Here is a 286,943-nt window from a genome sequence, read left to right on the forward strand (position 1 = left end):
ATATAGATGCCCCAAAATGGTTTAATTAAGGAAGGGTGTCTGGGTAAACAAAAATTTATTTATTTATTCCAGAAAGATCTAAAATTGTCCTTACTGTGGTCTTATCAGAATCAAGATTAGTAATTATTGCCACAGAGGAACAACCTGGAAAAAGTTAAGTATCTTGTAAACATAGGATTTGCAAAGTATAAAGTACAGTTCTTTCCCTTTAGTATGGAGGGAGTCACAATTGATTAGTAGCAACAAGAAACATAACTCGGAGTCAGCAATGAAGGGAGTCCCCAGTGCTCTCACTGAGAGAGCAAGATGGGTAAAGATGGACTTAACACTTTAGAGAGGCTGAGGATTCAGGACTTGCCTTGATCTAAAAGTCTGGGGGAACTGCAGGAGGATGGGGTGAGCTTTTTCCCCCCAAAAGTCAGGTCTGGTCCAGGAGCCCACTGTGGAAGGGAATGAGTGCTGTGGAGCTGGGTGGGCTTGGTGAGTTTGGGGGAATGGGAAGCAGAAAGAAATGTGGAGATTTGGCAAAGATGCTTTCAGAGGCGAGGTGGATGGTGGATACCGGGATACTCGCCACCACATATACCAGAGTGGAGAATAAGTCAGAGCACACAGAGAACCTGAGACTCCTTATCTGATTAGAGCAGGGAATTTGGGTTAGGCATGGTGAGGTTTTTCCAGTGAGGACAGTCATGGCTGGTTCCTAGACTGACAGCCCTGGAGGTGGGTACAGACCTGGCACCACACAGAAAGGGAAGATGACTGAACAGTAAGTAACCTTGCCATGCTCTGCTGGGGGAAAAAAAAAACATAGAATTTTGCCAAAGAAAGAGAACCTGGGTGTTCCCTGGAGAAGCCGGGACTGATCAGGGCAGGAAAGCAGGTAGGGAAGCAAGTTTTGCCTTTTCTGGAAGCACAGATCTTCTGTAGCAGGCTTTGGAAAGCAACATACAGCTGACAGAGAAAGCAGTTGTGAGGTGAGAGAAGGAACGCGAACAGGGCAAATTAGGAGGACCAGGTCTGGGAGACTGGTGGAGAAAGAGGGCCTGAGAGGCTGAGCACCTGAGCAGAAGGATGGCAGCAGGCTCAGGAAAGTTTGGACCATATTCCATCATGTTAATGCAAGGTCTTTTGAACTCTGGAAGTCAGACAAGTTGCCTTCTGGCCAGTGGTCGCCATGATGGGTACTGTTGCCAGGCCAACTGCAATGGAAAGATCTTGAGGGGAAATGCCAAAAAGTCTCTAAGCCGTTAGAGGATTGCTGGCCCATGGCTGTTAGGAGGGGTGACAAAGGAAATTCTTCCAGGCAGAAAACAGGCCTGAAGGAAGAGGTATCCCATAACTAATGGATACCTTCTGGAGAATAGCGGTGTCTCTATGGACCCGTCGAGGAAGACTACAGTTCCATCTAGGAAAAGCTCTCACCCAGTACTGGGAGCTTGAGAAGTCTCCCTGGCAGAGTTCCCACGTAGTAAAGGAAATCTCAGAACGCACACAAGTTCAGGACAACTGGTGGGGGAATGCATGGATTGCAATAGAGAGAGGAATCAGAGGGGGAAATGTGGGGTGAGGGAAAGGGCAGCAGAGGACCCCTGTTGGAGAGCCTACACACCCACTTCCTGTGCAGACCACCAGATGGAAGGAGGCTGGAAAGCTTCTCTTTTGGCTGGAGCTCGGCCTTTGCTCCAAGTGAACAAAGAATGGTGATTAGTGAGTGAAGGACTGTCAGGTGATGGGTGAGCATCTCCTATGGCCTGCCATCAGTAAGAGTCTGTAGGGACTGTATGGCAGGAATCTAGACTTGAGTTCTGGAATGCTAATTGCCGTGCTTTTGAGGACTAGTCAGTATTTAATGCAAGCAGAAGAAGCAGCCAGCCTTCACAGACGGGGCTAGGTTTCAATCCCATCTCTGTTGCTTTCTTGCTTTAAGCCTTTGGGCAACTTGCTGGTCTCTCTCAGAGCTTGGTTCCTCATCTTACAAGAGGTAAGGGCCCTAAGGATCCCTAAGCAGGCCAGAGAGTTGTCTGCTAGAAATCCCTTTACACACAGTAGGTACTAAGGAAACAAGAGTGTCACAATGCACAGTGAGCTGACTTAAGCCCTGGTTCTTCTGCCTTCTTCAGTGCAGAAAGCCCAGGCTTTGCTGTCCCCTGAGCTGTCAGTCCTCCTAGGGACAAAAGAAGCTTGTTTTGTTTCCTGGATGCAAAACACCAGTCGATTGCTTTCTCCAAGCCTGATTTTCCCCAGGTAAGCTCACTCCTAGTAACACTGGTGCTGTCTAGGAGACTAAAAATTTGGGAGAGGGCTTTTCTGAGCATCTCAAATTGAGGGAAAAACACAGGTGCTGTGAATTCAGCCAACACTGGAAGTGGGGATGCTGTGAATTCAGCCATCATTGGAAGTGGGGATACTGTGAACTCAGCTATCATTGGGAGTGGCCATGGCAACTATATGCAGTTTGTTTCTGATGGTGAGGCCATCATGTGTCACTACCAGTTTTTTGTTCTATTTGAGTTTGGAGATGAATGAGATAATAAGTAGATCTGGTGATTTTGGTCTTAATTGAGTAGATTTCCTGTGAATAACCTTTGATCCTCTTCTTGGGCATGCATTTAAAAATACCTTTTATCACAGTTTATGTGTGTTGAGGGCACATAGCACAGCGGCAGAGTGGCTGTCAGAGGACGATCCGCAGAAGTCAGCTCTGTCTTCCCACCATGGGAGTCCAAGGGTCAAACTCAGGCTGTCAGGCTTGACAGTGGGTGCCTTTACCTTCTGAGCCACACCATGGGCTCCAGGGTGTATCCTTTTTTTTTTTTTTTTAAAAATCATGTCTTCAAAAGAGATGTGAAGTAGAGTCTTTGTATAATTATTTCATGGTTTACTTTTGTTTGCCAATAGAGCAGCTAAGGAACAGAACACCCACTCCTCAGAACCTGGGAACTGTATAGTGACTAAGGGGGATAGCAGCAACTCGGTACCTTCTTTATCTTCTCCCCTGGGAACAAAGGATGTGTCCATGCTGTGATCCATCTCTCACCACTGGGAACACTTGGGACACGCCTGTGGTACAGGCTCCATGGCGTAGGCCTTGAGAATGGTCTCTGTGATTTCATGAGTACATTGCATTCTGTGTGGGAGAAGCCCTGTGGAAGAGAAAGGCCCTAGTAAGGGAGAGGCCCTGTGGTGAAGTCCTGTGGAGAGGTGCCTAGTGAGGAAAGAGGCTCTGTCGGGGAGAAAGGCTTTATTGAGGGGGGAGAAACCTTTGGAGAGAGATACTCTAGGGATGGGAGGGACCCTGAACAAGACACAAGCCCTGTGAAGGGAGATGCCTTGTGGAAGGAATAAGAGAGAGGCACTCCTGAGGAGAAAGGTACTATGTAGGGAGAGGTCCTGTAGAAAGGGAAAAAATTCTCTGAATGAGAGAAATCCTGTGGAAAATAAACCCCTGTGGAGGGGAGAGGCCCTGTGGAAGGGAAAGATGTATGTAGAGGGAGAGAGAGGCTTTGTGGAGGGGAGAAGCTCTGTGGAGGCCCTGTGGGAGGGAGAGGGCCTGTGAAGGGGAGAGGGCCTGTGTAGGAGAGAGGCCCTGTGTGGGCAGAGGCCCTGTTTGGGGACAGGCCCTGTGTGTGGAGAGGCCCCGCAGAGGAGGGAGGTGCTAAAAATGAAGAAGCTCTCTGGACGGGAGGATTCCTGCTGAGAGAAGCTCCGCAGAGGTAAGAACTCTAAGGAAAAGCGCTGAGGAGAAGCCCAGTCATGCAGACTAAACAATGTTGAACAGCTGGACTTTGAGCCCTTTGCCCTGGTCTACCCCTGCCCTGTTGTACAACCAAGGTCACTCTTTCTACTAAAAGCAAGGACCACGGTGGCACTCTAGGTACTCCTTGTAGTGTACCGCAGCTGGCCTGGCGCAGGCTGACTGTTCAACACATGCCCATGGTGTTGTGTCTTGAGGCCCCTGTGCCTGGTGAAGCAGACAGCAGGCAGAGTAATTCTTTAAGTGCAGGAGACGTAAAAGCTGCTCTGCGGATAAAGAACGAGGCTAAGGGGAGAAGAATCACTACATCTCTAGTCCCAAATAGCCCAAAGTGGAAACCTACCAAGAACCCACAGACAGCCGAGTGGATATAAATGAAATGCAAACTACAGGTTAATGCCGTCGGGATATTAAGTCAGCTTGGAGAAAGGAGGGAGAATCTGGAACACACACACAGATGTACTGCAAGGATAGCAGGCTATACAAAGTAAGCCCTTCCGAAGAGACGATCCCTGCCCATCCTCTGCCGGCTGCTGGGACTGTCATCTCCTGGACCCACAGGCCAAGAGTAGAAAAAAGTTGCAAACAAAAATGAATTCAGCAAATGTTTGCTGCGGGTCTACCATATACTCAGTCCCTGCCTTGGGGCAACATCCTATGGGAGGGGAGGATAAGAGGCAGGCAGCTGAATGGGCAGGGACAGATTGGATGAAGGAAGAGCCAGGCGATGTGGTGAAAGCAGGTAGGAACAAACAAGGGTGGAACAAGCTCCTGGCAGGTGAGAAGGCACTGGACCGGAATCCCGGAGCTGCATCCCCAGGATGCATCCCCCCATCCTGAGCACAGGTGCAGGAGGCAAACACTCCCAACCTGGGAGTGAGGGGGGATGGCCACTGAGCAAATATAGAATGGGTGTCTTGTGAGAGCCAGAGAGAACTCCGAGCTCCCAGAATCCCTTCCTGTAGCAGCACTGCAATGACCTATCCACCTCCCTGCAGACCCCACCTCCTCAGAGTTCCGTCAGTTCCACACCTCCACACTGGAACCCGGGATTTCAGCGTGGAAAACACCAGAGTTGCCATTTTCAAACCCTATCAGTGGTCTGGTATATACAGGGTTCCTGTTTAAAGCTAGGGACCCTGCAGGGACCATGAGGCTGTGGAAGCTTTCGCGAGTTTGTGGAAAAGGTGCATCTGGCCAGTCAGGGGAGGCAAGGTGATGGGTGTCCTCATCATTGAGATCTTTCAGTGTTTGCTGAGGGACTGTGAAGGCTCAGTCACCCTGTCTAACCAACCCCCCCGCCCCGAGAAGTGTAATCAACCGCTTTTGACTAAGGGCTGACGCTGGGCTGGCTTGTGCCACATGGGCTACCTGGGGAGGGGAAGGGAGACTCTTGTCTTCTTACCTCAAGTCACTTCTTCCAGAAAGAGACTACTTCCTGAACTGTCCTCGATCTGAAATAATTATGGTGTGTAAACATAAATATTATGTCCATTTTAATAAACATCAATTACACGTACTTCCCCTATAAAGACCAGAGCATCATTAGCTGTTAGTGTCAATTCTTTACAGCCCAAGCAGGGCTGTAAACCCATGGCACTCCCTAACTAACCACTACCCTCTTTGCCTCCCCCAGGACCTGGCACCATGAATGTGTCCAAGTCATCCTTCAAGCCCTATAGGGAAAAGATAGCACAGTGGTAGGAATCTTCAGATACCGTATATGGTGCCACAGTGTCTATCACAGACGATAAGGAAGTGTTACCCAGGTCTCCCCTATAATATCATTCAAAGTCTCTCACCACTCTTGAGAGTACTCTTGGTGTTCTCTGGACATGTATGGAGATTTGAATTGGAAAGCTCACTGGAAGGGAGAGCACGACCGGGACTCAGGACTTTGCAGATGCTAGGCGTGCAGGCTACTGTCACAACTCTGATGCTAGGCGTGCAGGCTACTGTCACAACTCTGGCTTTTGTTTTTGAGATAGTCTTTTTTTGTTTTTTTCTTTCATTGATTTTTATTGAGCTCTACATATTTTTCTGCTCCCCTCCTCTGCAACCCTCTCTCAAGGCCCCCATGCTCCCAATTTACTCAGGAGATCTTGTCTTTTTTCTACTTCCCATGTAGATTAGATCTATGTATGTCTCTCTTAGGGTCCTCATTGATGTCTAGGTTCTCTGGGATTGTGATTTGTGGGCTGATTTTCTTTGCTTTATATTTAAAAACCACTTATGTTTGAGTACATGTGATAATTGTCTTTTCGGGTTTGGGTTACCGCACTCAAAATGATGTTTTCCAGCTCCATCTATTTACCTGCAAAATTCAAGATGTTGTTAGTTTTTTCTGCTGTGTAGTACTTCATTGTGTAAATATACCACATTTTCCTTATCCATTCTTCAGTCGAAGGGTATTTGGGTTATTTCCAGGTTCTGGTTAAGACAAAAAAAGCTGCTATGAACATAGTTGAGCACATGCCCTTGTGGCACAATTGAGCATCTTTTGGATATATACCTCAAAGTGGTATTACTGGGTCTTGAAGAAGGTTGTTTTTTAACTTTCTGAGAAATTACCACACTGACTGTACCAGCTTGCATTTCCACCAGAAAAGCAAAAATGTTTTCTTTACCCCACAACCTCTCCAGCATAAGTTGTCATCAGTGTTTTTGATTTTGGCCATTCTTACAGGTATAAGATAGAATCTCAGAGTTGTTTTGATTTGCATTTCTCTGATGACTAAGGATGTTGAACATTTTCTTAAGGGTCTTTCAGCCATTTTAGATTCCTCTGTTGAGAGTTCTCTGTTTAGGTCTGTACTCCATTTTTTTTTAAATTGAATTGTTTGTTCTTTTGATGACCAATTTCTGGAGTTCTTTGTATATTTTGGAGATCAGACCTCTGTCTGATGTGGGGTAGTGAAGATCTTTTCCCATTCTGTAGGCTGTCGTTTTGTCTTGTTGACTGTGTTCTTTACTTTACAGAAGCTTTTCAATTTCAGGAGGTCCCATTTATTAACTGTTTCTCTCAGTGTCTATGCTACTGGGGTTATATTTAGGAAGTGGTCTCCTGTGCCAATGTGTTCAAGTGTACTTCCCACTTTCTCTTCTATAAATTTTCGTGTGGTTGGTTCTATGTTGAGGTCTTTGATCCATTTGGACTTGAGTTTTGTGTATGGTGATAGATATGGATCTATTTTCATTCTTCTACATGTTGATATCCAGTTATGTCAGCACCATTTGTTAAATATGCTTTGAGACAGAGTCTTAAATATTTCAACTGGCCTTAAGGATGTAAGCCAAGGATGCCCTTAAACTTCTTATCCTCCTGCTTCTACCTTCTGCATGCCACCATGACCTATTTGTTTGGTGCTAGGGAACAGACCAAGGGTTTTGGTCATGCCACACAAGCTCTCTACCCACCTACTGGCAATCTTGTTTTCTTTTCTTTGGAAAAGGGTCTCACTCTATAGCCAAGGCTAGCCTGGAACACACTGTATAGCCTAGGTTGGCTTCAAACTTACATCAGCCCTCCTGCCTCAGTCTCCCAGGTGCCGAGAGTACAGGTATGAGCCACTCACTATACCTGGCTTCCCAACTCTTTAAAGTTGTGGTTTAGTTCCTGTGGCTAGTCCCTTTTCCTGTGGCCCAGCTCTTTAGACAGCTGGGGCCTCATTCCTGAGTCTTGGTCTTGTCTACAGGACATCTTCACACCGAGTTGTGGCCTAGGCTCAAGGACATCCTCAGTGTGATTGGAACTCAGCATCAGTGCCATCGAAACTGGTGACTAGAAAGAGGAATGACCCCAGTGAACTTACACACAGCAGCACCCTTGCCTCAGCATTTCTAGCAAACTCCAAACTCTGTGCCCAGGTGCCGAAGGACTGGCTTATCTGTACGCTGTACATGAATAGATATTACACCTCATCAAAGTCACCTGGACTTCTTCAGCTGGGCCCCGTGGCTTTCAGTTTCTCAGTGTACTATGTCCTGTCCTAACTCAGGACTTTGTCCTTGTTTTTCCTGGAGTCTGATATATGTTCCCCACAGCCTGTCTTTCCTGATTGGAAGGAGTTGGCTCTCTTCCTCCTTCCCTTCCTTCCTTTTTTCTTTTTGTGTATCTGTATGTGCACATATATGTGTGGGTAAAGCTAAGGTGACTGAAGGATGTAGCTCCTCAGGAGTCATGGGGTTCAGAGCAGGGGATCCCTGCATAACAAGCACCCTTCTGTCTGTCTCCTCAGCCCCAGGAAAAAGTGATCTTTCTCCTTCTATCCTGAATCAAAGGGCCTGATCTGAGGAAGGTTTTTGCTGACTCTGCAGTTAAATAGATTCCCCATTTGTTTCTTTTTCTATAGCATTTCCCACAGTTGGTAACATTGTAACTTAACTTTGAACAGTTCTCTTCTGTAGCTTAGAGTAAGAATCCCATGGACACAGTGTTGCTATGTTTATCAGTTACCTCCTAAAAGTCTCACCTGAGTTCCCACACTGTTGAATAAAGGAATGTTATGATTGGTACTTTGTTTCCTAGAAACTGAGTTGTGACTTGGTGGGGAAACTGTCAACTCTCTAAGCCTCTGTTTCTTACCCTGAAAAACAAAGATGGTGGTAGTCCCTCCTTTCCTGGGAGAATTGAATGAGATGGAATTGAGCAATGTGAAGTGCCAGGATCATCATGGGTGTCATGGGTAGAACTGTCTCTTCAGATGGATACATAGAAGCCTCACCCCTGGGACCTCTGTGTGAACCCCCATTTGGAAAGTTGGTCGTTGCAGTTTCCATCAGTGAGGGTGAGAACAGTTCTCAAAGGGTTTGCCTCCAGGCCACTGGGTGCTGGGTCTGTAGTGGGGCTGGAAGAGGAGTTGAGGTAAGGGAGTCACATATTGGTATCTTGTGGTTGGAAGAAAGAAACAAGTTGCAACGGTGACATCTACATGTATATAACACTACCCCACCCAGTAGCCTGAAAAGAAGGAGCCACTAACTTGTCTGGCTCCAGGTTTTGAGGTCATTAAGATGGGTCCAGGTCCAGCCAAGCTCTGGTGCTAGGACCTGCTTCTCTACATAGTCTTCTCCCTGCCTTGGTGAGCTTGGGAACAGTAGAAGTGGTTCTGCCAAGAGGCAATGGCTACTCTGCCTTTTCCAATGAGGCCACTCAGTGGCCCTGCAGGAGCAGCTTCCTCTATAGAGGCCTGGCTTCTGTGGCAGGCTGCAGGTTCTGAAGCTATTTGCATCAGCCCTGGGGTCATGCAGGGCTGGAGAGAAACAGTGGAGTAGGAAAGGACAGGGGAAAGAGGAAACATCAAAGGGAACGGTAGGATCAGAGCTCTAGGAGCCTGGGGGCTGATGCTGGAGTTTGATTCACTGTGAGCAGGGTACTGTTTTGGACCCTGTATGGGGGATCCTTTCCTTTGACAGTAAACCTTGATGTCTGATACTATCATTGGGAACATCTTAAAGATGAGGATGGTAGGAGCCTCTTTGTGGCAGTGAGCCTGACTTCTCAGGTGGGGCCTGGCTTCTACCCAGTAGAAGTAACCCAGTTCCATGCTTCACCTCTGTGCTAGCCTACCTCTGCAATGGACAGTTGTTGACCTCACTGTTTATCTGTCTGTTGAGTGAGTTGGAGGGATAAGAACTAGATAAGCCTTGGAAAAAGTTTGTGAGGACAATGAGGGGACTTGGTACTTTTTGACAAATTAGTGTCTTCAGAGCATGGCACACCTCTGGCTTGCTTTGGCTCCAGGGCAGGTGCAGGATAGGACTATGACTCCTCTGTCCCTTCATGTATGTCTTTGTTAGGGTTTCTATTGCTTGAAGAGACACCATGACCATGACAACTCTTATAAAGGAAGACATTTAATTGAGGGTGGCTTACAATTTCAGAGATTTACTTCACTATCATCATGGCAGGACATGGCAGTGTGCAGGCAGACATGGGGCTGAGGGTCCTACACCTTGATCTGTAGGAAGCAGGAGGAAAAACCATGTATCACACTGGGTGTAGCTTGAGCATATATGAGACCTCAAAGCCCACCTCCACAGTGACACACATAGTCCAGTACACTTCCTAATAGTGCCACTCCTTACAGGCCAAGCATTCAAACACATAAGTCTACGGGGGTCATACCTGTCCAAGCCATCACAATGTTCTAGGTAATCAAAGGCTCAGAACTAAGTAGTTATAATCAAGAGGCCACATCAAAGGCTAGGCCTTGACTGAAGCCCTGGAATGGGGTTTGCACCATTTGGAGGAATTCTGGACCACTGAGAAGGGAGATGTCAGGAAGGGAGTAGACTTGGAGAGGTTGAAAGAGAAGTCTCCAACCAGTTATGGTGATATAGTCATGTAATTCCGGCTACTTAGAAGGCAACTGTAGGTGAATTCCAAGTTCAAGGTCTGCCTAGGCTTCAGACTGAGTACAAGGATCAGTCTGGGCAATTTTGTATGACTTTGTCTCAAAATAAAAGGCAGAAAGACAGATCAAGATGTATGTCAGTTGGAAAGCATTTGCCTAGCATACATGAGGGATTAAGGTCAGTGCCCAGTACCTGTCAACAAATAAATAGGGAGCGAAAGGGGAAGAGATTTGAGTACCATTGGACACTTGGACTTGAGTTGTCTGAGCTGAGCTGAATGGCTAGGGGTGCCCTACGTGAGGGTGCTTAGCCTGAGGCAGACCATGGAAACACAAGTGGGCATCATTGCTTAGGGCAGGTTTTCGTGAAATGGCAGGAGCTGTGCAAAGAGGACAGGGCTGGGTTGTTACCCAGCGGCGGCTTACTCACTGTGTGACTCAACAGAAGCTACAAACCTCTCTGGAGCCTCAACCTGTAGCTGCAAAGGATGGAGAACCCCTCTGGCGGCAGAGGTAGAGTACAAGATGGTATGTATAACAACGTGGGCGTCGTTAGTATTGGTTATAGGGAATGTTGAATACAATCCCCTTAATCAGTGTTGCTTCACTTAAAAACTAATTTCTAAGGTTTTACAGGCAAAGAAAAGAAAGGGCAGGGTGGGCTTTCAAAATCATCCTCCCTAAGTGCCTTACGGTATAGACGGTGAAGCTGAGGCATGAGAAGTGAGATGACGTATGGAAGATCCTAGACTTTAGGAGGCTTGGCCCTGCCTTCAACCCACCAGAGTGCTACTGAATGTTACAAATCACCCTGCAACTCCAGCCTGTTGTTCTCCGGGCATATATGTATCAAACTCTGCCTCAGCAGGGGTTCTCTAGGATCCCCACTAGGGCTGAGAATATCAGAGTCAAACGATGGGGAGGGGCTGTCATCTTCACCTATCACTGATGTGTCCTTGTGCAGGGGTCAGACACAGTGGTAGGTGCTCTTGAACCTGGAGAAGTGAAATGATATTTTTCTCTCTTTCACACACATGCACACACACACACACACACACACACAGAGAGAGAGAGAGAGAGCAACTTTGATATGATAGTTTTTTTGTTATTGTTTTTTTTTTTTTTGAAAAACACAGTGAAGGAGGAGGCTCTGCCACTGCCTCTTCCTCTGTCACTTTGTTTCAGCTAGAGGCCTCTGGCCTCTTTTGTGTTCCCAGGGGACCACAGCCATGGCACCAGAGCTGCAGTTATCCTGAGTTTACCTCTGCTGATCTGTACCCAGAAACTTTAAGGAAGACAGTGTGCAGAGTGGCAAGTAAAAGGACATAGAAGTCCAGATTGCAGAAATGAACCCCATGGAAATGAACCCTGCTTTCCCAGAAAAAGGGTCTTGATAGGAAAACCAACGCACAAATGAGATACTCTCAAGTATTGATAAGAACTGGGAGCTAAGAAACAATACAAGACTGGAAAGGTAGACTGCTATAAATTGTGCATTCATCAGAGAAAGTATATTTGGATAGCCGACACACCTGACTCTGGAACAAGAAGGAGCCAGCGCGGCAAAGATCTGGAGAGGCTGTGCAAAGCATCAGCAAGTGCACAGGTCCTGAGGCTGGAGTTTGCAAGCCTTCCTGAACTTTTGACCAATGCAATCTGAATCACAGGGAGGATTTCCTTAAGGAAACCACTTCCAGGGTTGTGTGAAATTCCTTACTGCCACCAAATCCTCCTCATCTTAAGTCCTACTCACTATGAATTTTTCTTTGAACTTCTTCCTAAAACTTTAGAAAGTTCTAGTAGTCCATGGTTTATGAAAAACCAGCCTGTGATTCAGTAACAAAAATAAAGTTGGGGGTTTGGGGAGACAGTACAATTAGTGAGAACATCTGCAAGTAAGTATGAGAAGCTAAGTTTGGGTCCCCAGCACTCACACTTAAAAAATAAGTGGGAACAGGGAGCATACCTTTTTCTTTTTCTTTTTGTTTTGAGATAGGATCTCACTATGTAGCTCTAGGTGTTCTGGAACCCTCTATGTAGTACTGGCCTTGAACTCAGAATCTGTCTGCCTCTGCCTTCTGAGTGCTAGGATAGAAGACATGTGCCGCCACAACTGGCCTAAGAAGTGCACACCTTTAAACACAAAGCACTGGGGAATGAACAAAGGAGGACCCCTGGGGCTGATTGGCCAGCCTGTCCAGCTGAATTAATGAGCTCTAGGTTCAACAAGAGGCTATGTCTCGAAGTACAAATAAAAAAGTAAAAGAGACAGTGGACCCATAAGAGCTGGCTCAGTGGGTAAAAGAGCTTTCTGCCAAGCCCAAGGACCTAAGTTTGACCCTTGGAATTCACATGGTTGAAGGACAGAAACTGACTCCCGTGGGTTGTCCTCTGACCCCACACTCCAGCTGAGAACATGCACACACACCAATAAATAAATCTAAAAATATAAGGTGGAGGGTGATTAAAAATAACTGATGTTACCCTCTGGCCTCCACGTGTGCTTGCCCACAAACACCCCAGGAACACACACTCACAGAAAGCAGTCAAGAAATGGTGTAGCTACAAAGTGGCTATGCTTTCTTTCCTTTCAGATACTTGAGACACATTGTTACGATTTTGAAACTTCTGTACTACTAACATGCCTTTACCTAAGGTCAGATTAGAGACAGAAATGTTATGAATGTACCAAAAATGTGTGCAAAATTCTTCATACTTTGGAAAATGTTTCACTGGACCGTAGCACCCTGGCTCCTGGGGTCGCACCCCCCCCCCCTTGCTTCTAGATGGCTCTGGATTTCCCACTTTCTCCCCATGTCATGGGAGTCCCACTGGCTTCCTAGCCACGAGTCAGGTCTAGAACAGGTAACCAAAAGATGTGTACTAAATAAATAGACTGTGGTTTGTGGCTTACCTGAGATGAACCTCTGAGGCAACAAGAATGGGAGCAAGCTGATAAAGGGGAAGAATTGGGCAAAGGAAAAGATTGCCCCTCTCCCCCATATCAGAGCCAAGGGCCTAAGCTCAAATCCTGTCTCCATCCAGAGACCCCATCCACTCACTGACAGCCTGTTCTGTGTCTCACTTCTAACCAGTGAAATGGGCCAGTAAGGCTTTACCCTGGGGTCCTTGGGAAGAGTTAAAAGGTGTTTGCAGACACAGCGTGGACTCAATGAAAGAACAGCTCTTTTAGGTTCCTGACCCTGGCTAGAGTCCAGCCTACCTTAGCAGAAAAGAACTTCCAGTTCTCTGCTCCTCCCACAAGCTGTGAGTGGAGTTTGGGAACTTCGGGTCTCAGGCGCTGAAACTAAGAGCAGGGCCTGGTGCCTAAGGGTGTTCAGTGAATCCAATGAACACGATTGCACAGGTCACTTCTGGACCTGTTCTTGCCTTTGTACAGTAGACACATCCCAGGCTTTCCTTCCTGGTACCTCTGACATCTATATCTGCTTTTCTAGAAGAGCCTAGGAGTCACATTTAGGGAAGGTGAGTAGGAGGAAAGAGACTTTGACTAAAAGGTTAGTGCGCATTTTTGGCTCCCACTTCCGAATCTTCCAGAATGTCTTTTATTTTTTGCCTACTTAATAATCACATAAAAAAGCCATGTCGCTTTTTTTTTTTTTTAAATTGAAGGCTTTATGTTAAGCCGCCCACTCCAGCCATCCCAGGACGCGGTGAGAAGGGGGCGCGGACAGGTGAAGCCTGTGAGGAAAAGCGTGGGTGTACGGGGGGTGCGTGTATGTGGGGTTCTCTGCATTGGTGGGAGTCATCGACCCAGGCGCCGACTCTCAGGACCTGGTAAAGCTTCACAGTCTCAGATCCCCAGGTCGGCCTCCTGCCCTTTGCGCCTCCTGCTTCCCCACCCACGGCACGAGGGCGGCGCCCCGGCGCGCTGATGTAATCCCGGCGCCTGGGCGGAAGGATATGGAACGCGGCGCTGGCTGGCGGGGCGCTGAGGCCGTTGCCAGGTAACGCAGCGGAGCCGCTGCCGCGCACCGCCTCCCGCCCTCCGCCGCCAGGCGCTGGGGCCACTGCCGCCGCTGCAGCCGCCGCTTTACGTAAGGCGCAGGCCAGGGCCGCCCGGAGCTCGGCAGCCGCCTGCAACCCTCGGAGCACAAGGAGAGGCTCCCGCCCGGCAATCTTGGCAGGTAGGCGGGGGCTGGGAGCGGGACCATAGCGGGTGACTAGCTCGAGAAACGCCGGGCCCGAGGACCCCGAGGGCGGCGTGAGATGAGTGCGCACAATGGGCCGCGACGGGCTGAGGCGGCCCGGCCTGAGGGACAGCGGCCTCGCCTCGCCCCGCGCCCTCAGCTTTGTCCTTCGGCGGCCGGGGGCGGGCGCGGCGCGGTGAGTGGCGGGCGCGCGGGCCTATGGCGCGGGGTCGGCGAAGGTGACGGCCGAGGGCAGAAATGACAGTCCCCTGGAGCCGCCGGCCTGAGCGCGCCGCCGCCCGTACCCTCGCGGCCCGGCTTCCGGCCGGCGTACCGGGACCTCCCGGCGTCTCCCGCCGGCCCAGAATCAGGCTGGCTGAGCTCTAGGAAGCAGACCCCCCGAACCTGGCAGCCCCTCCCTTCAGTGTTTGTCCTTCTGTAGACAAACCTTAAAGGTTTAACCAGGAGAAAGTGGAAAGGAGATAAGCTGGGGAGGGGGACATGCGACTCTGGAGTCTTTTACTAGATGGGGTTCTTGATTCTCATCACCTGCATCGCAGACTTTGCCTCGTTGCCCAAGTAACTGACAATGCATTTTCCACTTCTGAGTCTTGGCTTGCTAAAGAAACGGTGGGAGAGGATTGCTGAGGAGCTGGGGACGAGCAGTTTGGATAACAGGTGATGCCATGAAAAAGACTAAGCAACGAAAACCCCACGCAGGATTTCTGCTAACAGTATAGGAGCCGTTGCACAACACTTTGTCGGTTTTTGAGACTTCAGATTTAAAGGGAGGAAAAACATGCCTGTCACTCTGCATGCTGAAGGTCAAATATTCGCCCGCAGATATTTCGGGCTGAACCATTCGTAACTAGGTCTCAGGATCTTTATGACAAAAACCATTCTGGAACTGTGCCTTTGAAATGCCCATGGAGGCTCCTTGCAATGAATACTTATTATCTTAGATTCGGTTGCTGTTCTTGCCAAATAATGTACTTTAAAATTTTATTATTTCACAAATACATGCATATTTATATATAATGTACTTTTATCACGTATCCCTATTATCTTCTCTTATCCAAATAATTGTGATTATGTATGTATTCCTGTGTATATGGTCATATATGTGTGTGTGTGTGTGTGTGTGTGTGTGAGTGTATGTGTGAAGGCCAGTGATCAACATCAGGTGTCTTCAGTTGCTCTACAGCTTATATTTTGAGACAGGGTCTCACTAGGTAGACCAGGCTGGCCAAGAACTCTAGAGATCTGCCTGCCTCTGTCTCAAAAATGCTGGGATTAAAGTCATGTGCCACCAACCTTCAGCTCCACAGACAGGCTCTCTCACTGAACCCTGAGTTCACCATTTGGGCTGGATCAGGTGGCTAGTATGCTTCAAGGATCCTCCCATCTGGGCCTCCCCAGTGCTGGGATTACAAAGCATGCACTGTAGCACCTGGGAATCTGAACTTGTGCCTTGAGATTGTGTGGCCAACATTTTCCTGACTGAGCCAGTCACAAATGTTTAATCTCTTAAAAAGTAGTTAGAGCTGGGGATGTCGCCCAGGTGAAGCTCAGGATTAGATTCTCAGAACCTAAAATAAAATAGGGCTTTAATTTGAGTGTAACAGGTTTTCCATGAGCCTATTTTTACTTAAGAAAGTGCCACCTTAGCCAGTGAAATATCAAGAGGAGAGTTTTGCTCTTATTAAGTGTTATGGAGATCATGTATTGTTCTTTGAACATAAGGGTGCAGATTTTTAACATGGCAACATAAGGCAAAGCTTTTTAAAGCATGACCAGTTTATTTGATATACAAATTACGAACATTTAAGAAACTTAAAAGGTGTTTTAGCTTGTCCCCAGTGGGCATGTATCTTTCTTCTGTGCCTGATTGTATCCTAGGGCTCTTTAAAAGCGGTGAACTTGTATATTCCTCATTTGTGTGGAAATGTACTGAGCCTGAGCTTTGCCCCTGTTTTTGTATCATTTGACTTGGAGCAGTTAGTGGCCTCTGAGCCAGTTCTGTCATTCTGTGAAATGGGAAGAATGGTGATCCCTGTCTTGCAGGGTGGATAAGCAGTAATGATATGAAGTAATTCCATCCACACTCAAGCTCCTAAAATGCTGGATTAGTGCTGCTATTTCTAAGTCCTCAGATTCCCCTACTGGCTGAAAGCAGTCACTTGTCTTTAGGCCACTATTGCTTTCCCTCTACTTTGCCTGACTTCCAGGATTCTCTTCCCAAACGCATGCCAGCCTCTGGCCCTGTAAGCTTCTAAGTACCTGTGATTTGGGGTTTAGAATGTAGTTATATGTACCAACAGAGTGTTGGAAACCCCTGGCAGTTCAGCTTCTGTCATCCTGTACTGGCCAGCCCCCTGCCCCTTTCTACACACGTTACTGCTCTGAACATGCCAAACAGTTTCAGACTTTCTTGATGCATATACTCTTTCTTCTGACCTGAGTGCCCCTTAACTTACACTTTCTCTAGTTTTTAAAAGTACTTATAAGATACCGTATCCTCTCTGGAGCCTTTGGAAGGCCTTCAGAATTAATTCCTCCTTCCTGTAGACCTTGTCTTCTGGTTTTCCTTCCCATTATTATACTTGTGTGTATATACTTCCCTTGGAGGCCAGAAGACATTAAACTCTGACTATGGTGCTCTTGTTAATTGTTTTACTCCTAACATCTTGCTGGGGGCTTTAAACATATGGATATGTGCCAATGTTTGCTAAATAAAAGTCTGCCAGTTTTGAACATATTACATGTAATTTTAATAAAGCATTAACACCAATTAAAGTGTTGGGAATGCAGTTTTACCACATCAAAGGTAGTTACTATTTAAAAGGTTTCTGTGCAGTTGTTTTTGGCTGCTCACATAATATGTCCTGAGCAAAGCTGTCACTCTGCCATCTGTTTCTGAACTGTCACTCTGCAAAGTGATTGTATTCTGCCCCATGTTGTGGGTAGGAGAACCAGAGTCCAAGCTGAAAACACTCCCTTGTATGAAGGGTAATCCTTTCTTGATAGATGACATGCTTTTTCTTAATTTTTTGGGGGGGAGAAATTTAATATAAAATGTCCCGCGCTACCGTCTCGCCCGCAAGAACGACGCGGGACACTTAGGATTCTTCTGCAGTAAAGCTTTATGCGTCTTGAGAGGGAGAGCATAAGCTTACATGGCGGAGACCCAGAATGAGGGGAACCCAGCCCTTATAAAGGAAACAGTCCTCGCTTCTGACGTGTCACTCTTGGATTGGTCCGCTGCCCATTATCCCAGATGATGCCTCGGGAGTAGGCAGGGACGCAGCGGTAGAGAGTTAACAAGCACATGCACTGGGATTAAAGGCGTGTGCTACATCACCTTGAACTCACAGAGATCTGCCTGTCTCTGCTTCCCAGGCACTGGGACCAAAGGTGTGTACTACCATGCCTTGAGGTCACAGAGGTCAATCTGCCTCTGCTGCCCAGGCATCAGGACTAAAGGAGTGTACCGCCACACCTTGGGGTCACAGAGGTCAATCTCTACCTTTGTTCCTAGAAGCAATGGAGAATGTGGTCCGGCCCTCCACAATAAAACATTACTACTTTTGAGAAAATTTACTCATTAATCCATTAGTACTGGATTGGAGAGACTCGAGTTTCAGTCTTTATGCAAATCGAGAAGTCTCACCTTGTCTTTTGCTTTGTTGTGATCTTAGTTCTCGGAACTGAACTCAGGTTTCTAGGTTTGCTTGACAAATCCCTGAGCCATCTTTCTGGCCCTGGGGGCTTCTTTTTTGATGATCAGCTTTTTAAAGGAAAGATTTATTTTTATTTATGTGTGTGTGTGTGTGTGTGTCTGTGTGTGTGTGTGCATATATGCATATGCTTCCCTTGGAGGTCAGAAGACAGTGTTGGATTTCTTTGGAGCATAGTTACAGGCAGTTGTGATCTACCTGACTTGGAAGCTGGAAACTGAGCTCTAGTCCTCTTAAAGAGCAGTAGAGATTCTTTACTGCTGAGCCGTATCTTCAGCCCCGGGTACCAGATTTTTACCAGCTCTGCATTTATACTTCTGTTGTTCCTGTTCACCTCCTTTTTTCATTTTAGACAAACATTCTGCTAACTAAGTTACATTCTCTGCCCTCTATGCAGTATTTAGTTTGGCTTGGTTTTAGTTTGGTTTTTCTGAGACAGAGTTTCTCTGTGTAACAGCCCTACCTGTCCTGGAACTTGATTTATAGACCAGAGATCCACCTGCCTCTGCCTCCAGACATACACCACCACCACCCATTTTGTGTCTGTGTGTGTGTGGGGGGGGGTTTATGTATTTTTTTTCTTTATCAGTCTTCCTTGATCTCTTTCCTCCCTGGTTCCCTGCCCCGCTGTCTGAAACTATCACCAGTCCTTAGGGAAGGAAGAATGCACACTCTTTTCCCTTGGCTAAGAGACAGTGTTGAAAGGTTAATAATGCACTCTAAAAGCATTGCCACCTGTGCTTATTCTTTTAATTACATCTGAAATTGTATGCTTTCTTGTTACCTCATAGCTTAGGCAGCTCCCAGAACACCTGGTATAAAAACCTATGGGAGGGAAGCTCTATTTTGGCTCAGTGTTTCTGAGCTTTCATGTTCCTATCATGAAAGGCATGGTGGCTGAAAGATCTCAACCTAATGGAAGCCAAGGAGCAGTGAAAGACAGACAGATAGGGGCCAAAGACCGATACCCCAAGGACCCTCTTCCAGTGACCTACTTCTTTCTTCTAAGTTTCACCTTCTAATGTTTTCAGCACCTTCAAAAATAGTGCCCTCAGCTGGAGACTGAATGTTCAAATGAGACTGATCCATTCCACCCCAGTCCCCAAAGGTTCCTGGGCACCTCATAATGCAAAATGTATTTACTCTATTTCATGAGTCCTAATGTGTTGTATTTTAATATTGCTCAAAAGTCCCAAGTCTAAAGTCTCTTCTGAGACTTGAGGCAGTCGCTTAGTTACAAGTCCCAGTAAAATAAAAAAATAAAATTGCTTACAAAGGGGCACAGAGTAAACATTAATTACCATTCTAAAAAGCATAGCAGAATAACCAGTGAGGATTGAACAAAGCAAGATCATAACCCAACAGGGCAAACTTTAAGGCTTGTTGCTCCAAGTCTGTTATCTGAAGTGTGTTGTGACTTTCAACGGGTTTGGACAGCTCTGCCCATTTGACTTTACTGTTTGCATGCAACCCATATGGCCTCTCTTGGGTTGGTCCCACTCAATGCCATCTTCGGCTGTCATAGTTCAGGGACCCTAATTTTATCACACATTTCCTGACCTCTCAGGCATTTCTTTGAAATCTGGGTGGAAGCCTTAAGTGTATTTTTCTTGCCTACTAACCCAAAATCACTCAGTAATGCCTGCTATAGGAGTAACCAGGCTCCCATAACTACAGCATCCTCATAGTAAAACAAATCCTGGGGAAACAGCTTCCTAGGTAGCCTTGGCCTTATCTGGTCGTGGTGTTCTTAAAGCTCTCTTCTCAAGGGGGAAGTATTCTAAGTTAGTTTATGTTTTACTACCCTTGAACCTGTGATGTGTGGAGTCTGGCCAGTTTCTGAGATGCCCAGAAGACACCTTTTTTTCTTGATACTAATTCTTGACTTTTTTATATTGACTCTAATTTCAGTAGTCACATTTTCTTTGGCTTCAACTTTACCTTTGCTACTTTTCTGACCACGTTGCAAACTTTTCAGCATTTTTTGCTTTTTTAAATCTTGTAAATTTTAGGAGCTATTAGCTAAACTCATTCGTGGCCGAATGCTCAGCTACCTTGGCATTTCTAATGGGTCACTTCTAAACTCAACCTGTCACAGAGTTTGGAGTTTTGGGAAATGGATAAAATTTAGACTTGATTTTGTTATAATGTAACATGTTCAGTCTCTGGTCCAGATTCCAGCAGTCTTTGCTTCCATCTGAAACCTGTCTTTATTGTTCACATTCCTAGTGGCTTCTGGTCTTCAAGCAGCCACCAAAATTGTCCATTAAGCTTTGCTGCTAGCATTCTTGACTTTGGTTTGTTTTTCTGAAGTCTTTCATATTCCAGCTGTAAGGCCAGGTCAAAGGCTTCTGACCCACATCAACAGCCGTCAGCAATGACCTCACCTTTCTGGGACCAATTTTCTGTGTTAGACTTTAATCATCATGACAAAATATCTGACAAGCACAACTAAGTGGGAGAAAGGTTTGTGTTGGTTTGTAGTTTCAGTACCCTCATGGTGGAAGGACATATGGTGGAGCAAAGTTTCTTACCTCCTGACAGCCAGGAAGAGAGAGAGAGAGAAGGGGAGAGGACATGGGCGATGAGAGATGGACAAATAAGATATCCCTAAGATCTATCAAAGTGCCCTACTTCCTCCAGCTAAAGCTTGCCCCTTAAGATTTCCAGCATTTCCCAGTACAGTGCCACTCATTTGCAGAAGGCCAAGTATTCAGCATGTGTGCCTGTGGGGGACATTTCAGATTCAAGCCACAGCACCTTATATCCTACATGAAATTGCTGGCTATCTCATGATTGTCCCATTCCTGTTTTTGTCCTTTCCACCCTTCATGCCACTGAAATCTTGAAGACTTGGCTGACATATTCTTTCTTTGTACTTCTGTAACCTGATTTTCAGAAAGAATGAACTTTTTGCCCTCCCACATAGTGTCTACCTGATGTCTCAAGCTTTTTTTTTCCAATTTAATTATTATTATAATTTATTTTATGAGCATGTTTGGATTTGCATGAATCACATGTGTGCAGGTGCCTATGGAGGCCAAATCTCCTGGAACTGGAGGTGTAACATGAGGGGCTGGCTTGTTGGGGTTTCTGTCCCTGCCCGGTACCCCACAACCGGCAAGTCCCAGAGAAAATCAATCACAAGACTCCATAAGATTATGAACTGATTGGCCCATTAGGTCAGGCTTCTTATTAGTCCTTGTAACTTATATTAATCCATTATCATTATCTATGTTAGCCATAATGGCTCAGTACCTTTTCCAGCTGGGCAGCTTACATGTTTCCTCTCCGGTGGTCTGGGCAGAACTGTGGAGGAGCTTCCTGCTTCCCAGAATACTCCCAGTCTCTTTGCTCCACCCCTGCTTCCTGTCTGGCTTTCCCACCTATACTGCCTGCCTGGCCAATCAGCGTTTTATTAAAATATGATTGACAGAATACAGACAATTCTCCCACACCATGGAGGTATAGGCAGTTGCAAGCTGCTCAGTGTTTATGCTGGGAACCAAACCTGGGCCTTCTATAAGAGCAATAAGCGCTCTTAACTGCGGAACCTTAAGCAATTAAGTCTAGTCTAGTCCCTCAAGTTGTTTTGTTGTTGATGCTTGCTTATGACATTTTAGGGTTTTCTGTGTTTCTTTGTTTTTGTTTTGCATGGAGGGAACAAAAGAGACTTATTTGATGATTCTTTCTAATGTGCAGTATAATCTTTTTGCACAGTACTCATTCATTAGATGTTTGACTGAATTAACTCAGACTCACTTTGCAGTGTGATTTCAGAAGGAAAGGACTTGGGTCAAAGTAGCATTTTGGGAGAATTTTTTGACTTAGTGCAGGGTCCAATATATAGCAGGAATCAGTAAGTGACAGTTTTTAGCTCATTTGAACAGATGTAGAAAACACTAGAGCTTGGTACTTTAGCTACTTTGGTATTGGTGTTACCATAGTACCTTATGAAAACAATTTCAGTAATTTTGGGCTCATGGTTTCATAGGATTTTAGTTCATCTGGGGACAGCATGTGGAAACACTTCACTTCATGGTGGCAGAAGCATATGGTGGAGGCTGTTCATATTACAGCAAACCAGCAAGCAGAAATTGAGACAAGAAATGGGCAGGGATAGCATAAACCTTTCCAGATGACCTCCTTCTTTCAGCTAGTTTCACCTTCTGAAGCATCTAGTCCTCAAGTAACACTGTTAATGAGGGACCAGACATTCAGAACATGAGCCAGTGGGGGATATTGCATATTCAGATTCTTAATTTTGGTCTTTCATGTCCCAGGGCACATGGTCATCTCATATACACAATGTTTTTAATTCAAATTCAACTTCTTAACATTTTGACATTGTTCAAAAGTCTAGTGCCGAGTGGCCAACCCTGAGACCATAGATACACAGGTAACTTTATATGGATTGTATTTATATATTGAGGGAAAAATATACATGTATTTGTTTGTATATCTAAACAATTAAATAAAATAAAAGGCTATGAATTTGAGAGACAACAAGAGAGTGCCTGGGAGTGTTTGGAGGGAGGGAAGGGAAGAGGAGAAATGGTATAATTATACTGTAATTTCAAAAAAATAAGAAACTTACAAAAAATAGTCCAATGTCTCTATAAGATTCAAAGTAGCATCTTAGCTGTTGGCCCGTCTATTTGTGATGTTAATTTTCATTGTCAACTCAACTAAATTTAGAATTAGGAAAGAAATGAGTGTTTTCACAGAAGTTTAACTGAGGAGGAAAGATCCATTCTGAACATGGGTGGTACCATCCCACAGATTGAGGTCTAGGATAAAATGGAAGCCAGCGGAGCACCATCATTCATCTCTCAGTTTCCCGTCTGCAGACAATATGTGACTAGTCACTGTGTACTGCAGCCATGCTTTCCCTGCCATGATGGACTGCAAATTCTCCTTTAAGGTGCTTTGGTCAGATACTGTGTCACAACAGTGAGAAAAGTACTTAACACTTTGTAAAGTCAAAACTGAATCACATGCGTTTGTGTACAATGACATAGTAAACATTACCACCTAAAAGGGAGGAGATAGAATGGAGGGATAGCAAGAAAGGGTGGGCAAAAGCAAAGTTGAAACCCAGGTTAACAAACAATAAGTTCTGTAGCTCCCTGGGCAGGTGGTGATGTGATTCGAGCTTCAGTGACCTGGGTAGCTCTTGCCATCCTACTGCAGGTGATCTCTCCACTGCACTGGTTCCATTTGGTATCTTTCTTCAGCAGATGTTCTATGCTCCTGGCATCTCCAGTATCTTGGTGTCTGTTATGACTTAGGCTTTTTCCCTCCACCCTCACAGCTTTTATGCATGGTCTCTCAAGGAATCTGACCTTGTTACACATTGCCTGACCTTCCTAACAAATCTGGGTAGAAGCCTCTATATTTCTGTAACAGTAGCATTCTACATACCTGCAAAGCCTGTATCCATCATGTGGCTTAACTCCAATTCAGTCAGTAACCAGGCTTCTTTGGAGCACAACTGTAGCAGGTTTTTGAGTGCTTGGATGGCTGGACCTGGGAAAACATTCCCCTAGGCAGCAGCTACCATCAAAGGAAGGCCTTTCACAGGAATTTTTAATTGTATTCCCCTGCAACCTGCATAGGTGAGTTTGGCCAATTTCTTATTGTCCAGTGACAGACCTCTTGGCTTCCAGTCTCTAATAATCACATACTTTTTGTCTGCAGCTTCCAGCTCAATTCTATTCTGTGCAGATTTTATATTTGTCAAATTCTCTGTTCTGTTTGCTGTCAGTTCTCACTGTAAACCTGGCTAGAAGCCTTCAGTAACAACAGTGCCTTAGCCCAGATGCTCTTATGTCACAGTAATTAGCCCATTAGCTTTTTGATTTTGTGATCTTTATTTTTATATTTTTATGTTATGTGTATAGTTGTTTTGCTTGCATGTGTGTTTATCAGGTGTGAGCAGTACCCATGGAAGCCCGAAGCGAGTGCTTGATCATCTGAGACTGGGATTCCAGGCAGTTGTGAGCTACCCTTTGGGTTCTGGGAATTGAACTAGGGTCCTCTGGGAGATCAACCAGTGCTCTTAACCACTGATCTGTTTCTTAACTTCTAGTCAATTAGCTTTAAACTCAGCCTTCCACAAAAGTTTTCTGGCCCCACCATCATTTTTCTTATCCATTTTTTATTGGTTGTGACCAAATGCCCAACAGAAACAAATTACAGAGAAAAAGGTGATTTGGGCTCATGGGTTCAGTTTTTCAGGTCAGGAAGACATGGCTGGGAAGTTAAATGGAAGCATGTGGCAGAGGCTGTTCATATCATGGTGGATGATGAAGCACATAGTGAGATAGGATGGTCATAGATAATATACTCCCGAGGAACTAGGTCCTCTTTCCCATGACCTAGTCTTCCAGCTAGGTTCCACTTGCCAAAATTTCTAAAGCCTCCCAAAATTTTGCCCATCTGGGAACCAAGCAATTTAAACAAGAGCCTGCGGGGATATTCTGGAGTCGGATCATAGTATTGACTTGGTTTATTATTTACACTACTTTTTTTTTTTTTTTTGAAACAGGGTCTCTCTATGTACTTCTGGTCCTCAACATGTAGACCAGGCTGACCTTGAACTCAACAAAGATCTGCCTGCTTCTGCCTTCTGAATTAAAGGTTTGCGCCACCAGCACCTGGGTTTGTTTGCACTTCTTTATTATGACAGTGCCCACAGATTTAATTCTAACACATGTATATAAAGTAAACGTCACCTCTTCAGCTATATCTACATTTCCTTTTTGGCTTAGGAATGAACTGGAGAGGGCTTTTGCATAGATTCAATATGGAATCTTAAACTATCTTGAGGAAGCTTGTCTGTAGATAAATAGGATTTTGTATGTGACTTAGGTAGGTTAGTGGAGAATCAGAGTTGTTAGATATTATCTGCTGTTTTTCACTTTAATCTTTCAAAATGTATTTGGGGTAACTGTTGAAACCTCCCAGTTTTTCCCCTGTTGCTAAGCTTTGTCCATACCATTCTGTCTCTTGTATTGTCTTATCAGCATCCCACCCCTCTTGTATTGGGAGCAGATAGGTGACAAATTATGTTTGAATGTTGATGCTTTAAATGATGATGATGCTATTTAAGTGTGTGTGCTTTACTAATTAAGTCTTCAAAAGTGGCGCCATTTGGTTCCAATATTACATGGAGCTCCTTCCCTGAAGTAGCATATTAGTGGTAGTTCATTGTATTGGGCTATTTTACATTTATTTCTTTTCTTAATCATTGGAACTCGTGTATTGCCAATCTCTTAAAATCTGCTACAGAGATTTAGAAATGATAGTATTGTCTCAACAGATGAACTTGCTGTATTGCTAGTGTCTGTGTTACAAATACAGGCATTGGGGCAGCAAATACAGAATATTTAAGAGTCTTTGTGTGTGCGTGTTTCTAGCCTGAGTAGTGAATGAATGAGTTATAAGAATGTAGGGTGTGGGGAGGTTTATGAGGATGTGGCCAAGTAAATACTTAACATGAGTCAGTTGGTTCTGTGGAATGTAAAACACATGAGGGTAAATGAGTAAAAATAAAACTATGCCACAGCATACTTTCAGGTACAGTGTGTGTGCGCGCGCATGGACGTGCATGCATGTTAGTACTATGTAATTGGGACAGAGGCATTTAAATGAGTAGGAGGGGATTTGTTTTTCTTTCGCCCTGGAGTCTGTTTCTAACTCAACTGTATTTTCCAAAGGATATTTGAAGTAATAACCAATGCATCACTATTTCAAAATTGAGTCTGACTACAGCTTTTCTGTGGGCGGGAGAGGTAATAAGGATGTTTTTTATTTATAACCCCAGATTTGGACTTTTCCTGCTTCATCCTCCCAAGGTGCTGCAGTTACAGTTATGCCACTACACCTGTCTTTGTTTTTGTTGCAGACTTTTGCTAGAACTCTGAAGGAATGTTATAAGAAGCCTAAAGTTAAAGTTGGATAGTGTGTGCGTATTAGCAAGTTTTTTTTCATTGCTTTAATGAAGTATCTGAGGTGGCTTGTTTGCAAAGAAAAAAGATTTGGCTCACGGTTTTTGGAGGTTCAGGGTTAAGATAGGTAATCCCATTGATGAGAATGATGCGTACGTTTCCTTATGATGGAGAGGGCTGGTGGCAGCATCTTTCTGAGGTTTCCGCTGCAGTGTAGTTTGCATAATGCAGTTTTGGGTATTAGTAGCTGTTAGAAAGCTTACTCTTTTTAAAAAAAAATAAAAGATTTTCTATTTTATTTGAATGTGTGTATATGTGTGTCTGTCACATTTGTGCAAGTGCCCAATGTATGAGCTGGAATTACAGGTGTCTGTGAGCTGCCTGATGTTGCCTGGGAACTGGACTGGAGTCCCCTGGAAGACCAGCAAGCTCTCGTAACTGCTAAGTCATTTCTCCAGTCCATAAAACTTATTCTTCATTTTATTTATGTGAGTGAGTGTTTTGACTGCATGTATGTAGGTTTAATATGTTTTACAGTTCGCAGCTGTAGTTTTTATACCTAAGCACTTTGACAAGCTACAGTTTTACATTAAAAATTATATGCATGCTGTGAGCTAATATTTTACATGATAAAATGTTTTTCAACTTTGACAGAGTAAGTTTTGTGGAGAAATATCTATGTCTCAGAAAACAGAAAGATGATAGGTCCCTGTGGAGCAATTTCTACAGTACAAGACTGGCTCAGAAAGTGTCCTGGAAGGAAAATTGTGGCACTTCAAACAACCGAATGAATTAATTTGATTGATAACTTTCAGTTAGCTGCAGCCCCGGTTTATAACATTGACCAATTTTTTGATTTCATTTGCCTTCATTTGCCTGGCAAGAACTGCTTGGCTGATCACCCCAGTTGCAAGTGACCCTCACCTCCAGGCAGCTGACTGGTGGTAAGTCTGTCTTGTAGGCAGGCGTTCTGTTCCTGCTCTGGCACCTGCACTGTCAGTGTACCGGACAGTTGTCCCTTTCTGCTCAGGTCTGAAGGGTGAATTCTTTCACCTACATGCCAGTTCTCTCCACAGGATTCATCATGTTTTGCAATAACAGATTTTCTGAAAACCTTCTTTTGTTTGTTTTCTAGGTAAACTTGCTAAGGAAAAAAAAATTGTTTTTGAGACAATGTCTCACTATGTAGCTCTGACTGATTTGAAACTCACTGTGAAGACCAGGCTGGCCTTGAACTCACAAAGATCCACCTGTCTCTGTCTCATGAGTGCTAGGATTAAGTAGCTGTGCTTCTATTCCCAGATTAGAAATTTTAAATGTATATTTTAGAGTGAAGTTTTAATTTTATAAATTTAGTTGTTTATTTTTCAACAATTTCATGATTTTTAAAATTAAAGAATTTTATTATCATTTTTTTGTGTGCAATGATATATGTGTGGGTGCATTGCCTTGCCTTGGTGTGTGTGTGTGTGTGTGTGTGTGTGTGTGTGTATGTATGTGTGTATGAGGGTCAGAGGACAGTTTTGTGGAGTTGATTCTCTCCTTCTACCTTTATATGGTTTCCAGTATTGAACTTAGGTAGCCAGGCGTCAGCAAACACCTTTATTTGCTAAGCTATCTCATCTGCCCTAATTTCATTTTCTTTAATTATTTTTCCAAGAAATCCTTTAGGATTCCATTCCATTTGTTTTTGCCTTGAACTTTTGTTTTCTGGCTGTGTATTTTTGCATAGGTGCAGTTTGTCTATTTCATTTGTGTATGTATATATTTCCCATTCCCTTTGGTTCACATCTCTTAAGTTTTCAATTTTGTAAACTGTGGAATATGAAGTTCATCCCTGGTAGGGAAAAGGAGCTTTTTTTTTTTTTTTTAAAGGCAAATAAACTACTTTTGTAGCCCCACTGAAGTACTCGATCTAACACATCTAAGTGAACATCTGCCCTGGTTATTGTAAAGTGAGAAGATGTATAAGGTTTTCTTCTGTACGTAACTTTTCAAACCAGAGACATTAGTAGACACCCATCAAAGCTTTCACATCTGGGCATGTTTGACAGTTGCAGGGGTGATAGAGAATTGGTCCAGATTGGATGGGAAACTCTTCCCTTTATTGACTTATCACACATATAACCTAGCTCTCGATTGTTCTGCTTTGATGGAAATCTAATCAGCACTTCATAGAATTTACTGCTTTCACCTATAGTAGACTCATTAAAACTTGGTTCTTCTTTTGTCTTTATCTTTGTTCTTTCTTTCTTTTCTTTCTCTCTCTCTCTCTCTTTTTTTGTTGATGGTGGTCTAACCCAGGCTCATGCCTACCAGCACATGCTCTGCTGCTAAACTACTGTCTTTTTTCCTCTTCTTTTTAATGTACAGCTTTCTGCTGGGTATGGTTATACTTGCCTTTAATCCCAGTCTTGTAGAGTCAGGCAGATCTCTGTGAGTTTGAGGTCAGCCTGGTCTATGTGGTGAGTTCCAGGCCAGCTATGTCTCATAGTGAAACCCTATCTCAAAACAAAACCAAAACAATCCTTTTATTTGTTCTTTGACAATTTCATACATATGTACAATGCGTTTTGATTATATCCACTTCAATTCCCTTTCTCCTCTTCCCAGACACCTCCTAAGACAGTCCATCCCCTCCCTTCTTCTCTAATGCAGCCCCACCACCAGTCATTTACAGTGACCCTACTGTCTTTACAAGTGGGGCTCCCATCAGCATTATCACCTGCTGTGTACTCCCATAGCCTCTGGCACTTCTCCTTTTATTTATTTTTGTATCCCCACTGAATCCAATTAGTGCTACTTGTTGGAATGTTCACTGATTGTGATGGCTTGTTCTTATGCAGGAAACTACAGCTACAGTAGTTCCTGGGTGCAGTGTCTGTGTCCTACCATAGCGCATCTCATCCAGCTCTTACGTTCTGACCGTGTCAGTCTCAGAGCCTGAGGGAGGAGAAAATTGATAATAGTTTTCCATCTAGGGCTGAGCATTTCTATTTTATAAAAATATTTACTAAGTTAGTATCAGGTAGTAATCTAAGAATAGTCCTGTGGTATGAAAAGAATTTTAATTGCTAGTGGGGAGGCTATGCTTCCTAGTATAGATTATCATTTTGTTTCTGCTACTGACTAGTAAGAATGGAGTTGCTTAATCTTTATTCAGCTTTTCCTGTTGTCATAAAAAAGAATGTGGTCCCACACTAGTTTTTTGTTGTTGTTGTATTTCTTAAAAATAAGCTTTTTTTCATTTCCTAAGACTTAACACATAGAATAGAGCAGAAAACTAGGTATAGAGAACTGTCCATTTGTATTTCGTTTTTTTTTTTTTTAGATACATACAGGAAGCAAGTTGATTGAATCAGCTTTTAGCCCTTCTTTGCTGATTTCATTGCTAGTTTTAGTTTGGGTTGTATATTCTTCATGGTTCTTCTTTCGGTTATACATAGGCTTTGGAGGCTGGGCCCTTCCTAAAGAGAATGAGAAGTGTCTACTTCAAATCGTGTGCCAAGGTCAGGAATAGCAAGCAAGGCTTATTTAAAAGTAATTTAAAAGTATGTAACTGCTTCATATATGGGCACACTTCATGTTTGTTGGGCAGAGTGTGCTGGAGTTGGGGATAGCTAGTAAGGCTTGTTTACAAGTGTGTAACTATTTCATGTTGTGCAATTCATGCTTGCTGGGCAGGCACTGCATAGAATTTCCAGATTTCCCCCCCCCCAAAAAAAGTAGTTTATGAAAGCCAGAATCTTAGGATTTCAGATATCCTTGCCTTTGTTCTCTTCTGTTTCTTCTTCTTTTCTTCTCCTTCTCATTTTCCATTTATTTATATTTCAAACATTTATTTATATGTGTGTTTATGTTTGTGTAGGCATGTATTTGGAGGTGGGAGGACAGCTTGAGAAAGTCAATTCTTTCCTTCCACTATGTAAGTCCTGGGAATTGAACTCAAGTCATCATAAGGCTTGGTGGCAAGTGCTGTTACCTGCTGAGCCATCTCTCCATTCATCCATTAATCTATCCATCTAGTCTTTGTGAAAAAGTCCTATAGATACCCAAGTTAAATAATTATGGGAATAAACCTGCAAGTAATAAAGACCTTTTAGCACCAGGTATGTTAACAAAAAGCATGCTCTTTATAATGAGGAAGGACTAGTTAAAACAGTTAGACTGGGGCAGAAACATCCTATGAGATAGAAGAGAGTGGCTGCAGGATTCACGGGGAAGTGGAAGGTGGCATACTGAGGAGTGAAGCTAAAGCCTACTAGAAGAGTTTGGAAAATACTGAGGGATAAAACCTTTGGGTTGTTGTCTTTGTGTTGGCAGTACCGTGCACAGGGCCTGGTGGTAGGTAGCCTGTATTACATGTCAGGTGGAAAAAGGTGAGTTAGAATCCTGGGTGAAAGCCTTATACCCACACCAGTAAACTCACGGTTGTTTTCCTCACAGTGCTCCTACACTGTTATTTCCCAAGCCTCTCTCTCGGAGTTTATTCTCCTGTGTTTGGACTTAGGAAATCATTAGTGCAGTACAGTTTTGATTACCTGCTAAGGCCTAAGCATTCTGCTAAGTAGGACATGGAGTGTGTCACAGTTTTTACTGGAAGCCTTGCAGCCTTGTTTGTGACGAAACCTACCCTAGAAGCCGGAAGTAGTCTAAAAGGATGTCATGGCTCAGTGTGCTAAAGATGGTGACTGCCTGTGCTGGCGGAGATGATGACCTGGAGGAGTAATGGAGACAGGAGGCTAGACTCCCACTGCTGATGGCACTAGCATTTCAACAGTACTCATACTGTTTGAAACCTTTCTAACAATAATTACTTTTTCTCTCTTATGAATCACTTTTGTAGTTTTAATTCATTTGTGCTACTAAAACTTTCCCTATCTAACTAGAGTGATGATTTTTAAAATAATTTTTTTTTCATTTTTATGAGCATTGACTGGTGTTTGCCTGTGTGAGGGTGTAGGATCTCCTGAAACTGGAGTTACAGACAGTTGGAAGCTGCCATGTGGGTGCTGGGAATTGAGTCCTGGTTCCTCTAGAAGAACAACCAGTGCTCTTAACCTCTGAACCATCTCTGTAACCCCTAGGGTGATAATTTTTAACAATGTTAAATATTTTCTACTAATATCCTCTTATTTTGTCCCTTGAAGTCATTGTGACTGGTGTCACCTGTTCCTGTTAAAATGAGGCCAGGGGGTTTGCTTTAACTGACTAACTGTGAGCAGTTCTCATCCAAGAAGCAGCTTTCAGAGCATCAAAGCATACTTTGGGACATACTTGATTTCTTTAGTCCCTATATTAGTTGGGTTCCAAATGGTAACTATTTTGTTACCTGTGTCCCAGGTGAATCACACTGGGTGGTGCTGGCCCTGAGCGTCCCTGCCATCCTAGATGAAACATGTGGCATGAGGGAGTCGCAGCCCTTTTGAGTTAAGACGTTAAAATTTAGGGGGTTGTCCCTCTACAGCATTGTGTACCTATTTTCAACTGAACCCTTTTTCTAGGTTACCCTGGACATCTGACTTTTTCTAGATTGTAAATAAGCTTCATTTGTTCTTGCTGTCCCATAGAGTTTGACCTTGTCATTGAACCATCCACAAGTACATTGAGCTGTAATTTAATTTGACTGTTGGAATTAAGTCCGATAAAGCATGATTTCTACCCTGTCTTCATGGGAGAGGGATTTGTAACTGTTACAAAGGTTAACAAGTCTTTAGCTTAGCGATGGTCATTTGCAGGAGTGAGTCAAAGACGGTGTCCCGTAGAACTTGTGGTCAACGTGAATGTTCCATATTCTCACAGTAATCATCAGATGTATGAAGTATTTGAGCACTTGAAGTGTGGCTAGTGTGACAGAAAGACTGCCTTTTTGTTGTTTTTGACTGTTTCAGCCCAGTCTGGCCTTAAACTCTAGATTCTCCTGCCCAGCTTCTAGGATATTACAATTCTAACATATTCTGCCCTACTCAGCTCAAGAAACTGATTTTAACCTGGATTGTGCAGTGGTGCTCTAGAATGGTGTGGCTTGACAGTGCTGCTGGGAAGGAGGCGAAACATTTGCATGCTGTGTTTAGCACATGATGTGAAGAGATGCTAAGCTTTCAGGTGTTCAAATTGTGTGTTCCTATTTAAAAAGTTCTTTTGTAAAACTTACAGAAAGCATATAGGGTAAAGGAGCTGAAAGAAATGTTCTAATGCTAGTAGCACTCTCCCAAAGCAAGTGTACTGACTGCCACAGTAGCCAGGTTCTTAGAGCTGTCCCTCCTTGCCACTCTGTGAATGGCTGCACTGGAATGCAGAAGAGTCTAGGAACAGTTCAGATGTTATCTGTATTATCATGCCATAAAGATGCTGTGGACTAGGAAGGTGACTTAGTTAATAAAGTGTTTACCATGCAATGCAAGCAGGAGGACTTTTTCAAGACAGGGTTTCTCTATGTAACAGCCCTAGCTGTCCTGGAACTTTCTTTGTAGACCAGGCAGATCCACCTGCCTCTGCCTCCCAAGTGCTGGGATTAAAAGTGTGTGCCACCATGCTCAGCAAGATATTTAATTTTCTAAAGATTTATTTTTTCATGTAATATATATATATAAATAAAATGTATGAATATTCTGTCTTCATGCACACCAGAAGAAGGAATCTGACCTCATTACAGGTGGTTGTGAGCCACCATGTGGTTGCTAGAAATTGAACTCAGGACCTCTGGAAGAGCAGTCAAATGATCTTAACCACTGAGCCATTTCTACAACCCCCAAGATATTTAATTTTTTAAGAAAAATCCAAAAAACTTTTAATGCAAGTTTATTTGTGTGTGCATGAGTGTATGCATATGCATGTGTGCCACAGCATGCATGTGGAAATCAGAGACAACTTGCAGGAGTCAATTTTCTTCATTTACCATGTGAGTTTCAGGGATGGAATTTAGGTCTTGCTGGCTTGGGTGCAAGTGCCTTTACCTGCTTAATCATCTCGCTAGTCCCTAAAGGTATTTAATGAAACAGCTGTAACTGGCATTGTGTGTTTTGTTTTTTTAAATGGATCCACATTTTGTTCTGGAATAAATTTCCTTCAGCCTAAAGAACTTTGCATATTTCCTGTAGGGCATATTTGTCAGGAATAAGTTCCTTCAGTTTTCACATGTTTGAAAAAGTCTATTTCACCTTGGTTTTGAAAGGTAGCTTTGTAACTGTGGAGTGCTAGGGTGATGGGTGCTTTGGTGTTCTAAGTCTTGCCCCATTATCTGCTCACTTACACGGTTTCCAACCAAAACAGGACGCTGTCCTTACATTTGAACCCAGTGTTTCTGCTTTACTCTGACCACTTTAGGATTTTTCTATTGGTTACAGGTTGGAATTATTGTGCTGAGCCATTTTCTTCATGTTTCATGCACTTGGAGTTGTTTGGATGTCTTGCTCATTTAATTTCTATCAATTTTGAAATTTAATTATTTCAAAACATAGGGTGTGTATGTGTACGTGCATGTAAGTTTTAGTCTATTTAAGTGAACCTATTTTTCTTCTCATTTTTGTCTCCTGTTTTGAATAGTTGTCAGACATTGTAAATTTTCCTTAGGCCTGGTGTTTTTGAATTCCTATAAATATTCTTGGGCTTTGTTCTGACACCACAGTAAATTTAACTGGAAACAGTTTGGTTCTTTGGGGTCTTGTAAGATTTGGTTGGGGATAGTCATGGTTGCTGGTGCCAGGTTAGGAGATGGAGGCTGGAACATCAGCTCAAGACCAGGCTATCCTGATCTACACGAGATCCTGTTTCAAGACATCGCTATCACCACCATCACCACCCCCAAAAAAGAATCAACAGAAGATTTGTTAGGCAGGACCAGACCAGTATTTAGACAATGGGTAATTCTTCCCAAGAGTTGTGAGTTTCCTGACCTGGCTGGAGGTACTGCTTGCTGCTGTTGGAAGATCAGGTACTGATTCATCCTTCACAGGGTTTCATCCTGTGCTGTGGGGGTGATGCGGGAGAATTGTCTGTATTCTGTAAATCATATTTTAATAAAACGCTGATTGGCCAGGCAGGCAGTATAGGCGGGAAAACCAGACAGGAAGTAGAGGTGATGCAATGAGAACAGAATTCTGGGAAGCAGAGAAGTTCCTCTGCCATTCCTGTGCAGACCACTGAAGAGGCAGCATGTAACTTGCCCAGCTGAGAAAGGTATGGAGCCATGTGCTAACATAGATAAGGATAATGGGGTAACAAAAGTTATAAGAGCTAATAAGTAGCCTGACCTAATGAGCCAATCAGTTTATAATCTTATGGAGTCTTGTGTGTGATTTTCTTTGTTGCTTGCCGGCTGTTGGGGTACCAGGAGGGACAGAAACGCCAACAAGCCAGCCCTCATGTTACATGGGGGCCTCTGTTACCACCAGAGCTGACAGAGTAACTATCTGTGTGAGGCAAGAAGGAAATACCATTCAGCATGACTTGGTAGCTTGGTTCAAACATCTAGAGTCTGACCCCGACAGTTTATTGTAGGTATAGTTAAGTACAGCACAATTTGGTAAAATGTTTCCTGGTGTAACACAATCCCATGTGCATAAGGAGACATAATTACATCAAAATTCTTCTCCAAGTACTGTTGCTTATTCCATGAAGATAGTTCTAGAGATATAGGCTACATGTGTTGTCTTAAGGGCCTAGGGGAGGATCTGGTGTGGTTTCAGTCATACAGATAGCATAGAGATCATTTAGCTCATTAGCCATCTTTGGTCCTGGTTCTGGGAGCTTGGGGGAATCAGGTATGTCCTGGCCCTACAGATAGCACAAGGGTTACCGAGACCAGGAGAGGTGGGTGGTATCAAAGGACCCTTTCACAGGGGTCACATATTAGATATTACGATTCATAATGGTAGCAAAATTACAGTTATGATGTAGCAATGAAATAATTGTGGTGGGGGGTCGCAGCCTTAGGAAAGTTGAGAACCACTGACCTGGACTATTAGCCACCTTCCTTCCCATCTATCTTCTGGGCAGCAAACAAGTTGTACATTTTTCCTTTTGAAAAGACAACCTGTGTGTGTTTCCCTAATGCTTATCTGCGAGCACAAGGACCTTTGTGCTCCCCGCGCTGGCCTTGGATAGTTCCTTACTAATGCACACCCAGCTCTGATGTTTCTTTGTTGTGCAGACCTTTCTCTAATGCCCTCTGAGTTAGGCTGTCTGGATTCCTTCAGCTGTTTCAAGTCCCTTTAAGTCTTGGCTGTTTTTTCACTAAATAACTTGTCAGTTTGTTTTAAGTGTGCTAGGACTGAATGTTTTTATTGGTATCTGTCAGAAATCTTGCCTGGGAACCAAACTGTGGAAAATGTTGTAATTTTGAGAGACAGCTGGAAAATATCAGGTGATTGAAAAATGCAGAAAAATCTTTGTTTTAACTTAATTATCTTTCATAGTTTAATAAAGGACTTTTGAAGTTTTTTTTTTGGTGAGGATTTTGAAAGTAGCAAAGCAATTATTAACACATATTAGTTGAATGACTTAATTGTACAGTGGATTTAGAATTGTTTTCTGTATATTGAATTGTGTAAATTTTATTGAGACCTGGGAAACTGAGGAGTAGGTCTTTGTAAGGAATGTCTATCTACCTTTCACTGAAGATGCTGCTCTGAGTCATGCTTGGGGGCTGAAATTCACAAGCTGATCAGTGTTGCTTCCCTCGTTTTTATTTTCTAGCGGGCTACATAGTTAGACTCTGCATTAAAAAAAAACCCAACCCTAAAAGATGAACAAATAAACCCATCACTAGACATATTGAAAGTGTGTTTGGGGGATAGTATTAAAGGAAGAAGTCCAGTTAGGAGTGGCCATATTAAATACATAACAATGACTTGTGAACTTAAATTTAAAGATTTTTTTCTATAAACATTTTACCAGTCCAGTCTCTTGAGATAGAAAATGATCATTATTGTCATTGCACACAAGCAGAGATCAATCACCTTTATTCTCATTCCAGATGATATCAAATTTTTAAATTTACAGTGTCACTTAGTTTAAAATGCTACACATAGTTTAAAATTAGTTTAAACTACACTTAGTTTGAAATTACTCCACAGGAAAAATGTTACAAGTTACCAGTTACATTTTTAAAAGGAGGAACACCTTCTTTTAAAAATCATCCTCACTGAGCAGTGGTGGTGCCCACCTTTAATCTCAGCACTCAGGAGGCAGAGGCAGGTGAGTCTCTGAGTTGGAGGCCAGCCTGGTCTACAGAGTGAGTTTCACAACAGCCTGGGCTACACAGAAAAACCCTGTCAAGAAAAAACTAAATAAATAAATAATAAATATAGCAAGATAAAAGTCATCTCACAACTTTGTGTCTACATGTGACTCACAATTTTTTTTGTTTGTTTGTTTGTTTCTGTAGGTTCTGCCAGAGACTGACATTTGGCCTCAATGTGAAATGAAAGTTGAAAATTGCATCTCCATTTGTGTCGTTATCATGGTATTGACTCACTGGTCATGCCTGAAGAGGGAAATTGTATTGTAGAGAGCTGACTGCTGCGCGGTCACTGCCTGTCCTCCATGTCCAACTCCTCTCCTTTCTGCTGGAGTGAAATTCTCTCCGGATACCAACAGAACATCCGCTGTAGAAAATGCTTTTTGTTTTAAGGATGTCAGCAACCTAAGTTCATGCGCCCTGTCTGTACAGTTGTTGTGGATGGTTTGCCATCTGAAAGCACCTCACGTTCTTATCCAGGCCCCGTGTCTGTTTCTGACATGTCTCTGCTTCATGCATTGGGCCCAGTGCAAACCTGGCTGGGACAAGAGCTCGAGAAATGTGGCATTGATGCCATGATTTATTCGCGGTATATCCTCAGTCTTCTGCTGCATGACAGCTATGACTACGACCTTCAGGAACAGGTATTGATGTGTGTTAAGTGCTTTATGTCATTTGATGGCTGTGTCTAGTTATATTCTATTTTTGTGATTAAATACCCCAACAGAAGTTTAACTTAAGGGAGAAAGTTTATTTGGTTCAGAAATTCAGATTATGGTTCATAATAGCAAGGCAGTCACAGTTGCAGGAGCAAGAGAGAACTGGTCTCATTATATCCTGTTAGGAACAGAGTAACAGTGAATGCATGCATGCTAGTGCTCAGCTTGCCCTCTCCATTCTGTATGGTCCAGGGTACTCTGCTCAGGGAATGTGCCAATCATAATGAAGACGGTCTTCCCACATCCACCTGAGAATCCCTCTCACATTCTCAGAGATGCCTTAATCCAGACAATCCCTCACAGGTGTGCCTTTAGGCCTGCCTCTTGGGAATCAGGACTAACTTGGTATTTGTATATTCTTTATTTATTTTTGAAGTAGAAGGGCACATTGTCAAAGCATTTGTTTGGAGATCAGATGATTTCTTATAGGAGTTGATTCTCTTTCTACCTTGTAGGTTCCAGGCATTGAATTCAGGTTATCAGGTTTAACAGCAGGCACCTTTACCTGCTGAATCATCTTACCAACCCTGTATTTGTACGTTCTTAAGGATTTAAAAAAAAATTGTTTTATGTGTGTGAGTGTTTTGCTTGTTTGGATATATGTGCACCATGTGCATGCCTGGTGCCTATGGAGGTCAAAAACTTTGATCCTCAGTTGTAAGCCACCATGTGGATACTGGGAACCAAACCTGGCTTCTTCGCAAGAGTCAAGAGAGTGCTCTTTACTACTGAGCCATCTCTCTAGCCCCAGAGGTGTACATTCTTAAGACTTCCAGTACTCCAAGTCAGAAGTAATCATTGTGTAGTATGAGGAATTTTCAATTTCAAAATTCCTGTCAATAACAAGATTGTAGTAGAATATCACTGTCTGGTCCAGTTGTTAACCTCATAGACTTTCTCCTTGCTGCTTACTTTCTGACATGGACTTGTGACACATCTGCACTGGGAATACATTGATGACCTGCCACCTTTGCACACCACTGTCCTAAATGTTAGTTTCTATTGTTAGGAAAGTTAGTCACATGTCTATTCTATTTCCTTCTGTTCCAAGGTAAATACTGTATTTATCTGAAAGAGGATCTGCATAGGAAGGTGAAAAAGACAAATCTCCTGAGTAAATTGGGAGCATGGGGGTCATGGGAGAGGGTAGGAGGGAAGGAGGGAAGTGGAGAAAGATGTGTAGCGCAATAAAAACAATAAAATTTTTTAAGGAAACATTAAAAATGATATTAATCACAGTGCACAAAACAAATCAGTACCCTTAAAAATCCTGTTAAGCCATAACTTTACCAACCATCACTGTGTGTCACTTTTAAGTCTGTCATCGAACATTTTAATTGATGGATGTGTTGAGTTTAAAGTCAGAAACCAGTCAAATGTTGATTCTAAAAAATAAATAACTTACTCTCCAAGAACTGCTGCCAGTCTCCTCTAGAGAGATGGTTTTCCCAAGCACAAAAGTGGGCTCTAGCTAACCCTGTGTGCAAACTTTACATATACTCTTGTAGTTTTTAAAAATTATTAGTCCAAAGAAAGTGGTATTTTGTGAGTAATTTTGTTTTAAATCATTGTTTCTAAGATTGATAGCAGAAATAAATTTTTATTGATAAGAAACTGGCTTTGCCCTTCCAACTCCCTCCACCCCCACCAAAAAAAGCCCTAGAGCCCAGTAAATAATACAGAGACTTTCTCTGAGGTTCCTAATATTTTCATGCGTCACTTGCCCAGAGCCTGTTTTCTCGTAGCTGCTGTTGGCATCCTTGGGCTGGGATACATCTGTACTTTTCTGGCTTTTAGGTTACTTGCTGCCCTGGCTAGGAACTAGGTCAAATAAAGTTTTGTCTTGTGTTTTTTGTTTGTTTATCTTTTGTTTTACTTTGCTATCCCAGACTATCCTTGAATCTGAACTGATATTCTTGCCTCAGTCTTCTAGGTATTGGGAATACATATGCCAGCATATCCAGCTCTCGTTAAGGTTTTGAAGAGATTGGAAACCTTATCACTGGGTGGTGGTGGTGGTGGCGGCGGTGACATACACCTTCAGTCCCAGCACTGGGGAGGCAAAGACAGACAGATTTTTGTGAGTTCGAGGCCAGCCTGGTCTACAAAGCAAGTTACAGAACAGCCTGAACTGTTACACAGATAAATCCTGTCTCAAAAAACAAACAAACTAACTAACTAACAACAATAGCAAAAAAGAAAAGCTTATAATTATCTGATGTGTTATTTTAGGATCCGCCTTTTAATTTATCACCGTCTTTCTAGAAAATGTAACATAGATTCTTGAGAGGCAAGTAAGATGTTCTCTCTTCAAACATGGAATGATCATTCCAGAAATGAGGAAGTTTCTCATAGCTACTTCAGTTCATAGGGAATGGGTTGTTTTTGGTAAGACTTTAACTTCTCATTTCTTAGTTGTTAGAATTCTCAGTCTAGAAGATTTTATCAGAAGCAATACATTTCCTAAGGCAAGGTATTTATGTAACAAGTGCTGTGGGATGTACAGGGTAACATGTAGATGGAGTCAAAGGAGAGTGTACATACACATGATTCTGAACCCTTCTTTGGGTTCTTATTCATTGCAACAAGTTGGAGTCAGAGATCAGAGAAACTGAGTCACCACCCAAATTTGATCCTCTTCCCAGGTTCTGGTTTATTGCTTACACAACAAATAAAAGCTGGGGAAAGCACACTATATCTAGAGTTATGAGGAGGATCTATATGCAAATAGGCAGTCCTAAAATACTATTTTTTGGGGGGGGGCATTGTGTATGTGTGCATATTCAATTGTGTGTGAGTACAGACAGAGGTGTGTGATATCAGATTCCCTTCCTCAACTACTCCCCCACTTCATTTATTGTGACAGGATTATTGGACCTGGGTTATGCCAATTCCAGTTCATCTCGTGAGCTTACCTCTGGGATTCTCTGTCTCTGCCTCCCAAGTGCTAAGATTATAGCTGGCTGCCATGCTTGGCCAACTTTTTACATAGGTGTGGTAATATAAGTTCTGGTCCTTACAGTTGTACAGCAACTGCTTTATCCATTAAGCATCTTCCTGGTCACCAAAAATACTTCTCTACTTAGGTAGAGGATAAGAATAAGGTAAGGCAGAGGATACCTTGACTTGTGGGGAGGAAGGTCAAATAAAAAATGATTATTTTTTGTTAGATCTATTTTCATTATGTTTTATTTATGTGTATATATTTATGGGCATGTTTGGGCAGGTGCCCTTTGAGAAAGAAATACAGCAGTTTGTGAGCCACTCAATGTAGATGATGGGATCCAAACTGGGATCTTCTTCAAGAGCATTAAGTGCTCTTAACCCCTATCCTTCAGTTGTCAACCCCCTGTGAAGGTGGCAGAAACAAATGTTTGTTTAAAATTAAAACCACCTCTGGAACTGGAGAGATAGCTCAGCAGTTAAGAGCACTTGCTGCTCTTCCAGAGGACCTGGGTTCAATTCCTAGCACCCACATGGCAGCTGACAACTGTCTGTAACTATAGTTCCAGGAGATCTGATACCTTCACATCAGTGCACATAAATAAATTTAAATAAATTATTTTAAAAAATCAAAACTATCCATTAGGTGTAGAATTACTTTGCAGGAGCATGTAGTGTTAATGGAAAATGTTTACAACCGGAGACATGTATGTGAGGAATGTGCAAGTCAGAGAAGCTTCAGTACTAATGCTGATAGCATGAACTTGGGTCCATATTCTGCCCAGGACACCAGAAGGACTTATTTTTTTCTTTTTAAGACACATACTTATGTAACCTAGGCTGACCTTGAGCTCACTTTGTAACCAAGAATGACCTTGAACTTCTGGTTCTCCTGTTTCTACCTTACAAGTGCTAGGTACCACCATGCCTAGTTTGTGTTATGCTAGTAATTGAACTCAGGATTTCCTACATGCTAGGCAAGCACTCAACCAACTAAACCACTTTTGTAGCTCCTTTGTTTACATTTTTTTTAAAAAATTGTTTTCAATTAATTGTTTGTATATGTGTGTGTTTGCATCGTGAGTATGGATGCCTGGAGAGGTTAGAGACAGCCTTTGGAATTGGAATTATATGTGGTTGTGAGTCACTTGATGTGGGTGCTAGGAATAGAACTCATGTCCCCTGGAAGAGCAGTAATGACTTTTAATCTCACTGAATATTTCTCCAACCTGTTTACATTTTTTTGCATGTGTTTAAAAATATTTTTGTGGAACAAAGAAGTCTTGATGATAAATATTGCATTTTGAAGATTCAGTTTCTACTTTTTACTTAAATGTTATAGCATAATACATGCCTAACACAGTATTGGGCACAGAAACAACCAAGGATGAGTCCCTAAAAGGCATCTAACAGTTTGCAGAACAACAAAACACTATTTGGGCAGAGTTTTGGGACAGGGACACCAGGGACCCATGGGTGAGCTGGGGAATGTTGTGAGTAAAGGATGGAGCTGGGAACTGAGAGCAAGCAGAAGATGCGGAAGAACCTGCTGTGCTGTGGATTTGCAGTGTAATCATAGAGACAAGAAACCTACATGGTAGTGGGGATGCAAACTTTGGGCTACTGAAGTTAAGGGGCCACAGAGGAGACAACCACTGCTGGGGAAAGACGTAGGCGCTAGAAGTGGGTCTAGTTAGTTGAAAATTCATGTTTGTTTGGAGTTTCCTGTTTCTTCTAGCAGCAGGTATTAGTTCTTCTAAACAATGGGATGAGAGTTAGTGGATTATTAGACATCACATCTTAGCTTCTGCCATAGTTTCCATTCATAAATGCCTAGAAGTTTAACCTGAACTAGCTTGAGGGGAAGTCACCCAGCTGCACGTCCAGAAGTAGGGCTGACCCTTGCTTAGTTTGATTCCAAGCTTTGATGGCACTGGGGTTTCTCCTCTGCTTCTCTGGCTGCCTCCTCCTTTCAACTCGGTTTTGACCTAGGTCCTCATAGGGGTAGGTTGATGACACTGGGCATCATGTTCTCACACACCATGCAGAACCGTGAAGTGCTCATTTCTGGCTGTTCTCATGCCTCTCTTGAGCAGATCCTTGAAGGTGAGCCCTGCAACTTTGCTTTCAGCCACCTAGGGCCTGAAGTGGGGCAAAGGTATGAAGAAGCAGAACCTATTTCAAGAATGGGGGTCAATGGGATGTACTTTTCAAGGGTATATCTTGTCCGTGCTGCTTCCCCATTGCCTTTACTCTTCTTTCTACCCTGCTTCTCAGATGCTAGTATGTAAGATGCTTCCCATTGCTATACTCTTTTATTGTATTCTCTACCTTGCCACGTAGTGTGAAAACAATGATACCTGCTACGTGGTGGTGGTGCATGCCTTTAATCCCGGCACTCAGGTAGATCTGAGTTTGAGGCCAGCCTGGTTTACAGAGCAAGTTCTAGGACAGCCAGGGCCACACAGAGGAAACCCTGTCTTTAAAAACAACAACCAAAAACCAATGAAACCAGCCCACTATGAACTGAAATGTCTCAAACTATGAGCCAAAATAATCTTTCCTTCTTTCAGGATTTTTCTCAGGGGTGTGTGTGTGTGTGTGTGTGTGTGTGTGTGTGTGTGTGTGTGTGTTTACTTGTCACTGCAACAGAAAGCTCATGGTTGCATACTTACTATCTTTTTGTCAACCGTGCGCCATTAAAAGTCAACTGGTTAACACTGAATAAGATCAGGTATGTTTTTTTCAAAGCCCTAATCTGGAAGGCAGAACATAATTATCAAGTTCCAAAAGCAGATGAGACAGAACTCCCCAGGTAACCATCTTATTTTTTTAGCAGCTGCTTTTCTAGATAGACTGGTGAGGTGACATAAGGTTAGGGCTTTGATTGACTTCCTCCTGCTGTCTTCTATCAAAATGAGATTGGGACCTGAAGGAAGAAAAAGAACATGGTATTCTAAAATACAGCTGGTGTCACTGCTGTCTGCTGCTAAGCATCCATCCCTGCCTCCCACATCTTGTTAACAACCTCCTAAAGAACAGAAGCCCAGTGAGTCTGAATGAGACCGTGTTCCCCTTCTCCCCCAGCACACACACTACTACCCACTTCAGGCCCTAGGTGGCTGAAAGCAAAGTTGCAGGGCTCACCTTCAAGGATCTGCTCAAGAGAGGCATGAGAACAGCCAGAAATGAGCACTTCACGGTTCTGCATGGTGTGTGAGAACATGATGCCCAGTGTCATCAACCTACCCCTATGAGGACCTAGGTCAAAACCGAGTTGAAAGGAGGAGGCAGCCAGAGAAGCAGAGGAGAAACCCCAGTGCCATCAAAGCTTGGAATCAAACTAAGCAAGGGTCAGCCCTACTTCTGGACGTGCAGCTGGGTGACTTCCCCTCAGGCCAGCTCAGCATTAACTCAACAGTGGGGGACATTTATATTCAGTATAAAGTAAGAGTATTTTAGGTCTTTTTATGTTATACTGTTTTAAAAGTCTGATGATTAGTTCAGTGATTTTAATAAAATATTAGCTGGGCGGTGGTGGCGCCCATAAAGGGTAGTATGTGCAGGGCCTGGGTTCTATTCCTAGCACCAAAATTAAACACAAGTTTTACAATGTGAATTATATCAGTGTTAACACCTGATCTTAAAAGGTGATGTGTGTGAGTATGTACTTAGATCTTTATGTGTGTAGGTGGGTATGTACTTAGTTCATTTATTTATTTATTTATTTGTGTGTGTGTGTGTGTTTGGAGCCAAGCCTGCCACAATACATGTGTGGAAACCAGAGAACAATTTACAGAAGTTGGTTCTCGTTCCACATGTGGTCCCAGGTATTTAACTCAGGCTGTCAGGTTTAGCAGCAAGTTTTTTTTACCTGATGAACCATCTCACTGGTGCTACTTTTGTTTCTGAGACAGTCTCACTATAGTCCAAGCTGACCTGAAGTTCATGAACCTTCTGCCTCAGCTTCCTAAGTACTGAGATTAGTTACGTGCCATGATACTTGGCATCTAAGATGGCATATCTTACGTGTTTCTTGCCAGATTTGGGTTTTTCTGTAAAGGAAAAAAAAGCCTCACTTTAACAACTGAATATTTGTGATTTTTTTTTGTAGTGGTCTTATTATTTTACTTAGTACTCCTGGGTTCAAGTCATCCTCCTGCCTCAGTCTTTGAGTATCTGGGACCATAACCCTTCATGACTGTGCCTGGCTTGACTTAATTGGTTTTCATGAGTAAGAAATGCTAACTTTGAACTCTAATCAGTCAAATATTACCCTGCTCCCAAAGAATTGGTCATATTTGGTGGAGAGATGGAATCTAGGACTTCTGTGCTAGAGCCCTGCAGCTGTGGCCCAGCCTACAAAGCCCATTCTCACTAGTACAGATATCTTGCACAGACTTGTTACTTAATTAGATTTAAATTTTTACCAGTAAAAATCGTGGAAAATTTTTTCTGTACTATTTCCTTAAATTATATATTCTTTTGACCTTCAACTATTTTCAGTCAGACTCTCTACAGAACATATTTTCTATGCCTTGTGAAGCCCACTGTTTCTTCTGAATAATTTGCCCCCTCAACTGGCCAGATTTCTAGTCAGTGTGTAAGTGCATTAGTGACCATTTCTTCTTGGAAGCCTTTGTTTATCTCCCAGACCAAGAAGAGAACATTCATCTTCAGTATTTCCTTAGTGATTGCCATTCCAGAATGGTTGGCTCACTTCTTCCTGCTAGACTGCACATCTCCCAACAATTGGAGTTTATGTTGTGTTCTGTGTTACAGCCTAATGCCAAAGGGAAAACCTGCTGGTAAGAGGGTGACTCTTTGTCTAGGTACACACAAAGACCTGCCAAACAGGAAACCTGAGGCTGTTGCCAGGTACCAGGTTCAGGTGGAGATCCATAGGCTTCCTCTTAATTCTGTCAACTTTCAAGCTTTGAGTGTAATGCTTCTTTTGATCTTTGAGTATGACTCTTAAAGACAGTATAAATGATAAAAATCTTACTTTGTTTCTTGGGATTGTATTCATCGCATTTCTTCTCAGGTGTGTGTGTGTGTGTGGGGGGGGAGAGAGAGAGAGAGAGAGAGAGAGAGAGAGAGAGAGAGAGAGAGAGAGACTAAAATAAGATCATACTGTAGTTAACTACTATATTACCATAGCATTCCATGCCAGTTCACTTCAGATTCCTTTAGTAGCTGTCCTGTCCTATGTCTGTATGACCATGACTTATTTATCCATGTTCTCCTATGTGGCATTTAGTTTGTCTCTCCTTGTAAATGGAGACTGTACCTTTGTTTTCCAACCACCCTGATGCAAATAATCACATATGACACTGCTTAGCCAATGGCTTAGGTGTATTGCTAACTAACTCTTACATCTTAAATTAATCCATTTCTATTTTTTTATATTTTACCATTAGGATCTTGGTTTGTTACCTCTTTCTCTTTCAGCAGCTACTTGGCATCTCTCTAACTCTGCCTTCTTTCCTCCTCTGTCTGTGCTTGAATTTCCTGCCTTGCTATATTCTGCCCTGCCATAGGCCAAAGCAGCTTCTTTATTAACCAATGATAATAAAACATATTCACAGCATACAGAGGGGAATCCCACATCATCTCCTTGTTTGCCATTATTGACAACAATATAGTCAACGTAGATTTGCTAAATCTTTACATTAGTGATCATTTCCTCAGGAATTCCCTGTAGACTTATGAGATCAAAAGAACATGCTTACGATGTTTAACATTTGCTGTCAAATTGTACTTCATAAAGACCACATGTTCTTGTGAGTTTGCAGTTTGTACAGACTGCTGAGTACATGTCACCTCGGCTGAGCTGTAATAGATTTCAGGGTCTGGATGCTCATTAAGACCTCACCTCAGCCCGGGTAGAACTAAGCTTCATCGTTTTCAGTAATTTACAAGTGACCCTCCTGCATGCTCTTTTTGTCCTAACTTTTTATTTTATGTGAATGGATGTTTTCCTTCATGTTATGTCTGTGTACCAGTACATGCCTGGTGTTCGCAGAGGCCAGAGGAAAGTAGTGGATCCCTTGGAACTGGGAGTTACAGAGTTGCGAGCTGCCATGTGGGTTCTGGGAATTTAACCAAGGTCCTCCAAAGAACAACCAGTGCTGTTAACCACTGAGTCATCTTTCCAGCCTCACTTTTTTTTTTTAAATATACTGTGAACCATAGAAGCTTAGAGAATTTTCTCTTTCTTAAAGAAGCTTTGAGTCAACTTGTTAAGGCTTTGACCTTTGTTCTTGTTACAGAACACAATTTGTCTGTAGAAGATGTCATAGATAAGAAGTGTTGGGTCTCAGATGTAATCTAGTTAAACACAGTCAATAAATGGAAACACTGATCATTCTCATTTGACCAACAGCATTATTTCCTTGGAAAATGGAAATAACATCATTCACCCCCCTCCAAAAAAATGAGTTCTAAAAATCTGTCCAGCAGATGGCTATTGCAGATTCTGAGTATGAGAGGCACAAAGGGGTCATCTGCTTCCACTCATACTTTTGTGTTTTGGATCAAAGTAAAAATTGGGCTGATGGTTGATGGTTTGCATTTTGCTCTTTAAAAAAAAATGGTTGAAATTTATAGTTGTGGTTTTCTTCCTTCAATATCCCATGTCCTTCATTTGCTTTTCTCTATTTCCCAAGACTAGTGCCCATCTAAATAGTAACTTCCTTTGTTCAGTCATTATCTGCCCTCTTAAGTCTTTTCACATCTTGTCTTTCTACTGTTTTAATCACTTTATCAAATGAAAGGCTTTGCAAGCAAAACAAACTAGCAAAGTGATAGAAAATAATTCTATAAGTTTCTGCTTTAGGGAAAGAATTAAGTAAACTTATATTGGGTTATGATATAGCCAAAGAATTTGTAAAGTGGGTAATGGTCAGATATAAAGTTATACAGATCCTACTGTGACTTCATAAGTGCTCTTTAAAAGCACATGGGAAGACTAACTGAAGCACACTCATTTTTTTTTTCTTGTTTTTACTGAGTGACAATACAACTTCTTCCCACCTTCTTGCTTTTGAAATTGTGTTTAGATTTTTATACTGGTGTACATAAGCCAGGGAAGATAAGCTGGCAATCCCTGTAAGCTGCTTTGTATCTGTTGGGTGTTCTTTAGACAGTAAGGTAGAAAAATGAAGATTTAAGCATTTAACTGATAAGCCATAAAACCTTACCATAGCCTGAATACTCACTGAAACTATAGCAGAAACTATGGGAAACATTTAGTGTATAGTATAGAGTTTATATTGGATTTCAGTTAAATTTCTGTTTACACTCAAGCATGAGTTGATTTGTTTGCCTGTTGGCATATCTTACCACTACAGGTAGGTTCTTGAGAAGATGAATAATCTAAGCAGACTCCAGTGAGTGCTGGGTTCTAATGCTCATTTTGAGTATTGGTAGGAAATGTATGTGTAACCAATTGTGTGCAGGGCTCCTTAAGTCATCTAACCTGGTGCTATCTCATTGCAGGAGAATGACATCTTGGGCTGGGAGAAAGGAGCTTATAAAAAATGGGGAAGGAGTAAGAAGAAGTGCTCAGATCTAACGCTAGAGGAGATGAAAAAGCAGGCTGCTGTCCAGTGTCTACGCTCTGCTTCTGATGAAGTAAGTTTATGTTTTCTAATTCTTAGGGGGAGTGGGTTACTCTTAGAAGTTTATACAACAGCAATAACAAAAACAACCTAGAAATAAACTACTTATCTCATTATTGAGAGGTAGACATTTTTACTTTATAAACTTTTCCATGTCTTGAGATTTTATTTTGTTCATTTTGTTTCTGTTTTTTGTTTGTTTGCTTTGAGATAGGGTCCTACTGTGTAGCCCTGGTTGGTCTAGAACTCAGTATGTAGTCTAGGCTGACCTTAAACTCACAGAGATCTGCCTTTTTCTGCTTTATGAATCCTGGGATTAAAGGCATAACCACCATGTATGGCCTTACATTTTGTTTTATAAAATATATTTTGCATGTAGCTCTCTAATTAATGAATACACACATTGTTTTAAACTCAGGTCCTTGAGTGTGCTCAGTGAGAGCTCTACTACTGAACTATATCCCAACCCTGTGCCTTTAAAAAAGAAAAAAAAATCCTGTTGTTATTTTTAAATGTATTTCATCAAATGATATTCCAACAGCATAGTGGTCACTGGTAGGTAGTTCACTTTTGATTTTCTGCTGTGCTGATTGGAATACTGTGCATATGGTGCCTTATGTTGTATGCGTGCATATATTCCTAGAAGTAGGCTAATATTTCTTATGCCTTGAGTATAATATTTAAGATTCAAATCTTTTTTGTTTTTTGTTTTTTTCTAGAAAATTAGCTTATTTTTAAGCTTTTTATGTCACATACAGTCTACACTAAATTTGCTTTAAAGTGATCATCTTTCCTTTTTTTTTAAAGTTTATTAAATTATGAAAGTTTTCATTTCCGCCCCTCCTCCCAACACCCTCCCACTCCCCCCTCCCCCTAAGTGATCATCTTTCTAAAGTGATCATCTGTTTAAATAAATACTATCAGTTCTTACTTTGTCACCACTCTTATGATGAAAGCTCTGAATTATAACTACTTGAAATGGTTGTGCGGTGAGATGGTACAGTTTTTAAACACTATTATAATGGAAGGTTGACTTGAGAGGGTTCCAACCTTCAGACTTCCTTCCTGAGCCAAAGGGTCCTATGCCCTAATACTGTGCTAGAGTTTGCTTCATCTGTTACCTGTGGAGTTCACTCATCTAACTGCATCTGTTGCAGGGGCCTTTAATACTTACTTAGTCCACATTGTCTTCTCACCCCACCCCAACCCCAACTGTGATCTTAACCAACTCCCAATTGTCTGTGAAACCTGCTTTCCTGGCTGGGTATCCTCCATACTTGGGCATCACCTTATGTTACAACCTCTAACCCTAGATTTCGATTGTTAATTTGACTGTGCTCTTTGGATCCAAGGATGATCTACCTGCCTGCCTGCATTTCTGCCTGCCTGCTTGCCTGCCTCCTTCCCTCCCTCCCTCCCTCCTTCCTTCCTTCCTTTCATTTTTCTTTTTTTTTTTTTTTTTAACCTTGGAGTGCCTATCAGGCTGAGTTCTGAATATAGATGCTATTGAATTTCTCTAGAACTAAATAGAGTATTCATTCTTAAAAACCTCTCCTGTCTTGGAAATCCTCTTCCTAACTCTTTTTCTCTCCTCCTCACTTTTGACTTTTTAATTCCAAATTGCCCAAAGTTGCTGCTCATACACCACATCCACTGGGCACAGGAATTTAAAAACTGCAGCTTCTATGGGTAGTCTAGTGTCTTCCCTCCTGTAATCAGGTACTAGCAGAAGCAGCTTTAGGAAGGAAGTATTTGTTTTGGTTTAGGGTTTTAGAGATTACAGTTCATCATGACGGCAAAGGCATGGTGTGGAGGAGATTGTGTGGGGCCAGGAGAACTTGAGGCTTGGTTTGTTAGCTTTTGGAGGATCAGGATGCAGAGATCTAGAGCAGAGGTTTGGCCAGGCTAGAAGCCTTCAAAGGCCTGCTCCTAAGTACCATGTTCCAAAAGCTCCATAACTTTGTAAAATAGTGTTGCTAACCTGGGAAATTTATTCACACATTTGAGCCCCTGAGGCACTTTCCAGAGGCAGTCTGTAATATATGGTTCTCTATCATAGGTACCATTGCTTTACTCACAGCAAGAACATCATTCATCTAGTTTAAGAAAAATAGAGTATATATTCTATTTAAGTTTAAGAAATATATATTCTATTCTAGTTTAAGAAAAATAGAGTATATATTCTATATATTACTCAAAGCAAGAACATCATTCATCTAGTTTAAGAAAAATAGAGATGAGATATAGGAATGTCTCACTGAAACCGTGGGCTGAAAGTGTAAAGGTCCAAAGAGGGTCCTGAACTAGGAACTGTGAACATCATATAAAGCTATTGTCCCTAATGACCTAAAGTCTCCCATTGCCATTCTCCCCAATTGGGGATCTTTCCTTTCTTTGTGAATTTATGCTTTAGCTTAAATGTGTTAAAGAATGGCCATTCCAGCTCCAGCTCAGCATGATTGCTGCAGTATCCAATGCTGGTCACTTAGAAAAAGAATCTTATAGGCTGCGAACGTGTCTGCTTGTACTGTGATGAAGTATGGTGATGGACAGAGAACAGAGAAAGATGGTGTGATTAGACGGTCACAGAAGTGGATTGATAAAGTGATTGGAGCTTGTAAAGGAATTGGTGAGCATTTCAAAAGTGTAAAGTGCCTGTCTGTATGCTTAAGAACACCCAGAGCTGCTGTGCTCTGGAGTGTGGCCTTCTCTTCCTAGGTGCCCGGGTGATATATGAATGGGCTTTCTGAGAGTCTTAGGCTTTCTTCTGAGAAACTCTGAAGGATTGGAGGGTTTGGAGAAGAGGATGATAACAGTATGACTTAAATGATGATTATAGCTTATGACTGTTGCCTAGAGACTGGACGATGGTGATGCTGGCTAGCTGGGGTAGAGTGCAAACTAGTGAAATAAGTGAAGAACCTGTGTGAAGGCTGGGGAGCATGGGTTGGAGAGTATTCTGTACTACAGTGAGACTGTCTGAGAAAGCAAAATGAAGCAACAGCTGGCACAGTGACCCTATGGCAGATTATAAGAGCTAGTTGGACTCTGTATTGAAGGTAGAGCTGCATGTAGGGTAGAGAAAAGGCAAACAGTCCAGGAGTATGACAAAGGTCTGTGGTCTGAGCACCTTCGAGAGTATTTTCCTATTTCCAGGGAAAGGAATCCCAGGAAGGCATCCATCTGAGTGGCTGGGGATGAAGAATTCCTGGAGTGTGGGACACCTCCCTGAGAGTGTGAGGTGCAGGTGATTACATGACCTTTGGTTGGCTGAGTTGCTTGTGGGCCTCCGAAGCCTTAAATAGTAGAATGCTTTCATGCTGCTTATGTAGCTGGGAGCTTTTCTTTCCAGAAAAGGTGGAAATTTGAGGCTTCTGTAGAAATTTCTGATCTTTCAAATGTTGAGAAGTGAGGACCTGAGAAAGGAAACAAGTGGAAGAGGCTGTTCTAAAAACCTACAAGTTCAGTGATCAGAGAACATAAAAATAAGCCTGTGTGGGGTTACAGTATGGGGAGCAGGATGAGGGGCAGTCATTCTGCACGCCCAGAGCTCGAAACTTTTACCCTCCTCTCCCTTCCCCATGCTTGCGTTTATTGCTGCTTAGGATTAATTCACATGTTCTTCAATTTCATGTAAATAGCACCATTCTGTATTTATTTTACAACTTTCTTTTAAATGTTTAAAATTTTGTGCTTATAACCATTCTCTTCTTTCATTCTTAGTTATTAGTAATTGTTAACTTTGGCATATTTTCTTAATAATACATCTTCCAACCTTTTCATTGTGTTCTCCACCTCTTGTATGTTCTGTCTTTCTCTCTGTTTGTGTGTTATTTTTTTTGAGATAATATCTCACTACACACCTAGTAGCTCTGACTGTCCTTGAACTCTCAGAGATCCACCTCTTCTGCCTCCCAAGTGCTGGGATTAAAGGTGTGTTCCAAAGGCTCTTATCTATTCTTTGTGGTACCTTTTCCAGCCTGCCCGATGAGGCTTTGGGTCACTAGATTGAAGTCTTAGACTCTGGTATTTGACAAAAGCTATGGACCTGGCCAGGAGCAAATGTAAGAATTTTCTGTACAGTATTTTTCATGCAGGTTAATGACCTTCCCCAGTCACACTTCATAGATGAAAATGTCTGCTTCAGCCAGGCATGGTGGACCATGTCTATAATCAGAGCATTTGGGAAGCTGAGGCAGGAAGCTGGTGAGTCTAAGGTCAGCTGGGCTATAGAGTAAGACTAGCCTCAAAATAATAATAAGTAATATTAAATAAATAAGCAAGCAAAATATCATTTTGCAAAGTATCTACTCCAAGCCCTGCGTTGAAACCTTGACCTTTCTTATTAAAGGGACAGTGTGATATTAATGAAAAGTATTCAAGAAGTTCAACCCAGAACCTTCCAAGCTTCTGACCTGAATCATCAGAGTTTAGTTTTTACTGAAGACCCACAAATATCTGAAGAGAAAAAGAAATGGTCCAGTAATAAATGGGATATTTTCCTATGTGTTGAAAACAAAATCTTCTTATGTTTAGAAGATGACATAAGGCAAAAGGAACATTAGAGAACTTAATTCAGGTTAAAATCTTTTCTTCTGTCTGATGGCAGAGAGAAGAATTAATAGCTCATCTGTTGTCATACCTTGAAACATGTTTAGTGAATTCTTGTGCCTTTAGGCAAGTTCAGCTTGCAGTCCAACACAATCATAGATTAGTTTGATTTTGTGTAGTTGTTACTCAAAGCTCTCAGTTCTCAAGGGTGAACTTTGTAGATGGTTGTCTTGTGGCAAGGGTAAATGGGTCACATCATTTCCCTAATGAAGACTGAAGCAAAACAGAGTTGCCTTTTTGTAAACTTTGATTGTGGTTTTTGTTGTTTGTTTTGCTTTTTTTGTTGGTGTTTATGTTTTATTATTATTTTTTTTAAGAAAGAATTTCATTGTGTAGAACAGGCTCCCCTCAAACTGGACATCTTCCTGTACCATCCTCTTGTGGCTAGTGTTACTGTGCTTGGCTACTGGTATTATCTTATCATCACATATAGCAGATGTTTTGAGGGGTGGGGAAGGTAGTGCTGGATTGGAACCTAGGGCCCACATGTACTAGGCAGGCACCGAACCACTAAGCTGTGTGCTGCCCAAATTGAACCTTTCCTCCTCACTGTCTTCTCTGCACCACCACAGCAGTATGCAGTCTGTGCCCTAGACCTCTGTCCTCCCTGCATATGACATGTGTTCATCCAGTGGGTGCTTCGCTCCTGATCTGTGCCATTTCTAAAGAGCAGATACTGTAAGAACTGGAGGTACTCTGAAAGTCCTCTGTGTTCAAAGATAGGAACTGTCAACCTCACTGGGGCTTTAGAGCGAACAGCATTTTGGTTTGGAGATTTTAAAATCTTGTTCTACTTCTTGACCCTGAAGGCAAGAGTTTGTGAGCACCTACTCTGTGTGCTCAGAGTTTTCAGTAGGTGGTCGTCTGCTTTCTAGCTTACCACTGATAGTTCTCAGGGTTTTTGTTTTTGTTTTTGTTTTGTTATTTGTTTTTGTTTGTTTTGGTGTTGGTTTGTTTTTTGAGACAGGGTTTCTTGTGTAACAGCCCTGGCTGTCCTGGAATGAACTCTGTAGAACAGTCTGGCCTCAAACTGACAGAGATCATCTGCCTGCCTCTGCCTCCCACGTGCTGGCATTAAAACCATGCATCATTACCGCCCGACTGACAGTTCTAAATTTTATAAAGGTTTTTTAAAACCTTCAGACATTAAAGTGTGAAGCTGATCCTTGATTCTTTAATATACTGTTATCAGTAGCCATTCTTTTTGATACCTTACCTGAGTTTCTTTCCATTTCTTTTCCAGCTTTGCTGTAGAAATCACAGATTCTAATCTGTAAAACTATAAGAGAACTCTGTACAGTATGGGACTGGAACTCCTATACTTGATTTCAACTTCGTAGGTTAGCAGAATTTGCTGGAAAATTCTGCTGGTCTTGTGTGTGGTTCCATGCAGCTGTAATGGGGTAGCAGTGATTTCTGTCTTCACAGGACTGGTGCTTTAGAAGGCATGGTCTGTGGAGCCTAGAGCTGTCATTCTATAAGTGTGTATCACATTACTAATGTGTTTTTATTTTGGGAGGGCATACTAACGAGCAAGTGCTGAACAACTTGCTTCACTCGTGGGTATCAGAGTAAGGGGCTGCCCTCTTGCACTGATGTTCTGGAGATACTGAAGACAGTTTGGGCTGTGAGGTATTGGGCTCCATTCAGAAGTCATGCAGAAGGACGATCCAACAGCAGAAAAACAGCAAATAAGAGACAAGGCACTTTCTTACATTTTAACCATGGCAATAAATATGAGACAATATTTTTTTTTATTTTTTTATTTTTTTTGTAAATTTTATTAAATTATAAAAGTTTCCATTTCCGCCCCCCTCCCAACACCCTCCCGCTCCCCCCACTCCCCCCCTCCTTCCCCTCCGTCCCCAGGGCAGTCAGGGTTTCCTGCCCTGTGGGAAGCTCCAGCAATATGAGACAATATTAATGGAAGGCTTAGAGTATGCAGCTGTGGCACTGGGAAGAACAGAGGAATGAAGAAGTTGAGGGACCCACCAGTATAGGAAATCCAATAATCAGCTACTGCAGGTGGTCTTCCAGTGTGGAAACTGAGACTGGGGTAGGTCAGTGACTTATGTGGAGTCACATGGTTTATCGTAGCTTTAGACCCAGATCTCTTTGAGTTAGTTTACTGTGCCATGTTCAAATGGAAGTTAAGGATATGCTTTCATATTGGGTGTGCACGAGTTGGGCTTGGGGTTAGCCATCTCATACTTGGGGACTATCCAGTCCATTGAGTTCTCCATGAAAGAGAAGCTTAGGATGTTTAACACAGCTATGAAGTCTTTTGGTATAGAGAAGGCAGACAATGAGGAGACCAGGCCAGTCACCTCTTTCTGACTGATATGGCTTCAAATTAAGAAGCACAGGAAACATGGAAAAGAATGGGAGATGTCTGAGAATGCTGTGGGTCTGAGAAGCAAGGCACAAAGGAAACCTCCCAGAAGCAGCAGTACAGTAACTGTACTCTATGATAAGCCTTAGTTTACATCAGAGTAATAGACCTGACCTTGTCATGCAGCTACCAGCGAGGAGGCCAGAGGCACAGACCAAACCAAAGAGACTGTGGGCAACAGCCTACAGGGTACTTTGTTAGTCTGCTAGAGGCAGCCTTGCTGTCAACTGGACTGACACTGCCCATGCCCCAACTCAGCCTCTTAGGCCTGCCTCCCAATCCACATCATCAGACACTGAGGCAGTTTTGAAGAACAGCATACAAAATTTTAAAATGACATTGATACTTAAGTAGCCTGGGTGATACGGGCTCTGACAGGCACATCACCTATGTGAGTGTTGAGAGGACTGGAGGTATTCTTGGGTTTAGAGAGCTAGAGCAATAAGCACATCCCTTGTTTCCAGTGTGTGAGGCAGGGCAGGAATTCAGAGCCAGATGTGGAGACCCAAGCCCAAATCTATCCCACTTAACGATGTTCCCAGAAAGGTAAGAGATACTACCATGTGACTTCTAGGAGGCCAGGTTCCTATTCTCCATGTGACCTGCCTGGCGTGTGGACCACCTGAACCACTTGCTTACTGGGTGAGAGTTCATGATTGTCCTGTGAGTGTCCAGGGGCTGCCTTCTAAGTAGCTCTGGAAACATGACCATCCTGCACATGGCTCTCCACTGTGCTTTCTAGAGTGCACTTGCTCTGCAGAGCACTTTCCACACGTTTGGACATTTGGTGGATGAGTATGGTCGCAGTCAGGAGAGGCCAGGCAGAACGCCACAGCAGAGCCACAGCATCTTCTCTCCATAGGTGTTCCTGTGGGAGTTCTAGAACACAGGTACACCCTAACTTTTGTGCCTTCTTAAGATGCTTTAAGCTAAGTCTTTCCAAAACATCTATGGATATGATAGACTACTAAAATATAATTATTCAAAAATTTTAATAGTATATATTATAGGTAGAAATGGAGATGAAATTTCTCAGTAACAGTTCTAAATGAACTTTTTAGAATACTTGCCAGCATACAATGGCTTGATTGTAGATTTGGATGACTTTGTTTCCCATTTTACCATTAGGATACCATGATGGCCTAATGGTTTTTAAAAAATAATAACTAGAGTGAGTTTAATCTCTAGTATTATAAAAATATGTATGAATATGTGGTGGTGGTGGTGTGTGTGTTTCTCTGTGTGTATCCATGTACACATGTAGGATAGCACAGTAGCTAAAGAAAGAAAACAGAAACCTGGTTAGTAAAGCTTGATGTACACATCGAGTAAGAAGTGAGGCACTGTTTCTTATGTTGCCAGTAGTATTTGAAAACATAGATATTTTACATATGAGTATATACATATATACAAGACTGTATACATACATACACTGTGATTTGATGATAGTTACATGTGTATTGCTTTCATGTGTAACTAGTTGTGTGTCTGTAGTTTATGCTAACTACAAGATAGCATGTATACCTTGTTCACAGTTTGCCATAGGCATTCTGCAGGGGTAGGAAATGCTAGCCTATTTTAGAGGTTGAAAGGAATTTGGTAAGCAGTCCCCAGAGGCTCCATGTTCTGCACTGGCAATAGCTCCAGGTTTGCAAGCAGTGACATAGGCTTGTTTTACAAGACAGTATGCGGCATGTCAGCTGACACCCGTGTTAGTTTCAAGATCCTGGAGAATGGATTATAATTGCCGGCCTCATCACACCTTGACTATTATGGTAAGCAGACCTCAAAGGTGAGGTTGTGCAGCCTTTCACTGTTGACCGTATTGTCTGCATGCTTTTCAAAGCCGTAAGTAAGAGGCAGCTGTCCTCTGGCCTGTTTTCCCCTTTTCCTCTTAAAGTCTGGGACATTCTGTAGATAGAAAGTAAATATGAATATTTATAGTTTACCTTCTTAATTGTAATCTGTTTCTTGTCGCCAAAACTGTGTGAGGGGGCTTTTTTCTTTACAACATCTGCTACACTTTGCTGAGTCATTTTGAGTTCAGAGAATGGGTGAAGTTTATTTTTAGCCCCTGGAGGCGCAGAGCAGAGGCACAGAGTCTCTGGCGGTTCTTCTGTGTGCATCTGTCCAGCTGTGTCCTTTCAAAGACACAAGATTCCAACCCAGACATAACTTGTCCCTGAGTAAATACAAAGGTTTTAAGAAACACTCTCACTTTTCTGTCCATTGTGCAGATTTTTCTTTTTTCTTGAAACAAAAAGATAGAATTTGAAATGAGTGAAAGATCAAGTGTCCTGCCTGTTTCCAGTGCACATTTCTCTAAAGCTTGACTCATTTTATCCTCAGTTCCAGATCCTCTTGTGCCCTCTATATACGCATATCTTTGGAACTTGTGGAAGGTCTGTTCTCTCCTTGCACTGTGTCAGTCCTGGCTATTGAACTCAGGTTGTCAGTCTTGGTGGCAAGTGCCTTTACCATCAGCTGAACCATCTCACTGGCTCTTGCATGTCTTTGTAGAAGTATAGTTGTGCCTGTCTCTTGAATAACCTAGAGCTTCCAGGTGTGCTTTCTGCTGAAATCGTGCAAGTTCACACTCTATAAAAGAAAAGAGGAGAAGACAGGAAAGGAAGGACAGAGGAGCTCCTACTGTGTTTTCTTGTAGGCTATAATCTCCTAGAGGACTAAGGAGGTTTTATAATCTTTGTGTTGGGTTTGTACAAAACCATGATTACAAAGAACCAAGAGTCTTGGTGCTGTTCTGTGGGCAACTGACTTTTGTCAGATGATGGACACTTAGATCTGCCTTACTGAGCAAGAGAGATACCATTCTGGGAGCTACTCTTATATTGCCACATTTTATTAGTAAGTCCCACTTACTGTCCTTCATTAATAAGATGCTTATACTAGGTTGCTTTTACAAGTGGGCTGTTTTTGAACTCTGGGGTACATTTAAGAATTGATAATGTATTCCTTTTGGAACACGGAAGACTTGTGGTCCTTAGTATTAATGTAAAATGCCTGTTTTCTCTGCACCTGTTGATCAGCTGACTGTCTTCTGTCTCATACAGAGCTCTGGAATTGAAACTTTAGTGGAGGAACTCTGCTGCAGACTGAAAGACCTACAGAGTGAGCAAGGTGAGTGTGCTGGGGCAGCCACTGCAGCCCTGCAGGGTACTTCTCAGTGTAGTGTGTGTCTCTAGGCTGGCATTTCTCATCACCCTCAGCTCTGCAGGAGGCTTCAGTGAGGTCATTAGTGGCCACATGGGAAATCCCTGCTCCCAAAGGTGGGTGGTAGTCCACGGGTACCCTCTCAAACATGAAGGAACCTCTGTCTTCATTGAGTGGTTTAGGTAGGCCAACTTGCCAGGCTCATTCAATCACTATCACTTGGATTCCTAAGTGATCTGCAGGACCTCAGGAAGAGGCTACATTTAGCTTAAGGAACCTTGTTCCTGTCCTTGTCAAAGTCACTGTACAGCGTACACTCTTGAAGCCTTCTGCTATTCTGCTAAGGAAAGCTTATTTTCAACTTACGGCAATAACTTGGACCAAGCTAAGTGAATAGCCTTTGTTTCTGTTGGCACTGAAGCACAGCCCATGCTTACTTACATGTTAAGTCACAGATCTAACTGTAGTGAGGTGTTTTCTTTTCATATTAGCATTGACCAAAATGAGTCAATACAAAGGCCATGACTCAGAATTTTGTGAGAAAATATTTTTGGAATATGAACAGATGTTCACTCCTTCTGATCTAATTAATAAGTACACAGGGAATGCCAGGCTCTCAGTTAAGAGCCTCCAGTGTGATTTTGGTGATGAGATAAAGGACTCTCACTCAGCCTGCAGCCTGGTGCTTATGAGGCCTAGCCAGAGTATGCCTTCTGTTCACTCAGTAGATTGGTGTTATACACTGGTGTGGGCTTTTCTCTCTAAGCCACAAAGGCTTGTATCATATCTAATTAAATTTTCTTGAGAAATGTTTTAAAGCATAGTGTTTATTAACTGGATATATGATAATTTTTATGAATTTTTGTTTTATAACAGAAGAGAAGATTCACAAAAAGTTAGAGGGGTCTCCCTCTCCAGAGGCAGAATTATCCCCTACAGCCAAGGATCAAGTGGAAATGTATGTAAGACTGTACTCAATATGAACTTCGCATTGTTAAAACTGGTTTAATTCATTACTGCTACATGGCTTCTATGCCTGACATTTGTATGATTTCTTCATTTAGAAAACACATTGAGCACTTAGATGCTTGGTACTCTGAGTGAAAAGCGAGATGGTCTAGTTTTATACTGTGCATCCAGTCAGTATTTATGGAGTGGAAGAAACAGGGACTGCTACTGTTTACTGAAGCCATTTGTAGCAGCGCCTTTGAAACTGACATGTGGTCTTTGAGACAGCTATAAGAAGTCATGATTATTTCTGTACAGAGACAAGAAAACTGGGTTTCCACTATCTCCTGCAGAGGATCTCACCAGAATTGTTTCCTGTCTCTTTCTTTCTTCTGTATAAAATAGTCTGTATTATAAACAGACTTTCTTGTTATGCATTTTATTTTAATCTCCTAAATCTCTAATAAAAATTGCATTTGTTTGATTGTATTATAACATTCTCAATAGAGATCAGAAACAGTATAAAAACGTATAAAACAGTACATTAATCAGTTCCATATCAATGAATTTATTAGATTCATTATCAATTGTTACTAGAATTAATTTATTAATAAGTTATTAGAATTAATTCACAAGTTTCTGTATAGACTTCTAATGTGACTGCTAGAATGTTGAAAATTATGTATGGGCTTAGAGAGATGATTCAGCAGTTAAGATTACTTGCTGCTCTTCCACTGACCTGAGTTCAGTTCCTAGCACCCATATCAAGAGGCTCACAACCACTTGTCACTTCAGCTCCAGGGGGATACAGTATATTCTTGTCATCTCCTTGGGCAATCCCACATACTTATGACATACAATCACATACACAAATGCATATAAATAAAAATTAATTTAAAAAGTAAAATTATGTATAAAGCTTTTAATAATTTGTACTATACAGCTTTAATACAGTCACATTCAGCATCTTTGTGAACAATGGCCTTTGTCACTTAATGTTGTCTTTGGAACAGCAGTACACTCCGGAGCCAGCATAGCTTTAGACTTCCTTTGGGGATCCATTCTGCTCTCAAGTCTTCAGTCTTCAACAACTGCCAGTTTTTATTCCCTCCTTTTCCATGAGTTTCTAAGCACATCCAGTCAGCTCCATGCTGTTGCACGAGTAATATAGGAGTTGAGAACATGGAATAGGTGGTGTTCTCACTCATTCCTTGTGCTAATCCTTCCTGCTCATGAGGTGGATGAACACTGTTCTTATTCCTGTTTTGAGCCACTGAGAGATTGTGTAATAAGCCAAAAGGTGCATAGAAAGTAAGTAGTAGAGCTAGGTTCAGTCTCGGGGAGATGCTACAGAGCTTGCATTCTTAAGTCATTTGCTAAGCCGCTTTCAACACTATTTGTTTCCACTATTGTGAGGTTAGTTATGTGTTCACTATTTTAGAGGGAGGAAATAGACTAAAATATCAAATAGTGAGTGAGTTTAATGTCATAAGCATTGTAAGTGACCAGGATGAGGTTCAAGTTTAGACATGTCCTATCAGCACAGTACATTCTTCCTATTACATTGCTTTTGTCATTTCTTCTTAGTTGAAATTGAAGCTTTGACAAGTCTGCTGTCTTACATATTTTATAATATTTGCATAGTGCCTCTCACAGTCTGAGCAGTGCTAAAGTGATTGATTTGTGGGACTGACTTTAATGTATAGCACAGTTTACTGTTTGGTAATTCTTTTTAAATTAATGGTTTGTTGATGGTTTAATGCTAACACTAGTGAACTGAAGTGCTGCCTCTCAGGTTGCCATTGCTGTCTTTGTGTAGATGATAACTGTAAAAAGTGGCTTGCTTTTGAGCTTTTCTTTGTTTTGCAGGTACTATGAAGCATTTCCACCACTTTCTGAGAAACCAGTTTGCCTGCAAGAAATCATGACTGTGTGGAACAAGTCCAAACCCTGTTCTTATTCTAGCTCCTCTTCATCATCCACAGCCCCACCAGCAAGCACAGATACATCTTCTCCAAAGGACTGTAATAGCGAGAGTGAAGCCATCAGAGAAAGAAGCACTGCTGCCTCCATCTCCATGCATGAGAAAACCCAGAGCAGGAGCAGACATGAGAAGGAGAACAAGTTAAGCAATGGCACCATCGAAGAAAAGCCTGCCTTGTACAAAAAGCAGATCCGACACAAGCCTGAAGGGAAGATTCGCCCTCGCTCGTGGTCATCTGGCTCTAGTGAAGCAGGTTCAAGTTCAAGTGGTAATCAGGGAGAATTAAAAGGATCCATGAAGTATGTTAAAGTTAGACACAAGGCACGCGAAATTCGAAACAAAAAAGGACGGAATGGGCAAAGCAGGCTGTCGCTAAAACATTGTGAGAAGGCAGAGAGAAGTGTCCACGCAGGTGGTAGCAGCAGCAGCAGCAGCAGTGGATCCATCAGACAGCTGTGCAAGCGGGGTAAAAGACCAGCAAAGGAGACAGGGAGGAGTGACCCCGGGAACACTGCAGTGAAAGATCTATATGTGGAGAGCAGAAACAACAAAGAGTATAAGGAAGAGCCGTTGTGGTACACCGAACCCATTGCTGAGTATTTTGTTCCTTTGAGTAGAAAAAGCAAACTAGAAACCACATACCGAAACAGGGAAGATACAAGTGCTCTGACAGCAGAGGCAGTGGAAGACTTGTCTGAATCCGTGCATGGTCTGTGTATCAGCAACAGTAATATCCATAGAACATACCTCGCAGCAGGTACTTTCATTGATGGTCATTTTGTAGAAATGCCTGCAGTTATAAATGAGGATATTGACCTCGCTGGGACCTCATTATGTTCTCTACCAGAGGACAATAAATACCTGGATGATATTCATCTATCAGAACTAACACACTTCTATGAAGTGGATATTGATCAATCCATGTTGGATCCTGGTGCCTCAGAAACAATGCAAGGAGAAAGTCGGATTTTGAATATGATTCGACAAAAAAGCAAGGAAAATACAGATTTTGAGGCAGAATGTTGCATAGTGTTAGATGGTATGGATTTGCAAGGGGAACGTGCAATATGGACAGATTCTACCAGCTCAGTGGGTGCTGAGGGCTTCTTCCTGCAAGACCTTGGCAATCTGGCTCAGTTTTGGGAGTGTTGTTCATCTAGTTCTGGTGATGCTGATGGAGAGAGTTTTGGGGGAGACTCTCCAGTTAGACTCTCTCCTATCTTGGATAGCACGATACTCAGTTCACACGTGCTTGCTGGCAATCAAGAGCCCTTTTCCAATATTAATGAAGGATCTGGTATAAACTCTTGTTTTTCAGTATTTGAAGTGCAATGCAGTAATTCTGTTTTACCATTTTCTTTTGAAACACTCAACTTGGGAAGTGAACCTACAGATTCTAGTGCTAATATGCTGGGGAAAACACAGTCTAGATTGCTAATATGGACCAAAAATAGTGCCTTTGAAGAAAATGAACACTGTTCTAATCTTTCAACAAGAACTTGTAGTCCATGGTCTCATTCAGAAGAAGCACGCTCAGACAACGAGACACTAAACATTCAGTTTGAAGAGTCAACACAGTTTACTGCGGAAGATATTAATTATGTAGTTCCCAGAGTCTCGTCAGATTATGTAGATGAAGAACTTCTAGATTTTTTGCAGGATGAAACTTGTCAGCAAAACAGTAGAACTTTAGGAGAAAATCCTACATTAGTTTTCAAAAAAAGATCTAAGCTAGAATCTGTGTGTGGTATTCAGCTAGAACAAAAGGCAGAAAATAAGAACTTTGAAACTACACAGGCATGTAGTGAAAGCAGTCCACATGGAGATGGCTACAGCTCAGGGGTTATTAAGGACATTTGGACAAAGATGGCAGATCGGAATTCTGTGGCTGCAGTTGAGACAGAGAGAACTGGGGAGGAATTGTTTTCCACAGATGTAAATAACTACTGCTGCTGTCTGGACACTGATGCTAAGATGGAAGCCTTTCAGGAGCCTAGTAGGGCTGTGCAGAGATCAGAGTATCATCTCTGGGAGGGGCAGAAGGAGAACCTGGAGAAAAGAGCATTTGTCTCTAGTGAGCTGTCCAAGGTGGATGGCGGTGATTACACCACACCCTCTAAACCTTGGGATGTGGCCCAGGACAAAGAGAACACTTTCATTCTTGGAGGAGTTTATGGAGAACTCAAAACGTTCAACAGCGATGGGGAGTGGGCAGTTGTACCACCTGGTCACACAAAAGGGAGTTTGTTACAATGTGCAGCTTCTGATGTAGTGACAATAGCTGGTACAGATGTCTTTATGACCCCTGGGAACAGCTTTGCTCCTGGTCACAGGCAGCTCTGGAAGCCCTTTGTGTCATTTGAACAGAATGATATGCCGAAGAGTGGGGAAAATGGATTAAACAAGGGATTTTCTTTTATCTTCCATGAAGACTTGCTAGGAGCCTGCAGTAACTTTCAAGTTGAAGATCCTGGACTTGAATATTCATTCTCTTCCTTTGACCTAAGCAATCCATTCTCACAAGTTCTTCATGTAGAGTGTTCATTTGAACCAGAAGGGATTGCATCTTTTAGCCCCAGTTTTAAGCCGAAATCAATTCTTTGCTCTGATTCAGACAGTGAAGTTTTTCACCCCAGAATTTGTGGCGTTGACAGGACACAGTACAGGGCTATACGAATCTCTCCTCGAACTCACTTTCGCCCAATTTCTGCATCTGAACTATCCCCTGGAGGAGGAAGTGAGTCAGAATTTGAATCTGAGAGAGATGAAACAAATATTCCCATTCCTTCTCAAGTTGACGTATTTGAAGACCCACAAGCAGATCTCAAACCTCTAGAAGAAGATGCAGAGAAGGAAGGCCACTACTACGGGAAATCAGAGCTCGAGTCTGGGAAGTTCTTGCCCAGGTTAAAAAAGTCTGGAATGGAAAAGAGTGCTCAGACATCACTGGATTCCCAGGAGGAGGCAACAGGGATTCTTCCAATAGGAAAACAGAATCAGTGTTTGGAATGTAACTTTAATGAATCTCTGGAAATAAATTTAGAAAGCTCAGCAGTAAACTGTAAAATAATGGCACAATGTGAAGAGGAAATCAATGATTTTTGCAGTTGCAAAGCAGGTTGTCAATTCCCTGCTTGTGAAGATAATCCAGTGTCTTCAGGACAACTGGAAGAGGTATGTGTCAGTATTGAGTAGGGATTTGATCAGATAAAGAGTAACTTTATCAGCCAAGAAAAGTGAGACTGAATTACTGGAAAATTAAATATTTTAGAATTTACATTCTTAATTTATGCTTAAGGACTTAAATGGATTTGCTATTTACAGATCTGAAGTGCATAATTGACTCTTACATGGAAATGGCATAATAATTCACAGGATGCAAAGTTCTTATGTAATATGCGTGCATTATGGGTAAAGCATAAGACCTGTGTGTAAGTGTTGTAGCTTTCAGAGTTGGGGAGCCAGGATGCAGCTCTGAGTAAAGAGTGTTGGTTGGATTTACTATAGCTGTGTATTCCATGTAAAATGCCTTACATCTGGACACTGTTCTCTAAAGTGTGTTGTGGTTCATGTATGAGTGAACCCATGGTCCAAATGAAGTGACATGTCTTCTCCAGTGCTCTGGAGCAGGGGCTCTGGAGCAGGGAGTTTCATGTGGAACTGTTGAATGAGGTTAGTGTCAGCAATTTTGTTAATGGAGTCATCATACCCATTGAGTATATTTCTAGGAAGTACTTTGAAGTTAAATTGACTGCACCAGACTGACACAGCAATGAGCTGTTCCGCGGAAAAGCAGAGCTGCCTGCCTGCTTTATTTGACGATTAGTTGGTATAGCAGTGCCTGGCTTTTTTCCAGAATCAGATGGTTAAGCGGAGTTGGAGACAGTCACAAGTCATACCCTCCTGATCCAGATGGATATGTGTTGTCCTTTCATTTGTCCTGCTCACTGACCCCCACCCATCCTGTGAGGCCTTCACATCTACCTTCTCCACTGATATCTCTCTGAATTCTCTTCAGTCCTCAATCCCACCTCATATCAGAATTAATTTCTCCCTTTTCTTAATTTACTTGCACCTTCTGTCTCTCTTTTTTTTATTGTGTTTTCTATGTCTTGTGAGTTCCTCACCATTTTCTTTTTTTTTTTTTTCTTTTTCCAGTACTTGATTATTGGCTTCTATGGCTGAGCACTGCATTAACTCATTAGAGTCAGAGCGCCTAGGTGTGCAGCTGCTTGCCTTTGGGTGGTTACAAAAGCCTCAGGGGGAACTTGAGAGTTGCTGCTCTAGTCAGCATGCTTCTTGGTCCATAGAAGACCAAGTTTAATCCCCTTGAATCCTTGAAATCTGAATTGCTAAGGAAAAACCAGCAATGTTGTTAGCCTTTATGTGCTATTGTGTTGCCCCCATTTTTCCTCCTTAAATGTTCCTTTATGTACTTTGTATTTCACCTGGTTCCAGATTGGGAAGAAAATGAGAAAGAAAATGAGGAAAGAAGCAAGATCCCACCTACTACTACCATATTCCTTCGCTTTCTAGTATGTTGATGTATTTCCGTGTTCTCAGAATTCTGGGTTTTTTTGAGAGGTCGTATCTTGCAGCAGATGTATGGGGACATCTTGTGAGTGTGTGGATGCTGTCATGCTGTCAGCATCACTGCAGATTGGAGCTCACTTCATAGACTGACTTGAGGAACAGAGTAGAGAGTACTTGAAGGGACATTTTGGTACCAGGCTGAGACTAGGTCTGTCTACCCCATCATAATCACCAGGTCATTTTTGAGGAGTTCCTAAGAGATGCCTTTGCCTAAGTGGAGCCAGTCTCTGGAGGCATAGACACCAATTTAAGGTTGCTAAGATTTCTTCCGTTTCAGTACAAGAGGATGAAAATATAGTTTCCATAAGCGTTAGCATTAAGGACCATAGAAAGAATAGGGTTTAATTGAAAGTTAAGTCAAACTGGGCAGACATGATTTGGATGTCTGTGTGTGCCTGTCACTAAGGGAAGAGACCCAGTGAATGAGGTACCATCCTTGTCTGAACAAAATTCAGTCTAGGCAAGAAACCCAGTTTATAAATCACATATCTTAACTGAAATGGGCAGTTCATATAAAGTTAAAGGAGGACATATACCCAGTGAAAAGGGCTCCTCCCACCAGCCCTCATTAGTGCTAGTTGTGATGAACCCCACCAGAGTATTTTCCACGTGGTATGTTTCCCTTTTAACTGAAATGACCTTTATTGTAACCACCCTTCTTTCTTATGTCCTATATACTGTTCTACTGTGTGGCTTTGCCACAGTTTATTTGACCAGTTCTTTATCTTTTGGGACATCAGGGCCAGTGCAGTTGTGGGTGATGTGATAGGTAGAATAGTGTAAATAAGGCCTGGAGTCTGTGGGGACTTCATCAGAATCCTCTCAGGGTATGGACACTGCAGGTGTTTTTTTTTTTTTTTTTAACACACCTGGATATGTAGTTCCTAAGGGTGGGAGGCAGGCTGGCCATGTGAGCAGAAGGTCAGATAAAGAAACTGGACTGCTGAGATGTGTTGATTGAGTACTGAACACAGCTCTGAACACAGCTCATCCAGTTGTAGCGGAAGACAAAAATTAGCATATAGGGAAAGTGTGTAAGAGACCCCATGTGTCTCTTACACAGAAATATGGCATGGACGTCCTTTTTTCCTGGGCTCTGGTGCCAACTTAATGCTAAGAACTTTGAACATAGGAAAGAAGCCAGATTGTTAGTTCCTTTCTTCAAGGACTTCCCAGTCCTTCAAGAGATGAAGTCATTTGGTCCCAGCAGTATTACATTGTGAAGGTCAGTGAGTCTGGAGGTTGGAGAGGCAGCAGGAGTCATCTTGGCTTGTGGCACACGTCCTCCTGTACCAGCTTTGTTAGTATTATCCTACTAGACATCCACAGAGACTTATTCCCCTACCTGGTAGCTAGAGTTCAAAAAGAGACCCACCTATCCCACAGTGGGATCAGACAGCACTCTCCTGACTCTTTGTCTCCAGAAGTAGAGAGTAAAGACAGGCCTTTGCAGCCTCCAGTGGATGTTCTCTTGTTTACATTGTTTCTTTAAAAGAGTGATCCACAGAAAGCTTTCTTTGCCATTTGTGACCCAGCAATGAAAAATGACCAGTGGGAAAGGGGTACTGGATCCCGAAGAAAGGAAACCCCAGCACCTTTCTCTTCACCAGAAATAGACTATTTAATAGGAGTGTGAACCATGGGGTCTTTATCCCTTCTCTTGATTGTCAGCTTCTGAAGAACTTCTGAGAGTTGCTAAGAACGTCTGTGATCAGTCTTTCTGAATGAAGGTTGTGCCTTCCCTTACTTTTCAGTGTCCCATTCATTCATGGAGCATGTATGGAGTGCCCTCTGCCCAGCATTGTTGCAGGTGCTGGAATCATTAGCCAAGCCTGTGTGGAGCTTTCCTGCAGGCTTGGGTCCTAATATCAAGCATACTAGGTTAATGCTGTGTGAGGATATAAGCACCATTTGAAGGAAGATGGAGCACTGAATGGATTGGTAGTGCTAGAAGTAGCTTGCTGTGTTAAGAAGCCAGGCAGGCTTTCTCCCAGAGCTGCCTTTTGGGTATGTACCTGGAGGTGGGCAGGTGCAGCTCCTATGGTTAGTACTGCTCTGTTCTGCCCTTTTCCACTTTCTTCTGTTCTTTAGTTGCTTCCCAGCCAAGGCTGGTCTTGAACTCTTTCTGTGTAATTAAGAGATGACCTTGAGTTTGTGATCCTCCTGCCTCTCCCTCTCTGTATTCTATGCATTCATTGAATTAAAACATTAAATAGGCCTCATATGAACAAATTGTGGTAGTGTTTTCTGTGCTCCCCAAAAGCTGGGAGTAACTGAGTGGCAAGGTGTCATGAAATGATACATGCTTGTTGAATGTGAATGGCTGCTGCAACATAAAAGAGAAGACAGTGAATCTTGGCCATAGGAATTGGCACCCAAATAGAGGATTCAGAAAAGATTGCTCAAATAATGACAGACACTGGCAAGAGCCACAGCAGGGTGTGAAGAAAGGACTTGATGTGCTCTGAAATCAGATTAAGCACGGGAGCCGGTTTTTGTAGACTGTAGACAGAGTACTCTGCCTAGAGGTGCAGAAATGACCAAGAAAACAGTCTTGTCTTTAGGCTTCTGATGCTCTTGTGTCTGACCACATCTTGATGTGAACCCCAGTTCCTGGGTGGTGTCTTGACCTGTGAAACCTGTTTGCCTCACCATGCCTGTCCTTGACTAACCCTGTGTCTCTTCCATTTTACAAGAGGATTAGAAGATAATTAACCTCGCAGAGAGGAACTCAGATAGCAACCTGTTGCCTCTTCTCCCTTCAGTAGTGCCATGGGATGATGGAGATAATTCTGGCTACTCTCTTTTGCTGCCCTAAACAGCATCAAGTAATCTCCCAGAATATAGAGTGCCTTCATATGCTGCAAATTGGTATCAGGTGCTGGTATCACTTTTTACTGCAGCTCTTGTACACTACTGGCTTTATTTGCATTTAGCTCAGGCTTGTCATGCCTTTCAGCAGTACTCAATTGTTAGACTAGACTACCAGGAGAATAAGGAAGGTTAATTGACTACTCTGGGCAGATGGTACAGTTTTCCTCAGTTCCTAATTTAGAACTATTTCTGAAAAGTTATATTAAATGAAAATAAGATGTTAAAATGTTATTTCCCATTTCATTATGTAATTTTAAGAAACTTACTGGATAAAGCAATTTTAGACCCATAAAATAATTTACAGTTTGTAGCACAATGAATCACCTGAACTTGAACACATGCTATCAGGAAATTGTACACAGTTCACAGGCATTCTAATGAGAGCACAGCATAGGTACTTGGGAAGGTACAAAGATGGAGAGCCCAGCTTTTCTCTGGGGAGCTGATGGCAGGCCTCTCAGGCCCAGTGAAGAAGGGACCATTCCAGAATATATGTATATACAAAAGTGGCCTCTGAAGTTTATGACCACTCCAAGGACTTGTTGATCACCAGTGACCACTGCTGGTAGCCAGTTCTCACTTTCCAGGAGGGAAGGCAGGGTCTGAGCAGCCTCAAACATTCCACTTGGGAAGGGTAGAACCCTTCTCTCCATAGCACCTCAGGCTCAGGCCACTGTCACCTGCTGAACTTCGGTAGTCTTGTAAGAGTTTTTTGTCAAGATTTTTGTTCTGCTTGGATTTGAAGTACTTTTTAAAAGAAGGTTTCTTTTATTTATATTGAGCAATATATTGGGCTTTTCCCTTTGTCTTGAACAAAAAGAAACTTAAAAAAGAAAATTTTTTTAACTCACCAACCTAAAATGTCCTACAGTAATGCTTAAAGTTTTTTTCTGTCTGTCCTGGAGATTTGTAAACATGCTCTGTGTTTGGCTTCATCTAAACAGTTTCCTGTACTGAACACTGATGTGCAAGAAGTAACGAGAAATCAAGAAAAGCAGAGCTGGTGGGAAAAAGCCTTGTACTCTCCCCTTTTTCCCTCGTCAGAGTGTGAAGGTAAGGAGACTGTGTGTCATTAGTATGTTCAAATTTCTAATTTACCAAGAGCAGCAGATTTTTCTAGGAAACACCAAAAAAGTTCCTGTGGCTAGCACTTTGTTACACCCTAAGGACACAGAGATGAATGCAAACTGGACCCTGCTTTTATACGTAGCCACAGTCTTGTGAAAGGGTTTGGAAGTTCATTAGAAGCATAAATGGTTTGGACCTTTGATGAGCTTCATGTGGCCACCATGACCATCATGACCATAAAGAAGGAAGTTCTCAGGCAATCTTTGTGCAAAGAAGTCCTCAGAGTGTGAGTCAGGTTGAAAGAACAGGGTCCCATTGGGCTCAGCTAGTTTGGAACTGAGCCAGGGTCTGATAGGAAGGAGCCTACAGGTATGGGAGCCTGGCTGCTGCCTCAGACTTGCTGTGCGTTGAGGGGTGGTCATGGAAAGAACTTCAGTTTGCAGGGTATTGAGGTCAGATGTGTGCTGGAAGACTTGTAGCAACAACACAGATAAAATCGTAGCTGGGGAGTTAGGTAATGGGAATAGGATGGAGAGATTTTGTAGTGGTTGCACCTGCCCTACTACATGCATGAGACTGATGCATGAACAGCAAGAAGGAGTTAGGGGAGACTCTAGAGCAGTGATTCTCAACCTGTCGGGTGTTGACCCCATTGGGGTTGAATAGGTTATTTACAGTACAATTCATAACAGTAGCAAAATTACAGTTACAAAGTAGCAACAAAATAATTTTATGGTTGAGGTCACCACAATATGAGGAACTCTACTTAAGGTCACATCATTAGAAAGGTTGAGAACCAGTGCTCTAGAGAGAACTGGTGAGGACAGTTCTAGTTTACTAAGGAACATGTGAGGGTCCCAGGAGTATAGATCCAGTCTCCTGAGTGACCAGTCTGTGAGCTAGGACTTTAAGATGCAGGTGCTGCTCACAGTATAGGTCAGAAATCCCCAGAACTGTGCTTCAGAAGCCCCTCCCAGCAAGGAGCTAGGAGAGGAAGAGAAATATCACGATGTAGCAAAGAAGCTACTTCCTTTAGGCATGATTTTAAACACACTGAATTCATACTTCCTCACTTGGTTCATTCTGTTCATTAGTAGGACCCCAGTTCCAACTCACCTCTGAATCAGTCTGTTGACTGGTGCCAGTGAATGGCTGTAGGTAATGCTTTTGTATGTGCATATAAAATGGTACATAAAGAAGCTCTGTGGAGAAAGAATGGTGGCCAATCTTCTGAATGACAGCTGTGAGTTTTGATTCCTGTGATGCTCCCTTGCAGTGACAGTATGAAGCATTCTTTCTGTTCAAATGCCAAGGGTCTGTAGCCCAACGTGGAGGTTATGCAAGAAGACAACTGGCTACACACCCCTTCAAAGGACCAGGCATTCCTGAAGGTTCTAGACCAGAAACTTGATAGTAATCAACATGTTCCATTCTGGACACTGGCTAACTAGAACTCTGAGCATCCCTAGGGAGAAAGACTACCCCCTTGTTGAGTCTGATGAGGAGACAGAGTATGTTCTGCTGAGATCCCGTGTGCTAGGCACTTCTGCTGTGTATCTGTGTCTCCCTGAGCAGAGTGCTGCTCTGGGATGTGCAGAAACACTGCCTGTCCTGGGCAAGTGTCTTCTGAGTGGGGCTGGAGGCAGGGTATATACCATAGCAGGTGGGGCTGTAGGAGCAATAGCACTGTCTGCTGACCTGGCAGAAGATGGGATGATACAGGAATGTAGTTCATACAAGGCCACTCAGGCGCAGAGACTTCAGAGACGGGTTGGTAGCATTCTCCAGTACTCACACTGCAGCTAATCTGTGCTTTGGAGACTCAGTTGGTATTGGCTTGTATTATCCAGGTTGTGTGGAATGAGCCCTTTGGGGAACATCACATACTGTGATGAGGGCTCATGCTGGGGAAGCAAGGCTGAGATGAAACCTAATGCCTCTGTACAAGTTGCTGGCCCTTTTTGTGCTCTGTTGTTGTATTTGTAAAAGAAAGCCATCCCTATTGGGATGGTTGTGAGGAATAAAGATGCCTCTTTAGCAGGCAAAGGGCCTATAACTGTAAGCCACACACAATGATTACACAGCAAACAGTAGCTATAAGCAGTCACTATGCAACAGTCACTATAAGCATCACAAGAAACATGGAATGAGTTCAGTATGGTTCTTTGCCAACCTTCTACCTGAAGGTATGGAGATGGACATCCTTATATCCAGTAGCATTCCTGATCTGGAAAAGAACCATCTTCCCTGCCACAGTCTTTCTTCTGGTCCTGGAGTGTGTATATATGTAGAATGAATGGGATGAAATGAGGACCCCCTCCATCAGAATGCAGCGGCTTCTCGGCCTCCCAGAAACCGGGTTCTGAGTTAGGGCTATCAGAGATGCTGGTGTACCTGTCCACTTCTCCCATAGTACCTCCTTTAAGAGGATGGTGTTTCTTCTGTTTTATAGAGGTGGGGTATGGGACTTTGAGAGTCATGTCACAAATAGAGTAGAACCTGGCATCCACCTATGACTTTTGTCACTCAAAGCCAGGGTTATTCAAGTAATGCCCAGAACTAGTAGGTTATGGAGAATACCCACATGACAAGCAAAGTCTACACTTGGTGCCCAGGGGTATAACCCTCATTAAGGCTGAGCTTGTCCTCTGTAGCACTGGGCACACAGTAGCCATAACATCCCATTGATACCTGTGGTGTAACCCCAGCAAGCAGGGATGCTAAGGGATCAGCATTCCCTAGCTCTTGTCAGAGCCAGGTTCAAACCAGCCTGGTTGGAGTCTTCATCCTTCGCTGTAACTCCATCACAGTTACTTTTTGATGGGGTTGGTGGGCAAGAGGCTAGGCTAGACTAGAACTAGGTTCAGTGCAGGGACGTGCTCAGGAATCACCTGGAGCTTCTCAGAAGGACCTAGGTTTCTCCAAGTTCCCCAGGTAGCTGTATACAGCATGGGTGAAGCACAGCTGAATCTGCTGGTGGATTGGATTCCTCTAACTTATTCTGCATTGCCTTCACATCCGTGGGCCTTGGCCAACTGGACCATGAGGCTCCTTTCCCCAGTGCACAAGTGTTACAGACTGTGTGGTGTTGAGTTAAAACAGGCCAGCTGTTTACCTGCTTTGCTTTCTCATTGGGCTGCCCCTGTCTGGAACCTCTGCTCCTGTTCCATCACACTTCTGTGGTACATTGTCATCTCCCTCCTCTTGACACTCATTCTTGAGAGTGCAGGCCTCACTAGTCTTTTCCTATGTTCCCAGGACCATCACATCATAGGTCTGTGTATATATTTGTTGAATTGTTGGGAGAACGTTTTACAGTAGAATATTCTTATGCTGTATGGTTTTTATTATTATTCATTACATACGTGTGGCTAGAAGTTTTCGGTTGGCATCGTGTTTTCTTGTGTACTCCTGGCTGACTGTGCTTTCAGTGACAGCCTAATCCTCCAGAGGGCGGGAGGCTGAGCTTTTCTGTGAGGTGAGACAGGGGCGTGTGTTTCAAAACTGTCTTAATTGAATTTCCCCCTTTCCCTCTTTTCCCTTCTCCATTCACAATGATTAAGAATGTTATACAAATGCCAAGGGAGAGAATGGTATAGAAGAGTATCCAGATGCTAAAGAGACACCCAGTCATGAAGAGCGTCTGTTAGATTTTAATAGGGTAAGTGGACTGTCCTCTTCCCTACCACTCTAGTCACAAACTTGGGAGCCCTGTGACCCACTGTGGCCCACATTCCCCAGATCCATGGGTGTTGCCTTTGTCCTCTTGGCCCTTCCTTTGGGTCTGCTTAATGCCACTCCCCACCCCTGATGAAGAGCCCCTGATGTCCCTCCAGCTCTCCGTATGCCACTGGTACAGAGGGGCTTTAATGCTGTGTTAAGCCTGTTGCTCCTTGTTCAATCTGGGGCAGCATCTTCCTCCTTCCAGTGTGCTTTTCCAACCTGTGTAGGACAGACCCTGCCCTTCCTGTGCTCTTGTGCACTGTCTGGGTGGAGCCCCACCGTCCCTGACCCTTCTGTCTCCTCACAAGCCTGTGAGCACCATGAAGGCACATTCAAGATCTTGACCTACTTTTAGCTCAGTCTCAGGCCTTCCACTGTTAAGACAGGTTGATCAATGAGTCGAAGGAAACTTATTTTCTCCTCAGAGTTGTGTTAGCTGAAGCTCTGTAAGAATTTTCCAAAGTACAATGTGGTGTTAATCCTGCTGACCTATCAGGTTGTATTTAATGTTTTCCAGTGCACGTGCAAGGCCTCTCCAATAGCCTTCCACCCTCGAAATGGTTACCCCACCACCTGTCTCTTCCTCTCACCTCTACACGCAGTGTCTACCAGCCTGTTAATGCACCTTACCTCCACTTTCCACCCACCTCCCTCCTCCCCATCATCCTTTCTACGTGGTCCAGACCGTTGCCACTCCTCAAGGCAGCCACAGCCTTTCTTGTCCTTGCTTCTGCTTGTCCTTGATAATCATCTCCGTTCAGCAAGACAGTGACCTCACACCTCCCCTGTGCACTAAGTATTATTGGCATACCCATTTGCAGAGTAGAAAATGGAGGCATCTGGAGATGGAACACAGAGATGGGCTACCTGCCTCAACAGTCTGGCTGTAGGACCCATGCTTCTAACCTATGCAGTTGGAAGAAATCCAGACTCCTCCATGCCTGGAAGCCTTGTGTGCTTTGCTCTCACGTGGCTTTTCTGTGCTTCTGCCTCTGGCTCAAATGCAGGGACTGGGATGGGGTGGTGCTGATGGTGAATGTTGTGATGGGCTGGGAAGTGTTGCTAGTTGCTGTAACTGGTAAAAGGGCTACCATTGCCATCTAGTATCCTAGGGTCCCCAGATGCCAGCCTTGCTGTGAACACAACCAAGAGATCCTCTACATCATGCTAGGTAGTGCTAAAACTGCAGTGCAGAGCACCAGCCTCTGCTCAGGAGTGCCACCTTCTGGAGCACTCTGTTCCTGTCCAGAGTGCCCCTTACCACTTTGTGTTTACAATCTGAAGTTGTGTCCTTTGGTTTGCTTGTCTACTGCAACTGTGAGCCCCATGGGCATGACTATATCAATCAGCCTATGTGAAACTTCATGGGCTGTACTGAACCAGGTACTCAAAGACTTGTTAAGGAGTCCTTATGCCCTACACTAATGTAACTAGACATGCAGAATTAGAGTTGGACCCTTCAAGGACAAGGGAAAAGAGGTTTCCTCTAAAACAGTGTGACTTCACATCTTTTTGCTCTCCATAGGACACATCAGTGATTGCTAATTTATCTGTCTGTGAATAGAATCAGCCCTTGAGATAGAAGGGGTCTGTGTGTGTGTGTGTCTAATTTTTGGTGTATTGAAAATTGTTTTTGAATTGTAGGTGTCTTCTGTTTATGAAGCAAGATGCACAGGAGAGAGAGGTTCTGAGGCAAAACCAAATGGCCTCCACAGGAAGATGTGTTCCAGCGCCAGCTCTGACACGGGTGACACAGGCTCCGAAGCCGGTGGAGAATGGGTGGGCCCCAGCACAGAGGAGCTCTTCTCCCGAACACATCTCTGACCCTGCAGAGTAGTACCAGTCATTGAAAACGCTGTGATGGGAAATTGCCTTCTGTGAGGCCTGTTAGTCTAAAGCAGCAACTTAGGTTTCTTCTTCGATCAACTGATCTGCATCAGTGATTACCTTTCTCTTCTTGCTTATTTTAGTGTTGGGGACGGCTGTCCTGTTGAAGATTTGTTTCCAAGCTGTTAAGTTCTTGCTCTCTGAAGTAGACTAGACTGTGCTGTCCAGTGAGGAATGGGTGTGCATGTGCTTGTCCTAGCGCGTCCCGCTTCTGCATCGCAGCTGCAGGCCTCCCTCTGGCGGCAGTGTCGCTATCACCTTGTCAGCACTGTGGCAACAACTGCCACCGTCCAGAGACTCCAGCTCTGTTCTCTGAGCCAGGAGATCAGTCCTCCCCTGCAGTGGGTCAGGGCCTTGCTGAAGGAGGAGGGAAGCATGGTGACTCATCTGCAGGCTCATTCAGAAGATCTCATGGACATTGCTGTAGGAAAACAAGGGTGTGCTTTAGAGACTTACAGAATACTGTGCTCTCTCTTAGGATTCCCCTAAAGTACCATGGAAGATACTGTGGCTTGTGACTTTCTTGCTAGCTGAAGAAGCCAAGGATTTGAGGCATGGGGTGGATGGGGTAAGTTCTGCTACTGTTGTGCATCCATAGTGGATGCAGCGGGGTTGTCTGAGCTGCCTCTCCAGCACTTAGTTAGGAAATTATGTTCTGGTGACAACATTGAACTGAAGTCTCAAAATGAACTTAAAAACATTTGACAGACAGTGAAGCCACCTCATCACCCCTAAGAAATCTTTGGCTGCTACAGCTAGCTGCTCTTGTGGCTGTGATGTAGTATAGCTTGTATCTCATTTTGTGTTTGAGAGAATGTTCTGGGCAGGTTCTGCTTGCGGTGGGCTGGGGTGGGTAGAGGAATTTCCCACATACCTGTGTGATTGCTGTTCTGATCATTGCCTCATGTGACGCGGTGAAGCAGGTAGGAGGCATGCCTCACACAGATGCATCTAAGTGTGCTCATCACCTCTTCGAGCTCTCTCTTGCAGCACTGCCACAGGCACCAGGAGGGCTGATTGTGCAAAGCCTGAACATCCAAAATTATTTTCTCTTTTAACCGACTTGTTTTTAAAAACACCATGTCTGTGACATGAAGTAGCCAAGAGGTCTGAAGTAGCCAAGCTAGCCTCACCAGTAAGTGGGCGGCACTGGGCACATGGGTGGCTGCCTCTGAGGCCTTTTTGGAAGTACTTGAGTTTGTTGCCTGTTTCTCAGGAACACAGAAAATATCATGGAGGCTGTGCAGTCACTGCAGTTCTGTGCGTCCTTACCATGGGGAGCCTGGCTTGCTGGCGGGGGCATCTTGCCACTTTAGGATTTGTTTTCATACAGCACATCTTCTGACACTTTACAGTGGCTTGTGTGTGCGCGTGTGTGCATGTGGAAGGTTTCATGTTGCTCTTATTTATTTACAGACATCAGATAAGTTTTATGTATTTTTTTTCTTCTGGAGCTTCCTAAAATTTGATTAACATCTGCACTGAAATATAACCTATCATCAAAAGCAAAAAGGATTGAAAGTTGTAAATTCCTAAAATCAATGCAGTCACAATTACCCTAGAAATTGTTGCTATGACCAAATGGATTTCATACTCAACCGTGAGCTTGAATGACCTGGACAGCTAGTGTTCATCTGGAAAGGGCTCCAGGTGGCAAAGACACCTAGCTCCTCAGCTGTGAGGGGAGCCCCCCCCACCACAGGGGGTGCGGTGGGTCATCAAAGGCAAAGGGATGAATAGATTCTGTATTTGGTTTCTTTTTGTAGTTAAGTGGCTGAAGCTCAGAGGCTTTGGCACAGAATTGAAGTGTGGTTTTAGTTTCGTGAATGGATGATCACAAAAAAGCATTAAAAAAAAGTTGGCAAACGCTGAAACGCACTGTGGTATGAAGCGCGTTGCATATTCGTAGCACTGAAGTATCAGCTCCATTCCTGGGCTGAGATTTTTTTCCGTGGTTGTATTGTTCTGATTTCACGTACACCAGAGTAACTGATTTTTTTGTTTTGTTTTGTTTTGTTTTGTTTTCTTGTGGAGTTAACACCAAATAAAAATTTCAAAAATGTTTGTTGTTTTTATTTATCATAGTCAGCCTCTTCTTAACTGAGAAGAACAAGAGAAAGCCAGAACCCATCCTCCTGAGGGCAGTTATTCTCTCAGAGCAGCTCCCCAGAGCTGGGAAAGAAAGTGTGCGGCCTGCTGGGCACCCGACTGACCCACATCCCCAACAGTTGGGGGTGACCCTGTCCCTCCCTGTTAGACAAGTCTTCTGCATTGTGTTTTATTCTGGGAGGAAAAAAATGTCTTCATTGTACACAGAAGTCAGCAGGAAAAGGTGCTTACTGTACAACATCAGAATCCACAGAAAGGTGGAAAGAAAGGACAGCCCTACAAAGTTGTCTTCTCACTTTTGAATGAGTGCTGTGCACTGCAGTCATACATGTATGTATGTATATATACACAATAATACATACCACTACTGTGAGGACCAGCCTCTAGCAACTCAGGGATTGAAGGAAAGCCATGGAGCTGGCAGAGTAGTTACTCAATTTGACCTTCCTCTCTGATTGAATGAAACTTAACTCTCTGGGACTGGTGAAAAAGGGCAAAACGCACATACTCTTAGGAACTTTCTATCATCTTTTGTCTCTGTTCTCTCTTCTTTATTTTTCCTTTACAGCTTATATATCCCAACAAAATCATTCAAGCAATATAAAAATTACAATATGGTTATATTCTACTTTTCAAGTGAATGATTATAATGAATACAGGTAAAAAAATTCCCTTACATATTTGAAAATTCTACATACTGTAGATGAAAAATTATCTCAAGAATCCACATATGTTCATATCAGAGCAACTTGTTATAGATTAACAGAGTGTGAGCAAGCAAGGAATTTTCCTCAGCCAGTTCTTTTACTGGCAGGCTGCATTTTGTAGTTACAAAGGAAGCATCAGTTACTTTATTATCTCCAAAGGTTATAAGGAATCTTAAAAGGATCACAAATGTAAACTTTTATTTGTGAAGCACAGCTCTACTTTAAATTCTCAGAGTGCATACCCATTTATCAGCAATTTTTTATATCAGGGAGCTGAGGGAAGAAATGGGTACAAATAATTAATCGTCACCCTTGATCATCAACCCATCCTAGCAAGAAAGGTATGTCAGTAAGCAGTAGCCAGGCTGTCACTGTTCTTGTTCCCTGACCTCAACAAATCTCTCAACTATGTGACTTTCTAAACTTTAGTTTGTTCCTCAAGGGTTTTCACCTCAAAACTATTAACAAAAACATCTTAATCTAACCTTAAGTCATTATTTACAGCTTTGTTTTAGTTATGATGCACACCGAAACCCATGAACACATCTCCCAACATTAAGATTAAAAGAACTTGAGCTAGCCGGGCTTCTGGCACTCAGTTGTTTTCCTTAATCATTATCTTAAGCCACAGACTATATGGTTTCTCAAGAGAAACTAGCTGTGTGACATTTTTTTATTCTAATTTCCTATCCCCTGCAGCCCCCGCTTTATCAAGGGCGGGGGCAACACTATATCTTGCTTTTACATATATTAGTTTTCCCACTAAGCTAACCTCTATCATAATCCCTTACTGTATTTGTTAAAGACCCTCAGTCATCAAAATCCTACTTAAACTAACACTACTATTGTATAAAATCATTGCATCAGTTAAACAGTATAGCTTAGAAGGAAATCTTTATGATCATTCCCAGACAAAAATGCCCAGTAAAATGGGATATTTCCATTGAGATAATCACATTACATTAAAGGCAGTAGGGATCTCCCCATGCCCATTCAACTATGCCAGATACCAGAGAAAAATGGCAGTGGCAAACATGTAAAGGCACTGGAACAGCAAGGGACTTTCTGGGGTCGAAGCCCTTGGGACCTTTCCTATCTGAAATTCATCCATCAGAACTTTGCTTCCTGGTAGGCTGACCTCCCTGAAGTCAGTTACCACCCACTGCTCCTCCGACATGGCCATTGGCAAATATACAAATACATGTATATATAATAACAGTGAACAAAAAGTCATTGTCTGTTTGAAGAAATATGAAGGAAACCTCACAAATTATGCATGTTCCTGTAGACACCTATCTCCAGGTCTGTGTGCCCATGTGAGAACAGTAATGTTACAGACTGCCTAAACTGCCCTGCAACTTGGGAATCCCTGTGTGTCTGCAGTCAGAGCTGAAACTTCGCAGCGTGACCCACTGAAGATTGAACAGGCTCCTGACTAACTGATGTAGAAGGTTCTTTTTTGTTTCTTTGATCTTTGACAGGGTCTCCTGTAGCCCACACTGATCTTGAACTTCTTAGACCTGCCTCTACCTCTGAGTAGAGGCTTCATGGTTTCCCAACTCCTCAGCCACCCTGCCACAATTTTATAAAGCCCCTGGCTTTACAGTGACCTCTTTATGGCCGACTTCGGGCACTGAACCACACAGCTCTTCCTGGATTTGGATGGGAAGAGTCTCTACTAAACTGTCCTGAGTCATGGCAACTGTCTTCCTCAGACATGCCTCAGGTGTGTGTGTGTGGGGGGGGGTGACTAGGCATGATATCCTTCTGGGTGTCCAGCAGGCACACTCTGCGACATGGCTAAGCCCCTTTCCCTGTTGACTTGTCATGAGCATAGATGTGTTCACTGACTGCTGACCATCTGCTCTGCTTTTTTGTGGGGTTCTTTATAGACTGGCAGGCAAAGTACTTCACAGATGGCCCCACCTGCAAGAGCAGGGACAGTGCTAAGCAGCAGTTAACCAGCCTTCACCTGCACCTGTCCTCAGGAGTGTGACCATTCTGGCCCAGTGTTCAGAGAGCATGTGGCCACCAATGCTGTTGTCTCTGACACTAAGCATCACCTGGTGGGTTCTAGACACGTGGTAAGTTGCCAGTTACAGCTCCCTGCAACCTGCTTCTGTCCAGGAGTCTGGGAACAGAAAGTAAGGCCCAGCCCTTGAAAGTTGCTCATCAGATGCCTGCCCAGGTTGGCACTGCTGAAAGCTCCAAGACCAGAAAGCCCAGCTGGCTCAGCACTGCCTTGCACTCAAGGCTCTTGAGCAGTTTCAGAGTAGTTACCCCGTGGTCAGGCTGGTGGTCACCGACTGCTTCAGTGGCACCATTTGCACCAGCTAGTGTGGGAGTCAGTGTTCCAGGCATAAACACACCATGTAGCCAAGAAGACTAAGGCATAATGGGGCTACTAGGTGCTTGCTCAAGGTCTCGTACCTGGTCAGTTCAAGGCTGGACTCTATAGCGCCTGTACATTTGACAAGCCAAAGCTGCTTCATTCCAGTTCATACAGTGTGTGAGGGGATTGGCCAGTTTCTGATTCCCATAAGTGTTCCTGCCTATTTACGAGGATGTTGTCCCCAAGAGTCTGGTTCAGTCACCCCAAGCTGTGTGTGTGTGCGAGCCCAGTGTTGTATCCACAGGTCTAGTAGTCTCGTCAGGCTTAAACCAGTCCATTTACACTGCACAGCAGATCACAAAGATTACCGAGATAGCGCTGCATCAGAGAACTGTACCAAGTTCCTATGGGCTGCTGGTTCTTTGAGGGGAAGCTGCTCATGACCGAACTGTGGAGGGCAAATTGTCACATAAGTGGGCAGCAGGAGAGACTCACAGACACCTGCACTGCCTTGTTTTCTCTGGTAACAATTTTTCCAGGGTGCTTCTGAGGTCTGTAACTCCAAACCACCTAAAGAGCTATGCCCTCAGTCTCTACAGATCCCACAAAGCTGACGGGTCAGGTCCTACAGAGGTCATGTAGCAATGATGACAGGCCATACACAGTGGCTCCTTTGGTTGTCCCTGATTCTGAGTGGTGACTGGGTTGGAAGGTGTTGGGGGGGGGTGTGTCAAGGTAACAAGAAGCAAGTATGCACAGCAGAGCCAGGATGAGGAGCTCAGAACACCATGGCACAGCCTGGTACCTGTACCACCATCCAGGTACCATTTTGAGCCCCAAGGATGGGGAAGGCCTTATATCCCCACAGGCCCTTTGACAGATGGAGACAATGTCCCCTTCCAGACTGTCTTGAAGGTTAGTTGAGAGGCACTTACCAAAACCACCAAGGCTATTGATCTTCAGGACAAGCCAAAGACCAGGAGCCAATGTCATGGGGGTGTTCCAGCCATTCTTCTGCTTTGATGTCACCAGGAATGGCATGATGGGAAAGCCCTGCCCTATTATCCCCCACCCCCGCCACTTGCAATAGAAGCTTCCTCTTACCTTGACAGGGTCTACAGACTCCTAAGCACTCTTTGCCTTTCTTACACTTCTTCATCCTAGGGGCCAGCAATGTTCCTTTCCTGTGCCCCATGTTCTCATCAGTGCCCCACTTAGCCAGCTACACAAAGCATATACAACTTGGAGCCTTCCATTGTTCCCTAAGTTCTGAGACTGGGGATCTAAGGTGGCTTACTAGAGTCTCCAGCACAGGGCTATATCCCCACACCAGAAAACTCCAAGCTGGAAAGCATTCCACCATTGCTGACACGGAACTGGGGTGTGGGTTGCCCGTAAGGGCTCAGAGAGCCTTGCCTTGTGCAATGAACACAGCCTGTGAACTCAAGGATACCAGCCCAGGATTACTCCTGTTTGCTGAGAAAGTGCAGAAAGGACAGTGCTGACTGGCTGCATGGTAAATGAGGAGCATCCTCCCTCTGCTGAGATGATGAAGTTGAGAGACTCTGGACCCTACCACAACCCCAGTCTGAAGGGTTAGTAGAGGAGACCTTCCTGTGGAGTGAGTAGGCAGGCCGTCTTGGTAAGGGTCTGATGACACTCTCTGTGACTGGACTTGGGATCTGGTTCCTTGTGGTTACTGATGCCAAACCACCATGAGATTCTACAACAAGCTGCAAACCAATGATAACCACCAGTTGCTTGTGCACTCAGACCTCAGGGCCCCCTGATATGTCGGGTCTGGTCTGGTTCACTCTCCCCAAGTTTTTCTGCAGCAGGATAGCGAGTAGAGTACCAACCACTGGGAAGAGCAGGGATGCCAATGAGATGGGGATGGTGTAGTAGGCACACTCTGGAGCTGATCTCAGTGACCCCTCCCACCTCCCCCCTGCAGCTTTTACCTGCTGGCAGCACTCATCACTGCCTTATTGATGTGGTTCCCTGAGGTTTGGAATTTCTCAGAATTCAATCTTGGAGTCCTGGATGTTTTTGGCTGCAGTGAGGGAAAGAAAGAAGACAAGAGTAGGAGTGACCAGCTCATGAAGTCCTTTTGCATTCTCTCACAGTTCTCCAGCGTTGAGTAGGGAATCAGCTCAGGTGGGGAAGGAAGAACATGCCTACAAAAGTTCTAGCAGATTCTCTGTTGTGCACTAGCCAATTCCTCAGGACCTGTGAAGGCAGCAACAGGCCTGGGGGGGGGGCTGTTGTATCCTCATTCATGGGGGATATGAAGGGATTCATGGAGAGAATGTAAGCCCACAGGACTTAGCCACCCAGCCCACCAGGCAAGGCAGGGGCCAGCATGCTGCATCCTGGGCAGGTGCTGGTTTCACAGGTCCTGAGGGTTTAGTTTTAAGAGTTTATAGCCTCTCTATACTTCCACTCTGCTCTGTTTGCTTCTTGAGTGGTTGAGATGCAGTCTCAGCTTTTGGCTCCAGCTGCCTGCTGCTGTGTCTCCCCGCTCCTACCCCAAACCCCTGCCATTATGGATTCCTAGAACCATAAGCTGAACTTGTCCTTACATTGCTTCTGGTCCTGGTGTTTATAAGAGCAATAGAAAAGTAACTGATGCTACTCTGTCTCCAGAGAGAGAAGGAGAGGGAGAGAGGGAGGGAGACAGTTGAAAGCTGAATAGCAAGAGGATCCCATGAGTAAACCTGCTTGAGCAATTTAGCAAAACAGAGTATTAAAAATAAAAACTATTGGGGTCAGAGAGAGATCTCAGTGATCAAGAGTCCTTGCTATTCTTCCAGAGGACCCAAGTTCAGTTCCCAATTCCCGCATCAGGTGGCTCACAATCATCTCATCTGAAACTGCAGCTCTAGGATATCTGACCCTCTGGCTTCCTGGGGGCACCTGCACTCATATGCACAAATCACACATATACACATAGTTAAAAATAATAAAAGTATTTTTAAAAAATACAAAAATCTTTTAAAAATAATTTTTAAAAAAGGGTTCAGGCCTATTTTCCAGCACCAAAAAAGAAAGAGAAGAGGGGAGGAGAAGAAGAAGAAGAGTGAGGAGGAAGAGCAGGAGAAAGGAGGAGAAGGATGACTGGGATCTCAGAAGATAGAGGACTGTCCCATGTCCTTGACAGTGTTGGGATTGTGCTTAGGAAAGCTGTCCTCCTTCGGAATTGTGTGGAAGAAGCAGAAACGTTTACTGTGAACTGGTAGCTCTTGAGATGCTCTAGAATAGTTTAGGCAAAGTGAAAACGTGTAACCTCCAGAGGTGAGCAGAGTGCTATTCCGTGGCATGGAGCACAAGCTCCCTGCTCTCTGCCCTAAGTGCATTTGAGGTTCTCCATTATAATGTGTTCAGAGACCCATTTTAAGAGGTTACATCTGGGCCTCTAAGTTGGGACCAGCAGCAGAGCAGGGTTCTGAAGCATCCAATTGGAACAGGAGAATCTGCATCAAGATTTCACTCTCAGCCTCTGCCCCCATAGACTGACACCAGCTCCTGGCCAGAACAGGCCTCCAGGGCAGCCTCTCCCAGAGATAGGGGCCATTTGACACTCCCACTTCCAGAATTGGGATGCTGTGCTTCTTGGAGGGTAAATCGGTGTTCATGTCCCTCTGGGTTGCCTGAGCCTCACTGAACTGAACCCAGGGCTCCCTTCTGTTCCCCACTCCTGCCTCCAGTTGCAGAGACCCATTTAGACCCACAGCATGGGTGTGATTCCTCTTGCTGCTTAGTGTCTCCGCCTGGCACCTGTCTGCATACCCTGGGGACATGTATCCCAATTTCTTCACAGATGGGGCTGAAAATGAGTTCCAATCAGCCCTCTAGCTCCTGTAGCAGGAGCAGAGGCAGAGAGACAAAAAGACCAAGAGGCTTCCCTTGAAACATTTTCTTTACCTCAGTATCCCAGAACATTCTTCAGGGCAGGTACCCTCCTTCCTGTGCAGAAGCAAAACAGTGCAGTGTTTAATATAGGTCCCAGGTGATTCCACTGATGCTGCCCCTTCAGAGCTTGGGCAGCTGGAAACAGGCTCATGCCATCATCTGCTTGGAACCAAGCAAATCTGACCTGACTTCTTTGCCTTAGCTCTACACACAGGTCCTCCCGTTGCTGCTTCACTAGCTGGGACTCTGTCACCTTAAGTAATGGATAGGCTCCCCCAAAGAATCTTGGTACCTGAGCTTGCCAGTCACTGCCATGGGGGTCATGCACAGCATGGGCATCTAAGAGGGAGATTCAAAGACATTGAGGTGAAGAGGGGGTTGAGGAGGTAGAAATGAAGAGAAATACACAGTTGAAACACTAACGAGCGTCCCAGGGTGGATGGGCCATTGTGGATCAAAAGCACTACCTGTGGAAGGCTGCTGGCAGCAGCTCTGCACTGTGCTTCCTGTGACCTGAGACCTGTCTGGCTAATTGGTAATAAAGTTCTTCCAAGACATTGTGGGTAAGGTCCCCTCCTTCATACTCTCCTGACTCGATTTCTTTAGTATTAACAAAGCAATTTCATTCTTATTGATAACTTTTCCATCTGTGTTTCTCCCTCCTGTTTCCAATGTGAGGCATCAGAAGATGGGGCGGTGATAAAGGCATGTGTTGTCTGGCTTGGCAGCAGCACTCACACCCACAGAGCCATTATGTCAGCCCTGAAAAGAGCCAGCCTGTGAATAGAGGGCCTGGGCCTTGGGATGACCCAACATAGGTTGGCTCTGGATTCAGCATGGGCCCTGCCTCTCTGGCTGTATGACCTTGTACAAGGTGGTGACCTCTGTGTCACAATAGTCTGTTTACTAGAGCAGTGCTAACACCTGCTGGTGGGAAGTGGGTGTCTCCAGGCCCTGCAGAGGACAGCCAGGCCCTTCAGTAATCACTGCCATGGGCAGCTGAGCAGTATCCAGTTGGTACAAGTGCTTATGATGGCTCTTTCTGGAAGCTGGACCGAGGGATGGGAGAGGGTGTTAGGAGGGAGCCTCAATGTGTTGCTCTTCTCTTGGGGTGAATGTGCAGCTTCAGGCTGAAAAGCAGAAGCTGGCATTAATCAGTAACCCTGGTACCAGCCAGGAGGTTCCAGACAGTGCCAGTCCTGGGGGTTGTCAGCCTCTTTTCTTGTTTTCAGGCCAGGAGAATGGCTCTTTCTCTTACCCCCCTGTACCTAGGCCAGACTGTGCTTGGCATTAGGTCTACCTTCTCTGGTCCCCCTTAGGGTAAGGTTAGTTTTTGTTTATTGGATCTTTTTTTTAAAAAAAAATATTTATTTATTACGTATACAATATTCTGTCTGTGTGTATGCCTGCAGGCCAGAAGAGGGCACCAGACCCCATTATGAGATGGTTGTGAGCCACCATGTGGTTGCTGGGAATTGAACTCAGGACCTCTGGAAGAACGGGCAATGCTCTTAACCTCTGAGCCATCTCTCCAGCCCCCTGTTTATTGGATCTTATGAGGGCTAGGTCCCCTGGGTTTTGGGTGTCTGGAAGTGAGACTTCATAGCTGAAGGGAGAGATCCTCCATTATTTTACTTTACTCTTTCCACAGATAGAGGCAAGGAGACACAATACAGAAGCTACTGGCTGGGGGCCTGGGACAGCTAGTACAGTCTGGGGGATAGGAAAGGGACATCCTGGGAGAAAGCCAGAGGCCAGGACTTGGTGCCCTAGGTATGGCTTTTGGGTACATATCTTCCCATGTTTGGGAGGTTTTGTTTTTTGAGTCAGGGTTTCTTTATGTATTCCTGGCTATGTTAGAATTCTGTGTAGACCAGACTGACCTTAAACTCAGAGACCACCTGCCTCTACCTCCTCTGAGTCTTGGGATTAAAGGCATTCACCGCCTCTGCCTGACCTCCTGTTCTGGAGTTTAAAGGAAGAGGAAGATGTGGTCACTTGTATTTCTGATTGAAGCCACTTGGGGGGCACACAGGGAGGTCTACAGGTCCACTGGTCCACAGACCACACAGGAGTAACTGTATCTGCCAGGTCTAAGCTTCCACCCCACAAGGGTGTTAAAGGCAGGGGCTGGTGGAGAGATGGGCCAGGTGTGGGAACAGAGCTGGCTGAGGCTGGGGTGGAGGTGCTTTAGGGGTGCAATGAACCTTAGTTATCTAGGGTCATAGGAAAGGCTACAGTGGGGAGCCCAGGAAGCATTCTGGAGGCCATGGGGTGGCTGAACTTGGAGTAGAAGCTTCTTGGAGATGGGCTGTTCTCTAGGTCTGGCCTGTCCTCTAGGTCTGGCCTGTCCCCCTCGCTGATACTACTGGGACATAAACACAAGGAAGACCTTCTAGAACACTGGCTACTATCCCACTTTGTTCCTCAGGCTGGCTGTTCTTTACACTTCCACGACCTGACCTCTGGATCTCCATTTTCCATTAAAACAAGGCTAAAGTAGGGCACAGTGACACATGCCTATAAACTCAGCACTCAGAAGACTGAATTAAGAAGGTGGCAAGTTCTTGTCCAGCCTGAGTTACTCAGGGAGAACCTGTCTCAAAACACAGAGGTCATTTGCCCCTCTCTTGTGCCCCAGGTAAGCATGCAACCCTGAGGGCAATGTGACCAGGGCTGCCTAGAGGTTCTGAGAATGGAGAGTAGAGAGAAGCCCAGGCCTTTGATCATTCTCTTATCTCCAGTATTAAATGCAGTACCTGGCACAGAGGTGAATGGCAGGGAGGAAAGCAGTGGCAGTAGTCGGGGAGAGAGGTCAGTTGGCTTCAGCTGGCTCCGGCCTGAGACCTAAGAGTTGGAGGAGTTGAGGTCTGATCTTTCCCTAAAGATGAGGGGTAGCATCCATGGTGAGAGGAAGCAAGAAGAACCCCAAGAACAGGCCAGGTGGTGGTGGTGCACGCCTTTAATCCCAGCACTCGGGAGGCAGAGGCAGGTGGATCTCTGTGAGTTCAGGTCAGCCTGGTCTACAAGAACTAGTTCCAGGACAAGCTCCAAAGCTACAGCGAAACCCTGTCTTGAAAAACAAAACAAACAAAACAAAACAAAAAAGAACCCCAAGAACATTTGCACCCCAATTCTCTTTCTATAGGATGGAGCCAGCTATGGGTATGTATAGGCAGGGTGGATCTGGGATATTGGCAGGTAAAATATATGGAGTGTGTTGGAGAGGTTTGAGGTTGAGGTGGGGGAGGAAGGGGAGAGGTTGGAATAGGTAGGTAGGTCATGAAGAAAGGCAAGCACCCACTGACCATGTCCTCTGAGTGATGTCAAGCCACACCCCCAAACTGAGACAGGAGATGCCTCCCTTCTAAAAGAGAAAGCAGAGGTTCAGGGAGTCTGAGTAACTTGTCCAGCATCACACACAAAATTCTAGACCTGGGATTCCAGCCTAGGACATGACAGGCATCTGTTCAGTCAGGCAGTGCCCACAAACTACCACAGCCTGTTCGCTCTCTGTGAACCTCTGAATCCCAGGGCCCTGGTTTCAGGCATCCTTAGGTGGAAGGTTCCTCAGGGAGCTTCGATTTCCTGCCTGTGAGTTGGAAAGAGGTTCCACATCCACCAGGTGCCAGGTAGAGCAGGCAGAGGGTCTGGCGGGGGGGTACCCTTCTGGACAGGAGGTAGGTGGTAGGCAGAGGGTCGGGGGGAGTACCCTTCTGGACAGGAGGTAGGTGGTAGGCCAGCCATGGCTGGTTTTCTGAGGGTGTCAGCGCCTGGTGACAACCTGCACAAATCATTTAAGGAGACAGGACCCAGGGGAGGAGGGAGGTTGGGGAGGTATGAGCAGGTGCAAGGGAGTCCTGTGTATCCCTGTGAACCTGGAGGGTGTGTGAGGTGAATTGGCCTGGCCAACAAAGCCTTGGGGGTGGTGATGGGAGCTGGGCCTTCTCTCCTCCCACCTTCACTTCCATGGTGTTCCACATGAGACCTGCTTCCTGCACACATCTAAATTGGGCTTTACTCTCAATGCTTGGCAGCAGCAGGCAACTGGGTGATGCTTTTAAAAACAAAGCTGTTTGGAAAATTCCATTTCGGTGTGCTATGGCACAGAGCCCCATTCTTCGCTAGAGTCTTGAGCCTGCAGGCTTACAGCATGGTCACTGCCTAGAAAACACTGAGCCGGGCCACAGGCAATCTGCACAGGCGTCTCTCTCCCTGATCCCTGACCTGCCCCAGACCATGAGGTAAGGCTTTAGGGGCACCCATTCCTTCTGCTGTGACTTATTCTTTCTGTCTATTCCTTGGGATGCACGGGAGATGACTCACCTTGGGTTAGGAGCCAGGCCTGCCTGGATCAAGGCTCTTAAGTGACTTGTGAGCACCACTGTCCTTCTGGGATGACTGAAGTGTGGAGTCGCATAGCTTAGCAGTCCCTCTGCCTGGATGGTCCTCACTCCCAATAGCAGCTAGTGCTCTTAGGCTTATAGGGATGAAAACTTCTTGGGTAGGTGTTTTCCTGTTCCTATAATGTGCACAAGGCTGGGCTTACTTAGCTCAAGGCTCCAGTGTGATGGGCTGAGTGCTTCATTCTCATGGCCCCAGGTGGCTGTGTGGGACATAAACACTGTTTCCTCGTGAACCAGCACATGTCATGGGGGAAGTTTAAAGGTTACAACAACACATGAGCAGACCAAGACACTCAGATGTGGCCAGGCACACAGTCTGCTGTTTTTTCCTCTCCTCCTCCCTCATGCTTGGAACTGAACTCAGGCCACTGAGCTGTTCCCCAGGCTCTTTCTGTCTTCTTTCATCCTAGGGATAGTGTGTGTGTGTCATAACCTTTGGTCATAGTCAGCCTCAGTCTTTAAAACCCTTTCTCTGGACCGTATTCACATTTGTGAAAAAATTTGGCCTGCACTCTTGGTCGGTGCTATGTTGTTGCACATGGCACTGAGAGTTCTCAAAGCACACTGACAAACATTTGACAGTTATACAGGGGTCAAACCACCACCTCAGACACCTATCACTCCTCTGTATTGGTGGCCAAGTCCTGCCAATTAACTGTTTTGAAATACACAGTTGGAGCAGGAGTGGTGGGGCACTCCTGTAACCACAGTACTGGGGGCAGAGGCAGGGGAATCAGGTCAAAGTCATCTTTGTCTAGGTATCAACTTTGAGGGCAGATTAAGCTCTGTGAGACCCTGTCATTTTTTAAAAAAATACTGTTATCAGCAGTAAACTGTTATCAGCCATGGTGACCCTACTGCAGTGTCACGGACCACTTGAGACCATGCCTCCTCATCAGTTACATCACCAAAGAGTTTCTTGGTAGCTGTGTATGTCATTTCACTTAGTAAATCTTCCTGTATTGTGGGGCATCTGCCCTGTCCATCTTTATTGTAAATGACACTATGGTGAGGTCTTGTTATAATAGAACCTGAGTTTGCAGGCGATAAGGGATATTGTCAAGATTCCCCCTTTAAACATCAATCTTAAGTCATCAAACTGAAGGGTTTCACCAACATGAATCTCTCTTTGTGGTCTTTGATGGGGCTGCACTAGGTTTTTGCCTCCAAATCTCTTGCAGGCCAGGAACTGGTAACCACAGTAGAATAAAAAAATAGCATGGTAGGACATACCTTTAATCTAGCACTCGGGCAGACAGATTCCCTGAGTTCAAGGCCAGCCTGGTCTACAGAACCTGATCTACAAAGCAAGTTCCAGGGAGCCAGGACTACACAAATCAAACAAACAAAAGGAAAAGTCTAGTTGATGGATAGGCCTTGGTGTCAGAGTCCAAGTTCCCCTGGTTGCAGTGAGATATGGTGGGTAGCAGTAGCCCTTATGGCTGCCTACTGCTGTTTGGTTGGCACTCTCGGCCGGCCTCAAGATGCTGACCATCACATTAGCAATTCCTGCCTCTCTCTTTTTTCTTGAACAATTCTAAGAACCAAGCAGAGAAATCCAAATTCCAAGCAGTTTGTCCTAAAAATGGGAACTGTGGTCTCCATGGTGAAGGAGGTAACACTCTCAGCAGAATGGAGAGGGAAAGGGTTGGGTTTTAGAAGGGCTCCAAGGGCCTTCAGACTGAAGAAGCTGTAGAGAGCCAGCAGAGTCCCAGTGTGGCATGTGAACATGCTGTTCCTGTACCCATGCCATGGCAGGAGTCAGTGATGTGGGAAGCAGCATGGGACCGGGCAGGACCTGGAAACAGTGGCATAGAGCTGTGGCACCTGGGGCTGAGCAGCTTCCCCTCCTAGCCCTGTCTTCCCCTGTAAGATGTGGGACACTGAGGCAAGCTTGGTAGGTTGTGGAGATCAACCTCTGTCACAGAAGTGAGGTGCTAGCCAATGCCAGGGATGACTCCAGGTAAAGACAGGTACAGCTCAGGCATTGGTGGCATTCATGGGGTTTGGGGGTTATGATTCAGGAAATGAGATCTCTGTATCTCTGGAAGGGAGGTTAGAGGGTCCTAACAGAAGTTATTTTTTTTGCCTACCACCCATCACCTGACAGGGTTCTCCATCCTTCTCTCAGGACCTGCTCTCTCCCTGGGAAGTCAGAAGGTTTCCCTGATGGGCTGATGAGGACCCTCCTGGAGCTTCATCTGACTAGATTGCTATTTTCCTTATAAGAGGTTATGGCCACAAATTACAGAGAGATGCATCTGTTTGTCCCAGGAGCCCCATGAAAGCAGTTGTGGGCTGTGTGTCCTGGATATACAGCAGGTACGCAGAGATGGTTTCTATGGATACTGGACATCCTGAGGCATTTCTGCTCCTCTAAAGAGATATTCGACAGGACACATGGAAGTCATTCCTGATAAGGTTTCTCCCCCGCTAAGGCTGGTTGGTCAGCATTTCTTATATTCTTATAACAATATTATATTGTTGGGGTGGGTCAGATGGTTCTAGAGTGGTTTCAAGAATGTTGAAACCTGATAAAATGGGACAATTTCCCTTCATAGATGCACATTGATTCATCTATTTTGAGCTGTCCAATCCTTGAAACAATGTGGGAAAAGGAGAGGCTATGTGCTTCAGAGTTAGAGGGAGGGAGGGGATGGGGACAGAATCAGAGGCATTAGCCAGCCAGAGTCTCTGAGGAGCTGGTATTTCTGCCCACAAATGAGAGGTTTACAGCCATCGAAGAAACCATGCACAGGGTGGACCTGGTAACCTCCAGATGAGCCAGCAGGGGAAGAGGTGGAATGAATTCCCCAGGGTAGTTCTGCTGCAGTTGTTTGGAGGGTTGTCAAATTGACAGGATGGTTTTCTCTGCATCTGGGAGCTGGACATGCCACATTCTTGGGTGTGGGTGTATGGCTGAAAGTGATAGCAAACCTTAATGCCATTGACTGTTGTTTTTGTTTCAGACTCAAGTTACAATGAGGCTTTATCTAGACCACTTCTGGGCACTGATGGCAAAAGGTAAGACATAGGTCAAATTAAAGGGATCAGAAGTGATGATGGTTTCCCAGGGAGACACTTTAGCTCTGGCACCAGGCTGGTGAGGGTGAGGCAAAGTCAGAGGGTATCAGCTGCAAACCTATGTACCACAAAGAGTTTCTGGCTACGGAAACAGGACAATGGTCCCTTGTCACTACAAGGTTTTCAACTCTGAAACCCAGCATTAGGGTTGGGAGGTGAGGAGTCATGAGGACGCCTGTGCAAATAGACATACTGATCCAATGTGAGTTGGGTCTGAGGCAGGTCTTTGCTTTCCAGCTGGTGTTTAAATCCAGCCGCAAAGCACCAAAAGGTGTGACAGAAACCTGGCATTGTTCTCACTTAAAACTGCCACCAACTTAAGCCCCTTTAACATTTCTATATGCACCAAACACTGAGGGCTCTCTCAGCTCTCTCCATGCCACCAAAGATGGCCCATTTAGCCTCCACCCTCCTGCCATCATAAGTGGGAACTAAGAGTAATTACAGTCATGATCCAGTAAGGAAAGTGAAACCAGAGATCTAACAAGGCTTTCAAATAGCCTGTGGCCACCGCTGGGCTCTAAGAATGGCTAGAATCTGAAGTCCCACAGCCCAGCAGTCACCCTGCCTGGATGGTCCTCTCTCCCAATGGCAGCTTATGGGGATAAAAACTTCTTGGGTAGGTGTTTTCCTGCTTTCCTATAATGCGCACAAGGCTGGGCTTACTTAGCTCAAGGCTCCAGTGTGATGGGCTGAGTGCTTCATTCTCATGGCCCCAGGTGGTTGTGTGAGACATAAACACTGCTTCCTTCTGAACCAACACACATCATGGGGAAGTTTAAAGGTTGCAACACATGAGCAGAACAAGACACTCAGATGTGGTCAGGCACACAGTCTGCTGTTTTTTCCTCTCCTCCTCCCTCATGCTTGGAACTGAACTCAGGCCATTGAGCTGTTCCCCAGGCTCTTTCTGTCTTCTTTCATCCTAGGGATAGTGTGTGTGTGTGTGTGTGTGTGTGTGTGTGTGTGTGTGTGTGTGTGTGAGAGAGAGAGAGAGAGAGAGAGAGAGAGAGAGAGAGAGAGAGAGAGACTATGGCCTTTGGTCATAGTCAGCCTCAGTCTTTAAAACCCTTTCTCTGGACTGCATTTAGATTTGTGAAAATGTTTAAAGACGTGTGAGAGAGTTGAACATGGGTTGAACCATGACCTAATATTTTGAAATGAATGTGCAATTAAAACAGGAGTGGTGGGATATTCCTGTGATCCAAACACTGGGTTGGTAGAGGCAGGAGGATCGGAAGTTCAAAGTCATCCTTTTCTAGGTTGTAACTTTGAGGCTAGCATGAACTAAGAACTGTAACCAAGACAAATGAATTTCCTCCTGCGTGCCTCCAGGTGTCTCCCAGGGCAGGACATTACTCTTCCTGTAAGCCTGTGATGGTTCAAACCTTCCTACAGACTGAGCTGTCGTCAGGCTTTGGTGTGTGTTTGTTTCTACTAATTCCTTGGGCGCTGACAACCCCAAGAATAAACTTAAGTAATTCTGAATTCCGTCTGTATGAATCCAACAATCAAGTGTCTACAGTATTCCAAGTTCAAGAAACGATGAGTTGAGATGAGTTTAGGAAGCAAAATGTGTTGTTTAATGCTGGCATGCTCCGAGGTTCAGTGACTTGGAGGGGAGACATCCTCTACAGACACCTGGCTTCATTCTTCTCTGCTATAGCTGACTTCTTCTGGATTAGATTTGTTCATAGATTGTAGCTCTGTAGTTTTTGCTACTAAAAAAAAATGATCTGTACATAAAGCAGGGTATGGTGGCACACACCTTTAATCCTAGCACTCAAGAGGCACTCTGGGGCCAGAGCCAGAGTGAGACGCACTATAGTGAGGCCTCTTCTAGTTCCTAAGCAAGCCCATCACACACACAACTTTCAGAACGCACTAATGAGCCCTGTACATCACCTCCCGAGGACTGGCCTGCTGGACTTTGGGTATTAAAGTATTAAAGTGAAGACACAAGTTTGGAACTACAGCGTTGGGGACTAAGCAATGAGTCCGTGATCAGAAATGCCCCTGCCACAGATGAAGAGGCTAAAGCTGTGCCGGGAGTGCATTCCGAAGTCACAGTTGTACCCAGCATTTAGTGTACTCCTATACACTAAATGGGCCTCGAGGAAGGTTCCCCCAGCTGCTGGACAGGGGCACTCCATCGATGCGCTCTGCCGCTCGGCTTCCCATGCCTGGCCCAGTCCCGTGCGCTTCTTCCCCCTCCCTCTGCTTCCCACTTCCAAGATGGCTGCGGGCGGAGCTGACCAGGTAAGGGGCCCGGGCAGGGCTTCTATGGTGCCAGTGTGGACACTGTGACCATCTCAGGGCTTCCCTCGCACCTCCGATTGGGCTTGGGGGCCGAAAAAGGTCGGGGATACATCTCGCGAAGGGCAGGGCTGACGCTCGGGCAGGCCGGAGGAGCCGCGCCAGTGAGCGTCGATCTCAAAGCTCCGCGGAGGCGCGGCGGGAGGGGGACGGGAGGCCGGGCGGAAGAGCGGTGGAGGACTGGTGGGGGCGTGGCTAGGGAGCGTGAGGGTGTGGCTGGGAGCGTGGGGGCGTGGCAGTACGGCCGTCCCCGGAGTAGGGCTAGTCCGGGTTGGACTGCCGAGGTACGGAAGAGCGGAGGGCGTGGCTCGTGAGCTCGGGGGCGTGTCTATAGGGCACGGGGCGTGGCTGTACTCCTGAGGCCCGGGGGCTTGGAGTTGGGTGTCTGAGGCTCCGGGGTGGAGCTGTGGAGAGCTGTGGGGGCGTGTCTATAGAGCGCGGGGCGTGGCGGAGGCGGGGCCTGCCGCCTGCTGCTCCTACCCGCGAGCGGCGGGCAAGCACCTGCTGCAGCGGGTCGTCCGCAGCGTCCAGATTCCTAGCCCGGCAGGTTGCGGGCCCCACGGGGCCTGGGCTGCGGGCGACGGGTCCGGAGATGGCGTTGGAGCTGCGATAGCTCGGGTACTGGGAGCCTCTGCGGGGTCAGGTTGAGAGCTTGAGGAGGGTGGCGAGCGGCGCTGCCACCTGCTGCTAGCTGCGCTGGCTCGGCAGGGCGGCCTGGAGCGGCCAGGCTCCTGAGAGGGCGGGCGGGAGGGCTGGTGTCCGGCTGGTGTGCGACTGTCGTGGCTTGCGCCTTTCCCATAACTTGGTGAAAAGTTTTCTCCTCAGATACGGTGCTGCGAGGCACAGGGGAGTCTGCTCCGCACGCCCCGAGTCAGACCCCTGTCCTGTTCAGCTCTCTCTCCTTAGTCCTCCTCAGACCCCTGTGGTATTTTGACCTCTGTCCTCCTCACACCTCTCTCTTCAGGTCCTAGGCCTCCTGTGACCCCTGACCTGTTCATATTCGGTCCTCAGACCCCTGGTGTGTCTCGGATCTCCTTCCTGCTCAGACCCCTTTTCTCAGGTGTGAGACTGCAACGGGCTCATCTGACTTGCGCAGGGCTGTGGGGTGTGAAAGAGGCTGCCCTGAGCATCACGAGCCAGAATCCTCCTCAGACCCCTGACCTGACCTTTGTCCTCTTCAGCCCTTCCTCCTCAGCCCTTTGTAGTATGTTCATATCTTCTTCCTCCTCATACTGAGTTCTCCTCGGACTGCCAAACCCACTCTGTCGTCTCCCCTCTTGGGCCTCCTTAGCCTGGTACCTGGGCAGAAGGTCATCCAGGTAGGGACTATAGACTCCACTCTCCTCCGACTCCTTTCCCCTGGGCCATGTCTTCCTCAAATCTTCCACTCTCGGCCTATAGAACCCGTTTTCTCTCTCGAGACCCTCAGTCTTGGGCAGATTGGTAGGCTAGAGGACCAAGCTGACCTCTGCTCCTAACCCCTACTCAGGCTCTTGTCAACCCTGTGGGGGCTTGGCTAGCTTTCTAGAGGGTGCTAGCCAGCACAGACTGCTGATGGAACCCCAGGGAGGTTGGGAATGTCAGAGATACCTCCTGGCCAGGTCTAGTGAAACTCAAAACTGCCTCTGTCTTAAAGTGGCAAAGATGATGGGACCTTTGTCTCCCGGGTGAAATTAGAAGTTTTGCTTTGAAAGATACTGTGTGAGTTTGTCACTTCTGGAAGCTCTGGCTATCCTGTGATTTTATGTCAGCTAGTTGTGGAGGGAGTTCTGGTGTTTGGGGCCAGTAGTTCCCCTCTCCCCAGCACTCTTTTCTGCAAGAGGTTAGCATCTTGGTGGCTTCTTTGGAGGATGGGTTGCTTGTGGCTGTTGGCAGCTCTGCTAAAGGGACTGGGCTAGCCTTTGTAGCAGTCTTGACACACTTCTGGGCCAGTGCCAAACGAGTCTCAGGTTTGGTACTGTTTCTCCCCTCCCCCAGCTCTTTCACTGCTTGCTTTGTTGTCTTGGTTTGACCCATTGAGATCTGAGCTCCATGATCCTAGCAAGCCCCAACTGTAATGAGAACCTGGCGGATACCTGCTGATTAGAGTTATCGGGTGCACCCTTCTGGAACATTAAGGAAAGAAGGTGTGACTATGGGACATGAGGTGAGAGAGACAGAGGTGGGATGTAGACTGAGACTGGTTTATCAAAGGCAAAGCTCTGCTCACCCTGGTGTCCTTAGTGGCCCCAGCAGGCCCTGGTGTGTATCTGTTTCGCACCTTTTTTACTTTCTTTGGGGGAACAGTTTTCCCCCATCTCCTCACATTCAGCATCTTCCTTGACTCCTGGGGATCTGTGTTTCTTTAGCACCTTCAGTTTAGCCTTGATTCTTGTTATGCAGAGAGTGAGTTCCCTCCTCTACCAGGATGAGTTCTCTCCTTGTGTAAGCCTCTCTAACAGTGAGGAGGACATAGCTTCTGGGAGCATTGCCCTAAAGTCTGACTCCCCATGAGTTAGAGACCCTTAACTTCATATTCCAAGCCTTAGCATGGAGCATATTTGCCACAAGATATGGGGTCCTGAGACCTTGGAGAGGATTTTTCAGAATAGATATTTATACATAAAAGAGTTTAGAGATACGAATAATATTTGATCTCCTGACATTTGCTTTAGAGTTGGATATAAAGAAAGTGTCTTGGGTCAAGAATATTGAGACTGTTGAGCTGGAAAGTTCTCAGGAGTAAATCAGTTTGCCTAATTTCATTTTTTTTGCCTAATTTCATTTTTTTGGGAAAATTGAAGCCCAGAGTTCAGTCAGTGCCACATAGCATGTGTGAGGAGAGAAGCTTTACAGCCAGGCCCTGTGTACACAAAGTGGCTGTCTGGGATTTCTCTCTCTCTCTCTCTCTCTCATCTTTTATGTGCAGTTGACGTTTTGCCTGCATGTATATCTGTGTGAGGATGTCGGGTACTCTGGAACTCTAGTAGGACAGTTGTGAGCTGCCATGTAGGTGCTGGGAATTGAACCCTGGTCTTTTGAAAGAGCAGCCAGTGCTCTTAATCGCTGATCTATCTCTCCAGCCCCATGTCTGGGCTTTCTAATGCAAAGATGTTAAAATAGTGAACCTGAGTTGGCTGTCCATCTCTGCCAAAAAGTATAATACTAGCCACAATCTTCTAAGGCTTAGCTCATGCCAGGCATGGTTCTAAAGGCATTATTTGGCTTTCTTCCCATAATCTAGTTATGGGTGGTAAGGTAGAAGCCAGTATCAACTTAATTTTGAAGTAAACCTGAGGCTCATGAAGTTAAATTAATTCAAAGTCACACAATTGGCCAAAAGAGGAGCTGGTAGTTGAATCCAGGTGATCTACTCCAGAGTCTATATCTCCTCTCACATTACTTACTTTAAAACCTTATTGTAAAATTACATTCATTTACTTATTTGTATGTGTGTGTGTCTGTCTGGTGTGTGTGTATTTCTTTGTAGGTCCAAGGACAACGTTTAAGTCAGTTTTCTCTTACTTGTGGGTCCTGTGGATTGAATTCAGGTCATTAGACTTGGCAGCAAGCACCTTTATCAACTGATCCATCTTTCTGACTCTAAAAAAATTTAAAATTTTTGTTATTGTTGTGTTTGATGTGATATGAGTAGTTGAACATGCCGAAGCTGTGTGTGTGTGTGTGTGTGTGTGTGTGTGTGTGTGTGTGTGTGTGTGCAGGTTGGAGGACAATTTCTAGGGTCAATTTGCTCTTTCTACCATTATGAGGGTTCTAAGGATGGAATTCAGGTTGCCAGGCATGTGCAGCAAGGGTCTTTACCCATCGAACTATCGTGCTAGTCCTATTTTTATTTTATTAAATTAATTAATTAATTTATTTTGAGACAGGGTTTTTCTGTGTAACAGTTCTAGCTGTCCTGGAACTGGCTCTTGTAGACCAGGCTAGCCTGGAACTCAGAGATCTATCTGCCTCTGCCTCCCAATTGCTGGAATTAAAGGTGTGTGCCTCCACTGCCCAGCTTTTGTTGGTCTTATTTTAAAATATTTTTGGGGCTGGAGATATGACTCAGCAGTTATAAGCACTTGTTGCTCTTCTAGAGGGTTCAGGTTCAATTCCCAGCACCTACATGGCAGCTCACAACCACTTGTGTAACTCCAGTTCCAGGGGATCTTGTGTGCTCTTCTGACCTCAGTAAGCACCGGGCACACACCTGGTCCATAGATATACGTGGAAGCAAAATACTCATGCACATAAAATAATTTTAAGCAGGCAGTGGTGGCACACACCTTTAATTTCAGTTCTTGGGGAGGCAGAGGCAGGTGGATCCCTGTGAGTTTGAGGCCAGCTTAGTCTACAAGAGCTAGTTCCAGGATGGGCTCCAAAGCTACAGAGAAACCCTGTCTAGAAAAGCAAAACAAAACAAAATTTAAAAGTCCATTTCTACTGAAATCTAACATATAAAATGGTAAAGCATTCAGTTTACTGTTTATCACAAAGTTGAGGACTTGTATTCTTAAGTATTTTAGCTGGCCATGTGAGGAGCTCTGATGTTTTACTTTGCCTGAATCAGCTAACTTTGTGCAACTTTGAGCAAGTTGCTTTGCTTCTCTACATTTCAGTGTCTATAGTATACTTAGCATATTTGTGACTAGGTCATGTGTCCCCTCAAATGTACAGCACATGGTAAATGCTCAGAGTGATCTCTTCTATTAAGAATTAAACACACCTTTACTCTCAGTACTCTGGAGGCAGTGGCAGGTGGATCTCTGTGCATTTGAGGCCAGCTTGGTCTACTTAGTGAGCTCCAGACCAGTTAGGGGTACATAGTAAGAGACCCCTTTCCCTGAAAAAAGCAAAGAATTAAAGGGTTTAAATTGTGTTGTATTTATGAAGTGGTCTGCATATCTTCCTGATTCTTCAGTAGCTCACAAATTGTCTGTTTAGTCATTAAATGTAGCTGAAACATTTGGGAGAGGAAGGAACGCTCCATCCATTCCATGTCCTTAATTTAAAGTATCTCATTTAGGCCTTTTAATCATAGCACCCATTACCAGTTATGTGTCTATTCTTTGGAACTTTGAGGGAGCCTTGGGGACCCTCAACAATTTAATGCCACAAGCTTTGAAGCCTGGTGTGCTGAAATATACATGGAGGAAACTATTCACCCAGAATGTGGGAACTTCAGGTAAGTTGCCATTCACCTTCCAGAAGAATGTGTGAGTTTAAGAAATTGTTTTAGGACTGTTTTTGCTCCCCAAAATAACCCATCTAAAAAGAAAGGACTCTTATAATTGGCTTTCATTCTGCTCAGTGGCAGTGCAAAGAGTGAGTGGTATTCCAAGGGGTTGCTCCCACACTTCTTTTTTTTTTAAAAAATTTCTTTTTTTATGATTTATTTATCTTTATTTTATGCGCATTGGTGTGAAGGTGTCACATTCCCTGGAACTGAATTTTCAGACAGTTGTGAGCTGCCATGTGGGTGCTGGGAATTGAACCGGGTCCTCTGGAAGAGCAGTCAGTGCTCTTAACCGCTGAGCCATTTCTCCAGCCCCCCACTCTTCTTTTTTCTTTCTTTTCTGTCTTTTTATTATTATTCTTTTCCCAAGACAAGGTTTCTCTGTGTAGCTTTAGAACCTGTCCTGGAACTTGCTCTGTAGACCAGGCTGGCCTCAAACTCACAGAGATCCTCCTGCCTCTGCCTCCCAAATGCTGGGATTAAAGATGTGTACCTCCACTGCATGACTGCATGCTGTTTTCTTATCCCTGGCCCTTAGTCTTGAGCTGAGGTTGGCAAGTGCATCTTTCAGTAGATGAGTGTGAAGGTGGAACACCTGGCAAGCTCTAGGCTCCTGGTAGGTAGCTGCTCCTATACTGGTAATGCCCTGGTACTTGAGACCTAGGACTATCCTAGTCCCTTTCTCTTTCCTGCCAGTTAGGACTTTAAGACTCTCCGCCTTAGTTCCTGTGGAACTCTCTGCAGTGCAGGGGAATTCACACAAGTGTACCACTTTTATCTGTGGTCTCCTTGGGGTTAGATTTTTTTCTAGTCTTTTCTTAGGTAAAGTTTCTCTTGAACACCCGTGTTCTGGGGTGAGATGCAGCCTGGTGGAACCATTGCTTCTGTGAGGAAGCTAAAGATCTCATCAGAACTCACATTGTGAAACATGGGGGACCCCGAGAAGCTTTCTCAAGAATGTTGTGGGTACCAGATACAGAAGACTTGGTAGGGCCTGTTCAGCTTAGACCAGAGCCTGATCTGCATTAAATGGTAGTTTTGTGGTGCTGTGCAGGTGAAAGATATTACGGGTTTGATCTGGCTCCCCTGTACTGACGCTGTGTTTTATGTGACCCTAGGTATGACCAAATAGAAACTAGCCATGGGTGCTTTGTCCTTAGACTAAGGACCTGAAAATCAGGTAGAGCTGCACTGAGGGGAGGTGTGGCAGCTAAGGTATATTGTACTGTCCTTTGATGGTCAGAGAGAAAAGCAGTATTCACTTGTTTGTGGTGCCAGGAAGCCCCTTTCTCCAGGAACATCCAGAGAGGAGCTGGGTCGGGAAGGCCTGTTTGGGTCCATATCCTTTTGGAGGGGCCAGTTCCCAGGAATGGTGCTAGGACCTGTTTGTTCTGTCCTCGCTGAGGACAAAATGAAATCATTTTGTCTGGACTACAGAAATTGGTAAAGACTCTGGCCATGTCCTAAGTCTTGGATTTTGCGGAGGAGGGAATCAGTTGGTTGCTTCTGGATTAGACTGTCTCACTAGCTCTGTCCATGTCACTGGTAGAGTCTCTTTTCTTTGTCACTTGTCTTACACTAAGCGCTGCCCTATGGGCTGACAGTTGGGCTGTTCCAGACCCTCAGGCAGTTTCCTCTTTGCTTCCTGCAGAGTATGTGATGCTCACGTGGTCTTCCTATGCGGGTTAAAAACAGCCTTCCTCTTATGCCTGCTTCATATCTGGTGTGTTTTCTCTAGTCCGGAAAGTGGTGACTAATCACATTCGCCCTGCGTTTTGTGCCTCCCCTGGCAGTGTCTTCTTCCTCCCTAGCTGGACTCAGCTGGTGCCTGAGTCTGCCCAGGTTAGAGTGGCTGCTGCAGGCAGATTGTGTTGCTCTGACGTTACTCATGGAGATGTCAGAAAATTAATACAGAGAGGGATATTGTTTCCTTTTCTTGTCTTTCTGGATCGTGGTTCCCACTGGCAGAACTGCATGTAATCGGTTGTACTGGGTGGGTTGCCCAGTTGCTGGTGTCTGGTATGTGCATGTTACTGGGACTCAGTGGGATTTTCCTACTTGTATACTTGTATACTTCTATTTGCTTCTGTGCTAAGTGCTTCTTAGAATATAACCCAGATTTCAGTTGAATGTGCACAAATGGGACCGTCCTGGAAACCTTCCCACTTGAGGACTTGACTGTTAGTAATTAATTCAGCACATACTTTTTAAAAGCCTTAATCCATGGTAGGCATTTGGCCAGACACTGAAATCCAGAAATGAGAACTGTTCCTGCTCTGAAGTCTGGGATCTGGTGGCAAGAAACAGGAAAATAGTTGTAGAATCCTGTTATTTTAGGTGTGGTGTAGCAGAAGAGCATAGAAAGAGCTCTACAGCTTGCAGGGAGGCTGTGCCAAAGGGAGGAGGTGGCTGGTGGGAGCTCCCTGTGCCACAATCCCTAGCTGGATTCCAAAGCCCTTGATGACCTTGCTAGGCAGGAGTTCTTTGCTCCCTACAGCGGCCCCAGTTGGGTTGCATGTTGAAAGGTGGGGAGGACAGATAATAGGAGGGCCTTTGAGTCTGCTTAGTGTGGGGAATTCCGGCTCAGCCTCTGTTTAGAAGGCATGTGACCAGGAGCCAGGCCACCTGCTTTAGGCCAGTTTCCAAAGTTCACCTACAGCCTTGTCTCAAAAGCATGTGCCTTGTTTGTGCAACCTTCTCCTTATTGCGGCACTGGCAGAAGGTGGGAGGCCTGGAGTATGGCTTCTGGTTTTATGGCATTGGTAGCGCCAGGTGGAAGGGCTCAAGGACAAGGTGGCTTTGGCCCTTTTCAGAAGCTAGTTCTAGAGAATTGTCTTCATTAGGGTTACTATTGCTGTGACAAAACATCATAACCAAAAAACAAATTAGAGAAGAAGGGGTTTATTTGACTTACATTTTCATGTTGCTGTTCATCATTAAAGGAACTCAGGACAGGAACTCAAATAGGTCAGAGCCTGGAGACAGGAGCTGATGCAGAAGCCATGAAGGGGTACTGCTTATTGGCCTGCTCCTCCTAGCTTGCTCAGCTGCTTTCCAGGATCACCAGTCTAGGGATGACATCACCCACAATGATAGGTTCCTCCTTCATCAATCAGTAATTAAGAAAATGCCTTACAGCTTTTTTCCCCCCCAAGACAGAGTTTTTCTGTAGCTTTGGAGCCTACCCTGGAACTCAGTCTGTAGACAAGGTTGGCCTCTAATTCCCAGAAATCCACCTGTCTCTGCCTCCCGAATGCTGGGATTAAAAGTGTGCACCACCATTGCTTGGCAAAATGCCTTACATCTTAGGGAGGCATTTTCTCATTTAAGATTTCCTCCTTCCAGATAACTCTCATTTGTGTGTCAAGTTGACATAAGACCAGTCAGCACAAGTATGTTGCAAGCTGGAGCACTCTTTCCCCTTTAGGCTTATTTCCTCAAAGACTGACACCCTGTTCCTGAGGCTTAATGAATCACCAGAGGTTTCAGAGTTCATTTGGCCTTTTTCTGGAAGAAGTCCCAGGGACAGGGAACACCATGGCTCTGGGTTGGCAACACTACTGCTTTCTTCCCCACTTCTTGACAAGGTTTGGAGGAGGGTCCTTGGAATCAGTTCTCTGAATGAGATGCCGCTGTCTGATTTCTCACCCACAGACACAAACACCTTATATTTGCCCAGATACAGACTTCTGTGCATTCTAGGAGCAGAATCTCTTGTTTACATTTGAACTGCATATTTTGCAGGCACTTTGGCCAGATGTGGCTAGGAAACAAGGAAATGTGTGTGTGTGGGGGGGGTGGCAGCTGTGAGGTCAGGTGTCCCGCTTCACCACACCTTCTTGTTTCTTTTGTCTTCGGACCAACCTGTACTATAGTATTGCCATGGTTCATTGCTGGGAGGCAGGAAGTTGAGACTCAGAAAGGTTAAGCACTCTCCTGAGGACACCTCAGCTGGTAAGCAACAGAGCCAGAATTTCAGCTGTGCATGTAAAGATTTCCTCTTCTGACCAAGGCTTTGTGCCAATTTGATCTGTTGGAGGCCGATGGTGTTTTGATATCTAGTAACCTTTGCTTTTGTCAAAGATTAGCTCTTAACTATGTGATAAAATGTTTCTTACTGTGTTCTTGCCTTAGTTTTTTTTAAAAAAAGTTCAACTTTCAATTTGTGTGTATATGAGTCTTGTTTCTTTTCTTTTTTTTAAATATTTATTTATTATGTAAACAATATTCTGTCTGTGTGTATGTCTGCAGGCCAGAAGAGAGCACCAGACCTCATTACAGATGGTTGTGAGCCACCATGTGGTTGCCGGGAATTGAACACAGGACCTTTGGAAGAGCAGGCAATGCTCTTAACCACTGAGTCATCTCTCCAGCCCTGAGTCTTGTTTCTTAACATAACATTTGGTTAGGTTTCCCCACAGCAGGGAACACAGAGATGGTAGAAGTGATGTTCTTGAGGGCCATGTGGCTGCTGGACTCAGGGTGGACTTTTGCAGTGAGCCATGGAAATTAAAAGGTGTTCAACACCTGCTGAAGTGATGCCAGATCCTTGTAGAGAATAAACTGAGTTTTTGTCTGTTTAAAAACTGATTTTCAACCCTTATATAATTTTGTTTCTGTAACAAACTAAATTTGCCTTTGTTTTTCTTGTGATGTACATTGTGGCTCTAACTTGTAAGAAAAATGGGTTATCAGTCAGTACAACTTTGGAGTTAAATGATCTTCCTTTCAGGAGCATAGTTTTCTGTAGCTCTGTCTATTTCTGAATTCCACCTTTCCCTCCACTTTCTAATTTGTTCTTTGCTGCGCTGTCTGACTGGCTCCTTCAGTTTCTGGGAGGGGGGAGATCCCCCCCCCCTTTTTTATCAGCTCGCTTCTGATAAAAGACAGGCTGAGACAGGCTTCTTGAGGGCTGTAGGAGGCATCTTGTAGAAGCTAAGGCTAACCCATAGCAGGTGAACTGCTGTGTCTGCTGTGCCTCGGAGCCTTCAGCCACTTCTTGTTTGATGATAGCAGCTGCCCCTCCTGGGCCAGCTGCTCATTCATTGTTTTCCCTGGTACTTAATTTTCTCAAGGTTGTCTGTAGTGGGGTTACAGCCCAGGAGTTGCTGGAGTCTGGAGTTGTGGTCCTTGTGCTCTACTCTGTGGTCAAGTTGCAGTGTACCATCTCATCTCTTTAGTTTTGGCATTTTAAAAGGAAATAAGAAGGTAACCCTTCATGGGTGAGGGTTGACAGTGTGCTAGGGGTTGTGCTCCTCAGACTGGAATTTTCTCCTGGCTTGTGCCTGTCTCTTTGGCCAGAGAACACTGGGCATGGCCTTGGAGGTGTGTGTGGCCCATGCTTTAGACTCTTCTCTCAAGCATTGGCCTTTGCTCTTCTATTACTAACATATCTTCACTGAACTAGCCTCCTGTCCTGAGTTTAAGGAGCGTGTTCCAAGTCAATTAAAAGTAGGTATGGCCTTCCCTCTTGACCCCAATTCCCTACCTCTCTAGTAAGTCTGTTATTGGACTATTCTAGTGCTTGGCTTCTGTTGTGAAGGAATAGCATGCTCTGTCTTGGACTTGTGTGAGCATGGTAGTATTGTGGAAGGGTATGGCCAGTTGGAGTGTACTTGGGCAGCCTTACTGCAGATGACATGTTTGTGTGTGTGTGTGTGTGTGTGTGTGTGTGTTTGTGTGTGTGTGTGTGTAATTCACTTTGCTGTTTTTCTCTCTTAATGAAGTTGTGAGACAGCATAAAAACCAAGCTTAACGACTAGGATTGAACCTATGGCTTTGCTCATTCTAGCCAAGTGCCACTACTGAGCTATACTCCCAACTCCTAATTCCCATTTTTTGGTCAGAGGTATCTTATTTATAATTTGTCCCCTGTGTTATCATATCATTGTACCACTGTGACAGATGCCTAAGATAAACAATTTGTAAGAATGAAAGGCTTATTTTAGCTCATTGTTTCATAGATTTCTTCAGTCCATGTCTTTTGGCATTGTTTCTTTGGACCCAGGGAAGCACACAATGCCATAATAGGAGCGGGTGATAAAAGAATCCTGATTACTTCATGGCATCTAGGAAACAAGGCAATCAAAAGGAAGGGCTTAGGGTCTAAATATGAACTTTAGGGGTATACCTCCAGTAATCTAACTTCATCCAATCTTCTAAAGACTACACCATCCTCTAGTTGCATCGTAGTCTTGGGATCAAGCCTTCAACATGTGGGATACAAGATCCAGATTGTAGTGCATTCCCACAAGAAAATATCCTTCCCACCCGGCACAGATCTTGTGCCTCCATTGCTGGCTTGGATGCTAGAGATGTGACTGGGGTGATGGAACTGATGATGATACCGGTTGCTTTCCCTAGATGATCTTCTGTGTGGGTTATTTCCCTGATTTTCCTGTCATGAGAGTGTGTTCAAGCTTTCGCTTTGGACCTCAGTTAGAACTTGAATGTATGGGACATTTTCTCTATTTCTTTTTGACATGGGGTATTATATAGGCTGGTCTCAAGTTCACAAGCTTCATGCTTAAGTCTCCCAGCACTGGTTTTACAGGTGTGTGCTATCATGCACAACTTGTAGAACACTTTCAAAGGCACCCTTTTTAGCAGGGCAGTCCAGTTTTTGGAGTTGTGTGTCCAAAGATGCCCATGGAATGGTATCTTTGGGTTTATATACACATTTTTAATTTCCATGTCTGTATTTCTCTAGTTTCTTCTTGGACCAAGATGACTGATGGAAACCTTTCCACCTCAATGAATGGTGTAACATTGATGGGCATTCTTGATGGTCGGCCAGGAGACTCCCTTCAGGACCTGCAACACCTGAGTGTCAAGGCACCCATATCCCTTTCAGTGCCTGATTATGGACCCACACTAAAACTTGGTTCTTTGGAAGATCGACACAGCCTTCAATCAGTAGACTCAGGCATTCCTACTCTGGAGATTGGCAACCCGGAGCCTGTCCCCTGCAGTGTGGTTCATGTGAAGAGAAAGCAGTCTGAGTCAGAGGTCATCCCTGAGCGGGCCTTCCAGAGTGCATGCCCCCTGCCGTCCTGTGCACCCTCAGCTCCCACCAACAGCGAGCAGGAGCAAGTTGTACGAAAGTCTTCCACGTTTCCCAGGACAGGCTATGACTCAGTGAAACTCTATAGCCCCACCTCCAAAGCCTTGAGCCGAAGTGACAATGTCTCTGTCTGTAGTGTGTCTAGTCTTGGCACAGAGCTGTCAACTACACTGTCAGTCAGCAATGAGGACATCTTGGACCTCATGGTCACAAGCAGTTCCAGCGCCATTGTGACCCTAGAGAATGATGATGATCCACAGTTTATTGATGTCACTCTGAGCTCCATCAAGGAAACCAGTGACTTACACCAGCAGGATTGTGTTGCCGAGACTGAGGAGGGGAGGAAATTGAAACTATTCCAACCATTCAGTCACTTCTTTACGAGGTAACACCTTCACTATTTGGAGCAGAGCCAGGGCTCCAGATGTAGACCTGTGGCCTTGTGCTTCCTTGTCTAATTGCAGTGTATCTCCTGTGCATTATTAAGAACTGTGTCCTATGAACAGTTGTACCTCTTCCCTGTGCCTCAGAGTACTATGGAGTAGTATCTGCTGCTAAGTCAGCTGTTTGGCTTCTCACTGCCACCTCTTGCTTCTGTGTCCTTGGCTCATTTCAACAGTCTTTATTGCTTCTTGGCCTCTGGCCTTTTGTGGATGGTGTCACCCTCAGGTGATTATTATCCTTTCTTCCTCATTTACTAATTACTTTGGTTTCTTGGGTTGAGGTCTTTACCAGCATAAGCAATGCTGTTTCTAATTTTCTAATACTTCTCCTAGTAGCAGACACTGGGGCTGGCATTTCCAAGTGCCAGGGCCAGAAAAAGGGCCTTTTCACGTGTTCTGGCCCTGGCCCTATTGTTGAGACATGTGCCGTGGCCACCCTGTAGCCTCATGATTCTTATCGTGTTGATCCTACCATGTGCACCCTTCCTTTAGTGTCTTGTTATTTAGGTCCCCAACAAGCCTGCTGGGCTTCCTGTGTGTCCACTAGAACCCTGTGAGGAGAGTTGCTTCCATTTTTCTTCTTGTTTGTGTTCTTATGCTTTTGTTTAACAGGAGTCTGTCTATGGTTCTGTTCTAGGCAAGTTATCTGGGAGATCTGGGATGATAGACATGGTCTTAGGTCATAAAGGAGGATGAGCTTATAGTCTGGGGTTGGGATACAACCACCAGTTAGTTACAGAAACTGAGATGTTCTGCATAAGGGTGTGGGGGCTTTGGATTGTATGTATAGGATTATAATTAGCCCTATATTTTTCTTTGGAGGCTTCTGGGCTGTGAACTTGGCAGGTGGAATCATATGGCACATGTTTCTAGCAAGTCAGTGTTAGACTTTGTAGTACTTGATGTGTTGTTCTGCTAGAGTCAGCCAGAGACATGTGGATCTAGGAACATGTAGTAACCTAGGGTTCCCTAGTTGCTTCATTAGGCAAATGTGGAGTGTCCTCAATCAACCCAAGACCAGTCCTGAGTGAGATGCTCTTCACATGGCATGCAGTCTTCTGGGGATACCTTTGTTCTCCACGTGCCAGCTGGTGGGTACCACATACCTTTAGTGGAGTCCTGGTCACAGAACTTGGTATTCAGTTATTACCTTCAGGAACCCTAGGGAGCCCTTGTGTGTCAGAGACCTTCTGAGACATCCCCTGCTGGGGATCTCACCTGTGTAGCTGGCTGGTTCCTGTTAACTTGGATGAGTGTTTGCAGTTCTCCAGAGTGCCTTATGTGACTCCTCAGATAAATCTCAGAGGAGAAAGGGAAAGGAGACAGATTTTCAGTCACTTAGGAGACAGGGATTCTTAGCAAACCTGGAAACCCTTTTTTTGAAATAGAGGTGAACTAATATAGTGGGAACAGCTTGGTTTACAAGTCACATCCTAGCTATGTGACCTTGAACATCATTTGCCCTCACTGAGATTAATGAATCCCTAGCAGAGTACTGAGAAAAGGTACTGGGTACTTGGTATGTTATTGATCCTCTTCAATCACCTATGTTATCCCTATCATCAGAGTGTTTGCTGTCTCAGCTCATTTTTCCCAGAATTAAAGAGCCCAATTGTGGTTGTGGAATTAAGTGGGTTAATATGAACAGTGCAGATTCTGACACATGGATGATATCTTCGTTAGAGTTACTGTTACTGTGATGAAACACTATGGCCAAAAGCAAGTTGGAGAGGAAAGGGTTTATTTTTATTTGCCTCACTCTTCCATATTACTGTACATCATTGAAGGAATTTAGGACAGGAACTCAAATTAAGCAGGAACCTGGATACAGGAGCTGATACAGAGACCATGGTGGTGGTGGTGGGTGCTGCTTACTGACTTGCTTAACATGACTTTCTCAGCCTGCTTTCTTATAGACCGGAGTAATACCAGCCCAGGAATGGCACCCCCCACAATGGACTTGGCCCTCCCTCATCAGTCACTAATTAAGAATACCAGCCCAGGAATGGCACCACCCACAGTGGACTTGGCCCTCCCCCATCAGTCACTAATTAAGAAAATGCCCTACAGCTAGATATTATGGAGGCATTTTCTTAATTGAGGTTCTCACCTCTCAGCAGACTTTAGCTGTCAAAGTTGACATAAAGATATCCAGCACAGATGACTTTACATATCAGCTGTTAGGGGTGATCATGACTTTTCCCTGATTTATTGCTACCTTTGTCTTATGGGGATATGGTAGAGTTGAGTTGTCTGCTGAACTTCCCCTTTGGAGGAAATGCCTTCCATTTTGCAGTTTCTAGACCCCTTTTATTTCTTATTTCCTGCCTCTTTATCTTTATCCAGCTCCGACACTGTTATAGGGAGCCACACTGAAGCACTGAAGCAGATGGACTATACAAACAGATGAATCTAAGTGATAGGGCAGTGCACTGAGTCTAGTGGTGCCCTTTCCCCTTTCTAGAGTCTCAAAGTCTTAAAAGAAGAGTTCCAACCTAGAGTTACTTTAAGGGACAGGTTCAGTGGGACACACACTGAACACAGGCAAGTATAATCGTGGAACCACCTGGAGGGAGTGCTGGAGGGCCGAGCAACCACCAGAATGACTTCTGGGAGTGTCAGAACTGGGAGCCACAAATGAATGAATGAACGAAAGACAGAACGACAACAGTCGTGGCTTCCAGAAACTTTCATAAGGAGTCCCTCTAGGAAAGAACACCTCTGTCCCTGCCAACACCCACTGTCATTCTCTGTACAAGATATCCTGTTGATGCAGCGATTGCTGGAACCTCAGCCGCCCCACCTGCACCTAGAAGAGTGATCATCAGAACCAGGGCTTCGCCTGCACCTTGAACAGTGACCACCAGGGCTATGGCCCTACTTGCACCCCAAGGAGCAACCATCTGAGCCTTGGGTCTGCCTGTACCTGGAGATAATAGTCAACCATGGCTCAGCTCTGCCTGTACCTGAAGGAGCGTTCAATGGAGCCACAGTTCCCAACTATACCAATTGAAGGTAGAGGGACCCCTGAAGTACAGGCTCTACCTGTACTAATTGGAGGAAGAGATGGATAGATAACACTCAACAACATAAAGAATAATAGAATAATATGACACCACCAGAAACTAATGGTTCTACAACAGCAAGACTTGAATATACCAATGCAGATGAAACAGAAGAAAACAACTTTAAAAATAACTTTATAAGATGATTTAGGCCCTTAAATAGGAAATGAAAAGAATTCCTAGAGGAATTTTTCCAAAGAAGTAGAGGAAAAGACAAACAAAAAATTGGAAGAAATCAACAAACCCCTTAAAGAAAACCAAGAAAAAGCAATCAAGCAGGTGAAAGAAACAGTTTAAGACTTGAAAACTGAAATAGAGGCAATAAACTAAATACAAACCAAGGGACTTCTGGAAATGGAAAAATCTAGGCAAATGATTAGGAACCACAAATGCAAGCATAAACAATGGAATACAAGAGATGGAAGAGAAAATCTCAGGCGTTGAAGATATGATAGAGAAAATAGATTCATCAGTCAAAGAAAATGCTAAATCCAACAAATTCTTAATAAAAATATCCAGGAAATCTGTGACACCTTGATAACACATAACCTAAGAATAATAGGGATAGAAGGAGAAGTCATCCAACTCAAAGGCACAGAATATATATTCAACAAAATCATAGAAGAAAACTTTCCCAACCTAAAGAAGGACATGCCTGTGAAAGTACAAGAAGCTTACAGAACACCAAATAGACTGAACCAAAAAAAAAGTTCCCTTGCCACATAATAATCAAAACACTAAACATCAGAATAAAGAAAGAATATTAAAAGTTACAAAGGAAAAAAAGGCCATCTAACATATAAAGGAAGACCTATTAGAATTACCCCATCTTCTCATTGGAAACAATGAAAGCAGAAGATCCTGGACAGGTTTTATGCAGATACTAAGAGACCATAGATGCCAGCCAAAACTACTATACCCAGCAAAGCATTCAATCACTGTAGACAGAGAAAACAGATATTCCATGACAAAATCAGATTTAAATAATACCTATCTGCTAATCCAGCCCTGTACGAAGTACTAGAAGGAAAACTCCAATGCAAGGAAATCAGCTACATCCACAAAAACACAGACAATAGATGATCTCACAACAACAAATCCCAAAGAAAAGAAATGCACACACAATGCCACCACCACCAACAAAAACAAAAATAACAGAAACTAGCAATCACTGATCATTAATACCCTTTAATATAAATGTACTCATTTCACCTATAAAAAGGCACAGGCTAACAAATTGGATACGAAAACAGAATCTATATCTCTGCTGCATACAAGAAATAAACTTCAACCTAAAAGACAGATATTACCTCAGAGTAAAGGGTTAGGAAAAGATTTTCCAATCAAATGGACCAAAGGAACAAGCTAGTGTAGCTATTCTAATATCTAACAAAATAGACTTCAAACTAAAATCAAAGATATGAAGAAGGAAATTTCATGTTCATCACAGGAAAAACCCATCAAGAGGAAGTTTCAATTCTGAATATCTAAGCCCCAAATATAAGGGCATCCACATTTGTAAAAGAAACTTTACTAAAGCTTAAATCACACATTAAACTCCACACACTAATAGTGGGAGACTTCAACACCCCACTCTCACCACTTGACAGGTGTACCAGACCGAAACTACGCCCACATTCCTGAAAAATGGACTATGGGTATTTTCCTTTGTTTAAAAAAAAAAAGAGGGAAATGATGTGGGAGAATTTTCTGTATTCTGTCAATCATATTTTAATAAAACGCTGATTGGTCAGGCAGGCAGTATAGGCGGGAAAGCCAGACAGGAAGTAGGGGTGGAGCAAAGAGACTGTGAGTATTCTGGGAAGCAGGAAGCTCCCTCTGCCATTCCTGCCCAAATCACCAAAGAGGCAACATGTGAGCTGTCACACTGAGAAAGGTACTGAGCCGTGTGGCTAACATAGATAATGATAATGGATTAATATAAGTTACAAGGACTAATAAGAAGCCTGACCTAATGGGCCAATCAGCTTTATAACTTAAAGAGATCTCTGTGTGATTGATTTTCCTTGGGGCATGCCAGTTGTGGGATACTGAGCGGGACAGATACCCCAACAAGCCGGCCCTTCATGTTACGTAGAGAAAGAAAGGAACTAACAGATGTTATGACTCAAATGGACTTAACAGACATCTTTCAGAACATTCCACCCAAACACAAAAGAATATCCCTTCTCAACACCTCATAGAACCTCCTCAAAAATTGACCACATACTTGGTAATAAAGCAAACCTCAACAGATACAAAAAAAATGAAATAGTACCATGTATCGTAACCATTTAAAGTTAGAATTCAACAACAAGACTTCAGAAAGCCCATAAACACATGGAAATTGAACAGTGCTCAACTGAATCACCACAGTGTCAAGGAAGAAATAAAGAAATTAAAGGCTTCCTAAAATTCAATGGAAATGACTATACAACATACCCTAACTTATAGGGCACAATGAAAGCAGTGCTAAGAGGAAAGTTCACTAAATGCCTACATAAAAAAGCTGGAGAAATCCCACACTAGTGAATTAACAGAACACCTGAAAGCTCTAGAACAAAAAGAAGCAAACTCACTCAGGAGGAGTAGACAGTGGGAAAAAATCAAATTGAGGACTGAAATCAATAAAATAGAAATAAAGAAAACAATACAAAGAATGAGACAAAGAATTGGTTCTTTGAAAAAATCAACGAGATTGACAAACCTTTTTCCAAACTAACCAAAAGACAGAGAGAGAATATACATAGTAACAAAATCAACAATGAAAAAGAGGACATAACAAAGACACTAAGGAAATCCAGAGAATCATCAGGGTCATACTTCAAAAACTCCACAAAATTGGAAAATTTAAAGGAAATGGACAATTTTTTGGATAAGTACCACATACAAAACTAAATCAAGACCAGATAAATTAAATAGGCCTATAAACCTTAAGAAAATAGAAACAAACAAAAAAGAAAAAGAAAGAAAATAGAAACAATCATCAAAAGCCTCCCAACCAAAAAAAGCCCAAGGCCAGAATTTTAAAGAAGAGCTAATACTGATACTCTTCAAATTGTTCCATACAATAGAAGCAGAAGGAACACTGCCAAACTTTTTATGAGGCTGCAGTTACCTTGAAACTCAAACCTTTTAAAGACACACTAAGAGTTACAGACCAATCTCCCTCATGAACATTGATGCAAAAATACTCAATAAAATACTGCCAAACCGAATCCAAGAATACATCAGAAACATCATTCACCAAGATCAAGTAAGCTTCGTCAGAGAGATAGAGGGATGGTGCAACATACAAAAATCTATCAATGTAATCCATCATAATGGCTAAGATCAAAACTGATGACAGCTTATGCTGGAGAGGATGTGAGGTAAGGGGAACACTCCTCCATTGCTGTTGGAGTGCAAACTTGAACAGCTACTGTGAAAATCAGTACGGCAATTTCTCACAAAATTAGGAATCAATCTACCTTAAGCAATACCACTTTTGGACATATACCCAAAGGAGACACACTCACACCACAAGGACATTTGCTTAACTATATTTACAGTAGCATTATTCATAATAGCCAGAACCTGGAAACAATCTAGATGCCCCTCAACCGAAGAATGAATAAAGAAAATGTGGTACATTTACATAGTGGAGTACTAAATATTTTTACTCAGCAGTAAAAAATAATGACATCTTGAAATTTGCAGGCAAACATCCTGAGTGAGGTAACCCAGACCCATAAAGACAAATATAATATGTACTCATAAGTGGATATCAAACATAAAGCAATGGATAAACAGCCTACAGTCTGCAACCCCAGAGAAGCTAGAATCTCATCCAGAAACAGATGGAAGCAGATGCAGAGATCCACAACTAACCACTAGGCCAAGCTCCTGGAGTACAAAGAGAGAGAGGAGCGATAATATGAACAAAGGGGTCAAGACCATGGTGGGGAAACCCACAGACAGATTCAGCTGACCCAAGCTAGTGGGAACTCACTGACTCTGGACTGACAACAGGGGAACCTGCATAGGACCAATCTAGGCCTCCTTAATGCAGGTGTCAATGGTGTGACCTGGGCAGTATATGGAGCCACTTAAGCACAGGAGAGGGGAGAGAGCCTTGGTCCTTCCTCAACGAGGTGATGGAACAGACTTAGTTGACTTCCCAGGGGAGGCCTCTGAGGAGTGGATAGGGGGTGGGCGGGAGAATGTGGGGAAAGCAGGAGGAGAGGAGGAAGGGGGAACTGGGATTGGTATGTAAAAATATACATGTGCACGCGTGCACACACATGTAGTCACAGAGAATGTTCAAGAATGCAGCCCAGAGCTTAGCCAAGGTGCTTTGATGACTCTGGACTGCAATTTTAACAGTGTTTGTGCAGGGTGGACCAGGACTAAAACTGGTCCTATGGGGATTCCAGGCCAGGCCGTACTATTTTATTCCTTGTCTGGCCCCTCACCCTTCTTCATTCTGCTCCCTACAACCCCAGTGAGTTTATTTTCTCTGATCTGTAGAAAGATGTATGGGTGGTATTGTGGGAAACTGCTCTCGGGGAATATGGCTCCAGGTAGAGGAAGTAGTGGAGATGGTCAGAGCGCTTCTGAATCCGACTTCTTGATGAGGTTCCTACATGAGACAGGAACAGCGGAGTAGTAGTTGCCCCATGGAAGTGTAGGCGTAGTTACTGTTTGTTCTTCCGTTACTTGCTGTAACATATACCAGTGTACCAGATTACTCTGAGCTGTAGACCGGTTCCTGCCCTCCTAGACATGGTGGATATCTTGGGAGGGTGGGCACTGCAGTTGGGAGCACTGGTTCAAGGCTCAAGGGGACTAGGTTTATTGTCAGCTCTCCTTCATAACTGTGTGACCTTGAACAGCTTTAATGGAGGAAAACAGCTCAAGTAAGATCAAATAACTAAGGCCTCTAGCTTCCTGGGATTACTTAAGTAGTAACTGTTAGGAGTATTTTCCTAATGCAAGCTCTCCGCCCATGCAAAATCCCAATCAAGCCAAATCAAAACAAGCAAAATTAAGAGATATCCAGGTTTAATAGGGAGTTCTGCACTCTCGGGTGGGAGGAGGAAAAGACCATGTGTTCCTCTTTTGGGAGTTCACTTAAATATTCTTGGGAGTGGTCTTGACCTCCCCCCAGGGAGGGGTCAGAACCTGGCCTGCTGGGATATGGAGTCCAGACCAATACAAACTCTCAGGCCTGGAGGCTGGGATAGATGCAGTGGGCTGGGGTCTATGCTCCCAACCTAACAGTAACTTTCTCTGGCTTGAAATTTTTTTTTTTCTTTTTCTTTTTGCTTTTTGAGATAGGGTTTTTCTGTGTAACAGCTCTAGCTGTCCTGGAACTGGCTCTGTCGACTACGCTGACCTCGAATTCACAGAGATCTACCTCCCTTTGCCTCCCAAGTGCTGGGATTAATGCGCGTGCCACCACTGCCTGACCTTGAACAACCATTTTGTTTCCTAATGCACCTGTGAACTTTTGATCCCATACTGTACATTCTTCAGTTGAACCCATTGCCTAGTGACTTTGAGCAGGATTTCTATACCAGGCATTGTTGATGTTTGAGATGGATACTTGTCTGTGGGCAGCTGTTCTATGTGTGTTGTAACAATCCTGACCTCTGCCCACTAGATACTGGCACCATCCTCCAATTGTGAAGACCAAAATGTCTCTAGACATTATTGCCACATGTCCTGGGGGTGGAGATGGGTGAAGAGTGGGGAGAATCATCAAGTTTTCAGATGCACCGGGCTAGCAGGTTATAACTGATAGTACTTAAGTACATTTATTAGTGTCATTCGAGCAGAATCATCAGCTCACATGGGAGAGCTGTGTTAAGAGATCCTACGAATCCAGTGTAGTAGAACCCGGAGAGCAGTGGGTGAGGAATTCAGTAGCATGCTTTTGATGTGGCTGTTTTCCTCAGGCGATGGGGTTGGTTTCCAGAAGCCAAAGATTTAATCTGCTAATCTGTGCCAGTCTAGGAAGTAATAGTTGCTTTCCTTACTTACATCTTCTGTCATGTGGTCCTTTTAAAAAAACTCTCAAAGGAGGTGATCACAGAGAGTCCTTTGTTACAAATGTTCAATTGAAGGCAAAGCAGCAAAACAAACAAAAAGACTGAAAAGAAAAAAAAAGTAAAATAAAGCCAGGAAGTCATGGCACATGCCTTTAATCCCAGCACTCAGGAGTCAGAGGAAGGTGGGGGCCTAAATTTGAGGCCACCTGGCTTACAGAGTGAGTTCTAGGATAGCCCAGGCTACACAGAGAAATCCTATCTCGAAAAACAAACAGAACAAAACAAAACAATATCAACAAAATGAAGGCAAAGCAGACTTTGCCAAAGGAAGGTATGGGGGTAGAGACAGCCTTTGGGGATGCACCTGACTGTGCTTAAAGGCCTGGAATGATGGATTTTCTAGTCTGCTTCCTGGCCTGGCAGAAGGCCCTTTGGGGGCAGTCTGTATCTGGCTAGCCCTGCTTCTACTTGTAATTCAGAGACAGTGGGAGGACCATAGTGGTTTGAGAGCTGGGGCTGGGGCACCTCACCAGCTGTGTCATTTTGTGCTTTGTAACCCTGAGGAAGTCATTTAATCTCTGTAGCCTTTAGTATGAACTTGAGTGACCTAGGACTAATTGTTCCTCTAGAAAAGAGTCAATGTGGTAGAGTCATAACTCAGTGTTAGAGCATTTGCCTAGTGCATGTGAGGTCCTGGGTTAAATTAAAAATTAAAATAAAATAAAAAAATTACACAAACCACCCAAGTGAAGAGCTAATAATGCAAGTGTTAAATGAGGAAATAGAAGTTAACTCTCAAGGCAGAACGTGCTCCATACATACACTATTTCTGGTCTACCTTTCTCCTTTTGTTGGAGTTTCATATTTGGTTTCAGTGTTAATTTTTAAAAATGCTTCTGTGTAAAGATATTTACTTACACCAGTTTAAAAGTGAATCTTCAGGTAGATACTTTGATATGGTATAAATGTGTTTAACCACAGTTTTAGCTAGGCTTTGGGGATTTGATCCATTGGCTGGCGACCATAGAATATGGTAAGGAGGAAATTTAGAGACAGGCAATAGCTCATGAAGAGGAGGTGAGTTCATTTACCAGGAGGTGGGTGCACTTTTCTGTGCCTAGTGCTGTTCTTTGATTCGCATGGCTGCCTTTTTCAGGCTGTACTGGGGAGTAGCATGAGGTGGGACCCTGGGCTGCCAGTTCATCCTTGGGGCTGCTTTAATTTGCTTTCCTGGACTTTATTAGCTTCAGAGCAGAAATCTGCTCTTGGTCTCTTGCTGCTATAGTTTTGAATATGAATTAGGACCATCTCCCCGTTTGTGGGAGGACTGAGGCAGAAATGAGATGCAGGCCATTTTTCCTTCTCTTTGCTGCTGCTTTCTGGTACTCTGATATTGTAGAGATGGGAGACTTTCCTACAGCTTTGACAGTGTCTGTTTTCAGCTTCCTGGATGCTGAGAGCATTGTCATGCAGAAGAACCCTGTGTTCCCTTCCAGGGGCAGTGATGTTGACTTCCTGTTGGGTTTCTTGAGTTCAGCAATTCCAGTAGCAGCTCCCGTTTGCATCTCAGGAACATTACCTTCTTGTTGCTCAGTGACCTGTTCCTAGGAGCCAGGGGATCATTCAGAGCCAGCTTCTTCATGTGATCTTGAAATCATCTTATTCCTTGTGTTAAATCCATTCCTGCTTTACAGACCTAGAATTTTTTTTTCTTCTGTATCTTGCACTGAGAGAGCTTACTGATTCAGGAACATATTGGTAATTTTTCTTGTATATGTGGAAACTGTGACAGAGGCTGATTAATTTGCCAATGGAGTTAGGGCTTGGGTCTTTGACCTTTAAGATTTTGATCTACAAGACAGGAATAAATTCACACTTAAAATGTTGTTGGACGAAATGGGAAGGGATGTACCTGGATGTGTAATAGGTATGTGGCTGGCATAGTAATATTTATTGTTTTATGTTGCCTGATTTATTTTCTAATCCTATGACTATTTTAGAATTAACACCAGTAAAATGAGAGGTTGCATTTGATTTATAATCATGACTTTTCTACACAGTCTGTTTGCTATTGCCCTATGTTTTTGAGCGCCAGAACGCTTGCTGTGTATTTCAGGTGCTGCTGGTTTGTGCAGATGCTTGTGCGTTGATGAGATACCAGGGAGGGAGGGCTGTGTGGTGGTTTCTCGACCCAGCTTTGGGATGGTGCCCTGGCCTGTGGTCTGGGATAAGACTTAGTCTTTCTGTGCGTGTCTGTGAAATAAGCTGAAGTACTTAATTGTGGGTCTGTGAGGATGAAAAGAGCCATGTAATCGGTATGTTGAGCTCCAGGAGCCAGGCAGAAGATTGCAAGATGGGCAGGCTGCTGCAGAGACCACCATATCAAATCTCTCTACTGTGGAATGAGGATGGGAAGAAAGTCAGTAATAAGATAAAAGCAAAAACTAAGAGATTGGAGTAGAGTAGAACAAACAGAAGGTAAAGAGCCCAAGAAAAGGCACATGAAATAAATAAAGATGCAGAGACTACTTATACACACACACACACACACACACACACACATCCCATGAAAATGCTAAACTGGAAACCATAATATATGCAAAGAACCTGGAGGGTAAAATGAGAGAGAAAATAATATATATATAAATAGAATTTAAAAATTAAATTAAAAAAAAAAGCCCTGACTTGATATTATGAGACAAAGAACTTACAATGATACTATTGAGTTTGGTTTTTGTTGGCCATCTACTACTTGGCATGCAGCCTGCCCTTAAGAGGAGTTTGTTTCCCCAGTTGAGAGTCCCTTAGAGAAGACTGAAGTTGCATTTACATGTAGTTGTCAATGGAAGTAGCTTCTGGGTTAGGAATGGGGGCCTATTCTTTTGTTGCTTTAGAGGGCATAGCTAACTTTTTAAAGCTGAGTGATATTTCTCCATATGAATTTGGCATAGTTTATCTGTTTGCTCACTGAAGGGCATTTTAGTTGCTTCTAAGTTTTGGCGTATATGAATAGCTGCTGTTGTAAAGATCCATGTGGGTTTAAGTTTCTTTTGGGAACTTGCCAGGAGTGCAGTTGCCTTACTGCATGATAAGCTTGTTTAGTGTTGAAGAAACTGCTTGTTTTCCAAGGTGCCTTCACTGTTTTATATTCCCACCAACAATGAATGAGAATTCCTCTTGCCCTGTCTCCTCACCAGTGTTTACTGTTATTACTTCTTGTTGTATTGCTCTGGTTTTCTTGATCAGATAGGAAGCAGAGTCCTTAGCTGACAGTGTTCTGGGATGTTTCTATAACAAAACATCATTGAAATGAATGGTCTGAAAACGCCAATTCTGGAGGCTGGGATGTTCAAGATAGAGGTCCAACAGATTTGGTATCCATTGACACACCAAGCTTTTTTTGATGGATGGTATATTAGTTACTTTTCTTGTTGATGTGAGCAACTTAAGGAAGGAAGGGTTTCATTTTGCCTCACAGCTTATAGATAGCCCATCATGGCAGGGAAGGATTGGTGACAGGAGCATGAGGCAGCTGGGCACATTGCATCTGAAATCAGGAAGAGAGACAGGTGTGCCAATGGCATGGTGCTACTCATTCAGAGTGGGTTTTCCTTCTTTCATTAAGCCTTTCTAGAAATACCCTTATAGATATACTAGTGATGTATTTCTATGGTGATCCTAAATCCCACCAAGTTAGCAGTCAAGATTAACTATCCTAGGCAGCCATCTTCAAAAATTATTTTAATATTTATTTTTATTATGTGGAGGATGGTGCCAGAGAAAGGTGTTGGATCCCTTGTAACTAGAGTTACAGGTAGTTATGAACTGAGGGATATGGATTCTGGGAACCAAACTTGGGTCCTCTGGAAGAACAGCAAGCACTCTTAACCACTGAGCCGTATCTCCACCCCCAACAGCCATTTTTGCTATACCCTCATGTGCCAAAGGGGCAAGTCAACTCTTTGGGGCCTCTTTTAAATGGACATCAATTCCAATCATGATGGCTCTTCCCTAAACTACTTCCCAAATCTGCCACTCAGTAATGTCAACTTGGGGATTAGGATTTTGGCATTGTGAATGTGTTCAGGCCATAGGCACAAGGGTGGATGGAGTAGTGGGTTTGAGGAGGGGGTAGTGCTGAGGCTATCCTGAGACAGATATTTGGGTGGAGAGGGGAACATTGCTGGGCCCTGCTGAGCGAATGGAAACCAGTCCCTGTGCCTCTGTATTGCCTCAGCCCCAGCTATGGTCCCCTCCACAGGCACTTGTGTGGGGTGGGGTTGTAGTTTTCTGAATGCAGTGAAGCAACTAAAAGGTAGGAGTTAAGTGACTACACCTAAGTGTGGTCACAGTGGTGAGTTTTAATTTTGTGCTGGGTAGAATGAGACCCTTGTGGGTGATGGGCAGTGAAGAGAGAAGTCAGCACCATCCTTCAAATCCAGTGAGAGGAGGGGGTCAGAAGGAGCTTGGTGTGGGACCTTTGAGGTTGGTCGGTATTTTCAACTGTTCAGCTATGTTTGGAGACTCTAGCTAGGGAACGATGAGGAAAAGAGGCAAGGTGCCCTTGTTATTTACACACACACACACACACACACACACACACACACCCCTTATATGTTGGGGGGTGAGTAAGGCAGAATACCATCTCACATTCCTTATTCTAATAGGCACTGCTTTGGTGGACAGGCCTTGATAAGAGAGATCCTTGCATGGTTTAAGAAGATTCCATTTATGGGGAAGTAAAAAAAGACAAGATCTCCTGAGTAAATTGGGAGCATGGGGACCTTGGGAGAGGGTTGAAGGGGAGGGGAGCAGATAAAAATGTAGAGCTCAATAAAAACCAATAAAAAATAACTAGAAAAAAAAAGATTCCATTTATGAGTAGTACTCACTTTCAGGGAGAAGTTGGCTTGGACTGGAGGGTGGTGCATGGTTCCTATATCCGGGGATAGGGGAAGAATCTGAATAGCCCTGAATGTAGGGCCCTTTTCAAGGGCCCGCTGGGGACTGTAGTGCTCAGGAGGTATGTGGGTCATGGATGCTTGGGGTGCTCTACTCTTAGGTGGGCATAATTAAGCACTGTCTCTGGAGAGGCCCAGGTTATTATGGTAAGAGAAGTAAATGTAAGAGGAAATGCTCAGGAGGAACATGTGGGTGTGAGGTACTACTTCCTTTTCTTTAGCCCTGGACCTCTCTAGGGACTCCACCCTTACTCCCAGCTGCTTGTCTGCACTTGGTGTTCCCTTGGCATTTTCCCCACTAAGTAAGAGCCTATACAGCTTTTCCTCCCTAGGACCAGCCTGCAGAAAAGAGAACTTACTCAGTGACACGGTTTCTGTGCTTTTCTTGAGAGGCTTTTCATCTCGGAGTCACGTATGCAAATGCTTAGCCTGTCCTGCATGTTCTTTCCAGCTTTGGTAGCCTATCTTGCATGTTCTTTCCAGCTTTGGAGGTCTTCCGTGTACCCCGAGTAGTTCGTCTCCTTAATGGACTAGTCCATAGAGGGTGCCGGGGGTGTACATGTCATCACAAGTGCTCTTTGCTATTGCTTTGGCTGTTCTGGTGGGCCCTGTGTTTGATTCCTTGGGTATTCCCTGTAGCAACACTCAGCAGACTATCTGTCCTGATTCTGCTTGCCACACATAAGATCTCATTTTGCCTGTGTAGTCTGAATGCATCCTGTAGAATGGTGATACAATTGCTGCCAGGCTATAGGTGCTATGGCGAGAGAAAGCAGGTGTCAGAGAGTGTGAGAATGAGAAAATTGAAAAGGTTGTGTCTAGACGGGGTGGTTGGGAGCTGGAGTTTGCTGAGCAGGTAAAGATTTGAGTTTGGGTAAAGGAGAGTGCTCTTCAAAGGTCTCATTGCAGGGACAGGGTTTCTAAGACTGATAGGACTTGTCTCATTTACTACATGTCTGTCTTGCAGTTGCTCAGGACGTGTGTCAATGTCTAAGCAGTTCACCAGCTCCTGGTCCCAGACATCCATGGCAGTTTGTACTCGCTTAGCAAACTGTCTGGAGTCTACTTTGTAGAGTCTGGCCCTGAGCTGTCCAGTCTGTTAGCCATTAGTTAAAGCCAATTAAAATAACCTGAAGTGGAAAATTGAGCTCCTCAGCCTTACTAGGTACATTCAGGCACTCAGTAGCCATGTGGGAGTCAGCGGCTGCTGTATTGAATGGCTCAGTTGGGTACATCACCGCTGCGGTGGAAAGTTCTGTTGCCAGCCTACTCTAGAGGACAGCCTGTGACTTTATTTTTAAACTTGTCCCTTTGATGTATAAAAGCAACACAGAGTGACTGTTTAACCAGCGTGCCATAATAAAGGGGGAGAATCTCAGAGAAGCCTGCACAGAGCATCATGCACTGGGCCGGGGCCATGGCCATGCTGAAGTTGGTCTTGACCATTTGGCCATCTCTAGCCCCTATATATCTATATCTATATCTATATCTATATCTATATCTATATATCTACTATATATCTCTTAGTTTAACAGTATGCAGCAAAGCTATTTGGGCATGATTCTTCCTTCATACAACTAAAATTTTTCTTTATTTCCTTACAGACCTTTTATGAGTTTTGTTTGTTTCGAGACAGGGCTCCTCTGTAGCTTTGGGGCCTATCCTGGAACTAGCTTGTAGACTAGGCTGGCCTTGAACTCACAGAGATCTGCCTGCCTCTGCTTCCCCACTCACTGCTGGGATTAAAGGTGGCCACCACTGCCTGGTCCTTTTATGAATTTTAAGCATTAAAAAACAAAATTAAGTAGACTAGTGCTGGGATCTGCCTCAGAGGAAGAAGAGCACATGCTTAGCATGTGTGGGGTCCTGGGTTCCATGCTCAGTACTGCAAAAACAAAACAGCAGTATCAACAACTAAAACTATAAGCTCTTTCCATGGTTTGATGTCCAACATTTTATCTTAGAGAAAAGTTTCTTACATAATTACAAGTTATTTGTATACTTTTTAATAATGTCTTTGAGGTCTTCCTCCCTATGAATCATTTACTTGCCCAACAATAAGGAAGTGGGCTTCATTTCCACTGTGTGTACTACAGCCTGCTTAGTCCAAATGTAGATGATGAAATGGGGGGTGGGTTTCCAGAGTTGCTACTTTATGGCATTGCTCCTGACCACTGGTCAGCTCTGACTGCCCCCCACGCCCCCACATACACCAGAGGTCACAGTGCTGTATGCCAGGAGCCTTTCTCCACTCCCACCTCCTTGGAGGAAGTTTCTGAGCAGTGAACACCCAGACTCTGTTTTATAAATAATGGTTTCTTAGCAATGGCTAGTGACAGTCAGAATTTGCCATAGTTTTTGCCTCTCATTAGTATGATAGTGGTTTGGAGAGGACTATCTGGAATACCTTGAGCCTTCTCTTTCTTATAGACTCTGGCTCCAGTGCTATGCTTCACACTTCCTGTTTCTTCCTGAGGTACGCCCTCCCTCCTTTCTACTCCTTCTGGATTTGTCCAATTACAGCATTGTTGTGGTTTTGTGAGACAGGGTTTCTCAGTGTATTCTTGATTGTCCCGGAACTTGCTCTGTAGTTCAGTCTAGCCTCGAACTTTTAGAGATCCGTCTGCCTTTGCCTTCTAAGTGCTGGATTAAAGGCGTGCACCACCACCATAGGGACAATTGCAGCATTTTTAAGGGCCAGCACAGCAGACACCATTCTCTGAAGTTTCTCCAATGCAGAGACAGCACCGACAGAGCCCTATACTCTTTCCTGTCTCCTGTAGGTCACTATAGACTGGAATTGTCACTCTGTCACTCTGTCCTGTCTCCTGCAGGCCCACTATAGTCCAGTGTTTGCTGTATGAGGGAAAACAAGGGATCTGCTGTCTTATGGAGAAAGTGGCCCAGATTTATTGGGTTACAGGGGAATGACACATTGGGTTTTAGAAGCCCATAGAGTTAGGAATCTGCATCCATCTTGGATCAGTGAGGTAGAAGAATCTTAAGACACTAAACAGCTCATATTGTACTGCAGGGCAGGGCTTCCTGTTTGACTTTGGTTTAGTGAGACACAGATTTAAAAGCAAAGTCTAAAGATAATCCTTTCCAGCAGGCTTCCATAAACAGTAAGTTATCTTAAATACATACAGAGTAAGACTTCAATTAAAGAAGCAGAAAGCTTTTATTGGTTAAAGAGCAAAGTTCTCAGCACAATAGAAGTGTCAGGGACACATTAACAAGATGTTTAGCTGGAGATACAGATCAGTGATTGAACATATGTCTAGTATGTGGAGGCCCTAGATTCAGTCCTCGGCACTGAAAAGCATAAAAAATAATGTAAAAACTCCTGTTTGTTGAGAAAAAGCAAATCCAAGTCCCACTCGCAGAGGTTAGACTTAACTAGTTCAGGGTAAGGTGTATGTATCAGAACTTGTAAACCCTCCTTGGGCAATTCTGGAATGTAGTGCAAGCACAGCGAGCTCTCGAGTATGGGCTGTGTGCTTGGAGAGTGCTTCCCTCTGGCACACATCTCAGGCAGGTGGGTTCCACATTGCCTCCTCTTTGGGGAAAGTTATCCTTTACGGTGTAAATAGTATGCCTCCCAGTGGTAAGCCGCTTCGACAAGAGAACCTAGACTTGTGGTCGGCAATGATTATTCCCAGTGTTTGACCTGATATCTAGGATATAAATTGATTCAATATGCATCTGTTGAATGAAAAAAATAACTCATGTCAATATGCTTCATGTTAAATGAGATGAGATGCTAGAACTTATATAATTAATCAGTTGTTTTCTAGTTAATAAGTACATCGACAGAATCCTGGGAACTGAGTGGTAACTTTACTATTCTATGAATGAAATCTGTGAGGGTTCATTTCTGCTCAGAGTCAGGCAGGCTAGTCAGCTGTGGTTTGAGCCACATTCTTCTGGAGTCCATATCCCAGGAACACACTTTCTACCTTTAGTCAAATTTTTCTACTTAATATTTCTAATGCTAAAGGAGCATAGCCCTCTCATGGCTTTTTTGAGATTGTTGCAATTGCAAGATTACTTATGATTACCACATGGACAAACTGCTCACTATTGACCTGTGTTTTTCCTCTTTTTCTTAGTATTCAGTTGGAGATTAGGAATAGATTACATTTTCTTAGAGTACAATTTATATCAATTAACTTAGCCACTTTCATGCTGCTTTCTCTTTTAGATTTAGTTTGATAATTTTTATGTGTAGGTGTGCATGTCTGCATGTGAATATGTGCACATGGAGGCCCCTGGAGTGGAGTTACAGAAGGTTCATGAGCTATACTGTGTGGGTGCTTGGAATTGAACTTGGGTCCTCTGGGAGAACACAAGTGTTCTTCGTGGCTGATCCATCTCTCTTGCTCCTTTGTTCTGCTTTCTTTTCCCCTTCACAACATCCTAAATTGATATTAGAGAGTGAAGCCCCTGTTTAATTTTTTTTCCCTGTATTTACTTGTTAGGGAATGTTTAGAAGAGACTGGGAGGTTGTGGGTAGGGAAAATATGGGCTTGTGGACTCTGTGACCTTCTGTGGAGACTTACAGAGAAGTCCTTTCAGGGTCAGATTAATGAGTTACCCAGCAGGTTTTATGCCAGGCCTTGGGATGCAGAGACCAAGTCGGAAGGCCCTCACCATGTAGTAGGAGGTAGGCCTGTCAGAAATTAGAATCCTGGGCCTGTAAGGTGTCTCAGCAGGTTTAGGCACTTGTATCCTGCCGGGCCTGATGACCTGGACCCACATAGTGGTCCTTTGATCTCCACTTGGAATTGAAAACAAACAGTATTTCCTTTAAAAAGGAAAAAAAGAGAAAGAAACTAGAATCCATTCTTCCAGCTCTCTATGTAAAAGGGTGCTGGAAGAGGTTTGAGAGCACAATAGGGGCTGTGGGGAGAGCTATCCAACCAGGCTGCAGAGGAAGGTGGAGAGCTGAATTCACTTTATTGAAGTTGAGTGTGCAGCAAAGCACATAGGTCTTAGGCATTGAGTGTGAGCACGCTCATATGCATGCCACCGGATTAGCAGCCTGCAGAAGGCTTTTTTGGGGGCCTGACAATATCTGACAATATCTGTCTTGCAGAAGGTGACCACTGTTTATCTAAATGGAGTAACATGGTTTGCACTCCTGCCTTTGACCTCCTTTGCTCACACTGTGTGTGCGCCTGTGGGTGGTACTTTCCTGAGTTTCAGCACTGAAGGATGATGCTGATCATAATACTTTTGTGCCTGTTCTTTGAGGCACATACAGAATCCCAGAGTCTGCTTTTTCTGTACCAAGCCACTTCCCAGGATGGTTACACACATCACTTTTCACTGGCATAAATATAAATAAATTAATTAATTTAAAAAGTTTAAAAATTATCCCAAGATACTATTTTTGTATTTCCATGGCAATTTTATAGTTTGGCAGTTTCCTTTTTAAAAATTTCCCTAGGGGGCTGGAGAGATGGCTCAGCAGTTAAGAGCATTGCCTGCTTTTCCAAAGGTCCTGAGTTCAATTCCCGGCAACCACATGGCGGCTCACAACCATCTGTAATGAGGTCTGGTGCCCTCTTCTGGTCTGCAGACAGAATATTGTATACATAATAAGTAAATAAATGAATATAAAGAAAATAAAAATTTCCCCAGTGTTTTCTTTGGGATTTAATTGACATTATAGATCAATGAAGATTTCTTAATTTTTTAATATTTATTTACTTTATTCTGTATACAATATTCTATCTGTGTGTATGCCTGCAGGCCAGAAGAGGGCACCAGACCCCATTACAGATGGTTGTGAGCCACCATGTGGTTGCTGGGAATTGAACTCAGGACCTTTGGAAGAGCAGGCAATGCTCTTAACCACTGAGCCATCTCTCCAGCCCAAGACTTCTTATTTTTGAATGTGTTAGTTTCTCCATTAGCTTAGGTTTTTTTTTTGTTTCTATAAGCTGATTATTTTTTATTATAAAGATCTTGTGTTTCTTTCATTAAATTTATTTCAAAAATGAGCAAGTGAGATGCTTCAGGAGATGAGAGGCATCTGCTGCTAAGCCTGACAACCTGAGTTCCATCCCCAGGACCCACATGATAGAAGGAGATACCTGACTTTCACAATTGTTCTCTGACCTTCACTTGCATGCTGTTGCATATGCTCCCCATAATACATAAATACAATTTTAGTTAAATTTAAAAATTATTCCAAGATACTATTTTGGATAGTTGTGACTATATATATAGTTGTGACTCTGGGTAGTATTAGTTTTTTTTTTTGTTTTTTTTTTTTTTTTTTTTTTTTAAGACAAGATTTTACTATATAGTCTAGTTATCCTGGAACTTGCTCTATAGACCAGGCTGGCCTCGAACTCACAGAGATTCACCTACCTCTGCCTCCTGAGAGCTAGGGTTTAAGGTATGTGTCACCACCGCTCAGCTCATAGTGTTAATTTTTGTGTATATAGTTTGAGTCCTGTGGTCTTGCTAAATTCAGCTACTCTGATAGTTTATCTGTAAACCCTTTTGGGTTTTTTCTATAGACAGTAACCACTGTCTGTCCATGAACTTGTTTCTTCCATCTATTATCTCTCATCTTGTTTTCATTGAAGTGGTGCTGACAGAGTCCCTGCCTGGGTCCTGATCTCTCAGTGTGTGATCCACAATGCTATAGGGTACCTTTGATCATATATATGACTTTCTTGTAGATACATTTTCTCAGATTAGGACATTCTTTTTGTTTTTTATTTTTGTTTTTGCATCCCAATAATAGTTTCCCCTCCCTCCTGTCTTCCCAGCTCTTCCTCCCTTCCCTCCCTTGGACATTCCTTTTTATTCCTAGTTTTAAGATCTTAAAAAAGTCATGTCTGTCTTGCACATTATTGAATGATTTTTCTCCATCCATTGCGGACTATGTTTTCTCCTTTAACTTTTTTTTGAGGGGGTGGGTGGGAATGCCATTGCATTTTTCTAATGATTTCATATTCTTAGAACAGTCTAATTTGTTTATGATACATTATACTTTATATTTGATATTTTGTTTTAAATTTTTCTATATTCATGAGCCTATGGGCTAAGTTTTCCTTTTAGCTTTGGTATTAAGAACCTCATATGATGTGTGTTCTTTCTGTGTTCTCAGATAGTTTTTGTAATTTTCTCTGGGACTGGTTGGATAGCTCAGCTGGTGGGTGGTTGCCACTAAGCATGATGATCTGAGCAGTCCCAGGGCCCCCCACTGTGATGAGAGAAGTTGTCTTCTGAGGCCCACAGTCATGCTGTGTTACACACACCCCCCCACACAAAATAAACAAAAGTATAATAAAAGAGATTTTTTTTTGGTGGTTGAATCTATAGATATGTTAAAATATGTTAACCTATATGTTCCCAAAGTCAGCTTTACTGTATCTGAATTCCATAATACAAATATTTGAGTGCAGTGTAGGGGACTTTTAAACGTGTGTTTATTCACTCATACCCCACCCCCAAACTTTATCTCAGTGATCCTTAAAGGGACAACAGAACGCCCTTGAGCGCTTCTCACCCCTTTCTTCTCCTTCACTACAGATTGAACCCAGGACTTTGTGTGGCCTAGACAGGTGTTCTGTCACTCAGTTATTTTTCTTAGTAAATGATGCCAGTGAATGTGTTTGTCGAGTGACCTAATAAATTTCTTAGAATGAGCCCTGGAAAGGAGAGGGCTAAGAAAGGCTTGTTCTTTTAAGTGAATTTCTTTTTTTTTTTTCCATGTTTGGAGGATTGCCAGGGAGACCATCTGAACCTGGAATTTTCTTTGTGAGTTTTTAAATTATGGAGTTAACATTTTTTTTATTATCCTATATTATATAAACTAAAATTACAGAAGATTGAGAAAGTTTAAGGGGACATGAGGCTATGGGCTTTGTACTTCAGGGGCACAGAAGGGTCCTCTTTTCTGCTTCTTTGCCCTCCCTTCCTTTCCATAGTGTATCAAATAACATTGCTTTCTTTGGAGTCACCACCTCCTTGTCTCAACAAGGTCACTGACTGCTCAGCAAATATTCCTAGTGTAGCTACAGACATAGGATTTCTCTGTTAAGTGGTGGTGGAGCTGGCAACTGCCTGTGGAGGGGACTTTTGCAGGACTGATGGTTGGTATGTGGGTTGATGACAGCTCCCAGGAGAACCAACTTGTAGTACCTACTGGTAGGCTTAGAGTTGATCTCTTGTTGAACTTGAAGTTGTTAGCTCTTTCTTAATTGTTTTTTGAGCCAGCGTCTCACTATGTGTCCTGGAACTTTCTGTATAGTTCTGGCTGACCTCAAATGTTCAACTTTCCTGCCTGAGCTTCTGGAGTGCTGAGTTTATGACTCATGACACCTAGGGAGCTTTGTCTTTTAAGACAGGGTCTCAGTAGCCCAGGCTCTCAGACTTATATGTAGCCAAGGATGATCTTGAACTTCTGATCCTTCTGGTGTCACTTTCTGGTTTTTTGTTGTTTGTTTTTGTTTTTGTTTTTTTTGAGACAGAGTTTCTCTGTGTGACAGCCCTGGCTGTCCTAGAACTCACTCTGTAGACCAGGCGGGCCTCGAACTCACAGAGATCTGCCTGCCTCTGCTAGGATTAAAGACGTGTGCTACCATGTCTGTCCTGTTGTCACCTTCTGAATGCTGGGATTACAGGCTTGTGCCATCATACCCGGTTGATGGATGCTAGGGATCAAACCCAGGGCTTCGTGCATGCGAGGCAAGCAATTGAGTTACATCCTTAACCCTAACCTGTTCATTATTTTTTAAAGATCTATTTAGCCTTAATTTAATTGTGTGCATGCCTGTGAGTACGGGAAGATGCCAGATTTCCTGGAGCTGGAATTGAAGAACCCACGTCAAGCCCTCTAGAAGAGCAGGAAGTTCTTTTAACCACTGAGTCATTTCTCTAGCTTCTGTTCTGCTTTTTAAAACAATGTCTGCAGTTGTGAATGAGAGAGAATTTCCTCAGTGATGGTTTTCAAATGGGTGCTTGGACAGAGAAGTTCACTTCCATGGCTTTTCTGTGCAGCACAGTGTCCATCCAGTACAGCAAGTAGTCTCAGGTGGTGTTCGGATGACAGTTTATACAGTGCTGTTTTACTTCTGAGTGTGAGGGAACAGTGGGGTTTGTGCTCAGAAAAGCCTGTTCTGTCTTGTTTGACTTGTACTGGGGCTGTGTCCTGGCCTGGGGACCTAAGTACTCAGGCTTTGCTGCACCACTGTGCCTGCCTTCTCTGCCTCCACCTTCCCTGTGACTGCTGAGGTGCCCCACCCCTTCCCTTCCAGCTGATCTGCTCCTTCCTGCAAGCCTTCACCTTTCAGAACAGGTCTATAGAAGGAGGAGGCCATGGCGTAGCCCTGACCCTGTGTGGCTTGCCAGGTATGTGGCACCAGGAGATTGCGAGCATCTGCGCTGGTCCTTGAGGACTGTGTGGTCCCAGTGGAATCATGGCTGTTTCCCCTGTGCTCCTGTTCATGGACAGGTGAGTGACTCTTCTGCCGCTCTGGCTTGTGTAACTGGAGACAACCAGAGCAGAGTCTTTCCCATTGTACTGGCAGGGAAATTGATGCCCTTGATATGGTAGGGAAGTTTCCTTTGGTGGTCCTATTTAAAATGGACACGATCCCTGGTGTTTAAGTAGGATGCTGGGGATGGAGCTCTCTGAGGCAGTGTTAGTGCACAGGCATGCCTAATGCTTGCCATCACCCCGTCCCTCCACCAACACCCGCCCCGATCATGGTCGGAGTCTGTTTTACTTTGTTTCTGTATAGTTGTGGGATTGCCGAGGAAAATGTATAGCAGTCCCATGACTGTTGATGGCTATCTTTGTTTCCTTGCTTTCTCAAGGCAAGGCTAGAGGTAACTGTAGTTGCACATACATTTTGGTTTTGAGGGTAGAAAACACTGTGATGGGCTGGAGAAGATCAGCTATGTTCTTTCTTCCTGTGTCTCTCTAGGTCAGTGGTTCTCATTCTTTCTAATGATATGACCCTTTAATACAACTCCTCATATTGTAGCAATCTCCAACTATAAAATTATTTCATTGTTGCTTTATAACTATAATTTTACTACTGTTATGAATTGTAATGTAAATATTTGATATGCAGGATATATGATATTCGACCCCTGTGAAAGGGTGTTCCACCCCACTCCCTCTACTGGGTCTTGGCCCACAGGTTGAGAACCCCTGCTCTTGGGGCGCCTTTTAGCCTCTTCATGTTTATTTGGCGCCTGGGTTCTGGGAGGGGACTGTAAGCTGCATGAGGAGAGCCAGGCTCTACTGTAGGCCGCAGGAAAGTGACCTGTAACTGGTAGCTGCGACTGGGAAATGGGTCAGCAGCTCTACTGGAGATGAGTGCAGCGGTTCACTTTGGATTCTGATGTCATGAACCAAAGGGGGGAAAGAACAGGGGTGATGATGGCTGAATCCAATAGGAGGCTGCATGCCCCTCAGAGGTGCTGTACTCCAAGGGTGGAGGCCTTTAGCTTCACTTCCTTGACACCTCAGAAAAGTTTTAGAAATCCCTCAGGAGTGTCTGACTGGTTGAACCTGCTTCACCAGGGCTGGGGCTGTCATCCACCCACTCGTTCAACCTCCTCCAACACCTCATCCTAGTTCCATGCGTCTGGATGTCTTTGGACTGCTCTAGATCATAGCTTCCTCTATTGCAAGTCACAGTAGTAATCCTTCTGTAACTCTTATAAAAACTTCTTGATAAATTTTTATTTTTAATTTTTAATATAGTCATATGTAGTTCAGACTGGCTCCAAACTTACTGTGTAGCCAAGCATGACTTTAAATTTCTGGCCCTTTTGTGTTCACCTTCTGAGTGCTGGAATTTCAGGCATGCACCAGTGCTGGGAATGGAACCTAAGGCCTCATAAATGGTATGCAAGGACTCTGCCCACTGAACTGTGTCCTCAGTGCCTGAACAAGGATGTTGCATATATAAGGCCTGTTTGGGGTCCCTACAGATGAAACACAGTGAGTGGCAGAGGCACTGTGCAGCCTTGGAAGCTTTATACCTGATGAAAAAACATTAGGCAACAGATTGTCATTATCCCTGTGTTCTCTGTGACTCCCTTCTCAGAGGGCAGGTGCCAGGTGCAGGCCTGTGTAGTGTCTTGTCAGTGAGCATTCATATTGCTTTTGAAGTCATCTTTTGATTTCAGCACATCCTAAAAGTTAATGGGGGGCAAGTGTAAAAATACTTATGAGGCCAGAGGCTACACAGCTCGTGTTTAACAATAGGGCATGGACTTGGACTCTAAGTGCTCGCTGGAGTCTCCTCAGCTGCTGACATGTTCCAAGCTTCACACGCCAGAGTGCTGGGACCGAATATGGGACAATCTTAATGGTTCCTAGTCTCTAGAACCTCTTGTTTATCCCTAATTTTGTGTTCATAGTTAATTTTTTTCTTAAAGGATCTCCTGTCTAAACTATCGAAGCTCAAAGAGTCCTTAAAGCCTGGATCAGCTCCTCCCTGAAAACAGATGATGAAAATGCTAGTGTTGGCCATGTGATAAAATGTTGGGGAGCAGTGCTGGGTGATACAGACCAAAGTATACTAGAAAAGAGAAACCTGAAACCCAGGTGTGTGTGTGTGTGTGTGTGTGTGTGTGTGTGTGTGTGTGTGTGTAATTTCTTAAAATAAATAAATAAAAAGAGTTCAACCAGTACTTCATGTTGAGAACACTTTGTAGACAGAAAATAGGCCACTGGTGGGTCATCTCTGCCCATGGTGGGTCTCTCTGCATTTCTAGCATGGAGCTGAGTGAGTATGGAGCTCCAGAATTTGTCAGTCATCCCACTTGGTTCTTTCAATGGCTCGAGGAAGAAGTTAGACTTATCTTCATGTAGAATGAAGAGCATGGAAACCCAGGGCTCTGAGATGGTGGTTGCTTGCTCTGGGATGCTGCTCTGGAGGGGTAGAGCTGGCCGATCAGCTGGTCTCCACGTAGCTCCTTTGCTTCACTTCTGAGCTCAGCAGGGGGACAGGAACTTGTTCCCAGTGTACAGCCGTCTTGATGTAGATCGGTGCCTCAGCTGCCTGAATTGGGAATGCCAGTGTGTGGCTGGGCTTTCTTACCAGGAATACCATTTCTTTTCATCGTTTGTTTCTGCAGCCAGGTGATACAGGAATGTGGGTAACTACGGAAAGAGGTGGACAGTGAGCAAGCTGCTTTACCATTCTCCCCTTTTCCTGTCTTTACTAAAAAGCTGAACAGAATAGGAGAATGTTTTCCTGTGCCACAAACCACTCTGCTGATAGGAGTCAGCTATTCATCACATGCACTGAGAGAAAACCCAGACTTATGGGCCATGTCCAGTGAAGCAAATGCCATTTATTTTCTGGCACTTGTCTTAGGAAGGGCTGAGTGCCAGATGGGTGGACTTGGGAATTTACCCAGCACCTTGGAATATTACCGCTCGCCTTAATCAGAAGCCACAGGTGATGTTTACAATAACTTCTGTTGGGTAGGAGCTCCATGCTAGAACAGTGTGCAAAGAAGATCAGTATATAACTGAGCAGACATTTCAGTCAGAAAGTGTCTGGACAGATGAAGGTGAAAATTGCTATGTAACTCGGGTTCCCTTGTGATACAGTAGCTTGTGTTTCTATACTCCTGTACCTGTAGTCCTCCTTCCTTTTCGTATGCATGGCTCTGGCTCCTGGTGTCTTTGAATACTGTCTCCTCAGCAATGGGGGAGGAATCCAGGTTGATGGTGGTGTAGTGCTTGGTGCATTTCTGGAAGGAGAATCTGTGGTTTTGGTTTAATCTTGGAAAGTCAAGGGGTAGGGACTCAGACTTAACATGGGAATCTGAACAAAGTGGGCCATTTCTGTGCTTTTTCCACATTGTGAGGTTCTTGGGGGCAGATACTGCTTCCTGTGCTGTGTCTGACCAGCAACTGAACATAGTGTCTGATACACATCTGGTTGAGATGTGCTGCTGTCCAGATAGCTGCTGTAGATGGTCTGATCTTCAGAGTGGACCTGTAGTCACTCTGGCAACTGCCTTCCCAGCACAGAATTACCCACTTCGTTTTGGTAGCTGTGTCTGGGTAGGTTGTATCTCTTGAACATCCTGACTTTAGTGACTCTAGGAAGTGGGTGATAGAGATTAACAGGTAGTCTTTGCCCCCCTCCCCACCCAACAACAACAACAAAATAAACACATTGAGGGGGCATAGGGAAAGATAGGGAGCATGAGAAACAAGAACTGATTGATAAACAGGTATCTTGACCTCCTTGTCTTTTTCTTTCTCTCTTCCCCAGTGCTGGGTCTTACTCCTAGTTGCTTCTTACATCACCACCTGTACATCAGTGAGCCATTTTGTTTGGGGCTTCTTGAAGGTTCACTTACTTGTTTTATGGTCTGTGCTTTGAGCATAGTAGTTGCTTACTAAGTGTTTGGGTCTGACTGTAACATGCTCTGTGCTGTATTCTGCAGTCAGCACCATGGTTTCTTACCTTAGCACAGTGATTCTCAACCTTCCTAATTCTGTGACCCTTTAATACAGTTCCTCATGTTGTGGTTACCCCAACCATAAAATTGTTTTCGTTGCTGCTTCATAACTGTAATTTTGATATTGTTATGAATTATAGTATAAATATCTGATATGCAGGATAGTCTTAGGCAACCCCCATGAAAGGGTCAGTTCATCCCCAAAGGGGTTGAGACTCACAGGTTGAGAGCCACCACTTTAGTAGGTAGCTTACAGAATTGTGTATGATAGAAAAGAGATTCAGAAGAAATGGCTACCAAGGTTAGAGCTAAGGTACAGGTCTAACTTTGGCTGCCCCTCAAATGCCCTTGGCCTGCTTGGATCTGCTCCACTGAATGCCTTGCCTTTGGTCCCTGCCACTTCCCTCCAGGCTCAGTATGAAAGCTGGGCTCCTTCTCCCTGATACTCCTATTTATAGGTTGGGGCAGTAGCTGAAAAAAAAAAAAACAACATAAAAGGCCCAGTAAAGAGTTCCTGGAGTGTGTTAATCACATAAGGTTTATGGATGCCATTCTTCATCAAGCCCCCTTCCAGCTCTGTTCGTGCTGCCCATGACACAGCAAAGGATTATACCTCAGTGCAGTGATTTGAATCAAAGCTTATTTGTCAGCAGCTGAGCAAACTCATTTAGTTCCTCTTCCAAAAGACTCTGGTTTGTGGTGCCAGTGGAATGTCACTGAGTAATTTCATATTGCCTTTAACTTTTCCCTTGCCAAGGCCACTTCTGCTGATCACCAAGAACTTGTTTGCACTCACTAGATTTTGTTGCTGGGTCTGCAGAAAACTCAAGGGCTTACTGGGGCTTGATTGCCTATGGGAGTTATGCAGTGGGGTAGTGATACTGGGGGGGGGGGAGAGATACATTGGAGAATGATACAGTGGGGGAGAGATACATTGGGAAGTGATGCAGTGGGGGGAATGATACTGTTGGGGAGAGATGCTGTGGGGGATGATGCAAAAGTATTTTGTTTTCTAGTGGCAGAACTATCTGGCTTTGCAATGGTCATTTCTTGTTTATAAACTTTAAAACATATGATACATTTTCATGAGTCACAATTCAAAAAGTACAATGGAATTTGTGGTAGAAAGTTGCATGTCATATCTAGTAACTTGTCCCAGAGTAGTGGCTGTCAGCAGGCAGTTCATGTTTGGACAAGCAGAGACTGACACCTGTATCACATGGGTTATTTGACCCTGTTAGGACCCTGGCTTTTGTCTGTGACAATAGATAATTCTCAGTCTCTAAGAAAATGTTCTTCTTAAAGCTTTTTATAAATGTATCACAAACTTTCAGTTTTCACTCTTTATGACATTTAAAAAATAACATTGTGTTTCAATCAACATATTTCACTGCCTTGACTTCCATGTTTCAGGTAGGGACAGTGGGTAGTGGCTCCAGTGTTGTACAGTGCAGCCCAAAACCCATTGTCTGCAGGTAAGGAGAGTTTCTGTCTCATAGTTGGTGGTGTTCTTAACACCTACTCTCCCTTGCCTTTTTACAAGGTGTCTGATCTTGTGTGCTTCCTACTGTACAGGGTACCCTAAGAGGTCTTAAAAATAAAGCCTGCTAGAAATTGGAAGAGGCTGTGTGCATGCTGGAGCCATAGTAGGCCCCAGGTAAATGTGTCAGCGAGTGTCTTGCTCTCAAGTCTAGTGACACCCTGTGTGTCTCATACTTGACAATGTACCTAAGAGTTTTTTTTTTTTTTCCTGACTTCACAGAAACCGACATACTACAGTTTTGAACATTACTTTGTTCTGGTGTCTATATCTTTTTGCCATGTCATAAATTAACTACTGAGATGAAAATAATGAGTTTCCCAGCCTCTGGATAAACTAGCTACAGCTCTGCTTTGCCTGCCCATGATTATTTAGCCCCAACGTCTGTTAGAATCCTACTTAGTCCCTTGTACTTGGCTGTGGCTTCACCACTGACACTTTTTCCACCATCTCCCTAGTCTTAGTGTCTCTGAGAGGTTGAGACAACTTCAGTAGGATTCTGGAATCACCTTGGTGCAGGCAGTTTCTGGGCCTGGTAGAGGTGCTCTGGCTACTGCTTCTTAGACCACCTTTTCCGGAACTCCCTGTTCTCACAAACTAGCTCATTCTCTGACATTCTCTATTTTTGGAGTGCTGAGCACTGTCATAGTAACAGTGTGTGTGTGTGGGGGGGTGGCTGACATGGCGAGTCCCTGCTCTTCAGTGCTCACTCAGTGGAAAACCTTGGAATCACCTGATGGGTGGGGAAAGCTCTTCTCCAGGCCAAGAATGTAGCTACGCTGAACTTGGCCTCCACCTCATTTAACACTCATGTCATTTATTTCCCAACACTAATGGACCTGGGAGCAGCCTTGGATAGGGATGGATGTGGAGCCAGGTCACATGCCACAAAAGAAAGACTTGAAGACAGGGCTAGTGTGAACCATTTCTGCCTTCAGGGTGTGGAGCTTGTAGATGTATTTGGGGCCTCAGGTCCAGGGCAGTACGGTGCCTGAAGGATAGCTGAAAAAAGGGCAAGGAGTTGTGCACAGGTAGGACAGGCCTCTTCCCGGATCATAGGCTAGGAGGCTACCGGAAAGAGGCCTTTCTTCACCTGGGACTTGAGGCCTTAGGAAATATGGAAGGAATGAGGCCTGGAGGCTGCTCAGTTCCAGCCTGCAGAGGAACTTACCACCGCACCCACCCCCACCCACCCTGCTGCCTCTCTGGAAGGGGATTTGAGTGAACATCTGGGAAGAAGTGAGTGGTGAGAAACAGATTTGTGCCAGGGCAGGGGGACCATACACTGTGTGTATATTAACATACAAGACTTGGATCTTGAGTCTGAGTGGTCAGGGAACTATGTGGGCAGTGTGGTAAAGAATGTATGGATTGGAGCAGGGTTACAGGCACTGCACTCTATGTTGGTAGCTAACTCTGGGTCTCATGGGCGTCAGCAGCTGTCTGTCCTTAATGTTTCAAGAAGGTTACTTTGCCTCTTTGAGGCACAAATGTGTCTCCCACTGAGGAGCCATAATTTGCTGGGAATACAGAACAAAGGAGTTCAGCTTCTATAAAGCACTTCTCTGTAGTGGACACTCATCTCCCCCCCCCCCCCCCAAGACTATCTTCCACCTTTCTGCCCTCCCATAGGGCACAGTGGATGTTCTTTCTCTCGGCATTTCCTTTCTCCACCTTCCGCTGTCCCTTCTTTGTGTGTGTGTGTGTGTGTATGCACACATGCATATGGAGGCCACAGGTCAGCCTCAGGAACTGTCCACCTTTTGTTTGTTTGATTGATTTTTCTTTTTTTGAGACAGAACCGCTTATTGGAACCTGGGACTTACTTATTAGGGTAGCTGGCTAGATAGAGAGCCCCAGGGATCTACCTGCCTCTGCTTCCTGCGTGTGCACCATGCCTGATATCTCGTTTAGGTTCTGGGGATTTGATTCTGGTCCTTATGCTGGTATGGCAAGCACTTTACTGACTGAGACGTCCATTCAGCCTCACATTGCCCCTTCGTTCCTAGGATCTCCTACCTGGGATCATCTTTGTGGACCTTGTAGTTTAAGCAGGATTATTGTCTTCTTTGCTTCCGTGTGTGTCACTGTGTGTATGTGTGTATTAGTCATATTTCAGTCTCTGACAAAACACCTGAGGAAAACAGCTCGGAGGAGAGGCCTTATTTTGCCTCATAGTTTCAGAGGCTTCTCTTTTGAGTCACCTGGCTCCATTGCTTCTGGACTTGTGGTAAGAGAGGCAGAAAGCAGAGAGAACAGCAAGAAATTCCAGGATTATCTATACCCTTCAAGAGCACACCCGCTTTGACCTACTTTTAATCAGGCCCTGCTTCCTAATGAATAGCCCATTCAGCTGTAAACTCAACAGTGGATTAACCCATTGATGAAATCAGTCACCTTTCAGTAATGCCACCAGTGGGAGACCAAGCCTTTGGCACATGAGCCTTTTGGGGGACTCCTGACAGTATCGTTAGCCATGCTTTCTTGTTCCCCCTGCCCTTGCCTCCTTGCAAACACACACAGTGGTCACTCTACCTGCCAGCAAACGTGCTGAACAATCTACTGCTTGCTAGATAGACCCAGGGAGTAAAGAGGTGACTACTCTGCCTCCTGCTAGGGATGAAAAGCAGAGAGGGAATAGAGCCTATTTGAAGGCACAGCCTGAGGCAGTGGGTGCTGTGGAAACAGTGCTAGGAGTCTTGAACAAGCGAGAGTGAGGGTCTATTGCTGAGTGGAGACAGGTTCTAAAGTCTCAAAAGAGTAAACCTGAATACAGCTCCTCCCTTGTTCTCTATCCCCTGGGCAGCATAGGCAGATGATAACTCATGAGGTCACATAGCCTTGGAAAGGGGCCGCTGAATACTAGGCGAGAGTGGCACCATGGGCATGGGTTCTAAAAGGTGTCTGGAAGATGCTGCCAGACCCTGGGCAGGAAGATTGCACCGGGCAAGAGAATTCTGGCTTGTGTCTACCTGTTCTTGTATACTCCCTGTGTCTGACTGGGCACTGGCTTTGGTCATGTGATTTTTGGTCACCTAGTTCTGAAAGGCATTTTTGTGTGTTCAGGGCACCTGTGTGCGGTGCCATTTTATACTGAGGGCTTTCAAGGTATTAACTATAAAAAAAAAATTCAAGGTGCTTTTCATAAATCTGTTAAGTTTTGGTTTGTTTGTGAGTTTAAAATCCTAGGTTGACACTAACCAAGTAGGTTTGAATCTGTATGCTCTTCAGTTTTGTCTTCACTTTCATTGTGCAACCTCAGACAGTGTGGTTTCAGCTGCTCCTTTTTATCGTCAGCTGCCTGTTGTTGGAGTGAATAGCACTGTTTGCGCTCAGTCTCAGAAGGCACTAATGCGAGAACCAGGTGCCCAGACCCTTTCACATATCCTATACTTGATTGTTCTGTGAGGGCTCAGATTCCTTCCCTGGACCTGCAGCGCTGTCCTTCCTTACTGCCACCACTAGCACGTGACCTTGCCTTCCGTGTGTCTTGTTTCACCACCTGTGCGAGCTTCCTTCCCCTGAGAGGGCAGCTGTTCTTCAGCCTGATATAAATAACCCTTCCAGTAACTCAGGTTCTGGCTGTCCCGTGTTCTTAGCATCTGTGGGTGCCTGAGGCTTTACTTGGTTTAAATTGCAAAAGTCTTTCTTAGGTAAAGAATGGGTTGGAGCTCTAGAGTGCCTAAAGTTCCTTTATTTTATTTTTACAAATATAAATAGGAATTGTGCTGGACTGTGAAACACCATTTCAGAAACCACAACAGAAACGTGGGAAGAAAACAGTGAAACCAGTTTATTCTCATGGTTCCTCCTTCCCCCATCTCTCACGTCTCCCTCCCTCCTCTTCTCTCCTCCCTTTGTTTTGACAGGGCCTTGCTGTAATGCAGTCCAAACTGGCCTCGGAATCACGTCAAAGCCCAGACTGGTCTTGAACTTGTAGCGATCCTCCTGTTTCAGCATCCAGAATTCAGGGATTATACTGTACCATATCTGGTCACTTGTTTCTTTTTGAAGTTTTTGTCATTTTTTTAAAACTATTTTTAAACTTTCTGGAAAGCTGCAGGGATGTCTGCTTTTTGGGAGCCCTGGAAGCCATTTGTGTTAATGGCTGCACCTGTATAATGCATCCGAGAACCAGGTTGATTTATACTGCCAGTTAGGATTTGTAGTTTTGGGAGCTTTTGTTTACATGTTGTTGAGAGAGAAGTCCTTGTAAACATCTAAGGGATGATTTTCTTCGGTCGTTAGAGGCTGTATAGATAATTTAAGCTAAAGGTTAGCTACTGAAACAACTCTGGTCTGAAAGACTGACTGCTCTTGAAACGTCTGTCTGTAAAGGATCTTGTGGATCACAAATGGTGTCTCTCTGTCACTCATGGAACAGACTCAGGTTACTCTCTGGTCCAGACTCATAGCTATTAAATGGCCGCATCAGGTGTTCAGTTCATTTTGACCAGCTGCTGCTGATATACTTTATCGTTGAACACAGTTTTTTATTCTGAATTTAGGAATTTGCACACATAATAGTTGACCAACAGCAAGCTCGTGTCTGAGATTGGTGTCTGTGTAGTTCTGTGTGTGTGCAGGCCCAGTCTGAGGTGTTACCATGTGCTTGCAGCCTGTAGTCTCTCTCAAAACAAAGTTTGATTTGTTCATGTCAGCCAGCCTTGGCCGTCGGAGTGTCTCTATAACACCCAGAAATGGCCTAGCCCTTTTCTTTTCTTTCTATAGGAATTTGCTTGCTAGAAAACAAAATGCAAGACTTGATAGACAGAGAGACTTGGGATGGAAGCTGTTTGGAAAAGTCCCACTTCGAGAGACTGCCCAGAAAGATTCAAAGAAAACACAAAAGGTAAGCCCCTGATGTGTGAAGGTGTGCTTATGAACCACACATGTGACCCTTACAGAGGCTTGACGTTGGAAAGCTCTCTGTGTTTGTTATGTGCCTGGGTTCTTAAATTGCATTCAGTGACTGCAGAGATTTAACTCATTTAACTCTTTTCACCTCTTTACAGCTTCAACATGCACATAGGGAAGTTAGCTGGGCTTTAGATATTTAAACTTGGTGAATTTTAATCAGTCTTTCCAGTAATGGTTGCAGATGTGTTTATGGTCAAGCTTTTATTGTATTTGAATCTAAAGTCTCCACACATTTCTTGGATTTTTGGGGTGGGGAGGTGGGGGAGGGTTTTCAAGACAGGTTTCTCTGTGTAACAGCCCTGGCAGTCCTGAAATTAGCTCTTGTAGACTAGGTTGGCCTCGAACTCACAGAGATCCACCCGTCTCTGCCTCCCAAGTGCTGGGATTAAAGGTGTACGCCACCACCACCTGGCCATTTCTTGAATCTTAAATCCTTCATTTTACTCTGGGATATGTGGACTAGGCCATCATGCTCCCAGGCTTTGAGAGGATCTTGCCTCTTTCTTACTTAGATGTCTGCTTTGGGGGTTGGGACTCAAGGCTAGTCTAGGTCAGGCCTGCACCAACATCCCACTGACTTCCTTACTCCTTGAGTCGGCAACTGGATCACCTGCTTATCTTCTCAGGGAGGAGCCCATGCCAAATGGTGGCAGCCCTTAGGCAGCCCAAACTATTAGCACCAGCAACTCTTTTGAAGGTCTGAACCTCTTTACCTTGAAAGTCAGCTGTTGCCCAAGTACTATGGCCTTGAAACCTGTTGCCTTGAAGGTCTGCTGTTCATGACTGACATTGGGATTTGAGAAAGGACATGGTCCAGTTCAGGCAGGCAAGCCCCACCTGAGGCAGGGCATGGAAAATAGACAGGTCTTTCTCCATAAGATGGCACAGTTGATATTGGCATTGCTTGCTGAGGGGTTGCTATGTGCTAGCTTAAAGCAGTAGCTTTTGTGCTTCTAGTTTCCTTAAAATAATAACCCATGTTGTTCCCTGAGCCTTAGGTATAAGGGTTGTGTTAGAGATGCATCAACTGGGACTAAGCATCCTACTGCTAGTTGTTCTCAGCATTTTGATCAGTTGGGGCATTCTGTAATAGCATCCACCTGCTGCAAAAAAGATTTTTTGAGTATGAGTAAGAGCTACATTTACCTGTGGATATAAAAATAAGTATTTAGAATTTAGTTGGGAATTATATTGGTTTAGAAGATTGACAATATTAGGTTGTCCTGCAGGGTCCATGACCTCACCAGCCATGGGTAGTTGGCTAGATTTACATTGCTAGGAAGGAATTCCCTCCTATTAAGTGGGACTTAAGTTCAATGAGGTGGTTTTTGGTTAGCCCTAAGATATAAGTGCCTATTACACCCTTGGATATATCTTTCCATGCTGGTCATTGTTGTAGCTTATAGGCTTTACAGCTAAATAGGGCTTTTGTTTTTCTCCCTTAGCAATTTGGATAGCACCTTCAAATACTATGAGTGCTGGTCCTCAGGAGTGAGGCTTCCAGGTCAGCTCCAGCTGGATCCTTCCCAGCGTTCTGTGTCTGAAGTATATGGTGTCTTATCATCAGATTCTGGAAGACAACCAAAGACATTGGCAATAGCTTGCATTGTCTGGGAATTCTCATGAGCTTCCCTGACTAAGAACTCAAAGGATGTGTTGTCTTGTCTGGCACTGGGGTTTTTGTTAGGTAGTCTAACAAAAGGCTGTTGGGGGAGAGCATGATCACCACAGGTGATATACCTTCATTTAAATTACTTATATATGTATTTTTAAATAAATACAACCTGCTCTCCTATGGCTTTTTCTATTATCCCTAGTGTTCTTTAGCTCTTCTTTCTCCCTTAGCATTGCTTTCCCCTGCCCAGATAAAGAAGCAGGGTAAATTGTAAGTACCACTGGACCAGGACATCTGCTGCAAGATAGTGTTATATTCAAATGACAGGGAACTGAACCTATCAAATCTTAACAATGTCGTCACCTAAACAGGACATGCATGGTGGCACTACCAGTTGACATCCTAACATGATGGGGGAATATCACAAGGTCGTCCCCCTAGATGAAGAACTGCAGGCAATTGATGGCTGCTGAGAGAGGAAGAATCAGTCTTTCCAGAGATGAACCCCTGATAGGTTATCCAGTCCCAAGTGGCTATCCATCCATAAACACATAGACATTTGAGCAACACTAAATGAACTTAGCAAACTGTATGTATGTGTGTGTGTATATATATATATATATATATATATAAAATGTATATTTTATATATATGTAACAAAATAGTTAAAGAAGATACTGTGAATTTGAGAGGGAGTGTGCAGCATGAATAATAAAAACCCAGAGACAGATATTGGGGTTCAAGCTGAAGATCAGAAAAGCAAAGCGGCCAGCCTCTGACTTTTACCTCTATCTCAGACCAAATGAATCCTCAATCTGAGACTGACCCTGAGAGCTGTCTCCTCCGTCTTATATTCCTCTCTAGTGCTGGTATTAAAGGCATGCACCACCACTGCCTAGCCTGTATGGCTAACTAGTATGGCTGCTGGGATTAAAGGTATGTGCCATCACTACCTGGCCTGTGTGACTGACTCGTGTGGCTTCTGGAATTAAAGTTGTATGCCATCACTGCCTGGCCTGTATGGCTGACTAGTATGGCTGCTTTGCACTCTGGTCTTCAGGCAAGCTTTATTTATTAAAATAATGTTATTTATTTTTATAATATAATAAATAATATATCACTGTAGGAGTGGGGGCACACATGGGAATACTTGGAAGGGGAGAGGGTGGTGTAGAAAGGATGTACATACAATATTCATGTATGAAATTCTCAAAAACAAAACAGAACTACCCTATCTGATGAGGAAGATAAAGTCGCTGTCTTCACCTCACTGAGGAGGTGTGGAGGTGCAGAGGCTGAGTGACTTGTGCAGTCATAATAGTTAGAGAATGGAAGAGCTGGAATGCCATCCCATGCAGTCAGGAACCAGGACTAGGCAGGTGGTGATGATATGAACCCCAAGAGCTGAGCCTCAGGAGCAGAGGGAGGTTGTCTGTGACCTGAGTGGTGTGCTGGTGCCCCTCTCTGATGGGAGGTCTTTCCTTAGCTCAGTGTGTTAAGCTCACTTGCACTCCAGTTGGTGAAGAGGGACCTGATCCAGCTGAGGTCACTGTGGAGTGCCAAGGACAGGACTGATGACTGTTAGGTATAGGGTATAAAAGGAAGAGGCAGGTTTCCACATAGTGCATTTTCATGTCTTTGAAAATAAAATTTATGAGAATATTGTCTACCATTTCCCTGCAAGACTCACTAATGTTATCATTGTTGGAAATCATCTTTGTAAATTATTGCATTTTGATTTTGAGTCATTGTGGAGGCAGGCTTATTCAGTGGGCATGCAATTAAATATAAGTTGTATGTAAAACTCAGCTGTAACTTTTCTAGGAGGTGAAGTAATGGTACTGTTGTAAAGATTCTATACTTAAGGAGGAATGACAATATTAATAAACATCCATATGACTCCTGAGATCTCTTGCTTCATGTATTATCTGCTCTGGCATCTTATTGGTGCATCTTAACTGGAATGCAGAGGCCAGCTGGCTGTGCAGTAACACGGTTCTGATGACAAGACCTTTTGCTTTAACTATCAGAAATGAAGAAATTAGCTGTACCCCTTGCATGATTCACATAATCCTGCCTGGAACCTGTTTGTATATGCTTTGTGTCTGTGGCCCTCCCATCTCTTGGGTCTGGCTCCAAGCTGGCAAAGCCAGAGAGGGAGTCAGGGTCAGGACTTCTGGCACCACTGGCTTGAGCTAGCTTCTGTCACTATTGTTAGCTTTGACTTTACAGAGGCCAGAGTTGTATCCTTGATTGTCTATACTTGAGATCTAAGATGGTGACAGTAACTCTGTTTAGAGCTAAAACATAAGTGCCCAAGATTCTGTGTATTCCTTCTGGGATTTCTTTCTTTCTTTCTTTCTTTCTTTCTTTCTTTCTTTCTTTCTTTCTTTCTTTCTTTCTTTCCTTCTTTCTTCTCTTTCTCTCTTTCTCTCTCTCTCTCTCTCTCTCTCTCTCTCTCTTTCTCTCTTTCTCTCTCTCTCTCTTTTTTTCTTTCTTTCTTTCTTTCTTTCTTGGAGAAGCGTCATCAAATAGTGCTTTAAGAACTTAAACTTTGAGACTGCTGTGATGGCTTAGTGGATGAAGGCACCTGCTGCCAAGCTTAATTCCCTGAGTACAATCTATGAGATCCACATAGTAGAAGGAGAAAATTGACTCTTGTAAGTTGTGTTTTGGCCTCTGTACAGAGGCGCAGTGGTACATGTGTACCAACACACAAGTGCACACACACATACACACACACAGATCAAATTTAAAGAAAAAGAACATGGACTTTGGAGACAGCCTGCCCGGGTTTGTGTTTCAGCTGTCACAATTTGGCTGTGTTACTCTGGACAAGCTATTCAATCTGTCTGAGCTTCATTTCATAATCTATAAATTTAAAGGAAATGTACCTATCTCCTAGGTGATTAAGGATTAAATAAATGAATCATACTATGTGCTTAGAATAGTATTGAGTGCAGTAAATGTTACAGAAGTGTTTGCTGTTTTCATTGTTTTTTTTTTTTCTCTTGACAAGCTAACCCTGAGCCACAGGAAACTGAGTACAGTGTGACAATGAGCTTGAGTCATTGAACAGACCCCAGGCACCAAGGGCATGAAAGCATGTATAATGATGTGGCTCCAGAGCTTGTGGAAGAACAAGGGAACAGCTGTACACAGCAGCCAAGAGCTCTGGATTCCTTTCATTGTATGGCCTGGAACCAGTTGTCTCTTTTGGGTCTGTCTTAGGTGTGGATTTGGTATTAGAATACCTACCTACCCGTGGTGTTGCTATAATTTAAGAGAGTGTGAATGCAGTATATTTTGCCCAGAGTTGGTCAAGGGATGGTTATTGTGATTTTCAGCTAATAAATATGCCCACTTTGTCATGGAAGTACTCTGTGTGCTTTGCCCAGGGCACCTGGCCTCACTTGGTCTGAGTCACACTCTTGTGGCTTGGCCTTAGAGACTTCAGTTACTTTGGATGTGTGTGTTTGTTGGCGGGGGTAGGGGGGGATTTGAAATGTTACTTTTCAGTTTCTTTTCAAATTTCATAAAAACCTTGAAAATTAAGTCGTACTTTACATGATGATGTCAGAGGCATCTTAGGGGAAACAAAAATGACCAAGGATAAGAGAGTGAAACTAAAGTCTTAATTCTTGAAGTGTAGTCACCTGATGAGGCATGTCTTCATTACCTGCAGATGTAAGAAATGCAAGTCTGCAGACTTCATGCCTCCAACACACTGAAGTAAATTAGAGCCGTGTTTTAGCAACTACAGTAATCCCAAGGATGATAGCTGTGCAGTGGGAATGTTGGCTATGGGAAGAAAGTAGTCATCACTGCAGCTAGCTACACAAAGGGCCAGAAGTACATCCACCAATATGCAAACTCTAGCTACTGAGCTATAGAGTAAAGATGCTGCCTTCAGTTCTATGTCCACTGGGTTTGAATGAATGGGGGCTCTGGTCACTTAGCAGGGGTGGGGTTTTGTTCACATTCTCTTGTGAACAAAATGGGGTAGTCTTGTTCTGAGTACACTATTTGCTGTTTGTTGAGCAATTAGCTCAACTGTCAGGGAGTAAGGTTGAGCAGAAAACCAAAGTGCTGGTTCTTGCTAAGGCAGCTGCTGGTTATGGCAACCATAGGCTTTCTGATTCAGTGTTAGCTTTGTATACCCAGTGTAGAAGTTAGCTTGATTCGGGAAATAACTAGGCTAGCTAAAAGATAAAACAATTATATCTTTGTTTATTATAAGGGGAAAACTCACGAAACAGGAATGAGAAGTCCAAATTCAGCTGTGCTGCGAGGGAACCACGCAGAGAGAGGACACCTGTGTGTGCTATTTGTCTCCAGGTCCCAGAAAGCCACACCCTAACTCGACCCTACCTGATTTTTTTTAATTTTTATTGAGCTCTACATTTTTCTCTTCTCCCCTCCCTGTCTCTCTCCTCTTCACTTCAACCCTCCTCCAAGGGGTCCCACCTCTTAAAGATAATTGGTTGGCAAAGATTCCCCATCTTGTCCCAATAAGAGCAATCCAAACCCAATACAAAACTGTATACAATAGGAACAGGTATCAAGTATAAAATTACAACCAACATAAACAATATTAAACAAGGAACACATGATAAATATTTTAATAGATAGTCTATTCCAAAGAGTCTAAGCATCAGAAATGATGAGTCTTGCATCAGAAATAGACTTGGCTAAACCGTAAGAGGATGGTAACTACAACTGTCTAATCTTCAAACCCATCTAAGGCCTGAGATAATATTACTTGAGCAGGCAGGAAGTGCAATCAAGCAACTTCCAAAGCAAGCAGTATATGATGGAGACAATTGACTACCTGAGCAATCACTCAAAGTCTCATTTGCAATGTTGAAGCAACAACTTTGGCTAAGGCTTAGCATAACTGACAGACCATTTTCAGGGGCGGGAAATTTTTCAGAGCCATCTTATCCTGTCTTGGCAAGGTTTGGCAATCATTTTCCTTGTATCTTGCTTATCCAGTCTAGATACCATGTACTTTGTCAGTGATTGAGGCATAGGCAGTTCTTTGCTCAAAGGCCAGTTGTGCCAAGAAGAAAACAAACTCTGAGTGGAGTGTCTTTGATGCTCAACATTCTCTCGGAAATAGCTTGGTGCTGTCAGGAGCAATCACGTCTCATGTCAACAGAACCTTAAGCTATTTAAATGCTGTATTCTACAGATCCTTGAAGTAGTTGAAGATTACATATCTAGGCAGAATACAATCTCTATATATCTAAAAAACCTCAAACATGAGCAACTATTGACCTATCATATTTAATACCTGCATAACTTAAAGATTAAGACTTCCTGTCAGGATATTAAATAATTTGTAAACAAATGTACAGCAAATGAGGACAATGACCTGAAAATGTGAACAATGCATAAGTATCTTGATTAGAGGTAATAATAATATATAATGCAATATGAAAATATATCCTAAAAGTTGTATCAATATACAAAATGTCCTAAACAGAGGTAGAATCATTCATGTACACAATCTGACAGAATAACTTTGCATAGGTGTACAAATATTATTAACAGAAATAACAAATATAATTTGAACTTGTATCAATATACAAAAAACTATACCAATGTAAATTATCCATAAATAATAGCTCACAAGTATTCACTCTATTACTCACTATTATTATTAGTGTGAATAAGTTCACACTAAATTTTCTGTTATCCCCTCAATTTTTCTGTCTTTTTTTCGAGCCTACATAGTTTTCACCCCATCCCTCTACCTTATACAAGTAATAATCAACAACCCCGAATGGTGTTCCCAACTCTGAGGACAAACTGTTGGGAGAGCGGATGTCGTCTTCTAGAATTGCTTCCAGCTGTCATGGAGGTAATGTTCTTTTTATGGGATCCTGTAGAAGTAGAGTGATGGTTAAGTTTCAAGATTACTGTCTAGTATAGTTGCAAACGATTTCTGAACATTTGTTGAGGGAGGTCACTAGTTAGTTCCCTGACTCTCAGCCCTGAAATAATCACACAGAAAGTGTGTTAATTAAATCAGTGCTTGGCCCACTAGCTCTAGCTTCTTATTGGCTAACTCTTACATATTAACTTAACCCATTACTATTAATCTATGTATGGTCACGTGGCTGTGGTTTACCGGCTAAAGTTCCGACGTCTGTCTCCAGTGGGGCTACATGGCTTCTTTCTGACTCTGCCTCCTTTCTACTGTGCTATAGGCCAAACTAGTTTCTTTATTAACCAATGGTATCCACATCCCTCTGGGAATCCCACATCAATCCAGGAATGTCTTAGGTGGTCTTCTAGAATCAAATCGGCTTTTAGATGTTAGAGAACCCCAGAAAGTCATAAATCCAGGGCAGCTTAGAGTGGCATTCATTTTCCTGTGCTCTGGTTTCTGAGAGGTCTGTTATATAAAAAAGATTACACATTCCAGGAAGGATATGTATGGGTGTTCAGTGGAGGTAGCTGAAAACCTACAGACAATTTTTTAAAACAGCAAGGAAACAACCTTCATTTTGATCAGCACTCTGCTCAGTAAACAAAGGCACTTTCCACCACATCTGAATTCTGACCCCAGAACCTACATGGTGGAAGAAGAAAAGCAACTCCTACAAGTTAGCTTCTGATTTCCACTTGTGTGTTGTGGCATGTGCATATACATACACACATGCACGCACGCGTGCGCGCGTGCACACACACACACACACGCACACACAAATTAAAAGAAAAATAACTAGAACAAGGTCCTAGTTTCAGGTAAGTATATGCCACTTCTGCTCACCCAGTAAACACACTATGTGAACAGAGTGCACAGAGCATCTACTTGCTGGTGGCAGGGAGCACACGGTAGCAGGACTGTGTAAGAAGACCATAATTCAGAGTACTGCTGAACTGAAACTGAACGGACTTTCCCTCTCTGGCATTTTTAGCCTGAACTTGGGCAGACCAAACTTAGAAAGGAGTGTTAGCATAACAGAAAGGACCAGAAAGGGCTCTGTGGCTAGGGGAAGAGTGGGTCCAATACTTAGAGATAGGTGAGAGCATCCTTTGCATTTTTTCCTCTGTTCTTTTTGTAGTTGTTGTTTAAAATTTATTTATTTTATATGCATTTGTGTTTTTGCCTGCATGTATGTATGAGGGTGTCAGATCTTGGAGTTATAGACAGTTGTGAGCTGCCATGTGGGGGCTGGGAATTGAACCTAGGTCCTCTGGATGAGGAGCTGTGCTCTCAACCGCTGAACCATCTCTCCAGCCCCCTTCTCTCTCTTCTTCTTTTTTTTAAGGTTTTATTTATTTTATTATTTTATGGGTATGAGTGTTTTATGCCTGTATGTTATGTGCACCACATGTGTGGCTGGTGCCCAAGGAGGTCAGAAGATAGCAATAGAACCTCTGGGATTGGAGTTATAGACAGTTTTGACCAGCCCTGTGGCTGGTGTGAGCCGAGCCAGCTCTCCAGCCCTTCTCTCTCTGTTCTTTTCACTCTAGTCCTCATACAGTCTCAAGGTAGCACTCATAGTGTCTGACAGGTCCTAACACTGCAGGAGGGGAAGCAGGTGAGAAAAGGAGATCTGTACATCTGGTTTGCCCTCTCTCATCAACACAGTGGTGGGAAGTGTATAGCTATTTAATCACAGCAGGCAGACTCAGGAAACTAGAAGACACTTGATGATTGCAAAGAGGTGTGCAGGAAAGTGACTTCTTTCAGTTTGTTATGACTCCTGTATTTCCTGCCACTGTCTGGGTACATGGATCTGACCTTAAATAGAAGGGAATGGGTGGAGCACATGCAAATCTCTGATTGGCCACTGGGTGGTGCACATGCAAGACAGAGTCAAAAGTGCTGAAAACAGTTTGGAATCACAATTCAACAGAAAAGCTGGCTGGAACTTGTAGGTCTTTATGTTTGGAGTCCAAATATGTTATAATAGTGTCATCATTTACACAAGGTCAAGTATTGGAACATAACTTTTGAAGAGTCTATGGGCTGAAGAATTGACTCAGTGATTAGGAGAATTGTTCTTGCAAAGGATCTAGGTTTGATTCTTAGCACCCGCATGGAGGCTTACCACTTCCTCAGCACCAAACATGCATATGGTGCATAGAAAAACATGCAGGCAAAACACTCATACACACAAAATAAATCTAAAAAATATTTAAAGAAAGTCTAGGCCAGGCAGTAATGGTGAACACCTTTAATCCCAGCACTCAGGCAGAGGCAGGCAGATCTCTATGAGTTTGAGTCCAGCTTGGTCTACAGAGCAAGTTCTAGGACAGGCTCCAAAGCCACACAGAGAAACCCTGTCTTGAAAAACAAACAATCTATAGTATAGTTCAAAATTATTAGGTTTAAGGACTTGGTTGTCTTTTGATGACAGTAGACTCAATCCTAAAATCAATGCATGTTGGGATTGTGTAAGACCCACACAATCCCATTAAAGAAACCATTAGAAGAATGCTCCAGCAAGTAGGGTAGACACTCCTGAGAGTGGAAGATGAAAACATTAGTTGAAAAATAGAAAATAAATCAGTGAACATTTATAACAAAAAAATACAGCTGAAATAACTGAGCAGACTGCTCAATAGCAGAACAAACAAGCTAGGAAGAATAAGTTTTACGGTAGATTAGTAGAACTATGCAGTCTACAACACAGATCAAAGGAGGGTCAGTAAAGTAATATAATCTTGAACATAGGAGACACACTAAAATGTTTAAAATCCAGTAAGACAGAGATGGTTTAGCAGCTACAGGTGCTTGCACACCTGTCTCACAACCTGAGTTGAATTCCTAGATTCCATATTGTTGCAGAAAAGAACCAACTCCTGAAAATTATCCCCTGTCTTTCACACATGCTCTTTGGACCTATGTGCCTGTACTCACACACAATCACATATACAATCATTTTTTTTAAAAAGTTAGAAAGTTGAAGCCAGAATCACCAAAGTTTGAATTTGTGCCACAGAAGTCTTAAGAGAAAGAATTCATTAATAAAAGAATATTAAACTAAATGACGATGTCCAAAATTTGTCAAAAGTCATACACTTAGAGACTTACGTCTAGTCAGTGATTCTATAAACAGGTAAGTTCTAAGAAGCCCATGGTCTGACAAGTTGTAACTAAACTGCTGAAAATAAAGACAAAAAATATCCTACAAGCATTCAGAGAAAAAACAGTGTGTTGCTTATTGGAGAATAGTAATTTCAATGCTTATGAATTTCTCATTAGTAATAACAGAGGGGGCTGGAGAGATGATGGTTCAGCAATCAGAGCAGCTACTGTGCTTGCAAAGTACTATAGTTAAGTTAGCAACACCCAGGTTGGGTTGCTGAGCCACCTGTAATTTGCTCTTCAGGGGACCCAGTGTCCTCTTTTGAGGCTTTGCTAACACCTGCAGACACTTGCACAGAACCCCTTCTCACATACATACAATAAAAATACAATAAAAATCTAAAACAAAACAAAAAAAATCACACACACACACACACGTCAAGGGAATCAGTGTTTTTGGATCTGTTGAAAGAAAAGAGTTGTGAACCCAGAATGTTGTATCAAAAACAAAGGTGAAAGGAAAGGTGAAGACTAAGAGCACTTGTTGCCAGGAGTCTTGTTATAAGGGAGTTGGTCAAAGACTATACTTTCAGGGATCATTTCTATAGTTTGTACAAGAGTTGACCACTGCAGGGTTATTGCACTAGAAGGAACCTTGGAACATAGGAAGAAAGAGGAACAAAAATGGTAAAACATATGGCAGCTTGAGAATTGCAGATAGTCAATTCTCAATAGGTTCTTTAAAAATGTTTTTGGTTAAATGCAAAAGTTAAGTGTTGTTTGGATCTTCAGCTGTATGTAGATGTAGCATACAAGTCAGTCATATATCAGGGGAAGGGCGATGAGTTCCTACTCAAAGTGATAAAATCCTGATTCCAATTAGGTCACAGAAAATTGCATATACATATTCCAGGTCCTAGACCAACCATTGAACTATGTAGAAAGATGACCAAAAACATGAGAGATAAATTAAAATTGCAAAATTTTACAATTACAAAATTCAGAAAACTCAAAATGAAGGCAGAAAAGAAGAAATAGGGAAGAAAAGCAACAATAAACCTGGTAAGATGACACTTAAATTCAGACCTATCAAATTATGTTACATACGGATGGCCTAGGCACACCAGTGCTATCAAAGAGGCTTGAAAAAAGTGACTCAATTCTGTCATCTACAAAGAACTCTTCAGATATTCAACATGTAAGATAACACCCTGAAGAAAGAGGAGAAAATGGAGCTGGGGTGTAGTTTAGTCCTAGAATCTGTGTTTAGTGTGCATGAAGCCCTGGGCTCAGTGTTAGCACCTCCCTTAAGGTAGACCTATTAATGCCATAAAAAGTTAAAACTGCGCTTCAAAGACAGCTAGTTCCCAGAAATAAAGAGAGCTGTTGCCTAATGAAGACCACTTAGCTTTGAGTATTTCTGCACCTAAAGCCTGATGCAAATCCACCAAGCAGAGATGCAGAAAACTGGACCTTTCTACTTTCCAAGTGGAGGCTCAGTGCTACTCCAAGACCCTGAGAAGGAGCAGCTGCAGATGGAGCAAGCCAGGATGTGGAGAATCTGAGTTCTACTCTCCAGCAGCTGACTGATCTGTCCAGAACATTCCCCCTCCAGTAGTCGCCATCCCCTGTGCTTGTGGAGCATTCACCTGACAGATGTGTGGGTGGTAAAAGAAACTTTACAGATTCCAAAGAATTAAAGTTAAGTAAATGTTTCTAACCATAGTGTTTATTAGACAAAAATCAATAACAAATATTAAGAACATCTCCCTAACTGTGGATATTAAATAAGTAGCAAATTACTGAGGAAGCCACAAGGAAAATTAGAAAATATTTTGATACAAACAAGTATACAACATACCAAAACTTGGAAGGTGAAATTTGGATAGGAAATATATATATATCATGAGACTAAAAGAAGGAAGGTCTCACATCAGTAGTCCAAGTTCCTGTCTTAAGACTTTAAAAAGCAGAAGTGAAACAAATGATACAGAAGAAATAGAAATGAAACTATTTGGAACTGCAAATGGCAGTGAGTGAGACCGGGGCTGGCTCTTTGAATGATATTTGTCCTGATCAATCTTATTTGAACAACCAAGGAAAGAGAAACAGATTTTCAGTAGAAGGAATGAGCAAAGGGGATAGATAGTTCTGTGGACCCTGCAAAACTAAGAAGGAAAATGGAATTCTTTGAGCAACTCACTACAGGAATTTGTCATCTCAGGTGAAATGATCTATTTCCTTGGAAATTAGAAATCACTAGAACTCATCCAAGGTAAAAGGTAAACTGATTCATACTGCAATTTTGGATTTGTTTTGTTTTGTTTTTTTAAGACAAGAAAATTACAGTTGGGGCTGGAGACATGGCTCAGTGGTTAAGAACACTGACTGCTCTTTCAGAGGACCAAGGTTCAATTCCTAGCACCCACATGACAGCTAACAACTCTCTGTAACTCCTGTTCCAGGGTATCCAACACCCCCACACAAACACACATTCAGACAAAACACCAATTCAAATAAAATAAAAATAAATTATTTTCTCTTAAAAAGAAATTACAGTTAAATACTGTGGTAGTTTAAATGTGCAATGTTTCTCCAGGCTCACATGTTTGAACATGTGGTTCCCAGCTGCTGGAGCTGTTTGGGAAGGCTGTGGAACCTTCAGGAGGGGGAGCCTTAGTAGAGAAAGTGGGTCATTGGGTGGGCCTTGAGGTGTTGGGGTTCCAATTTCTTGGTCACTTTGTGCCTCCTGTGCGTTGATGCAGTGTGCTGAACTGATCTTCTGCTCTTGTTCCATGCTTTCTGCACTGTGGTGGACACCATCCTCCTGGAGCTGGGGACCACAATAAACCCTTTCTTCTTAAATTGTATTTGTCACGGTATTTGACCACAACAAGGAGAAAAATAAGATACTTTCCGAAAAAGTTATCTCCAGGCCCACGTGGTTTTGCTTATGAAATCTGCTTTAAAACACTGCCAGATTTAGAAGGAAAAAGACATTTCCTGACTCATTCCTTGATGCTAGTGCTGCTGCCACTGAACCCTAGCCAGTGTCCTTTATGAGCACACATGATCCTCAGCATGTTGTTAGCAAACTGAACCCAAGACATGTTTTGAAGCCAACACATAGGACTAAGTGACATTTATCCTAGAAATGCAAGGCCGGCATGATGTAGGAAAACAGTGTCATCAACTGTATTACTAACTGTATTACTGAAAAACACATGGTCCTATTGAGGCAGAAAAAGTATTTGACAAAGTTCAGTATTCATTTCTGATAAAAACTCAGCGAAGTAGAAGCAGAAAAAACTTCACCTGGTAGAGGATGCTAAAAAGGAAGCTATAGTGGCTGAGAAGGATCATATCCCCGATGGGGTTTCTTATAATGTGAAAATTAAATAGTAGTGTCATGCGGGATATTTGTTCCAGAACATTCTACGGATCCTCAAATCCTTGAACACTAGAATCCCTTTTATACAAGGTAACCTAACATTGTCATGTACACTTTAAATTATTTCTACAATATTTATACTTCCTAATACAGTGTAACTGCTGTGTAAAAAGTATTGTGTAGTTTAAGGAGTTATGATAATCAGTCCAGACAACAGTGGTTTGTTTTTTTTTCCCCCTCTTTGAGGAATGCATTTGATCTGCAGTTGGTTGAATCTGAGTGCAGAATCTACAGATCACCTGTTCTTAAGATTAGCTTCCCTGTCCCCTCATAGGTTGTGCTATAAAGAAGTGAAAGTCTGTGCTGGTATGAACTCCTGATACAAAGTCTTTCAAAGCAGATCTTCCTGGCTGCTGATCACACTGGGCTGAATATGTGTTCTTTGCTATGAACTTAGAAGGACCACCTCTGCCCAGTGCATCCCATCACACATTCTGGCTTCTTGTCTTCCTTAAGCCTTTACTTTTGCCCTTTCTTTAATGTATGTTTCAGTGGGTGGTCATAGCTCAGATGGTGTCTTCTCAGGTGTCCCTGACCAACTAAAGTCTAAAGGGATGTCATCAGTCTGCTGGGGTATTTTCTGCACAGCATTTTTCTTTATTGGAAATTCTTGTTCATGTGTTTGTAGCTTTATTGTGTGTCTCTCAAGCAGCACCTAGATGTATTCAAGAGAGCAAGGATCAGACTGCATTTGCTTATTGATGGCTTAGGATGGGCTCAGCTTTAGTGTATGGTTAACTTATAGACCATTTCTAATTTTTGACAACACATATTTTTCTATAGCTTCACATATTGTTGAATGATTTTGTTTTTACTCAGTGGTTTTTGGAGTTGCTATTTCTTGATTTACTGCCCAGCGCCCTCGGTTGGACACTGAAGTTGTTCCTACAATCATCATTTGATCCTTGTGTTGTTCAGTGGCCTGTTGGGTGTTTGATCTGCTAGGAAGTGAACAGTGAGTCAGTCTTGCCTCCCAGACTTCAAAGGTAGAGATGTCTGTGTTACAGGCACACAAACTAAGCAGATAGATCAAACATGCTAACAGGGAGGCAGGAAGCCTGGGGATGTGTTCTGGTTATTGCAGGAAACTTCTGGAGGAAAATTTGTTGTATGGGTTAAGACATGCAATATTTATGCCAGTGTTTGGTGGAGAAAAATCTTTAAGGGTGTGATTAGTCCTTTAAGTTTCACACACTGGTAGAAGTCACCCGCTTGCTATCTCATGGCATAATATGTAGTCAAAACTTTGTAAATGGTATTTATTCCTAAAGTGTGATTCAGAAGTTACACATCCTACACATTTTTAGTGCTTGCTTATAGCCATCTTGACCAGATTTAATGTGAGTGAATCTGTGGGCTCAGTTCTGGCCCCAGTTGGCTAACTTGTAAAATGTTGGGTAAGCACTAGGTGTTGCGAGTCCAGGTGATGGTAACAGGCATGGAGAGGCCGAGAACTTGCTCTTGTCCCTGAGAACTGAGCTTCACGGTGCTTAACTCTCTTCCAGCCAATAGCATTGTTTCTAGAAAGGTACTGTTAACTGCCTTCCCCTGAGGCTGTATTAGTGTTTGTTGAGGGGGAGTGTCTCTTCCCAACCTCAGTTTTATGTCATATCACTGAACACTGGTATGGACATTGCCTATTTGCTTGTCTGTGAGTGACTTCGGGCAAGAACCATGTTTGTCTTTATTGCTGGGGCCAAGTACTTGGAGTGCTTGCTTGGATGGCAGGCAGGCAGGACAGGTGGCTTCTTGTGAATCATACTGATTCCACAAGTGCTGTGTGCCTCCTCTGCCAGGTGCTTTGCTGGCCCCTCACCAACTCAGTGAGAGAATGTGAGTCAGATGACCATGTAATGACAGGTTATACATGCTGCTGAAAGCAAGATGAAAGCAGGGCCTTGCTGAGGTAAGGCATTGGGGAGTGTTTCTGTGAGGGTGAGACCTGGAGGTCAGTTATCTGTCTCCCCCACGGCTTTCTTCCTCTTAAGGAGCTGGATGTTATAGTATTTAGGGGAGAAGACATGGCATCTGCAACTTCTTTCAAGGGGTAAAATGTTTTAAAACTAAGGTGAGTATTGTAACATTCTCACTTCATTGTGATCTGGGTGGAGTTTGTATATGCGTTTATTAAATTATTCCTTGAGCACTTCCACAGATTTGGCCCCCTCCCTTTTTTTTTGCAGAACTCAGATTGATCCCAGTGCCTCCCACACTGAGCAAACATGTTAATGCACCATGAAATCCACTCACTATAAACGCTTAGTGACTCCCAATGTGTGCACGGTTGCCCACCTGCCATTGCATCCAGTTTGGGAGGATTTCCATCACCCAAAGTGTGCAGCCAGTCCTCAATCCCTTCTTCAGACAAATGCCAATTGTATATTCTCTAGAGAATTTCCTTATGAAGAAATTTCACATACATGGCCCCACCCTGGCTGTCTCCCTTCTGGCAGCTTTTGCTGCCGCACTGTTTCAGAGGCACTTTCACCAGCAGCATGTATGTGTCAGTAATTACCTCTTTTCGCTGGTTCTGAGCTGTTCATGCATTCCTCCGCTGGTGGACATTTGGATTGTTTTGGAGTTTGATTGACACACAAGTGCTGTGAATTTTTGTAGGCAGGCCTTTTTGTAGGTGGTTTCTCTTGGATAAGTTCTCAGGTGTGTGGCTGGTGCATATTGAGCTGTATAAGAAACTGGGAAAGTTGCTTCCAAAGTGGCCCTACTGTTTTGAATTGCCCCCAGGGATTTACGAGAATCCCAGATTTCCTGCATGGGTGTTACTATGTGTCGTGACAGTGCCCCTTTTCCTGGTGGATCTCCAGGGTTCCTTCTTTGAGAGAAGGTTTCTGTTAAAGAATGAAAAATTAAGTACTGAGTTTCCAAAAATCCAGTGGTGAGTGAGGTCCCTTGTAACTCCTAGTCCAGGATGCTTGTGTGAAGGTCCAGCAAGGACAGAGGACTTTGTGATGCTCTTACCGAGGTTGTTTCAGTACACTAGGCCGGCCTAAAATAATTTTGGCCCCTATACAGATTTGTAAAAAAAAAAAAAATTTATAAGGTGTAGTTTACAGTGAAGTCCTCTGTTCTGAAGGTACTATTTTGTTTTAATTAATGCATGTTGAGAAAACAACCCTTTTACCCTGAAAGTGTCAGATGTCCCTCCAGGTTGCTTTCCGGAAGCAAACTCTATCATGAACCCTGTCAGCATGTACTTTATTTATGCTCATAACCAGCCAGCTTCTGAGAGGGTACCAGTATTAATTAGTTTATGGAGTTTCTTTTGGTGACACCTATTTCGGGTCCCGTCCCCCCCATAATCTTACAAAGCAGAACTTTCTCTCCCGAATGCAGTCTTTTGCTTACTCTTCTCGCTGTATTTAGAACCCCGAGGTTCCTGTCTGGGACTGGTCACCTCAAGACTGGCAGGGAGGCCACTGAGCCTTGACTCAGCCAGCCCCGCCCCATCTCCTGTGGAGGAGGTCCCTGCCAGTTAGCCCAGCCCAACCCAAGAACCCTGAGCAGGGATCCGGGAATCGCTGTATCTGTGAGCGATTGAACGTCCTGCCGTTCCGCTGCTCCGCCTGCCTCACCCGCCCAGTGTAGAGCTGCGCGTAGAACCGTGGTCCAGAGGCAGGAGGGAGGCCGGCCTCCACTCACTGGGCATGGATCCGCCGGCCACGCGCCTCTGAGGCCTGGCGTTCATGGTGAGTCTTATGTGGGTCCGCGGTCCCAGCTTGGCTTCCACCGGTATCTCGGCCTGCCCTTCCAGGCCTGCTTGATCCTGTGCGCGGTATGTACGGGTGTGTGCATATAAGCCTGAATGCAGGTGTGTGTACATCACATGCATCTATCTGTTTTACCCATTAACCTGAGCTTGCCGGGGACACCAGTTAGGCACCTCCTCCCATGGTCTTCTTTGTGTCTGCTACTCGCAGGATTTTCTTTCAGGATCCAGTGTTACTGAGAGATCGCCCTTCCAGCCCTTATTCTCACCCCTAGAGCCACTGCTCCTTTTCCAGAGTCAGGTCAGTTTAGGCCAGGGACCACCTAGAGTTGGGACGGTCTTGTTTGAAGGAGTCTGGGGGAACAGTAGACGCAGGACAGACCACAGCTGGGTTTCTCAGAACTCAGGCAGTTTGGTCCATTTCGGTTCCCAGTGCCTGTGTTAACTTTTGTCTTCTTGATGTTTGTAAGTAATTTGACCACTAGAGAAGGTCTCCTGAGAGCTGCTGTTCCTAGTGCCAGCATTCCTGGGAACTTAAGAGAATAATTTCTGGGAGGATACTGTGCTGGGCTAGAGAACAAGAGCCCTGAGAGGAGGAGCCTTCCCAGGTGTTCAGGGCTTTTACCTGCCTACGCTGTGGTCAAAGCACCGAGTCACCATCACATCTTCTGGAGGGCTGAGCACCTGTAAAACCTGAATGGGTCACTCCCTCTTCAGATGACAAAACAGCTCCATGTCCTAGAACAGCGGTCTTCTCCCAGACGCTTGCTACAGACAGCAAGGAGTGAAACCAGCTTTGCTATGCCACACTTGAGCCTTGTTTGTCTTCTCCATAGCCCCATTTAGTACCCTTTCTAGAGAAATGTTGTGGGAAATTGTTTTATAGTAATACAGTGACAACCACGCACCTGACATTTCTGGTATCTTCTTTGGGTACATGTCTCATGCTTACTTGTTCTCATTTCGTCACCCTTAGCAGACAAAGAAACGGCATGGAGGGGAAGATAGTGCTCAGGGAGGCAGTGCTGGTGGGGATGGCCCATCCTGTAGTGCTCCCTGCATACTCCCTGAGGCTGGCAGACCCACCCTATACTGTTTCCTGGGTTAGTTTATGCTAGCTCAAGTCCCCTATGGGATGGCCTATTCCTGATATAGGTCCTGAACCTTGGACTTCCATTAGCGGATAGATTCTGCTGCAGTAGATGGCTGAGTCAGATGTGAGCACAGGCCTGATTGATAGCCCTTTCTTCTTAGTGGACTAATCCAAGAAGCTAGTGGGGGTCTGATTAGATTAACATCATTCTTGGCTCTCTTTGTAGCACAGTTCTTGTCCTAGGGGTAGTATTGATGGGCCATTTCTCTTGTCTTCCTCCTGGAAAATATTCCTCCATTGCTTCGGATCAGACCTGCTCTCCCTTTCAATACAGATTTTGTCTGTTGCAGGGTGTGTGCATGCACTTGCCCATTATGTGTGTATACGCTGTCTCTTTTTAAAACAAATTCAGTTGTCTACTGATTTTCTTCTGGTTCTTGGCTCTAGGCAGTCTGCAGATACGGTCTAACCCACATTCACACAACACTTTACAGCCCTATATACTGACTCCTCTCCTCCTTTGGGTTGTTCCACTAGCTTTGAGTAGCTATATGTTGAGACCATGATGGCTAGGCAAAACAATTTTGACTCAGTATCAGCCCTGATTAAAATGCTCTCGCTAACCCACAGACCAGAATCTATGTCTGAAATAGGCCATCCCATGAAGGATAGACTTGAGCTAGCAGAAACTAACTTAACAGCCAACATAGGGCGGGTCTGCCAAGAACACAGGTAGTATGCATGGGGGTATCCCCATTGGCATTGGGTGTTCTCTTGCTTACTGCTTGTGTTGTCAGAAGGTCTCTCACCCTTATGGCCTCAGGATTAGCTCTTATCTATCTTCGCTTAAATGGCATAAATGAGATGCTGTCTCTTGTTCTTTCGGGCCCTTTACTTCTTATTGCTTACCCCTCAGCATTTCTCATGGTCTGCTCTGTGCAGTAGCTTTTGCCTGCACCTACTTTCCTTGCAGAGTGGCCCCTGCAAGGTAGAGGAGTGAGGGTCTCTTAAAGAGTAGGTTCACATGGCCTCTTCACAAATGAGCTTCTTTTTCTTTATGTGGTCTTCTTCTTTCCCCACTAAATTTGCTTTGCTCATAGCCCCTACCTAGAGTTGAGGCCTTGTTCAGGCTTCATGATGTTTTTTCTCTGAACTTACTCATTCATCAAACCACACCCCACAGCTTCTCCCATGGTTAGCAGCTGCATTGGCCTGGTCTCATCTTCCCCAGTGAGATTTATTACCAACTGCTCAGGTCGGGGACTTCATTCAGGTACTTCTAAATCACTGTCTTGCAAAGTGTTTTTATTTTATTTATTTATTTTTAAATGACCTACACTTAGGCAGTTTGAATTATACAGATAGGTGTAGAATGGAGACAAACTGCTTTTAGTTGGTGTACTTTTTAATTGTTGTTTTTAAATTTTCAAGTTACATTTATTTGTCTGTACATGTGTGCATTATGTCACAGTGTTTGCTTGCCATATTGTGCATGTGGCAATCAGGGGATAGCTTGTGGGAATTGGTTCTTTCTTCGAACCATGTGGGATCTTGGGATTGAACCTGCTGGGCCTCATGGCTCTTACTGTTTTAAGTCTTTCATGACCAACTGAACTGTCTTGCAGTAGGACTTTGAAGAATACTGTTCTAAATTCTTCTCTGCTGGGACGATCAGGGTGGGTGAGGTCCCAGTTGATTGTATGGGCAACTTGTTTTACTCTTGGTCTACAGCACTGTTGATAAGCCCAGAGGTGCAGAGAAGTGTTACCTGACTTAAGACAAAAGACTTCCTAGCTTGGTTCCTTGCAGGAAAAACTTTTTAGTGGCAGGTTAGATGGACACAGACTCACAGATTTTGCCTGGTCTACAGAAAGAGCTCAGTCCATCAGAGAGCAGGCAGCCATCACATTATACTACCCCATTTAACTCTCACCATGGTCTTACCAGTGGCTTCTGTTTATAATGAGGGAGTGGGGGCATGAGATAGATAGTCCAGACTTGCCTAAGGCAGGATTTAGATCTTGGTCTTCTAAACTTTTACTTCTGCTGCATTGTGTATGGCTCTAGTGTTGATGAGTCAGTAGTGAATGCTTTTTCTCAGGCCTTAAAGTGAGTACTGTCTTCTTGTATCTGGAGCTGGTTTGTCTGGTTGTACAGAGAGCTTATTGTGGACATCTCTAGGCAGCTGTAGGAGAACAACTAGGTTTGGGGCAGGACATGTGACCATTCCCAGTGCTGTTCCATTTGTATTTGCAAGTACCATTTGGGTTTTGAAAAGGTTCTACCTGGGATTTCAAGTTTGGGCAGGCCAGACTCTATCATTTTAATCATGCATCCCTGTGTGATGAAGCATACTATTTGACCCCACTTGGCACTAAGTGACTCAGGATTATAGGTTTCTGTCAGAGTTGAAAACTTCACTGAGGCTGAATTCAATGAGATTACTTCCTATGGAGTCCTACCTGTGCGTGGCTTACATGAGTTAGTGAGAAATGTCTCTAAAGAACCCAGTGCTCAGAGTCTGCTCAATTTACCCATTCTTCACAGAGCAAATTTATAAGTGGGCCTCCATATATCCATAAGGATTGGGGTAGTGATGGTAGTGGAGGCATCTTTAGACTCCGAGGATTGGTGTGCAGATTAAATCAGCTCTGCTTGTGAGGCCCCTGGAAAGTGCTTGGAACATTAGCCTTGGTACATTAGCCTGATCAGCTGCCACTGCCCAGTGTTGTTTCTCGAGTTAGTAAGAAGTGCTTGTTGACAAAACCTGATGTTTTGGCCTTGAATTAAGGCATTCCTTTCCTTTTGCTTCTGTGTTTGGCTTGCAAACTTTGCTGGACTCCTTGATTGGTTTACAACTGCAGTATTTTCCCTTGCATTATGGAGTCATTTCAGGTCTGAGGGGAAAAAACGCATTGGTGCATGCAATCCTATCCCTGTGCTGCAGGGGCTGTGCTGACTGCATGGCTTTCTCCCTGTTGTTGGCAGCAACCTGCTCTGATGGTGCTCATGTCTACCTGGTAGCTGTGGGAACCAGGACTGAGAATTCTAAGAACATGCTTTGCTTGAGTCTTAGCTCCTGGTTAGTGGATCTGTGTTTTGTTTCAAGTCCAACCTGGTTTCAGAAGCCTCCCAACCCATGTTTTCTTTTCCAAACTACACATTTGTTTGGGTATAGTCACAAAAGAGGTCTGCTCTTTAGGGTGGCAGTGCAGAGGGACCTGCAGCCCCAGCCCTGAACTTTGACCGTGCATCATCTTGTCTGTAAGGTGAGGTGATACTAACTCTAACATGAGGGGGCCTGCTTGTTGGGGTTTATGTCCTGCCCAGTTTCCCACAGCCGGCAAGCCCCAAAGAAAATCACACAGAGATCTCCATAAGTTTTAAATCTGATTGGCCCATTAGCTCAATCTTCTTATTAGCTCTGGTAACTTATATTAACCCATTATTCTGATCTATTTTAGCCATATGGCTCAGTACCTTTTTTTAGTGGGGCAGATCACATCCTGCTGCTTTGGTGATCTGGGCAGGAGTGGGAGGAATCAACTTCCTCCTTCCCAGAATTCTCCTGTTCTCCTTGTATCATTTTTACTTTCTGATTGGTTTTTCCGCCTATACTTCCTGCCTGTCCAATCAGCATTTATTTAAAACATGATTAACAAAATACAGACAATTCTCCCTCACCACTAACCATACTGATTGTTTGGGAGGTCAGGTCAGTTGGTGTCTAGAGCCACAGCAAATGGAAAGAAGCATCCAGATTCTGGGGGATCTCATTTATGACCCGAGATTACTGGCCTTAACATAAATTGCACTAGACCAGGCTTAGGAGATAGGTAACATCCAATGGGGTTATTGTTACTAATTCTTGCCAGAAGGCCACATGCCTTAGAATCACTGTCAGCACAAAGCTTTGGGTAGATTTCCTATTGTCCTGAAGATATTGACACCTACTTACTGGACTTGGAGCATCCTGCTGCTGGTACTGAACTGTCATCGCTCAGCCTTGTACAGGGTCTGAAGCCAGTGTCAATCTCTCAGTTCTAGATAGATATGTACCTGAAAGGGATTTCCCCCTTCTATGGGACCATTTTGGGGTAAGCAAGGTAGGATCCTAACCCTATGTGCCCCAGTGTACAGAAGCTGTTGTACTTTTTAGAAGCCTTAGCTGGCTTTTCTGGGTGAGAGAATAATATTCTAGCTTGTGTCAATAAATCTTCTTCATAGGATAGTGCCACTCTCGTCACCCAGAATGGCACAAATCTGTGGCAATTGCACTCCTGCTTTCTTTTCAACCAGATTGTCTCCCTTAGGGATGCATCTCACCTGGGATAAACAACCAGAAAATAATGTGTTTTGATTTTACAGGGATCCCAAATCATACATTATTTTGGAAGCTGACTCACCTGAACCCCTCTATTGGGTATTTGGGATGTGGGTCACCAGGTGTGACTAAGCTTCTGTGGCTGAAGTCTTTGAATCAAATTAGTGACTCTGTGTATGGAGGTCACTTTTTGATTTCCAGGGCATTGTGTAGTGATGGCATAGCAGTGACCATTACAATAGCCATTCATCTCTTACCCAGAAGTACAGAAGACCTGCCACGGTGTGGGAATCCTGGTTAAGGGGCTACAGACCCTTCTAGCTTCATAACCTCCTGCAAGGGAAGTATGCAGACCTACCCTAAACATCAGCACAGCAGGGAGATCTTGGGCCCCCGTCAGCCTGTGGTTTTCCTTCTCAACAGCAGGGGAGACTCGGAGTTGCACTCATCCTTACAGTGAACTAGCTTGGCTACAAGCAGCTCCTTTTTTTTTGATAATCGGAAACTGGCTGGGCCCAGAGTCACCTTGGTGTTTTTGTCCTAGGAATATGAAGACAAGGCTGGAAAACCAAGCAGGCCGCCCTCTCCAAAGCAGAATGTGAGGAAGAACCTGGATTTTGAGCCGTTGTCCACCACGGCGCTCATCCTTGAGGACAGACCCGCGTGAGTCTGAGGACGAGCCTCTGTGCTGTCTGCTGTGGGGATGAAGCTAGCTTGCAGGGAAGGGCTGGGTCTCTTGTTACCTCGCTGTCAGCCTTCACTCAATGTAACACCAAATGGTGATTTGGGAAACTGTCCTGTGTCATAGAAATTTAACCAGGAGTTTCCTTTCAGGCAGTATTTACTTATAGTTTATCATCCATGTTTACCTTGTGTAGCCATTGTAATTCCAAGACCAATTTGGGAGTGCAAGGAACCCTGCAAACATGCTCCAGAGTGGTGCTTTGACGGTACCTTTGTCTGCAGGACACCTCCTGAAGTGGCCTGTGGAGTTTCTTGGGTGGGGCCTTGCTATTCCTGCTTGTGTGGTGAGGAGATCATGCTTGGAGATCTTCCTGGAGGAGGAGGTCATAGCTAAAACTAATCACTGATTTTATATAGAAAAGTGTATTGATGAGAAAGTCTCCCACTTGAGGAGGAACAACAACAGGCTGTCTAGCACTGGGCTAGGCAATTCCAGGATCCTGTCCATTTCTGATATTTAAAACTGTGAAGTCAGGCCAGTGAGATGGTCAATGAGTAAAGAAAGACACTGGCTGCCAACCCTGATGACGAGTTTGATTCCTGGCACCTGAATGGTAGAAAGAGACAACTGACTTTTGCAAGTTACCCTCTGAATACACACACACACACACACACACACACACACACACACACACAGAGAGAGAGAGAGAGAGAGAGAGAGAGAGAGAGAGAGAGAGAGAGAGGAGAAGAGAAAATATAATTTAAAAGATTAAAATGTGAAGTCTAAGCAGGGGTGTATCTGCTGTTAGTTCCTGGTTCTTGGAGACCAGGAATGGGGGAAACCCTGAAAAGGAGGTTGGGACTTTAGGGTGAAGAGAAGACCAATTTTTTTAGTGTACTGAGAGATAGACTGGGGACTTGACACGTTTAGCCAGTGGTAGTGGGTTGCAATCTCACAGAGAACTTAGTGGTTACGGCTATGGTATTTGTGAGCTGTAGGCCAGGTGCCACCACATCTCATTAAGTCAGCTGCCAGAGTCCACTGGCATTTTCTATGGAATGTGTATAGTGTCTGTGTGCATTTGTATAGAAAAGAACAAAGGAACTACAGAACTATATTAGTTAATGCTCTCATTGCTGTGGCAAATACCTGGCAAAAGAAACTCAAGGAAGTAAGGATTTATTTTGGCTCACAGTTTGAGGGTTTCTCTATCATGGTGGAGAAGGCAGGGTGGCAGGCGTGTCAGGTGCTGATCACATTGCATCAGCAGTCAGGGAGCAGAGATAATGCTGGTACTTAGCTTGCTTCCTCCAGCCTTTGGCATAGTATCACCCACATTCCTTCTTTAAACTAGTCTGGAAATACCCTCACAGACATATCCAGAGGAATGTTTCTTAAAGGGTTGTAGCAGGCAGTGTGATTATCACAAGAACTGATCTGAAACTGAGCCCTTAAACTGGCATAGAATACATACTGTGAGGTCATCCTGAAGCAAGGATCAGCTGTTGACACTACTGCTTTGCAGTCAAATCAGTTTCTTTGCAGAATAGGGTACTTCTTTGTATCTTTATAACCCAGTATTTCAGTGAGTATTTTGCTTTGTAAGAAATATCTTTGCAGGGAGATAGCTCGGTGGTGGAGCTCTTGACTAGCGTGTGTAAGGCCCCAGACTCTGTCACCAGCTGAGCAAAGTAGCACATACCTGTAGTCCCAGCACTTGGGCGGCTAAGGTAGTAGGGTCTCCTGGGCTATGTAAAACTGTCTCTCAACAAAACAAATATAGTTTTAGGTTATGAAAGAATTATAGTTTTAAATAATTGATTTTTTTTTTTACTTTGGGTTTGTAACTTTTATTCAGTAATGCTTCAGGAATTTTTTTCCTCAGATTTTTATCTAGTTGTAACATGCAAACCTACTTATTTTCTATCAAGAAATCTCCCAGCAAAACCAGCAGAAGAAGCCCAAAAGCATAGACAGCAATATGAAGAGATGGTGGTGCAGGCCAAGAAACGAGGTACGGTGAAAGCGCATCAAATCCTGTGGTGCGGGTGCTTTCTTCTTCCCTTCCGGAGCTCTTCAACCTTGATGACGGTCTTTACACTTTGACATGTATAGTTTTTCCATTAAACAAACAATGATGCTTCTCTCTGTTCCTGGTAGCATAACAGTCTTACATGAGAGGAGGGTATGGTAGCACATACCTGCTAACCTAACCACTTGGGAAGTTGAGGCAGGAGACTTGAGTTCAAAGCCAGTCTTTACTGTATAACAAGAACCTGTCACAAAGAACACATGAGGAAAGAGACTGTAGGGTAAGAAGTCGATGCTAGAACGAATTGCAGCCAGTAGTGACATGCGGCTGTTTTCCCCTCCTTGGGCTGTTTTCACAAGATACGAGTGGATTTGGTAAGTTCCTTTGCAACACCTAATGTCTAGTTAGGGTTCTGTTGCAGTGAAGAGACAACACGACCATGGCGACTTTTATAAAGAAGAACATTTCATTGGTGATGGATTACAGTTTCAGAGGTTTAGTTCAATATCACCATAGTGCAGAGCATGGTGGCATGCAGGGAGATGTGGTGCTGAAGAAGGAATTGAGAGTTCTACATTCTGATCTACAGGTAACAGGAAGTGAACTCAGACACACTTTTTCCAATAAGACCACTCCTCCTAATAGTGACACTCCTTATGAGCCTATAGGGCAAATTACATTCAAATTACCACACCTAAAAAGCTCTGAATCTGGAGTGCTTGTTTTGTTTTTGTGTTTTTGAGACAGGATTTCTCTGTGTGACAGCCCTGACTGTCCTGGAACTCTCTTTGTAGGACTCTAGAGTATTTTAAAAGTGCATATAATAAATAAATGGAATATCAATCACCCTTTAGAAGGAGATTCTGACACTTTACAGAATGGTTGATCCTGATTGATCCAAAATGAAGCAAACCAAGAACCAAATGACAAATACTATGAATCCGTTTTTTTGGCTGCTGAGAAGCAGAGATCCTCTTAAGCAGAAGGGGATCCACCTGGGGAGGGGCAGACGGAGTTAGTGGTTAATAAAAAAATTCAGTCAAGGAGAAGATGAGAAGGTTCTAGATATGATAGTGATAGAGGTGCATCATGGTATAAATTAATGTTATGAAATAATATAAAGTGATTAGTAAATTCTGTTATGTCTCTCTATCATAAAAAACTATAACTGTCCTCAAGTATCCATGAGTGAGTGGGTTCCACAACCTCTTTCTGTTGCCAGAATCTAAAGATGCTCAAGGTTTGTTTATAAAATGGCATATTCTATGTACATATAAACTATGTTTATCCTCCTATATATTTCAGGTTGTCTGTAGATTACCCATAATAGTTTTACACTATGTAGATATTTATCAGAGGATTGTTCAGGGAATATGACAAGAAAACAGTGTGCTCATGTTTGCTACAGACCTGAATCTGAGGCTGGAGAACCCATGGACGTAGAAGTTACCATGGAGTAAACTAAGGAATTGTGTGCATGGTCTTCCACAGAACTGCCGCTGGTAAATCAAGAGTAAAATACAAGGGCTAGAACCATGGCTCAATGGCTAAGAGTACTTGTTGCCCTTGTAGAGGACCCAAGCTCTGTTCGCAGCATACATATGGTAGCTCTCAACCATCTGTAATTCCAGTTCCAGGGGTTTGATGCCTTCTTTAGATCTCTGAGGTTACCAGGCATGTACATGATACATACATACACACATACATACACACATACTCACACACACACACACACACACACACACACACACACATATATGTGTAGGAAAAACACCCATACACATAATAATAAGACTACTGCACAAACTGTTAGGAATAAGCTTAGAGATCACATTCAGAAAGAGTAGTAAAGAACATGAGTGGTCTTGTGATACATTCTCTTGCTTTGATTGGATGGCAAGATCTCTTGTTGAACTTGAAGCCTGTGTTTTTTGACTAGAATGGTAGCTACTAGCAATCCTCCTGTCTCTATTTTCCTTAGTGCTGGGGTTACAGGCATACATAAGACCGTACTCAGCTTTTATATGGGTGTAGCGATCTAAGTCCCATGCTTTTGCAGTGAACACTTAACCACTGAACCACATCTCAAACTCCTACTTCACTGTTATTTTTCTGATGTTTTTGCAATGTGATTCTTTGTGAAGAATCACAGAACTTGAAAATGGTGGGTACTGGCTGCTCAGTGTTTTCTTCTTTGTTTTAATTATGGTTTATAGAGCTTAAAGAAGCCCAGAGACGGAAGAAGCAGCTGGAGGAAAGGTGCAAGGTTGAAGAGAGCATCGGAAATGCCGTCCTCACCTGGAATAATGAGATCTTGCCTAACTGGGAAACCATGTAAGCATTGTCTCGCTGCTGCCTACTGAGTGTGGCCACTCCTTTCTTGAGTCTGTGGGCAGCAGCTGTAATTGAACGAACACATTGTGAAGGCTTTAATAAAATTAGTTTTTGCCTTGGTGCAGCCCTGTTGTTCCTTGGACATGGTGACAGCATCTCCCAGTTTATCTTTTGAGAGCCTGAGCCATGTTTGTAAAGCATATGCTTGTGTCACTCCATACCTCTTGTGAGTCTCCATATGACATGTGAACTGTGTCCCTTAGTGGTCAGCCTTCTGTGAGAGATGGCCTGCCCTGCCTCTGCAGACTGTTCCCTGGGACCACACCAGTAGGAATTGTTAATCTGTAACCTCTGGAATTCTGCCTGCCCTTTCGCTGTCTACAGTGTCCTGAACCTCTTCATTCTTCTAAATCCTGTTCATTTTCTAGCTCAATCTTTCCAGGGAGGATATCCTCTCCTCCCCATAGGGAAAACTCTCGAGTCTCCTGGCACAGTCTGCTTGAGCATCTGTCTCTCTCTGAGGGTGGAAACCACTTGTCTTTGATGTCATCCTGCAGTGTCAGTACAGAGTGGAACCCCACAGTGTCTGGCAGCTGTGGCATTCTCACTTCTGAGGATCTGCTGTATATCTCGTTTTATTCTTGTGTGGTCAGCACAGCATAAGCAGGGTCATTGTGACCAACTGACTCGAATGACTGTGTTATTCAGATTTTCCTAATTAGCATCCTGTCTGCAGTAGTGTGTGACTGTCACCTGTCTCTGGTCTGCCCTGTGAGGCCGCTTGGAGCCTCTATCCTACTACACTTCTGTAGAAGAGAGCTGCCGCATGCCCCCCACCATGCCCAGCATGCCTTTCCTGTGCCCTGCACCCTTAACCTATGCACAGCTCTCTACATTCCTGTAGGAGGCCAGTCTGTTTCCTCTGTCTGTGTTTTCTGCTCAGAAAGTACTTTCATTCCTTCATGTGTGCTTCTACCAGTCACTCACAACCTGGTTCTGGAAGGTTTCTTGACTCTTTGGTCTATGGTGCTCCCTTCACAGTGCCTGTCACAGCAGTGGAAGGGTTATCTGAATTTCAGTAGAGCCAAGAGGGTGAGCTCCTGAAGGAAGGGACGAGGGGGTGAAACTTATGTGCAAATGAGCCTTACTCATCTCATCTTTCTCAGAGCACAAACTCAGAAACTCTGGCTTCCATTCTGTTTAGGTGGTGCTCTAAGAAGGTTCGAGATTTGTGGTGGCAGGGAATTCCTCCGAGTGTGAGAGGCAAAGTATGGAGCTTGGCCATTGGCAACGAGTTGAACATCACCCACGGTGAGTGTCTGCGTGATCCTAGGCATTGAGGTCCATTCCGGGGTTCTGGGACTCCCTTCTGTCATTTTTGCCATGTTAGGGAGGATGGTAACCACTGCCATGAAGCTGTGGTGGAAAGGCCAGGTAAGTCTGTCTTTTTTGAGGGTGTCTGGGTAGTGGGTTCAGTGCTGGCTGCTCCAGTTTCCAGAGAGGTTAGAGCAGGTTTCCTAAAGAAAGGGACAGCAGACACAGGGCTCCAAGTCCCGGTGGGGTTAGATAGGCAGAATCTCTTCTCAAAAGTCAGCTAGGAGGGTGGAGGTGGTCAGGTACTTAAGGTACCCTTTGGTAGGTCTTTTCTGTTGTTTGTTTGTTTTTTCAGCCCTAGAGAGGCTAGGGCTGGTATCACTAGGGCATTAAGCTAACATGTAAGGGAAGGGGGGAGACCCTTGCTTGAAGTTTTTAAGCTGTTTATCATGTCTCTCAAGTACTTAGCTCGATTCTAGAGTGGTTGGCTGGAAGATGCAAAGCTCTGGATTCAATCTCTAGTATTGGAACCTTAAGGAAAAAAACCAGGTAGGCATGGTGGTACACACCTGCCCTTGAGAGGCTGAGGCTAAAGGGTTGTTGGGAGATCTAGGACTGTCTGGGCCACAGGGTGAGACCTTGACTCTAAAACAGATCCCCAAGTCTCTTTTTGTGTTCTGCCACACCAGCCTTGATTTACTTATTCATGTATCTCTAGTGCCCAGTCGGGCTCTGGATATTAGAGTTCTAGGAGCACACAGATTGAACATGAAGCCTTAATACAGGGGAGTTGCATTTCTTGCTGTTGAAAGTAAGCTGCTCTGGCAGGCAGGCTTTCTTTCTTCCTCTTACGGCCCCCATGCCTACCTGCACATTGAAGTCAAGCTGCTTTTACTCTGGTAGAGACTCTTAAGTTTAAGGCAGATTGCTTCTGCCTTACCCCTCTAGTTAGGTTACTGTGTTGTGTGAGAAGAGGTGTAATATCTGACTTGAAGTAGAGCTTAGCCTCTCAGAAGAAGAGGTGAGAAGTTACTGAGCATGCAAAGATGTCTGTACTTGAAAGTCTTCTAAACTCTACCAACAGATCCTGTGTGGCTAATCGGATATAACGTGTAGTGTTTGCATATTTAATTTTTGGCCCTCACTGATGCTTTAGTTTAAGTTACTTACAACCTGTGATGTACTAGATGATAACAGATGAGGCTAAGAAGCTACCCAATTCTGGATACATTTTGCCCGTCTACCTGTACTTTGGTACTATCTCACTCTTATATAGTTTGTCTGTCTGCTCTGAATGCTGCATCTTGTCCATTGTCCCCACATGGTGATCTTGCTGCACTGCTGTCTACTCTGTCATTTATGCCCAGTCTAATCTTCTGTATGTGGCAGGTCCCCATGAAGTATTTGTTGAATGAATAAATGCACTTTATGAACATGGCTCTGCCATCACCGTACTGTTCCTCACAGCCAGTCTGAAGCAGTGATCTTGGTTTGTTGGGTGCCAAGCACCAGCTGCTGTTCACTACCTCATGTCTTATTTAACATCAGCTGTGATGGTCTCAGGCAGGTCTTGGGGCCTCCTTTTCTTCCTGAAAAAGGTTAGGCACTGTGCCCTGCATCTCTGGCCAGTGTATGTGAGATCAAGATTCTCATTCCACTTCTGGCTGGTTCTGAAGTTCATGTTCTGTCTTGGGAAGACCCTGAGTTTTATTCTTTTTATGATTGTAGAACTATAGAAACTTACTGAGACTGGCAGTGTCCAATAGCATTACCAAGCTTCACTCTTGAACAGGCATTGTGCTCCTGTCTATATCCCAGCACTGGGGTTGTGGGGGGGATTGACAGCAACAACAAAATCCAATAACAAATAAACACACCAACCTCCCTCTGACACATGCACAACACACACATAAAACAAAACACCCAAGCCTTACTCCTAGGGAAGATGGGCTTGTACTTTGAAATTGGGGCTAGAGGCCTTGGTGGCATTGCTTAGGTGGTTTGCATCCACTTAGCATGCAAACCTAGTGATCTGAGTTTGATTCCTGGAACCCATATAAAGGTGGAGGAAGAAAGGTGATGCCACAAAGTTGTCCTCTGGCCTCTACATGTGTGCTATGGCACATGTGTGTCCTTCCCCCATCACACACATGTGATGCACAATAGTAAGTAGAATTTTTTTTTGCTTATAAATGTAAGTTTACATTTATTTTTTATTGTTATTTTTCATTTATTTATTTATAAAAATTTCCACTTCCTCCCCTCCTCTCAATACCCTCCCGCTCCCCCCACTCCCTCTCCTCCTCCCTCTCCAGTCCTCAGAGCAGTCAGGGTTTCCTGCCCTGTGGGAAGTCCAAGTTCCTCCCCCCTCCCTCCAGGTCTAGGAAGGTGAGCATCCAAGCAGACTAGGATCCCAAAAAGCCAGTACATGCAGAAGAAACAAATTCTACTGCCATTATCAATGGCTTCTCAGTCAGCCCCCATGTCAGCCACATTCAGAGAATCCGGTTTGATCACATGCTTGTCCAGTCCCAGTCCAGCTGGCCTTGGTGAGCTCTCATTCGATCAGTCCCCTTGTATCAGAGGGTGAACGTACCCCTCGCGGTCCTGACTTCCATGTTCTCCCTCCTTCTGCTCCTCATTTGGACCTTGGGGGCTCAGTCCAGTGCTCCAATGTGGGTTTCTGTCTCTATCTCCATCCATCGTCAGATGAAGGTTCCCTCTGATCCTGACTTCCTTGTTCATGTTCTCCCTCCTTCTGCTTCTCATTTGGACCTATGGAGCTAAGTCCAGTGTTCCAATGTGGGTCTCTGTCTCTATCTCCATCCTTCGCCAGATGAAGGTTCCCTCTGATGGATCAGTGCCCCTGGCTGGCCAGCAATCTCGCTGAGCTGACCTTTCACAACTGGGTAGGTTACATCTTGCTTCTTAGTGGTCTGGGCAGGAATCTAAGTAGAATTTTAAAAGGAGGTTGGAGCTGGGGGTTCTGAGATAAAAGTATAACCATTCTGTTCCTGCTACCATATATGATGGTAGTAAAATGGGGGAAGATTCTGTGAGCTCGAATGTGGACTCTCCTCATTCCTGGGTAGGCAGTCTCTGCTTCTAGCTATTGAGTTCTTCACTTGTGATGTGGCGTGCTGGTGCTCACATGCCATACAGTTATTTTGTGTACCTCCTCTGAGAATGACAAAAATATTTTGAACAAAACCCTAATTTTGGGTTCCAAGCCTGATTTCTGTACAAATGAAGTCTTAATAGTCCGATTAGGTTGAGTTGCAGTAAATTTCTAATTGTTCGGCTTTTAAAAAGAACAAAGCTGGAACTTCCCATATCAGAACATGCCCACCTACTGGAAGGTGAGTGGGCAGAGGTCCCAGCGAGTGCTCAAGCCCCCAGCCCTGGACACCTTTTTGTTTATCTTTTGGATAACAATGATATAAAGTTGTATGGTATAACTGTGTCCTTTTGCCATGACACACAGCATTGATTATATGCATGTTAGAGCTGTCACAAGGCCAGAATGGGACCATTAGTCAACACTTTACTTGCTGGATTATAATAATGCCCCTCAGTAAAATGCCTGAAGGCTGCTGTGCTTTACCCTGCAGAGTAAATGACGAGAAAGGTAAAGTGGTAGCCGTGGTGAAAGGCAGTGATTTGTTAGCATCCCTCAGATAGAATGCCAGCGGTACAGGAAGTGGGACATGGGTGTACCCAGGAGGTCTGTGTGTGCTGTTGAGCCATGAGCATGGCTTGTGGCACTCCAGTGGCCCGGTCTGTCAACATGTAGTGGTTATTTGGAAATGAAGTTATCTGACTATTAGCAAACCACCTGGGGAGCAGAACTGCTGGAACACAGGTTCTGAATATGAGAGAGATTTGGAGACTTGACAATTCTCTGACAGCAAGAATCCTTGGTTTTTGAGAACTCTACATGTTCAGAGTACCAGTTCCCCCACCCCAACCCTTCCAGCAGCAAGATGAGGAATCCTGTGCCATATGGATAGCAAGCTCTTCATGTCCTCATTTGAAGACAGCGCTTATCTTAATCTCAGAAATCATAGTTCTGAAAGTTAAAATTCTGAATATTGAAATCCTGGAAGCTGAATTTCAAAAACAGTTCCCTTGAAGAAAAGGCTACAAGAGAAGGTCAAATTCTCTGGAAGGATTGGTCTTGCAAAGCAGCAGGGTCTAAAATGCCAGTATTTAAAAACAAAAACAAACTGTCTGCCGTGGTGTTTCTCCAAGCTAATGACGTTCAGTATCTTTTCAGGAAGTCAAGCAGAATTTGTCTGAAGAAGTCAGCAGTTACTTACCGGTTGAAAATAATTGTGTGGGATAGCTACCTCTAGAAGCTGGCAACAGTGTTTCAGGCTGATGACTGGTGCTGCTTCTGCAGCTTCTGCTTCTGTGGTTTGCTGAATGCAGGTGGAACGGGTATGGGAAGTATAGTGCAAGAGACCAGGCAGCCAGTGTCCCAGGGAACAGCCATGTCTGTGTATGGTGAATCCTAGAAGAACTTAGAAAATTAACATGGATGTCTCTCCAAGGAGAACCATTTCCTAAAGGAAAGAGCAACGTGGTGTATGTGTCAGCTTTTGTGGGCTACCTCTATGGAAGTGCCCATATTCTACCCCTGTAAAATGGTTTCCTGTATAAAATGTCCTTTATTCTGTTTTGTTTTTCTGCCCCCCCATTTTTTAAGCCCCCAGCATTTTTTACAGTTTGTTATACTGTGCATATATGCATAAATGTATATGTGTGTGTGTGTTTTAACGTTGTGTTTATTTTTTATTTTATGGGTATGGGTGTTTTGCTTGCATGTATGCTTGTGTACCACATCTGTGTAGTGTCTTCAGAAGCCGGAAGAGGGTGTTAGATCCTCTGGAACTGGAGTTACAGGTGGTTGTGAGCCACAGTGTGGATGCTGAGAACTGAACCTAGGTCCTCTACGAGATCAATCAGTGCTCTTAACTGCTGAGCCATCTCGCTAGCCCCGTTGCTCTGTGCTTTGTCTTCATGCCACTTTCAATATTCCAAGTAGAAATTGCCCCAATTAATTTTGAGAGAAAATGAATTTCTCTCAGATTTGACTGTGTGAATGTGCATTACTATATGTATGCAGATTGGACATCTGTATTTGTAGAAATTCTTTGAAGTCTGGGCTCTTTGGGTGACTATATGTGCAATGGTAACCTGTCTTAGTTTTGATCAAAGATTTAGATCGCCTGACCCAGTGTTTCACATGTCCAGTTGGAACATTGGTATACAGTTATGAACCATAGTGATAGCTGTTCATACACTTTCCTTTTTAGCATATTTCTGTGTATATAGGTCATCTGCTTGTGATTTAAGCATATAATTTCCTTCATCCACTGTGATGCTTACAGTTCACACTGTGATGTATATTTTGTTGTGGAAAGCAGCACATGAAGTATTGTGTTGTTTTTGTTTCTCAAATCCCCCTCTTGATGTAAGTAAATCTTTAAATTTTTTCTTTTAGAATTTTATTTTTAGGATTTTGGACTTTAAGAATGTCACCATTTAGAATTAAAGCATTTGGGATTGTCTTTGGAGATTATGGCCCAAAACCATTAGAAACCAGTTAGACTCTGTCTACCCTTAGTTCATAGACAGATACTGATTGATCTCTTCAGCCCCTAGGGCATTTGGTCTAGATACAGAAGTAAGCAAGAGACTTTGACCTTCCAAGAGGCAGTAGGCCAATCACAGAAAGTCAGAGTAAGATATGAAGAGGCAGCTGTGAAGCAGAGGAAGGCACCAAGCACCACCGCAGTGTTTGTGGTCTTCCTTTGTAAACAGTTGTCTTTTGGCTAAACTGGGAAGAGTGCCTTACTTCATCTTGGAGAAGGAGATATTGTTCTCTGGTGTTTGTAGCACAAGTTCTAATAGGTTTCAATAATACAAGCTCAGAGACAGATATTCGGGAAAATGCTGAGAAATCAGAGCAACAAAAAAGCAAAACCATGGCAACCTTACCTCTCAACTTCCCAGCTGAAAAGAAACTGAGTTCCTGTTTTTTTCCCACCTTTTTACTTCCTCTCTCCACCCAGCCATATCATTTCCTGTCTGTCTGTACAGACCTCTAGACCTCTATGGTTAGCTAGTGACTAGCTCTGCCCTCTGATCTTCAGGCAAGCTTTATTTGTACAAACAAGATATTACCACATTTCCCCTTTTTTTGTCTAAAAATTAAAAAAGTAAGACTATAACAAGCACAGGAAAAGCTATATACAATAAATGCTATATATAATAAATACAGGCAATAAACACATTAACATTGTCTATTCCATTAACAGTTGACAAATTTAGAGAAAATGCTCTTTATCTATCCTATCTTGGTGAGTACAAAAGTTGTACCTAATTTACTTTCTATTCTAAGTTGCATTACCAGAATTACATTTTTATGTCTCTCAGCCTTATACAATTTATATTTATTTGGTAAATTTCTTTTTTGAATCTGGTAACAAGGAAAACTATAACTATAAAATCTTCGACTCCATCAGAGACCCAATAAGAAAATAATATTACCTGAGTAAGCAGGAAGTGCAACTGACTTCCAAAATTGGGGGAAATGACAGAAACAGCTGGCTGCCTGGACAGTCACCCAAGATTCCTCTGCATCGTTGGGGCATCCATCTTTGGCATGTAAGCCTAGCATATCTGACAGATTTTTCTGTGAAGTAGGATATTCTGAAGAGCTGTCCTACCTTGTCTTAGCATGTTGAGTTTGGCAACCCTTTCTTTTGTACCCTGCGTGTCCAATTTGTACAGCATACTATCAGCAGTTGAGGCAAGAGCACTTTCTTATCCACTGGCTAACCTTTGCCACAAAGAAAGTAAACTCCATGTGGAGTTTTTCTATGCCCATCGTCTTCTCTAAAGTACATTGGTGCTCCCAGGAGCAATGGAAAAACATGTCTTATTGTCATTTAAAAAAAAACAACCTGTGGTATTAAAACATCTTAAATGCCATATTCTATACATCTCTGAAGTGTTTTTGGAGACTTCAAATGTTGCTGTTAGGCATGGTCTCGGTCCACTGCAGAAAATTTAAACATTTTAAATGTCATGTGCAGCAGATCTCAAAGAGGTTAAAGAAAAGCTTCAAAGACTCAAAATAAAACCAAAGGATTATGAGATCAGTCCTTTAATAAAGGACTTTAATTTTGTTTTTCTTCTGTTCCATATCATGTGTCTCTTCAGACATAAGACAGAGATTTTGGATTTTACTCTAACAAGCATGCTTCAGTTTAGAGAAGGAGAGAGCCACACTCCAACTCCAAAGCCAGCTTTAATTTTTAAATTGGACTGGGACTACAAAAAGACAGTTTGCACTATATGTCTGTAGAGAACAGCAGAAGCAAACATTTGGGAAGATTTATGAAGTTTTATCCTATTGGAAATGTGATATACCAATGGGCCAATTTACTTTTCTCTTGGGGCATTTTTATGGATGATTTGTCCTTTTTCTTCAACTGTCTCATTTGTCCAATAATCTTCAGAGTCCTTAGCTGGATGCCTTTATTCTCCTGAAAAGACAAAATCAAAACCCTTCCCCAACCCTAATTTTGGGAAGGTTCCTTTATGGCAAATTATATCTGATCAAATGAAAAGCATTTGTTAGTTTTAAAGTTAGTTTAGACTGAACGGCCATGCTGTTTGATTAAATATTACCTCTTCTAATCAAGGGCTGTCTCTTGTTCAAATCAAATCTTTATCAGTTTTGATGGTATCCATAGCTTTTCTTCTCCTGTAGAAACAAAAGCAAAATCCCTTCCCGAACATAAAACCTGTCCTGGTTTCTCTTCTGAGGTCAACACATCTTTAAAGTATTTCGACTGATTTAATTTCATAGTTTTTTTCTACTATCCAATATATCTCCGCAGCTGTCGCTACTTTCTCATTAGCATTTAGAAAATTCAAAGTTAATAAAGCATTATGCAATCAATTTCTGGGAGTCTTTATCATCCATTTCTGTTTATTTTACATATCCTTTAGAGTTTGATTTGATCTTTCAATAACTGCTTGTGTGGTATACCTGTAATATGCCTTATTTTATAATAAGCAAAACACTGTTTCATTTTCTTAGAGACATAAGCTGGAGCACTGTCAGTCTTTATCTGTGCAGGTATACCCATGGTGGCCATAACTTCTAACACATGAGTAATTACTGAATCAGCCTTTTCCAAATGCAATGCAGCTGCCCATTGAAGACACGAATAGGTATTAATGGTGTGATATTTTAGTTTTCCAAATTCTACAAAATGGAACACATTCATCTGCCAGATTTCATTCCTGCAGGTAGTGGTGTTTGGTTGTATAAAGAATAAGTAGGGCATTTCCTTATAATTTCCTTGGCTTGTTGCCACATGATGGGAACATTTTTTTTTTTTTTTTTTTTTGCGGGGGGAGGATTCGAGACTGGGTTTCCCTAAAACTGTGGAGACTATCCTGGAACTAGCTCTTGTAGACCAGGCTGGCCTTAAACGCACAGAGATCCACCTGCCTCTGCCTACCAAGTGCACCACCCAGCAGAAATTTTTTTTAAATCTTTGCTATTGACATGATTTTTTTTAAATGAAATTCTGAGGCCTCCAGCACATTTCCAATCAATAGTTAATCAATTTCTGCATTACCTTGTACTACCTGTTAGACCCATATGAAATGGGATCAGATGTGTGTTATGTATATGAGATGATTCTTAATCCTGATTTATGTCTTATAAGTGAATGAATGATAAAGTCAATTTTGTATAATTTGGTATAAATTCAGTGGTTTTAATATGCAAAACAACTCTATCTGCATATTACAAGTTGGTAACTATATTGAGAGATTCCTTAAAATTCATTAGTATCATTAGAATAGTATATAATTCTGACTTTTGGACAGAATCATAAGGACTTAGGTCCACTTTACTTAAATTTTCTGATTTGTAACTTGCCTTTCCTGATTTATTTGCATCAGTATAGAATGTAGGGGCTCCAGATATTGGTGTTTCCCATACAATGTGTAGAAAGATCCAGCAATTTCTCTTTATAAGTTGAATTCTCTTGCTTTTGGGATATTTTTTATTAACCTTTCCAAAAAATTACTTCAAGCTCTTTGCCAGGGTACACTTTCTGCCCATAATTTGTTAATTTCATCTTTAGTGAATGGCACTATAATTTCTGCTGGATCTTTTCCTCCTAATTGACAGAAGTCTCCATTTTTCTTTTAGAATTAACTCAGAAACCTTTCCACATAAGTTTTTAATATTTTACTCAGTTTATGTGGTAAAAAGATTCATTCTATTATATCTTCCCTTTGCATTAAAATTCCCTTTGCATTAAAATTCCCTTTGCATTAAAATGTTTAGAGGGTAATATGACCAGATACAGTTAAGATTTGGATCCACACGATCCACATCTGTAATTTCTCCTCCACCAAAGCCGATTCTCTTTCAGCTTCAACTGATAATTTTCTGAGACTATTTAAGGTCTTGTCACCATCTAAGGTTTTGTTTAAATTAATCAGATTTTGTTTAAATTAATCAGGTTTTATCCCAATAGTGGGCCATAGATGGGAAATGTCTCCTAGCAGTCTTTGAAAGTCATTAAGAGTTTGCAATCAGTCTCTCCTAATTTGCACCTTTGGGGGCGGGGTCTGATTTTTTTGTAAACCTATTTTATAGCCTAAATAATTAATGGGCTCTCCTCTTTGTATTTCTTTTTTTTTTTCCAGGAGCAATTTTTAATCCTCAACAAAGGAAAATTTTATTTACTGCTTCAAACATTCATTCTAAAGTATCTTTATTTGAATCAGCTAATATGATGTTGTCCATGTAACGGTAAACTATAGATTAAGGAAATTGCTTACATATCATTTCCAATGGCTACCATACAAAATCTTGGCACAGGGTGGGACCATTTAACATTCCCTGTATTAGAACCTTCTGTTGATATCTCTCAGCAGCCTGAAAATTATTATAAGTAGGCACCACAAAGGCAAATTGGGGAAAATGCTGAGAGATCAGAGAGACCAAGGAGCAAAATCATGGCCACCTTACCTCCCAACTGAAAAGAGACTGAGTTCCTGATTACTCCCATGGTATCACCTCCTCTCTCTACCAGTCATACCATTTCCTAGCGGCTAACCTCTATGGTTAGCTAGTGGCTAGCTCCGCCCTCTGATCTTCAGGCAAGCTTTATTTGTACAAACAAGAAAGATATCACCACAGGCGTAGGTGAACAACACATACAAGTAAGACTCACCAGTGACATTTCTTTCAGAGCTCTTTGACATCTGTCTTGCTCGGGCCAAGGAGCGGTGGCGGTCCCTCAGCACTGGCGGCTCAGAAGTGGAGAATGAAGGTACAGCTCTGCCCCCGCGGAGCAGCCCCTCACAACAGTAGCGCTCCTCACTGGCTCCAGTGTGGCATAATGGCAAAGGAATTGTTACATTGTAGAAGGAATAGAACCCTGCAGTTCCTGAAAGGGTTTGTGTCTCCTGCTCACAGCCAGTTGCTTATAATTAAAGTTGCCCAATAGCCTGGTTCATTGAGTGTTGACTTCTAGAGGCAGCAGCAGTACATATCTGTGAGATTAGAGGAAAGCCCCATTGCACACAAGAACAGTGCCTCTGTGGGTGAGCAGTGTGATTTTTCATGCTATCTTATATGGTACTGGAATTTAAAAATACGTAAAACATTATTTATGAATATTTAAACATAGGCTGTTCTTATTTTTATTTTATTTTTTACATTGGCAAGATTTTGTATGCCTAGCATGCAAACATGTTTTGAAACATTTATAACTTTATGATAGAAATGTGAGTAAATGCTTTTAAATAAGTTTTAAAAAATTCAGAATTGGATTTTCAGGATTTTAGACTTTAGGGATTTCAACAGTTAGGATTTGACTAGGTAATTTATACTAGGTAATGCATTATTGCCTCACATAGATTGCTCCCCTCACCCTATCTCAGCGCTGAGAATGGAGCTCAGGGCTTACATAAATTAGGCCATCTTTTTGTTACTGATCTATGACCCTAGTCCTTAATTTGTTGTTGTTGTTGTTTAATTGGGGAAAACAACTTTCCTCTGGTATTCACCTGTTTCCATGATGCTATGTATAATTTGTTATAACCACTATTTTGTAGGGATTTTTTTCTTATCTGAAATTTTGTATCTTTTGACCAGTATGGTCCTGGCTCCTTCCTGCCCCCTCCTTTCCTGCCTGTAGTAAACCTATTCTGATTTCTGTTTCTTTGAGTTCAACATTTTTAGATTGAATCCACAAATGATATTTTACAGTTCTTGTTTTTCTGTGGTTGGTTTGCTTGGCACGATATCTCTCAGTTCATCTTTTGTCCATATCCGCTACCTTTATTTTGTCTGTTTACCTCAAGACAGCCCTGTAGGTTGAGGAGTTTCGTGACTACCATGCATAGTACTGCAGTGAACATGGAGTGAACATTCTCATTTCCTTTAGTTGCGCACCCAGGAGTGGGATTGCTGGATCACATGTAGTTTTGTTTTTAATTTTTTGAGGCAACACATAACAGATTCTCACCAGAGATTCTTTATGTGGAACAATCATCTTTGTTGTGATTTCCCATGCCTAGGTCCATTGTGTGCATCTCCCAGCTTGTACTTATTTTCCTGATTGCTGTTGATGACAAGTAAATCAAACTAGATTTTGATTTTTAGATTTTTAGACTCTAGAAAATAATATGATGATGCTCTGGCTGGTGCTGTGAGGCACTGTGATTCCTGGAGTGAGAGACTCTGCGCTTGCCATGCACTTATCGTGACGTGAGCTTCTTGTTGGTTCCCAGCTGCTCAGAATAACCACACAGAAACCATATTATTTAAATCACTTGGCCCATTAGCTCTAGCTTCTTATTGGCTAACTCTTACATATTAATTTAACCATCTCCATTAATCTGTATATCACCAGTCTGTGCTGAAGGGTGCAACGACTTTTGCTCTTTTGACAGATGCTGGGTTTTCAACAGCTGACAGAGAGGCCAGTCTGGAGCTTATTAAACTGGATATTTCTAGAACATTTCCTAATCTCTGCATTTTCCAGCAAGTAAGTGGTGGGGACTTGTCACGAGTGTTCTCTGTTTAAGTTTTGTGAATGCAGAGCCACATGCATTTGTGGTCCTGCTTGAAAGGGTTTTGTAATATAGGGTTTTGGTGGGGAGTTAGGTGGGTGTCGCTACAATGCACTTAGATATTTAAAATGAGTGTAGCTGGTTCTTATGGATCATGTTTCTGTTTTAAAGGTAATTGGTTCCTTTGTAAAGTATGCATTTCAGACCCTCAGTAGGTGGTGCAGAGGGCTTGTGGGCGGTTGTGTTGTCAGAGTGTTGCTCATGCTCTTCTGGTTTTTTGTTGTTGTTGTTGTTGTTGTTGTTGTTGTTGTTTTGTTTGCTTTTGTTTTTGTTTTTAATTTGGTGGGTTTTTTTTTTGAGACAGGCTTTCTCTGTGTGGCAGCTTTTTAGCTGTCTAGAACTCACTTCATAGAACAGTCTGGCCTCAAACTCAGAGACCCACCTGCCTCTGCCTCCCACGTGCAGGGATTAAAGACTCTTCTGTTTATAGTGCTGTAGGTAGCTGCGTTCTCTTGGTAGGAGCCTCCATGTGATTTCAGGGACCTGCTGAAAGTAGGGCCAGGAAGGAGTGCCTCGTAGCCGTGGTGAAGTCAGGATGGCTGGCTGAACAGAGGTGGTGGGGTTTCTGAGATGATGAGCCAGGAGGTGTGAGGATGAACTCTTGTCTTTGGGTGTTAGTGGAGCAAGAGAGGCCTCCCCTCAGTCGTCTGGACACAGACAAGGATGGCTGGCAGTAGATCTTAGAGTCCTCTCTCAAGGCCTTGTGTTCTTTGAACCAAGAGGTGTACACCTAGAGGTTTCCCTTGAGACCTCCCTCCTGTAAGCTAACAATATCGCCAGCTCTCTTCCAAAATATTTCTACACCTTTCTCTTCTCAGTGCTCACTGCTTTATTTGAGAGCCTAGGCATTGTAGGTCACCGCAGCAGCCTCCCCTTACCTCTCCTGGCTGTCATGTCTCCTTCCACTCACCTTCTTGCCTGCTGATCAGTATTTGAAATCTCAAGTCATGCACCATGGTTCCCATTTTGTTAACATGCCTTACACACAGTGGTTTATGGCGGAAAAGGTGGTGGAACAAGCCAGAATGACTAGGTCCAGAGCTTTGAGTTTAGGTGGACTTGGGAGAAATGTGGTTGGACTGAGCAATCTTGACAGCACAGGAGAGGCACTGCCCTCTTTTGGAGTGTGGAGAATCAGAAGGTCGCATACAGGAAGAAGGCAGCAGTCGTGTCTGTGCATGCACCAGGTTTAGTTAATGTAGTCTGGCAGAGAGCATGTGCCTGGTGGAAGCCCAACTGGGACCCTGTTTCTGTGCAAGAATTGTGTATGAGAACACAGTTGTCCCTGCAACCTCTTCACAGGGTTTCTCTGTTCTGGTGAATGCAGAACTGGTAAGGACTGCTCTTAAGCAGGAGCAGAGTGTGTTGAGGGCAGAGTTCTAACATTCTGGTTTGTGGCTGAGAAGCAGGCAGCAAGCATGACTTGGCCAGGAATCGGGCACTAACCTGCTTTGAGGGCAGCACCAGTCTGAGTACTATGGGTGCTTGGAGGGAGGGCCAAGAGGATTCTTTGGGTTCCAGTGACAGGGTTGTTGCTGTCTCAGTAATTTCACAAAGCAGGGTCCCAGTGTCTAGGTGTAGAGGATCTTAGTTTATCTGGAAATGTTTGCATTTGAGTCCTTAGGATTCTTTCAGTCAAGGCAGGGGGAAAGTCTATAAAGCTGTCCAGAAATTTGGTTCAGTGTCTAGCCCATAAATCCCAGGAGTACTGCCCAGGTTTGGTGGCATGTGTGGACCCAACTGAGTGGCATCTTCAGAATAGTCCTTTCTCTCTCTCTCTCTCTCTGAAGGATTGCCTCTCTCTCCCAGTACACTTCTGAGACCTCATCTCACACCATACCTTGTAGCCCACTCCCTAGTCATCTCCTTAGAGGCCTTCTGCCTCCTGAACACTGGGCTCCTGTGACCCCAGCTCTGAAGAAGCTTAGGCAGTGCTGCTTTATGAAGGGGGTTGACTTTAGTCTCACAGATTTGGGTTTGATTCTGATCAATTGCTTTCTTACTAGTAGTTTGACCTCAAGTAAAACATTTAATCTCTCTGCCCTTTAATCTGTTCATCTGTGATTAGGGATGATCTCCATAGCTTTTTAAAAAAATATTTATTTATTTATTTATTATGTATACAATATTTTATCTGTGTGTATGCCCACAGGCCAGAAGAGGGCATCAGACCCCATTACAGATGGTTGTGAGCCACCATATGGTTGCTGAGAATTGAACTTAGGACCTTTGGAAGAGCAGGCAATGTTCTTAACCTCTGAGCCATCTCTCCAGCCCTCTCCATAGCTTTATAGTCTTATTCTCAGTACTTGACTCGTAGAGGGAAGCCATCAGTCCTATACTGACTATTAATTATCTTTGGCTGTATTTGAAACTAAATGACAGTGGGATCCACCAGCAACTTAAGACTTTTCACTTCAGGCAACTTAGAAGTGGGAACATGGAAGTCTTCAGAAGCTCATGCTGCCTGGGCTCTCAACTGCCAGGAGAAGCCTTGTACCCTTTCTCATTGGCAGAAGTAAAACCAGAGATTTGAGACAAGGAAGCAGGTGGGACTCAGAGCATGGCAAGGCAGGCTTCCTAGCATGTTCCTGAAGGTTCTGCTGTGCTGAGGGCCAGACCTCAGGGTCATGAAACCCTAAGAACTTGTGAAGGCTTTGCAGAAACTGAGGCCCAGCTTTGTATTACTAGGTCTGAAAGGGCTTCTCCTGAAACATGTTCCCTAAATTCTGCTTCAGAAATGTTGAGATGGACAGTCCCTTGGTGCTTACCCAGCAGCACAGGGTGAGCTGTAAAGATGGGACATGGAAGCTCTGTGGTCCCTTTTGGGGACCCTGTTCTCTCAGGCTTCCTTTAAGTGTGAGACTTTCTTGGTCAGTGGTTTTCAGTCTCGTGAATGGATAATACTAAATGCAAAGGCTGAGGAGAGAACCTGAGAGTCCAGCACAAGCTAAGGGCACTCAGGAAAAGAGCTGGCACCAACATGAGAGGATGGAATGACAAGGTGGAAAATCCTTTAAGGAAAGAACAGTATAGTTTTTCTCAGTCTCAGATCACATAGACTCTCTGGAGTCATTCTAGTCCTCAGGTCAGCTCATGGATCTGCTACCATTGTCCCCAGCCCTGTATTTTACCTCCCCCCATTCCCATTGTATTTTCTTCATTTGGCTCTTTGTGCTTTGAAAATGTTTCTTTGATACAGCTTTTAAAATGGTCTTTGCTGGAAATTGTGACATATACCTGTAATTCCTACACTTCAGAGGCTAAGGCGGAGATTTGGCTATCCTTGGCTATACAGTGAGACTTTATTACCAGCCAACCATCCAACCAAACAAATCAAAAAAGAAAATGCGATCATCGAGTTTATGCCATTCTTTTTCATCTACCCAGAGGCACCTTTGGAGTAACCTCCCAGTCATATATACCAGAACGAATATTTCTTCCTGTGTTATATAAGAGCACGTGGTAGATGTAGGCAGTAGGAACTTCATTTAGGTCCAGCTAGTCCCTTTGGAGTGTCGCTGGCACAGTAACAGCAGTGTGGGACAGCTCTGGGCTTGTCTCCTTGTTGTAAGAGCAAATGCTAATCTTAGCAGGTGAGAGATCTGGGAGAGTGCTTGAAATGAAATGGAATCTACTAGGAGCTAAGACTTAGAGCCTGCTTCCCAAACCTAATGTTCCGAAAGATGGCAGGGAAACGAGTGACGGGCAGAAGGGAGGCAGGAAGAACCTTACTTGTGGGCACAAGGCTGTCTCAGCAGCCTTGTCACTTGCTCTGAGGAGTCTTGACCACCTGGTTTACCTACTGAACTTGGAATAGAATATGACTCTTTAACATGAGCCAAAGGAAGGGCATTTCCAGAGGGTACTGCTCACAGCTGACCCTTTAGCTTTTCTAGAGTAGCTTCATAGACAGAATTGCAGACTTTTCATTATCAGCAAGTTACTAGTTCATTTTTTAAACTGCATAATGTGTCTAGAGCTGCTAGCATAGTGCTCAGCAAAGTCCCCCCCTGTGTCATCAGCAGGGTGACAGTGGTGGGTGATAGTAGCAGCAGCAGTATTGGATGCTATTCTAAGACTAACAGTACTTATGCATGTGTTGTTTTTGGTATGTCAATCCTTTTAGGGTGGCCCATATCATGACATGTTGCACAGTATTTTGGGAGCTTATACTTGTTACCGGCCGGATGTGGGTTATGTAAGTGATGCTTTCCAGTTTTTTATGATATTCTGGTCTATAAAGAAAGTCAAAACATTGCCCAGCTCTCATAGTGAATGCTATTGTGGGCTTTGAAGAATATGAAAAATCTTGAAATAAATGAGTTGATTCAGTTTCCTTGGAGAAATTGGGCTGACATGGCTCCTTTGTGGTATTCATCACATTTTAACTAGATGTGATGTTTACTTTTTGCATGTGATTTATCCCTGAAATTAAATAGAAAAGGCTTTACCATTAACAGTTTTTCAAAAGTGTGATACTGCTGTACTTGTGGCTAAACAGATGTGTGTGTATACATGGTCTTACTTAAGCCTGCTAAGCTCGTACAGGTGACCACAGCACCACAACCCAGCATGGCACATACCAGGTGCAGTATTTCAGATGCCAGAGGCCTTAAGTGGGGTTGGCTTATGATTTTCCATTAGAAGGGGGCAGGGAATGAGGGAGAGAGCATGTGCCTGATAGGCAGAGCTGTGGCTCCAAGGAAGGTGGATCTGGTCTGACAGGGTTTATTTAAGGGGTGAATGGGTGACTGTGAGGGCCTTTTTAAAAAGCGGAAAGGTGTTTTGTTTTCTCTTATAAAGCTGCTCTGCCCTTTGTGGCCACATTAGTTAACATAACCTTTCTCTCCTTCCTCAGGTTCAGGGCATGTCGTTTATAGCTGCAGTGTTGATCTTGAACCTAGACACTGCAGATGCCTTTATTGCTTTTTCTAATCTTTTGAATAAACCCTGTCAAATGGCATTTTTCCGAGTGGACCACGGCCTTGTGAGTATGCTCTGTGTTATGTCCCAGTATCATGTCTTTATGCAGCAAGAACTACCTAATCATTCTGTTTTTTCACCCAATCATTGTTTTTTTAAAGATGGGAAATGCATAATGGGTTGTTTTAAGGAAGAACACATGAACTTAAGTGTAGAAACATATAGGCCATTGCCCCTTGTATGAACAGATTAGTACGTTCTCCTAGGGAGACAGTGTGTCTGAAACACTGTACCCTTTCAGTGGAGGTGGGAGGGTGACTTCTGTGCACGCGTATGCACTTCGTGTTCGGGAGATGTAACAGCACTGCCCTCCTTAGTTGAGTCAAATACCCGAGGGCTGCTGCTCGATGGAACACATGCACGCACAGGAGAAAGGAGATGTGCTCCAGACCCTGCTCCCTTACTTCAGCAAGGCAGTGGTTTAGTGGTTTAGTGCTGAGTAGATGGCCTTTGTCATTGGTGGCCTTTAAGAGACCCTCACATACTTCACAGCTGAGTCCCCTGCATAGTCCAGACATGGGAACAGACTGAGGAGGGAAGTGGCTTGTCAAGAATATCTGCTACATGGGACAGCTGAGGTTTGTATCTGTTCTAGGTCCTAAACTTTGTTCTTAATTGAAGAAAACTCACTAATCCATCAGCTTTTTTAAGTTGGCATTGCTTTGATTTCCTAGTCATTACCACTAGTCTATCAAGACTTCAGCTCTCTGATATGTCAGCTTGGAGCGCTTCTTCCTTAAATGTCTTCACGATCCCAACAGTCTTTGTTCTGAAGCTGCTGCTCACTCTGGCTGTTAGCGGAGTGTCGGCCAGCAGGGTCCTTTAAGAAGATCATTTGGTATTCCAGAGTGGCTTTGGTACAAAGTTCTTGTAAGAATTGGTTTTGAGAGCAGTCATATATGTGAACAAAGGAGTTTGCATAGAGATTGTTATCATATAATTGTATTTAATTGTAAATATGAGAAGGGTTTTTAATGGAGTTGGGGAAATGGAGTGGTAAATGAAATCTGCCAAGACCCCCAGTGCAACAGTGACGCACTGCTGTGTAAGGAGTGTGAAGTAGACCTAGTGCAGCAGCCCCTGTGTAGTAGTAGGAAAACACCTCAAAAGCAGCAGCACCTAAGGACGGGCTCTTCATGAATAGTAATAGTATTTTTGTCAGGCGTGGTTGCCCCCACCCAACAGGAGCTCTTCCTTCATATTGATTGCTTCATGCTTTCTCTCCTCCCACCCTGCTTTCTTTCTTTTCTTACAAAGCTTGTAAGAACCTGGCCTGTGGTAGTGTCTTCATTTGCTTTGGTCAAAGGCCTACAAGTTTAAGCTGGACCTGTGTTGTCCTTCCCTCAGACTCTAGTCTTGTCTCTCCCTCTGTGAATGTGCTAGACATGGGCAGCAGGCAGCTTGCTTTTCCTGGTATCTCTCACAGTGAGACTGCAACCTTCATGGTATTACAGACCGTGGTTGAGGTCCCAGCTCTACCATGTACCAGTACCTTGCCCCTGTGTGGCAAGGTAAGCAATTGCTCTCTGTTTCAGTGTCTTTCCTGTAACTTAAAGAAATGATAGGATGTGAACACAACTACTATGAGATGCTTAGAGATAGTATTATGTTATCTACATTTTACCTGGGTAACAATTATTAGATTCTAAGCGTGCAAAGCTCTTGACTCTTGTGGATTGGAAACTCATATTGATAATTAGTTTACTAGTGTATTTAACATTGTCTCCCTAGATGTTGACGTACTTTGCTGCATTTGAGGTATTCTTTGAAGAAAACTTGCCGAAATTGTTTGCGCATTTCAAGAAAAACAACTTAACTGCAGACATCTACCTGATCGATTGGTAAGACTTGGCTTTCCTGCTTTCCAGAGCACTTCTCATCCCCTGCCCATTTTCCTGTTGTCACTGCCAGTTTCTTGGAGAGCTCAGCTGAGTTTCCTTGTCCTACTTCCCAGCTCCCCTCTGCCTTGAGTGCCTATTGTTTATTCTCTAGGCTCTTTGTCACAGTTTGTGACTTGACTTACCTTCTAGACTCCCTCAATAGACAGTGCCTTAAACCTCTCTGTTTTTAAAACGCTATTGCCAGTCCATTAAATGAGATGTTTCTGGGCAGCAAGTCTGTGACAGACCTTTTACTAGAAGTCCACTGATGTAATGTGGGAGCTTGAGTTTGTGTGGAAGGGAGAAGCAGCACGTGGGCTTCAGAGCTTTGGTCACTACACTGCCCTGTAGGAGAGACTGAGATAGAAGGGGAGAGAGGAGGTGATGGACCCCAACCTAGGGTGATGGGGGTGTGGGAAACAGCATCTAGGGGCCTCAGAGTAAGCCAGAGCATAGCATCTGTGCTGGTGGCATTGCAAGGAACACCATAAAAGGTTGAGGATAAGGGTTGGGATTTTGGGAGACCAGAACATCTGGGTCTCAGAGGCCAAGCTGAGGGCCATAGGAGATGGCTGACAGCCTGTGCTTGTTGTATAAGTCATCTCTAAGCAGCTTGGGAGGCAGGAGCTCCCGGGTGAGAGCTCAATGAAGGAGAGCGAGGATTGATGGAGATTAAAGAGAGGACTCACTGGAAGGTCCTAGCAATGTGTTGTGAACTTGCCAGGGGATCAGGAGTGCAGATAAGGGGTCGCTGGTGTCAGCAGCTGATATCTAAAACACAGAGGGTTGTATTTGACTTTGAGCATGAAAATTCTATGGGAGATCTAAATAGAAGTTTCCTTTCCTGTAAGTAGGAGGCTCCAGAACTGTGAGCTGGAACAGTAGATCAGTTACATCTCTGTACAGACGTAGGTGTGGTCATGAGGAGAGGGTGGCTCTCACGGTCACATGTACCAGGTTGACGGCCAGGTAAGGGACCCGGAAACCTGAGTGCCGCAGGAACAATTGTCATGTGGTGGAAGAGTGTACCTCGGGACCGCTGTGACCCAACCAGGCATGGTGTACTGTGTTACGATCTACAAGGGCCAGGAAAGCTCTCTAATTGTATTCTTGCAGAGACCATGATAATTGGCTGTTTAGGGCATTTCAAGTGACTGCTCTGTCTTGGAGAGGGGCTTTTGCGGGGAGAGATGTCATTTTGCCAAAAGTCCCAACTGGACTGCTCCACTAACTCAGAGAGGTAGAATGAACTACTCAGCCACTCTGGACTGGTGGGTTTCCCCTCATTTTCTTTGGGAAGCAAGAGGACTTCTAGAAGATAAATAAGTACTGTCTAGCCTAGACCAAATCACTCAGTAGAGCAGACCTGTCTTGCATCCTTGGGAATGAATGTCAGATATCCACTGTGTTGCTTCTGTCTTAACCTGGTGACTATCTGACTACATGTATGAGGGTTTGGTGGTTGGACTTGTAGCTAAAGTCACTGGAGCTGTTATAAAATGTAAGCCCCAGGCTTGGGTGGGCCACCATCGGGGATACTCAGCTGTCCTGTCTGCTTGTGCTACATATAAATGTTGGGGATATCCTTTTAAAAGGGTACCTTTGTTTAACAGATGATTTTTGTCCTCCTCATGAACATTTGAGTACACAGATGGCTCTTTGCCATTCTAAGTTTTGTATCTATATTGGACTGTCAACCCTGAACCCTTATGTTTCCCTTACTTAGGGCCCAGAACAAAAGGTCATTGGGAGGCAGACCCCACAGCCAGAAGCCTAAACATCTGCCTGGTCTTGTTGATTCCTTCCACAGGAACTTTAGATTCTAGGCTGGATTCTATTCAAATTTTTTTCTTACCTCGGATTAAAAAAATGCAGCATGTTGTGTGGCAGCCCAGTAGAACATTAACTTGTGTATACTGGGACAGAGGCTCCATGAAGCAGAGCCACCATGACAATATGAAGAGTGTTCTGAAATGTTCTATTCTGTCGATTATGGTGTACTCTCACTGACTTGGAGTTTGATGATGGCTGTTTCCTGAAAGTCATGGTCTGAAGGGCAGCATTGTTTGTTCATGTCCAAGCCTGCAGGGACTGTGAGTCCAGGGTGTCCACAAGGAAAGAAAGTTCTACCGGGTTTTGCTTCTGAGTCCTTTATACCATGATGTGGTTGATGACCGAGGGCCTAAAGGGTGGCTTGTTCCTGACATACTGCTGTTGCTTTCTGAAGTAAGGGCCGAGTAGGATGCCTGCTGTGTGTGTGGTTGCATTACAGGGCTAGACTCACAGGCCGGCTCTAGAAGTGCTGAGCTAAAGTTGAACTGCGTTCAGGGAGTGCCTTCTCCTGATTATCCTTACTCTGGTTATTAATGGTCTGCAGTGAGCCTGGCTCCCAAGAGTTCTGGGTGCTGATGGTCAGGGGAAGTCCCCGTCACTAGAGGCTACATGCGAAAATACTCATTGCTTTGTCCCTGGAGTTTTCTCTCAGTGTCACCTTCCAATATGCATACTATTTAGTGTGACTCCAGAGCCTTGCTCCATTTGTGCCCTGCCACCTCCTCAAGTCACTCAAAATTACTGCGCTCAAAATTACTGGGTCATGTTGAATCATGTTCATGTGCCCTACACAGTGCACAGAGTGTGTGAGAGGTGTCCAGCCCCAGGGATCAAGTATGGCTTCATGGGTGCTCAGAGATGGCTGTGTAGGGTGAGCAGACACCTACTGCTCCACTGTCTACCCTCCTCCAGCACCACCCATACTCTCAAGGTATCTATTTTTGTAGTTCCTCTCAGAGCCTCGTGGTTTACTTCTATATCCTCAAGGCCTGGCCCCATCCTTGACTCAAGTCCTGGGCAGGACTAGGACATTTCTCTTTCCAAGTGCCAGTGACCTAAAACCACTTGTCCACTTGTTCTGCTGAACAGCCTCCTCCCCTTCTAGCCCTGCAGGACAGAGCTTAATGAAGGTAGCTGGCCAGGACCCTTCTCTAGCTGTCTCTGCTGTGGACTTGAAGATCAGAGAAATGGCCTGTCAGCTGTCTTCATTTCCTATGGAATTCTGAGTGTTCTAACTATCAAGGGTCTAAGGACTATGGGAGAGCTGACGAGAGCTTAACTTCCCAGGAGATTTTCCCCTTGTTTCCAATGGGCAGAGTTGTTTGGAGATGTAAGTGAATTTTGTAACAATAATCTTGAGCTAGTCCAAAGACCTAGCAGATGCTCCATATATGCCTTGAGATGAAGAGCTAGCACTCTGTGGGGTTTCCCCTTGTGGGGTAAGTTCAAGGAAGTGACTGCAGTGATTAGGTTTCCATTGCATTCTGTACTAAGTTCATTCATAGGTCTCATTTCAGGGCTCTGGATCTGCCCGGGATACCTTGAGGGTAGGTACCACATTGTAGTCAGAGAGAGAGAGAGAGAGAGAGAGAGAGAGAGAGAGAGAAGAGAAGAAAGAACCCTCTAGCACCCTTGGAAGTGCTGGCTAACTGTGGCATTGAGTATGGTAGAAGGAAACTGCAGCAGCACTGGCTTACAGCTTGTTTGAGTACAGGGCTTACTGTTACCTCCCAGGTGCTGGACCAGAGAGGATGCTGCTGACTCAGGATAGGGCTGCAGGCAGCAGAAAGTGCTTTACTGAGTACTCTTAGGACCAGGAATGTTTCTGTACTCAGTGTCTGAATTTGAACTGAATCTGGGTGGCCACCTTGGCTTTGCCTGCATGCAAGTCTACAAAGGAAGTTGGCTGCCAGAGGCCCATGGGTTCTTAACTCACATCCCTGTTCTATGTGTTCCTGCCTTTCTTAGAAACATGGGGAACGTGGGTAGAATAGTAGCTGAGGGTGCTCCTGAACCAGTGTTGGATGAAAGACTCATTTCTAGGAACCGGTCTGGTTGAGCAAGTTGAACACAGCTAGAAGTTTGTTTCGTGGCCTGTAGGTCCAAGTCTTTAGCCATAGGTTCTCTATGGGCAAGACTGCTAGGTGACATTTCCTCTCCTTAAGCTGCAATAGGTCTCTACCATGTGCTTTGTTTTTAGTATCTTCATCTGTAGTGGAGGTAAGAACGCCCCCTCTTGGGTTGTAGTAAGGAGGTATGCTCCATGGAAGAGCAAGAGTGCCTCTGGGTTGTGGTTTGCAGCCTGGGGCTGCTCACAAGTAGCCCAGGGTCTCTCTGTAAAGAGGACTGACTCCTTGGGGGTGTGTCCTGGAGCTTCAGTTCTTTTCATATCTAATCCAATGCAAGCTCAGAAAAGTGATTGGATTGGGCATGGCTAGATTAAAAATATTTATGGGAATACTGAAGGCTCAGCCAGAAAGATTATCCCTTCTGCCCACATATGTTATAGAGTATTGGATGCTCACAGCTCGGGTCTTACTCTTGAAAGCCCATGGCTTTGCTGCAGCAGCACAGAAATGCATTGCTTTATAATAGTTGGACTCAGCCCTGAAATTGCCTTGCTTAATATTTTGTTTGGTATATGCAGGGTCCTGAGCAAAGAAACGTCTCTTCTCAAATTCTGTCTTCCCACTGTGGTAGGAATACCAGAAGGGCCTGGGAAGGCAAGGGACTTCACTGCACACTCTACTCCTGTACGTAGTCATTGGCTGGGAGCAGGGAGCCTTAAGTCATAGAGATAAGATAGGAATTTGGGCTTTAAGATAAGGGGAGGACTATGTGTGTACATCAACTCTCCTAGTCTCTCCAGTTCCTCAGAGCCAGAGCCAACCTGGCATCAACTCCTGCCCTGTGACTGAGCCAAGTGGCTCACCAGCCCATGGAGGTGCTTCCCAGTTCTTTTTCTATGACCTTTGAGCCTAAATGTGGTTTGAAATCTAGATAAGCATTTGCAGTCTCCTGGTGCCAAAGGGGAAAGAAGGGAATGTGAAGGGACTGCTGAGAACTGAGGGAAGACCTGAGTCCCAGAGGCACATGTAGCCAAGAGCAGAGGGTAGGAGGAGTTTAGTCACAGCCACACATTCTTTGAGAGAACTCACGCTTTGATGACTATAGGTGGCCCCTGACCTGAGCAGAGGAACTTTTGGAAGCATGTTACTGAGATACCTGCTGAAGTCTGCAAGGCCCTAAAGATGCGAAGGTATGAAAGGCACAGAGAAATAACTCAGTATTAATAACAACAGAGCCCCTCTTTGCCAGCACTGTACTGTCTGAGAGAACTGTGACAGATAGGAAAGGGATGCATAAGGTATAATGTGAACATTGACAGGAAACACTTGGTTATGACCATGTGAAGACACAGGAAAGAGTGGGACTTCTACATGCCAGGGGAGAGGCCTCAGAAACCTGGGCATCCCTACTTATACCTTGATCTCATGAAGACACTGAATTGTGAGGAAATAGATGTCCATATTTAAGCTCAAACAAGACTAAACAAAATACCCCCAAACAAAACAACAAACCAGCAGGAAGACTCATCTATCCTGAGGGTCAGAAACAGCCCCTCAAGGAAGTCACCAGGGTTGAGACTTGAATGAGGAGGCATCTGCTATGAAACAAAGATTTTCTTTAGAAGGCACATAAATATAAAGGTTATATACTATTCTAAGCTGTAACCATTTGTACTCCCTTATAGAACAAAGAATAGTTGCTAACAGTGAGGTCACGTAGACTCTATGTGCAATGCAGGCCGGGGAGCAATTTGATAGCCTTCACGTTCTGATCCTGGTTGTCTTTTCTTGACTTGGTCCTTTTTACACAGACTATTCGCACAGCTATGTTGTTGGCACAGAATTTCCCTTTGAACGGACAATCAAATTCATATATCACCTGAATGGCTGACTTTCGGCACAGTTCATGCCTCAGAATATAAAATGGCAGTTTTATCCTTTGGGTGGCTCAGCCAGTGACCTGATGTCTTAGGTTTTTTTCTTTGCTTCCCCACAACTGTCCAGGTCATACCTGATTTTGGCCAGCTCACCTGCTCCCTCGGACTCTCACAGTCCACTGAGGATTAAGTCCAGAGCCTATAGAACTGTCTAGCAGGCCTTGCTCATTCTGTGCCCTTGTTCTTCTCAGTCAGCTTTTTCTCCAGCACCTGATTTGCTTCATCAGCTGGCATGATTCGTCATCATGCTGCCCTCAGACATGTATTTGTCATGAACTCTGCCACGGGTGTGGGGAGCATCCTGGAGCTCCTCTCTTGGCCACCTGCTTGCTCTTTAGGACGGATGGAACTGCCTCTCCTCAGCAGTGTGTTCTTCCCCAAACACCCGATGTAGAAGAGCATTCACATGTATTCAGCCCTCTGTGCATGCATAGTGCACACCTTCCTGACAATTCCTTTCTATCCTTAAGTCCCATCTGTGTTTGTTCGTCCCTTCTGCTCCTGAGTTGTCTGTTCAGCACTTTGTATTGTCATCACCAATGAGTAGCAAGTAGCAGTACAGCAGGCTTCAAAAAAGTATTTGTAACCTAGGACTCTGAGAGTTGACACAGCAGGATGGCAAGTTTGAGACCATCCTGGTCTACTGTTTTCTTTTGACCAGAGGACTGGAGATAATGCTTGGTGGTTAACAGCACACACTCTTTCAGAGGACTGAAGTTTGGTTCCCAGCAACCACATCAGGTAGTTCACAACCACTTGTAACTCCAGCTCCAAGGGGACCTTGATGCCTTTGGCTCCACGGGTACCTGTATTCATGTGCACACACTCACACGTATATACATAATTTAAAATGTTAAAAATACATCTTGGGAGAAAAAAAAAGAGCTATTTCGAATCAGAAGGGTTTGGTACATAGCCGTATAAGACCTGGCCTTGCTATTCCAGTGCTGTCTCATACCTGCCTAAAAGAGTTGATGGAGTTCCACATGCAAATCTGAATTCAGTAGTTTCATGCTACATGAGAGAAAGAAAAGAATAAAGTTTAGTTCGTGGATTTGAGATCAAAAAAAAATATGTGGAGGAATCTTTTTTTTTGTTGTCCTTGTTGGCCCTAACAGTCTTTAAGGAGATGGGAGACATGGTTCCCATGTGTGGACTGGTGCTTGCATGTGGGAGGTGTGGGATAGGTTTCTACATTTCTCAGCCTCCCAAGGGCTAGGGTTATATATGTGTACCACCATACCCAGACTTCTCACTTTATAATACTAAACAGACACCTGCTCTGGACCCATAGACTCAATCCAGGTTAGAAGTGCTTGACCCTAGGGCAGAGGTGCTAGGTAGTTTGGATTGTTATATCGTTGTGTATGAGTGCATATGTATGTGTGGGCAGAGGTCAGCTCCAGGGATCATTCCTCAGAAGCCATTCAACTTGTTTTTAAGGACAGGGTTTCTCATTGTTCAGAGTTACCAAGTAGGCTGGTCAGGCTGCCCAGTGTGCCCCAAGGATCTGCCTCTCTCTGAATATCAAGCCCTGAGATTACAAGTGCATGTCGTTGCACCTGGGTGCTGTGTCAAACTCGGGTCCTCACTTTACTACTGAGTTATCTCATCAGCTCTCAATTATATCAACATATCAATATCTATGTCTGTCTGTCTATCTATCTATCTATCTATCTATCTATCTATCTATCTATCTATCTATCTATCTATCTATCTATGAGACAGGGTTTCTCTGTGTATCTTTGGAGCCTGTCCTGGAACTAGCTCTAGCTCTGTAGACCAGGCTTGCCTCAAATTCACAGAGATCTGCTTGTCTCTGCTTCCTGAGTGCTGGGATTAAAGGTGTGCGCCACCTGTCTTCTCAACTATATTTTTAAGAGAATACTTTTCATCTGATGGTTTGCATTACTAAAGTATAAGGTCAGTTTTTAGTAATCTACGATCAGATTTATTGAGAAAACCAGGCATAGCGGCCTACACCTATATTCCATTACTCAGAGATTGTAACAAGAGAATCATGAATTCCAACCAGCATAGTCTGCTATATAACTAGATTCTGTCTCAAAAATCAAATAGTGACTTCAGAAAAATTCACGCCTTGCTGCATTGCTGACCCCCTACAAGGAGAATGACGAATAGTACTCTTTCCTCTTTGTTCTTATTCCCTACCTGACTCCAAGCTCTATTGAGATATATAGCTTGTCTTACTAGACAGGCATCTGTCTCAGGAAGCACACAGTGGTGATTGATAGACATCTGCTCCAAGTAGGAGTTTTCCAATATCTGTGATTCAGAAGTTTTGTGGTGTTTGATTGATGCTAACAGTGCCGTTTTATGTAAAATGTACTTTGGCCTTCAGAGTGAATGCAGCCAGTGCCATCCACAGTGTGTGAAAGGCAGGGACTCGAGGTGTTGTGCATGCCTAAGCCATCCCCAACCTCTCCCCAGGATCTTCACCTTGTACAGTAAGTCCCTGCCCTTGGACCTGGCCTGCCGCATCTGGGACGTGTTCTGTCGAGACGGGGAGGAATTTCTCTTCCGCACCGCTCTGGGCATCCTGAAGCTATTCGAGGATATCCTGACGAGGATGGACTTCATCCACAGTGCCCAGTTTCTGACCAGGCTGCCCGAGGACCTGCCAGCAGATGAGGTGTTCGCATCCATCGCCACAGTCCAGATGCAGAGCCGGAACAAGAAATGGGCACAGGTAAGTGGGTGTGCAGCACAGCTGTGAGACTGAAGCAGCATGCTGCTGAGTGAACCCTTCTAGAGAGGGCTGTCTTTGGACATGCTGCTCACGGCCTGGCTCATGTCTGGGTTTCTGGCAGCTCGAGAAATGTGTGTAGGAATAGACTGCCCCTATTCTGTAGTGTCAGTACTTCTACGTCATCTCTGTAGGACTGTGCCAGAAAGCTCCCCTCCTCCCTAACCTTTTTTTTTTCTTAACATTTATTATTTTCTGTGTGTATGGCTACATGAGAGAGGGGCAGTGCATGTACCACAACAAGTATGTAGGTCATTAGACAACTCTCCTTCCGCTATGGGAATCCCAGCAATGAATGCAGTCTTCAAGCTTGGTGGCAAGTACTTCTACCCACTGAGCTGTTTCAACAGCCTGAGACATTGCTTGAAGTTTGGAAATGCTTTAAAGTTGACTTTTGGTGAGGCTTGCAGATACCTTTGAAGATCTGGAAAGTCATTGAACTTGCATGCTTTATGGGGGTGAAGTGCAATTAAGAAGGTGTACTCAGTTCACACAGGAGCAGAGCTGACATTGCTATTACCATCAGGGATCCAGGGGCAGAGGAGATTTGATTAATAAACAAAAGAACAGTGCGAATAGAAACATGGGATCTTGGTTCTGACATTCCTGAGACTTTCAAGATGGTGGCAACAGAGCCTGAAACCAAGGAGAGTCAGGGGAGTCCCTCTGAAAGGTGGGGCCTGTGTGAAGGTTTTGGGATCTTCCATCCTATTGCTTATAGTGGCTTTTGAATCCAGATGGAAAGGTAGATCGAAGATGATGGCAGTCTGGCCTCGTAGAGTGCTCTGCTTGGCATGCAGTGGGTTCAGGAATGTAGCCTTTGGTTGTCCCTAACAGCAGCAGTGCAGTGGGGTGCTCCTTACAGGTGTCAGCCAAGAGCTGGGAGAGCAGAGGAGGGAGCAGTCACTTCAAGACTGTGTCACGCCTCTGGCCATTTCACTGGTGAGAGGGACCAACTATGTGAGCATCATGGGGGAGGAGGACTTTTTAGTGCCTTGGGGGAAACCTGGGCCTCATTGCTTGTTCAGGGGCTAGCCGGCAGCCCAGAGAACAGTCTTGTAGGGGGTGGGGTGGGAGTTAGGTGGCTGCTGTTTTTCTTCTGTTCTATGAGATTCTCGAGTCAGTTGGCCTGTGGGTCTAATCATAGCTGTCTTCTTTGTGATTCTAGGTGCTGTCTGCGCTGCAGAAAGACAGCCGGGAAATGGAAAAAGGAAGCCCATCCCTCAGACACTGAGGCTCAGAGGTTACTTGCACTTGGCACTGAAGCAGAGCTCCACATGGCACCTGTATGCTTTCAGACTGAAGCCTGTGAAGAGCAGGGGCTCTTTCCGTGTTGGATTTCTCATGCTGGAGTTGGCCTTAAAACAAAACAGCTCTTAAAGAATTACATCCAGGCTTAGCCTTAAGCAGCTCAGTGGACCTATGCACTGGAATTGGTCATGGCTAGCCACTGCATTTTCCACATGGGTTCAAGAAAGGGCAGGCTGTCTCCTTGCTCCTATATTCCAGCGCAATTAATTAAATTGTGATGCCATTTTGCCAACTACTGGAAGATATATTACAATCTTTCTTACCCAAGAGGCATGAGAAATATTATTAGGAGACCTCAGAGATGTTATTGGCTCGTATGTTGGATAAAAAAGAATTATTTATTTAGTTACTGAGATAATCTTTCCAGAGATGGTGGGGTTTTTTGTTTTGTTTTTAACTTGATTTTTATCTTATGAGCATTGGTATTTTAGCGTGGGTTTCCGGTCCCCTGGAACTGGAGTTATTTATGGACAGTTGTGAGCTGCCATGTGGGTGCTGGAAATTGAACCTGGGTCCTCTGGAAGATCAGTCAGTGCTCTTAACTGCTGAGCCATGTCTCTAGCCCAAAGGGTGTGTTTTAAATTTCCCTGCCAAGGACAGCATAAGGAAGATTGACCTTCTAGGTAGTTGCTGGTGAATGTTCATAGACTCCTGAAAATTCACCTGAACTTTATGTTGTCATTTGGCCCTGTTGCCTTGACACATGGCAGCAGAAAGACTGAGAGTTCACATTAGGACCCCGCTCTCCAAAGTAACATTCATTGCATCTTGGGAGCCATAGTGGTTGGAGCAGGGGAGCCACATGCTGAGAAGTGATAGAGATGGGCCCTGTAAAGAAAGGGGTAGGAAGAGACTACAAAATTTACTTCTCTTACCGGCGTGTTTCTGGGAGGCTGGTCATGACAGCCTCTGAAAACATCGCTGTGTTGGGAGACAGTTTCCTTGCTATAGCTGAATGTCCCTTTTTACCTTTGTCACCTGAGTAGCTGAACCCCTTCTAAGAGCCAGTGATTCTCTCCTACCCATCTGGCTTTAGAAGAGAAGCTTCACACACTGCTGTGGGGACTGAAGAGAAAGGCAGTCTTCCGGATTCTCGGCGTCATCAGCCCTTCCCTTTCCAGCTGATTTCTCTCAGCTCATTGGTGAGGTTGGTGGTGGTGTAGCTTTTCCTTGACTTGAGAACTTTGTATAAGTAATTTGATTATCCAAGTTCACAGAAATGAATAGTTTTTGCATAGAATAATACAAAAGACATCCAGTATCTGTGGAAACTGATTACCTCCTGATAATCCACAGGCATCCTTGTCCCTGAGGGTACAGATAAGCCGGGATTGATAACCTATTTTCCAGCAAATGCCTATGTGGTCTATAGTCCACAGCCCTCTAAAACCATACCTGCTACCCCCAGAAACCATCCTCTCCATCATTCTAGTGTCTGACAACCATTGGGGAGCCCTTGACTGACTACAGCATGTGGCAGGGAGACTTGGGTCGGCCTTATGACAGTGTATTTGCATGGGTTCCCTTCATCTGCTGTGCTTGTTGGCGATAGTCCAGTGCATCAGCAGGTTGTCACATTCACGCCGTTCACCCATGCCACCTCTCTTCTTTTCCTGGAGTCTCATTTGTGGTCTCTTGGCTTCTCCAGGGAGGCTACCGAACACCCTCCATATAGCTCTCTGCCTTAGTGTGAAAGGCTGATGTCTGACCTCTTGGAGGAGGATGTCTTCATCAGCCATCCGGTGTCCTCCAGATCCAGCCATTCTTGACATCAGATACTGAATGTAGCCCAGGCCCAGCTGGCCTATGAGGAGCGGACTACCCAGACCTGTCTGCCGTCGTTCCTTTCAGATGTACTTAGTTTTATTCCATGATATGGGCATCTGTTCTCTCAAGATGTATATATTTTCTTACTGTACATAAAGACATTCCTAAGTCATACAGAAAGTGTTGTGACAAGGGGACTTGGGCACCTTGTTGTGAATGCCATTGTGGAATTCTCTGTGTATTCACAACCCAGCTCTTAACTTTTCTTGTTTGACATAAATTTGTGGGCATGGATGAAGTTCTCAAACAGGACTCCATGCCAGCCAAGCACTGACTGCATCTCTAGTCCAAACAGGGTTTTCGTAGCCTGTTTGTGTGAGCCTGATGTGCCCTCCTTAGAGGCTATACAGTTCCAAGTCCCTCTTCACTGAGGGCATCTCTCCTGCTCCTGTTTTGGCAAACTGGAAACAGATCCTACAGAAGTCTGCACCTCCCACCTCACTTGCAGTTGACTTTCAGTCCTAAACTTGAAGGTGCTGGGCAGCTCTCACTCTAGAGGGAGCTTGCAAGGGAGGCTTCCTGTCACCTTGGGAGCAATGCTCACTTCAAAGGTACTTCTAACTACTCAGTTTGTGACTATTTTCCACGTTTGCCAATAGGAAACTCCTGATAACACTTGCTACATATCATGTTTTAATTGCTTGTACAGTTAACCTTTAATTTTATTTAGTAAAATGTATCAAACTAGGACTTTTTGAATTGTAAATACGTGGTTTTATTAAATAAAGTCATGTAAAATTGTTACTTATGTTCACTGTGTACTTTGGTTTAAAGCTGGCGTTCTTGCTTTAAAGTCTAGCAGAAAGTATTTTAACTGGAGGCTTGTGAGACACAAAGCAGGGCAGTTACTCTCCTTCTCAGGGGGATTCCAGAGTTCAACATGTCCTCTCCAAGTCGCTGAGGATGCCAGCTGTGCTGCACTCTCTGAAGCCTGCTTCCTTGACCTCCCTACCATAAGTCTGCATTCTCATGAGAGCAGACAACCACATTTATATACTCTGTGCTAGCTGCTGGGCCAAGGCTCTTCACACTCTGGAGCTTTCTCAGAACCTGTAAACCTGAGGGCACAGGGGGTGAGCTCCTTCCTGTGAGCCACTTAGGAAAGTGACTGTGTATGTAGTAGGGTCCACAAGCTACTTGGAACCAGGCAGGACAAATGCTTGTATATGTCACTTTCCTTTCAGTTCCCCAATGCTATCGCCTCCAAACCTCCCAAGACTGCTTGGAAGATCGCCTACTGTGTTACAGCCTCCAGCAGGGTCAGACATAGGTTCCACCTTTCCATCTAAATCAATGACTTTATTCTCTGAGCCACTGTTCTTTGCATGCCATGAGGTGAGGTGCTAAGGCTCTGGTCTGGGGTTGCTGAGTGCTAGCTGACTGTTCCAGGCTCTGGACCAAGTGTTCTACATGGATTATTAATACTAATCTTCACAGCAACCCCATATAAAAGACTTGTTGTTCCCATTCCAGAATATGATACAAAATGCTTGCTCAGGCGCCTACAGCAGATTGATAGCAGAGCTGGCCTCCATACCAGCCAAGAGACTGCGTGCTTTCTGGAGAGAGCACGCTTGCTTTGGACCTTTTGGAGCCCAAACACAGGGCTGGTTGTGGCCTACATTTCTCATTCCTTCCAATACTTCCAGTGTGCATTCCTGAATGCCTTCAATGTGGGGCCAGCAATTCAGAAACCCTGCCCATCATGAGCCTGCCTGAAGAGGGGCAGAACTGCCGCACTAGTGTCCAGCAGCAGGAGGAAAGTGCTATTACTGAACCTTGAGCAGAGCTTTCAGGTGAACAAGGGCAAGGGCCTGCCCAGCAGAGGGCAGCCTTGGAACCTAAAACCAGTTCTTAAATGGCACCTCATCAAGATCTGGAAGTGCTTGAACTTGAATGGAAATGAGTAGATATGCTTTGTGTGGGGCTAAATATGCTATAAAATATTTGATGTTATTCAAGCCTGCTGAATAACAGGGCCACGGCCATGACATGGTGTCTATATCTCTTCTGTCAGCACTGCCAGCATCCCCCCACTGCTAGCTCATTCTGGAATGAATGGCATGCTGCCACCAAAGTCCCTGTTTACCCCTTCCTCCAGGATTTCTATACCTTGCAGGGAGTTTTGTGTGGAGTGAGGCAACCACCTTTTCTCCAAATAGCTTCTTGTGCCTGTTTTAGAGTTCCAGTAGATACTCCTGGCCAGAAATAAACCCAGACTATACATAGTTTGGCTAGAGGACAAGAGCAGAACCCTGGAGTTGAATCTCACAGTCAGTGGTTAGCCATTACCATTTAGAAACTGATCTTGGAGAATTCACTGAAATTCTCTAAACTCAACCCTTTTTCTCCCTTTGCAACTAAGACTGAGAGACCTAGCTCCTTTCCATGGGCCTATGAAATATTAATAAAAATTGAACTGCCCCTTAACCCACGAACATTCTCTAGGAAGCTAGATTTGTGCTTTTAGCCTATAAACTTTTAGTATCTTGTGTAAGAGAGAGGATGGGGAGGGAGAAAAGTGTGGTCTCACTTTGTAGCTCGTGATGCTGGAATTGCAAGCATGCACCAAGCCCTGCTTAAACTGGTACGTGGCTATACATTTTACAGTTCAGTACTGGGAACCAACTCAAGGCCTTGCTCATGCTAGACTAACACTCTATCCCTGAACTACATCTCTGGGACTTTTACTATCTTCTGCTTGTGAAGTTAGGAATGTAAAAGTGTTCCCTTGAATATTTGTATGTTATTTACATATTACAGATATTAACATATGTAAGGTGAGAATATGGAAAAGCACAAAGGGAAAATTCATCCTAATGTTACCACCCAACAGAAAGCACTCTTTTTCGAAAGCTTCTCCATTTCATGAATCAGTACAATGAGGTATCTATTTGGGTCAGTAGGATCACAGTTTGGACATTCCCATATCTTTTAGGTATACTTATATTTCTCCGTGACAGTTTTTGGATGAAATGTTAGAGTTGAAACTGGCTGTGGCAGCATACACCTTTAATACTAGCATTTGGAAGAGTCACAAATTTGAGGCCAGTTAGCTTTTAATGTGATACTCTGTCTAATTTTTTTTAAATTAGGGAGTACAATTTTATTAAGCTGGGGCAGTGGTGGTGCATGCCTTTAATCCCAGCACATGGGAGGCAGAGGCAGACACAGACAGATTTCTGAGTCTGAGGTCAGCCTGGTCTATAAGGATAGTTCTAAAACAGCCAGTGCTACTCAGAAAAAACCCTGTCTTGAAAACAAGACAAAACCAAAACTAAATAGTGCAATTTTATTAAAACATGCACATATTTTGCCATTGACTATTAAAGTAAAACTAAGGATAATTTGAAAGGTAGCTGGACCAGTCACTACACAGCTCATGTGCTCCAAGATGCTTTCCTTTTATGAAATGTATCACTTGCACTCTGGAACCTTCTGAGGTTAAATACATGGATTTAATACATACTTTATGGACAGGTAACTCATACCAGTGTTAAAACCATAAATTATTATCTGTGGATGAACTTACATAAACCTCTTTCTACTTATATAATTAAAGAATCTTAACTGTAGCAAGTCACCAAAATTGTAGCAAGTCACCAATACCTTAGGCTGCCCCTGAATAGGTGGCTGAGTTAAAGACCCTCCTTTGATATTGAAGGGCACATTTCTTATGCATATCGACTTAAAATTTTTTTCAGGCCCTGAACTACTTTATGAAATTTTCATGATCAAGCACTCATGCTGAATCTAATTAGAACCACATGGGGAGGTAATCAAAAATGAAGGGTGTCTTGTAATTAGTTGTAATCCCAGCATGAGGTGTTGTGATTGAGGGCCCACTGGTGATTTACTAGATAATTGTTAGTTAGGACATATTTGCAACTTAGGGCATGCTAACTTTAGTGCCCTGCATGACCCACTGCTGACCTTGTTTAAGGTTCATGAGGGAGCATTCAGTTGGTTAGCTGATGGATAGAAATCAGCTGAATTAATCAAGACACTGGAGGACATCATTACAATGAAAAACCTTGTCACTTTTAGTGCCACTGCTAGTTTCACTTGGGGGCCTCTGCAACTGCAGAATCGAGGGTCCCTCTGCTGTTGGAGCCACAAAGAAAACATTGCAGTTGCAGTAATTAACTGCTTCATTATGACCTTGATGGACAGAGTAGAGGGAAACCAAAACTATAACAACTGTGTGTGTATGTGTGTGTGTGTGCATGCGTGCGTGTATAAGAAATCAGTTCTTGAACTATCGTCAGTAATGCATCTGAATGGTTTCATGTCAAGTGTGTTCAAGCTATGGAAATCATAAAAACGATTTTACATTTTATTGACTTCAAAGCCAATATACTTTAGCAAACAAAATTGTGTCATTTAAAGGAAGAGGGTTATGTAATGATAACAGCCAGGTTGTTGATGACAGGTTATGGCTCAGAAGGTAAGAGTACTTGTTTGAAAGCACAAGGATCTGAATTCAAATTCCCAACACCCACATAAAAAAGCCAGACTTGGCCTTGCATGCCTGTAACCCAGTGCTGGGGAACAGAGACGGGCAGATCCCAGGATCATCATGCTAGCTGCACAGTCCTACTGAAAATGCAAGCTCCTGGTTGAGTAAGAGATCCTGTCTCCACATGCCCACACACCCATCCAGAGAGATGAAGGGGATTTGTGGACTAATTGAGACAGTGAGTCAAGATGATAGTTTGGTTCGTACAAAGATGACAGTGATCAGACCAGTGCACAGGGGTTTTCTATACCTTGGCCACTGGTTGAACCTTTAAACCATTCTTACACGTGGGCAAGGAACAGTTTTAACAGCCCTCTAGATGATGGGACTGCTTGGCCAGAAGGGCTTTTCTTTATTCGTCAGTTTAATCACCCCACTTTCTCTCTGTAGATATATTTTACTCAACCTCATGTAACCCGATGTGTTCAGCAGGAATTCGGAAGCTGGCAATGACAAAAATAAAGTTGCATCCAGTTGCATCTACAGTCACTTAGAATGACTATGGGAGGGCAGAAGAGAGTCGGGGACAAAGTTTCTAGAGTTTTGGAGGTTTTGCCAACTGTCCTGTCAAGAGGGGAGGAATGCTTTGGCTTCCCTGATCTTTTGCTTCACCCCTTTGCAGGACAAGGTGAGCCCCGCATGATGGCGCTTTAGGGATTCCAGACGCCTGTTGAGAAATTTTGTCTTATCCACTTTTTCTTCTAAGTCTCGGAGGAGTGATTCCTTACCCAGAAGCCCACATTTCTGATTCAGTTTGACGTTGTCAGTTCGCAGGCTGTCTCGGACTTGCTTTGTCTTTGTCAATAGGTCTCTTCCTAGGGCCACCTGGGCCTCGATTTCCAAAAGTTGTGCCTTTTTGCATGCGTTCTCCGTGTCGATGAAAGACAGCTTTTCCTTCACGTGGGTTATTATCTGCACGTTGCTGGTCACCTTAGTGCGCAGTTTTAGAAGTTCTTCGTTTCGTTCCTCTACTTTCTCGTTGAAGGTCTGGTTCTCAATTTTGAGCTGTTCAAAGTCGATGAGGAGCAGTCCCTCAGCCAAGTCCTCCTGGGCCTTCATCCTGGTTTCAAAGTGTACCAGGCTCTGCTTCAGCTGCACGTTCTCGAGGCGCAAGGCGCTCATCTCCTTCTCCTTTTTATCCTCCAGCGCCTGGATCTGTTCCACCTCTCTCAGAGCCGCCTGGCGCCCACCGCGCATGCGGCAGCTGCCCATGACCTGCATCACCACCTGCTTCTTGAGGGTCTGGAAGCGCCGCCACTCTCTCTCCACCCTGGCCTGCTTCTCCTGGCACTGGTGCTTCAGCTCACGCACCTCCTCGCGGTACCACTCTAGGTCGTCTGCCTCTTGTTTCTTCAGTTCCTCCAGCACGGCCAGATAGCGCAAGTATGTTTGCTCTTTCTCTGGAGAATCTGGTTCCGCACTCTTGTCCGCAGGTTCAGCTGCTTCCAGGCCCTTCTTGCGTAGCGTATCGGAGATCTTCTGCTGTAGGTACACATTGTAGCGCTGGTATCGGTTCCGCTCCACCAGCAGGGCGTGGTACTGGTCCACTAGCTCCCCACGCAGCTGCTGCTCTTGCAGCTTCCGAACATCCGCAGACCACTCGAAGTCGTCGTAGTCCCCTTCCTTCTCGTCCTCTTCCTCTTCCTCCTCCTCCTCTCCAAAGAGAAGATGCTCTTCTTTGCTTTTCTTGCGTCGTTCTCGACCTGTCGCCTCGAGATCCTCGCTACCTCGCTTCTGCTCAGATTCCTTCGCTTTCTCTTTCTCTGCCCGTGGGGCTGGAGCAGCCGCCTCTTCGACTATCGTGGTCAGCGGCAGTGAGGGCCGGAACCGTGACTCCTTGCTCTTCATCCTCTTCACCTTGTCCTTCTGCTTCTCCGGCCCATCGGGTTCCTCGTCCTCATCCTCGTCATCTTCATCGTCTTCTTCCTCTTCGTCCTCGTCCAGCTCCTTGGACTCCCGCTCAGTCTCGGGCTGGGGCTCTGGCAGTCTCTCTGGCTCTTGGGACACGGCCTCGCTCGCTGCCTCTACTGCCTCGTCTGTAGCCTCGGCGGCCTCCAGACTTTCCAGGACCTCGACATGCGCATAATCGCTCCCCTCCGAAGCCTCTGCTTTGGGGTCGTCTGCAACCGGCTGGGTCTCCGGCTCCGGTCCCGGCTCCTGTCCCGGCTGCTGTCCCGGTTCCGGCCCCGGCTCCGCAGGGTCAGCCGTGGTCTGAGGTTCGAAGCTGACCTTGATCTCGGATGACTGCCTGGTCAGGCCTTGCTCGGCTCCACCTTCGCCCTCGGTATCCCGATCTTGGCTATCCATGTTGGACCCACTGTCTCGGGTCTGAGGACCGCTGCTGCCTGCTGTTAGGTTTCCCGGGGCAACCAGGGCGCGCGCGGTGGGCCCCGCGATTGGTCGTCCGCCTTCCCTTTCTCGCCGCCTCCCAGCAATATTAAACCAATGAAGGGCCACGAACAGGTGAAACTTGGCGCTGATTGGTCGCTGGCTCTCGAGAGGTGTGGCGCACACGACCGGCTTCCGTTCTGCGCCAAGCCGGCTGTCAGGCTTGGGGCGGGGCCTTGCGGCTGAGCGAGCCCAGAGGCTGAGGGAGGCGGCGGCACGCAGGCGCACAGTGGAGGTTCGGCTGCCCGCGAGGGGGCGCGCGCGGGGCGCCTGCGCGATGCGGCGGGGAGACAGCGGCGTCGGCGGCGTCGGCGGCGGCGGCGGCGGCGGCCGGGCCGGGCCCGAGGGCGCCTGCGTGCTGAGGCGGGACGCGGTCCGCCTGGCGGGCTCCGGCGGCGCCTGGGCGGGGGCGGCCGTGGCAGCGGCCGGCAGCAGCGCGGACGCGGCGGGCGCGGTGGGCCCGGCAGGCGGCGGGGCGCTGACGGCCGGAGGCGCGGCGGCTGCGGGCCGGGCGGCGGGCGAGCGGGGGAAGATGGCGGAGCTGGGCAAGAAGTACTGCGTGTACTGCCTGGCCGAGGTGAGCCCGCTGCGCTTCCGCTGCACCGAGTGCCAGGACATCGAGCTGTGCCCCGAGTGCTTCTCGGCTGGCGCGGAGATCGGCCACCACCGCCGCTACCACGGCTACCAGCTGGTGGACGGCGGACGATTCACTCTCTGGGGGCCTGAGGCGGAGGGCGGCTGGACCAGCCGCGAGGAGCAGCTGCTGTTGGACGCCATCGAGCAGTTCGGCTTCGGCAACTGGGTGAGCAGCGGGCCCTAGCTAGAAGGAGGGCATGGCTGGCTGGGTGGGTGCACACTGCGGAGGGCCTCAGGTGGCCGGGCTGTATTGCCCGGGGAATGTTGGGTGCCTGCGGCCATACAGCTGGTAGAGCAGGGCCTTGACCTGTGGCCCTGACATGGAGCTGTCTGCCCTTCACCTCGTCCTCAGAAGGTGTGCATTGAACACGGGCGGAGGGTAGGCCTTGTGCCTTGCCAAGCTTCTCGAGCCAGATGGCAGCAAGCTAGACCCCACGGTGCCTACTGAGATCCCTGGTAGGGTTGGGTTCTCCTGGGCACAGTGATGAAGGCCAGAAGCCTGGGCTGCCCATCCCTTAGTCTGCATTCAGGGCTTCGTGTGCTTTCTGTGGGTGTCAGCATGTGCCTAGTGCTAGGGTTCTCTGTGGGTACCAGTGTCTTGTTTAAATCTTGTTCTCCACAGTACCCAGGACATGGTGTGATGGGTGGCCACTAAAGAATGAACAAAGGCGTCTTCCTGAGGAGGCATGGAGCCAGGGGTCCACTTTCTAGTGGTCAGGTTTCTGTAGAGGTGACTTGCTGCTGGCAAAGAGCATTGGTGTACCAGCCAGATAGTGCACTGGGCTCCTGGTTGTTGTCTAGGGATCTCTAAGGAGCTCTCCTTCTATTCCTCACCTGTATTAGGGAAGAGCTCTGTCTGCATTGTCACCATTACCACCGAGCACATGTAGCATCTTCAACCTTTCAGAGAAGCAGGGAGCTAAGCCTGACCCTGCTCTGTCCAGACTCTTCCCCAGTATGGTAGGGTCCTGCTTCTCTGAGCTTCCCTACTCCAGCCATACTGCCCTCCTATTCCAGGTTATCACACAGTGAATGACCTTCTGGACCCACCTCCCCCACCTAAGATTCTGCTCTCCAGAAAACATCTGGTTGCTTTGCCTAGAAGTGGAGTTTGTTGTGTAGTGAGCATTTGCTTTGTACTTATCAAGCACCCTGAAGAAGAGCCTCAGAGCTGAAAATGTTGCGTTCGTTTGCTCTGTTCCTGGAGCTTGTTTCTTACTTGATGGCTTCCATCCCTCTCTACCTGATTGCCCTTGGTGACCTAGCCTCACTTTGTCCTCAGCTTCAGAGCCAACTTAAAGCCTTCATCCACCTCCAATTGGTCAGCTGTCATCTGTTTAAAAACTGTGCAGACTGAAGCTGCCGATTGTGACCTGAACCGCTTTGGCATTTACCTCTTGCTGTGACCACTTCTCATGGTTTACCTGCTTTCTCCTTTTGTTCTATAGTTCTGCTCTCACCAACACAGGACTTTTAAAACGTAAACTGCGTCTCTTTGACCCTCAGCAACTAACTTCTAGCTCTACTTAGAGTACGCTGCAAAGCCTGACCTTTGGTTGCCTATGGTTGCCTATGGTTGCCTGTGTCTATGGTTCTCAAGCTTCTACCCTTGACCAATTTTCCTTTCTTCTGCCTGAAGTGCCTTTACTCTAGTCAAGACTCCCGACTGATCTTTGTTCTTACATGTCACTGCTGAAGAGAGACTTTCCTCCCTCGCGTCATCCCTTTAGCACTTATCTCCAGAGCAGCCACTGAAATGAGTGAAAGTACTAGTTTCGGGGAGCCCAGCACTAAGCTCGCTTTATCTCTTGAAACTTGGGCTATTCTTAGGGAACTCTGTGGAAGAGGAGGCAAGAAGTGTAAGAGCTGGAGGGGAGGGAGAGCAGGGCCCTCTAATCAAGTTAAGCAAAGCTCATGTGAACTCACAGAGATTGAAGCAGCAAGCACAGGGCCAACATGGGTCTGCACCCGGTTCTCTGTGTATAGATTATAGCTTTCAGGTTAGCGTTTTTATGGGACTCCTGAGTGTGTGAATTAGTGGGGCACTGATTCTTGTGACTTTTCTTGGGGCTCTTTTCCTTTATTGGTTTGCCTTGTCCAACTTCGATGTGATGGTTTTTGTTCTATCATCACAGTTTATTCTGTTAAAGAAAAGAAATCTTGGACTGTAGAGTCCATACATCAACTAGTGTTTGTGCCCCTTTCATGCAGCAGTCAGAAGCAGACAGCGCCCAGGAACTAAAGCATGTAAAATGTGGATGAATGAACGCGGGGTGGGGAAGGCCTCTTCTGAAGCAGCGTTTTCTGGCTTTAAGGCCAGAGGAGCTTGAGATACAGTTCTCATGAGGCCCAGACTCAGCTTTGAAAGAAGTGAAGCCCAAAGGGAAGAGTCTTGGGGCTTGGCTGCCAGTCTGAGAGATGCACCACTGATCCTCACACAGGATAGAGGAGGGTTTGTGACCCTGCTCCCCGTGTTTTCTTAGGCCAGTTGCCTTATTCCTCTGAGCCTTGTTTTCTTCACTAGAGGCACCACAGCTTGGATATGCGGTTCTTTTTTGAGCTTGTATGCTACAGAAGTCCCAGTATGGACCTGTGTAGAGCCTCTGCCAGCTCTGTGCAGTACCCTTTATGTACACAAGTCATGTGACTTGCACAAGCAACACTGCGGGGTGAATTTATGTTCTACTTTGCAATTGAAAGACAGCAACTGTGAGAATCTAAGCCGCTTGCCAAGAACTTTATAGCTTTGCACATGATGACTAGGTGTGATTATAGTCTGGGCTTCCACTACAGCACTAAGAGCATTAAGTACTGTGGTTGGAGACCAGAAGCTTACTGGTGCAGTTGGTGGTGTGGTGCTACCAGAAAGCTTTACACAGGGTCTGATTGGGATCTGTACCACAGAAAAGTCACAGAAGGGAGGATACCATAGTAGGGAGATTGAGGAAAGAGATGGGTGGCCCTCAACAACACACATAGGTCAGGCCTGCCAGGATGCTCAGAGCCTCCAGACAGCTACACTGTGGTGGACTCTGCTGGTTGGATGATGCAGGACCTCTGGAACGTGTGAGCACAGACATGTAGACATGCAGAAGTTCAGGGTGATTAGAACCTTTGGTAGATGAGTCTCCAATTTTGTTACCTGGCTGTAAAGACTGTCAGAGAGGAGACAGTTTGAGAGGACCAGCTCCTCTCCAGGGGCATCCAGTAGAGGGAAGTGGGGCTTGGCCAGCTTATGTAGTTTTGGATGTAGTAAGAGGAACCAGTGGAGAGGTTCTCATGCCTAGGGACAGGTGGAGTAGCCTGGGTAGTACTTCTTCCCTCTGGATGACAGTTGACATGCCCAGTGTGTGGATTGCTGCATCGTTTGTTCATTCCTCTATCCACTGGCATGTGCTCAACAATCTGCTATGTGCTAGCCCATATGGAAAGACACTGCTAGGACAGCTGTCCTTGCAGCCTGGGTGAGTAGACTCCACGTCCAATGGTGAGAAGGACTAGAAAAGACTGTGTGGGTGGGAAGGTAGCATAGAGGAAGGAGGTATTTTGTGTTCTAGGAGTTGGTTGTGTTTGTGAGCTAGGCAGAAGCTGGCTTGCTGCAAGTGGAAGGCTGAAGATGAGGACTCTTCCTGTCTGGTGTCGCATGCAAGCTTGACTATAGTCATGACTGGAAAAGCCGTAAGCCCCAGCCAGTGTGTGGTTGGAGTATTAAAAGCTGTTTCCCACTCCTTGTGCTAGATGCCAGACAGGGCTATGATGGGGGTGTTAAGGTTGATGCCTATTTCCTAGTTCCAGGTCTCAAGGCAGACATGTTGCATTGTTCCCTCACTTTTACAGTTTTTCAAATTCTGGTGCTCCCCACTTACTGATGAAAAGCAAATGTATTGAAGGATGAGCCCAGCTAGAGTCTGGGCCAGGTCTTTGTGGTTCATGTCTCACTGGGACAGTGGCAGCCTAGCACAGACCTGCTGGTGCCAGCTACCAGCCAGACACAGACTTGTCATCTATAGAATCTCAGGGACCTAAAAAGGCTATAGGACCATCTGCCTTTTCACCAGGTGGCTTACTTAGTTAGAAGTTCTATTGCTGTGAAGAGAAGCCATGACCATGGCGACCATGGCTACTCTTATTTTAAAAAAAAAAACACACAAAAAACATTTAATTGGGGTGACTTATATTTTCAGAGGTTTAGTCCAGTATCGTCATGACAGGAATGGAGGTGTGCAGGCAGACATGGTATGGTACTGGTTACATCTTGATCAAAAGGTAACAGGAAGTGGACTGAACCACTGGGTGTGACTTAAGCATATATGAGACCTGAAAGCCCACCTCCACAGTGATACACTTCCTCCAACAAGGCCACACCACCTACTAGTGCCATCCCTGTGGGGGTTATTGCTTTCAAACCATTACATCAGGGCAGAGGGCTGTAGGGGTTAGTAGAAGGAATGTGTCGCCAGCCTGTGCATCTGACAGAAGGGTTGGTAGAGATGATAAGGACAGACTAAAGGAGAAAAGACCCTGGGTAGGATCGTGTAGACACTGGCTCCCAAATGTTAGCTGAATCAGAACAACCTGGGGAGTGCACTAAATACGGAAGAGACTAGGAGCAGTGCCCAAGGAAATGAGGTCTCAGAGTTGTCTAATATCCCAGAATAGTAGTGTGAGTTGACCATCTCAGGGGCCAGCTATGTCCTGTGAGGCAGGAAGAAAAGTCCTATCTAGATGTCCCTTTGTATAACAGGCTGAGCCAGCCTGCCAGTCTAGGAAGCTGCTGGTGGCCTGGCCTGCCTTTTCCTGGCCCAACATTATCCTGCTGCCCCTTTCAAGATTCTGGGAGGGTCTGATTTGAGGGTTCACAGGGCCATGATGCAGGTGCAGCAATGACTTAGCCATGAGAGCTTATGGCGGACTTATGAGGCTGACAGCAGCTTTGTCCAGCTGGCATTTACCATCTGGTGGTGAGAGGAGAATGAGGTAGAACTGCCTAGAAGTACTTCACAGGATGCTGTGATCAGTGCTTTGTACCTGCCCTTCCCCTGGGTGGCTTCAGAATGCTTTTAGGTGGATTATGTTTCCTGTTTCCTCCTGGCCTGTTAGGTACTGCCTGCCTCCTTGAAGCCCCTTTCCGTACCTCCCCAGGAAAGGGGGCTGCTTTTGGTTTCTGCCTCTTTAGAAATTCCTTCATTTGAAGGGTGGACCAGGGCTCCCACTAGACACAGGGCACACATTCTCCTACTCCAAAGTCCAGCCCCTGGTTATAGCCAACCTCAGCCTGCTTTGTTCCTCACAGTTCTGCTGCTGGGACAATAAAGACAACAATGGAGTTAAGTGTCAGCTGGGTTGTGGCGGGGTTGTCTACTGAAGAGGAAGGACAGGAAGGAAATCGTGAGGCCCTCCAGAGTCAAAGTTGCCTGCCCCAGGCAAGGTGCTGGGAGCTCAGAAGCTTTGTGTGTAGCACCCTTCCACCAGTCTGAGTCAGGAGCTGCCATCCTGTGGAGCTTGAGAGCTGACTGAAGCAGGAAGAAGCAGTGGCTGGTAGTCCAACCTTGCCCCGTGTGCTCATAGTGCCAGCGATTGCATGAGGCAGACTCTTCAGTACATGCTGCATTGACAAGCTTGGGAGGCCCAGGGTGATTAGGACTTGGTGACAGGCAGCATTTCTAGACAGACTGCTGAATTTGAGCTGCACAGTGTCAACTGGCCATGTGCCCTATGGTAGCTCACCCAAAGGCTTATTGACCTTGAATTGTGGGTAGTGAGAGCAGTACTCACCTGGGTGTAGCTGTGAGGTCTCAGTGAGACGATGTATGTAGGTACTTTTGCCTGTTAATTTAACTGGACTCCAACAAAATCCGTAAGAGGAGGCAGCAAGAGTGAAGGGAACAGGAGGTGGAGCCAGAAGGAAAGTCTTGGAAGAATGGGGTTTAGAACACACACACACACACACACACACACACACACACACACACACTCACTCACTCACGGGGGGTGGGGGGAGGCGCGCTTCCAGTGAACCTGATTGTTCTGAGTAACGAGTAGCAGGACTGATGATGTAGATCACAGACTGCCTGGCCCTGGGTGCTGTGCTTGTATCTCCCAATGTGTCTGCCTTCTCACCACCCTGTGAGTGGAACCTCAGCTGAGGAGCTCAGACCCTTGGGCTCAGTGGTCAGTTAATTGAGCCGAATGAGTGACTTATAGGTTCCATAAGAGACCAGAGAAAGTGGAGAGTGATTAAGGAATAGACCTGATGTCATTCTCTGGCCTCTGCAGCACAAGCACATGTGTGCGCAAATCTTTGCAGGTGAGAGGCCTGAGAGGCCATTCCTGGACCTTCTCACCAAGGCCTGGAGGACCATCTCTAAGGAAACCTGCCAGGCCTGAGTGTGGCCTGAGTGATCCTAGACAGGATCAGAGGCTCTGCAAAGAGCAGCAGGAGCCAGGCATAGTCATGCTTTGACTTTTTAGAATGCTTCCTGAAAGAAACAAGTAGGGGTGAAAGCTAATAGTGACATTTAAAGTTGGAGTTATGCCAGGTGGTGGTGCACACTTTTAATCCCAGCGTTTGGGAGGTAGAGGCAGGCGGATCTCTGTGAGTTGAAGGCCAGCCTGGTCTACAGAGCGAGTTCCAGGACAGGCTCCAAAGATATACAGAGAAACCCTGTCTTGAAAAATCAACCAACCAGCCAAATAAATAAATAAAAAGTTGGCGTCATATAATTCCTCTCAGAGACCAGAGTATATCCCTTGCTGTAATCTTTAATTTTCTCCTTATAAGTCTCAAGGGAAGCTGCACCTGTACCTGTGTCTTGTCTCAGAACTTCCTTCTTCATTCTGCTTTGTTAAATTTAACCTAGAGTGTCTCAGGCTAGTGGGAAGGGTCCCCGCTCCAGGTGTATGTCCCAGAAAAGGTCCAGATGGAGGGCTGCTCAGCTGAGTTGGGCCTCTTTACCTCCCACAGCACCTAGCTTATAATCAGGACAGCCATCAGCTCCAACTGGCCAACAGGGCACACAGACTGGATTAGGTATTACCATTTGGAGCCCAAAGCAACTTGCCCCTCACAGCGCTGTGTATAACCTGCAGCTCAAAGAGGTGCTGCTGGTTCTGGGACTAGTTGTTGAGAACAGCAGCCGGGAAATGAGTGTGCATTTTGAGCAATTACTTTCTGAAGTGGCTTTAGTGGTTGACTTTAAGGAAGAGGCCTCTTGGCAAAAGGAAAAGATTGAGGGAGCCATTTAGTTTCCTCTCTTGCAGGCGTGGAGAGTGTTGTCAGCAGTGGTAGCACTGCAGTTAGACTCTGCATGTCTATCATCTGTAGCCACTAAGAGAGGAACAAGCTTAGCTTCCAGAACCCAAGGCTGTGACAGTGTGAAAAGAGTCCTGACCCCTTTTGCCCTAGAGTTGCAGCAAGAAACAGTGTCCTTTGTTGTCATGCTACATGGACTTGCTTTGCCCTGTGGACAACTTGGCAAGTCTACTGTCTAGTCTGAGTGAAAAGTATGCCCTGGGAGCTGGAGAAATAGCTTAGCGGTTAAGAGCACTGACTGCTCTTCCACCCCGGGTTCAATTCCCAGCACCCACATGGCAGCTCACAACTGTCTGAAAATCCAGTTCCAGGGGACCTGACACCTTCACACCAATGTACATAAAATAAAATATAAACAAATCATAAAAAAAAGAAAAGTATGCTCTGTAATGCCAGACTGTCTTCAAGTGCTCTTTAGGGTTTGCAATGAGTAAAATGGACAATAGCACATGGCTGAGTTTCTTTTTAAGAAGCCAGGGAATGAAGAATGACTTTTAGGAGTTTTCATCCCAGCTTTGTCTTGAGTTCCCACATTGCCTTGAACAAGTCGGTGGCTCTGGATCTTCCCTCTCAGATACATCTCTGTAAGTGCTGTTAGTGCCAATTTGGTTGGAATGCATATCTGAACATATTTGGGGGGAGTGTGTGTGTGTGTGTGACAAATAACAACACTGATAGGAAGTAGCCCAAGTAAAAACTTGAGAATGTGAGAAGAACTTGAGTGAAGTGGTTTGGCTTTTGTCATTATAGGAAGATATGGCTGCGCATGTTGGTGCTTCAAGGACTCCCCAGGAAGTGATGGAGCACTATGTCAGCATGTACATCCATGGGAACTTGGGCAAAGCCTGCATCCCTGACACCATCCCCAACCGGGTGACAGATCATACCTGCCCCAGCGGGGGCCCTCTCTCACCTAGTCTCACCACTCCTTTGCCCCCACTGGACATCTCTGTAGCTGAGCAGCAGCAGCTGGGCTACATGCCACTGCGTGATGACTATGAGATCGAGTATGACCAGGATGCTGAGACGCTCATCAGTGGGCTGTCTGTGAACTATGATGATGATGATGTGGAGATCGAGCTCAAGCGTGCCCATGTAGACATGTATGTGCGGAAGCTGAAGGAGAGGCAGCGCCGGAAGAACATTGCCCGTGACTATAACCTGGTGCCGGCCTTCCTGGGCAAGGACAAGAAGGAGAAGGAGAAGACACTAAAACGAAAGATCACCAAGGAGGAGAAGGAGCTGCGGCTGAAACTGCGGCCACTCTACCAGTTCATGTCCTGCAAAGAATTCGACGATTTATTTGAAAACATGCATAAGGAGAAGATGCTTCGCGCCAAGATCAGAGAGCTGCAGCGGTACCGGCGAAATGGCATTACAAAGATGGAAGAGTCAGCTGAGTATGAGGCTGCCAGACACAAACGGGAGAGGAGGAAGGAGAACAAAAACCTGGCCAGCTCCAAAAGGGGGAAGGAAGATGGCAAAGACAGTGAGTTTGCAGCCATTGAGAACCTTCCTGGGTTTGAGCTGCTGTCAGATCGGGAGAAGGTTCTTTGTAGCTCTTTGAACTTGAGTCCTGCACGCTACGTGACTGTGAAGACTATTATAATTAAAGATCACCTCCAGAAGCGACAAGGGATCCCCTCTAAAAGTCGCCTTCCCAGTTATCTGGACAAGGTCCTAAAGAAAAGGATTTTAAATTTCCTCACAGAAAGTGGGTGGATATCCAGGGATGCTTCCTGAGGCCAGATGATGCTAAAGCAGCTTGTGAGCCAAATGACCTGGGGTCCCCCCACCCCCCAACATTTTTGCTCTTTTAAACAAATTGAATTCTTTTTTTCAAGGCTTAAATTTTTTTCATGACCCTCTGGAAGAAGCAATAGTAGCAGTCTTAAATTGACTCATGGGGAGAAAAACGTGTGTCTTTCTTAGTCCTAAGGTAATCCTTTCAGAAGACGGCTTGCCGTTGTGTCCCTCTGAAGACTGTCCCCACCTTGGACTAGTTCCATTTATTTTATGAGCCTTCCCCCTTTTGGGTTTAGAAGCTGTTATGCTGTGGGAGCCAAGCTGTGTGTTCCTGCCATCAGCTTTTTCCTGGTGACACAAAGCTTTACTCAGGTGGGCTGTTGTTGGCACCCTTTCACTGAGCCCACTGCTGCCCCCCAGCCGGTACCCCAAGCACAGCCCCGGCACACCGCACTTTACCGGGAGGCAGGCTGTGCACAGAACCCTCTGCTGTGGAGGCCAGAGATTACCACCAGGCCCGCTCCCCACTGAGCCACTTAAGATGAGCCCCTCATTTGCACACAGTGACCACTTGAGCTTCCACTTACCTGACAGCAGCCATTCCAGGCCCTCAACAGCGCTTGCTTTATCTTAGCTCAGCCCAGCCTGGGCTGCCTGGGCAAGCTCTTAGCACATTCTTGTCCCTGTGGTTGGAAAAGCAGTTAATGGGAGGGCCACATGATCAGGTGGGGGCTGCCCTTCGCTGCTGTGAACCCCTGTAGTACACCTGACTTGGAAGACCCTCAGTTTAAGGCTGAGTGTGCAGTGCTGAGTTGGGGCAGTAGCTGCTCAGGACTTCCACCACCACTGCAGAGTCCCCTTCACTAAATACAGGATATGCTAGGGTATGGCCTGGTCCCCCCAGCTGGGTAGAGCCAGGGGACCAGCTGGCAGGGGCCCTAGGGAGTGCAGAGCGTCCTGCCTGTGCCTTGGAGCCGTTGCTCTGCTTGTTTGTGCTCTTGAAGCAAACTCAGAAATGGCTCCTTCCCATATTGACTGAAAAGCTTGTTTCTGGGGGCCTCCTTCAAGGATTCATATGGTACCTTCCTTCTTAACTTGAGGAAGGCATTTGTCTTCCAGCTGCTCAGGGTTCTCACGCCCAGACCCTGCTTTTAAGAGTCCTGGAGTTGACCACAGCCCCTGCCCCCTGTCCCTGAGGTACAAGAGCCTGTTTACCTCATAGAGTGTTTGGGCTCGGAAGTGAAAGTGAAGTTATTTTGAAGAAAAACAACTCATTTCCAAGGACGACTTGATGACGTGCCTTTTCATTTTACATCCTCTGCCCCCTAGGATAAGGTTTTCAGCATTAAATAAAACATTTCAAATATACTGTATATGGCTTTAGTTGTAAAGTGCATTGTAGGCTAGCAGGGAAGTACCCTGTGAGCCAGGCCCAGATTTCTCTTGACACCACAAGATGCTGAGCAGTGGTGTCAAAGAACCAGCTCCATGCTGTCCCCTGCAGGTGAATAGTGGACAGTAGCTGGTGTCACTGAACAGCAATGGGATGGTGCTCAGTGCCTAGTTGTTCTCCAAGTGGGGTTCCTGGGCACTTGTCAGAAATACAGAATCATACCCCATCTAACTCTCTTGAGATTTAGATGATTTGCGGGCTTCATTAACAGGGACTAACTAGCAGGGTGTTTTCAAACCCTCCAGGTGTCTGGGATGCAAGCTTAAGTTTGAGAACCACTGGTTTTGTACTGGTATCTCCAACACCAAGAGTCCCAGCTTGGTGAGGTTTGAAGTTTCAGTGTGTCTTCTACAAAATGACAGCTAGACCTACATTAGCTTGAGAAGCAGAGGATCCTGTCAACATGTGGCCTAGAGCTGTCGGACAAAAAGCTGTGCTTAAGCAGGCGTATAGTGTGTGTACATCTTTTGATGATATGAATTTATTTGGGCGTGACTGTTTTAAAACACCATGATGAATGTATAATTAATTTATGTTCAAGTATTAATATTGTTACAAGGGAAAAGTAATATTAGGATTGTTTGCTCTCCTGTCTGCCCCAGCTGTTTGTCACATTACTCTTTGTTAGCTCAGACATGGACATGTTTATATTTAATTCTCACGATAAATTAGCTACCACAACCCCATGGAACCAAGGTTTTTCAAATTTAAACAAACTGTCTTTGAGTCAGAAAAGTTAGATAATTCTTCAACTGTTTGAAATAATGCTCTTTGGGAGGCCAACATTCCAAGAATGTATTAAGAATTAAAACCCTACCATTTTTATTATTCTTTTACATTAAATTGTTGAGAACAAAGTCGTGTCTGTTTGCTTCTTGATCCTCCAGCACTTTGCTGTCAAGCCAGTTTCCTGCATGAGGTGGAAAGCTGCTGTCAACCAAGCACAAGCCCCATGGCCCAGACAGCAATACACCCACAGTTGAGTCTGATCCTAAGAGTACCAGCCAGGCCAAAGATCATTTCCAGCTGCCTCTAACATTCTGGTTAGCCACATTCACACTGTGTACCTGGAATGTGTCTGAGCAGATTTGAATTCCATGAGAAATGTGTGCACATCTGTGCATCTCCCATTAGTGCTGATGATGAGCTTGCACATCTGCCACATTTAGGCTACTCATTCCTGATTGGTTCCAGGACCCTCCTCTCTTCCAAGGTACCAAAAGTGGCTTAGGCACTGTCTACAAATATCTACGCATGCTCCACCATGCACATAGACAGTGTACTTAGGAAAAAATGCTATCCATGTTCAACTGTTAAAACTTGGCTATTGTGTTTGAGCACAGGTGGGGGTTAGAGGACAACTTTGGGAATTCCTCCAATTCCGGAGATTGAACTTTGTCAGGATTGGCAGCAGGTGCTTTTACTGGTTGGCCTTTGACAGGTTTTTTAAAATATTTATTCATTATGTATACAATATTCTGTCTGCATGTATGCCTGCAAGCCAGAAGAGGGCACCAGACCTCATTACAGGTGGTTGTGAGCCACCATGTGGTTGCTAGGAATTGAACTCAGGACCTTTGGAAGAGCAGGCAATGCTCTTAACCACTGAGCCATCTCTCCAGCACCTTGACAGTTTTTCTTGAGTCTAACATGGAACCTGTGAACAAGGTTGATCTAGACCTTGCAGGCGGAGCTCTGTACTGCTCAGCAGCTTTAGCTGGAAAGGGTTGACCACCCATCCACAGTGAGTCTGATGGTGGATGCACAGCTATGCAGCATAAAGGCACATGGCCTCTGCTGCTGTCAGGCTGCCTGTAGTCTGCCTTTTGTCTAAGTAGTTCAAGGCTGCTTAGAGCAGAATGTATGAAGACACAACCTTGAATTCTGGCATTGTGTCTTTTAAATTCAATGGCAAAAGACTATCCCCTCACCTCTGTGCATTTACTGTATTGCCTTGGCTTCTGCACAAGGGTGTAATCAATGCCTTACTTCCTCTGGCACAGCTTCACTTACATCACCATTTCTCAGCTTTTTTCCTGAGCCCTCTCTTGAAATGGGAAACAGGCCTTTTGGCTGGTGGGAGCCTGAAGTCAGCTTCTGCCACATGGCTTTGGCTCCTTGGTTTTCTCCTATGATCTATATTGTAACTGTATGTAAGGCCAAGATGTACAACCCAGGCATATGCAGCTTCTATACTGCATGCCTGCAGCTCCAAGCTTAAATGTGAGCTGAGTGAGCCAGGTTTTCTCCTCAGAAGCTCACCAGATCTCCACTAGATGATAAAATTCAATACTAGAAAACTAGAAAGACAAAAAAGATGACTTTTAATGCTCTTGACCACAACCTGAAAAGTGAAAATGTTTAAAGCATGCTAGCCATGCAGCTTCACATTCAAAATGATCTGTCTTGATAGCTTTCCTTAGTACTACTTAGCTATAGATTTAAATATTGAGAAAACTGTAAGCAGAGAAAAAACTAACTATGTTCAGGTTCAGGTGTTCATTTCCCAGTTCAAAGGCTGCCATTCACAGCAGCCAAATCCTACCTATGAAGGAATTCATGCTCTTGAAGATCTTAGCTTTGCTGGCAAGAGCACTGTTTTCCCACTCTTGCCCTTCTCTTTGAAGGAACCCCACCATGCTGAGTGATACCAGTGCCTTGGCACCCAGAGATAGACTGTGCAGCACAGATGTAGCCAAAGACCTTTTATTTGTGTAAAGTACTTATCACCAGGTGAAACAGATACAGTGTTACTACTCCTGAGGCCCTCTTCTGAAGTAGGTGGGGCTAAACTCAGTGATCAGGCTCCCAGAGTCCCTGACAGTATGCAAGCAGCTTCGTGTTCTGCTTAGCTTAAAATTTCCAACAAGGCTGGGCAAGGGACAGATGTGTTCACAGATGAGAAACTACAAGCCTGCCCCTGCCTCTGCCTTTCAAGTTCTAGCAAGTGACTTACAAAGTCCAGAACCCCGAGGAAGGCAGCTAAGCTTCCTTCACTACCCCCACCTTAGCTGGTCTGAGGATGCGCCCATGCAGCTTATAACCCACCTTATCAACTACTGCCACAGTGCCTGGCTCTTTCCCCTCCTCCACAGGGGTGTGGAACACAGCCTCGTGTTCATAAGGGTCGAACTTGACCCCGGTGGGGTCAAGCCTGAGCAGGCCATGTTTTGTGAACACCTTCTGAATCTTGTTTCCAGTCAAGACTAGCCCTTCATATAGGTTCTTCAAGTGGGGATTATCGTTGGTGATCTCCTCCTTTGGAACACTCTGGGTTGCCTTTTCCAGGATATCTGCAACCTCTAGCAAGTCCTTGCAGAAGCCCTGGATGCCTGCATGGAGGAAGAGAAGATGGTCTCCACTTAGTATCAGTTGCATGGGCTTCTCACACAGCGCTGTTCATGATGCCTGGTCAAATGATAGGCGAACCATAGCACTGAGAAAGAGCAGGTAATAGGTACTAAAAGTGAGGAAAGGAAGAAAGCACAGGTAGAGAGAGAAATTAGCTTAATGTGCCCTGAGGCTCCCAAAGCAAGGTGACTGCTGACCAGGCGGCAGGAGAGTACTGTGAGGACAGCAGGGGCTGCACCACCATCTCCATGTTACCCACATCTGCATCCCTGCTCTCTCCCCTCTCAGAAACGACAATGTCTGCTTACCAAACAGCTTGGCATCCTCTACCAGCTTCTGGCTTCTCTGCCGAAAATTCTCAGTATCTGCCAAAGCCCGTTTGTATTTTTCCTAAAAGAAGAAAAAAGAAAAAGATTTAATTATGTTATAGATGTGTGAGAAAGCCATTCTGATTTCAAAATGATTAAATAACAAACTCTAAAGCAGGACATAAATAAAATGTCACTAACTGAGATTTTGGACAAAACCAGGACAGTTTAAGAGTAATTTATACTTGTGCTGGTGTCTCCAGGAGGCAAGGAGAGACTACTACCCAAGGAAAGAGCCAAAAGATCCTCCTTATGTGCTCATACCCTCGTCATCCCTTAGGGAAAAAGGCCAACTTGAAGGTGTCAGAAGCATATCACTAGGGATTGCCTACTTCAGTTACCCGCCTCCAGGGAGAGGAAGGAAGATCACCTGAAGGAAATCTCAAAAGAGGCCATGCCCAGCCAAGTAATTAGTGTGACCAGAGATAGGACAGATCTCCACTGTCCCTCTCAACACCATTTCTGACATTCACTACTTTAATATCCACTGGTGGACTCCAGAGGTCTCTATAATACCTGACCTCAGTTTTCAGGCAGTCATGGAGCAAGGCTCTGAGACAGCTTGTCCTGGTCTAGCCTTCGTAACTTGGTAAATTCCACTAGTTTTTCTGTATCTCAAGTTTCCTCATCTAGGAAGGGACCGTGATTAAAGATTAACAGAGTTCAGCACAGTGCCAGCCATCTAAGTGATGTTACCAATTGCCCATGACTTAAGGAACTTGACTGCTGCCTCTTCAATGTGGAGTGATAATTGCCATCACTGACTCCCACACTCCACTCCTGTACATAATTTTCTGATTACCTTCATCAGTTCCAGCTTTATCACACCAAGTATTCCTCATTTGAATGGAAGACCCTGTAGAATTTTTTGGGGAGGGGGGGTAATGTGGGGGAAAGTGAGTCTTAGGACAGCTCTGGCTGTCCTAAAACTCATTTTGTGGACCAGGCTGGCCTCAAACAAACAGAGATCCACCTGCTTTTGCCTACCACATGCTGGGATTAAAGGTGTAATTTTTATCATAATACAGAGACTTCCCAGATCAGAAGCAGAGCCACAGAGAGTTTGGATCTAGTCCTGGAGTTTGGCAGTTTGTTTACCACCTGGGCCCCCAGAAGGCAGTACACAAATGATTAAATGTCTTTGGCTGTGCCCTGTCACCTGTGAACTTGGAAGCTGTCATGTGGACCATGCAGGCAGCAATCCAGCAGTGCTTACACCAAGGGTCTGTGGTGGTTTGAAAGAAAACGGCCCTGAGAAACAGGGCTTCTCGTAGCTTTGGAGCCTGTCCTGGAACTCACTCTGTAGACCAGGCTGGCCTTGAACTCACAAAAATCTGCCTGCCTCTGCCTCCCAAGTGCTGTGATTAAAGGGGTGCGCCACCACCACCTGGTGGAAGTGTGGCATTGTTGGAAGAAGTGTGTCACTGTGGAAGTGGACTTTAAGGTCTCATCTATGCTCAAGTCATGCCAGTGAGACAGTCTGCTTCCTGTTGCCTGCAAGATGTAGGACTCTCAGCTACTTCTCCAGCACCATGTCTGCCTGCACCATGTCCAACTATGATAATGGACTGAACCTCTGAACTGTAAGCAAGCCACCCCAATTACATGTTTTCCTTGTTGTCGTGGTCATGGTGTCTCTTCAGAGCAACAGAAATCCTAAGCCAGGGTCCTTACCATGGTCTCCCTCAGCTGCTCCTCTAGCTTTACCTTCTCTTCCAGGAGGGTCTTGTCTGCAGATGGTTGTTGCTCTGTCTTTGGCTCACAATGACCCAAGTCCTCTTCCAGGTTCTGGCCACTGTTCGTCTGTTTTGTAAGTGTGCACAACAAGCGAGGAGAAGGCCTACGGAAAAGTCCACACATAAGAAGTGAAGACAGCCTAAAGACAGGCATAAGATTTTAGAAATCTGGGCCCCTGAGACAGCTCAGTGGGTAAGAGCACTGGCTACCAAGCCCGACACCAGAGTTCTAGTCTGGAGGACACACATGGTAGAGAGAACTAATCCCCACAGATTGTCCCAATCTCTACACATGCACTGTATGATGCGCAGCCTCCTCCCCAACAAAGTAAACGGTTTAAAAGAAATGATTTGGGTAATTTCAAACTATTTGCTAGGAAAGACTTATCTCAGACCTAACAAAGGCAATTGTAACACACAAAATGCATGGCTATGGAGATAGGGAGGTGGCTCAGTTGGTAAAATTCCTACAGTGCAAGCACAAAGACATGAGTTTTCACCCCAAGAACCCACATAAGAGAGTCGAGCATAGAGGCACACCTCTAGTCCTAGTCTTGAGGTGGCAGAGCCGGGCAGATCCCTGCAGCCCCCTGGCCAGCCACCCTAGTCAAATCATGATTTCAAGCTAGCTCATTGGGTCCAAGGTGCTTGCCACCAAGCCAGTCATGACATGAGTTCAATTCCCGGGACCTACATGTTGGAAGGAGAGAACTAATTTCTCCAAGTTGTCCTCTGAACTGCCACACATTTGCTGTGGTAGCTGCCCCCAGCAAATGAGTAAATGAGATAGAAGATACCTGATGTTAATCTTGGGCCATACAGCTCTCTGGCCTCCCTCCTGGAGCACCTTTCTTCAAAAACACAACTTCAGGGACAGACATAAAGCAGGCTGGGGGGGGGGGGAGTTGGGAGTGGGACGCTGCTCTTCTGTCAATTAACATCAAATGTAGTACCACAAATGGAAGTGCTTCTACAGGAGTATTCCAGGAGGCCGCTTTGCGCCCAGCTCTTGGCACAGTGTAAGCCTGTTTTCATCGTGTGTGGTCACCTTTTAAGGTGCCTGCCCTCACCAGATGAAAAGACCAACTCCCATTCTACCCATTTTCCACAAAATTCAGGGAATGTTGCTTTTCATTAACCAATAGCTCAGCCCTAGCAAGGAACAAGGTAGATACTAAATAGTTGCTTAACTTTAGAGGTGTAACTCAAAAGCCCAAAGCCACGGGTTAAGATAAAGATGCCCCCCCCAAAAAAAAAGAAAAAAGAAAAAAAAAAAGAAAAGCATTTGTCTAAATGAACTGCGGACAGTGTAAGTGCCAGCCATGATAAATAGAGCATCTAGGGGGCTGGAGGATTGGCTCAGCGGTTAAGAGCACTGCCTGCTCTTCCAGAGGTCCTGAGTTCAATTCCCAGCAACCACATGGTGGCTCACAACCATCTGTAATGAGGTCTGGTGCCCTCTTCTGGCCTGCAGACAGAATATTGTAAAATAAATAAATAAATATCTAAAAAAAATTAGAGCATCTAAAGGAAGTTCTTTACTTCCAAACATTACCATCTGCCAGAGTAGGACTCGGCCATCAATAAGTTTTAATGGAGGCCTGAGTCTCGGTAGTTTACCCTGACGCAATACCTGGTTGCAGAAAGAAACACAAACTGAGATGATCTGGGCACTACAGAAAAACAAACCATCCGACGGAAATGCCTAACTTTCCAACTTTTGTAGATCGGATCACCTGCCAGCACACCTCACCAGGCACCCCTAGACAAATGTCAGCCAATATCAGGGGTCCTGAACCTCAGAAACCCCCTCACCCCCACACCTTTACTACTATAAAAATCCAACTCTGACTGATCTCAGGGCTCTCCGTTTATTCCAATACGCTGGACATGAGTAGAGACTGAGTTTGCAAACTTGCATAAAATAAAGGCTCTTTGCTTTTACATACGGGACTCTGTCTCCTTGTTGATTTTGGGGGGACTTCGCGGATTTGGGCATAACAGACAGCATACTTTCTGGTCTGAAGCATGCCTGAGTTGGCCCTGGCCCTGAAATGCACACTGCAGTTACCAACCAGTTTTAGCAACGCCAGCCCCTGCGCAGGCGAGCATCTGCCTGGCTGCCTGACCTTGGCCAAGTCTCTGGCTTCTGGGGTTGGCTTTTGCAATCCCAGGAGGGGTGGTGTCGCGTGCCCGTGAGCAAGCGGTGTCGTCAGAAAAGCACGTGGCAGAGCTTCCACCTGACGTACCGCTGCAGAGCCCGGGTCCCCACGCTTACGTCCCAGCTGCCCTGCTTCTCGGCTCTCGAGCCCAGTTCATGCAGCGCGGCTCACAGCAGATCCCGGGACGCCTGCGCGGAGAAGCCAGGGACAGGGATCTGGCTGTGAGGACGAGGCGCCAGGGCACACGGAACCCGGCTGAGGGGACCCCCAGTCTGCTGCAAAGGCCGCAGCCAGAACTCGGCTGTGAGTGGGGCCGACGCGGAGGAGCCGCACTCTCTCACCTGACAGACAGCGCCAATGCCGGGAGACTGCGCCGCGCGAGCCACACGCACCGAGCCGCCATGCTTGCCTTCGCGACTGCGTCACTGCGCCCACACTGAGCATGCACGGAAGTATTAGGCCAGCTTCCCCACCTACTGCTGCTTCTCAGCTAATCCGTGACCATAGTTGCTGTGATGGACAAGCATGTCCACCAATACTTGCTAGTCGTGACGGAGTACCGTTTCCCCTCCCCGGTGGGCGAGGACTGAGACTTCTGGGAGCTCCGGAAGGTGAGGAGGTGAAAGGTTAAGGGAGCGGGGGAGGAGCCTCTGTGGGCGGGGCGCGACAGGAACAGCCAATGGCGAGGAAGAGCACGGGGGCGGAGCAGGCGGTGGCCGGGGCTCGGACGGAACTTGACAACTTGTGCGGGTTGCATGGTGCTTAAACCTCCCACCGCGTTAGGTTTAGGGAACGTGGGAGGACCGGGAAGGTGAGGGCCGGTGGGCTGGGGGGCATCTTTGGCAAGTTTGTCGCAAGCTTGTTGTGTCAGCAGGCTGTCTGTGGACGACCCGAGGAACATGGCTTGGATTTGTACCCTCTGTCACCTGCAGTTTTCTCAGAACCCAACAGAAGCAAATGAAGTAGCAGCGCTGTGTGCCGGAGAGCTCTGAGAATATGGGTGTAAATGTTGGTCAATGCTCTGGGAGAGGTTGCAGTGCTGAGAGTTTTTGAGGACGCCTCCTGTCCTGTCCAGGTCTCTGCATCTACTTCCTCCTCAGCCTTCTCTCACATCCCGAGACTGAATGCCTTGTCCGTGAGTTACAGCCTGCGTGTGCACTCGAAAAGGCCCAAACTCTCATCATTTAGCTTCGCTCTTATTAAAATCATTTGCTGTTTGTCAGGGGTGGAGCTGTCACACGAAAGCACATGTCACCTCAAAAGGTAGAAGTTTATTCTGGAGCCAACTATGAACTATCCTGGTCCAGAAACACAGTTTTAGGACACCGCAAATTCAATGTTTTAACGTGAAAGCAGTTTCAGTACATTTGTATAGCAGCAGAACAAAGAGAGCCATAATTCAAGACATAAAATGCATTGGTGAAAATAGTAAGTAGACAGTAACAGTAAATCAGAGAAATCTTTGCTGTAGGGCTTAGATGGCCTTTGATAACACTCTCAGCCCTTTGATTGGTGGGGACTCGTGTTTTGTTATTATGTTACCAAAATTTTAGCCTGTTTATGGAATGTTAAATCTGACACAGAGTTGGGCAAGGAGTGTTTTATGGACTAAAGATTGGCCATGATAAATTGTAATTAGGCTCTGGACCTGCGGTAGCCACTGAAGTTTTAATCAGTCAGCCCTTGCAAACAGTTTCTTTCCAGGGATCCTGGTTCATGGGACAGGTGACCTGATGTGGATTGTTCTTTCTGCGGAATATGAAAGAAACCACGAGGTACAAATGAACCCACATGTAACTTTATTACAGGGAAGGGCGTGGTGGACCATGCAAGAGGAAAACAGGAAGGAAAGAGAGAGTGAAAGTACTGAACGCTTTGCCTTTTAAAGGCCACTCCAGCGTACGCTCATCAGACGCTGCATTTGACACTGCATTTTTCTTCTGCATTTTGCGTCTGCACGGGGAGATTTTGCATTACATTGTGGGTGCATGTGTTTCTGGGAAGTGAAGTCTTCCGAGTCAGGCAGCCGATGCTGTACTCTGCGCCTGTGCACAGGGCCCTCCTGGGAAATGTAGTTCCCCAGGAGAACAACACATATAGGATCGTAGTGGGTGGGAATTTCTCAGTAAGTACTGAAAATTCACCTGTGTTTAATTTTCCAACTGGTTAATAAACCCCTGACCCCAAAAGGTAGGAGTAAAACAAAAGACTTCTTTAACATAAAAATTGAAAGTCACGGGCTACTTTCCTGGCTAGACTCACGCCCTAGACCAAACACTCCATAGACAAACCACTCCCTGGGTGGGATCCCAAGTTATCTCCATAAAGGGAACTGGAACTTAGTTGGATCCTTAGACTTTTGTTTTAGGTAGGAACCAACTACTTCCCTATGTCAGGAGCATGAGGTCTAGCAACTAGCCACACCTGTTGACAATAGCCTTGAGAGAGCAGAACTCTCTGCCAGGTAACTAGATGGGAATCTTTGTTTGAATCAATAACCTTGAATGAACAAGAAACAAGTCCCAAACTCTCTGACCTTTTCAGTACAGCCCACAGGGTTCCGCTGCTAGGAGGTATACCTGCCTGTGCTGCCACCTGGTGACCCACTCAGGAACTACTCGAGTGGCAGCCATCCCCAGAAGCTGCCACCTTAGGCAGTTCCAGAGTCCCCCTGAGGTCCAGAACCTCCCCACCCACCTGACCAGTAATCTGCAGGTAGATATGGAGCTGCCTGGAGAAAACACTCGGGTCAGCTGTCTGAGGGCACATTCAGCGGTGGTCAGGGCAGTCTAGGAATGCAGGAGGATCAAATGAAAACATGGGGTGGACCCAGAGAAGATGGAATGCTGTTTTTAAAGAAAAACAGTCCTCAGAAGGTCATGCAGATGGCTGGACAGCCTGACTGTGGGTGTGATATGTATCACAGCAGGATGCCTGCCAGGTGCCTGGCTCTTTAACATGTCCTCTTGTGGATGAGCCCCAAGACTTGCTGGAGAGAGGAACGGTTGGCCAGGTTAGGCAACTCACACAACTAGAAGAAGCTCTTGAATATTTTTTCACACCAACCCAGCACGCACTCGGGTGGAAAGCAGAACCTGCGCTTGTCTCCTGTAGTAGGGAACTGCGGGCAGGCCTGCTTTTCGCCCCACCACTCCCGCATGGCTAGCTTAGCCCTGGAAATAACACACAAATTGTATTCATTTAAACACTGCCTGACCCATTATCTCTAGAGAGTTAGTTACTGACTAACTCTCATATCTTGATATTAACCCATTTCTAATAATATGTGTAGCATCAGGAGGTGGTGGCTTACCGGAAAAGATTCAGCATGTCTGACCTGGTGGCTGGCTCCAGGGCCTCTGCCTCACTGCCTTCTTCCCAGCATTCTGTTCTGTTTACTCCGCCTACCTAATTTTCTGTCCTATCAAAGGGCCAAGGCAGTCTCTTTATTGATCAATGAAAATAACACAATAGACAGGTAACCCTCCTCCATCAGTCTCCCAACTGTGACCATTGCCTTCAGCGGCATGATGATGCTGCAGTTAGCGGGTGGCTCTTTATCCCGTCATGCAACTTGAAGGTCGGCCAGTTTGGAAATGCCTGGAATTATTTTTTAATTTTTTTTAGCATTCCTTTATGTGTTCAATTTAATAACACCAAGAGCCAGATACTTTGACAACACGTCAGACACATCACAGACCTAAAGACAGCCGTTGTAGACTTAACTTCAGCATTCAGTTTTGCTTTTGATTGTGCAGACTCAAAAACTGATTTATTTAAAAAAAGAAAGAAAGAAACCCTAAATATCATAGTCTTGGCTCAGAGTCTTTACCAGACATGTGGCAACACTCAAACGCTATTAAAAACTGATAACTTGGTCATATATGACTATTACATGTGCAAGTGAACTTTGGTCTCCTAGAACACTGCACTAGTAGAATGACCTATCCTTTGATTTGAATAATTATCAGTGTAGGGGCTGGAGAGATGGCTCAGTGGTTAAGAGCATTGCCTGCTCTTCCAAAGGTCCTGAGTTCAATTCCCAGCAACCCCATGGTGGCTCACAACCATCAGTAATGAGACATGGTGCCCTCTTTTGGCCTGCAAGCATATATGCAGGCAGAACACTGTATATAGACATACATATATAAAAAAATAAAATAAAAATAGGTCATCCTCACTACATAGCAAATTCAAGTCCAACCCAAGATATATGAAATTTAAATAAATAAATACATATCAGTGTAGGATGACATGTCCATGTCAGTAATACACTGGGGAGACATTCACTAGGGTGAACACGACAAAGGGTTAGTTATTTGGCAGCAGAAGGTGGAAATGGGCTGATCCCTGACATGAATTCCTCCATCATGTTCTTCCCATGACATCCTTGCTGGTCTTGGGTCAAGTGAAATGCCCTTCTAATTCAGCCTGAAGAAGGACCTCTTCCTCCTCCTCTGCTGCCTCTTTGTCCTCCATCAGTGTAACTGCAGCAAGCCTGGGGCTGGGTCACCTCTGGCAGTCCAAGCTCTCTTCGAACTGTCTTATGAACTGCCCTGGCAACCATCTGGTCTAGACGGGCCTGATTCACAACTTCTTTCTCAATTGCTCCTTCCTATACCAATTTCTGTAACAAAGGCTCCAACCTTAGAACATAGGCAGACAGCTTTCTATCCGTCTTCTGGTAAGTAGTAAGGTATTTGACCTGCAATGCCCTAGGATTATCAATAATTGCAAATATTGCCTCAAGAGTCTTAAGACATTCTGCAACTGTCACGAAAGGATTGTTTATCTTGATGACTTGAATAATTTTAAACACTGTGTCACTAAGGCTCTCTGTGGACCACCTTCTTTTCTCTACATCTGACACCTGCCATGTTTTCATTACCTGAAAAGTATGAAACATCCAAGACTCAAATTCTTCTTCACCCGGTCCTGGAGGATCCCTGCCTGAGGAAACACTCAACTTCCTGTGCCTCAGATACCATAGAGTAGGCTTGAGGGCCTCATCTAATGCCTGTGCCAAGATGGGGGCTCGCATTTCAGGGGTCATGCCCTGGTCTAAGCTGAGAGGATCATTTCGCTTCCCAAGAACTCTGATCAATTCACCCATCATCGTGCCCTCTCCCTTTCAAAACTCATTTAATCTGCATAAAGACTCATTATCAGCATCAGGGGGCTTAAAGATCACTCTCCAGACATCGCCTTTTCCAGGTATCTCCTTGGGAACCAGAGCACAGCTAGTCTCTACCATAAGCCCTATCAAGGCTACATTCTTGTTCTCATCCCTCCTGAACATCCTCCCAAGCAGTCTGTGTTCTCCCAAGGGTGCCAGGCCAGCCTGCAGGGCCTCCTCGATTTCTGCTACTCCCACAAGGGAAAGAAACTGTCATTCTTAAATCATCCCATGAGTCAGTTTCCAGCATTCCCACAGTAAGCAACCACTATCGTATAAGACCCCCCACCACCACTTCAGGGTGCCTGTGGTCCTTTCCCATTTGTGATGTTTTTCTGCCTGACTGATCTGACCAGCACACAGGAGGGTTCATGGTACACGTGGTTTCTGGCAGACAACATAATCAGTTTTTTAATCAAACTTTCTCCCGCACCCACCCGCTTAAGAAGATGTGGTCAGCAGGCCCCTGGGACTTTAGCACCTCCAACTCTCCTTTGAGTCAGCTAAGGTCACTTCACAGCCACCGCTGCAGTTTCTCTGGAGGCATCCGGGAACCCAGATGCTGTTGGGGGCCAGCCTCGACAAAAATACCCTCTTCCAGAGTGGAGGCGTGGGAATTTAGAAATATAGGAAAGAATACAAAGATGCAAACAATAATAATAAAACGCAGAAACACATAGGATAGTATCGGGAGGGAATTTCAGTGAGTACTAAAAATCCGCCTGTGTTTTGTTTTCCAACAGCTTAATATTCCCCTGATTTCAAGAGGTAGGAGTAGAACAGAAGGACTGCATTAACATACAAGCTGAAAGTCGTGGGGTACATTCACTGCTCATGCCCTTGACTCATGCCCTAGACCAAACACTCTGTAGGCCAACCACTCCCTGGGTGGAATCCACAAGATGCCAGCAGACCCAGTCACCTGCATCTATCGTTGAAATGTTCTCAGGGAAAGGGAGGCTAATTTTGTGTTTGCTCATTTCCCATGCACCTGCGAACTCAAATAAAAGGCCTCACATAAAGTCTCTGCAGCAAGTGACTTCAACCGGACCATCCACTGCGCCCCCTCCCTGCATTTACTCCCTCACAGTTCTGGGAGGCAGAAGTCTAGAGGCAGTCTCTCAGGGCTGAAGCCAGGATGTGACAGAGCTGCCTCTCCTTGGGGCCCCACGGAGGGGTGCATAAGGCTTTCTTGCCTGTTTGCTGCCCTTGTATCTCCCACCACCATCCACCCTTTCTCTGTGGCTTCCTCCAGCCCTCCTGGACCCCTCTGACAAGAGAGAGCCGTGTGATTATGGCAGAGCCTTCAGTGACCCAGGTGGAACTCCTTAATTTAATTACTTTTGCATAGTTTTGGTACCACAGTGCTTAGGATAGGGCTCATTTGGGTTCTGTCCTTCAGCTCCGAGGTAGAAAAATGGGTGTGTTTGGATCTGCTGTGTTAGGAGCTTGGTTCCCAGTGCAGCAGTGTTCAGAGGTGGGGCCTGTGGAATGTGGTTGGAGCATGATTGGATCATATTAGTGCGAAAATACATTGATGTACTTAGAGGTTAATACGTTTGGGGGGGGGAACTTTGCTATAAAAGCCAGCTCTTCCCTCCCTCCTTCCCTCCCTCCCCTCCCTCTCCCTCCCTCCCTCCCTCCCTTCTTCCCTCCTTCCCTCTCTCCTTCCCTCCCTCCCTCCCTCTCTCCCTCCCCCCTCTCTCCCTCTCTCCCTCCCTCCCTCTCTCCCTCCCCCCCTCTCTCCCTCTCTCCCTCCCTCCCTCTCTCCCTCCCCCCCTCTCTCCCTCTCTCCCTCCCTCCCTCTCTCCCTCCCTCCCTCTCTCCCTCCCTCCCTTCTTCTCTCCTTCCCTCCCTCTCTCTCTCTGCATCTTGACGGTCAGTGGGTGAGCAGCTGTTCCCCCACATGCTCCCTACCATAAATTCTTGCCTCATCACAGGCCAGACTCAATGGAGCCAAGTGTCCAGGGGTAAAACCACAGAAATCGTGCCAAGAACAGACCCTTCCCCAGTCGGTTGTCTCGGATGTTTATCACAGCCATGGAAAGCTAGCAACCAACGGGGCCTCCAACAAGACCCACAAATGAACCCTACTCTTCAGTGCGTTATGGAGAAGGAATATTCCAAAAGAGGTCGTGTAGGAGGCAGGGTTTCCATCAGCGTAGGGCTAAGAACGCAGGAGGATGTGGCCGGAGAGCTCTCACGGACCAGTCCTGCCTCCTTTGGTGACTGCAGGAATGAACCTCTGACCTCTCTGTTTCCGGTGAGGTCAACCCTGCATCTGCCAGTTTCTCTCCTAGGGCTCCTCTGTCCTAAATGCACTGTGGGCATGAGGTAGACATGGGGTAGAATCTTTTTTTTTTTTTTCTTGTTTAAGACAGGCTCTCATGATGTAGTCATGACTAGCCTGGAACTCAAAGAGACAACCAACTTTTTTTTTTTTTTTTTTTCATGACGTGGTTTCTCTATGTAGCTTTGGTGCCTGTCCTGAAAACTAGCTCTTGTAGACCAGCCTGGCCTCAAATTCACAGGGATCTGCTTGCCTCTGCCTCTCGAGTGCTGAGATTTAAAAAGGCATGCACCTCCGCCTCCCAACGATAGCCAGCCTTTAATGCTGGGCTTAAAGGTATGTGCCACACTAGTGGGATCAGTGTTTAGAGATTAAACCTGGCCATCTGAGTTTGGTCCCTGGATCCTACAGTGGATAGAAGCAACTTCTGAAAGTTGTCATCTCATGACACAATGACAGCAAATTTAAAGTAAATCTAAAATATAAAACTTTTGTTAGAAAGGAATTTTTTTTGTAGTTTATTTCAGGTGTGTTTGCTTCCTATACCTGCAAGATCAGGCTAACATAGCCCCTGGGAGCACTGCCACCTTGTGGCCACATTTTTATTTTATTTTGTCGTCTCAGTTTTCAAACCTCTTAAGCATTCTTTGTTGCCACTTAAATTTGTTTTCAGTCATTAATATTGTGTGTGCTTGCACGCATGCACATGTGTGCTCGTGCTCACAGGTATGTGCATACCCATGTGTGTGCAGGTGCCGGTGTGTGGGAATGCATGTAGAGATCAGACGTCATTCCTGAAGGAATAGTCCCCCTATTACAATCATGGTGCGACTCCAGCTTTTTGTGTGGACTCTGGGATTGGACTCAGGCTTCATGCTTGTACAGCAAGCGCTTCATCTACTGAGACATCGCCCCAGTCCCCATTAATGCTGTATTTGAAGCGGCTCCTTGGTCAGCTCTGTCCTCTACACGACACGCCTGCTATTCCTTACATCTCATTTCGTTTTCTTATCTTATTGCATTTGCCTTGATTTAGTGTTGGTTTTTAAAAATTGAAATCTTTATTATTTTGTCCTATTTTGGAGATAGGATCTCACCATGTAGCCCCAGTGGCCAAGATCTTGACACCCTTCAAGCTTATTTTAGGAAATCCTTTGTTTATTCAGATGAAGCCTTACTCTCTCTGAGGAGAGTGTGTGTTGGGGGGGATGAAGTGGAGGGAGCAGGAGGAGGGGAGGGAGTGGGAACAGGGATTGGTATATAAAATGAGAAAAGATAGTTTTTTAAAAAAATGAATAAATTTTAAAAATTGTGCTTATTTGTGGGGTGTTGTGTGACACAGTCACACATGCACACATTGTGTGACATTAGATCATGGTAAGTCTATCTGTTGCCTTTCTATTCATCAATTCTTTGTGTGAAACTCAAAACCTTCCCTTTTAAGATTTTTTGGAAATACTTATTTCCAAAATAAGATTTTGGAAAGTTGTAAGGGAGGTTGGCCCCCTCAGGGTGCAGGATATACCCAGATGACATATTCTTAGCACAACATATTCTTACCCTGGATGGGCAAGCAGTGGGGGAGGGGAAGGGGAAGGCTGCAAAGTCAGACAGCAAGCAGCAGCAGCAGCAGAAGCAAGCAAGAGCAAGTGTTTCTGCAGGAGTGAGTTTCTAAGAGGGAAAACAGGGCGTCTACTAAGGTGAGTTGGTAACTCCTGATTGAGCATGTTAGCTAAATAATTAATTTTGATTGTTGGACCTTGGTGCTTGGCTCAGGAATGAGTCAGTGGCCAAATAGGGAATGGATCTTGGGGGCTAGCTTTAGGAATGTAATCTAATGGCTTTTAGGAAGGGGAAGAAGAGCAAAAAGCAAAACCCTGTCTATGCGATGTCAGCCATCCTCGGGCCTGTGCTCGCCATGCTTGGCCCTTCAACAGCAGAGTGTTATTGTCATCTGGTGATGGAGGAGGGTTATCCGCAGCCCCTCACTACAGATGGCGCCCACGTGGATAACTGAATCCACAGAAAGCTTGAGGAAACTTGGGAAAGAATAGAGTAAATCATGGTTTCTTGGTAGCAGCAATATCTTGGGTCTGCTCTGCTTGCTAGAGGCAAGCAAGTGCTCTCATCTAAGAGAGGCTTCCTGACTCAGCTTTAGCTGCAAAACCCTGCAGCTCTTTTAAGAGGTCCTGCCACGAAACACTTAAACGGTGTTTATCAAAAGCTGAACGCATGCTTTTCAGTTCTCAGCCGTAGCAGGAAAAAAGCTCCGTCGTTTTAAAATGCCAACTTTCTGGGTCGACCTGCCAGGGCAAACTCTGACTCTTTCAGGCAGGCAGTCCGACTGAGTGTGGTCTGTGAGCAGAATGCTGCAGCTTGCTTGCTGACACGGACTTTGAAATGCCACAGAGTTGTGACAATAAAAATGGCTTCAGCAGTACCTCTGCCATGAGGCTGGAAAGCTAAGAAATGGCCTAGATCCAGCCGTCAAAGCCACGGTTTTAGGTTCATGTGGTCAGAAAAAAGGAGAGATATACAGTAAAGAGAGATTCAAAGACGAAAAAAGCCTCTAAATGGTTTATAGTGTGTTACAAATAAATGCAGGATAAAAGTTAAAGTTCTTAAAGTAAAAAGAGAGTGGTTATGTGTGGTGGTACACACCTTTAATCCCAATGCCTGGGAGGCAGAGACAGAAGGATCTCTGAGTTCAAGGTGTGGTAACACACGCCTTTAATCCCAGCACTGGGGAGACAGAGACAGACAGATCTCTGTGAGTTCAAGGACAGCCTGGTCTACAGAGTTATTCCAGGACAAAGATATACAGAGAACCAATCTCAAAAAGTCAAAGTAAAAATAAAAGAAATAGAGGTTAAAAATAAAGTTGCATAAAGATGGAAAATACACAGAGAATCTTGATACTGTATGCTATTATGCTCTCTTTGAATTGTTTGAATGCTGAGGAAGGAGCAACAGCTGCTAAAAGATATTTGTTTATAAATGCTGCTGAACTAATCCAAGATAGATATGTTGAAAATACCTTGACTTCTGAATTTGGACCTAAGGATATGATAGTTTGGAAAGGAGGTTCTTCTTTTGTTTTCACAGAGGATGAGACCCTGTGGATTGCTTCTATCCCAATATGGTATGATAGACCACGCCCTCCTGAAAGGTTCCTGTGAACACCCTCAAAAAATTTCTTCACTCAACTGCCGACTGAGATGAACCTGGCAGACAGGTTATACCATGAAAGACCTGATTAACTGCACCCCTATACAGCAGGAAGAAGTTTGGAGAGAAATAACTATGTCCATATTCCCAAATATTGCTTATAAATGTTCTTTTACATTTAAAGGGGGATATGATATAGATATGAATAATTTGCATTGGTATGGATTTTAAGGTCAATTTTGTTATATGCATATATATATTTCTGATCTTGATTGAGGTATTGTGATTGTGTAGTTCATTTAAAAATGTAATGTATAATTAAAAATATAGGTTGTTAATGGATAATCATTGATAATAGTCAAGCTTGTAGTAATGTTAGTTTGATTTTCTAGAAGTGCATAGATATATTTCAGATATGCATTCTTCATATCTTTCAAAGACTACAGAACATGGCATTTGATGTTTTAATAACTTAGGACTTTTCATGACAATGAGACATGTCTGCTCCTGGCAGCACCAATCTACTTCAAGAGTAAGATGGGCATCGAAGAGGCTCCTTATGGAGTTTGATAGCCATTTTGGGCAAGAAACTGCCCTTGCCTGGACTGTTGTATAAACTGGACACAGAACCCGCAGAGAGAGGACTGCTGAACCTGCCTAAAGGTGAGATGATCTTTCGGGGTTCCTGATTCATGAAAGAGTCTGTGAGACATTCTGCAGGACACAGCAGATAGTGACTGAACTGCCTTTGAAATTTCCTGCTTCATGGAAATGTCTGCTGGATATTATGGGCCTGAAGGCCGAAGATGGGTGCCCCAACGATACAGAGGAACTTTGGGTGACTGTCCAGGCAGCAAGATGTCTCTGTCATTTCTAGAGTTTTGGAAGTTGCTTACTTCTTGTTTACTTAGGTAATATTATATCCTTCTGGAGTCTTTGATGGAGTTGAAGAATGGATAGTCATAGTTATAGTTTTCCATTATTATGATAAAGATATAGTTATAAATATTGTGACTGTAATTCTTGCTTGATAACTGTTTTGTTATATGTAATTTTACTATGTTAAAATGAAAGCCTTTCTTTTTTGTTTAAACAGAAAAAGGGGAAATGATGGAGGAGGGTTATCTGTCTATTGTGTTATTTTCATTGGTCAATAAAGAGACAACCTTGGCCCCTTGATAGGACAGAAAATTAGGTAGGCGGAGTAAACAGAACAGAATGCTGGGAAGAGGGCTATGAGGCAGAAGCCATGGAGCTAGTCACCAGGTCAGACATGCTGAATCTTTTCTGGTAAGCCACCACCTCGTGGTGCTACACAGATTATTAGAAATGGGTTAATATCAAGATATGAGAGTTAGTCAGTAACTAACTCTCTAGAGATAATGGGCCAGGTAGTGCATAAATGAATACAATTTGTGTGTTGTTATTTCTGGGACTAAGCTAGCCGTGCAGGAGCTGGGTGAGGCGAAAAGCAGGCCTGCCCGCAGCCCCTCACTACAATCTGGTCATCTTGCGGGGCGGGCACTTGCTTCACTGTAGCTCAGTGTCCACTGTCCATCCTTTCCCACTCTCCTCCACAGTCAGCTGATATTGAACTGGATGATGGTATCCACTCTGCCTTGCCTCTGATTTCCCTGTGGTTGGTTTGAAGCTTACTATAGCCCTTGCTGTCAGCTCCCAGGATTAAAGCGCACCTTGTTCAAACATGTCCATGACGCCTTCCTGTCCTGCCAGTGCCTTTCTTTAAGCCAGTCATCCTCTCCTGGGATGACGTCACTAAGCTCTTACCTCTTCTCGCTGTCACACTTTACAGCCCTCTCCCAAGTCTTCCCCATCAAACAGCTTGAGTTGCCCCACAAAACCACAAGTAGCTCATGGCTTTTACCCACAACTTGCTGCTGGCTTTGCACCACACCTAGCAGTCCAGGACCTCAGGGCTCTGGGGAGGGGCAGATGGAGGGGTGAGGTGGGCTCTGTGGAGGGGCTGATATGGAGAGATGAAGTGGGCTCATGTGGCTTGACCATCCATCGACTGTAGCGATATTTTGTTTATGTTTTAACAAATAAAACACAATATTGTTTGGGCTACACAATATTGAATTTGTCTAAAAGAGAAGCAGAGCTCACACAAAAAGTGATCCCAGAACTTGGGATCACATGCCTTTAATTCAGCACTTGGGAGGTGAAGACAGGAGTGATATGGCTGAGCCGAGAGAGAAATATAAGGTGGAAGGAGACAGGAGCTCAGGGCAGTCTGAGGTTTGGTGGAGACAGATGGAGTCTGGACATGCAGTCTGAGGACAGGATCACCCCTTCGGTTTGAGCCTTGGTAGAGGTAAAAGCCTCTCTGCTTCTTTGATCGTCAGCATTAATCCCTATACCTGACTTTGGGTTTTTATTAAGACCAACTAGAATTCGTGCTACAGTTGGCCACTACTTGCTTTGTAAATGGCATTACTGGAACTTGGAGGTGCTCATCCGCTTGGGAGGGGGGCTATGTGCGATTCTGTGCTGAAGCATTGTGACAAAGAGCATGGGGCATTGAGGGACTGCAGCAATCACCCTCTGCTCCCCAGTAAAGTTTGTGACCCCGAGCATTACATATGTCTAAGTTCACACTAAGCAAAGGGTGTCCAAAGGGTGTCCCACTTCCCAGGTCTCACTGTGTCTCTCTGTAGGGCAGAGGTGGAGAGATGGAGTCCTGGACGCATCAGAGTGTAAGTGATTGGGAGCCTAGAAATGCCTAGCAGCAAACCCTGCCTGCCCCCTCCAAAGCCACCAGATCGGCGGAGGACCGAAGTGGGGAAGTGGGCCCATCTATTGCTCAGTTAGTTGTCTCTCCTTTGCCCAAATTCATGTGGCCCTCCTTTCACAACAGCCTTCTGTGTAGTAGTACACAACCCCCTCCATCTCAGACTCTTCCCAGAGCCCACCTTACCCCTCCATCTCAGCCTCTCCATAGACCTGCCATGCCTCCATCCTTCCTGCCGTGATGATAATGGACTAAACCTCAGATTCTGTAAGTCAGCCCCAGTGAAATATTTTCCTTGTTAGAGTTACCATGGTCATAGTGTCTCTTCACAGCAATAAAACCTTAAATAAGACCGTAAACAACTCAAAATAGCTTCAGGAAGTCCCTGAAACTGACCTGTTTCACTAGGCCCCTCCCTGTCAGAGTAAACATTACAGCTGAGATTCCACCACAGAGGGAAAAAGCTGAGCCGAAGGAAGAGTCTCCTAGCTGCTGAGAAGTCCCTGAGACAGATCAGCTGCCCAGAGGAAGCAGAGACCAGCTGAGCTGCCTGGAAGAGGCTCAGACCAGAGGAGGCACCTGGAAAGGCCACTCTCCAACCCGTTGAGCTGCCTGCTAGCTGTGCAGTGGGCTCCAGGCTCCCAGCTTTGTGAGCTCTGGGGTTGGCTTTGGTGATGCAGCTGCTTCTGAGCCATTTTTGCTCCTGTAAGTAACCCCTCTTCTACATTCCTGTGAGCAACCCCAGTAAAACTCATTGGTTCACCAAACTGGACTTTGGTGGGATCTGTGCGTTAGTCTGTCATGGGTTCCATGTCTGAGATGGGAAGACTTGGATGTCGAAACCGCCCCCTCCACAAAGTTTTGTCACACAACAGGTGGCACCACACCAAAGACTGGAGGGCTGGGATGGAATGAAAAGAGAAAGTCAGCCTCTGTTTCTCCCTCCCTCCCTCCCTCCCTTCCTCCTGCCTCCTTCCCTCCCTGCCTCCCTCTCTCCTGCCTCCCTCCCTCCTTGCCTCCCTCTCTCCCTGCCTCCCTCTCTCCCTGCCTCCCTCTCTCCCTGCCTCCCTCCCTCCCTGCCCCCTCCCTCTCTACCTGCCTCTCTCCTGGCTCTCTTCCTCCTTGCCTCCCTCTCTCCCTCCCTTCCTCCTGCCTCCCTCCCTCCCTGCCTCCCTCCCTCTCTCCCTCCCTCCCTCCCTGCCTCCCTCCCTCCCTGCCTCCCTCTCATACTCTGTCACTCTCTTGCTTTCTCCACCTCCATTCTTCCTTTTTCCCTCTTTTTCTTTCTCCCTGTCTGTTCCCTTTCTCTCTCTCTCTCTCTCTCTGTCTCTCTCTCTCTGTCTCTCTCTCTCTCTGTCTCTCTCTCTCTGTCTCTGTCTCTCTCTCTCTCTCTCTCCATCTTTTTCCTTCTCTTCCTCCCTTCTCCCCTTTCTCCCCTCTTCTCTCTTGCTCTCTCTTCCCCCTTGGCATCCCTCTCCTCTCTATCTCTCCCTCCCTCTCTTCCCCCTTCCTCATTCCTTGAGGTAAGCAGACATTCCACAGCTTCAGCCCCAAGGTGTTCTGCCTCCACAGACTCACAATCCTAGGAACCATGAAACAAACCCAACAGCGCCTCCAAGGTGGGCTTCTATGTCAGTGGCTCTCAGCCTTCCTCAGGCTGCGACCTTTGATGCACTTCCTCATGGCATGCTGATCCCCCAACCATTCATTATTTTCGTTGCTACTTCATCACTGTAATTTTGCTACTGTTCTGAATTGTAATGTGAATACCTGTGTTTTCTGAATGTTTTTGGTGACCTCTGTGAAAGGGTACTTGACCCTGGGGGTCACTACCCACAGGTTGAGAACCACTCGTCTCTGAGATGGGAAACTGAGGAAACCAGCATGTTCCAGAAGAGAAAAGAAGAGCAGTTAGCAGCAACCTGACAAGTGTCCTTTGGGTTGATGCTTTTCAAGGTGTGACACCGGGGTGGGGCGGGGAGCCACCCAGAGGTGGTCTGTGCATAGTGGCAAGTTTTCTTTTCTTTGAACTTAGCTATATTCAGTTTTTAGAGATGTAACGGTAGCACAAATTCTAATTGGTGGGGTGAAAGCTGAATCAGAGAAGCAGAGCAGCAGCCACTAGAGTTCTTACGTCTCCAATGCTCAGACCAAGGGGCGATCCTCAGACTGCACCCTCAGACTGTACCCTCAGACTGTACCCTCAGACTGTACCCTCAGACTGCACCCTCAGACTGTACCCTCAGACTGTACCCTCAGACTGAACGCTCAAACTGCACCCTCAGACTGCATCCTCAGACTGCATCCTCAGACTGCACCCTCAGACTACATCCTCAGACTGCATCCTCAGACTGCACCCTCGGACTGAACGCTCAAACTGCACCCTCAGACTGCACCCTCAGACTGCATCCTCAGACGACACCCTCAGACTACATCCTCAGACTGCACCCTCGGACTGCATCCTCAGATTGCATTCTCAGACGACACCCTCAGACTACATCCTCAGATTGCATTCTCAGACTGTACCCTCAGACTGCACCCTCAGACTGTACCCTCAGACTGCACCCTCGAACTGCATCCTCAGACTGAACGCTCAGACTGACTGCCTAGACTGCCTTCTCAGACTGCAATGATGGGGAGTCTCTACCTCCTTGATACTGGGATTGAAGGCACGTAACTCCCAGGTATTGCGATTAAAGGAGTGACCCACCACTCCTTGCCTCTGTTTCTCTTTTAGACTGGATCAATTTTGTGTAGCCCAGGGTGGCCTTGAACTAACAGAGATCTGTCTACCTCTGTCTCCTGAGTGCTGGTACTAAAGGTGTGTGCCCCCACTGCCTGGCCTCTATGGCCAACTAGTGTGGCTATTTCTGCACTCTGATCTTCAGGCAGGCTTTATTTATTAGATCATAAACAAAATATCACCACAGATATGTACGTACATTATTTTTAAATAAAAGGTTATATTACTCCACAATCCCTGCTCCCTGTACAAGGCGAGAGAGAGAGAGAGAGAGAGAGAGAGAGAGAGAGAGAGAGAGAGCGCCAACCTTAGAGAACTGAAGCTGGCAGAGCCCCCAGGCGATCTCCATGCAGGCCCCTCCCAGAAAACCTGCAATCTGATTTCCTGGAGTCCTACCCGCAGTTCTGGAGCAATGTGTGTGTATAAGACCTGTGTTCCTCACGTATTCTGAGTCTTACCTACACACACTATTCATTTTTCCTTCTAACTAAACCCTTCAGGGCTGTTTGGGTCTGCAAACTGGCCTTTGGTGCCCTGTTATCTTGTTGATTGAATTCATCTGACCCCCATCCAAGGGCATTTCAAATGTTCCCATTTCTTACCAGTCAAGCATAATGGATTATGCGTTTAATGCCAGCGCTCAGGAGGCAGAGGCAGGTGTATTTCTGTGAGCTCAAGGCTATTCTGGTCTACATAGTGAGTTGAGGGCTAACCTGGACTAATAGCAAGTTCCAAAACAGCCATAGCTACAAAAAAAAAAATTACAATTCTTGGGCTGGAGAGATGGCCCAGCAGTTAAGAGCATTGCCTGCTCTTCCAAAGGTCCTGAGTTCAATTCCCAGCAACCACGTGGTGGCTCACAACCATCTGTAATGAGGTCTGGTGCCCTCTTCTGGCCTACGAGCATACATGCAGACAGAATACTGTATACATAATAAAAATAAATAAATATTTAAAAAATTCCAATTCTTTTGAACATATATTTACATACTTAAATTATGGAAGTGGTACAGAATTGTTATAGAGATTTTTGGCCATCCAGAATATAGAAAGCAAAATCTAAAGGAAGTCCATCTGAGAAAAATGGCCTTCACCACAAATGCTTCCGGGTAAACGGGATATTAACATAGGAAAGACTGACAGTGACCTCTGCCTCATGTTGGCTCAGAAAGTCCCTCCCACACAGTTGCAGATCTGTGTGGAAGGCGAAAACAAAAAGCTCCCAAGCCTTGGAATGGCTGCTCATCCAGTGAGCCATCCTCAGCTGGCGAAATAAGAGCTGCTGTCACTAGAGAGGGTGAAAAAGAAAACTGAATTGTTGTTTGCTTGTTTTTCTGAGACAGGGTTTCTCTGTGTAGCCCTGACTGTCCTGGAACTAGCTCTGTAGATCAGACTGACCTTGAACTCACAGAGATCCGCCTGCCTCTGCCTCCTGAGTGAGTGTCAGGATTAAAGAGGTGCATTACCACTGCCCAGCTTGAAAGAAACTCTTAGAATGATGGTCAGTTATTATAGCTGTAATCCGTGTGAGGGCTAGTGTCCAGAAATAGAGTCGTAGTTCACAGAGGACAGAAAGCCCCCTGGAGGGAGTGCATGGAACGATGGTGAACCTCACAGGTCATGTTAGCTATTTTTCTTATTACCTGACAGAACAACTTAAGGGTGAGTTTATTTTGGCTGTTCATGAGTACAGTTCATTATGGCAAAGAAGACGTGCACTCATAGTCAGGAAGCAGAGTCATGAGGGCTCATGCTCAGCTCACTTTCTCCTTTTTATCCGGTCTAGGACCCCAATCCATGGGATGATGCCACCCACATTCAGAGTGGTTCGTCCCACCTCCATTACACAAATCTAGAAACTCCCTGGCAAATATACCCAGGAGTTTGTTTACATGTTAAGTCTAAATCTCATCCAATTGGCAGTCAGGATGAACCATCACACAAGGATTAGCAAAGAACATAGATTGAATCTCATCAACTATGAACAAGACACAAATAAAACCACAGTGTGAAGCCACTGCCAACTCCACCAACAATTAAAATGAGAAAGCAGTATTATGTGGGATGTCATCTTGACCTATTGGGCTTGGGGTTATTTGTTACGTGGCTGTAGCTAGCTAGTGCATTCTTCTGGGAATGGCTTTAGTAATGTTTCAGAAGGTTGAAGGGGTACCTTTGGAAGTCAGATTTTGAGAGACTTAGTTTTGAATTATGGGGGGGGCTGCAGATGGGTGAAGTACAGGAGGCAGTCAGAAGGCATCAGACCCCCTTGGAGTTGGAGTTGCAGGTGATTGTGGACCACCTGATGTGGGTACTAGGAGCTGGACTGGGTCTTCTGTAAGAGCAGTATTTTCTCTTAAGCCTTGAATCATTTCTCCAGCCCACTAGAATTCAAGGTTTTAGAGCTGAGTATATCTTCTTTTTAGATGCAGTGTAAAACCAGGCAAAGGCACACTGTAATCTCAGCACTGGGAGGCTAGGCAGGAGGATGTGAGTTTGAGACTAACCTGGACTACATAGTGAGAGATTTCTTAACCCCCCCCCCCCAAAAAAAAAGCCCAACAACCCAAAAGCATTGAAAACATTAAAGTTTATGGAGAACCTTTTACTTTAATTGAATTTCAGCATAATGGCTCTAATCCCCACTTTCCATGGCCAAGGTTGACTCTGCTTTGACCTGCAAATTTTATCCCAGACCTGGTGAGCTCTAGCCACCCTGGGTCAGTACATCACTGCAACTGCTGTGCCCTGTGCTGGATGCTGAGAGGGAAAGACAATTCATGCGAGAAAATGCTCACCACCAAGCATGTGGGAGCATGTCACGGAGATGGGGTCTGACCTTTAAAACCAATTATCTGCAGGATGCAACATGCTGAACTGTGAGCTGCCACCCATGGGGCACATTGCACAAGCTTTGGAGTGCACACCAGCTGCTTAGTTAGTCTGATTCTTCTGCCCTTTGTATGACCAAACCATGGTGTGTCTCTAGAACCTTTTACCTGGGACCCAACTCATTGCCACACCCTTGCCCACAGACGACATGACTGCCCTTGATGGGACCTTTCAACAGGGCAGCTTGACAGGCTGCCCCAGGGCTGTGCACACTTTTAAAGAGCAGGAACTCTCTTCCATGACAGTCATTCTGGGCTCAGATCTCCTATGCTCAACCTCTACCCAGTGACTCAGTTCACTTCCTGTTGCCTGCAGATCAAGAGGTGGCAGCCTCAGCTCCTTCTCCAGCACCATGTCTGCCTGCATGTTGCCATGTCCCATCATGATGATAATGGGCTAAACTTCTGATGCTGTAATGTAGCCCCAATTAAATGTTCTTCTTCCTTTATAAGAATAGTCATGGTCATGGTGTCTCTTCACAGCAGTAGACGCCCTAAGACACCCATCTCACACTCCGTGCCCACACACACTCTCAGTGACCATGGAGGGTTATGACATTAGTTACCCTACAACAGCCCGCCCTCTGCTCTCACCACACCCTGCTGACATGCAAAATGCCTTCACCCTATCATCCCCAAAGCCCTGTGAATGCTAGCATTGCCTTGGAATCAGAATCTCACACCATTAATGCTAAATCCCAGATCTCTACCTTCTCTGAGGTTGGGCCTTGGATAGAGTCCTGAAAGTTGTCCTTTGGCCTCCACATACGTGGCATGCTGTGTGTCCCACCCAAATAAACAAGATAAAAACAAAAATATGCATACAATCCAGTGGTTTTTACTGTATCCACAGGCAGGTATGGCCATTGTGAGAAGAAACACCTACATACCATCCTTACTCAGACACCCACTTCTGACACCCACTTCTTGTCTCCCACTCAGCACACAAGCATGCTTTCTCTCCCTGCTCTGGAAACACCATGTAAATGGGGTCTTACGATCCCTGGCTTGTTGTAAATGCCTTCTTTTGCTTGACATCAGATTTTAAGGTCCTCCTACGCTGTGTCCTATTTCGGGGCTTCACTCCTTTTGTGGCTAAATACCATTCCTCACTACCTCAGCGTATGAACAGGCCCCATTTTGTCCACTTGACATTTGATGGGCATTTGGGCCATGCCCACCTTTTGGCTTCTGTGAACATCTGTGTGTGCATCCTTGTGTGGATATGTGCTTTCATTTTTAGATATCAGTCACTTTCCTTGCTGCTACAACAAATGCTGGACTTAAGCAACTTAAGGGAGGGTGCTATTTTGGCCCATGGTCTGAGGGTACAGTTCATCATGGTGGGAAAGCATGCCGGTGGATGGCTTTCTTTCTTCTTTTTAGTTCAGTATGTGACTACAGGCCATGGGATGGGGCTGCTCTCACAGACAGGCCCCAGGGCACCTCCCAAGTGATTTTGAATCTGGTAAGGCTGACAGGAGAGATTCCCCATAACAGGTGTGTGTGTGCCCAGAATTGGCATGCTGGGCCTCATGGAATTCTACTGGAGAAAGGAGCAGACTGGCTTCCAGAGCCATCCCAGCAGCTCACATCCCCATCAGCAACTCCTGTGTCCTTAGTTTCCTGACTTTGTGGACTCGTCATCTCCTTTTGGTTTGGATCTGCAGTTCTCTGCTGCCTAATGAGCCCAGCATCTCCTCATAGGCCTCCGCAGAACACCTGCCGCGGTCCTCCCTTCTTTACGATTCTGTTGCAGGACCGCTTTATGCGTTCTGATACAATCTTTTTAAAAACAAAATATGCATTTAAAGTATTTAAGCATTAAAGTAAAAGTGATTTAAAGTATTTTCTTATGGCAGGTTGTCTTTCTCCTCCCTGAGTGTGTCCTTTGATAAACAATGTTTGGGTTTGATGAATTTCCTGTGCCCAAAATTTTGTTATTGTTCCCCCCTTTTTTTATGCTGATTCTAAATTTGAGACTATGATGTTGCACCCCTATGTATTCTCTCTGTGTGGTGTCCATTACTGGCCTGAAGCTTGCCAGTTCAGCCAGGCTGACTAGCCAGCAAGCCCCAGGGATCATGCTGACTCTCCAGTGCTAATAGCACACTCGTGTGCCACCACTCCTGTTTTTTGTTTTTTGTTTTTTGTTTTTTTGCATGGGTTCAGGTCCTTGTGTATGTGAGACTGAGCCACCTTTCCAATTCCTGCCCCGTGTCTTCTATGGGTGGTTGAGTTTATGCCTTTCTAGGCAGCCATCTAATCCTGTGTGAGGGAACAGCAGTTCAGCCTGGAACAGAGAGACTGTCCATCCCTGATGCAGCTGCTGACCTGCTGACCTGTTGGGGGTCCTAGGACAGAGCTGGGTCAGTGTTGGGGACTACTCAGTGAGACAGAGCCTAGTCAGTTCCAACAATCTGGAAGCTTCCAAAGGCAGCTGAAAGACCAGCCGTGGATGTACCCTCAAGGGCCTGCAAAAGGATGGGAATAGGCAGGGAGGGCCTTAAGGAGGAAGGGTTTCTGTCTTATGGAGGCTAGGCAAGAAGTCTCAGAGTTGGAGTCAGAACCAGCTCCAAGTCTCCCAGCCCCCACCTCTACACAGGGAAGAGCTGCCACAAGTTGGAGAGGAGCCCTGGTGGTCAGATCCAAAGATACTGCCCAGCCTTGGGCCTCTAGGGTGCCAAATCTCCTGGGTCACACTCTATTTGCTCTGGAAATCCTACTCCAAGCTCCTTTTGCCTGGCTAACAGCCATCTTTCTATTTGGGTCCTAATCTGGCTGTCACCCCCTTTGGGCAATAGTCCAGGATTTGCCCACTTTGGTTTCTGCATGTCCCCTCTCTGCCCCGCTCCTCCTGGCATGAGCTCGCTGGGAAATCTTTGCTTTCACCTGGATTGCAGGCAACGGCCCCAGGGCTTGGAGGGAGTTGTTTTTCCTTCTGCCCTCCCTCATTCCAGCTTCCTAGCTGGGAGCATTCACCCCCATAGCTTTGCTGATTCCCCCATGCTGGGATAATTGCAGCGCTGGCAGAGGGCTGGCAGGGTCTGATGCCCTGTTGAGTCCAGCCTCCTTCTGGGCCCCTCCTTGCCTTCAAGTCCTCCATGCCAGCATGATTTACAGGACCTAGAGGGCCTATTTGCCAGGTGTCTGGCCCTGTCTGGAAACAAGTGGTATGTCTCGAGGTGATAAACGGGCGCAGTGGGGCTCAGCCTGAAGCCAGCGGGTGTGAACGGTGCAGCCTGGCTGCCTCCGTTCTTATTGCAGACTTCAGCCAAGAAAGCATTTAAAAGATAAAACCCCTGGCCCTGAATTTTCCTTGTTCCTAGAACTCTCTTCACACACTATGTATGTTTTGAGAAATCAATGCAGGAAATCCTGTTCAATATGTTCTTTAGCTGGAAAGATGAGACTCCTTTGGTTCCTCGATTTGTATTCCTCCCAGAAGGCAGATACCCACCTTGCAGTGACCATGGCAGTGACTCAGGACTCAGGATGAACAACTTTGAACCATGCTGGGGGAAGTCTGTGTCCTTGACTTGTGAGTATTCTGAGTGATTGACATGACTCAATGTGGCTCTGCTGGGGCTCACAGTGAGCTAGCTGTTGGAGACCCTGCCAAAATGGTGTTGCCTGAAGAAGAATCCATCCAACAAGCCCAAGACTGTTGAAGGGGTTGATCAGGACCCAAGGCTGATCAGCCAAGGACGCTTCATAGGAAGGTGAGAATTAGATATTCCCAGCCACCGAATACCTTCTCTAGTTGTCCCAGTTCCTCCCACAGGGCCCCTCTCATCCTCTTCTTAGCCATCTTAGCTGGGCTTCTTCTGGGGCATTGGATAAGACAGCCATAATGTTTTGAGCCTTAGACAATGCCCTATGCTGAGTGAGCTAGTGCTGTTTGAGTGTGTAAACACCCTCTGCATGCCTGTGTCTGTATGTACATATGAGTACATATGTGTATGTTTTTTTTGTGTGTGCATAGGTGCAAGGGCATGCACACAATGTGCTCTATGGGCACATGAGTGAAGAAGTCCATATATATGTTCTGTATAGGCACGTGTATGAAGGCACTCAGATGTATACACATGTATGAGATCACTGTTGACAAGGGGTAAAGTTGTGATGGTTAGGGTTAGCATTAATGGTCAGCTTGGCAGACTCTTGAGTCACTAGGGAGATGTCTGTGAGGGATTTCTTGATTGCATTAATTGAGGTGTGAAGACCCTCCCACAGTGGCACCATTTCCTGGGCAGGGACCTGGACTGTGTATGTGCAGAAAGGGAGCTGAACAGGAACAGAAGCAGCAGGAGCAGCAGCAGGAGCAGCAGCAGGAGCAACAGCAGCAGCAGCAGCAGGAACAGCAGCAGGAGCAACAGCAGCAGCAGCAGCAGGAACAATAGCAGCAGCAGCAGCAGGAACAGCAGCAGGAGCAACAGCAGCAGCAGCAGCAGGAACAGCAGCAGGAGCAACAGCAGCAGCAGCAGCAGGAACAATAGCAGCAGCAGCAGCAGGAACAGCAGCAGGAGCAACAGCAGGAACAGTAGCAGCAGCAGCAGCAGCAACAGGAACAGCAGCAGCAGGAACAGCAGCAGCAGCAGCAGCAACAGCAGCAGCAGGAGCAGCAGCAGGAACAGCAGCAGCAGGAACAGCAGCAGGAGCAACAGCAGCAGCAGCAGCAGGAACAGCAGCAGGAGCAGGAACAGCAGCAGGAGCAACAGCAGCAGCAGCAGCAGGAACAGCAGCAGGAGCAGGAACAGCAGCAGGAACAGCAGCAGCAGCAGGAACAGCAGCAGCAGGAACAGCAGCAGCAGGAACAGCAGCAGCAGCAGCAGCAGGAACAGCAGCAGCAGCAACAACAGCAGGAACAGCAGCAGGTGCAGCAGCAGGAACAGCAGCAGCAGGAACAGCAGCAGCTGGAACAGCAGCAGCAGCAGCAGCAGGAACAGCAGCAGGAGCAGCAGCAGCAGGAACAGCAGCAGCAGCAGGAACAGCAGCAGCAGGAACAGCAGCAGGAGCAACAGCAGCAGGAGCAGGAACAGCAGCAGCAGCAGGAACAGCAGCAGGAGCAGCAGCAGCAGGAACAGCAGCAGCAGCAGGAACAGCAGCAGCAGCAGGAACAGCAGCAGGAGCAACAGCAGCAGGAGCAGGAACAGCAGCAGCAGCAGGAACAACAGCAGGAGCAGCAGCAGCAGGAACAGCAGCAGCAGCAGGAACAGCAGCAGCAGCAGCAGCAGCAGCAGCAGCAACATCCCTTTCTGCTTTTCAACTGAGGACGTGATGTGAGCAGCTGCTTCAAGCTCCTGATGCCATGCATGGCTTGTACTTTGATGATACAAGACTCCACGACGGACTGTACTTTGAACTGTCAGCAGAAATAAGCCCTTTCTCCCTTGGGTGGCTTTTGTCATGGTCTTTTGTCACAGAAACAGGAAAAAAAAACCCAACTAAATCACTGCCCCTTCTGCTAAGGCTGCAGCATGGTCCTCTGTGTGCGTGACTACTGGGTACAGGGCTATTTCAGAGAAAATTTAGGACCTGGGCTACCTGTGTCAAGCCTTGCCTCTGCCACAGCAGCCCACCAAACCTTGAGAGTTCACACCTCTGCCCCCACCAGCTTCTGTTTCTATAGAAAGGGATCCCCTTCACCCCCACATCCCAATGGAAGGCCTATGGGGTGAAGCAGACAGTGATGTACAGTACAGTGTCTGAGCTGATAAGTCCACAGAGATCCCCTCTGTATAAGCAGAGCCAGGCTGAGCTGGCCACTGGGGTCCCCCACAGTCTCTCTCAGCCTTGTAATTTGTCCTGTGGGAGTGGCCCAGAAGACGGGTCCCCACTTATTCCCACTGTGCTCTTGGCCAGAGCTTAGGGTGCATATTTGGGCAAGTGGCAAACTGTAACATCATAGCTCCTGCACTGCCGAATGGGGGCTCCTCAGCTCCCCTGGGCTTCTGGTTATCATTATACCAAGAGAGATTTCTCCAGGGGGCTCAGGGTCTGTCAGTTTCTGTTTGACCACTGCTGTGTGACAGTCCCCCTCGGACCCTCCCTTCTCCTTCCTTTGCTCCCTGCCTTCTTTCCTTGAGCCCCTCTCAATATCCATCCAAGCTCCTTGTGTGCAGTCTGCGCATACCTGTCCCTGCTGTGGTCTTGTGGTCTCTCACAGGGTTCGCGGTCAAGGCCCTTCCATCCATGTACGTGTGTGTAAAGGGAGCAGGAAGGGGAGGAGGCAGGTCACAGTCAGGAAGAGAGGCCCCGAGTACCTGTCAGTTCCTCGTTTTCTAGCTGAATCTTGGTGGCATCTTGCCCACACCTGCTCCCCTCTAAACTGGGCTCACACGCTCTTTGTAGCACCGTTGAAGACCAACATGCAGTTGTGGCTGCCTGCAATCTTTGGAAATAGCATAGATCTCTTTGTATTTCTGCTTTATTGAATGCTTCTCGTGTAAACTAAGTGTTCCTGTTTAAACATTAAAAAAAAAATTCACCCAACTAAAATTCACACACTGAGAAAAGTTGAAACGCACCCAGAGCTATGAAAGGCAAAGCCTCACACTGGGTCTCAAGGGCTGCTGTTGTATTCAGCCAGCTATAGAGGCAGAGACAAGAAGAGGAGATTCTCGGACTGGAAGGCTGGACTCTTTCTGGCTCTGCAAACTCACAGGCTGTGTGTCCTGAACAAGTGCCACTGAGCCCTGGCCAGACCTGAGAGCTTGGCTTTCCTTGTTCATGGCCAGGCTGCCCTCTCCCCGGCTGCACTGTTGGGTAGGCTGAGCGCTCGCTGCCTCTCTTGGGGATTCACAGTGGAGAAGCGCTGGTCTGCTGAGCTAGTACTGGCTGGTCACAGCTAGGGTTTTGCAGAGGCTGAGCAGCTCCTATCAGGATTCCAGGGGCAGTTTTCACGGTAAATAAGCCGTATATTTTGGGTTTTCCTGCTTGGTTTGCTGAAGACGCCTAATGCAATCTGTGCTGTGTATTTCAAGTCATCTGCCCAGAGACTTTTAAAAATTGTAATAAAATACACATAGCATAAAAATTTCCATTATAATGGTTTTTTGATGTCAGTTCAGTGGCATTAATTACATTCATATTGCCGTGCGCCCATTGCCACATCTGTCTCCAGAACTCCTTTTTATTTTCTTTCTTTGTCCCCCACCCACCTCCCCTCTTTTGAGACAAGGTCTCATATGGCCTAGTCTGACCTCAAACTTAGTATGTAGCTGCAGGTAACCTTGAACCTCTGATGCTCTTGTGCCTCTGGTTCTTCAGAGCAGTTCACCTCACTGACTCTTCTCCATACAGGTTCCTCGTCCATCCCCTTCTGTGGTCCTGGCACTACCATTCCACTGCACTGTGACTCTGACCAGATGTACTCTCTGGGCTGTGAGCAGACAGTGCAGGGTGCTAAGGAGTAGCTATGAAGGTTGGCTGGTCTTTCTAGATGGGGAAACTGAGTCATGGGAAGTCACCCTATTCATCACGGATTTAGCATCTGGAGCCCTGGTTACTGATCTGTTCTTGATAGCTGCCTTGGCAGTGACATCCTATTCAGGTGCCAGAAAAGAGCCACTGACTCTCAGGGGCCCCATTGCTGGGAGTGATAGCTCCTGTCAAAGGGAGGGGCAGGGCTGCCACTGGGCAATGCTGGATTGGACTTGGTTCTGTCGTTCTTACAGACCAGCACTGCTGGCTTCTCAGCTCAGCTGTGTGTGGCAATTTTTCCTGGCAGACTAGGCTCTGAGGTTCCAGCAGGCCAGGCTCCAAGGTTCCTGGAACTTGGATCGCAGAGCCGGTAGGCATCCCCCACCCTCGTGATCCATGAACAGAAGTGGGGAAGTGGTTTGGTGCCAAGAGCAGTCATTCAGTCAGGGGTGGGCTGGTTCTATAGGGGGCTGGCAGCCAGGGGGACCCACATGAGGGCAGAGAAGCAGGCTGGGCAGGGCAGGAGAGAGCAAAGGATTAGAAAAGGATGGAACACAGGTCTGTGTCTTGTGGAAGGCAGAGGCTCCAAATGTTTCATCTGCTAACCGATTGACGTAAAAACAGCTCCTCTTTGAAGAACACTGTGACGTCTGTCACTGAAGGGCTTTCCTGCAGTGTGGCTTCTGGTGTCTACAGTATGGTAGTTTATACTGGGTTTCTCAGTGCACATAGACAGTTTTCTGCCTGCTCCTCAGCACGCAGGGCCCTCCCAGGCCTTAACTCTGTGTCTCCCACAGGCTGAGGGCTGCATTTGTCCCAGCAGTGGTAGGGCCTGGGCTGTGCAAACAGCCCTGAGCCAGAGGCCTGGCTGGGGTTCCGTTCTGTGCCAGGCTGCTGGCTCGTGGTTTGTAAGTGGCCTCCACAGCTGGGAGGGGGTGTGGGGTGTTATAAATAGTTTGGTGCAGAAATATCCGAGTCAAAATGTCCATAGACCACTTTACAGGTTGCATTGGGGGGGTGTGTCCCCTCATGTTTCATCTCCTCTTACTTTTCTCGAGACGTCAGGACCCTGACACTGCCCTCCACAGGCTCTCAGAACTTTATGTGGTATCTGTGTAATTCTGAGCCCGTGGGACACCCAAGGCCAGGTAAATCAGGTGAGTTGAGTGAACCGGGTGGATGGGGTGGTGGCAGCTGTGGCAAGGGCAGCTTCATTTGGAGATGGGTGTCAGTACTGTGGGTGGCTCCCATGTGTGAGGGGGTGCTGGTATAACACAGAGATCTCTGGAGGTGGCAGCGCCTGTGCCGAGGTGGGCAGAGATATATGGGACCCAGTGCAGAGGAGGGAACATGGCTGCCCAGCAGGAGTGACAGGCAGAGCCGACCTGGGCAGACACAGACTAGATTTAGACCTACAGGACTCCGAGAGGTCTGCCCCTTCTAGGAGCAAGATGGGCCATAATATTTTATTGATTTTTAATTTTAGTCTTTTTATTGAAATGTATTTTTCCTGCAGTGTGCTTCACCCAATGCACGGGTGGAGCTCACTGGATGGCAGTTGTATCTTCATTACTTTGTGAAAAAGCTGGTTTTGAGTTCCCAACCCATAGCAACTATGAATCTGTCTGTCTATAGGCTTGCCTGCTCTGGGTACATCATGGAGTATGGTCTTCTGGGAATGTCATATACAGTGTGGTCTTCTCTTGGCTATATCATACAGTATGTTCCTCTCCTGGGCATGTCGTATAAAGTGTGGTCTCCTGGGCAGTTCACGCAGTGCAGTCCTTGTCTGGGCATAGCATGGAGTGGAGACTTCTCCTGGGCACACCATGGCATGTGGTTCTTTCCTGGACATGTCAAACAGAGTGTAGGCTTCTCCTGGACACGTCATGGAGTGTGGTCCCTTTCTGCAATGATGTCTTTTGTGACCTGCTTCCCTGAACATCATGTTTTCATGGTCAGTCCACGTTGTGGCAGGTGTTAGAGTTTCAGTCCTTTCTGTGCCTGGCTCCTGTCAACCATCTTAATGCTTCTGAGGCCGTGGCAAGGAGGACCATGAGATTGAGGGCATGGTGGCTGGGGGAGGGTTGCAAAGCAGAGGAAAAGAAAGGCAGACCTGGCAGACTAGTGGGCTGGAACACGGTGCCTTTGAGCTCACTTTAATGTCATAGCCATTTCAGAAGAGCTGAGCATTGGTTTCCTCTAATGCTTGTGTTGAGTTGGGATAATTACTTAGGGATTAGCTAGGTAACGTTTGCACATGACACAACATTTAACATAAGCAAAGGAGAACTCCAAGAGTCCAGTCTCCTTCTCAGCCTGTCCCCGGCCATCAAGACTGCTTCCCTGCAGACACCCGGGGCTAGCACAGGGCCATGAGATCGTGTTGTCACCAGCCCAGCATCTCTCAGCTGGAGAGAGGGTTTCCTTATGGTCCGTGGCTCACCAGGCAGAGCTGAGTTCCACAGCATCTAGCACCTGGTAGCACAGGTGTCCTTTACCTATGATGAGGTCATGTCCTGGCCTCCCTGTCTGCATGGCGACCCTGTATGCATGGCTGGTTTTGTATGGGCCACATATGAAGTAAGGGAGTGGTCACTCTGGCTCGTGTTTCTGGAAGCTCAAGTCTATTGGTCTAAGCATGTTGTAAGGCCAGCACGATGTGTGTAGAATGAACACCTACGTGGCAAGCCAGGAGATAAAGAGACTGAGAGGAGAGGTATCCCCTATTCTCTGATGACCCGAGGATCCCTCACAGAGTCTCTTCTCCTAAAGGTCCTCAGTATCTCCCAATGATCCCATCCTGAGGGACCAAACCTTTGCATATAGACCTTTTAGAGACACCCACCCAAAGCTGAGCACCATCAGGTCAAAAAACATAAGCTGGAAGGACATTTACCACACCCTACCTATGGGATACCCTAGCGTCAACGCTCAGAGCCGTAGAACACTGATCAGTTCCCCTCGGGATCTCATGGCCCCTGGGACATGCAGCATCTCAGGAGTGCACCATTGCATGTTGCCATCCTGGGAAGGTACCCAATTTCCAAGTTTCAAGTGCAGTTTCTACGCAGCGTGCATTGCTTTTGCACTGCTGTGGAGGCAGAGAACTTGATCCACTGTGAACTGGAGACTGTTGACTGAAGTGTCAGTTTGCCATAGCCTAGAGTGATGTGGGAGGAGGCCTGGAGGAGGGAGCGCCTGCATCAGGTTGGGCTGGGGCAGGTCTGTAGGCTGTTTTGCCTCTACCGAGCTGGGAATGGTGTGGGAGAATTGTCTGTATTCTGTCAATCATGTATTTTAATAAAACGCTGATTGGCCAGGCAGGAAGTTGGGTCTACTTTGCTTGCTAGAGGCAAGCAAGGCTCTCATCTAAGAGAGGCTTCCTGACTCAGCTTTAGCTGCAAAACCTTGCAGCTCATTAAGAGGTCCTGCCACGAAACACTTAAATGGTGTTGATGAAAAGCTGAACACATGCTTTTCGGTTTTAAGCTGTTGCAGGAAAAAAGCTGTGCTGTTTTAAAATGCCAGCTTTCTGGGCTGTCCTGCCAGGGCAAACTCTGACTCTTTCAGGTAGGCAGTCCGACTGAGTGTGGTCTGTGAGCAGAATGCTGCAGCTTGCTGGCAAGGACCTTGAAATGCCATAGAGTTGTAACAGTGAACACAGCTCTGGCTGGTACCTCAGTCATGAGGCTGGAAAGCTAAGAAATGGGTTAATTCCAGCCATAAAAGCCACAGTTTTAGTCCTCTCCTTAAAGACTCATGTGGTCAGAAAAAGAGAGATATACAGTAAAGAGAGAATCAAAGATGAAAAAAAAACCTCTAAATGGTTTACTATGTGTTAAAAAATACATGCAGGTTAAAGGTTAAAGTTCTTAGGGTAAAAAGGGAAAAAAGAGAGTAGTTGGGTGTGGTAGAACACACCTTTAATCTCAATGCCTGGGAGGCAGAGGTACGTTGACCTCTAAGACTTTAAGGGACAGAGGTAGTTGACCTCTGTGACTTCAAAGTGTGGTAGCACACACCTTTAATCCCAATGCCCAGGAGGCAGAGACAGACAGATCTCTGAGTTCAAGGTGTGGTAGCATACACCTTTAATCCTAGCACTGGGGAAACAGAGACAGAAGGATCTCTGTGAGTTCAAGGACAGCCTGGTCTACAGTGTTATTCCAGGACAAAGATATACAGAGAACCTCTCTCAAAAAGTAAAAGTAAAAATAAAAGAAATAGAGGTTAAAGTAAAGCTACATAAAGATGGAAAATACATAGAGAATCTTGATACTGTATGCTGTTATACTCTCTTTAAATTGTTTGAGTGCTGAGGAAGGAGCAACAGCTGCTAAAAGACTTTTGTTTATAAATGCTGCAGAATTAATCCAAGATAGGTATTTTAAAAATACCTTGGCTTCAAAATTGAAGTCAAAAGGTATGTTACTTTGGAGAAGAGATTGTGCTTTTGTTTCCACAGGAAATGAGAGGCTGTGGATTCATTCTGAGTTAAGAAAAATCATCTTTGACCAAGGGAGGCCACCTGAGAAATCTCCGACAGGAACAGATGGCCCAGATGTCAGAGTTCTACATGCAAAAAAGATTGAAGATGCCGCCTGAGATGATCAAGACTCACAGGATACTCCAGTCAGGACTTGATAATAACTCTAAATTTTCTTTGGTCCCCATAAGATTATCAGCACCCCCAACCAGCAGAAAGTAGCCTAAAATACTACGCCCACATTCCCAACAAATGGATTATGGTCATTTTCCTTTGTTTAAAAAAAAAAGAGGGAAATGGTGTGGGAGAATTGTCTGTATTCTGTCAATCATGTATTTTAATAAAACGCTGATTGGCCAGGCAGGAAGTATAGGTGGGTCAACCAGACAGGAAGTAGAGGCGGGGCAATGAGAACAGGAGTATTTCTTTTGGGAAGAAGGAAGCTCTTCCTCCATTCCTGCCCAGACCACCGAAGAGGCAACATGTAAGCTGACAGCTAAAAAAGGTACCAAGCCATATGGCTAACGTAGATAAGGATAATGGGTAATATGTGTCATAAGAACTAATAAGTAGCCTGACCTAATGGGCCAATCAGTTTATAACCTAATGTAGACTCTGTGATTTTCCTTGGGACTTGCTGGCTTGTTGGGGTACTGGGCGGGACAGAAACCCCAACAAGCCGGCCCTCATATTACATGGGAAGACGCATCCTGAATGCAAGTGACACTCTTTCACGGACTGGTCCCTATGGTGTAAGAGTGGAGAAAACAAGCCAAGAGCAATCAAGCAAAGACCCATGCCTCCCCTCCACAGCTCTGCTGGACTGGTGTCCAACTCTCTTGTGTAACCCCACTGCCAGGGAAAGAGTGGGGCTCGGCTCTTTGAAGCATTTCCCTACCCCTTCCCTTCAAAGTCACCTGCTTGCCTGTTATTGCCTTCCCAGCAGCTGGCTCTGCCCACACAGAGCTTCCTCTCTCAGGGATGCCTTTAATTAAGTAATGTCTCCTCTTGGCAACTTGTCTTACTGGTCACTGTTAGTCTTTCAGAGCTACCTACTATCCAATATAAGAAGCAAACCACTCCACTTGATGGGGAAATCAGTCATGGAAGTGGACATTCACTTAGGGGTGCACAGAGGCACCTACACACAGTAGGCACCTTTTCTCCTTGTCAGTGTTGGCTGGTTGCAAGGCTGAGCAGGGATTTGAATATTTTTATTTATGTATTTTCATTTATGTGTATGCATGTGAGTCTGCATGAATTTATGTGCACTACCTGTTCAAAGGAGCCTACAGAGGCCAGAAGAGGACGTCAGGTTCCCTGAAACTGGAGTTACAGATGGTTGAGAGCTCCATGTAGTGTTGGGAACTGAACCTGGGTCCTTTGCAAGAGCAGTAAGTGCTCTTAACTGCCGAGCCATCATCTCCCTAGCCCCAGAACTGAAGTTTGAAGTCATGTAGTGTTTCGGTTCGGGTTTCTATGGCTGTGATGAAACACTATAATCAAGGCAACTTGGAGAGGGAAGGGTTTATTTCAGCTTACACTTGCAGGTAACAGTCCATCACTGAGGAAACTCAAGGCAGGAACTCAAACAGGGCAGAACCTGGAGGCAGGAGCTATGCAGAGGCCATGGAGGGGTGCTGCTTACTGGCTTGCTCCTCATGATTTCCTCAGCCTGCTTTCTTATAGCACCCAGGACAGAACCCTGGAGGGCACCACCCACAATGGGCTGGACTTTCCCTCATCGATCACTAATTAAGAAAATACCCTACAGGCTTGCCTACAGGCCAGATCTTATGGAGGGCATTTTTCCTTCTCTCAGGTGAATTTAGCTTGTGCCAAGTTGACATAAAACTATCAAACTTTAATCAGTTTGAGCAGTTTTGCATGCAGGCTACCAAATGGGCATGTACAAAAGTACTTAGGCAGTATCAGCACACAGTAGGAGCTTTAGTGATATTGGTCAGTTAAAATTGAAGTTGTTCTTTGAAGCACCCATCTCTTCATATGCGCGCCTTCCAGTTCAGACCATTAAGTGGGCCTGCAAGGAAGTATGTGTACAGCGCCAGCACAGTGGGAGCTTAATACGGCTGGATGGCTAAAAGGGAAGCTGGAATCGAACCATCGTTATCTCCAAGGAGTGTTAAATATGGACTACCAACCAGAAGTGCCCAGGTGGGACTTGCACACATTAGCCACTCAGTGCACTTCTTGGCCTGTAGCATCATCCTCTGTCTTGGCCCTTCTCCCCAGTGCCTCCCCACGCTCTGCCTTCCTTCTATGGTGTCATCCTCACCTCACCAATGACAAGGGACTGTAAGCAGAGGATGGGGCATGGCTGCCAAAATAGCAGACTTGAAGCCAGATGTTTCCACAAGAAAAAAGAATTCTAAAATCTTGTAAGTCTTTTGCAAGAGAGTCAGTCAGCTGCAGCCTTCCCCGGCTGCACTCCTTTCCTCTGAGATGCGGCCCAGAGACTAAGCTGGCCCCCAGAACCCAGGCGTCTGCAGCACTTTATTTCATTGTTTTTGGCTAGGATCTCACTCTTCAGCTGAGGCTGGCCTCAGATTTTAGTAATTCTCCTGCCTCAGTCTTCCCAGAGTGTTGGACTACAACAGCAGGTGTCCACTACATTGCCTAGATCCATTTACTTTCTAGTCTCCTTCTTTTTCTTCTCTTGCCTTTCTTCCTTTTTTCTTGTGACAGGTTTTCTCTGTGTAGCCCTGGCTTTCCTGGAACTTGCTCTATAGACCGGGATGGCCTCACAGTCACAGAGATCTAATGCCTGCCTCTGCCTTTCAAGTGCTGGGATTACAGGGGTGCACCATCACTGCCTAACTTACTTTCTAGTTTCTTAGCAGATGTTATTCTTCAGAGTGGCATTCAATTCATGCAAACATTGAGCAGCAAGCATGGGAGCCCATGTGTGCTCCGTCTGCCCCACAGCACACATACACCCAGTGGCATCATTCCCTCAGCATGGTCCCTTCTGTGTAGTGGTGGCCCTACAATGACATGTAATTGTTGGAAGCTGACCTCAGGGTTACTCATCTACTGCCTGCTGACCCTGCCTCTCCACTGCCCCTCATGCAGAAAAGTCTGCACCCTGGGTGCCGTCCATGCCCTGCCCAGAATTCTTAAGCCAGCATTTAGGGATTACATGGCCAGGTCTTGTGGACGATATTCTAAAATACTCTGGCGGAGGGACTCAAGATATATGCTCTTTGCTACACAGACAGACTGTAAAATGCAACCGTGTTCTTTCTCTGGGATTTGAGTCAAGAGCCACCTCAGTCACTGCAGCTCCTCTCTCTGACTCTTTAGTGAGGTAGCTTGTGGCTTTGAGAAGAACCAGATAGCCAAGGTTTAGGTCCAAGTCTAGCCTTGGTCGGCTGTAGGGGCTAGGGCAAGGTCAGTATCCTTGGGCTTCAGTTTCCCAGCAGTCCAGTGCTCAGGGCAGCGCTCAGTCACCAATGCCTCATCTTCCCTGCCTCCCAACGAGCACCCTTCTCAGGGACATTTCTCTGCAGGCGCCTAAAAAAACAGAGCCTTGTGGGCTCGGCTCAGCCTCCTAGGCTGGTGTGGAGAATACACACGCCTCCTTGGAGAATCCCACATCCTTGGCTCCATAGTACTCAGGGACTGGACATCACAGAAAGTGACAATCAGTTTTCTCTGGGTTCAATGCCAGGTTGTAGGGGCCCAGGACAGACTCTGGGCCGGGGTGTAAAGCAGGGAATGCTCAAGAGTACGGTCTTATCTTAATGTTCATGTGACAAACAGTAGCTTGCGGATTTGTGCAAAATGAATGGGAACTCCTCAACTAGGGGTTCCCCAAGCAGTTATTTGGGGAGGAGAATGATGCAGAAACACAGGGAGGGGTTTGAGACCTCCCAACCCCAAATACGGCATCTGGGGTGCACCTGCCTTCCTGCATCAGCACAAAGCCCACAGCCCGTCTTTATGCACTGGCTTTTTGCACAGTTCCCAGGGGCCAGTGCAGCTGGCATTGATTGACAGCCCTAAGAGACAGGCTGCAGTCAGTCTGAACCAACACAGGACCTAATTTGAAATTCAAATTCTGCTAAACAGAAAATTAATATGAATCTCATGTTTTCTTTTCACAGACCCAGCTGTGCCTCTGCCAGCCAGCATGGCAACCACATATAGTCCTGTTGCTCCTACCTACTCACAGTTTCTGATATGTGAGGAGGAAGGGTCTCCTCTCTGTGTACTCCACCTGCAAGTAAGAAGAGCTCCAACCTGGAACCCCAACACAACCAGTCTCAATCTGGAGCCCAACACAGAGAACCTCAATCTGGAATCCAATAGAGACAACTCAACCCAGAACCCCAACACAACCAGCCTCAACCTTGAACCCAACACAGACAACCTCAACATGGAACCCAACATAGACAACCTCAACCCAGAATCCAACACAGACAACCTCAACTCAGTATCCAACAAAGACACCCCAACCCATAATCCCAACATAAACAACTCAACCCAGAAGCCCAACACAGACAGACAACTTCAACCTAGAACCCAACATGGCCAGCCAATTTCAATTCAGAATCCCAACACAGTCAACCTCAATCCAGAACTCCAACAAAGCCAACTTCAACCCAGAAGCCCAACACAGACAACTCACTCTGAGGAGGTACAGAAAGGGTACTTATAGGCAGCCTGCTGCATTTGCTCTGCAAGAGGCCTGGGATTTAGAGCAGCCTTGGTTGGAGTCTCTGGGACTGCCTTTGCCTATCAGGTCTGCTTTGTGGGCAGAGTGAAGGATGGGAAGCCCTACCCAGACCTGAGAGCAGAGCTGAGGAGTCCATTGGGCCCTTGCAGAAGGCAGGAACCCCCTTCCTGTCATAGATTTACAGTCCTCCTTGGTACATGTCCTGCTATCCCACATACTCCTTACCCCTGTGGGACAAGGCCATGGCGGCCATGACCAAGTTTAATCTACCATCTCTGTGGAGGGCCACAACCACATTCTCCATTGCTTCAAGGGACAAAGGTAGAGATTGACTTCTGTGACTTCAAGGTGTGGTGGTACATGCCTTTAGTCCTGATGCCTGGGAGGCAGAGGCAGATTGACCTCTGTGACCTCAAGGTGTGGTAGTACACGCCTTTGGTCCCAATGCCTGGGAGGCAGAGACAGGCAGATCTCTGTGAGTTCAAGGTGTTGTAGCACACGCCTTTAATCCCAGCGCATGTGCTTGGTAACTCTCTACTGCTGCGTCCCTGCCTACTTCCGAGGCATCATCTGGGATAATGGGCAGCGGACCAATCCAAGAGTGACACGTCAGAAGCGAGGACTGTTTCCTTTATAAGGGCTGGGTTCCCCTCATTCTGGGTCTCCGCCATGTAAGCTTATGCTCTCCCTCTCAAGACGCGCATTAAAGCTTTGCTGCAGAAGGATCCTAAGTGTCCCGCGTCGTTCTTGCGAGACGGTAGCGCGGGACACATCTCTCTACTCAGTCCCTTTCAGAACATCCCAGCCATTCCCACACTTAGTAACCCTCAGTGATTCTCTGTTGCCCAAGAGGCAGGATGACATCATAATGGCAAAAATGGGCTGTGAGTTCAAATTTTGACTCGGCCATTCCTTAGCAGAAGCATAGCTGCTTTGAACTTATTTGCTAATCCATAAAGTGGGGATTGGAGGGCTGTCAGGATCAGGTGTGGTGGGGTGTGAGAGGAACTGGAGACACTTTGTATGACAAGCTCTGCTTCTTTAGTATTTGGTGCTGATTTGGGGTCAAGTCAAGGGCAAGGACCCAACTCTGGCACTCCTCTCTGTCCTCCTATCTAGAGCTCCCGTGCTTGGCTTCTAGAGTTCTTCTCCTGAGGAAGGCCATGTCCTCACCCGGCACCTGCCAGTCCCTCACCAGTCTATGAGGAGAGGCTTGGCCAAGTTCATCTTTACTGTCATCTACCTTGGCATAAGCCTGCCTCCTGCTGGGATATGGAATCTTGGAGTTTCTGAGGTCTTCTATAGTGAGTTTTTGGTTTTGTTCCTTCTAGTCTGTCTTAGGAGGTCTCTGTGGAGATGGATGCTCAAATCCTAGCTTCCTCGGGCCCTACTGGTATCCTAGCCTCTAAAGCAAGAGTTTGGCATTACATGCTGCTCATCCATCGCATCTTTGGGACTCACCAGCCAGAGCCATGACCTGTTTTGGGACTTTGGATGCTGGACTGGATGTTATGCCCCGTATGACATGAAGAAAACATCTGTTTTCCTTGACCATCTTGGTGCAGATGAACTGTTTGGAAGAGATGTCTATCTGGCCTGAGGGCTTTGGATTGCAGGGAGGAGGGCCAGAGCATCCTTCTATGCTTATTCCCAGTGATGTTCCATACCTGGCACACGACAGTGCTCATTGACGAGTAGGTGACAGGTGAGGGATGTCTCTCAGAACCCTCCTTCACCTGGGGAGAATGGAATGGGACTGCATAGTGTCTGAGTGTGGGCGGACGTATCAGGGTTGCTGAGACATCTAGAACAATGTAAAATGAAACTTCTGTGGACTTCTTGCTTTGGTCCTTGAGAGTCGGACTGCCTCTAACATTCCCACCAAGCGATCGGGAGGGTTAGTGCTCTGTATTCACGCTCACTTTGGATGTGAACCATCCTTGCATTCCGGGGATTCCTGGCATTCAGACCCTTGTACAAAGCAGGCTTATGCTTGTTGGAGCTTTGTTTAGGACTGTTCCACCTTTGTCCGTGTGTGAGCTGGGCTGTGCTTTCCTGTCCTTGTGTTTTGGTATTAATAATGACTACAGTGTGGTTGCCATTTGTTCCCCCGTGATTTGCTTCTTGGGAACTCACTCCTCAATGTGGGGATATCAAGAGGTAGTAGAACCTTCAAGGTAGTAGGATCAGTGGGAGGCTGATAGTTTACTGAGGGTGTGCCATAGAAGAGATTAACGTTGTCTGGTGGGGCCCTCTGACTTCCTGTCCCACTATGAATGCTCCCTCTCCTGCCGGAGCTTCTGCCATGTGCCATCTACTACGAGGCTGTCATCAGATGTCGAATCGATAGTCACTTAACCTTGGGCTTTCCTAAATAAATATTTTTTTCATCTATCTAACTCAGAAGTAGGTATTTTGTCATAGCAATAGAAAACAGTTATACAGGGTGGCAAATACTTGCAGCAGGCAGCATTCTCATTAACCTGAGATTCCATGTGTTTAAAAAATATGCTCTCTCTGATCCATGTTGAACTGTGTTTTCTGGAAGCGAGAACCTGGGAAAGTACTATTGGCAGAGTCATAACACAGCTCCTGGAAATGCATTTAGAGGCCTCCAAGGAGGGCGGGGGGGGCGGGGGTTCGTTTTGTTTCCCTTTGCCATTTTAGTTGAAATTAATGCAATTTTGGGCAAAGGAGCACACAGCAGAACTCTGTTTTATATGTTCACATACACTCGGAAAACACAAAATTCTTCTCTGCTCTCTTTACGGAGTCCTAAGGAGGGAAAGTAACAAATGCCACTGGGGAGCTGGGTCCAGCCACACTGCAGGGGCAGCTGGGAGGGCGGAGCCTGGGCTGCTGTTCATCAGGCAGCCTTACCAAAAAAAAAAAAAAAAGCTGGGGATTCCAAGCCCGCTCAGTGGGAAAGGTGCCTGCCACTCCCAAGTTCGGTCTGAGTCTACATGTCCAGCACCCACTGAAGGCTGAGCCCACTGCTGTGAGGATCCCCGAAACCTGTTGATCACTCAAGTTAGCTTAATCAGTTAGCTCCGGGTCTAGCGAAAGACCTTGTTTCCAAAAACATAAGGTAAGGGCTGGAAATATGGCTCAGTGGTTAAGAACACTGGCTGTTCTTCCAGAGGACCCGGTTTCAATTCCCAACACCCACATGTTGTCTCACAGCTGTCTGTAACTCCAATTCCAGGGTATTTGATGCCCTCTTTATCTTACACCACCCTTGTATGCATATGGTACCCAGATAGTCATGCAGGCCAAACACCCATTGGATGCATAAAATAAAAATTAAAAAAATAAGGTAGAGTGTGATGGAGGAAGGGACCCATCATTGACCTCTGACATCCCTGTGCACATGTGCACTCCTGTGCACACACACCCGTCACATACACCTAGGGAAAAGGTACCATGAGTTTACTCTGATGGTTGAGTCCCATGCATGTGTGGTGTACAGCTCTGTCAGGGTCAGCCTTGTGGGAATCAGGGTCAAGAGAAAAAATACAGAAATTAAAGGCAAGACCGGGAGGAACCCTGAAATACCACCCTTTGGGTACCAAGAACTACAGAGGCCACCAGCAGCTTTTGGGCAGCTGTGTTGCGAGCTTCCAGATGTGAGCTGCTGTAGCGTCTCTAGAACTTTCCTACTTGGCTTGACCATTTAGTCTTGGGAGCTGGGGGAAGGGGAGAAAGAGAGTTGGAATCACGGGTGGGGGTGGTGAGTGTATTCTCACAGGCTACATGCTGAAAGAGTCTTTGTTTTCATAAAAATGGCAGTGATGAAAACTCTAGGGAGATAATTATGACAAAAACACAATAGGGAGATGCGTACACATTGTACGATACAGGTGCAAAACTTCCAAATACAAAGCTTCCAGAGAAAGTTGGCAGGACTGCTACCATGTCTCAGCTGGTGTTAGGAACAACCGACATATCTCCATAGTTAATATTCGTGTCTCCTTCAAGAGAGGGGGCTGGGGTGGATGGCAAGATGTTGCTTTCTCCCCAGTCCTTTCCCATCCTGCGAGGCAAGTGTGAGTTCCCGGTAGAGAATCTGGACAATGTCATTCCCCGGGGAGGGAGACGTCTTTCTCTGGGAAAGGCTGACAGATGATCAAGGGAGCACCTGTATCTGCTGGCTGCGACACCTCCCTGTTAGGGTTTACCTTTCTGTACAATGGGCTTTGAGTGTCTGAGAGGTCCTGCTTGTTGCAAGGCGCTAGCAGGCAGTATGCACCTGCTGTGGTGCTTTTGGGTCTATTCTGCAGCGAGATGGCAGACAGAGGCAGACAGAGAACACTCTTTTGACCGTGCTTAGAAGAGTGTAGGGCAGGCCTTGGCAGCCAACTCTGCTGTTACTCGGGGAGAGGGTTTCTTTTTATTTTTTTTTATTGAAAGTTGACTTATTTATTTATTTTTTAAATAAATTTTTCTCATTTCACATATCAGTCCCAGTTCCCACTCCCTCTCCTCCTCCTGTTCCCTCCACATTCCTCTCCTCCCATCAACTCCTCAGAGAGGGTAATGGGGAGTCAACAAAGTCTAGCATATTGCTTTGAGGCAGGATCAAGGCCTTCTCCACTATATCTAGGCCGAGCAAGGATCCCTCCAAAGAGAACGGGTTGCAAAAAGTCAGTACAAGCAGTAGGGATAAATCCTGGTCTCACTACCAGTGGCCCCACAGTCCGCCCCAGCCATACAACTGTCACCCACAATCAGAGCGCCTTGTTTGGTCCTATGCTCGTTCCCTTGCTGTCAGGCTGGAGTTGGTGGGCTCCCATTAGCTCAGGTAAGCTATTTCAGTGTGACCTCTTTGTTTGTATTCTTACTCTTCCTACTCTTTGACTTGACTTTGGGAACTCAGCCCAGTGCTCCGCTGCGGATCTCTGCCTCTGCTTCCGTCAGTTGATGGATGAAGGTTCTATGGTGACATTTAAGATATTCATCAATCTGACTACAGGGCAAGGCCATTTCAGGCACCCTAGGAAGAGGGTTTCTTGCAGGGTTCAACCCCAGACAGCTCCTTCCTCCATCCTGCTCTGACTGTCCTGAGGCCCTATTTGGGAAGAAGCTTTGCATCCTGCGTGGAGCTCAGTCAACAGCCTGAAGAGATGAGAAACTGACTGTTCCAGAAGAAGGGAGCTCTGTTAGTCAGGGCCTTAGGATCTGGGCCACAGTGCAGCTCCTCCCTGGGCTCCAAGGACCCTGCACATTTCAGGGTTGCAGCCTCAGGGTGTGTGGCCAGCTCCTTACAGGAAACCTCTGTCTCTTTCCACAGCATCTGTGCACTATCCTCCAGGCTATCCGTGGAGAACTCCAGGACCTGAAGACCAGGGCAGTATGGGTTCTTGCGTTCTTCCTGACAGGTGGCATGGCATTTGCACAGGGCTGTGCACTCTGCCCACAGACAGGAAGTCATCTCCAGATAACACAACCCTGTAGCAATGGAAGTGCTGTACAAATATTTGCCACACTGCTTTGTGCTGGGAATCATGACAGAGAGATATCTGGATGGACATATTTGCAATGGATGCATTTTAGTTTTCTACATGTGTTTATTTAGTGTGTGTATGTGTGTGTGTGCACGCACATGTCTCCATGTGTGTGTATGTATGTGTGTGTGCACACATCTCTCTCTCTCTGTGTGCGTGCATGTGTGTGTGTGTGTGTATGCGCATGCGTGTGTGTGTGGTTAGATGACAACTTGTTGGACTGTCCTTTCACTATGTAGGCTCCAAGAATTATTTTCAGGTTGTTAGGCTTGACAACCGGTATCTTTGCAGGCTGAGTCATCTCTGATCCCATTTTTTTCCTTATTATTTTAGATCTTTGGTTGAATCCATAGATTTGGATTCATTGGCTGCAGAACGGTCAACTGTATACACATATACACCACACATACTACACACACACTACACACTTATGCACCATATACACACATATACACATACCATGCACACTACACATATGCCCACAGCTCACATAAACATATACACACACACTACACTCACCACACACGCTAAACACACATATACTACATACACAACGCATACAAACACATACATACAACACACAGATATACTATGCACACTACACAGACACTATGAATACTAAACACATATTAAATGCACACACATGTATAACACACAAATCATTCACATACACATTACATACCACATACACCGCACTAAACACACATTCCATGCACACATATAAACACAGCACACACATGCACAACATATGCACATACCATTTGTTCATGGAGAGTGTTACAAAGTGACTAACAGGTGGGTAGCATGTACAGGGTGGGCTCTCTGGATAGAGGGATGGATTATGTTATGGCAGGATGGAACAGGACCACCTGAGTTCTCATCCCAGTACTCACAGCTGGACATAATATAACATTATGAATGTTTAATTCTGGAAATTTCTGTTAAATGTTTGGACTGAGGATGACAGAGGGTGACTGAAACTGTGGGAAGTGGACCTGTGTCTAAGAAGAAATTTCAACCCACGCCCCCCTGGAGAAGCCTCGTCAAAGCTGGCCTGTGACAGCTGGGCCTAGAGAGGCACCACACCGACTCCTGAATCTCTTGGCAAGTTCCCCTGAATTCAGGGGCCTGGCTTCTCCTGTTGTCCGTCACAGGGATGCCTGTTTGTTAGTGCCGCGAGGAACTCTGCTCCTGCAGGAAATCCCATCCCAGAATCGGAAAGCTGCGTCTTACATTCCAGCCACGTGCTTATTTCTGAGCCTTCCTCCCAGCTTTCCCCTGTAGATCAGCCCTGTCCGGGAATTTCTCCAGTTTATTCTGCGATCCTCCCCCGCACTCCTGCCGCGTACCTCTGGCGGACCCTGCTCTCCCCTAGCTGCTCGGATCTGCTTTTGCTAATCTCTACTCATAAATCATATCCCAGCCATTAATCATACTGTCCCTAAGAGCAATCTCCCTGCTTCCTCGCTGTGCTTCCTAACAGTGCAGATTCCCTGCTTCCTGCCCCCAAATGGAGATAGATTCTCTGCCTGTGGGTGCGGGTAGAGTGACCACGTCCTTTGCTCCCCTGGGTAGGGCAGGAAACCCCTCCAGCAGCCTTCCTCGCACTGCACTGAGCCACTCAATCCTCTGCTGAGCCACTCAGCCCTGTGCAGGCACAACAAGAACAGCGATGCAGAGGCAGGTGAGGCTTCCCCAGTCTGTCCTCACCTGTATTATAGGTGCCGCTGTGTCCCAGCCCATGCCAGGCGTCCCCTATCTATCTGAACCTGGGCTCCATTCATCATCTTCCCTTTTGACCTCACCCAGTCACGTACCCTTCACACTTTAGTGAGAGCAACCCGTCTCTGGCAGATCTGATCTGCCTAATCTATATGGAAGCACACGGTTGAGGAGGGAGGAGCATTCTGGGGACTGCCTGGCCTCCTTTGTTTACACTCTCCTCCAGACAGGTCTAGCCCTGTGACCCCGGGATGTTGACCTACCCCTGGCCTGAGAGCCTGTGTGGGCTATGCTCTTTTTCGGGTCTCAGTTCAAGCTAAAATAAATGTCAGCAGCGATGATGACATTCTGTTGCCGCTTTGCTTCTTCCTTGTCCGTCTGGCACTGAGTTAAGCACACATTCAATAGTCACCGTCTTGCCGACCCCCTCTATAACCTCTGAGGTCCTCTGTGTCTTTCAGGCTTCCTTTTTTAGATGGGAATGCAGGTACGAAAGGTCGGTGACTAGACCGAGGTCGTACAGCTAGTTCTGCTGGGAGCTCAGGTTTGCTTGTCTGTCTGCTGTGGTGTCTCACTATGAAGCCAAGGCTGGATTTGTATTCACAATTCTTCCAAGTACTAAGATTATAGGTCTATGCCACTGTTCCTGGTTTGGTACTGGGGTTTAAACCGGGCCTGTTAAAACCTGGGCTTTGTCTTCTTGCCTAGTTTATGTGGGTCCCAGCTATCTTCTTTGCCTTTTTCGTCTGCCATGTCTGACATCAACACCTACCATAGATTACCCCGTGAGTTCTAAGTTCTCACACCTAACCTCAGAGCCCAACAGTGTTTGCCGTGTTTGGAGTGTGGGGGGCATGGGTGATGCAGGCACAACTGTGAACCACACATGAAGGAAGGGCTGGTCCGTGGAAACAGAGACATGGAGAGGGCAGCGGATTGCTGCAGTGGCATATGCACTCCAAGGTCATGGACTCAGCAGGGCCAGGAAGAGCCTCCCTTGTGTCACCTGTGGTAAGAAAGCCATTTATCTGAGCCAGCCTGCTATACCCAGCTTCTTGAAAGTCAACTAGAGGGTGCATGATTTCCTAAAGAGACACTCAGGGTGAGAAGAAAGAATCCAGTGCATCCAGTTCCACCCAGCAGTATCTACTCCTGAACCTTTGGGTCTTGAGGTTTTGTGTGTGTGTGTGTGTGTATGTGTGTGTGTGTGTGTGTGCATGCGCACGTGTGTGTGCACACACGTGCACTCACACACACACACGTCATATCTCCTGTATAGAATGAACATGACCTGATAAATATATTTTTAATCAATTCTTCCCTCCCGCTGTAGGAGAGGCCTTGGTTCTTCTCCGGGGTCTTCCAGGTGACCTCTCTCCGATCCCGGCTTATGCTGCTGTCGCAGACATTGTGTGTTTCCCAGTCTTCAGCTAGCCTGTTGTCATCTCCCTGTTCCTGCTGATGTTGTTGCGTGCCTGCCAGTCTTCAGGGCGTTTCTAGGTATGGATTTGCGAGGCTTACGAAGTCATGTCCTCAAAGCTTCCCTGGAGATTGCTGTGGTATCTCCCAGAGACCATGCCAGTTAGGAGCAAGCTGTAAAAATTCTCATGTTTCCACTTGGACAGTTCTGAGTGTTTGCAGCCGTTAGACCCCCTGCTGGTGAGCGTGGGGACTTCCTTGACAGTGAAACAAGCCGCTACCAGGCCTGGAGCTGCTTGTGTAGGGTGGTTCTCCTTGGCTCCCAGTTCCCAGAGGGCCAGAAAAGCAGGGAGCTCCAAAAGGTGGGTCTCTGAAGTTAATAATTTAGATGAGGTCATCTAGTCCCCAAGAAGCTCAGGAGGGAGTGGTCAAGATGGTACAGGGCCCTGCAGCTTGTGGGCAGTGCCTGGAAGCCCAAGGACAGATCTCAGAAGGCTTCGTTGCTGTGGTTTTAGCCAGGACTGACCTTGGGGCTCTTGCTCTGCCCCTGGTCTCCTACCCTATCTCCTGCTCCTCTGCAGAGGCTAACCTGGCTGGCTGGATGACTCCCTAGCTGCTTGCTTTCTGATAGCAAGGTTGAACTTGAGTAGTCTGGGTCATTTTCCTTCCCACCGTCAGGATCAGTGACAAGGAGGACAAGAGAGCTGGTTGACTCAGGCTTCCCCTAGACTGTCACTTGGGGCCCTCTCTCTACACAGTGACCATGTACCAACAGCTGCTATTCAGGGCCATCTCTGCACCCAGTGATCATGTGCCAATGGCTGTCATTTGTGGCCGTTCCTCCATGCACTGACCACACATCAAAGGATATCATTTCAGGTCTCAATGTTCAGAATCAGAGTGGAAATGTGTGATTATGTTTAATGGTCCCTCAGCATCCAACAGCTTTCTGAAAAGGCTCTGAGTTTGGACCTGACCCCAAAGGTCATAGAAAGGTGGTATCAAAAAGCTTCCCCAGCCAGATGTGGTGATGCACACCTTTAATCCCAACACGGTGACCAATGGATCTCTTTGAGTTCAAGGCCAGCCTGGACTACACAGTGACTTAGGGGCCAGACTGGTGTAGATAGTGAGTTTGCATCTAGCCAGAGTTACAGAGTGAGGCCCTGTCTCAAACAAATGAAGCAAATAGAGTAACAATAAACAACAAACCTGCCCACCACAGCCTGCATGTTCAAATGGTAAAACATAAAAACCCCTCCAGACAGGCTGAAAGACTAGAGCAGTGTGCTGGTGAGATTGCTCAGCAGGGGAAGCATTTACTGCACAAGCTCGATGACCTGAGTTCAATCCCTGCAACCTGTGCAAAGCTAGAAGGACAGACTGATCCCATGAAGCTGTGTTTCAACTTCTACATGCATGCTGTAGCTCTTGCCCCTTCCTCCTTCCCGCTCCCCACTTCTCATACACACACATAAACAAACAAACAAACATTTAGAAGAAAGAACAGCAAAAACTCATGTGTCACTGCTGACCTGGGAGTTGTTAACTTTTACAGAGGAGTACTTTTGTACGTGTGTACTTTTACAGAGGATATAGAGCTCACGCACAGCATGGATGCACACCCTCAAGGCTCTCAGTGACATGAGGCGCTGTGGCTTGCAGTCTCATGTAAGGATGGCGAGCATGTACGTTACATGAGTGTGCAGACACACTAAGTGTTTTCCTATATGTATGCTCCTGTGATAAAGTTCTGTGTTAGGCACAGAAGGAAAACAACTCTATCATATCACAAGAACAGTGTGAACCTGGTCTATCAGAAAATACTGTGTTTATTTCTAGAATATTTCCAAAGTCAGTTGAGCTTGGGTAACTGAAACAGCAAAGATCAAGGCTGGGGGTAGAGATTCCTGCGGCACAGACAGAACACCACATGTGGTTTATCTCTAGGTACATATGACAGTCACACACACACACACACACACACACACACACACACACACGTCTTGCCTGATGAACTGAGTCAGGCAAAGGCATCACGATGCCTCCTTCCTCAATACTTTGCTGCAGCTCCTCATGAGATGATGTCCCCACAGCCACAGGCCAGTCATAGCAGGCAGTAATCTCCAGATGAAGCAAACCCTGGATGTGTAGATGTGTGTGGGAGGTCTATTTGAAGCCCACACCTGCACTGGACAGAGCTCAGGAAGCAGGGCCCCTCTTACCCAGGGAGCAGGTTTTCAGATTGCATCAAGGCCTTTGCCTAATTGAATGAGGCCCACCCACATCATGGAGTACCACCCCCTTTTCCCAGAATTCCTCAGTTTGGGCCTACTCTCACGCAGCTTACTTTCTCCCTTGACACCCAGAGTCAGTCATCATGGGATCACCGTACTCAACATTGGGTAAGGTAGACATGATCTTACTGGCTAACACATCTACTCAGATTTGCTGAGTGTGCCAAGATCCAATCAAAGACAGTGTTCAGCGTCCCACCTTCCAGTCTCCCTTCATCTAGAACAGTTGCCCCCTTTCTTCTCAGGTAACTGTGTTTGTGGTGTGTGGGAGCCCGAGGCTGACTTCTGAAGTCACCCTCAGCCGTTCTTCACCTTCCTTGTTAAAAGAGGATGTGGTGGTTCTGATGAAAATAGCCCTCATTGATGGGCGGTGGTGGCGCACGCCTTTAATCCCAGACTCGGGAGGCAGAGGAAGGAGGATCTCTGTGAGTTCCAGGCCAGCCTGGTCTACAAGAGCTAGCTCCAGGACAGGCCCCAAAGCTACAGAGAAACCCTGTCTTGAAAAACAAACAAACAAACAAACAAACAAACAAAAAACCAAAAAAACCCCCAAAAAACCAAAACACCAAAAAACACAAAAGCCCCCGTAGGTTCATGTGTCTGAATGTTAGGTCCCCAGTTGGTAGTTGGTAGAACTGTTTAGGAAGAATTAGGAGAGCTGGGCTTGTTGGAGGAGGTGTGTCACTGGGGGGTGAGTTTTGAGGGTTCAAAAAACTTGCCGTTCCCAGTGTCTGTCTCTGCCCTGTATCTCAATCTGTATCTCTCAGCTGCTGTTCCAGCACCGTGCCTGCCTCTGACCCTGTGACCATGCTCTCTTCCATGACGGTCATGGATGCTAACCCTCTGGAACTGTGAGTCCCCAGATTAAATGTTTTCTTTTACAGGTTGCCTTGGTCACGGCATCTCATCATGATATTGAAAAGTAACTAAGACTCCAGGTCTTCCACAGAAACCCAGAATTCACCAACAAGGCTTCTGTTTAACTAGCGGCTTGCTGGCACCTGCTTCCCTGTCCGTCCATCTTCCAAGCACCAGGATTGCACACAGGCCACCCCAGACCCTAGTACTGACATGGGCACTGGGAACGGAGCTACAGTCATCACACCTGTGCAGCAGGCGCTCCAGCCAGAGTCACCTCCACAGCCTCCCCTCTTTTTATATATTTTTTTTTCAACACGGGGTTTCTCTGTGGCTTTGGAGCCTGTCCTGGAACTAGCTCTTGTAGGCCAGGCTGGCCTCGAACTCACAAAGATCCGCCTGCCTCTGCCTCCCGAGTGCTGGGATTATTTTTAAACTTTTTTTTCTTTTCTTTTCTTTTTTTTTTCAGCCTCCCCTCTTTTAAGTTAATTTTTAAGTTAGTTTATGCCAGGAAGTGGTGGCACACGCCTTTAATCCCAGCACTGCAGGCAGAGCTCTGTGAGTTTAAGGTCACCCTGGCCTACAAGAGCTTCCAGGACAGGCTCCAAAGCTACAGAGAAACCCTGTCTCGAAAAACAAATACATAAATAAAGTAGGGGTGTGTTGTGGCATTTCCCTTCATGTGTATCAATATTCTTTACCTCTCCCCCCCGCCGTATAAATCTTTCATGACATTGATGCTGGCTTTGAAGCTGCCTGGCCACAGAGTATCTCTGCTTTGGACTCATTGGTATGTACTTGTGAAAAAAATCCTGGTGAAGCATTACACTGTCTTCCTGGAACACAGGACTCTGCGGAGGAAGTCAGTCTGGCTGAAGCTTGCTTGTGGTACTGGCTGAGTGGCTTCCTCCGCTTACCCTGGAACTAAGATACTTTCCCTCTGTGATGGGTTCCAGGCTGGGTTGGGTGGCTTTAGAACAGCATTCTTTTGTCTGCATTAATAGTGGCCATGCTTCATAGGTAGCCCAGGTCCCCTCCCTCACTTGCCCTGATGGTGGATTCTCTCACCTCTCTCCTGGAGTGTGGTAATCTTTATGTTATTGACTATGGATTCAGTCTGGGGAGCCCCTTCCCACCAGACATCCTTGCCATTTTCAAAGTTCTTATTAATCACACTCACCTTTTAGTGCAGTGCTCTAAATCCATGCAGCCATGTCTGCTCAGTGCATTTCAGGCTTGGTTTTCTTTGGCGAAAGCAGCTTGGGGTCCAGGGTCTTGGCATTAGGGGGCTGAGTGATGAAAGGCCCGAGTTACCCGCTACCCCTATCCCAGAGACCAGGGTGAGAGCCAATGGCTTGAGTTGCAGTCCACACTGAGATCCCCAGACATGGCCCCTCTGGGCTGCTCTCCTTTCTAAGGACAGATACTCCCTGACACCCCATGCTAGTAGAGAAGACAGTTTAACACACGGATGGGTTCCCATCTCGGGAGGTAAGCAACCATTTCCCACCATGCCTCTTGGGGTTTGTTGAGCTGACACTATTCCTGGTTAGGCCACAGCTTTCCCCATGCTTGGGCCTCTAACTGGATCTAGAGACTTCTAGAACTCCCAGGCCATGTAGCTCCACCTTGCCTCTGTCCCCCTGGTGGGTCACTCGTCACTCACTGAGGAAGGAGGGTATGCCTGACTCAAGCCACGTTTTCTGAATGCTACTGGAAGGAAAGATCTTCTTTGGGAGGGGGTGGGTGGGGAATCCAGTTGTTTCCAAGTTCCAGAGCCCCACCTGATGCATTTGGACCTGAAGTGGTGGTTAGTCAGGGAAGAAGGAAGCCTGGAGGGGATCTTAGGAGGAGAAGGCCTCGGGTGTTCTGGCTACACAACCCTGCTTACGTGTTGTTACGTGTTGTTGGGTGTGGGTTCCCAGGTAGCAGAAGGAAGGGTCATGGATCAGTCTCCAAGTTCCCTTTCTGCTCTCTGGCTGTGCACTCTAGATGAGGAAGCCACCTGAAGGTCCTGGGGTCTAGTTTCCTGGTTCCTGCCTGTCCCTGCCCTCAGGCTTAGTGTGAGTTAAGAGATGAATAGGAAAGAGCTGACCAGACTCTGCCATGGGCTTTGTGCCTAATCAACAGTGACTGTGTTTCCTTTTTTTTATTATTATTCTGAGTTTTGCCAGATAGAATAATGAAATCCCAAGTGCTTGGTCCCTGGGCCTACTGTTTGTAGATAACAGAAGTAGGCGGGAATTACAGGGAGAGGTTTCCCCCAGCTGTGACGTAGGCCCATCTCAGCCACCAGGGACCCTTAGACTGACCTCAGCCTACACAAAGTGAGGGGGGACTCCTGCTTCCTAGAATGTGTGGGGCTCCCCTCCCACGACTCACGTGTGGTTGCGAAGTCAGGGGACAGGGTGTGGGGGTCGGTTCTCTCCTTCCAAGCATGTGGATCCCAGGCAGGGATCAAACTCAGGTTGTCTGTGTGGCAAGGGCCTTTACCTGCTGCAGGGCCAAGGGTGGGGGGAGGTGTGGTAAGAGGAGCTGAGGGGGTGTCCTGTGCTTCCTGAGACTCAGGTGGGCACTGAGGACATTAGGACATGGAGGGACAGAGCGAGACCCCGGACTGTTGGAGTAGTGCCCTGAATGTAGACGGAGCAGGTCACCATTGGGTCCATTTGGAGTTGCTATGATTTAATACCTGAGGCAGGAACACTTGGAAAGAGAAGCTTCATTTCTTACAGTACTGGAGGATAGGCAGCCTGAGGTTAGGGAGCTGACGCAGACCTCTGGCGAAGACCTGGATATAGTTTCACCTGTGATAGAGGACAGACTGGCAAAAATGTTCACACAGGAGAGCAGAGGGTGCCATTCATTCCTGTATCAAATTCACCCTGCAGGCCGAGCTCACATCTCTGCAAGGTCCTGCCTCTTGGCCCTGGGGCCTTTAGAAGAGCTGGGCCGAGTGGACAGAGTAGAGCCGTCCCTGAGGACAGACTGATCCAGAAGTGACTACTGAAACCATGGGCGCCCAGCTAGAACTGACTCATTTTTCAGGTATAGGTGCTTTGAGAGGAGGATGAGGGAGGGGTGGGGAGGGCGGGAGGGGCGGGAGGGGCTGGCAGGCAGGACCCAGGAAGGTTACAGAAACGAGGGAAGGCCTGACTGTGGAAACTTAAAGAAGAAAGAGTTTATTTGGGCTTAGGGTTCCAAAGGGATAGAGTCCATCGTGGTAGGGATGTACTATCTTACCATACTACTGTACAGCAGCAGAGCTGGCATGGTGGCTGGAGCAGGCATCTGAGAACTTACATCTTGAACTACGAGCAAGAAGCAGAGAGAGAAAACTTGAAGCAACCTAGTGACATACTTCCTCCAGAAAGGCTGTACCACGTAAACCTCCCCAAACAGCACTGTCAACTGGGGACTGAGTGTTCAGGTACCAGAGCCTATGGGGGACACTACACCTTTAATAACCACCCTGTGGTCAGCATGCAATTCACCTGGGTTTGGTGGTGGTGCCATGAGAGCCAGGCTCCCGTGCTCCAGAGGGGTCGGAAGAACTCTAGGCTGGGATTCAGGCAATGCTGGGGAAGCAGCCTGCCCCAGCCTCTCAGATGGGCTTGTACAAGGCCTGGGGACATTCAGCTCTCAGAAGTTATGCCAGCGCTTGTCAAGTCTCTGTCGCAAGACAGAGACAAAGCTCAGAGGCGTCTGGCAGAGGTTGATCAGGGAGAGTCAGCCTCAGGTCTCCCTCCAGCTCTGGGGTGCAGCTGTCGGTATTTCTGAGCTTGGAGAAGCATCACTCCAACCTCTGCCTTCATCTTCCTATGGTGTCACTATAGGTACTGGGTCATGCTCTTCTTTCTATGTGATATCGATCCTATTGGATTAGGCTCCCCGCCCCGCCCAGCGTAACCTACCTGAGGTAGTGACCTGTAGCCACTCTGTCTCTGAATTCTGGCCTACCTACAGGGACAAAATTTCATCCATGACAGTTTAAAACAATTTTGAGGGGCCTGGAGAAAAGGCTCAGTGGGCAAGAGCACCGGCTGCTGCTCTTCCAGGGGAATCCAGGATCAACTTCCAGAACCACATAACAGCTCACTATAGTCTGTAACTCCAGTCTGATGTCTCCTTCTGGCCTCTACAGACGCTGCACGCACTGTACACAGACAAATAAAAATAAATTAACAAATATTCCTGAATAAAGGAACACTTAAAAAAAAAAAGTCGAGGGCTGGAGAGATGGCTCAGAGGTTAAGAGCACTGGCTGCTTTTCCAGAGGTTCTGAGATTAATTCCTGGTGACCACAGGGTGACTCACACCATCTATCTGGTACCCTCTCCTAGTGTGCAGGCATACATGCAGTCAGAACACTGTATACATAACAAATAAGTCGAAAAATTGAGTGGTAGTGGCCCATGCCTTTAATACTAGCACCGGGGAGAATGGGCAGGCAGATCTCTGTGAGTTCCTAGACTACAGAGTAAGTTCCAGGACAGTCAGGACCGTTAACATAGAGAAACCCTGTCTCAAAAAACCAAACCAGACTAAACCCAAAACAATTTTTATTACATATATTTATTCGTGTACGTGTATGTGGGGGAGGGGCACACATGTCATAGTGTAGTTGTGGAGTCAGAGGACAGCTTGTAGGAGTCACTTTTCTCCTGACATGTGGGCCCCAAGGATCAAACTCAGGTTGTCAGGCTGTGCGGTAAACGCCTTTACTCGCTGAGCCACCTTACAGACCCGTGGCAGTTCCTATGAGGAACTCAGTATTGGATTAGCATGTTCTCTCTTACCACAGAGAGCCTCTGTGACTAGGAGACACTGTAGGGCCTTGGTCCTTTCACAGAAGGCGGGAGAAGAAGGTGAGGTAAGGGGCCCAGCTCTGGTCTGTTGTTACTGCTGCAACTGGGGAGGCCTGGTCTCTCTGATACCCAGAACTCTCATCTGGGGAGACTGAGCCCTTGGCCGTCAGGGCTGATCCATCTTTAGGCCATATTTACCCACATAATTGGGAATGGGCTTCGTATTATGAGTAGGGCAGAAAATCTGCTGTCTCAGAGCCTTACTGGCCCAGGAAGGCCCAGGACTGGATAAGACAAGGCGGACTGTGGAGGGTGATGCGGGACAGGGGCCTGAAGTGTGGGTAGCTGCTTTCGATACCATAGGGAAGGTGAGGTAAGAGATGGTGCCTGCGGATGTTACATCATTCTGGCAAGGATGCCGATTGTTCCTGGAGTGAGTGTCTTTCACCGCACTGCCTCATTTTAAGAGGCCCATGAAGTCGCAAAGGTCTAACTTAAACAGCAAGCTGGTGCAAGCCTTTTGAACCCTTCACCTGCAAAGGGGCTTACTCTGGCCTGGAAGCTACTGAAACTCTGGGGAGAGCCAAGTCAGGGGTCAGGGGAGGTCATTGGCACAAAACTAGCTTGGCTGAAGTTCATGATTTTACCAGGCAGGGCAGGGAGGTCCAGGTTCCACCCAAGAGCACTTCCTCTAGAAGCACCGGGTCCTACAGCGCCTCTGGGGAGGCATAGCCCACTGGCCCAGTGGACCAGACCCGACTGCTGTGGCTCCTCTATGCCCATGCAGTGTGGCTGTCTGACTCCGCCGCCTCCCAGGTCTCATCTATGCCCCAGTCACTCACGAATCAAACGTGGGCGTGGCCTGGGGTTGCAGTGTAGCTGCTGGAGAGTGTGAACGACCTGATGTTCCACGCTGACAGTGGGGACAGTGAAGCCTTTGCTGCTTACAGCAAGCCCCATCAGTGCCTCTCCTTCCGGCATTTTCTTCTTGGCCTTGGGGTCTGCAGAGTTTGGCTCTGAAAGCCCTCTGTGGACATTTGAATGAAAATGGCCCCCACAGGCCCATAGGGAGTGGCACTGTTAGGAGGGGTTGCCTTGTTGGAACAGGTGTGGCCTTGTTGGAGGAAGTACGTCACTGGAGACAGGCTTTTCGATGTTCAAGCCAGGCCTAGCGTTGCTGTCTCTTCCTATTGCCCATGGTTCCAGATGTACAGCTATTAGCTACCTCTCCAAACCCATGTCTGCATGCATGCTTCCAACTATTACTATAATGGACTAAACTTCTGAACTGTAAGCCAGCCCCAGTTAAACGTTTTCCTTTATAAGAGTTGCCAATGTTAAAGTGACTCTTCACAGCAATAGGAATCCTAACTAAGACACCCTTCCTCCATCACCAGTTTGCCAATGTGACTGGACCTCGGGTGAGTGCTGGTCCAGGTCCAGAGTTGCATAGTCCAAGTTCTAGTCTCAGGTCTAATGCATGGCTAGGGATCCAAAAGCAACTCCAGAGAGAAGGGACACATTTGGCTCAAAGTCCTGGGTTAAGGTCCATATAGGGAAGTCAAGGCAGCAAGACCATGACACAGTAGATCACATCCCCAGTCAAGAACAGAGAATGAACACATGTATTGCTCAGCTCACCTTATATATGCTTTTATATAGCTCAGAATCTCCTGCCTAGGGAATTGTAATTGGGTTATCTTTCTTTTTTCTTTTCTTTTCTTTTCTTTTCTTTTCTTTTCTCTTCTCTTCTCTTCTCTCCTCTCCTCTCCTCTCCTCTCCTCTCCTCTCCTCTCCTCTTCTCTTCTCTTCTCTTCTCTTCTCTTCCTTCCTTCCTTCCTTCCTTCCTTCCTTCCTTCCTTCCTTCCTTCCTTCCTTTCCTTCCTTCCTTCCTTCCTTCCTTCCTTCCTTCCTTCCTTCCTTCTTTCTTTCTTTCTTTCTTTCTTTCTTTCTTTCTTTCTTTCTTTCTTTCTTTCTTTCTTAACTCTTTGGGAACCTGCCACCCAGCTCCCAAATGAATACATAGAGACTTATTCTTACTTATGAATGTCTGGCCTCACTTGGCTTGTTTCTAGCCAGCTTTTGTTAACTTAAATAACCCATTTCTAATCTTTTATGTTTTGTCTCTGGACTTTTTCCTTTCTCTATTCTATATATCTTTCTTTACTTCTTACTCCGTGGCTGGCTGTGTGGCTAGGTGGCTGGCCCCTGGCATCCTCTTCTCCTTTTCCTTTTTTCACTACTTCCCCTTCTCCTCTCTTTTCCTATTTATTCTCTCTGCCTGGAAGCCCCACCTGTCCCTCTCCTGCCTTATGATTGGCCATTCAGTTCTTTATTAGCCCAATCAGGTGCTTTAGATAGGCAAAGTAACACAGCTTCACAGAGTTAAACAAACACAACATAAAAAAAGGCAGCACATCTTTGTCTCATTAAATAAATATTTCACAGCATAAACAAGTGTAACACACCTTAAACCAATAAATCACAATGGGAATGGTGTCACCCACAATGGACTGGGCCTTTGCACATCAATGAATATCATTAACAATCCCCCACAGACGTGCTCAGTAAACTCTCTGGGTATATAGGATAATGTTCAGGGGCAGTGCTGTTTTGGAGCAGGTCATGTGGTAGTGGAAGCTGGGAACTGATGCCAGGTGTAGGCTCCCCAGATACCAACCCCCTAAAAAAATTTCCCCAAAACTCTGGAGATGGTCTGTTCCCATTCGTGCCCAAAGTCTGCAGTGATACTGAGCTTACAGGTGGGGATCAACCAGAACACACTGAACTTAGTTCTACAAGAACCTTCAATACTGTCTGTGTTGCTGTGGGAGCTCCTGCAGTCAATAGCTTTTAAGATACCAACCCACTTGGGTGTGGTCTCTTAAACTATAAATGCAGTTGTAAAGCATTCTCTCTCTCTCTCTCTCTCTCTCTCTCGATTCTGGCTTTTGCTCCAGCTGCTAGATTTGGTTCCTGTTCCCCATTCACACAGAGGATTGTGATCTGTGAGTCTACCCCTAAATAAATAACCTTTTATTATATGTAATTCTGAACTAGTGTGGGATTATTTTATAACTCTCAGCATCATCTGTCACCCGAATGTGGGGACCAGTCCACACTTTTTGGGATCGGTTTGCCAGTCGCATGGCACACTGGGCCCTTACTTTCCTGCTCCTGGCTCTAGCTGGCACTCAGATGTAGCAGGCTGCTGCTCAGCATTCCCTGGCTTGTGGCCTGCACAATGCTGCTTGTGATCTCTGCGGTGCATGCAGTCCATAACTTGCACTGACAGAAAACTTTGAGTTTTCTCTTTATTTTGGGCCTCAACTCTTGGAATCATTTGATCATCTTAATAACTGCTCTTAATTTTTTAAACAAAGCATATTTTTCAGTACCTAAGTGAGCAACATGTGCTGTTCACTGCTGCTAGCTTCTCTCAGCCACATGGTTGCAACTACGACACCTGCTGGATGATAACGATTACTGTACTTATTCCAATTCATTGTAATTGCCTTACAACAGGTAAGATCTGAAAAACTACAAAAATGACTACTAACATAAATATTCAGGAGTTCAATAATTATTTAACTTATACTATGGATGATATTCTACAAGACTTATGTGATTTTCCTTCTACATCCCTTTATTTGATTCTAGGAATTAGTTTTAATTTTCATATTATCTCATTAAAATGATTTGACAACAGGGCCAAGAATGAGGCACTTTTAGAAATAATACAGTCTTTACAGACTAATAATGGACAGCTAGTTGAGAAGATCATTACTATGGAGAGGGATAGCATCAATTTAACAAAATTATCTGAAATAATTTGTGCTGTATGCACACAACCAAAATTATGTCCAAGGATGAGATATTATCTTTACTGGACAAGTTTCATACCTTGTAATCCTTAGTGAGGGCATTAGAATAGAACACTGGACTGGAGATTCAGATTTTACAGAAGACAGTAGTAAAAAGAATTGAAAATATTGAGGAATTTATTGAAATTGATGAGCAGGGACAGAAGGTACAAGGACAGGATTTAGTCTCATCAGTACATGCCAGATGCTGGGATGACTTACACAGAGTTTTAACTGCATATCTGGTAATTTCCTCGAAAAGATCATCTGGCACAAAGCACCCTAAAGTGGTCAAAGAATATGCATGGGAACCAATATGTATGAGTGATCTAAAAGAAATTAAACTAGCAATAGTTTCTTATGGGCTACATTTACCTTTCATCAAGGAAATGGTGAAAATGTGGGCTTCAAGTAATAAGGCTACCCAACACAATTGGCTTCAATTAATCTCTGTGGTCCTAGAAGATGGACCTCAACAGCTTTGGAAATGTTATTTGAGAGAAGAGGCAAAATTTTAGAATAACAAAGGAAGGCAAAAGGATTTGAGACTTCCTTCCCACAATCAAATATTTGGCAGGGGTCATTACTCTGATCTTCAGGAACAGGCTCACTATCATGAACACACCTTGTCCCTATGTAGCACAGCAGCTTTAAATGCTTGGGGCAGAATTCAGGAACTAAGAAAGAGAGTTGAATCATATATTAGGGTTAAACAGGGCCAGAGAGAATCTTTTAGTGGCTTCTTACATACATAGATTAACTAAGACTGTACAAGTAGGAATGACAGACCCTGAAGTTAGACATGTACTTATTGAATCTTTGGCTTTTGAAAATTCCACCTTAGACTGTAAGAAGATCCTTGGGCCTTTAAATGTCAAATCAGCACCCATAGATGAATGGATCTTGCTTACAATGAATGTTGAAACATTTGACTATAGTACTAAGACTTGGGAAGGACAAGTGATTTCCAATGATGTGAAGAGTCACCAAAATGCCAAATGTTTTAATTGTGGTAAAATAGGACATCTAAGAAGAAACTGTAGTCAAGGAATTTCTAGGAATAATATCTCCTCTAGGAATGGCAAGAATAGGAGGACTCAGCCTTCTTTATATGTAGGAGGTGTGGCAAAGGCCAATATTGGACCAATGAATGTAGGTTGACAGGAGACAGACAAGGCAACCCAATATCATCAGGAAATTCTCTGGGTGGCCTCTTTCAGGCTCCCATGTCAAACAAGGTTTAGTCATTCCTGGTCACTGTAGAGAACATGTCTCACCAGCAAAATGAAACAATCTCCAGTGCCTGTTGTCAAAAACCATACTGTTCTGGATGATAGAACAGAGATGGAGAATGAATCAAAAACTCCAGTAGGAAATAGGAAACATATATTTTGGCAGATTTCTATAAATGATCAAAGATCAAAACTAAGAGTGTGCATAAATGACATTGTAATTGAGGGATTATTAGACGTGGGTGTGGACGTGGGTACTATCCCACGTCTATCATTACTCCAGAATCTTGGCATCCAGATTGGCTTCTTTAAGAGGAAGATATTCAGTTCCTAGAAATTGGAACCCTATCTCAAGTTAAACACAGCATGAGGTGGGTTGAATGCATAGGACTAGAAGAAAAGCAAGGAAGACTGAGGCCATATGTAGCTAATATTGCAGTGAATTTGTGGGGTCGTGACCTATTGCAGCAATGGAATACCCAGATTAACATTCCTGCAGTTATTTTCCTGAGAAAAATATTATAAGATATTATAAACAAAGGTCACCAGCCATTCAGGCTGTACAGGGACACAAAGAAACTAGCAAACCTCCAGAGGTACTAATGACCTTGCCTTTAAAATGACTAACTGAGAAAGCCATATGGGTTAAACAATGGCTTTCAACAGAAGACAAACTACAGGCCTTAGAACAGCTGGTACAGGAGCAACTGGACGCTTGCCATATTGGAGAATCTACCAGCTCTTGGAATTCTCCTGTATTTGTTGTTAAAAAGAAATCTGGAAAATGGAGAATGGTGACAGATCAAAGAGCTATCAACAAGGTGCACTCTATAGTCTGGAATTCTTCTGCCTTCTCTATTACCAGAAGGATGGCCTCTTATAATTATTGATTTAAAAGATTGTTTTTCACTATACTTTTACAAGAAAAGGACAGAAAAAATTTGCTTTCACAGAGCCTACTTATAATAATTTTCAGGCTACTAGGAGATACCAGTGGACGGTCCTCCCACAGGGAATACTCAATAGACCCACCTGTGCCAAAACTTTGTAAATTAGTCATTAGAAATAATACACAAGCAATTTCCTAAGTCTATAGTTTACCATTACATGGATGACATTTTGTTATTTGACTCAAATGCAAATACTTTAGAAAAAAATGTTTAAAGAAATTAAGAAAGTTTTGCCTAAATGGAGATTACAAATTGTTCCTGAAAAAAAAATACAGAGAACAGATTCTGTCATTTAGCTAGGTTATTCTGTAAAATAGGTTTACAGAAAATTAGAACACAAAAGGCACAAATTAAGAGAGACCGATTGTGGACTCTTAATGACTTTCAATGATTGTTAGGAGACATTTTCAGTCTATGATCAGCTGTTGGGGTAACACCTGATCTAATAGTTCATTTAAACAAAACCTTAGATGGTGACAAAGACTTAAACAGTCCCAGAGAATTAAGAGTTAAAGCTGAAAAGGAATTGATTGTCATTGAAGAACAATTACAGGAGGTACATGTTGATAGAGTGAATCCAAATCTTAATTGTATTCTAGTCATATTGCCTTCCAGAATATCCTCTACAGGAATTTTAATGGAGAGGGAAGATATTATCTTAGAATGGATCTTTTTTTTCCCCCACATAAACCAAGTAAAAAATTAAAACTTGCCAGTTGTGGTGGTGCACACTGGTAGGATTTGCTCTAGGAGACAGAGGCAGGAGGATCATGAGTTTGAGAACAGCCTGGGATACACATTTTTTTAAAAAAAGTGTTCACTTCAGCAGCACATATACTAGAATTGGAACCATACAGAGAAGATTAGCATGGCCCATGCACAAGAAAAAAAATAAAAACTTATGTGGAAAAAGTTTCTGAATTAATTATAAAAGGAAAATGAAGACTTTGTCAACTAGCAGGTATAGACCCAGCAGAGATTATAGTGCCTTTTACTACTGATGAAATTAAAAAATTATGGTAAGACAGTGAACCACGGCAAAGAGCTAGTGCTAATTTTTTTTGGGTAGAAATTAATAGCAATTATCCCAAAAATGATAGGATTAACCTTATAAAGAGAACTACTTGGATTCCTTCCTGAATTGTATGTGATGCACCAATAACTGGAGCCTGTACATTTTTTTACTGATGCAAATAAATCAGGAAAGTCAGGTTATAAATCAGAAGAATTAAGTAAGGTGGAACAAAGCCCCTATAATTCTGTCCAAAAGGCAGAGTTATATGCTATTCTCATGGTTCTAAGGGATTTTAAAGAACCTCTCAATATAGTTACCGATTCACAAAATCCAGAAAGAGTTGTCATGCATATTAAACCCACTGATTTTATATCAGATGATACAGAATTGACTTCATTATTCATTCAGATTCAAGACATAATCAGGGATAGATTTTGTCCCATATACATAATACACATCCGATCCCATACGAGTCTGCCAGGTCCTCTAGCTCAAGGCAATGCAGAAATTGACTGATTGGAAAAGTGTTAAAGGCCTCAGAATTTTATAAAAAACATCATGTCAATAGCAAAGGTTTAAAGAAAGAGTTTTCTATTACATGACAACAAGCTAAGGAGATTATAAAGAGATGTCCCCTCCACTTGCTCTTTCTATAACCAAATACTATTACCTGCAAGTAACCCAAAGGGTACTCAAAGGAATGAGATCTGGCAGATAGATGTGTTCCACTTCACAGAATTTGGAAGATTAAAATATGTACACTACACCATTGACACTTACTCAGGTTTTAAATGGGCAACTGCCTTGAGCTCAGAAAAGGCTAATTCAGCAATCACACATTTATTAGAAGTTATAGCCATCAGCTGGGCGGTGGTGGTGCATGCCTTTAATTCCAGCACTGGGGAGGCAGAGGCAGGTGGATCTCTGTGAGTTTGAGGTCAGCTTGGTCTATAAGAGCTATTTCCAGGGCAGGCTCCAAAGCTACAGTGTAGAAAGGAGCGGTGGGCTGCATTCCCACCTGACTCATGCATGATTAGTTTTACACCTGAAATAACAACACACAAATTGTATTCTTTTAAACACTGCTTGGCCCATTAGTTCCAGCCTCTTATTGGCTAACTCTCACATCTTGATTGACCCATTTCTATTAATGTGTGTAGCATCACGAGGTGGTGGCTTACCAGGAAGGATCTTAACCTGCGTCCATCTTGGAGAGGAGATCTATAGTGTCTGCTTCACTGCCTTCTTCCTCCC

The 286,943-nt window shown here is 45.1% G+C and overlaps 5 protein-coding genes, 2 long non-coding RNA genes, 1 other non-coding gene and 1 pseudogene across 13 annotated transcripts; 6 read left to right on the forward strand and 3 right to left on the reverse strand.

Moving 5' to 3' along the window:
• Positions 1 to 14,118: 14,118 nt before the first annotated feature.
• Positions 14,119 to 76,790, forward strand: Kiaa0232 (KIAA0232 ortholog). Of its 2 annotated transcripts, XM_085691973.2 has the most exons (9): positions 14,119 to 14,261; positions 36,341 to 36,837; positions 47,356 to 47,490; positions 57,552 to 57,618; positions 58,528 to 58,609; positions 60,469 to 63,757; positions 68,995 to 69,103; positions 72,682 to 72,779; positions 74,486 to 76,790. In XM_085691973.2, exons 2-9 carry the CDS (start codon positions 36,607 to 36,609, stop codon positions 74,663 to 74,665), a joined length of 4,191 nt encoding a protein of 1,396 aa, XP_085548099.1. In that variant the 5' UTR covers positions 14,119 to 14,261; positions 36,341 to 36,606; the 3' UTR covers positions 74,666 to 76,790. The 2 variants fall into 2 exon arrangements, with proteins under 2 accessions (XP_085548099.1, XP_085548101.1); XM_085691975.2 differs by lacking the exon at positions 72,682 to 72,779 and having other exon boundaries at positions 74,486 to 74,639.
• A 16,048-nt stretch (positions 76,791 to 92,838) lies between these two features.
• LOC146893884 (uncharacterized) lies at positions 92,839 to 93,748 on the reverse strand. The gene is made up of 2 exons (XR_015002753.2): positions 93,609 to 93,748; positions 92,839 to 92,999 (listed from the first exon to the last, which is right to left on the reverse strand). It is a non-coding gene; the product is annotated as an uncharacterized LOC146893884 (long non-coding RNA).
• Positions 93,749 to 105,521: 11,773 nt separating this feature from the next.
• Positions 105,522 to 198,956, forward strand: Tbc1d14 (TBC1 domain family member 14). 3 transcript variants are annotated; one of them, XM_048415240.3, is made up of 13 exons: positions 105,522 to 106,260; positions 140,115 to 140,235; positions 164,104 to 164,222; positions 166,176 to 166,258; positions 168,493 to 168,610; positions 169,815 to 169,921; positions 180,220 to 180,300; positions 181,928 to 182,022; positions 186,237 to 186,308; positions 186,969 to 187,097; positions 188,825 to 188,934; positions 197,264 to 197,522; positions 198,748 to 198,956. In XM_048415240.3, exons 1-13 carry the CDS (start codon positions 105,539 to 105,541, stop codon positions 198,811 to 198,813), a joined length of 2,082 nt encoding a protein of 693 aa, XP_048271197.2. In that variant the 5' UTR covers positions 105,522 to 105,538; the 3' UTR covers positions 198,814 to 198,956. The 3 variants fall into 3 exon arrangements, with proteins under 3 accessions (XP_048271197.2, XP_048271200.1, XP_048271198.1); XM_048415243.2 differs by lacking the exon at positions 140,115 to 140,235 and having other exon boundaries at positions 106,123 to 106,260; XM_048415241.3 differs by lacking the exons at positions 105,522 to 106,260; positions 140,115 to 140,235 and adding an exon at positions 157,970 to 158,122.
• Positions 151,545 to 151,645, forward strand: LOC146893885 (small nucleolar RNA U3; annotated as a pseudogene).
• Positions 198,957 to 205,039: 6,083 nt separating the features above from the next.
• On the reverse strand, positions 205,040 to 207,608 carry Cfap184 (cilia and flagella associated protein 184). The gene has a single exon (XM_048415279.3). It carries the CDS (start codon positions 207,541 to 207,543, stop codon positions 205,804 to 205,806), a length of 1,740 nt encoding a protein of 579 aa, XP_048271236.1. The 5' UTR covers positions 207,544 to 207,608; the 3' UTR covers positions 205,040 to 205,803.
• Positions 207,609 to 207,998: 390 nt separating this feature from the next.
• On the forward strand, positions 207,999 to 219,628 carry Tada2b (transcriptional adaptor 2B). The gene is made up of 2 exons (XM_048414907.3): positions 207,999 to 208,426; positions 216,323 to 219,628. The coding sequence occupies exons 1-2, from the start codon at positions 208,157 to 208,159 to the stop codon at positions 217,313 to 217,315; spliced, it is 1,263 nt and encodes a 420-aa protein (XP_048270864.1). The 5' UTR covers positions 207,999 to 208,156; the 3' UTR covers positions 217,316 to 219,628.
• A 1,833-nt stretch (positions 219,629 to 221,461) lies between these two features.
• Positions 221,462 to 226,864, reverse strand: Grpel1 (GrpE like 1, mitochondrial). 3 transcript variants are annotated; one of them, XM_048415072.3, is made up of 4 exons: positions 226,730 to 226,864; positions 224,198 to 224,330; positions 222,431 to 222,512; positions 221,462 to 222,103 (listed from the first exon to the last, which is right to left on the reverse strand). In XM_048415072.3, the coding sequence occupies exons 1-4, from the start codon at positions 226,789 to 226,791 to the stop codon at positions 221,754 to 221,756; spliced, it is 627 nt and encodes a 208-aa protein (XP_048271029.1). In that variant the 5' UTR covers positions 226,792 to 226,864; the 3' UTR covers positions 221,462 to 221,753. The 3 variants fall into 3 exon arrangements, with proteins under 3 accessions (XP_048271029.1, XP_048271028.1, XP_085548102.2); XM_048415071.3 differs by having other exon boundaries at positions 224,165 to 224,330; XM_085691976.2 differs by having other exon boundaries at positions 224,165 to 224,310; positions 226,736 to 226,838.
• Positions 226,865 to 226,866: 2 nt separating this feature from the next.
• Positions 226,867 to 232,586, forward strand: LOC125387438 (uncharacterized). Its single transcript, XR_007227855.3, has 2 exons — positions 226,867 to 226,999; positions 227,263 to 232,586. It is a non-coding gene; the product is annotated as an uncharacterized LOC125387438 (long non-coding RNA).
• A 52,901-nt stretch (positions 232,587 to 285,487) lies between these two features.
• LOC148121184 (U6 spliceosomal RNA) lies at positions 285,488 to 285,592 on the forward strand. The gene has a single exon (XR_015738662.1). It is a non-coding gene; the product is annotated as a U6 spliceosomal RNA (small nuclear RNA).
• Positions 285,593 to 286,943: the final 1,351 nt, after the last annotated feature.

The sequence above is a fragment of the Myodes glareolus genome, chromosome 8 (genome assembly GCF_982192425.1).
Source record: "Myodes glareolus chromosome 8, mMyoGla1.1, whole genome shotgun sequence".
Classification (NCBI taxonomy): Eukaryota; Metazoa; Chordata; class Mammalia; order Rodentia; family Cricetidae; genus Myodes; species Myodes glareolus.

Excerpts from the sequence above, each read along its gene's own strand:
- Kiaa0232 (XM_085691973.2), top strand. The coding sequence starts at position 36,607 with ATGCGCCCTGTCTGTACAGTTGTTGTGGATGGTTTGCCATCTGAAAGC. Across the intron at positions 63,758-68,994 it reads CTTCAGGACAACTGGAAGAG|TTTCCTGTACTGAACACTGA; the intron begins GTATGTGTCAGT and ends TCATCTAAACAG. Across the intron at positions 69,104-72,681 it reads TCCCTCGTCAGAGTGTGAAG|AATGTTATACAAATGCCAAG; the intron begins GTAAGGAGACTG and ends ACAATGATTAAG.
- Tbc1d14 (XM_048415240.3), top strand. The coding sequence starts at position 105,539 with ATGACTGATGGAAACCTTTCCACCTCAATGAATGGTGTAACATTGATG. Across the intron at positions 140,236-164,103 it reads ATTCAAAGAAAACACAAAAG|GAATATGAAGACAAGGCTGG; the intron begins GTAAGCCCCTGA and ends TTTTTGTCCTAG. Across the intron at positions 180,301-181,927 it reads CTCAGAAGTGGAGAATGAAG|ATGCTGGGTTTTCAACAGCT; the intron begins GTACAGCTCTGC and ends CTCTTTTGACAG.
- Cfap184 (XM_048415279.3), bottom strand. The coding sequence starts at position 207,543 with ATGGATAGCCAAGATCGGGATACCGAGGGCGAAGGTGGAGCCGAGCAA.
- Tada2b (XM_048414907.3), top strand. The coding sequence starts at position 208,157 with ATGGCGGAGCTGGGCAAGAAGTACTGCGTGTACTGCCTGGCCGAGGTG. Across the intron at positions 208,427-216,322 it reads AGTTCGGCTTCGGCAACTGG|GAAGATATGGCTGCGCATGT; the intron begins GTGAGCAGCGGG and ends TTGTCATTATAG.
- Grpel1 (XM_085691976.2), bottom strand. The coding sequence starts at position 226,832 with ATGCTCAGTGTGGGCGCAGTGACGCAGTCGCGAAGGCAAGCATGGCGG. Across the intron at positions 224,311-226,735 it reads CTCCCGGCATTGGCGCTGTC|GCACACTTACAAAACAGACG; the intron begins TGTCAGGTGAGA and ends CTCGCTTGTTGT. Across the intron at positions 222,104-222,430 it reads AGAGGATGCCAAGCTGTTTG|GCATCCAGGGCTTCTGCAAG; the intron begins GTAAGCAGACAT and ends TCCTCCATGCAG.